General features: G+C 44.9%; 1 protein-coding gene and 1 long non-coding RNA gene across 3 annotated transcripts; both read left to right on the top strand.

Moving 5' to 3' along the window:
* The first annotated feature begins 74410 nt into the window (after window positions 1–74410).
* On the top strand, window positions 74411–261127 carry sema3b (sema domain, immunoglobulin domain (Ig), short basic domain, secreted, (semaphorin) 3B). 2 transcript variants are annotated; one of them, XM_060835365.1, is made up of 18 exons: window positions 74411–74499; window positions 74963–75119; window positions 120619–120773; window positions 130269–130331; window positions 200853–200972; window positions 213883–213976; window positions 214842–214961; window positions 217235–217377; window positions 225432–225546; window positions 227880–227949; window positions 231213–231357; window positions 236213–236432; window positions 236542–236633; window positions 238246–238287; window positions 242914–243071; window positions 245388–245443; window positions 251157–251296; window positions 254211–261127. In XM_060835365.1, exons 2-18 carry the CDS (start codon window positions 75011–75013, stop codon window positions 254661–254663), a joined length of 2295 nt encoding a protein of 764 aa, XP_060691348.1. In that variant the 5' UTR covers window positions 74411–74499; window positions 74963–75010; the 3' UTR covers window positions 254664–261127. The 2 variants fall into 2 exon arrangements, with proteins under 2 accessions (XP_060691348.1, XP_060691349.1); XM_060835366.1 differs by lacking the exon at window positions 74411–74499 and adding an exon at window positions 74646–74711.
* Window positions 261128–277329: 16202 nt separating this feature from the next.
* LOC132822067 (uncharacterized) lies at window positions 277330–286494 on the top strand. The gene is made up of 4 exons (XR_009645396.1): window positions 277330–277636; window positions 281807–281915; window positions 284035–284144; window positions 285635–286494. It is a non-coding gene; the product is annotated as an uncharacterized LOC132822067 (long non-coding RNA).
* Window positions 286495–288358: the final 1864 nt, after the last annotated feature.

Below are 288358 nucleotides of genomic sequence, written 5' to 3'. Positions count from 1 at the left end.
CCCCGCTCCTCCAACCGCCACCAAGACAGAACCCCACTGGTTCTCACCTACCACCCCACCAACCTCCGCATACAACGTATCATCCGCCGCCATTTCCGCCACCTCCAAACGGACCCCACCACCAAGGATATATTTCCCTCCCCTCCCCTATCAGCGTTCCGCAAGGACCACTCCCTTCGTGACTCCCTTGTCAGATCCACACCCCCCACCAACCCAACCTCCACCCCCGGCACCTTCCCCTGCAACCGCAGGAAATGTAAAACTTGCGCCCACACCTCCACACTCACTTCCCTCCAAGGCCCCAAGGGATCCTTCCATATCCGCCACAAGTTCACCTGTACCTCCACACACATCATCTATTGCATCCGCTGCACCCGATGTGGCCTCCTCTATATTGGTGAGACAGGCCGCTTACTTGCGGAACGCTTCAGAGAACACCTCCGGGCCGCCCGAACCAACCAACCCAATCACCCCGTGGCTCAACACTTTAACTCTCCCTCCCACTCCACCGAGGACATGCAGGTCCTTGGACTCCTCCACCGGCAGAACACAACTACACGACGGCTGGAGGAGGAGCGCCTCATCTTCCGCCTGGGAACCCTCCAACCACAAGGTATGAATTCAGATTTCTCCAGTTTCCTCATTTCCCCTCCCCCCACCTTGTCTCAGTCGGTTCCCTCAACTCAGCACCGCCCTCCTAACCTGCAATCCTCTTCCTGACCTCTCCGCCCCCACCCCACTCCGGCCTATCACCCTCACCTTGACCTCCTTCCACCTATCCCACCTCCATCGCCCCTCCCCCTAGTCCCTCCTCCCTACCTTTTATCTTAGACTGCTTGGCTCTCTCTCTCTTATTCCTGATGAAGGGCTTATGCTCGAAACGTCGAATTCTCTATTCCTGAGATGCTGCCTGGCCTGCTGTGCTTTGACCAGCAACACATTTGCAGCAGTGGTTAGCACTGCTGCCTCACAGCACTAGGAACCTAGGTTCAATTCTACCCTTGGGTCAGTCTGGAATGACCAAGTTTTCCCTGTGTCTGTATGGGTTTCTTCCCAAAATTGAACAGGTTCGGTGGAATTGCCAGGCCTAAATTGTCCCATGTTGTGCAGGGTGAGTCTGAGTGGAATGCTGTTTGGAGGGTCAGTGTTAAATCATCCCTGCATGACCACAACAAAGATTTAATGATCACTTTTAGCATACATTTGTAACTCACATCAATCAAAATATATTTAATTAGTTCATCAGAAACATTAAGGAGCTAATAATGATGTTTTCTTATGTGAAAGATAGAAAAATTTTATTACATTTCAACCTTAAAAAAGAGACATTCACACAAGTAAATGCAACATTAAAAAGGTGATAATGTCACATACAAAATGGAAGATTGAAAAATGTGCAAAAATATGCAGTTTAAAGTTAAGAGTGTTCTGAGGGCATGAGGTCATATCCAGAGACCATGGTTTGTTAGTGGTTTCAGAGATCAGAACAGCCTTGAATGACGAAGATATATTTGAGTTCTCAGTGTTCAGATGTTTTCCTGATTTGTCAGCAGTTGCTTTGTCCTACCTGAGGAAGAGCAGAGACAGAGAGGTGGAGAGTGGGAGTGGGTGGGAGGTGGGGGCGGGGTGGGAAGGGACATTCTTCCTGTTAGAGTCATAGAGACCTACAGCATGGAGACAGGCCCTTCGGCCCAAACTGGTCCATCCACACTAACCCCATTTCCCTGCGTTTGGCCCATACCCTTCTGATCCCTCCCTATCCATGTATTTGTCCAAATGCCTTTTAAATGTTGTTAATGTACCCACCTCAACCACTTCCACTGGCCGCTCATTCCATATGTGTACCACTCTCTGTGTCAAAAAGTTGCCCCTCAGGTTCCCTTTTATTCTTTCCCCTCTAACTTTAAATTGATGCCCTCTAGTCCTTGACTCCCCAACCCTGGGAAAAAGACGGAGTCCATTCACCCTATCCACGCCTCCAATGATCTTATACACTTCTGTAAGGTCCCTCCTCAGTTTCCTATGTTCTAAAGAAAAACGTTCTAGCTTGTCCAACCTCTCCCTATAACTCAGACCATTGAGTCCTGGCAACATCCTTGTAAATTTCTTCTGCACTCTTTCCAGTTTAATAACATCCATCCTATAACAGGGTGACCAAAAATTGAACACAATGCTCCAATTGCAGCTTCACCAACATCCTGTGTAACTGCAAGATAACTTCCTAGCTTCTATCCTCAGGCCCCTGACTGATAAAGGCCAGTGTGCCAAAAGCCTCCTTCACTACCCTGTCTACCACTGGGGCCACTGTCCTACTGTTGCAAAGTCATCTCCAATGTCCTGACAAGCAGTTGCTTGAGACACAGCTCATTCATGTTTTCCCATGTCTGGGTGATTTTTTGGAAGCTGAATAATTGCAGGCTTGTCTTTCCGTTCTTACAGATAAAATCTATCAAACATGAATTGAAATTGGAGATGTGAATTTCTTCACACCTGAGTGATTGCGGTCACTTTTGGTAAAAGGGTTAATTTCAGTTCAGATGATTTAATTTGCTCCACTTTCGCTTTTTTGAAGAATTCATTCACAGAATTTGGACACCACTGACTAGGCCAACATTTATTACCAATCCCCAATTGTTAAGAGCCAACCCCATTGCTATGGGTTTGGAGTCACATATAGACCAAAACAGGCCCACACAACATTTTCCTTCCCTAAAGAATATTAGTGAAACCGATGAGATTTTCCTGTCAATCAACAATGGCTTCAAGATCGTCATGCGATTCTTAATTCCAGATTTCTATCGGATTCATCGGCCATAGTGAGATTTAACCCAGGTCACACAAGCCTGGTCTCTAACTTAATAGGCTAGTGATAATACAACTAAGGTCATCACTACCCCAAAAGGTTCCAGCCTATCTGGAGTTTGGCTTAACTTGTAGGCGGGTGGTCACCGCAGCCATTTTTCAACCTTTCATTTTGTAAGCTACTTCAGCCCATGGAAGGCCTGGTATTAAAATCAGATGATGGAAGCTAAAACTTGATAGTCCATATCTCATCTCAATTATAAAGCTACTATAATCCTGCAAGAATGGGTTTACAATATTCCTACATATTGGTTGCAGATGAAACCTTTCCAGACTCACTATAAGAGATCCTATTAAAACCAAAATTAATGTCTTTTGCAAAACATTCTGCCGGATCCTTTGAACTTGCTTCACACTAGTTTGGGTTCCTGAAGCAAAAATAAATACGGTCTGGAAAGAGGCTAGACTGGATCCTTTTGTATGTAAACTTCTGAATATTTACCTGGACTCCTGGAGAATAACAGTCTAGGAATTTCAGCATTTTACAATCTGATATTCATATAACCCCTTTAACTTAGTTCAAGGTAATTAACAGGCACGTTATCAAAACTGACACTGACACTGAGTCATTTCGGGGATATTAGAGCCAATGATCAGAAGCTTGATCAAAGATCTAGGATTTAAACTTAACGGGTCTCTTTGGCTTCTGCAGAGTGCAAAGTTGTCACTTTTTTGTGTCTAATGTCTGTCTTTTGCAAAAGATATTAAAAGAATCTGGTCTGTGATTTGCCCTCAATCGATCTCATGATTGGAACCAGGGCCAGGTAAACCTTATTGAGAATGAGATCCCTGATTGGGGCTGTTAACCTGGGCCAATCAGGGAGCCCTGACTGACAGATATAAACATGAGATTCAAAAGGTCTCCTCATTCTAGGGACTGCCCTTAAGCTGGCTGGTCAGAGCCCAGAAACTGTGCACTTTTAAATAAAGGGTGACTTGCTGATGGGATACTGGTCTTCGTGCGGTTATTTCAGTTGACGAAACGCACATTCAACAAATTTATGTGTGCGGTTTCCATTTGCTAGTGAGTCCAAATGCAATCTTATTTTCCTGTCACTCCCGAAGGGAAAGAGTTATGGTTGCTGCCCAGTGTTGTGGTTTTTCATCATTCTCTGCACATGGCGGGGTTTTGGGGCAACATTTTGAGCAAATATGAGTGTGGGACATTGACCATTGTGTGATCTGAAGCCACTGATCAAATGCAGCATCAGCAAAATGCTTATTAACTCAACAGCCAGAGAAGAAGCAGTTGTAAATTGACCTTCCCTATCATTATCATCAAACTTCCTATCAGATCTACCTTCAAGTGAATTTAGCATCTTGAAAGACCTGTGCTACTGAAATTCTCCTATTCAAGAAAAGTATAAAAGCAATTTGCCATAACTAGCAATGCAGTATCTTGTTTGAGATGCTTCACCCTGTACAGTACTAAATAATTCTCCCTGCCTTGTCAGAGCATGTTTCAAGATTGCAGAACTCCTAAAGAGTCTTGTTGTCGCCAAAAAGCCTTCAGTTAACTGAGATGGCGATATGTTATCTGTTATTTATGACTTCCTCAAGACAGACAGCATATAACATACTCCAAGTCAGTCGCCACTATCACACCATGAAATAAATAGCTCTTACACTGATGACAAAACATTTGTTTAATAAAAACATACTTCGAGCTCTTTTTATAATTGCTTGTAACTCGTGGTTTTCATGACGTTAATAACAAGACAATGAGACTTTGAGCACATTCATTCTGAGAAAGGGTCATCAGACCCAAAACTTTAACTTGGATTTCTCTTCACAGATACTGCCAGACCTGCTGGACTTTTCCAGCAATTTCTGTCTTTTGTTTATGGTTATTCGGTTGTTGTTTGAAGGCTACATGTGAGTCTTCAGACTCTCTGGTCTTGTGCGTCATTTTTTTTGTTGTTACTCATTAATGTACATTTCCTCTCTTTAGGTTACCTTCCAAAAGTATTGTAAAAATTCACCTTTATTCTCTGCAGTTTAAAAGAGTGGGATGTGAACTCATTTCAATGTACAAAACTGCTCAATAGGTACATACAGGAAGAAATTTTCCCCGGAGTCTAGATCCTAGGGATAAAGTCTCAGAATACTTGATAAGACATTTAACACTGAGGTGAGGAAGCATTTCTTCATTCAGAGAGTGGAGAATCTTTGGCATACTCTTCCCCAGACAGATGAAGTTGCTTAGTTATTGAGTATGTTCAAAACTGGGATCAATAGTTTTCTACTTACTTAAAACACCAAGGATTGTAGGGATAATGCTGGAAAATGGTGATATTGTAGACAAATACTCATGATCATATTCAATGGTAGAGCAGGCTTGAGGGGCTGATTGGCTTACATCTGCTATTGTCCCTTATGCTCTTATCTATCACTTGACCTTTCACTGGTCATCTTTAAGTCTTCTTGTAGTAGCCAACAGTTATCTCCATAGTTAGTCATGAATAACATGGGACATGAGGAGGCCATTTGGATCGTTTTACCTGTACCAAGTATTTGAAAAAAATATCAGATTAGTTCTACTGCTCTTTCTTTTTAGCCCATAGACATGAAATACTTTTTTTTCAGGCATATATTCAACTTAATTAAATTCTTCAATTCAAATCAATTCTCCAAATCAATTTAATTCTTCATTAAATTCTCATTTTATTGTCCATTTGGAAACTCATTGCGGGTACATTGGTTGTTCATTAAAGGTCACATACCTATAAGTAACCAACAATGAAAACATGCATCATAAGAAATCTCACTTTGATTAAATATATGTTATAAACTATTCTGAGGCTTTAACAGGTCATCAGTTTGATGTTTGGGAACGAGATATATAAGATTAGGATCTGAATTTCCAATCTCTAACCAAATCAGAGACATAAATGGAGCATTATTCTTGTTTGATTGCGCCCTTTTTGGAAGTTAGTATAAAATCTGTTCCAAGTTGAGGGTGGCATAGTGGCGCAGTGGTTAGCACCGCTGCCTCATAGTGCCAGAGATCTGGGTTCAATTCCTACCTCAGGCAACTGACTATGGGTTTCCTCCCACAGTCCAAAATTAGGTTAATTGGCCATGCTAAATTGCCTGTAGTGTTAGGTCTGGGGAATTGCCCTTTGGAGAGTCAGTGTAGACTTGTTGGGCCAAAGGGCCTATTTCCACACTGTAAGTAATCTAAAAAAAAGTACATTTTAGGTCATGTGAAGTCTGTCCTTTATGTTCAGACATCATCCTGAATGATGTCTGATAATATGTCACTTCAAAGGTTACTGTATAAAATAAAATATCATGGTATAGAGATTAGATAATAGCATGGATGAAGAAGTTATTGGAAAAAATGAAGCAGAGAGTAGGGATAAATGAGTCATTTTCAGGTTGGCAACATGAAATGAGTTGTGCCACAAGGATTAGTGATGGGGCCAATCGATTTACAGTCAATAGCAATAACATGAATGAAGGAACTGGATATATGGTTGGTAAATGTATTGATGATAGAAAACTAGGCAGGAAAGTAAGTTGTGAAGAGGACATAAGAAATCTACAAATGGATCTGGATTGATGAAGCGAGTGTGGAAACACATTGGCGGATGGAGTGTAATGCAGGAAATGTGAGCTTGTCCACTTTGCAGGAAGACTGGATAAGCAGTGCATTACTTAAATGGAGAGAGATGTCTGAACTCTGTGGTCTGGAAGAAACTGGAGCATCGGTATAGAAATCAGAAAATGTTAGTGTGTAAGCATAGCAAGTGATTAAGAAGACAAATAGAAGATGGCATTGTAGGAGGAATGGAGTATGGGAAGTTTTTCTGTATTTATACAGAACCTTGAAGAGACCACATCTAAAATTCTGTGAATCATTTTCAGATCATTATTTAAACAAGTATTACAACTAAAACCAGATGTGGTCTATTAATTCATTTATGAGGGATGGTTGGTTCAGTTGGCTGGCTGGTTGGTTTACAAAGCAGTGCAATACCAACTACATGGGTTCAATTCCCATCACCTGCTGAGGTTACCATGAAAGACTCTCCTTCTCAACAATTCCCCTTGCCTGAGGTATGGTGACTCTCAAGTTAAACCACCACCAGTCATCTCCCTCTAATGAGAGAGCAGTGCCATGGTCTGGTAACACAACAACATTAATTTGTATCATTCTTTTTGCTGTTTGTTGCTTTCTCAAATGCTCCAATTTAAAAGCAGCCAGCAACAAAGCTTTAATCTTAAACAGATAAAAATATTTTTGCTGAATGTTACTAAGTAAAATGTGATAGTTATTAGCCAAAGTTCAAATTATAGGATTAAAAGTAAGTATGGATAAACATATTTATAAAGATGAAAATAAGATCAGTCCCTGTTATCATTGCAGGCCTGGCTTGCTTGATGATTTCTTTTCCCACAGTGGTGGTGTTGTGGACTTGAAGTCAAAATTTAGCAGCTGAGCTCTGTTGTTCAAATTGTTGGAGGTATTGCCCACAGGTGGAATGAGAGGAACAATTTTTGGGATGGACTGAAGTGTTCTTTATTTTGTTTTTATAGTATTGCAAATTATGTCCTTTGGTCATCTGGTTCAGTACAAAATTGCTGGTTTGCCTTTCCTCAGGGGAATGGGTGTGGGTGGATCACTCTTCAGAGGGTGGGTGCGGACTTGTTGGGCTGAAGGGCTTGTTTCCACACTGTGGAGAATCTAATTTAATCTAATCTCCCTTTTGAGAGAAAACAATATATCTCTCAGGCTGTCTTATATAGGCCAAAACTTTAGATGACAGTCAGCCGGAATGCTTCCATATTAGGTAACAGACTTTTAGCCTAAGTAATTAGCTTTTAATTAGAATTAGAATCCCCACAGTGTGGAAATAGGCCCTTCAGCCCAATAAGTCCACACTGACTCTCCGAAGAGTATCCCATCCAGACCCATTCCCCTATATTTTACCCCGACTCATGCACCTAATCTATATATCCCTGAACACTATGGGCAATTTAGCACATCCAATTCACCTAACCTAGTTGTCTTAGCCTTTAGTTTAGATGGTTCTCATTGTCAGATTGTAGTGATTTAGGAAGGTCTATCATACTTTGATGGGAATCATTGATAGAGATTTTCTCTTAACCCCTGGAAATTTGCACTGAATTTCAAAATGATCTCTTGCAGTTTCTTCCTGATGTAAGTGCAGTCTAATCCCAGTACAACAAATGCACAATGATTCTCAGAGCCAGTTTGTAAATCTGTGTATATTTTAAAGCCAGATTAGCCCTCTTTACCAAATATGCACAATATTATAATTATGCGTCTTGTAAAGAAGATAGAATTGCATTAGAAACAGTGCAGAGAAGGTTCATTCAACTCATTAAGGAATTAAGGAATTGTCTTATGAGGAAAGGTTGGACAGGTTGGGCCTATATTCATTGGATTTTAGCAAAATGAAAGGTGACCTTGTTGATACATGTATGATCTCATTGGATTGGACAAGCGTTTTTAAAAGTTCATTTAAGGGATATGGTCACCATTGCTGTGCTGACCTTTTCTCTCTCTGATTTGATTTTTAAAATATTGAATTCAAATTCCACTATTTGCCACAGCAGGTATCCACCCTGATCCCTATGACATTACCTGGGTCTCTGGATTAACAGTCCTGTGATAATACCACAGTTATCACCTCCACTAAAGGAGAGAGGGGCAGCAGAGAGAGAAAATTAATAAGTCAGTGATGTAAGGAGGAAACAAACATCTGCCTTTTGATATGTTTTAAAACTAGAGCAAGAATAAGGAATTAGACCTCATTAACCAGCTCCCAATTGACAAGCAACTGATGGGGAGATGAAGCGATAATATCCTTCTACAGACTTATGAACGAAACCCACCTCAATTCCTTTTGTTCAGTTGCGGAATATCCATGAGACGTGATGGCATTCAGGAAATATTTCCCCCCCGTTAAATGCGAGGATAATGGCCGCACTAATTCCCAGCATTATCAGCTTTGTGCTCTGAAATTCCTGCTTGAAGACATTAGCTGCCTCAATGGTTTGCATTGTGAGTGAAGTGTTTAGATTGTTGGGGAGCTGCTTGCTTTCATCACAATGTGATTCAGAACAAGGAATGGAAATGTTTCCAAATAAGCTGACTCCGTATATTGGCTGATCCCCTCCCCTTCTAACAATAATGGTGACTGTGTACAGAATGGAAGCTGGGACAATGACTTGGAGAAAGGATGGGTGAATAAAAAGACGTGAACTTATTTAGCACTTTTCATGACCACTCGATATCTCAACACACCTTCCAGCCAATGGAGTACAGTTGAAATGTTGTTGCTGTAATGTAGCAAACAGAACAGCCAATATGAGTGCAGTAAACTCATAATAACCACAGTGTGTTAATGAACCAGAAAATCTGCATTTGTGACTTTTATCAGGGGATACATAACAGTGAGGACACCAGCAATAACTCCCCTGACTGTCTTCAGAAGAGTACCACGGGATCTTTACATTCATCCAAGTGCAGGGGAGTGGGGTGGATGGGAAGAGGGGCATGGCTTAATGTCCCACCTGAAAGAGCAACATCTACTCCGTCTGTGACTGAAGTGTCAACCTTGATTTTTGTGCTGAATCCCTAGTGGCAGATTTAAATCTACAAATTTGACTCAGAAGTGCGAATGGTACAAATGGAAGCAATGCCAGCACTGAATGGGAGTATCTTAATTCACTTTGTGGTTCACTGAGAGAGAAAGCAGGTTGACACTCTCGTTTGCCGTACACAGAGCGTTGTTGTGCATCATTCAGTTCCAACATTAACCTAAAATTACCATTGTAATTCATTGTTTGTAATATGCACTGTGACACCCTGAGGGTGTAGTGCAAATGACAACAACAACTGGCATTTTTCATATGCTTTTAATTTAGTAAAGAATTATCAGACAAAATAGAAAAAAAAATGAACATTTGCAAGATGATTCCAAAATGTTTGTTCTTAACTGAATGCTGCAGTGGAATGACTTCTCACTTACTAATGAAAAATATACATGCAAATCATCCGTTATTCAGCTTCTAAGGAGAGGAAAATATATTTAACCAATTCAAAAAAGATCTAAAGCACTGCTCTGCTAAAATGGAATCAGAGCTGAAAATGTGTTGCTGGAAAAGCGCAGCAGGTCAGGCAGCATCCGAGGAGCAGGAGATTCGACGTTTCGGGCATAAGCCTGAAGAAGGGCTTATGCCCGAAACGTCGATTCTCCTGTTCCTTGGATGCTGCCTGACCTGCTGCGCTTTTCCAGCAACACATTTTCAGCTCTGATCTCCAGCATCTGCAGATCTCACTTTCTCCTAAAATGGAATCAGAGCCAGATATGGCACAGTAGTAGCACTTACATTTGCAATTGAAGCTTTCAGGTTTATTTGATTTATTTATTGTCATGTCTATCTTGTTACAAATTAAAGTGAACAGTGTTGTTTAAAGCAGAAAAATTAACCAAAACATGGACTGTAAGGGCAGAAACATGAAGAACATACTCAACTTTGCAGTCCTTCTTGTTAAGTTTTCTGCCTTGGGCCATCAGTCAGGTGGCCAGGCAAAATTCCCCTTCATTATGATACCAACACTCTTCACCATCTCACCTCCACCGAAATCTTCAAACTATGAATCTTTGTTGGGCCTCGCCAATGGAGATGCCACCTGATGCTGCCAGGTTCTGAACCACTCCAGACACCCGAGCACATAACTTGGGTTGATGTTGTGGTATGTTACCGAGGGAGTGCTGCACTGTCAGAGAGGTTGGCTTCCATAGAATCATTGAATGGCCTCAACACAGAAAGAGGCCATTGGGCCCATTGTATCCATGCCAATTCTCTGCGACAGCAACTCAGCATCTCATACACCATTGGCCTTTCCCATTAGCCTTGAAAATCATTCTCAGTAATAATTAAATTCCCTTTGGAAAACCATGATTAACCCAGTCACCACCACACCCTGAGGAAGCATATTTTAGATGCTAACAATTTGCTGCATCAAGATGTTTTTTATTCATGTCACCTTTAGTTCTTTTGCCAAGCACCTTAGACTGGCAACCACTAGTTCTGGATTTTTCTGCCAATGGGAATAGTTCTTCCCTATGTACTGTGTTTAGATCTTGTATGATGTTTGAACAACCACTATCCAATCTCCTCTCAACCTTCCCTTCTGTGAAGGGAATAGCCCCTGATGCTGCCAGACCTGCTGATTTATAGAGTCATAGAGTCATAGAGTCATAGAGTCATAGAGATGTACAGCATGGAAACAGACCCTTAGGTCCAACTCGTCCATGCCGACCAGATATCCCAACCCAATCTAGTCCCACCTGCCAGCACCCGGCCCATATCCCTCCAAACCCTTCCTGTTCATATACCCATCCAAATGTCTCTTAACTGTTGCAATGGTACCAGTCTCCACCACATCCTCTGGCAGCTCATTCCATACACATACCATCCTCTGTGTGAAAAAGTTGCCCCTTAGGTCTCTTTTATATCTTTCCCCTCTCACCCTAAACCTATGCCCTCTAGTTCTGGACTCCACGACCCCAGGGAAAAGACTTCGCCTATTTACCCTACCCCTGCACCTCATGATTTTGTAAACTTCTATGAGGTCACCCCTTGGCCTCCGACGCTCCAGGGAAAACAGCCCCAGTCTGTTCAGCCTCTCCCTATAGCTCAAATCCTCCGACCCTGGCAACATTCTTGTAAATCTTTTCTGAACCTTTTCAAGTTTCAGAACATCTTTCCGATAGCAAGGAGACCAGAATTGCACACAATATTCCAACAGTGGCCTAACCAATGGCCTGTACAGCTGCAACATGACCTCTCAACTCCTGTAATCAATACTCTGACCAATAAAGGAAAGCATACCAAACACCTTCTTCACTATCCTATCTACCTGCAACTCCACTCTAAAGGAGCTATGAACCTGCACTCCAATGTCTCTTTATTCAGCAACACTCCCTAGGACCTTACCATTAAGTGTATAAGTCCTGCCACTTCTCAGCCCATTCATCCATCTGGTCAAGATTCTGTTGTAATCTGAGGTACCCTCTTCACTGTCCACTACACCTCTAATTTTGGTGTCATCTGCAAACTTACTAATTGTACCTCTTATGCTCGCATCCAAATCATTTATGTAAATGACAAAAGGTAGAGGACCCACACCGATCCTTGTGGCACTCCACTGGTCACAGGCCTCCAGTCTGAAAAACAATCTCCACCACCTCCCTACCTTTGAGCCAGTTCTGTATCCAAGTGACTAGTTCTCCCTGTATTCCATGAGATCTAACCTTGCTAATCAGTCTCCCATCAGGAACCTTGTCGAACGCCTTATTGAAGTCCATATAGATCACATCTACCACTCTGCCCTCATCAATCCTCTTTGTTACATCTTCAAAAAACTCAATCAAGTTTGTGAGACATGATTTCCCACGCATAAAGTCATGTTGACTATCTCTAATCAGTCCTTGCCTTTCCAAATACATGTACATCCTGTCCCTCAGGATTCCCTCCAACAACTTGCCCACCACTGACATCAGGCTCACTGGTCTATTGTCCTTACCAACCTTGTTAAACAGTAGCACATTAGCCAACCTCCAGTCTTCCGGCACCTCACCTGTGACTATTGATGATACAAATATCTCAGCAAGAGGCCCATCACTCACTTCTCAAGCTTCCCATAGAGTTCTTGGGTACACCTAATCAGGTCCTGGTGATTTATCCACCTTTACCCATTTCAAGACATCCAGCACTTCCTCCTCTGTAATATGTTTCTGTGTCTGTGGACAGAATAAACGGACTGGGTGAGTGGGCAAGGATGGCGAGTGACCACGATTAAGATTGCAGGACTTGGATCAGGGTTAAGACCATAACAGCATAAGAAACAGGAACAGGAGTAGGCCGTTCAGCCTGTCAAGACTCCTCCGCCATTCAATAGAATCATGGGCTGACCCAACATTCCTTACATCCACTTTCGTGTCATTTCGTCATAATTCTTAATTCCGTGACTGATCAAGAATCTATCTCAGCCTTAAATATACACAAGGACTCTGCCCCCACAGCTGTCCGTGGCAAGGAGTTCCAACGACTCAGAACCATCTGGGAGAAGAAATTCTTCCTTATCTTAGTTTTCTGTTTATTCTGAGGCTATGCCATCTGGTCCTAGACTCTCCCATGAAGGAAAACATCCTCTCAGCATTTACTCCATCAAGCCTCTTAAGAATCTGATAAGTTTCAATGAGATCACCTGTCTCTTCATTGAGTAGAGTCCCAACCTGTTGAGGTAAAAACAATGACTGCAGATGCTGGAAACCAGATTCTGGATCAGTGGTGCTGGAAGAGCACAGCAGTTCAGGCAGCATCCAAAGTGCAGCGAAATCGACGTTTCAGGCAAAAGCCCTTCATCAGGAATAAAGGCAGAGAGCCTAAAGCGTGGAGAGATGAGCTAGAGGAGGGTGGGGGTGGTGAGAAAGTAGCATAGAGTACAATAGGTGAGTGGGGGCGGGGATGAAGGTGATAGGTCAGGGAGGATGGTGGAGTGGATAGGTGGAAAAGAAGATAGGCAGGTCGGACAAGTCATGGGGACAGTGCTGAGCTGGAAGTTTGGAACTAGGGTGAGGAGGGGAAGAGGAAATAAGAAAACTGTTGAAGTCCACATTGATGCCCTGGGGTTGAAGTGTTGCAAGGCAGAAGATGAGGTGTTCTTCCTCTAGGCGTCTAGTGGTGAGGGAGCGCCGGTGAAGGAGGCCCAGGACCTCCATGTCCTCGGCAGAATGGCGGGGGAGTTGAAATGTTGGGCCACGGGGCGGTGTGGTTGATTGGTGTGGGTGTCCCAGAGATGTTCCCTAAAGCACTCTGCTAGGAGGCGTCCAATCTCCCCAATGTAAAGGAGACTGCATCGGGAGCAACGGATACAGTAAATGATATTGGTGGATGTGCAGGTAATACTTTGATGGATGTGGAAGGCTCCTTTAGGGCCTTGGATGGAGGTGAGGGAGGAGGTGTGGGCACAAGTTTTGCAGTTCCTGCATTAGCAGGGGAAGGTGCCAGGATGGGAGGGTGGGTTGTAGGGGGGCGTGGACCTGACCAGGTAGTCACGGAGGGAACGATCTTTGCGGAAGGCAGAAAGGGGTATATATATATCCCTGGTGGTGGGGTCTTTTTGGAGGTGGCGAAAATGTCGGCGGATGATTTGGTTTATGCAAAGGTTGGTAGGGTGGAAGGTGAGCACCAGGGACGTTCTATCCTTGTTATGATTGGAGGGGTGGGGTCTGAGGGTGGAGGTGCGGGATGTGGACGAGATGCGTCGGACGGCATGTGTAACCACGTGGGAAGGGAAATTGCGGTCTCTAAAGAAGGAGGCCATCTGGTGTGTTCTGTGGTGGAACTGGCCCTCCTGGGAGCAGATACGGCAGAGGCGGAGGAATTGGGAATACGGGATGACATTTTTGCAAGAGGTAGGGTGGGAAGAGGTGTAATCCAGGTAGCTGTGGGAGTCGGTAAGTTTGTAAAAAATGTCAGTGTCAAGTTAGTCGTCATTAATGGAGATGGGGAGGTCCAGGAAGGGGAGGGAGGTGTCAGAAATGGTCCAGGTAAATTTAAGGTCAGGGTGGAATGTGTTGGTGAAGTTGATGAATTGCTCAAACTCCTCATGGGGGCACGAGGTGGCGCCAATGCAGTCATCAATTTAGTGGAGGAAGAGGTGGGGAGTGGTGCCGGTGTAATTACGGAAAATCGGCTGTTCTACGTAGCCAAGAAAGAGACAGGTATAGCTGGGGCCCATACGTGTGCCCATGGCTACCCCTTTGGTCTGGAGAAAGTGGGAGGATTCGAAGGAGAAATTGTTAAGGGTGAGGACCAGTTCGGCCAAACGAATGAGAGTGTGGGTGGAAGGGTATTGTTGGGGACGTCGGGACAGGAAAAAAACGGAGGGCTTGGAGGCCCTGGTCATGGCGCATGGAGGTGTAGAGGGATTGGATATCCATGGTGACGATGAGGCGTTGGGGGCCGGTAAACGGAAGTCTTGGAGGAGGTGGAGGGCGTGGGTGGTGTCTCAAATGTAAGTGGGGAGTTCCTGGACTAGGGGGGATAGAACAGTGTCGAGGTAGGTAGAGATGAGTTCAGTGGGGCAGGAGCATGCTGAGACAATGGGTCGGCCAGGGTGGTCAGGCTTGTGGATCTTGGGAAGGAGGTAGAATCAGGCAGTGCAGGGTTCCTGGACTATGAGGTTGGAAGCTGTGGGTGGGAGATCTCCTGAGGTGATGAGGTTCTGTATCGTCTGGGAGATGATGGTTTGGTGATGGGGAGTGGGGTCATGGTCAAGGGGGCAGTAGGAAGAGGTGTGTTCGAGTTGGCGTTTGGCTTCAGTGGTGTAGAGGTCAGTGCGCTAGACTACCACTGCACCCCTTTTATCTGCTGGCTTGATGGTGGGGTTGGGATTTGAGCAGAGGGATTGGAGGGCTGCGCGTTGTGAGGGTGAGAGGTTAGAGTGGGGGAGAGGGGTAGACAGGTTGAGGCGGTTAATGTCCCGGCGGCAGTTGGAAATGAAGAGGTTGAGGCCAGGTAATAGGCCAGTGCGGGGTGTCCAGGTGGATGCAGTGTGTTGGAGGTGGGTGAAGAGGTCCTCAGAAGGTGGGCGGGAGTCCTGATTGTGAAAGTAAGCTCGGAGGTGGAGACGGCAGAAGAAGTGTTCGACGTCACGGCGTGTAATAAATTCATTGATGCATGGATGGAAGGGGATGAAGGTGAGTCCTTTGCTGAGGACTGATCGTTCGTCCTCAGTGAGGGGAAGGTCTGGAAGGATGGTGAAAACTCAGCAGGGCTGAGAGCTGGGATCTGGTGTGGGTGTGGAGCTGGGAGTGGGGGCGGAGCCAGTAACTGGAGTGGGTGTGATGGTGGGGTGAATGGGGGTGGAGTCATGAGCAGGGGTGGTGCTCCCCCCAGGGTTCTGGGGGCTAGGAATGGTGACAGTGGGATATGTGGGGGGGGGGGGCGTGTCAGCAGAATGCAGGTGAGTGGTGTTGGAGGGGGCGGAAGTGGTGGCAGACATGGCAGTAGGGGTGGCGGAAGTCACTGAGCATGTGACATCAGCAACGATGTGAGGGGCGGACGTGATGTCACGTGTGATGCATGAGGAATTATGAGGAGTGGAAGTGGTTGTGGGAGTGGCCATGATGGGGGCCGAAGTGACATCATCAATCAGCGTGGGGGTAGCAGCTGCACCAGCCACATGGCTAATGGCTTCCAAATAGTTCCAGAGGCCGGGGAATCTTCTGGAATGTTTGAGGAGCGCTGGTTATGGAGGTGGGTAGATAAAAGTTTGTTGTACTTACAGTTTTTGATGTTTGAGATGGAGTTGAAATACTGGTTGTTGAGAGTATGAATTCTCCTGAGGGTCCTTTGCAATTCTGAGAGAGTGTGACCCTCAGCTGAGGCAGGGCTGACTGTAGAGAGGTTAGGTACCAGCGCATTGGTGCAAGCGTGGAACGGAGGATCTTGAAGGAGAACTGTTGCTGGTGTTTTTGAATCTGTAGTCTGTACTGTTTGTCCTGTTCGGGTCCAAACTCCCAACCTGTTTAAGTTGGTGAAGGTTAGCGAATGAAATGGGCTCAGTATCATGGTGGACAGGCCTGGGTGGTGGGCTGGGGTAATTAGAGTAAAGGATGAGGAATGGTGGTAGAAGAGTGACCAGAGCCGTTCACTATCCAATAATTAGCTTGCCCGCTCCCTGAGTTATTAGTTCACCCACAGACCCTTCATTTCAGCCGACCATTGGTCATTGCCACAAGAACAGAAGGGGTACTGGAGAAACGTAGCAGGTCTGGCAGCATCCGTGTAGAGAGAAACAGAGTTGATATTTTGAGTCTCACGACCCTTCTTCAAAACTGATAACGGCAATGAAAAGGTGCTTTTTATGTTATTGTCATCGTTAAAGAGGATAGTGTCACTGAACCTGATGTAACAACCAGCAGGAGGAGATACTGGATTAATATATCAGCCTCTGAAAGTCAACTGATTGCTGTCATTCAGAATTGACAATGAAGTTGAAAATATGTCACCAGGGTTTGAGGGGAATGATGGATTCTCCAAGGGTTAATGGATGAGAAGCTACTTTTTCTCTCTCTCTCTCTCGCTATTTATGTTTTGATAATCTCCAGTGAATATAAAGGTGATTACAAAATAGGTCAGTCAAAAGGCAGGGCTAGTTCACAGCTGGACAATCCCCACCCTAAGGCATTCCTACCCTGTGTGTGTTCATCTCTGAATAACTTCGGCTTCAGCTCAATCGCGGATTCCTAAAGGTTTCAAATGTCATTGGACACATTGCCTGATGTTTTGTTCAGGAGACGTTTCTGAAATAAGAAAAACATTTCTGCTTCCCCTCCCCCAAACTGATGCCTCCCTTCTTGGCTCATCTCCCCCAGTCTCCTCTACTTAATTGGAAGAAAGAGTGTCCTTCACGGAAGAGGGTGAGTGCACTGCCAGCATTGATGGATCTCCCTCTACAGTTAAGTGAATTAAGTATTCTTGGTTCGTATTCTATTCCTTTTTAAAAAAATCTTTAAACAAACTATGTTTTGACAATCTTGGAGGACTTATTTACATTTTACAAGTCATGGATATACATCGTCTATCTGACGTTTCTGAAATAGACTGGAAATTGACAGATTCTTGACAATCTTTTGAAGACAGACCAGGGGTATTGAAGCATTGCAAGTGTCTGAGTTATGAAGTGATTTAATCTCATTCTTGCTCCTCAACAGCATTTCCTTCAATGTTTGTTGGTCTCCCATAAGAAGAGGCTGGGGGTGGGGTGATGGGGGGGGTGGTGGTTGTAGATTCTGACCTTCAGTTCAGACTGAAGTGCACAGGGTGTGTTGTTTTGGGGAGGGAGTGGGGGTAATAATTTGGCTGCCAATATATTGTGAACAGTATAACTACAGGCTCAATGGTCCGAGCTATCTCCTCCTGCACTGTAACAATTCTGTGAATTGAACTTGAGAGGAGTGCCATTTTTAATTGGGATGTGAGTATATGTAAAGAAATCCAAGCAATGAGACACATTCGTGACTCCAGGCAGAATCAGGGAACTGAGATCTAGTGGAAGTCGGTCTTGTGTGGGAGAGATCTGTCTGCCTGAGAGGAGCAGTGCTGCTTTGTCCCCAGTCATTGCCTGGAAAGGCTGAATGCGGGCAGGAAGACTATTTCCCCATCAGTCTTCAGGCTTAGTAACACATCGATGGTCCCTTTATCTGCCTGAAGGTTTAGCAGGTCTGGGAGCTTCCAGCTATCTCTGTGTGAACATGTAATGGTAAGGTCCTAGGGAGTATTACTGAACAAAGAGACCTTGGAGTGCAGGCTCACAGCTCCTTGAAAGTAAAGCCGCAGGTAGATAAGATAGTGAAGAAGACATTTGCTATGCTTTCCTTTATTGGTCAGAGTATTGAGTACAGGAATTGGGAGGTCATGTTGCAGGACATTGGTTAGGCCACTGTTGGAATATTGTGTGCAATTCTAATCTCCAACCTATCGGAAAGGTGTTGTGAAACTTGAAAGGGTTCAGAAAAAAATTACAAGGATGTTGCCAGGTTTAGAGGTTTTGAGCTATAGGGAGAGGTTGAACAGGCTGGGCCTGTTTTCCCTAGAGCGTCGGAGGCTGAAGGGTGGCCTAATAGAGGTTTATAAAATCTGAGGGGAATGGATAGGATAAATAGACAAGTTCTTTTTCCTGGGGTCGGGGAGTCCAGAACTAGAGGGCATAGGTTTAGGGTGAGAGGGGAAAGATATAAAAGAGACCTAAAGGGCAGCTTTTTCACACAGAGGGTGGTACGTGTATGGAATGAGCTGCCAGAGGAAGTGGTGGAGGCTGGTACAATTGCAACATTTAAAAGGCATTTGGATGGGTATATGAATAGGAAGGGTTTGGAGGGATATGGGCCAGGGGCTGGCAGGTGGGAGTAGATTGGGTTGGGATATCTGTTTGGCAGGGACGAGCTGGATTGAAGGGTCTGTTTCCGTGCTGTCCATCTCTGTGACTCTATGCTAGAAATCAGAAACAAAAGCAGAAACTGCTTGAAAAAAACTCAGCAGGGCTGACCACTTCTGTGGAGAGAAATCAGAGTTAATGTTTCCCCTCTGGAACAGAGTTTTTGGTCTCTGTGTGATCAAGCACAAGGTGTGGGGGTGAGGGTGGGAGGGGGGTGGGGGGGGGGGGGGGGGAGGAAGGGGAGTGGTTATACCTGGCTCGGAAGTATAATTGCCCAGGGATGTGCGAAGGTTGCTGTGTTCTTTACAAAATGTTGTTGTTGTGAGATAACTGTCCACTGTGATAGTTAATATGATCAAATGTTCCAAGGTTCAGTTCATAAGGGACAACACTTAAATATTCTGTATACTTTATTATCCATTACCATTCCAGTTACATTGTTTTAAGGAAACCAGTGCACTGTTGTCTTTGTAGAGATGTTCAATCAACCTGTTCAGACCACACTGGAGACTTGAAACCTGTCGGGTATTTGCCCCAACACCACATTATTCTTGTGTACTGTATATGATCGCTAGATTTTGCATCTCTACATCTTAGCGGAATATTCATTCCTGATGAAAGGCTTATGCCCGAAACATCGACTCTCCTGCTCCTTGGATGCTGCCTGACCTGTTGTGTTCTTCCAGCATCACACTCTCGACTCTGATCTCCAGCATCTGCAGTCCTCACTTTCTCCTCAGTGGGACATTAGCTGAGTGCTATATTTCTCTGGCTTTGTTTCTTGGCAAAGGGCAATGTTAGATTGCTTAGCCTCACCGAAAGGTGATCCCCTGATCTTGGTCAATCCATAAAGGTCATGGGCCTTGCCTGTGAGGGTCCGGCAGCTTGGGAGACCACATGAGGACAAAACATTGGAGCAGAATTAGGTTATTCAGCCCATCTAGTATGTTTTGCCATTCGAGCAAGGCAGATATATTTCTCAACCTGATTCTCCTGACGTCTCCTCGTAATCCTTGATCCCCTTACCAACTAAGAACCAGTCTCTGTCTTAAATATACTCAGTGACTTGGCCTCCACAGTCCCCACCACAATTAACCACCCTCTGGCTGAAGAAATTCCTCATCATCTCATTTGTTTGCCCCTTCACTCTGAGGCTGTGCCCTCAGGTCCTAGTTTCTCGAATAGTGAACATCTTCTCCATCTCCAATCTATTCAGGCCTCTCAGAGTTCCGTAAGCTTCAATGAGATTCCCCCTCATCCTCCTAAAGTCCTTCAAGTACAGATCCAGAGACCTCAACTGCTCACACGACAAACCTCTCATCCCCAGGATTATTCTTGTAAACCTCCTCTGGACCCCCTCTAATGCCACCACTTTGTTACTTAGTACGGGGCCCAAAAATGCTCACAATATTCCAAATGTTGTCTGACCAGAGCCTTATACAGCCTCAGCAGTGTATTTCTATTTTTGTATTCTAGTCCTCTTGAAATGAATGCTAATATTGTAATTGCTTTCCTAATTGCCAACTGAACTTGCATGTTAATCTTAAGAGAATCCTGAACTTGGATTCCCAAGTTCCTTTTCCTTCAGATTTTTGAAACCTTTCTCAGTTTAGAAAATAGTCTATGCTTTACTACCACAGTGTATAATCTCACACTTGCCCATATTTTATATTCCATCTGCCACTTCTTTGTCCACTCTCCAAACCTTTCATGTCTTCCTGTCATCTCCTTATTTCCTTGACATTACCTGCCCTGCCACCTGTCCCTATGTGCCACCTGAAAATGGAGCAGCAATGCCCTCAGCTTCTTTGCCCAGATCATTAATGTAGAATGTGATCCCAGCATTGACCCCTGCCAGTCACCGGCTGCCATCCTGAAAAATACCTCTCTATCCCCACTTTCTACCTTCTGCCAGTCAGCTAATCCTCTATCCATGTCAGTATCTTGCTCTTGACACCATGGGCTCTTACCTTATTTAACAATCTCCTGTGCAAATCCATGTCAAAGGCTTCCCTGGAAATCCAAATAGATCACATCCACTGGCTCTCCTTTGTCTACCTTTCTCAGTCCCTCTTCAAAGAATTTTAACAGACTTGTCAGGCATGACCAACCCTTGATGAAGCAGTGCTGATTCAACCCTCTTTTACCATGCTCTTCCAAATACTCCGCATTCTCATCCTGAATAATGGGCTCTAAAATCTCAACAACAACCATAGTTGTTGGATAAATGACCCAGGAGCTGAGTTCTGAGGAGCGTGTTCAGTCTATTGATCCAATTCTCTACTCTTGCACTCTATTAGTCGTCCAACTTGTTGACTCTCCAGTTAATTGCCCCATTAACCTGTTGATCCTTCAAAAATTTGCTCCACCAAACTCACAGTCCTCCACCCTTTTACCCCTCCAATCTGGTGGTCCTCCACCTCCACAAACTATTGGTGCTCCAGTTGATTGGTCCTCCAACCTATTGAAGCTGCAACTTGCTGACCCTTTGGCTGGCCCAATGGGAAATGGCAGTTCTGTTTGTCTGTTCCTGTTTCAGAGTTGCAATGGGAAGCTCTTCCCTACCTGATAAGACATGGTGGCTGAATCATACACATGGGGTTTTGCATGTGCAACTATATGGAGAATGACCTTTGTGCTCCACTGTGATCATCAGATTACTTCACAGGATCACATGTGATTCCTTTGAATTAATTTGTAACCCTGGCCAAACCACTCAATAATTTGCATGCCATTCAACTCATTAGACTTGCGCCAACTCTATGAAAGAATAATTTCCACCCCCACCCCCCTTCTCTTTCCCCCGGTTGAGTTTTATGTACATAAGAAAATTTATCTTTAAAGTTACTATTGAATCTGTCTCACCTGGTCTGGTTTCCTTGTTTGATTCCAGAGGTGGCAGTACGAGAGATTGGATGCACGAGGCCTGTATTCACTGGAGTTTAGGGGAGTGAGGGGAATCTCACAGAACCTCTAAAATTCCAACGGAATAGACAGGGTAAAGGCAAGAAGGATGTTCCTGATGATTGGGGTATCCAAAACTAGGGTCACAGTCTAAGGATGGAGGACAGGTCTCTTAAGACTGAGATGAGGGAATATCTTCAGTCAGAGAGTGGTAAGCCTGTGGAATTTGTTGTCCAAGGAATTGATTAAGGCCAAAACATTTTTAAGAAGAGGTTAAATATAGTTCTTGAAGCTAATGGGATCAACGGATATAGGGGAGAAAGCAGGGAACAGGGGACTGAGTTGGATGATCAGCCATGATTGTTTTGAAAGTCAGAGTAGACTCGAGGGGCGGAATGGCCTACTCCCATTCTCTAGGCTTCTATCCTTTCAGACAGAGCATTCTGAAAGCATAACAATATGCAGCGTAAACAAGTTTTTCCTCATTTCCTCACTGGCTCTTCTGCCAATCATAAATCTGTATCCTTTGCTTACTAACTATCCCGTCAGTGGAAATAATGTCTCCTTATTTACTCTATTGACACCCCTCATATGTTCTACATGTGTCGATTACTCTCAATGTGAAGAATTTCCTGAAGGAGGATTGTGTTTTTCCACAGGACCTGGCAGCGACATGACTCGATCCACTGTTTTCCCAAAACTGCATGAGTACCCAGCTTTACCGAGTTCTGGGATATGATGCAAACAGGCAACACACCAATGTCATTCTCCTTAAGGTGTGCGCACGTTGTGACTTTAAGGGGATTGTACTATTTGACAATTAATCTCTGTACCCAACTAAATTGGGGGAACGCCAGACCATTGAGATTAGATTTGATTCCCTACAGTACAGAAACAGCCCTTCAGCCCAACGAGTCCACACCGACCCTCCGAAGAGTAATCCACCCAGACCCATTTCCCTACCCCCGACTAATGCATCTAACACTACAGGCAATTTAGCATGGCCAATTCACCTGACCTGCACATCTTTGTGACTGTGGGAGGAAACCGGAACACCCGGAGGAAACCCACGCAGACACGGGGAGAATGTGCAAACTCCACACAGACAGTCGCCCGAGGTGGGAATTGAACCCAGATCCCTGGCACTGTGAGGCAGCAGTGCTAACCACTGAGCCACTGTGCCACCCCATTGTATACTGGAAATAAAATGCTGCAAAAAACAAAACTCAACAGGTTCAGCATCATCTGGCTAGTGTGAAAAATAGAGTTACCATTTCAGCTCTGTAACCTTTCTCAGAATCAGGGGGGTGTTACTGTGGTCATTCTGTACATTGACTCCGCACTGGCTCTTCAAACAGGCTTCAGGGACTATCCAGAGTAATTCAGAACTGGGAAAGGTTGGAGATGTAACAGGATTTGGGCAAGAGATGGATGGGAAGTGGACAAGATAGGTTTTTTTCATTTATTCATGGGTGAGAGGGCATTGCTAGTTAGGCCAGCATTTATTGCCTGTCTTTATACAGTTAAGAGTCAACCCCATTGCTGTAGGTCTGGAGTCATATTTCGGCCAGACCAGGTCAGGGTGGCAGATTCCTTCCCTGAAGGACATTAGTGAACTAGATGGGTTTTTTTCCAACAATCAATGTCATCAATCATGGTTAATTCCAGATTTTTATTGAATTCAAATTTCACCGTCAGCCATGGCGGGAATTGAACCCAGCTCTCCACATTCCCAGGGTCTCTAGATTAACATGATGAACTTATGCTTGAAACGTCGACTCTCATGCGCCTTGGATGCTGCCTGACCAGCTGTGCTTTTCCAGCGCCACACTTTTTGACTTTGTAGATGAACAGAACAGCAATAATACCACTCGGCTATCACCTCCCCCTTGAAGAGAGTGAAAGTCAGGAGAGCGATTGAGTAACATAAGAGTTGGTCTTTCAGAGCCAAAGGAAATGGTGACAGGGCAAGAGAAGAAACAATGAGTGAAATGACCCCACAGAGGCTGGTATCCTGTCACCAAGTCAACCCTTTATTGGCAGGTGAAAAGTCCTTGACTCTAGTGCAGCCTCGCCGGAGTCAACTCCCAGAGTGGCAGGGTGTCTGCCACTCCTGTTTATATCTGTCGGCCATGGCTCCCTCCTTGGACCAGATTAGCAGCCCCAATCAGGGAACTCATACTCGTACTTGGCTGACCACATTACAATCATTATACCGAGAGGAGGCATGATACAGACTGAAAGCAAGAGTTAGCGAAAAACTGTTAAAAGAAAATAAAGGTTATGGTTTGAACTCAATACTGAATCCAGAAAACTATGAAATACCCAATCAGAAGGTGAGGTGCTGTTCCTCAATTTCTCGCTGGTGGTCTTGAATTTTAACACTCCCTGCAGCCTCCTGTGGTGAAGTGCTGGAAGCTTGAGCAAGCTGATTATTAACCATTTTGAACTGCAGCATAATCACATGTTTCATAAGCCCTGGAGTAGGATTTGAACCTGGAGTTTCTGGGTCAGAGGTAGGGCGCTGTACCAATGAAGCTACAATAATTCCTACATTGCATTCTTCATGTAATAGCAACAATAGGAACATCAAGTCCACTTCTCTGTCCCACTGATGTTGCCTGACCTGCTGAGCATTTTCATAAGGAATATGCTACACATTCTGGCATTTGTGTGGCGCATTTTCTAAAGTGGCCATTGTTAACCTATTAACTTCATAACTGGCTGATTGACCGCAGAGGCTTCCTTTGATCCTAACCAGGCCAAATCTAATGTCCACATACCAGACACAGACACGCACACACACAATTCACACATGCACGTATACCTCTCTGTGAGCACCATTACATGCCGAAAAGGTGGTACCGTGTTTAATTGTTGTTGTTCTTGCTGACACAGTTTAGTTTAGCAGCAGGACTTCCTCATGTAAACCAGTGTGACTCTGTCAGATTTAATCTGTATGTGGTCAAGCTTTGGCTGTCAGCACTGGGGAATATCTAAGAGCGCACATCTTTTCTGAGTGAACAGAAGGAGCATTACTTCAAAATTCACGGTTCGCATTGCAGGCTGGATAGTAATCCTCAAAATGCACATCCCCCCCCCACCACCAACAACACTCCAAGATATAATACCTTGGCGAAGATTCATGAACTCTGACCCATCCCCTTCAAATCAAGCTGGTTATTTGCTACTGCAGTTTGCAACAGAGAAATGAAAAGGCGGCGAGGTGTTTGGAAAGAAAACATAGGGAGCAGACTGCAAATAGCCACTCTGGGACACAGGCCAGCTAATTAGTTTTTTAAACAGACTATTCATATCCTGTGAAACAAGTTACAAACTCAACTGTTTAGCCAAACAGGCCCAACCTGAAGTGATGCAGGGTCAGAGTCCTATATTGCAATGATTTCAGTCTCTAATATTTGTGTTGTTTTTTTTAATTTCTGGAATATGAGTGTTCCCAGAGTTTATTGCCAATCCCTAATTTCTCTTGGGAAGGGGTTGGTCCTTCTTGAATACGAATGCGTGGCTTGCTAGGCCATTTCAGAGTGACAGGGAGACTCATTCATGTTGCTGTGGGTCTAGAGTCACATGTAGGCCAGACCAGGATAAGGATGACAGACTCCCTTCCCTTAAAGACATTAGTGACCCGGTGGATTTTTCCCAACAATCAGCAAAGGTTTCATCGTCATCATTAGACTCTTAATTCCAGAGTATTATTGAATTCAAATTCTACCATGACAGATTTGAATCCAGATCCCCAAACATTACCATGGTCTCTGGATTAATAGTCTATCGATAGTAGGGCAGCACAGTGGCTTAGTGGTCAGCACTGCAACCTCACAGCGCCAGGGACCGGGTTTGATTCCAGCCTTGGGTGACTGTCCGTGTGGAGTTTGCACATTCTCCACGTGTCGGCGTGAGTTTCCTCCGGGTGCTCTGGTTTCCTCCCACAGTCCAAAGATGTGCAGGTTAGGTGAATTGGTCATACTAAATTGCCCATAGAGTTCAGGGGTGTGTAGGTTAGGTGCATTAGTTAGGTGCAAATGTAGAGTAATAGAGGAGTGGGTCTGGTTGAAATATTCTTTGGAAGATTGCTGTGGATTTGTTGGGCCAAATGGCCTATTTCCATACTGTTGGGATTCTCTGAATACCACCAGGCCATTGCTTACCCTCTCTGTCTGGAAGTTACCCAGCAAATCATTTGGGTTTGCCTATGGCCTCCCAACATATGGAGCCCCCTCGTATTCAGACACTTTGTCACTGTGACCTGACGCTGTGATTGACATCCTGCACTCACTCAACTTTGAGCTAGTATCCCACAGAGATATTGGGCACCATTGCTGCCAACAGCTATCACTCCCACTGGGCTCTTGACACATTGGATTGCCATTACTGGAGGCCTTGAGGAAGGAGTATCTTGGATGAGTTCACAGGAGTTAGGGCGGAGAATGAGTGCCTAGCCAGGAGTGCCTAGGAATAGTCAAATCTAGAGGTTAGAGAAGAATACATGATGAGTTGCACATCTCCCGAACATAAATTGAAATTGGGGTGACAATACAGAGAAGGAAGGCAGTCTTTGTAATGCAGGGGATATGGGGTTAGATTAGTGTCAACGAAGGACAGCAGAAGTTGTAAGGAATCTCCCAGATACAGCCATGGTGCTGGAGGCAAACCAGTCTTTGTAATGGTTAATAACTCATCTAAGGCAAGCGCTCTGACAGCAATCAGATACAGCAGAAAACTCTGGGTAGGTGGTAGGGAGGCTGCGACTTAAAAGATTAATGTTTGCTGAGGGAAACAGGTGCAAGGTGAAAGCTTACATAGTTAGACATAAACCCACTCATTATTATCCATGTTAACCTCAATCATTAGAAACCAAAGAATAGATACATTCCAACGAGAAAGAAAAAATTCAGGGTAGACCCAACGTCTGTGGTTAACTCAGAAAGTTAAACATGGGATCAAACTGAAGGAAAAACATATAATTACACAAAGGTAGGTGGCAGGACAGGCATTTGGGTAGAATATAGAAAATGAATAATGGCTAAGATCAGTCAAGCATTAAACAAGATGAGAAATGAGAGAAAGCTGGCAAGAAATATAGAAAAAAATAATTCAATAAAGTGAGCAATGGTTCGTTTGTGCCTGGGAATTTAATAATGGAGAATAGGAGATGGCAAATGAATTGAGCTGGTAGTTTGCATCAGTGTTGACTATGTAGGATATAAATACAGTTGTAAAAGCCATACTAGTCTGAAGTAGCTGCAATCAGGAAATGGAAGTGGGCAAAGGACTAAAGATGATTGCAATGTCCAGAGAAATGGTACTCAGAAGCTTGTTGGATCTGCAGGCTGACCTTGTCCTTAGATCTTGGTTTATTTAATAACAGCTTCTAATATTTTCCCAATGTCAGATGTTAAGCTAAATGAGCTGTAGTTTCCTGCATTCCATTTAGAGTCATAGATGCATAGAGATGTACAGCATGGAAACAGACTCTTCGGTCCAACCTGTCCATGCCGACCAGATATCCCCCAACCAAATCCACTCCCACCTGCCAGAATCAGGCCCTTTTCCCTCCAAACCCTTCCCACTCATATACCCATCCAGATGCCTTTTAAATGTTGTAATTATACCAGCCTCCACCACTTTCTCTAGCAGCTCATTTCATACACGTACCACCCTCTGTGTGAAGAGGTTGTCCCTTAGGTCTCTTTTATATCTTTCTCCTCTCACACTAAACGTATGCCCTCTAGTTCTGGATTTCCCCACCCCAGGGAAAAGACTTTGCCTAGTTACCCTATCCATACTCCTCATGATTTTATAAGCCTCTATAAGGTCACCCCTCAGCCTCTGACACTCCAGGGAAAACAGCCCTAGCCTAGTCAACCTCTCCCTATAGCTCAAATCCCCCAAACCTGGCAACATCCTTGTAAATCTTTTCTGAACCCTTTCAAGTTTCACAACATCTTTCCGATAGGAAGGAGACCAGAATTGCATACAATATTCCAAAAGTGGCCTTACCAATGTCCTGTACAACTGCAACATAACCTCCCAACTCTTGTGCTCAATACTCTGACCAATAAAGGAAAGCATACCAAATGCATTCTTCACTATCCTACCTACCTGTGATTCCACTTTCAAGGAGCTACGAACCTGCACTTCATGGTCTCTTTGTTCAACAACACTCCCTAGGACCTTACCATTAAGTGTATAAGTCCTGCTCCATCTGCCATTTCTCAGCCCAATGGCCCATCTGATCAAGATCCTGTTGTAATCTGAGGTAACTTTCTTCGCTGTCCACTACACCTCCAATTTTGGTGACATCTGCAAACTTACTAACTATACCTCTTTTGTCCACATCCAAACCATTTATATAAATGATGAAAAGTAGTGGAGCCAGCACCGATCCTTGTGGAACTCCACTGGTCACAGGCCTCCAGTCTGAAAAACAACCCTCCACCATCTCCCTCTGTCTTCTACCTTTGAGCCAGTTCTGTATCCAAATGGCTAGTTCTCCCTGTATTCCATGAGATCTAACCTTGCTAATCAATCTCCCATGGGGAACCTCGACGAACGCCTTACTGAAGTCCATATAGATCACACCTACCGCTCTGCCCTCATCAATCCTCTTTGTTACTTCTTCAGGAAACTCAATCAAGTTTGTGAGATATGATTTCCCATGCACAAAGCCATGCTGACTATCCCTAATCAGTCCTTGCCTTTCCAAATACATATACATCCAGTCCCTCAGAATTCTCTCCAACAACTTGCCCACCACCAACGTCAAGTTCACTGGTCTACAGTTCCCTGGCTTGTCCTTACTACCTTTCTTAAAGAGTGGCACCATATTAGCCAACCTATAGTCTTCCAGCAACTCACCATTAACTATTGGTGACCCAGCAATCACTTCCCTAACCTCCCACAGAGTTCTAGGGTACACCTGATATTTACCAATTAACTTCAGCTAGCTCTGCTTTCATAAATCATAATTGCCTTTATTTAATTTTTTAAAAAAATCTTGAACCCCGGGGTGAGAGGGGAAAGATTAAAAAAAGAGACCTGAGGGGCAACGTTTTCACACAGAGGGTGGTACGTGTATGGAATGAGCTACCAGAGGGAGTGGTGGAGTCTGGTACAATTACAACATTTAAAAGGTATCTGGATGGGTATATGAATAGGAAGGGTTTGGAGGGATATGAGCTGGGTGCTGGCAGGTGGGACTAGATTGGGTTGGGATATTTGGTCCGCATGGACAAGTTGAACCAAAGGGTCTGTTTCCATGCTGTACATCTCTATGACTCTCTTCTCTCCCTCAAACCAAATGTAAAATTTAATCGCATTTTGGTTGCTGCTACCCAGGATACCTTCACCGTGAGATCATTCATTACTTCTATCCCATTGCAGAAGACTAGGTTTAATACAACTTGCTCTCTAGTCAGTTCCAGAACGTGCTACTCTAAGAAAATATCCTGAAAACTTTCAGTGAACTCACTAACGTAGACTGGTTTCTGTCCTAGGAGCATCTAAACTATAAAATATTCATCCTTGTTCACAAATCCCTCTTTGGCCTCATCGCTCACAATCTGCCGTAACCTCCTTCAGCCCACCAACCTTTCGAGATCTCTGCATTCCTTCAGGTTATGGTTTCTTGCACTGAATGGATTTTAGTTACTGCCATGCCTTTTGAAAGCTGTCAGTCTCTTCAAGTTTCCTTAAAATGTGTGACAGCTTGTTCAAGGCATAGGTAAAGTGCATTCATGTGAGGCATGAGTTGAGTTACGCTGTATAAGCCAACACAATTGCCAGATAATTACGCAATTCAAAGTAGACATTGCTATTCATAGCTTCGGACATTGATGGAAATTCACAATGCATTAATGATGTGTTCTGCAACCACTTTGCAAATAGGCCAACTCGTTCAGGGGATTTGCAAATCTCCAGAATTTGCTTGGCAATTTACATCAGTCTGCTGTTTGCTTTGCTCAAACCCTATCAATATTTTGAATATGTTTGATGTTTGAAAGAACACATTGAATTTCTTTAACCTTCACCTTTATACTCCCAAGTTGCTTGAGAGGACTGGACAATGCTTGTCCTCAATACGTTTTCTTAAAACGAGGGCAGTGCTTTGAAGGAATGGTGTTATTATGGAAAGACAGTGTAGCCTTAGGGATTTCTATGTTTGTCAAAAAAGCAAAGTAATCAGAGCTGAAAGATCCTCATTGTAACCATTTGAATGCCTGGTGGCAACTGTTTACTATTGAACTACAAGTGTTCACATGTCGTCCCGAATGCATAAAAGCACAGCTGGGTAGTTTGTCTTTGGACTGATGTTTTGAGAGATCTTGCCTGATGGAGAGACGTACTAAGAAAATAACTGCTACCTGAATACGTCGGTCACAAATCCAAGAAGCTCATTAGTCACTGCAGGCCTGCACTCTGACATTTACATAGGAGCAGGCTCCAGCAATGTACTTTGGAGCAGATAGGAGTTACATATTCAAATAAAAGCAAAATGTTTTCTGCTTTTCTTTCAGGAGTTGTTTTGGGGTACAGGTTCATATTCACTCGGCTTTTTTGTGGCTCGCCACAAGGAACCATTCTTTGTACAAGTCTTACGATCAGTATTTGATTGCTGTTTGCCGAGAGCAGGCTGGTAACTCAGCATGGCAGGGGTTGGGGGAGCAGGGAGGGTTGGAGGGGAGGTGGGGAGGGGTATGTGTGGTGGTGGGGGAGGAGGGGGGTAAAGTATTTATCACGAGTCAGAATCCATCAGTAGTTTTGCTGTTTTTATAGGTTAATTTACTGCATCAGGTGCAAACAGCTCAGTTTTCCAACTGGGTTTTACAACACCCTTACAATTCAATCATGTAGACCTCTACGATTCTATGAGGAGAACTATCCTTTTGATAAAAGGGTGCCTTGCTCCTGATTCTTCTTTGGTGTGACTGATGCAAGGTGGACTCCAATTGTAGTTATTGGCACTGTTTTTTGTTAGGTTTTTTGAGGGGATGGTTTATAGGAAGTGAATGGTGAGTTACCCCTTCCAGGAAGGATAAGAGGAGAAAGTGAGGACTGCAGATGCTGGAGATCAGAGCTGAAAATGTGTTGCTGGAAAAGCGCAGCAGGTCAGGCAGCATCCAAGGAACAGGAGATTCGACGTTTCGGGTATAAGCCCGAAGAAGGGCTTATGCCTGAAATGTTGAATCTCCTGTTCCTTGGATGCTGCCTGACCTGCTGCACTTTTCCAGGAAGGATAAGAGTCAACAATATGCTTTAAAATGGGAGTTCTTCAGGTATTGCCCTCAGTTCATTCCTTGCCTTAATGTATGTTAGCCCTGTTGTAATGTTTTATATCTCAGATCTACGCAGAATGATACACCAGTGGCTTCGTGTAAAAACATTATGGTACTTTAAACATTCACTTCATTATTACATCTCCAAAGGTATGTGGTTAGGTGGATTAGCCATGCTAAGTTGCCCATCGTATCCAGCAATGTGCAGGCTGGGTGGACTGATCGTGGGAAATGCAGGTTTATAGGGATAGGGTACGGGGGCTGGGTCTGTCTGAACTGCTCTCTAGAGGGTCAGTGTGGACTTGATGGGCTGAATGGCTTGTTTTCAGCCCTAGAAATTGTAGGGTTTCTAGGATTCTATGATCTCTGGTTCCAGCAGGTTCTATAATCAGTTTATTTTTCCGCGAGTTCACACCCAGGTTTAACCAATCAAGCACAGTTGTAAACAGACTCACATCATCTAACGCGGAACAATTAAACACAATATTTGATGGATCATCCACTTCAGCCAACACTAAAGCATAGTGTACAGTAGGACCCTATACTCAACAGAAATGACTCTCCTTCTGCAAGTCAGTTGAGTAAGGCACTGATTCTTGGTGTGGTCTTACTACCCAGTATTTTACTGGCTAAAGGCAGACGCTTGATATAGAATTACATGAGATTCACAGCAGGGAAACAAGCCTGACTAACCTGTGTACGTGTTTATGTTCCATCTGTTATCATGGAATAGTGGGGCTTAGAAAAGGTTATGTCCTTCAAAGATCTAGAGGAACTGCTGGCGTCTAAGCTGTTGGTAAGATTACCTTTACATTTAACATTCTGTTAACTATTAAGCTTAATACGGGCTGTAAACAGAACAGTTCATTCCAGAATCTGCTATCTTGTGATTTTTTACATCACTACTGATATCGGTCATTTATTTACGTCTCTAACTGTTAAGCTTTTACACCACATCCTGCATAACCCTTCTGTCTCCATTACCTCAGCTTCTCATTTTATTCCATTTAAATTTCTCATGCAGTTATCTAGTTCCTTTTTGACAGTGTCCAAGCTGTTTGTCCCAAATACTCCCTGTGGTAATGCCTTCCACATTGGAAGCCTGCTCAGTAAAGTAATTTCTCCTCTTTTCTGTATTGAGTTTAGTGAGCCACCAGATGCTGTTGCTTCCTATTGGCTTGTTTTAGATAGATCAGCAAGCTCTATGGAGCTACATCCCCATCCTCCATCTACTCCCAGCTGATACTTTGCAACATAAACTTTTAAATTGGACTTGGGTTTTCCCTTGTATAAATATTTTCAAATCCAAACTATTTTATATCACTCGTGGCTCAGTTAGCAGAACTCTTGCCTCTAAATTATAAGATTCTTGTTTCAAGACCCCATCTGGTGTATTTGTAGTTTGCTACATAACATATACCAGAAGCTCGCCAAGCTTTTCTTGAGTCAGAAAATGGTCTCATGTAACTGTCTTAAAGGTACAGTGGAACATTGCGTGCAATTCTGATCTCCTTCCTATCGGAAAGATGTTGTGAAACTTGAAAGTGTTCAGAAAAGATTTACAAGGAGCTTTTGACAAAGGGTCAGTTAGACTCGAAACGAAAGCTCTTTTCACTCTTTACAGCTGCTGCCAGACCTGCTGAGATTTTCCAGCATTTTCTCTTTTAGTTTCAGATTCCAGCATCCACAGTAATTTGCTTTTTTTTAACAACGATGTTGCCAGGGTTGGAGGATTTGAGCTATAGGGAGAGACTGAACAGGCTGGGGCTGTTTTCCCTGGAGCGTCGGAGGCTGAGGGGTGACCTTATAGAGGTTTACAAAATTATGAGGGGCATGGATAGGATAAATAGGCAAAATCTTTTCCCCGTGGTCGCAGAATACAGAACTACAGGGCATAGGTTTAGAGTGAGAACGGAAAGATATAAAAGAGACCTAAGGGGCAAATTTTTCACACACAGGGTGGTACATGTATGGAATGAGCTGCCAGAGGAAGTGGTGGAGGCTGGTACAATTGCAACATTTAAGAGGCATTTGGATGGGTATATGAATAGGAAGGGTTTGGAGGGATATGGGCCAGGTGCAGGCAGGTGGGACTAGATTGGGTTGCGATATCTGGTTGGCATGGATGGGTTGGACCGAAGGGTCTGTTTCCAGGCTATACATCTCTATGACTCTATGACTTTACCTGTATGATCTCACATCTATACCATAATACAATACCCTGCAGGCACAAACACAAAACAGTCAAGGATGCCACTTCTGTGTGGTATTGAGTGGGCACTACACCATTGGAGATGTCACCTTTCAGCAGAGACATTAAGCTGAGAGACCATCTCCCAGACCATCTCCCAGACCAGCATTATATAGAATATCCAACAGAACTATCTTGAAGAGGAGCAGGGGATTATCTCTGATATCCCAACCCATCTGTTTTGTTCATGAATAGGTGATCAATTTGATCACACTGCTGCCTGTGGGAACCTGGTGTGTTCAAATTAGCTGCTTTGTTTCCTACATGTTAACCGATACTACACTTCATTGGCTGTAATGGGCTTTTATACAAATGCAAGTCTTTTTATTTTCCTTTCTTTGCTTGATAACATGATAATGCAGTTACATCAGCGCACACTTGTCTTTCTAATAATCTATACCTCTCTACTGCTGTCTAAATGAAGCTCTTTTATTCAATGCTCTCCAATTCAATTCAACCACTGGTCAAAACTTCCACCAGTTTATACAATGCATCTCTGCATCTGTGCAGATATGATGTTCTATAGGATTCTTAGTTGAAGGCAGAGGCTTACATTTACGTCAACTTTACTTCTAATGCCCCCTCCCCCCACCATTCCATTCCTTCGAGCAACCCTTCCTTCCAGCTATCAACCCGATTCATTCCTCCCATTGACTAACCAAGACATACCCTCTATCTGTGTTCACCTATGGGGTAAAAACAATGACTGCAGATGCTGCCTGAACTGCTGTGCTCTTCCAGCACCACTGATCCAGAATCTGTGTTCACCTATCCCTACCTCACCACCCTGCCCCTACCCACACTCAAAACCCTCCACCATCCCCTTTATCTGCAGCTCCCCCTACTCCCACCTCCAGTCCTAAAGAAGGGTTACATCTGAAACGCTGACTTCTCCACCTCCTGATGCTACCTGCCTTGCTGTGTTCTTCCAGCCTCCTACCTTGGACTCCAGCAGAAAACACTCACCGGGGAACAGGAATAAAGGGAGCTGGGCGGGATGTGTCACTCCCATGGCCTTTGTTCCCTTACTTGAGCAAAATTAAACGTGTCACATTACAGGGCAAAGTGGAAGGGGAACCATCGAGTGATATTACCTAGTGAAGTGATATTTAATTGCTCTCTATTTACACTGCACAAATACTAACAGATACAGAAATACATTCGTAGCTCAGAAAGGGCTTTAACTGAGGGAGAACAGGATAGAGTGATGAATCATATTGGGTGCAAATGATTCTTAATTTGAAGATGACCAAGATAACAATCAGCTCTATTGTCCTCTATCCACCTTAATCACATGCCTAAGGAGTTCACCGTGAATAAAGAGAAAGTGAAACACAGGTATTTTTAGAAGAAGCTGCTCATTATTTACAATAAATGGCAATCAGCTGAGGATTGAAGGCTGCAATTTAAACGCCAGCATCAGCTGATGCTCATGAACAGTCTTTGCTCTTGATATGGTCTTTAATGAGGCAGAGCTTTGAATTATTGTTTTATTACTTCCCGAGACTTCTCCCCTTTGTTTCTGCAAGGCACAAGTCAGGAATGTGACGGACTACTCTCCATTTGTCTGGATGAATGCAGCTCCAAGAACACAGGACAAAGCAACCCTGTCTGATTGGCACCACATCCATCACATTCAACATTCACTCCTTCTACAGCAGAGCACGGAGCCAACTCACTAGAGAGTCAGTGTAGGGGTGATTCTGAGATCCTATTTATCCAGTGGGAAATGACACTCAATGGGGATGGAGGAACAGGAGTAGGCCATTCAGTCCCTCAAGATTATTTCACCATTCAATGAAATCATTGGGATCTGTGGCTCAACTCCATATATATTTGTCTTCAGCCAATACCTTTACTTAACAAAAAAAAATCTATCTCGGATTTAAAATTGACAACTGATCTAGCATCACATGATCAGTGATGGTGTTCCAACATTCTGCTCCAACTTTTCTGGCCAATGGTCCCTGTAGTTATGTTTCCTAGTGCCCACCACACCATCAGTTCCCCCTCTCTTTGCAATGAAATCAATGTACTAAGTCAAGTACATAAAGTACTATCAATGTGTAATCTGTCATGCAGTAGTCCTCTCAATATTTAGTGTTGTAAATAAACTTTGGATATCTGACTCAAGAAGAACCCGAACAGTCAATGTAGGAGCAAATTACTACGGCTGCTGGAATCTGTATTGAAAGCAAAAAATGCTGGAAATCACAGCAGGGCAGGCAGCATCCATGGAGAGAGAGCAAGACAACATTTCGAGTCTAGATGACTCTTCATCATCTCTGATGAAGAGCCATTTACACTCGAAACATTAGCTTGCTCTCTCTCTGTGGACGCTGCCTGACCCGCAGTGATTTCCCGCATTTTTTTGTTTTCTGAACAATCAGAATTTTTCATTACCATGAATGTTTGTACCAGAATCCAGGTTACTAAACTGGAAATCTTATCATCGATACTTCTGTTAAACACGAGATATCATTAATAGTTCTGGATTTGAAGAGGGGGATGCAAGTTGAAGAAGGAATCTCAAGTCTGAGCTTTCAGTTAATTTCTTAGCAGTGTAAACCAAACTAGACACCATAGTGTGAGATAATGATCCGGGAATCCAATACAGAATGGAAGATAATCTTTTTCTAATGAGTTGTTAGAATGTGATGCCTGCTACTACAATACATAATCAAGGAGAATAGTATAAATTCATTTAAATGGAAGCTAAACATTGTGAATAAAAGTGGAATAGATGCTGAGTGGGTGGGATGTGCTCATGTAGAGCATAAAAAACTGGCATAGATCAGTTGGGCTCAATGGCTTGTTTCTGTGCTGTATACTCCACGTACTTAGGATCCCAAAACCATTTGGATGTGACTCCATGAAGGTTGGTATGGTGGCTCAGTAGTTATCATTGCTACGTTACAGTGCCAGGGACCCGGGTTCGATCCCAGCCTCAGGCGACTGTCTGTGTGGAGTATGCGCATTCTCCCTGTGTCTGCATGGGTTTCCTCCAGGTGTTCTTGTTTTCTACCACAGTCCATGGGTGGGCTGGCCATGCTAAATTGTATGGGTTACCTCTTCAGAAGGTTGGTGTGAACTTGTTGGGCCAAATGGCCTGTTTCTTCACCGGATGGATTCTATGAGTTGATTTCTAAGAATTGCTCAGTGACTTATGGATTGGACGAGGGGAGTTGTCCTATCAACAGTCACATTGAGACTGATATACAACTCTGATCCAGCTTACTACTCAAATCCAACATCTGCCATTGTGCATTGATGAAACAGCCAAAAACTCAAGAACAGCTTCCAATATTTCACCAAGACCCTCCAGAAATAATCCACAAAAGGCATTGCTATCAGCTAAAACACATGTCTGGATTCTTGGCATCTTCCTGATTGGCCAGGATGTCTTTGCAGGGTCCTGATGTGTTCTGCAATGTATACAGAACTAAATCTGGAGAGCAGCTTAGAGCTGTTTAATTATGAGGGTAAAAAATGAGGTCTGCAGATGCTGGAGATCACAGTTGAAAATGTGTTGCTGGTTAAAGCACAGCAGGTCAGGCAGCATCCAAGGAATAGGAAATTCGACGTTTCGGGCATAAGCCCTTCATCAGGAATGCCATTCCTGATGAAGGGCTTATGCCCGAAACATCGAATTTCCTATTCCTTGGATGCTGCCTGACCTGCTGTGCTTTAACCAGCAACACATTTTCAACTGTTTAATTATGAGTCAATTTTGAACCAGGCAGGGCAGAGATTGAGCTGAGACGAAAAAAGCCAGAAGTTCTTTGCCAAACTGTTGCGGGAAAAATAATGTTTCTGCTTTGGATTAGTGAAGCACTTGCTGAGAACTGTTGTATGTCTGAGCAGTTACATATATTTCTGTGGTGACTGTTGTTGGCACTTTTATCTCTTTTATATGTACAAGACTGCAATATGTGTTACATGGGTCCTGCAGTACTTGTCATGTATATGCAAAGCTGTTATATTTGCACGGTTTGTATACATAAAATATTAGGAGTAATCAGGCTATAAGGGTGGCAGTAAAATAATGAATCTACCCTTTTAAACAATGCTCTCTTCCTCTGTAAGAAGTGCATAAACATTGTTGGAACTCCACAGTTCGTTTGGAAGACATTGAGCTGATTTGCTGGGTGGGGTGTCATGGTGACAATGATGTGGGAGGGGTTGACTAGGAATACTATGGAATCAGAGGAGTATTTCTGTTTCTGACTCAATGGCAATGAGTTAGAATTTAGTGAGTTTCAGGAGTTAAATTTTCTTTAAAGCTGATCTGTTGGGGCTTGCTCTGGATTGCTCTGTCCACTGTGACATGGGTGGGTGCCTAAAACAGGCAATAGACCTTTCATGTACATGAGGAGAAAGTGAGGACTGCAGATGCTGGAGATCAGAGCCGAAAATGTGTTGCTGGAAAAGCGCAGCAGATCAAGCAGCATCCAAGGAGCAGGAGAATTGACGTTTCGGGCATAAGCCTGCCACAAAAACACAGGTTCCTGAACACAGGTTTGGTTCCTGAAGAAGGGCTCATGCCCGAAACTTCGATTCTCCTGCTCCTTTGATGCTGCTTGATCTGCTGCGCTTTTCCAGCAACGGATGTCACAAGGAATTAAGGGCTACGGGGAGAATGCAGGTAGGTGGAGTTGAAATGCCCATTAGCCATGATTAAATGGCGGAGCGGACTCGATGGGCAGAATGGCCTTACTTTCACTCCTATGTCTTATGATCTTATGAGTCAATGACTGACTAGCAACTAGGGAGCTGGCTGAACATTCACCTGCCCCAAACACAGACTGAAAGCATTTTTCACCTGGAATGAGAGCTGTGTAAATGCTTAACAATAACTTGGTTTGTTAGATTGTGCTGATCCTCTCCAAACTCTCTCTGCAGAAGAAATTAGCTCATTGTCTTCCAGTCCCAGCGTCATACTTTAAATGATGAGAAGCGCGGGAAAGAGCAACACTGAGGAAGCCACTCGGTCCATTTGAGTCTGTGCTGACTCCTTTGAAAAGTTATCCATTTGGACTCACTGTCCTGCTCTTTCTCCGTGTTCCAACAATTTCTTACTTCTTCATGTATTTATCCAATTCCCATTGGAAGGTTAGAATTGCAACCACGTTTATCACACTGGCAGGCAGTGCATCCCAAATTCTAATCACTCACTGAGTCAACACTTTCCCATCACATGACCTCTGGTTCTGGTCAAGGTTATGAGCACCCTCTCTGCTCTAAGGAGACCAACCTTAGCTCCTCCAATACCCCTGTAACTGGAGCTCTCTTTATCCCTGGAACTATTCCAGTGAATCTCTTCTGCACTCTGTCTGAAACCTTCACATTTTTCCTAAGCGGTGGTGCTGAGTAATGGACACCATTATCCATTTGACGCAGAAACATCTCACTTATTTTTTAATGATTTTTGCCTGTATGACCCAATTGTTGTATTTGGGGCCAGAAGGGTTAATACCTAGGAGTTTGTGATTAATGGCATCCACAGTGCAAGTCTGAGGCAGTCAGTGGAGAAGTATAGAAGGCTTCGAGCATCCACAGCGTGTAAGTACTCATGTAACAGATATGTAGGTTGTTCTGTGATGACGTACGTTTTGTTAATGTGAATTTGCTGTAACACAATTGACAAATTGGGAATGCTTTCTAAAGTGTGAACTTTTAAAATGTTGGTTGTAACATGATTACATCACCAACACTTTAAGCGCTGTTTCTGTGCTGTAGGGGAGCATTAAAACACAATCATCATGTTATAGAAGAATTACCTGTAAAGATTACTACAATGCAATAAGCATATTGTATACATAACCCAACTCTCAAGATCTCTACCAGTTAGACCGAAGGGGTGGATCATGTCCATCCACAACAAACTGCAACATGGTGGCAACCATGTTAACAATGGTAGGCTTTCCATTAAACCCAACGTGCTGAAAACATCAAACTCAAGAGGAAATATTGTGACCAAACGGAACAAAAAGGTCAGACTTGGAAAAGGGACACAGGGAACTGAACCTGAAGAGCTCCAAAATGGAATACAGTCTGCATCCAGTGAGATGGTGATCAGAAAGATGGTCCTCTGTCAGTTCCAAGATGGAGATCCAAAGATGGATCCAGCACAGGATGAGAAGAAACCTTGGGCCAGATGAAAATTAAAAAAAAACAGTACTGTGAAATCAATGTAGTTTTTAAAATGTTTCGCGGTTTTGATTGGGCATTGCTGTCATTGCAGGAACCACGAGACACAAACAGAGAAAGAGAAACAACGAAGGTCAAAAAATTCAACTAGTGTAAAGTTACAGCAAAGAAAGCTTTCCAGAAATGTCAAGAAAGCTGATTTAAGCATTTGTGCAGTTTTTAAAATAAAACTCTGGTCGAACAGAGAGATATTTTCAGGAGGAAAGGAGATGTTAACTGGTGTTATAGCATAACACAGGAAGGCTCAGGAACACAGAGTAATAACTCAGGAAAGGAACATAATTTATTGTTGAACATGAATTAGAGCCAGTACTCATGGCGTACATAGGCTAGTCCCAGCTCAGGATAGAGGGGTCTGCAGATCCATCCCTGAGTCTGCATTAGAAAGGGCTCAGGCAATGAATTTTACCTGGGCAGGCCATTGCCTGTTACCAAGAAAACTCATATGCAGTGAGCTCAGAAAGGAGATTAATTAGTGACTTGCCCATGGCCCCTGTAGGGAATCTCACTCACAAGAAAGCATCAATTACCACAAGAAAGTTGGAAAACCTTCATTACTGAAAAACACGCAAATTAATACAAAACGAGCAAAAGTAAAACATAAATAAGACTAACTAGCAAGTATAGAAAGACATGGCATCTACATTTTCATTACCTGGAAGACTTTCTCACAGAAATGGACCTCTATTCCTGAGATGCTGCCTGGCCTGCTGTGCTTTGACCAGCAACACATTTGCAACAAATCAGAATTAGACATTAAAGAGGAGATATTTTAAGGTACAGAATTGTTTCAGAATGACAGAACAAGGCAAATTTGATAACTTTCTAAAAGCTTTTAAAAGTGTTTGATTATTATTTCAATTTCAGAACAATAAAGTTCTGGAAGGAGCAAAATTCAATTGAACAGTCCAGAATTCTGAGGAATCAATAGATGAATCTATTAATGATCTCTACAAATTAGTTGAGAAATATGAATATGAGATTTAAAGTCAAAATTAATCAGAAAAATAGTTCTTTTTTTGATCAGAATCCAAATTGTTGTCCATATTGCTGATGAGTGTTTGTTAGATTCATACATTCAAAAGATGACCTTACCCTGTAGAAATCCATTCAGTTGTTAAGAAAAACAGAGGTCTGGAAGCAGAACTGACTGATTCTCAGAAGAGAGTATAAACCTTGGCACAGGAGATCCATCAAATCTATTCATGTGCTTAAGAACATGACAGTCAGATATATCTGAGGGAAAGAAGACGCAGCTGGGAGGGCAAGTTAAGGAAATCAGAAGTCCCTGCCAATGCAGTCGAGCCAAAAAGCTCAGAGGTGGGAACAATGTCCTGCCATTGGAGCAGGATGTAAGTAAAGAGGCCATTTTTAAAAGATATTTATCAGCAGAACACTGACCCTGAAAACAAACATACAAATAAAGTGGAACAATCTTCAATACAAGATCAACCAAAAGTCTTCTTTTTTTTAGATTACTTACAATGTGGAAACAGGCCCTTCGGCCCAACAAATCCACACCGACCCCCCGAAGCGCAACCCACCCATACCCTTACATTTACCCCTTACCTAACACTACGGGCAATTTAGCACGGCCAATTCACCTGACCAGCACATCTTTGGACTGTGGCAGGAAACCGGAGCACCCGGAGGAAACCCACACAGACACGGGGAGAACGTGCAAACTCCACACAGTCAGTCGCCTGAGATGGGAATTGAACCCGGGTCTCAGGCGCTGTGAGACAGCAGTGCTAACCACTGTGCCACCGTGCCGCCCACCTATGAACTCAATCATCCTGATCAGATATTTTGGCATGCAGACATGCCAATGGACATCTTATGAATTTTAAGTGAAACCCTGGACCCCTTGTTGGATAAAGGATCATATTTCATAAAACACTGCCTGCAAACAACAGAAACTCAACTATGAGGTCCAGGATGAATTGAATGAAAAGTTAAAGTACACCACAAGCATCTTTTCAGCATGGGGAAACCATACAATAGAATAGTTATATATGATAACCAATCAAGAATTCTTACTCTTGGGCTGAACAACTTGCACTGACCTGAGAATTATTCAGACAGTTGGAGAAATTAATCAGTAGAAGGTCAAGTGTCACTTTGAAAATGGGTCTCAGAAGATTAAAGTCTGATTATACGGTGGCTCAGTGTTTAGCACTGCTGCCTCACAACACTAAGGTCCCAGGTTGGATTCCAGCCTCGGGTGACTGTCTGTGTGGAGTTTGCACATTCTCCCTGTGTCCGTGTGGGTTTCCTCCGGGTGCTCCAGTTTCCTCCCACAATCCAAAGATGTGCAGGTCAGGTGAATTGGCCATGCTAAACTGCCCACTAGTGTTAGTGTTAGGAGGGAAATGGTTCTGGGTGGGTTATTCTTTGGAGGGTCGGTGTGGACTGGTTGGGCAGAAGGGCCTATTTCCACACTGTAAGGAATCTAAAAAAACCCCACCATCTTAATAAAAGATGCTAAATGTATATGTGACTGTATGCCTGTAAAAATACCACACCTGTTAATGAAGAAAGTTGAGAATCAGCTGGAAGAGATAAGCCACATTTTCATAGAGAAAAAAATTGTCTCAGTTGCATGGGATTGTGGGAAACTCTCAGACTACATCTTTGGTCTGAATGTGGTTAGTGAGACAGACTACAACTCTGAATTTCCTTGCTGGCTGATGAACTCTCTAGAGCAACTGTTCAAAGCCTTACATGGCAAGACTAAATCACAGAATCCCTAGAGTGTGAAAACAGGCTATCAGTCCATTGAATTCATACTAGCCCTCCAAAGAGCTTCCCAACCCCCTACCCCACCCTATGCTTGCATTTTCATTGGCTAATCCAACTAGCCTGCACATCCCTGGACACTATGGGCAATTTAGCATGGCCAATCAACCCAGACAGCACATGCTTGGACTGTGGGAGGAATCTTATGCAGATGCGGAGAGAATATGCAAACTCCACACAGCCTGAGGCTGGAATTGAACCTGGGTGCCTGGTGCTGTGAGGCAGCAGTGCTAACTACTGAGCCAACCTACTAATGTAATTGATGAAATTGAGTCCTACCCTAAGTCTACTGTGGCACAGCAGCCAGCAAATCTCAAGTCAAATTTCCCAGGAACAGATACAAGGCTGTGAGGCATCACAATCTGTCAATATTGTACAGCGGGTTAACCCAACCCATGACTTAGTGTACAGTCATGGAAACATACTTTGAACACAGAAAACAATTCACTATTGTCAATTACTTAATAGTCCTGGAAGAGAGATTAATTATTAATTATTTCAACTTCACTCGGATGTCTTAAAGAAGGTACAATAGGGTCACTTTGAATCACCAAATGAGGATCCAGTCATCAGAATGTGGTCTCAAATTTCACAGGATGTTGAAGAAATAATTTCTAATTGCTAAATATGTGCAATATTGTGACCAGAACAGAAAGAAGCATTGAGACTGCCTACATTTCCAAGTAGATCACTGGAAAGATTGGCAATGGATCTAATTGTCTTCAATAGCAAGTCATTTTGATTATGGTCAACTACTTTTCAAGATGTATTGAATTCACATTTTGTATACCATGACCACAGAAACAACTCAGAGTATTGAAAGATTTTTGCAACTTAACGAATTCCAAGTAAAGTTATTTCGGATGACAGCTCACAACTTGCAGATGAGCATTTTAAATACTTTGCCGAAAATAGTGGATTTCAACATGTTACAAGTTCTCCAAGATATTGAATGGTAAAGCTGAACTAGGAGTCTGAACTACCAAGTCATACATGATAAAGAATAAAGATTTTTAAACAGTATCATTGAGTGCCAGATTCATTACATTATCATGTGAGCTAGCACCTCCCAAATTATTGATGGAAGAAATATGAAAACCCAACTTTCTATTCTGCCAAAGCAGTTATTTCCAAGATTACAAACTAAAAATAATCAGAGGGTTCAAGATGAAGAGGATTATTAGACAAAGCAACAAAGGGTGACATTCTATTAATTCATTGAGAAAGGTTGTGGGAAGGGGAAAACATATTGTTACATGAAAAAAAACAGATAAGGTGCGATCAACTAACAAGACAAAAGTCAACAAACATTTGATATAATATACAGTCATAGAGTCATGGAGATGTACAGCATGGAAACTAACCCTTTGGTCCAACCTGTCCATACTGACCAGATATCCCAACCCAACCTAGTCCCAATTGCCAGCACCCAGCCCACATCCCTCCAAACCCTTCCTATTCATATACCCATCCAGACACCTCTTAAATGTTGCAATTGTGTCTGTCTCCACCACTTCCTCTGGCAGCTCATTCCATACACGTACCACCTTCTGTGTTAAAAGATTGCGCCGTAGATCTCGTTTATATCTTTCCCTTCTCACCCGAAACCTATGCCCTCTAGCTCTGGACTCCCCGACCCCAGGGAAAAGACTCTGTCTATTTACCTTATCCATGCCCCTCATAATTTTATAAACCTCTATAAGGTCACCCCTCAGACTCCAGGGAAAACAGCCCCGGCCTGTTCAGCCTTTCCCTGTAGCTCAAATCCTCCAAACCCTGGCAACATCCTTGTAAATCTTTTCTGAACCCTTTCAAGTTTCAGAACATCTTTCTGATAGGAAGGAGACCAGAAATGCATGCATGTACAGAGGAAGGTGCTATAAGAGGAAACAGAAAGAATCTTATTCTACCAGAAATATATTGGGACGCAGCTGATGTTGAGCCTGAAATTTAAAAGGAACAAGAAACTTTAGTCCTTCAGAAAGTCCTCCCAAGTCAAGAATCAACTTGCAAGTGAGACCATCATGCTTCCACATTCGAAGAAAACATGCTTTAGGGAGTGTGGAAAGAGTCATCAGACCCTAAATGTTAACTCTGATTTCTTTCCACAGATTCTGCCAGCCCTGCTGAGCATTACCGGCAATCTTTGTTTTTGTTTCTGATTCCCAGCATCAGTTCTTTTGATTTTTATGCTTTAAGGAGTGTCATGTAATCTATGAATTCAGAGACATGGGGTAAGTTGAGGTAATATGTGAATGTAGACATGAAAAGATGACTTGCATGCAATAACAATAACATACATGAGACAATGTTTTGTGGGGAGATGTTGTATATGTGTTTGAAAGGGTTCATATCTGGAAGGCTGTGATTAGCACCATTCCTGTTGACTAACAGAGTTAGTGTGATACAACAAATGTAAAGCTTCCAGCAGGAACAACAGCTCAGATGAAAACAATAATGCAATCTGGAGATAGTTTACATCAATACAATGAAAGTATTGTTGACATTACCCCACTTTTGATAGACAAATACGTGGGCTGCCCTCATCGACAACAAATCACAATACATTTCCCGAAAGAACTGTGGATGCTGTAAATCAGAAACAAAAACAGAAGTTGCTGGAAAGGCTGAGACCTACTGAGGTTTTCCAGCAACTCTTGTTTTTATTTCTGACAAAACAATTCCCTCTCAGTATGAAGGACAGTCAGCTCTTAGTCCTGAAGTATCTTTTTACCATTTTATATTGGCGGAAAAAAAACTTGGCTATCAGTCATTGGAATATTGTGTTCTGCGAGTTGCATAGCAACCGATTTGTTAATGAAATATACCTTCACAGACTGAATTTTGAATTGAAAGTTAGGGCCAACAAGGTTCAAAAGGTAAAAGGCAGAAACTTTATCACACATTAATTTGGTAAGGGTGATGGTGTCTCTGAATGAAATATATAATAAACTGAGGCATTAACATCTGTACTGCACCATTCCCTCACCAATTAGGAAAGGGAACATTCTTTGAGTTTCTTTTGCTAGTGCACAAAGTACAGGCTGTGGCAAACATTCTTACAATCATTCCATAATCAACCCCCTTATTGGAAATTTTTACTACTTTTTATATATTAAATAAGATCTGGAATAGGAGCTACTCGATGATTCTAAGGTCACTTTGCTGATGTTTAATAGTAAGCTAACAGGGAGGTAAATGACCCTATTGGATTTGTCCTTTTTGTGTACAGGATGTACCTAGGCAATTTTCTGCATTGTTGGATAGATGCCAGTATTGTAGCTATATTGGAACAATGAGGTAACGGGCACAGTCTGCTCTGCAGCACAAGTCTCAAGCTCTGTCAGGGCTCATGGCCTTTTCAGTATCCAATGCCCTCAACGTTTTTTCTTGGTGTCTGAGTGGCTGAAGGCTGGTGTCTGTGCTGCTGAGAACCTAAGGAGAGGCTGATATTGATCTTCCACTTGGCATTTCTGCCAGAAGGTGGATGCAATTGCTTCAGTCTTGCATTTTGTAGTGATTTTGGAGCTTCCTTCTCCTGTTGTGCTACCCCTGTTTAATTATTCATCATCTTGTGTGACTGGACATGGCAGGACTAATGAGTCTTGATATGATCCGTTGTTTGTGGAATTGCTTGGTTCTGTCTGTTGCATGCTACTTCCCCTGTCTGGCCTGCAGGTAGTCCCGTTGTTATAGTTTCATCAGGTTGATTCCTCACTCGTGGGTGTGTCTGGTACTGTTCCTTCCATGCCCTCCCACACTGCTCATTGAACAAGGGTCAATACCCCAGTTTGATGGTAATGGAAGACCGGGCGATATATTCAGTCATAAAGTGACAGGTTGTGGTTGAATACAATTCTGCTGCTGCTAAGGGACCACATTGCCTGTGGATACTTGATCTGTTGGAAATCCATCCCACTTAGCATGGTGGTAATGCCACTCATGGTGGATGGCATCCTCAAAGTGAAGATAGGACTTCAATGAGTGTGCAGTGGTCACCTTTACCACTGTCATGGACAGGTACAGTGACAGAAATGGACTGTGAAGATGAAGCCAAATAAATATTTCCTTTTATTGCTCCTTCTTCCCCTGCAGCTGACCCAATCAAACAGCTATTTCCTCTAGGACTTGGCCACTTCATTCAGTAGCAGTGCAACTGGATGATGGACACTGATGATCCCCACTCATTCTGTGCCCTTACCATCCTCGATACTTCCTCCAAGTGTTGTTCAACATGGAGGAGTATTGATTCATCAGCTTAGAATTTTGGGGGTAGTATTTATATAGGATTGACGGGCTTCAGGTTGGTCCCGCAGGTTGGAAGAACATCGGCAGCCATAGGACCTGTACCTCGCTGTTGTGTTCTATGCTCTATAAAGGGTGACTGGATGATGGGATACTGGCCTGCAAGGTGCTATTTCAAAGAGAAATCTGCAATCCTTACTTGCAGTCCTCACCAATCAACCACACCGCCCTGTAGCCCAACATTTCAACTCCCCCTCCCACTCTGCCAAGGACATGGAGGTCCTGGACCTCCTTCACCGCCGCTTCCTCACCACCAGACGCCTGGAGGAAGAACACCTCATCTTCCGCCTCGGAACACTTCAACTCCAGGGCATCAATGTGGACTTCAACAGTTTCCTCATTTCCCCTTCCCCCACCTCACCCTAGCTCCAAACTTCCAGCTCAGCACTGTCCCCATGACTTGTCCGGACTTATCCGACCTGCCTTGCTCGTTTTCCACCTATCCACTTCACCCTCTCCTCCCTGATCTATCACCTTCATCCCCTCCCCCACTCACCCATTGTACTCTATGCTACTTTCTCCCCACCCCCACCCTCCTCTAGCTTATCTCTCCACACTTCAGGCTCACTGCCTTTATTCCTGATGAAGGGCTTTTGCCCGAAACGTCGATTTCGCTGTACTTTGGATGCTGCCTGATCTGCTGTGCTCTTCCAGCACCACTAATCCAGAATCCTTACTTGGTGTCCACGAATCTTCCAGATTTTCCTTTCTTATCTGACCCCAGGCCCACACCAATATGATCTAGCGGGTCACTCAGCAAATGCTGGTCTTGCCGTTGGCATCTACACCCTATGAAAGAAATACCAACAGAACTTTTCAAATCCAAGTCAACTTTGAGATATGGAAGGTGGTCTAAAGTCTGCATGGGATTCTTTTTCATCAATGCTAATTTGGATACAAAAAGCTTTACCCGAATACTTTTAGATTCATTGGGATAAGCAAGTCAAAGCTCAGTGCTCTGAAATGCAAATTAAGGAAAGACCTGCAATTTGATTGCCTTTTACATGGCCTCAGGATGACCAAGGGCATGGCAGAGCCAGGTCATGAAGATCTTTTGATGTGTACATACTGTTGCGATGCAGGAAATACTGAAGCCAACAATGCACAGAGAACAAGCTCTCAAAAACAAAGAAAATGATCAGATAGTCTGTTTTAGTTGGCCAAAGGATAAAATATTGGCGAGGCTCCATCGTCACCGTGTGGGGGTGCCAGTCAAGATTCTGTGTTCAGGTCCCAGGAGGAGCACTTGAGCCCTAAAGCTTTCATTCAGGCTGACGTCAACAATTAGCATTTTGCACAGAAGGCAGCAGACATCTGAACAATAGCTTTCCAGGAGGAATAGTTGAAACCAAGGAACTGGATCCATTTAAGAAACAGCTGGCTGCAGTCATGATGCCAGGAGAAAGTGACGACTGCGGATGCTGGAGGTCAGAGTCAAAAAATGTGGCGCTGGAAAAGCACAGCCGGTCAGGCAGCATCCGAGGAGCAGGAGAATCAATGTTTCGGGCATAAGCCCTTCATCAGAATGTGGGTGAGGAGGGGCAGGGTTTGGTGTGGGGGCAAGGGGGCGGAGAGATAAAGGGGAGCAGGATGGGACTGGAGGGACGGTAGCTGGGAATGCTGTAGGTAGATGAAAGTGGTGGGGTGAAAGTGATATAGCAGAGGGGAGGGTGGAATAGATAGGTGGGAAGGAAGATGGACAGATAGTACAGCTCAAGAGGGTGGTGCCGACTTGGAGGGTTGGGATCTTGGGCAGTCTGAAAGGATAAGATCAAATAGGGTTTCTTTTCTTTCACCCAGCATTATCTTGTGATGGTCAAAGCTGTGACCATACCACAGAAGCTTATGTTTCCACTCTGGTCCTAAAGGTCATCTGCTGAGGTAATGCAAAATGATCAGGCCTCTTGGAAATTCAACCTATCTCGGTCTTGAAGTAAATAAATGTTTGTCGAAAATATCAGCTAAAGACAAAAAAATCCTGTAGATGTTGGATTGCAAAGTAGACAGGCAGGAGGCTGGAAGAATACAGCGAGCCAGGCAGCATCAGGAGTTGGGGAAGTCGACGTTTCGGGTGTAACCCTTCTTCAGGACCGGGGGTGGATGTAGGGGGAGCTCCAGATAAAGGGGGTGGCTGGGGGCAGGGTGATGAAGTTGGGATAGGTGAAATATCAGCTAAGTGAAAGTGAGGACTGCAACTGCTGGAGATTAGAGTTGACAGTGTGGTGCTGGAAAAGCACAGCAGGTCAGGCAGCATCCGAGGAGCAGGGGTATCGATGTTTCGAGCAAAAGCCCTTCATCAGGAAATTCCTGATGAAGGATTTTTGCCCAAAACGTTGACTTTCCTGCTCTGCGGATGCTGCCTGACCTGCTGTGCTTTTCCAGCACCACACTCTCGAAATATCAGCTAAGGCAAGAATCTGGCACGGTGATCCACCGATCAGTTTGTTGGACCTTTGATTGGTTATTTATTCACTGCATTTGCAAAGACAGCGAATGACTTGGAAGGGCTTACCTTTTCGTCAGAGTCACCGACTGTAACACAGGGGTTATGTTACTGGATCAGGAATGCAGTGGTCAAGAGTTCAAATCCCACTACGTGAACAGTGTAATTTAAATACTGTTAATTAAAGAAATCAAGGATAATATTTGATAATGGTTGTGACCACGAGGCTGTCAGTCTTTCGTGATGGGTTCAAAATTAACTGGCTGCCTAATGCCTTGCTGGAAAGGAAATCGATTTACCTGATCTGGTCATGTCAGAACAAGCCAGGCAAACCACTTGGCTGTGAATAGGGTACAAATACCCTCCTTAGGGCAATTAGGCATTGACAATAAACACTGGCCTTGTTGGTGACTGTCGGTATTTATGAGTAGAAGGGTGCTGTCACCATTCTTCGTCTCTTGACTGGGTCAAAGAATCTGGTTGACAGCGTTTGAAGTTTAAGTAGCAGTGAGTCTTGGCATGGAGAGGCTCGTGTCTTAAGAAAATACAATCACCTGATGAAGGAGCGTCGCTCCAAAGCTAGTGTGCTTCCAATTAAACCTGTTGGACTATAACGTGGTGTTGTGTGATTTTTAACTTAACAAAATACAATTTATTGTATGATAGCATTCATGTACAAATTACCTCAGTAAGGACAGCATTGTCACTAAGATTATTGGGATATTTATGGATACAAATGTGGACTTCACAGGATTCAAAGGGGTTCTGTCCTATACACTCAAACCTGTTAAAACATCATCAGTTTGGATGGAGCTTAATATAGTCTGATGTTCGCCCTTTCAGAACTGTTCCTTTATACAATATCTCCACAGCTTTCTTCATCTAAAGTTTTAAGTTGTCAATACATTTATCATTACTCCATCTCCCCTCAAGTTTCTGATGTTATAAAATCAGGAGACCTGGAGATTTCACAATTCTGCCAGAATCCTTACTTTGGATTTGAACGATTGGTAGTTCTTTGGCTTGTTGTCTGTTAACTTTAGTTACCCTGCATGGTCGGTAAAATCTCCCTCCATTGGGGAACATTTTATCTCTTTGAAGTCCCTTGCTAAACCAGGCAATTGGTCCATTACCATAGCTGGAGAACTGTTAATCAACTGAATTCCTTTCATTTAGCTTCTTTGCCATATCAGGTAGTTGGCCCACAACATTACCTGGGGACCTTTAATTCTTGTGAATTTCCAACAAGGAAGATTGGTGCTTACTAGATAGAAGTAATTCCTTCTTTCCAGTATCCTGAATTTCTAAGCCAGACTATTGATCGTGTCCTGAGTCTGTGGATATTGATCTGGTCTCCATGGAGTTATATGCAGTTCACTTTTATCCTGTCTAATCAAATCCTTATTATCAATGTGCTCTTGCATTGAATTCTATAAATTCTTTACTTCAATTGGTAGACGAAGTTGAGTCAAAAAGCGTGGCGCTGGAAAAAGCACAGCAGGTCAGGCAGCATCCAAGGGAGCAGGAGAGTTGACGTTTCGTGCATAAGACCTTCATCAGAAATGTGCAAGGGGGAAGGGGGCTGAGAGGTAAATAGGGGATAGGGGTAGCGCTTGGTTTCCTGTACATCGGGGAGACAGACTGCCAACTCACAGAGCGGTTCAGAGAGTATCTCGGGACACATGCACCAAACAACCCCACCACCCTGTGGCCAACCATTTCAATTCCCCCTCCCACTACACCAAAGACATGCAAGTCTGAGCTTCCTCCACTGCCAAGTCAAAGCCACCAGCTGACTGGAGGAAGGACGCCTCACCTTCTGCCTCGGCACCTTACAACCACACGGCATCAACATTGACTTCAATAGTTTCCAAATCTCCCCCCCAACCTCTCCCCAGATCCAACCCTCCAACTCGACACCACCCTCTTGAACTGACCTACCTGTCCATCTTCCTTCCCACCTCTCCGCTTCACCTTCCCCACCAACCTATCATAATCACCTCCTACCTCCATCCACCTATCACCATCCCACCTACCTTCTTCCCAGCCCCAACCCCACCATCCAATTTATCCCTCAGCCCCCTTCCCCCTCCACATTCCTGATGAAGGGCTAGTCTCAAAAATGTCAATTCTCCTGCTCCTCGGATGCCCTCTGACCTGTTGTGCTTTTTCCAGCACCACACTTTTCGACTCTGACGTTTCAGTCCTCACTTTCCCCCAGTAGACGAGGTTGGACATCTTCATTTTCCATGTGTTTATTGTGTTGGTGTCTTCGATCATTTCCCATCCTCATTCAAAGTACTGGAGGACTGCTACTTACTTAGTATTTTCACTGTCACTGGTGCTGATAATTCGACTTTGTAAAATAAAGAGTTAAAATGTTCCTCTTAAATTTGTGTTGTTGCATTCTCTGGGGCATTTTATGAAATCTGCAATGACAATTTGTACTACAGACAATTTTGCTGTCCAATTAACTTTAGTTGATAATTCCTTAATGAGTGTGTTAGATCTTCTTGTTGTCAGTACTTGCCTTTTCTCCCAAACTTTCCTGATTTCTATCATCAGTTCAGCAATGATATAAATGGAAAAGATTTCCACCATCCTGATATAGTTTGCACATTTCCTTCCTGTTGAAGGATTTGCTTTTGCTATTAGTAATACCAATAGATACATTCTTCTTTATAGTTTCTGACATGAGTCCAGCAAGCCCAATGAAGTCTTCCACCAGTTGTCCCTTGATCCTATTGCTGGTGGTTCTACTACATTTAGTAGACATTTGAATTTCTTGATGCTCTGAAACTGTCCTACTTTTGTCCACTCTCTGAAAGTCACCTATTGTTTCAGATTTGGCGGCACAGTGGCTCAGTGGTTAGCACTGCTGCCTCACAGCACCAGGGACCCAGGTTTAATTCCCATCTCGGGCAACTGTCTGTGTGGAGTTTGCACATTCTTCCTGCATCTGTGTGAGTTTCCTCCGGGTGCTCCGGTTCCCTCCCACAGTGCAAAGATATGCAGGTTAGGTGAATCGGCCATGCTAAATTGTCCATAGTGTTAGGTGCATTACTTCGGGGAATGGGTCTGGGTGGGTTGCTCTCGGAGGGTCGGTGTGGACTTGTTGGGCCGAAGGGCCTATTTCCACACTGTAGGGAATCTAATCAAATTTGGATTTTCCTTTGCATTGCTAGTCACTGCTTGTGAGGCTTTCTGTCTCACAGCACTGACACTGACTCGTATTACCTGCTGCTTGTCACATCTCTTAAGCATTTATATACCTTACTTCTGCAAATAGCAATGCTATTTTACTTTCCTGATCTTAAAGGATTTAAACTGTGCAGTTAACCAATGATTTTCTTTTCTTTTATAGCTATTAATTCAGGAGTTCCTATGCTGGTGCATTCAAAGTGAAGGTTCCCACCTTCCTTCAGGCAAATTACCCTTCATGGTCTAATAAATAATGTGGGACTTTTTCCAAGACTTCTTCAAATTAAGTCTTATTGTTGGCCTAAGTAAATTCTTCCCAGCAGAATCAGAGTATAAATTATGGATCTCCTCCTCTTATCGTGACATAAAAGCCTTCTATTTGCCTTCTTCTGTTAGACTCTGCTTTAGATTTTACATTGTCCCTTTGGCACCTTAATTCTACTGCTTAGCATTTTTGGTGCTGAGACCTCGATATAAAGTATTTCTGTTACCCTTGATTTCCTTATGTCATGCTTCATGTTGTGCCTGAACAGTTTCCATGAGCTGCATATACTATTTAAGTCTTCTCAGCCTCATTATTTCTTACATTAATTTAAAGCCTTTCCCTTTGTCCAACAGGGATTTTTAGCTTTACCTGTAGAGCCCTAATACCTTCATTTCCTTGCTGAATTTTTAACTGGGAATGTGCCTACAAATCCTTTCTCTCCATCAGAATCTGTCGCTGACAAGTGTGTGTATAGTCTTTAAACTCTTTCCAGCCCATTCTGTGCTTCATTACCAGGTTGAAATGAAGGCTTCAGCCTGGAGTGATGTTTCTCCATTATTGGCCTTTCCATAGTTCCTGGCCACTAGTTTGTTCAGCTGTTGACTGGCTGTTTGAGTAGTTCTGAGAGTGGTAAAGTCTTTAAGGCTATCAACTCCTATGTCTTCTGAAAGGTTTTTCGTCCGTGTCCAATGGATTGTCCTTATTTTATGTTGTGCCACTAAACAAGATGCCCACCACTGATCACCATGTCATATCAGAGAATCCCTCTGGTGTGGAAACAGGCCATTCAACCCTTCCAGGAGAAAGTGAGGACTGCAGATGCTGGAGATCAGAGCTGAAAATGTGTTGCTGGAAAAGCGCAGCAGGTCAGGCAGCATCCAAAGAGCAGGAGAATCGACGTTTCGGGCATGAGCCCTTCTTCAGGATTGGGCTCATGCCCGAAACGTCGATTCTCCTGCTCTTTGGATGCTGCCTGACCTGCTGTGCTTTTCCAGCAACACATTTTCAGCTCATTCAACACTTCCACACTGACCGTCCAAAGAACATTCCACCAAGACCACTACCCTATCCCTGCAACCCTGCATTTCCCTAACCTGCACATCCATGGGCAATTTAGCATGGCCACACCACCCAACCCCCACAATTTAGCATGGCCAACCCACCCAACCTGCACATCTTTGGAATGTGGGAGGAAACTGGAGCATCAGGAGGAAACCCACACAGACACAGGGAAAACGTGCAAACTCCATAGAGTCAGTCGCCCAAAGCTGAAATTGGGCTGTGAGATAGCAGTGCTAACCATTGAGCCACCATGCTGTCCATATCTGTGGGTAGGAGGATGCGACCACCATTCCTCCTCACTTGAATGGGTCTAAGGGTCTAATTAGTTTACAGTGGTACAGGAACATCCACAATTGAGTCTTAAGAGGAAGCTGCTGTCTTACCAAGATGCAGTTTATTGCATAATAGCAATTTAGTATAAGTTACATTAGTAAGCTAACCATTATTAGTAAGGCTGTGAGAACATGATACCGTAAAATGTTCTGCCTTATCATCACCAAACCTGGACATTTTCAAATTGGATGGAGCTTAACACAGTTTTCAATAAGCCATTACTTTTGGAAATGTTACCCACTGACGATAAATGAATTAAATAAACATGAAATTCTTGCCCTTCAAGCTTTTTTTGAAACAGCAAGGAATACGATCTCCAAGTGTAGCCGATCCTAAAGACAGCCAAAATGGTGGCTGACTCAGCCTTTGACTAACCGTCTCACTTCATCAGTTTGATGCATGCCAGTAATCTGCAGGGTACCATATCCTGGGCCCAGGCTGGGGGAGAAACCACAAGAGAATGTTAGACAGTCAAGGAATACTTTCATTTGGAACCTTGCTGGGTTAAAAGGAGACGGAATGTTGTAATGTGCAGCTAAATTATGTCCATAATTATTCTTTCTGAAAACAGAAGAACTCATTTAACCACTAAAATGTTCAAAATATCCAGGGTATTGCTTAGAAATGTAAAACTGTGGTTTAGAATTTGAGATGTTTTGCTAGTAGTCCCCCAACCTGGTTATTTTCATTTGAATGTCTTCTTTAGCTCAGTGAGGCACTCTGACGTCTAAAGGCATAAGCCCCATTCAAGAAGCTTGAGCACATAATCTTTTTAATTCCCCATTTTAATTCCCCTTCCCATTTCTTTTCTGACATGACCATCCTTGGCTTCGTCCATTGCGAATCAGACTGCAAATTGGAGGAACAACGCCTGTGTGGGTGGCACGGTGGCACAGTGGTTAGCACTGCTGCCTCACAGCGGCAGAGACCTGGGTTCAATTCCCGCCTCAGGCGACTGACTGTGTGGAGTTTGCACATTCTCCCTGTGTCTGCGTGGGTTTCCTCTGGGTGCTCTGGTTTCCTCCCACAATCAAAAATGTGCAGGTTAGGTGAATTGGCCATGCTAAATTGCCCTTAGTGTTAGGGGCAGGGGTAAATGTAGAGGTATGGGTCTGGGTGGGTTGTGCTTCGGCGGGTTGGTATGGACTTGTTGGGCCGAAGGGCCTGTTTTCACACTGTAAGTAATCTAATCTAATCTCAACACCTCAACTTCCACCTGAGCTGCCTACAACTCAACATTGAGTTCTCCAATTTCTAATAACCTCCCTTCCCTTCCCCCTCCCTTCCACTCCTCCCTGCCATAACTGGATTCATTCTTCCCGTTGACCAACCCGGTCACACTGTCTACCTGTCTTCAGCTATGCCTACCTCACCACAACCACCTCCCCCTACCTTTTGCAGCTCTCCTTACACCCACTCCCAGTCCTGAAGAAGGGTTACACCTGAAACGTTGACTTCTCCACCTCCTGAAGCTGCCTGGCTTGCTGTGTTCTCCCAGCCTCCTGTTTATCTACCTTGTATTTCAGCACCTGCAGTTTTTTTGTCTCTGACTGAGCACATAATCTAGGCTACCAGTAAGAGAGAGTGCTGCACTGTCTTTTGCTTGTGATGATAAATCAAGGCTCTGTCTGCCCCCTCAGGAGGACATAGACATCATTTTGAAGAGCACAGTTGTTCCCAGTGTTCTGGTCATTATTATTCCTCTAAAGTTAAGGCTACCATTGTCCAACCGGACCATAAGGCTACTGTCTATTAGAGAGAGAGGGAGATAGAGAGAGAGATGACTGGTGATGCTTTAACGTTAGGTTCCAGTTGAGATGAGGGGAGAGCTTGAGAAGGAGACTCCTTCATGGTAACCTCAACCAGTGCATGAATCGAACCCATGCTCTTAGCTTCGCTTTGCATTGCAAATCAGCTGTCTAACCAACTGAGCTAACCCATGCTCATTACCACTACCTATCACCTCATAAATACGCTATTACCACATTGCAGGAGCTTGCTGTATGCAAATTGAATGTATATTTCCTACATTAAAATGATGATTACACACCAAAAACATTCCTTTCGAGACGTGCCTTTTGAAAGTCCATAGTTTGTGAAAGATAGATACTATCCTTCATTCTGATGCTGGAAAGGATAGGATAAAGGAAATTGGTCAGGATCTCACTAAGTGCTGTCAGAAAGTGTCCATCTTTGGACAGGATCATAAGAGGACCGGTTCGGATTCTGGGTCTGTACTCAAAGGCGTTTAAAAGGATGGGGTGGGATCCATGTGAAACTTAAAAATACTGAGAGGCCTGGAGATAGTGGACATGGAGAAGATGTTTCCACCAGTAGGAGAGTCTAGGATTTGAGAGCACATACCTCAGAGAGAAGGGACCACCATTTGGGACTGAGATGAGGAGGTATTTCTTCAGTCAGAGGGTGGTGAATTTGTGGAAGTCATGGCCACTGGAGGCCAAGTGATTGAGTGTCTTTAAGACAGAGATAGACTCTTGATTAGTAGGCGGGGGGGGGGGCAAGGGTGACAGGGAGAAGGCAGGAGATTGGGGTTGAGAAACATACCAGCCTTGGATGAATGGTGAAGCAGTCTTGGTGGGCTAAACAGTCGAATTATGCCCCTGTACCTTATGGTTTAATGGACACAGATGGGCATGGCTGTGATACACAACAGTAGCTTACTGATCAGCTGAAGATCAGTAAAGGGACTTATGTGTAAACACTAATTATTCAACAGCGCATAAGGAACAGAACAACATCAAATGCAAGAAAGTCCATCTAAGCTTGAAAATCTGCAATCCCTCAAACTTATCAGGAAAGTTGGTTGTTGATAGGTTGAAGTGGGATCTATAAATCAAATTGTTGGCAAGCAGTAACCATGAACTTGTTAAAAAGCTACAACATTATATAATTTGGCCAAAGGCTGTTGGAATTTCATGCTGCATTAAGTATAAATGTAGTGATGCAATTAGATTCTGAATTTGATTTCTACATTGAAAGAGGTTGTTAACCTCATTATGAGAGTTCTACCTTCAGGATAATTACTGTGAAGAGAGTGGCTTGCTATCATGACCTACTTTTAGATCAGTGTGCGGGCGAATGGAATTTTCTCTCCATACTCTGTCTAGTATTCAGCTTGTCCAGTTCACATTAAATGATTTGCATCTACAGAGCATCTTCCACATCCTCATGGTATCCAGAAGTGTTTAACAGCTCAGAAATAAGTACTTTTGAGATCATAGAATCCCTACAGTGTAGAAACAGTCCCACAACAAGTCCACACCGACCACTGAAGAGTAACCCACCCAGACTCATTTCCGAACCGCTATTACTCTACATTACTCCTGACGAATGCATCCCTGAACACAAGAGGGCAATTTAGCATGGTCGAACCACCTAACCTGCACATCCCTGGACTCTGGGAGGAAACTGGAGCCCATGCAGACACGGGGAGAATGTGCAAACTCCAAACAGTTGCCCGAGGCTGGAATCAAACCTGGTTATCTGGTAGTGTGAGGCAGCAGTACTAACCACTCAGCCACTGAGTGCTACCCCTAAATGGATGTAGTTATTGTTATTGTATTGGAAACATGGGAGTCAGTTTGCACACAGCTAGCTTTCAAAATGATAATGTGATCAGATAATCTTTTTTAATAAAAAAGATCAGGACATCATGGAGGACTCCCCCAAAATTGTTTTATTGGATTCTGCGACATCCGTCACAGAAAGGAGCCCCAATTTAACACATCATCCAAAAAAATAGCCTCGAATTGTGTGGCATTCCCTCAGCACCTTATGGACAGTCAGCCACAGTTTTGTGCCCAGGTCTCTCAATGTTCTGGTTTGGGAGGGAGTGTAGCTGCTGAGTGCATGAGTAAAGCTTATTCTGGATTCTGGTAAATGGTTGTAAACTCAAGCATGATCTCAATTTCACACAGAAATTGGCCCTGCAGTTTCTGACAGGTTTTATTAGTGTTCACTCGAATCTGGGTTGAGACTGATTTTCTTCATGATCACATGAAAATCAAAAAATGACTAACTTCTCAATCAGGCTTGTGTCTGAGATACAGTGGCTGGTCCCATTCCTCCGTGACACTCCCTCTTTAACATATCTGTTCCTCTTCAGTAATTACAAGGAATGCAGGTTCCTTGCTCACAGTCACTAGGATCGTGGCTTGGTATTTGTTAACAAGTGGAAACAAACAATAGACTGCACTGCAAAATGACAGTGTTATGAATAACACAGGCATCTGTGTGGAAATGTCAGTTTAAATGGGACTATACTCTGTATTCTTTCTAAGAATGAAAGATGATCTTATTGAAGCAGATAAAAAGTTACAGGGCTTAATGGGATAGATGTGGGAAGGATATTTCTCTTGGCTGGTGATATGGAATCAGAAGACACCGTTTCAAAATAAGCAATAGATCATTTGGGACTGAGACAATGAGGGATTTTTTTACTTAGAGATCAGTGAATCTTTAGGATAGTTTACCCGAGGAGGCTTTGGAGCTCAATCAACGAGTATGTTTAACAGAAGAGAAGGAAAGATATTAATGATAGTGAGGATAGTGTGGGAAAATGAGGTAGAAGACCAGCCATGATCTAAATAAATTGCAGTTCAGGTTACAGGGGCCAAATGGCCAAGATCTCTTCCATCTCCTATGTTCCTGTAATCACTGGATAATAAGCATTTTTCATTCATTCATGGGATGTGAATGTTGTTGGCTAAGCCAGCATTTGTTGCCGGGGGCAGTTAAGAATAAAGCACTTTGTTGTGAGTCTGGAGTGACATGTAGACCAGACCATGTAAGGAAGGCAGATTTCCTTCCCTGCAGCATTGACAAACTAGATTTTTTTAAAATGAGAATTGACAATGGTTGCTTGGATGTCATGAGGCTAGATTTTTTATTCCAGATTGGACTGAATTCAAATTTCACCATCTGACATGGCTGGAAAGTCACTGGACTAGAAATCCAATAGCCTAGTGACTGTGAGCAAGGAACCTGCATTCCTTGTAATTACTGAAGAGGAACAGATATGTTAAAGAGGGAGTGTCACGGAGGATTCTGGATAAATAGTCCAGCCACATTACCACCTCCCAACAAATATAAACTAGAAGTTATATCTTCCTTAAGATATTAGAAAATAAGTAACACAGATGCTTACATTTTCCTTCATTTCAATATATTTATACTTTATAACGAGTGTTGGAAGGGAACAGAATTTGTGTTTTGCGCTCCTCATATTGGTTGTCTCATGAAGTATAATTCCAGTGGCATCAGACTTGAAACTAGCAGCTAAGGCCAATGCTAGCTGTTCCTGACGTTGCAGGACTTGGAATTTCAAATGTCACCACACAATGAATTTTCACACAAGACTCATCAATTCCTCAGCAGTTTTGAAAGAGCGAGTAACAAACAGAGAGAGGCATTGGTCAGAGTACACAACTCACTCAATTCTAAGGATCTGTTGGCAATCAAGAGAAATAGATTTCCTGTTGAATATAATGAAATCAATCTAGAAAATAACTAACACACACATTAAGCTGCTGTTACATACAGAACGTCTGCATTTGACTTTGATATCTTTTCCTTCATTATCATGGCTGCCAAAAAACATTAATACAAATAAATCTAAACAATCAAACAGAAAGCTATCCAGATGGGTTTACTACAACCATTGTGGAACGTAGCAACATCATGGTAGTAAAGGGCACAAGCCTTACCCATGTTTATTATGATAAAGGTGTGGAAATAGATTTGCTCATCTTCCTATCAATACTCACTTATCAATACACATCCATTTCTTTATCAACTCTCACCTTTGCATCCATTCATTAATCAATACTCATATTATCAGATTTTTTGAAGGTCAATAACACCGACTTTCAGCTTCAATCATGAGCTCATCTCTAGATTCCAATTAGATGCATAATCCAACATAAGTTTCTGTCTCAATTGAGCATTGTTTTGCCAATTAATGAATGATTACAGGAATACTAACCAAAATACAAGAAGGAAGCAAGGATACTGCAATAAACCAGAACTGGCAGAAATCTTCTCAACCTTGCTCACCTGAGATACAATATAAAAGTATGTCAGCTCCTCATGCTCTGCACTGACTGTACTGCACTAATATTCCTCATCAAGGAACACTTTCAGTGAGAAATAGATAGACCCTCTCGTGCCTGTCAGTGAGGCCACTTTTGGAGTACTGTGTACAGTTCTTGTCACCCTTTAATAGGAAAGATATGACTAAATTGGACAGACTCCAGAAACTATTTACCAGAGTGTTCCAAAGGTTTAAGTTATAAGGAGAGGCTGTATAGGCTGAGACTTTTTTCACTGGAGATTGAGGGGTGACCTTAAAGAGGTTTATAAGATCATGGGGGGCATAGGTAAGGTGAAGAACAAAGGTCTTTTCCCTCAGGTGGGAGAGTTCAAAACAAGGGGCTTATCTTTTAAGGTGAGGGGAGGAAGACTGAGAAAGGACATGAGGGGCAATTTTCTTTACACAGAGGGTGGTTTGTATGTGGAATGAACTGCCAGAGGAAGTGGTGGTTGGAGGTACACTTACACATTTAAAAGAAATTGGATAAGAACAGGAATAGGAAAGGTATAGAGGAATTTGGGCCAATGCAGGTACGTGGGACTAGTTTAGTTTGGGAAAGTTGGTCGGCATGGACTGGTTGGACCGAAGTGTCTGTTTCCATGCTGTATGACTGTATGATTCTATAAGTCAAATGATATTGTTGAGGCTGTTTGCATAGCACTACCTATCAGGGTTGACAATCTGACACTGGAGCCTGTTGATAGCTCCACGTTTCGAGACTCCACAATCACCAACAATCTGTCACTTGATGCTGAAATCAATACATGCATCAAACATCTGCATCTGCTGTGTCCACAATGGGTATAAGAATGAGGGACAAGAGCAACCCGACTGAGAATACTGAATTGCAACCCTATCAAATAAAACGCAAAAGATTGTGAATGCTGGAGATCCAAAATCAATAAATCAAAGGGCTGTGAAGAAGAGTCATTGGACTTGAAACATTTACTCTGTTCCTCTCCCCACAGATGCTGCCAGACCAGCTGAGTGTGTCCAGTACTTCCATTTTCTCTGCTTTTGAGAGTCTAGCAGTCCTGCATCCCCAGCACACTCCTCTGCTGAGGTGAGACCTGGACAAGATACACTGGACAGGACAGAAAGCTGGACAGTTCCCACCTTTGCTGTCTCAAGTGTATCCTCATCATCTCTTCGCAGGACAAGGCTACTGACTCAGAGATACTGGTTAATTTCTGGATGAGTCAATAAAATGACTTGGCCGTTATCATCAGCTATTTACTGAAAAAGCTCATTCTCAACACACACCACCCTCTGCATGAAAATGTTGCCCCTTGAATCCCTTTTAAATCTTTCCCCTCTCACCTTAAACCTGTGCCATCTAGTTTTGGACTCTCCAACCCTGGGGAAAAGACCTTGACTATTCACCCGGTCCACAATCACCAACAATCTGTCACTTGATGCTGAAATCAACACTTGCATCAAAAATCTGCAGCTGTTATGTCCAAACTGAGTATAAGAACGAGGGAGAAGAGCAATCCGACTGAGAACAGTGAATTATGATTGGGGGTGGCTCAGTGGTTAGCACTGCTGCCTCACAGCGATAGGGACCTGGGTTCGATCCCAGCCTCGGGCGACTGTCTGTGTGGAATTTGCACATTCTCCCTGTGTCTGTGTGGGTTTCCTCTCACAGTCCAAAGATGTGCAGGTTAGGTGAATTGGCCATGGTCAAGGAGTAACTGCAGGGGAATGGGTATGGGTGGGTTGATCTTCGGAGAGTCAGTGTGGGCTTGTTGGACCGAAGGGCCTGTTTTCACACACTGTAAGTAATCTAATCTATTCAACCTCTGCCTATAGCTCAATGAACTGATTGGTCATAACCCCATGGGCATTCATACCTCCAACATAAGGACAGCTGAAAGTTTGATATGAAGATGGTAGGTGTCGACGCTGACAACAGGGATAGAGTAACCTACAGGCTGTGACCTCGAGAGGCTGACTGTTTGGAAGGGTATTGGAAGAGGCGAGAGAGACCAAAATCTCAACTGTCCGAGAAGAATGCCCATAGAAACCAGAGGGCAGTGAATTGTCCAGCTCCTCAGGCCGCTGTCTCTCTTTGCAACAGTGGCTTAGGCTGCATCAGCATGAACTTCCTGAGCCACATCCAGTGGTACCCAACACAGAGTTAACCACGGCAGTGCAACCCATCACCTTGAGACAGAAGGTTACCACCAGCACAATAAGGTCAAAAGTCACACGACACCATGGTGTAGTCGATCAGGGTTATTTGAAACCACAAGCTTTCAGAGCGCTGCCCCTTTGTCAGGTGAAGTGATCCTCCCCATCATGACTCCTGCACAACAACACCAACCTCCTGCACTCACTTGGAACTAATAAAATGCCCACTGCACTTCAAAGCAGTGTTAACAAATAGAAATCAGCACCAAGCTACATTAGTCATAGAGTCATAGAGATGTACAGCATGGAAACTTCAATCCAACTCATCCATGCTGACCAGAAATCCTAAATTAATCTAGACCCATTTGCCAGCACCTGTCACATATCCCTCTAAACCTTCCCTACTCATGTACCCATCGAGATGCTTTTAAATGTTACTATCGTACCAGCCTCCACACTTCCTCTGGCAACTCATTCCATACACGCACCACCCTCTGCATGAAAATATTGCTCCTTAAGACCCTTTCAAACTTCCCTTCTCACCTTAAGCCTATGCCTTCTAGTTTTGGATGCCCCTACCCTGGGGAAAAGACCTTGCGTATTTACCCTATCCATGTCCCTCACGATTTTATAAATTTCTGTAAGGTCATCCCCTCAGCCTTCAACCCCCAGGGAAAACAGTCACAGCCTATTCAACCTCTCCCTATAGCTCAAACCCTTCAACCCTGGCAACATCCTTGGATTTCTTTTCTGAACCCTTTTGACTTTCATAACATACTTCCTATTGCAGGGAGACCAGAATTAAATGCAGTATTCCAAAGCAGCCTAGCCAATGTCCTGCACAGCTATTACATAATCTCCCAAATCCTATACTCAATGCACTGACCAATGAAGCCAGGTAACCAGGAGCTTGTTCAAAGAGTTAGGTTTTCAGTAGCAGAATAAAGGAGAAGAGGAAGGGGTCCTGGTGGAAGAATTAGAATTAAAGTTGAGTGGTTAAGAAAGGAAATACCAGATTACATTCCTCATCTGATCATATCTTTGGATTAATGCACTCGTTCAGTTGATAATAAGAGTAGTAATAACTTCTGGTTTATCAGCCCAGTGTTGATGCTAAAGCAGGGGTTCTGCGATGAGAGTGAGACGTGTACTGAAATATTTGGCGGATGTTTTATTTTGTGTGTGTGGCTTGTGCTAGTTTTGGCTTGATGGTGTGGAAAATAGAGGAATGTTTTGCTGAGTTGCACTCGCACTGACAGTTTTAATGGAAGGCAGCTGAGGAACTGCAAAGAGCAGAGGCTACAGTTCAGCTCACTGGCTCTGTGTCCACCTCACCTGCATGTCAATGCGGTTGGAGTAATTTGCTGGGATGATCTTATCACAGAAATGACTGGGCTCATGAAAGACTGCTATCTGTTTCTGTGGTTCCATCAGTTAATTGCAGTGTGTCAGGAGGAGAGCTGCCTAGAGGCTGTAGGTAGATCAACCTTCCAGGGTGGACTGGTTTTGTGAGATTGTTTAACGCATTCCTCCCACTGACTATGTTCATTATGGAAGAAAGATGTGGAGCTAACTTTATGAAGCAAATATGGTCCATTCATTTAATGTCAGTTATTTCAGCTTTCCCTTTTCCAGTTAGCTTGAGTTCAGTTAAACAGCCACAACCTGGATGAAGAGGGCATGAAGAGGTTACAATGGGGTATTGATAGGGTAACCTAGGAGGCAATTGAAGCATAAGGTGGGAAACATGTACCATTGCTCATTTTAGTAGGAAGAACATAAAAGGCATATTACCAAATTGTGAGAGATTGCAGGGAGTTAATATGCAGAGGGATGCGGATGTCCGAGTGCCTGCAGACATTATAAAAAAGATGTTACAGCAAGTAATCAGGTATGCTAATGGAATGTAATAATTTATTGTGACGGAATTAAATCCAAACACAGGGAGGTTATATTTCAGTCATACAAGGGCACTGTTGAGACTGCATTTGGAGTACTGTGCATCTTATTTAAGGATGGATGCAAATATGTTGGAACCAGTTCAGAGATGGTTTACCCATCTGATACCTGGAATGGGTGGGTTCACTTCTGGGCAAAGGTTGTGCAGACTAGGATTATATCTCTTGGAATATTGAAGAGTAAAAGGTGGCTATAAGATCCTGAATGTAGCAAGGAGGTTTTCATTTGTGGGAAAATCTAGAACTAAGAGTTACTTTTAACAGTAAAGGGTTATCCATTTAAGAGAGATGAGGAGAAAAGTTTTCTCTCAGAAGGTTGTGTTCTGCAAGCAGTGGAGGGAGAAGACTCTTTAAATATTTTTAAGGCAGAGACGGATAGATACTTGACTCTTCTCGAGATTCTTCTATAGATGAGAATGTGGATTTGAGGTTGCAATTAGATCAGCCATGATCTTTTTAAATTTAAAATTTGTTTTTAAAAAATGACAGAATAGGCTTAAAGTGCCAAATGGCTTGTTCCTGCTTCTAAGTCACATATTTTATGTTCAGGAAAGTGCATTACCAAATAATGAGGAGCTCAAAGTTAATTCAACGACAGAGACTCAGTGTTGCCTTGCTATATATACTATAAACACAAATGCTCATTACAGTAAGACATCAGTGCATAGTGGCCAGGCATAGCAACCATTACAAACTCATTTTTAACCTTTCTTATTCCAGGGCACTGCTGTAACTATTGCTTCTACTCAAACATCTAACAGGGAGAAAGTGAGGACTGCAGATGCTGGAATGATGAATGGCTTATATTGATTCTCCTGATCCTCAGATGCTGCCTGGCCTACTGTGCTTTTCCAACACCACACTCCTCGACTGAAACATTTAATAATCAAACTTTTGTTCTGAACTGTACAAGTCCTACCACCACATGAACTTGAATAAGAATAAAATTGTGCCAGAATTTCTCATAATGACATTGTTTTGGAGTTTACATTAAACATACAAAGGGGGTAGCAGAGTGGTACAGCTAGCATATGCTGACTCCACAGGCCAGAGATTGCTGAATTGAAACTATCCAATGTTCTGTTAATGCCAAGGATAGGCACAGGACCTTTTAGGCATTCCTGTGGCAGAATGGGAGAGTCGAGGAGAAAGTGAGGACTGCAGATGCTGGAGATCAGAGCTGAAAATGTGTTGCTGGAAAAGCGCTGCAGGTCAGGCAGCATCCAAGGAACTGGAGATTCGACGTTTCGGGCATAAGCCCTTCTTCAGGAATTCCTGAAGAAGGGCTTATGCCCGAAACATCGAATCTCCTGTTCCTTGGATGCAGAATGGGAGAGTCCCCCACATGTGAGCCAGGAAACCTGGGTTCAAGTCCTTCCTGCTTTAGAGATGTACAATGACACGTCCAAATGTGTTGAGTAGAAAATATCCAAGTTACATAGTAGCAAAGTGTTTATATTACCAGTTTGGTAAGCTGGAGGACAGGACTATTTATATGGAATCAGACAGATTGTATTTCCTCAATATTGTGGGGAGAATCCTTGAGTGGGAAATAGATAATATGAACTTTCTGCAAATGCCTGGTTAAAGATACTCACAGCAAGTGGGGCCATAGGGGAGTCAAAGTTGACCACAGTTGTGGCCTTTTGTCCTGACGGTGCATTAGTTGGAGTAAGTATTTCCTGCCTGATGCCAGATGATCACTTCTAGAAAGCTGCTGGGCTCTGTTCATGGAGAGTGGCCCCTAACTGGCCCCTCTACTGGACTGATTTGCTGCCTGCTTTATTACAGTGTCATCATCATCATAGGATCCCTACAGTTTAGAAGCAAGCCATTTGGCTTATTGAGTCCACATCAACCCTCCAAAGACCATCTCATCTAGACCCAGCTCCTATCTTTGTAATCCTGCAATCCCCATGGCCTAATCCACCTAGTCTGCATATCCCTGGACACTGTATGCAATTTAGCACAGCCAGTTCACCTAGCCTGCAAGTCCCTGGACATTCTGGGAGATTTAGCATGGCCAATTCACCTAACCTGCAAGTCCCTGGACACTATGGGTAATTTAGCATGGCTAGTACACCTAACCTGGTCATCTTTGGACTGTGGGAGGAAACCAGAGCACTCCACAAAACCCACACAATCCTATCAACTTTATTCTCTGCCTTTGAGGTGGGAGCATGCTGGGAAGCCATTCTGAAGCAGCGCCCTTATTCCCTCCTTCCCTAGTCACTGCCCATAACCTTGTCTGTGCTATTAGGGAACTTTCAACACAAGTTCAAATCCCACCCCTGCAGTCCTGGAACTTGAATTGAGTAGATTGATCTGTAATTCAATGCTGGCATTATTAATGGTGACTATAAACCTACCTGGATTATCTTGAAAAGAAAACCCACCGGGTTTACTCATTTCTTTGTGAAAGGAAACCTGCTATCCATTTGCAGTCTTCCCAGTGTGTGACTCCGGAACCATAGCAATGTGGTTGACTCTTAGTTGGTTTCTTATGTGATCTAGCGAGCCACTCAATTCAAGAAGGTGACTCCATACCACCTTCCCAAGGACAGTTATAGATGAGCAATAAATAGTAGCTCTGCAGTGATGCCCAGATCCTATGAATAAACTGATGGAGTACTCTGCTGTCAAATTATATGTCCATACCACTTTCTAAGGCTGTAAGGGCTAACTGGGTAAGCTCAAACACAGTTTCTTAAAGGGTGCAGGTCTGGTATTTACCATTATTTGGGAGTTTGCTCATTGTCTTGCTTATTTATATGTCCCACTATGATCCAAACTATTTCATTTAACTATGTATGCTATCTAAAGTGTGACTAAGAGGTAGATTACATGTACAGAAACTGTAGCTGTTTTGTTGAGATCATGTAACCTGGCATTTTCTCAATGATCCAACCTCAAATCACTGGGTTGGTTTAAGATTCATTATTGTTCTGGATGAACTATCTAAAATCTTTGATGAAGCAGATAGTTCAGTTTATGTTTTGTTCTGTGTTTCCTCCTCTACTTTGCCAGTTCAGAAGACAAACATGCCACAGAATCCCAGTTTCCCATCAGGGACAACACTGATGTGGAAAATCAGAACTTAACCTGTGTGGTGAGGGCTTAGTGCTGTTAGGTTTTGTGCACTGAGATTTAGTTAGTTAGGAACACAGGAGGAGGAGGTTTTGTTATGTTAATGGGGTATGGGCATCGCTGTCTTGGCAAGCGTTGACTGCCCTTCCCTAATTGCCCTGGCAAAGATGATGGTGAGCTGCCTTCTTGAACTGCCCCATTCTGTGTTTTGCATGGACACCCACGGAGCTAGTGAGGTGTGAGTTCCTGCATTTTGACCAAACTGTTGTGAAGGAATGAAAATGCGGTTGTAAGCCAGGACGGTATGAATTTCTTTCTAAATTTGTTCATGGGATGTGAATATCACTGGCAAGGACTGCATTTTTTGCCCATCCCTATTTTTCCAAAGTTAGGAGTCAACTGCATTGCTCTGGAGTCAAGTGGAGGCTAGATTGGGTTAGGACAGATCTCCCTCCCTGAAGAACATTAGTGAACCAAATGGGTTTTCACAACAATAGAAAATGGTTATCATGAGACCAACTTTTTATTAAATTCAAATGTCACCATCCACAATGGTGGAATTCAACCCCACATTCTCAGAACATTGTCCTGGGGCTCTGGATTACTCGCCCAGTGATATTATGGTGGCTCAGTGGTTAGTACTGCTGGGGACCTGGGTTCAATTCCAGGCCTTGGGCGACTGCCTGTGCGGACTGTGCACGCTCTCCTCATGTCTGTGTGGGTTTCCTCTGGGTGCTCTGGTTTCTTCCCACAGTCCCAAGATGTGCAGGTTAGGTGGACCGGCCATGCTAAATTGCCCATAGTGTTCAGAGATGTGCAGGTTAGGTGGGATAGCCATGAGGAGCAGGAGTTACTGGGATATTGGAGGTGTGGGTGGGATGCTCTTCAGAAGCTTGATGGGCCGAATGGCCTCTATCTGCACTGTTGAAATTCTATGACAATACCACTGCACTGTTGCCTCTTACTTGGTGGGGAAGTTGCAGGTGGCATTGTTACCATGGATCTGCAACCCTTCTAGGAGATTGAGGTCTCTGATCTGGAAGATAGTGTCAGAGGAGTTTCGGAGAGTTACTGTAGTGCATTGTCCTCATACAGGAGAGTAACCTTTCATCCATCAATCTCATCATTCATGCCTGACCAGTATTGTAACTCTATACACCTCCCTTGCTTCTGTAACACTTGCTGCCCTTACCTAACAAAAATCTACTTCAGTTTTAACATCTTCAAGTGACATCTTTGCCTGAACTGATTTTTGGTGGAAATTATTCCAGATTTCCACTTAGAGTCATAGAGACGTACAACATGGAAACAGACCCTTCAGTCCAACCCGTCCATGCCGACCAGATATCCCAACCCAATCTAGTCCCACCTGCCAGCACCCGGCCCATATCCTTCCAAACCCTTCCCATTCATATACCCATCCAAATGCCTCTTAAATGTTGCAATTGTACCAGCCTCCACCACATCCTCTGGCAGCTCATTCCATACACATACCACCTTCTGCGTGAAAGAATTGCCCTTTAGGCCTCTTTTATATCTTTCCCCTCTCACCCTAAACCTATGCCCTCTAGTTCTGGACTCCCCAACCCCAGGGAAAAGATTTTGTCTATTTACCCTATCTGTGCCCCTCATAATTTTGTAAAGCTCTGTAAGGTCACCCCTCAGCCTCCGACGCTCCAGGGAAAACAGACCCAGCCTGTTCAGCCTCTCTCTGTAGCTCAGATCGTCCAATCCTGGCAACATCCTTGTAAATCTTTTCTGCACCTTTTCAAGTTTTACAACATCTTTCCAATAGGAAGGACACCAGAATTGCATGCTATATTCCAACAGTGGCCTAACCAATGTCCTGTACAGCCGCAACATGACCTCCCAACTCCTGTACTCCATACTCTGACCAATAAAGGAAAGCATACCAAATGCCTTCTTCACTATCCTATCTACCTGCGACTCCACTTTCAAGGAGCTATGAACCTACACTCCAAGGTCTCTTTGTTCAGCAACACTCCCTAGGACTTTACCATTAAGTGTATAAGTCCTGCTGGGATTTGCTTTCCCAAAATGCAGCACCTTGCATTTATCAGAATTAAACTCCATCTGCCACTTCTCAGCCCATTGGTCCATCTTGTCCAGACCCTGTTGTAATCTGAGGTAACCCTCTTCGCTGTCCACTACACCTCCAATTTTGGTATCATCTGCAAACTTACTAACTGTACCTCTTATGCTCGCATCCAAATCATTTATGTAAATGACAAAAGGTAGAGGGCCCAGCACCGATCCTTGTGGCACTCCACTGGTCACTTGTGTGGAGGAGTGCTTCTTGACAGTACCTCTGAACTGTCTTCATGGTTTGGAGATGCCGGTGTTGGACTGGGGTGTCGCGAATTCCCTATTCCTGAGATGCTGCCTAATCTGCTGTGCTTTAACCAGCAACACATTTTCAGCTTGGACTGGGGTGTACAAAGTTAAAAACTACACAACACCAGGTTATAATCCAACAGGTTTAATTGGAAGCACTGGCTTTCGGAGCGACACTCCATCAGGTAGTTGAAGGAGCAGCACTCCGAAAGCTAGTGTGCTTCCAATTAAACCTGTTGGACTATAACCCAGTGTTGTGTGATTTTTAACCCTGAACAGTCTTGGTCTCATTTTAATGTATTCCCCTCACAAGGGGAAATAGTCTAGGTCTACCTGCCCTAATTATATTAAGTAGCTATAAAGTTATTAATTCTGTAGTGAGCGACTTTGCCAAACACAGTTAGCTTGTATCATGTGCACATTATGTTGAAGTCAATTGAATTTTTTCTTAAAAAAAAGCACTGTTTGTGAAAGGATAAAGATTTCCCAGTGGATATGTTTCTGAGGGACAGACAATTTGTACAGACAAATCCCTCGTGTGTCTGACGGTCTCTGAGCAGCCGAGAGTCAAAGTGAGGGTCCAAAGTCCAAGTGGATATCCCAGGGAGTTGAAGATCACCCCATCTTGCCACTCCCTGAAATAATCGATCGACTAAAGCTTGGCCGTGTGACAGGAATATCATTTGGTGGTTTTTCTCCATGTTTGTAAACCTCCTGTTGATATGTTGTAAAACAAATAATTCTGCTTCAAACCTCAAGGCGCGCTGCCTTAAAAAAAATCTTTGATCTCGTTACCACATCTGTCGAGATTATTCGAAACAGCTGGAAGGGAATGGCACAATTCTGGTGCAGCAGCTTCAGTGTGAATCAGCCCGTTTGAGTTCCAGCTGTGAATTCCTCTCATTCCTTAAACATTTTTGCGGGTGTCAATGTATAAGCAATTAAGCTGCAAATTCCATCAAATGAGATACATTTCTAAAACAAAATCTCTGGATTGATTATTGAATTTCAATGGTAAATTCACCGGAAGAACATCTAAACATTTGAATGAGGAGTGAGTAGGCCATTCAGCCCTACAAGCCTGTTCTGTCATGGCTGATGGGATTGGGACCTCAATTGTACTGACACAAGTGGTTTGGAATAGAGTGCTGGCAACAAGGCTTGGGATGACAAATTTGTTACCTCTGTCAGTGTGACAGCATACACCAGACATTTCATTGTTAAGGCCTCACTGTGGCTTTGGTGGAATACAATGCTTTTAAGCACAGACTATAGGACTTCAAATAAAATTACTATGACTCAGCCACCCTCTGGGTAGTTGTCTACCTCTGATCGCACCCACCAAACCTACATGCCTACCGCCTAGATTAACAAAGGGAGTCTGTTGCTTGGAACGCCGCCACCTCTGAGATCCCCTCCAAATCAGACTGTCTTAACGCGGGAACATATCATCATTCCTTCTTTGTCACTGGGTCAAAATCCTGGAACTCTCTCTGTCACAGCTCCATAGGAGCGCCTACACTCCAAAAACTGGCATCTTTCAAGAAAGGCGGCATGGAGGCTCGGTGGGACCCAGGTTTGATCCCAGCCTTGGGCGACCATCTACGTGGAGTTTGGACATTCTCTCCATGTCTGTGTGGGGTGCTCAGGTTTCCTTCTACAATCTAAAGTGTGCGGGTTAGATGGATTTGCTGTGCTAAGTTGCCCTGCCGTCTTAAGGGATGTGAATGTTAGGTGGATTAATTATGGGGGTAGAGTAGGGCAATGGGTGGGATGCTTTTTTGGAGGGTTGGTGCTGACTTGATGGGCTGATTGGCTTCTTTCTGCACTGTAGGGAATCCATGATCACTTCTTGAAGATTGTAAGGGATGGGCAATAAATGCTGGCCCAGCCTGGGACATCCATGTCCCATGAATGAATACAAAAAGAAAAATATACTGGAAAGGGAAGAAAAATCTCAGGAGAGTAATTTGAGTAAAAAAGCTGCTTCCTTCCAATGTCTACCTTGAATCACAGAATAACAACTGAGCCTCAGTGCTGCCCTAAACATGTATAATATGTAACGCTAATTAGAAAGCAGAGATATGGCATTTAGGTGATTTTTCCAAAAACAAAGACTGGTCCCCATAACAGAGTGGAGGGGAGGTGATGGTCTAGGTGGTATTATCACTAAAGTATTAATCCAGAGACCCAGCGAACAGAACATAGAACAGTACTAGCCCTTCGACCTTTGATGTTGTGCCGACCTTTTATCTAACTCTAAGATCGAACTAACCTATATACCCTTAAATTTACTGCCATCCATGTGCCTATCCAAGAGTCGCTTAAATGTACTTAATGTATCTGACTCTACTCCCACTGCTGGCAGTGCATTCCATGCACCTACCACTCTCTGTGTAAAGAATTGACGTCTGACATCTCCCCAAAACCTTCCTCCAATCACTTTAAAGTTATGCCGCTTTGGTTACAGCTGTTTCTGTCCTGGGAAAAAGTCTCTGACTGTCCACTCTATCCGTGCCTCTCATCATCTTGTACACCTCTATCAAGTCATCTCTCATCCTTCTTTGCTCCATTAAGAAAAGCCTGAGCTCCCTAAACCTTTCCTCATAAGACATGCCCTCCAATCCAGGCAGCATCCTGGTAAATTTCCTCTGTACCCTCTCTAAAGCAACTACATCCTTCCTATAACGAGGCGACCAGACCTGAACACAATATTCTAAGTGTGGTCTAATGTTCAGGGGACCTGTGTTTGAATCCTGCCATGGCAGATGGTGGAATCTGAATTCAATAAATATCTGGAACTAGGAGTCTAATGATGACCATGAATCCATTGTCAAGGGAAGAAAACCCTTTCTTTTAGGAAGGAAACTGCCATCCTTACCTGGTGTGACTCCAGATCCACAGCAATGTGGTTGACTCTTAAATGCTCCCTGGGCAATTAGGGGTGGGTAAGAAATGCTGGCCCAGTCAGTGGCACACGCATTCCATGAATGACCTTAGACAGTGATGCAACACATCATCATGGACCTTGGAATGTGCCAGTCTGCAACACTCGGTCAAGGTCAACTCCTTGTTCTGGAAAACCAAGAATACATATCTGAGAAATCCATATTTTTTGCTGGAGTTCAGGACCTTTCCTTCAACATTGTAGGTACTCCATTACTACACATATTGGTTTGGTTCAGCTGATAGTTCCTTGACCTCTGTGTCAACAACCTTGTCAGGATCAAATCCCTCTCAACAGAATTGAGTGAGCAATCAATGTCAGCGTTTTAGTGCAGCACTGAGCGAGTGTCACACTGTCAGAGGTATGCTGTGTTTTGCATGGGATGTCTTGCATGATGGATCAGTGGTTAGCACAGCTGCCTCACAGCACCAGGGACCTGGCTTTGATTCCAGCCTTGGGCGACTGTCTGTGTGGAGTTTGCATTTTCTCCCCTGTGGGTTTCCTCCCACAATCTAAAGGTGTGTGGGCTAGGCTGAATTGGCTGTGCTAAATTGCCTGATACTGTTCAGGGATGGGTAGGTCATTAGTCAGTGATAAATGTAAGGTAGGGGAATGGGTCTGGGTGGGTTACTCTTCAGAGGGTCAGTGTGGACTTGTTGGGCCGAAGAGCCTGTATCCACACTGTAGGGATTCTATGTCAAAACAAGATCCTGCCTGCCCTTTTGGGTGTAAATAAATCATCCCACTTGAGTGAACAGCAGCGGAGTTATGTCCTGATTGATGTCCTTCCCCAGACAACCACTATCTCATTTGTGATTTGTGGAAACTGACAATTTAGTTGCTCCACTTGTCCAGTTAACAATGGTGACTATCCTTTATAATAAATCAGTTGACTGTGCAGCACTTTGGAATGCCTTAAAAATGTGAAAGGCACTTGTGAATGTCAAATATTTTTCTTTGATTGCTCATCACTCTTTCAGAGTGCTAACTGCATAAATCTAATAACCCAAACAGCCTGCGTCTCCCGATCGAACTGTCCCATTCTAGCAAACCATGAGCTCCCTCTTAACTGAGTATATGACATTGGACCCTGGTGGCTCTTGAAACATGTGGGGAATCACTTATACACTTAACCCAGCCTTCCCTGTCAGCTCTTCCTTTTCATCATCCTGACAGACATAGCGTCGGGTGGAAAAGGACCATTAGGTAAAGAGGGTCAGGAGTCAGAGGGTTAAATTATAAAGCAGATTGCTGGATGGAAGCAGGCATCAACCTCATCTCCATTGAGCACTGCCAGAAAGCCAAGTTTTAAAAGGAAAAGTCACTATCAGACACATTGAGGATAGTGGCAACTTTTCTCTGAGAGTGTCTGCCTCCCCATTATAGTCACACTTCTCCTCACACTCGCCTCTTGAGTACAGGAAGACAGAACATCCCTCTCTAAAAATTCAACCCTCATCTTTTCAGAGTTTGATGGGAAGGAGTTTGGGGAAATAATGGGGGTTGGGTGTCTCTTCACAACACAACCCTGGACCACTGCCTGGTGCTGGGGCAGTCTGTCTATCATCAGTTGGGTCACTGGGCTGTGTAATTTATTCGGCAATTTGTATGGAGTTTCAGAGAGAGAGAGACACACACACACAGACAGAAAAAAGCAGCCTTCACTATTGTGTCACATCTGACATCCTACCAACCACCCCTCCCCAACAGCCTTGTTGGAATACTGAAGGGAGATTAAGTATTTTAGCAGGGTCGCTTTGAAAAAGTTGAAAAGCGCTTTTCTGTTCATTATATATTTTTTTTCACCGTGCAGCGTGCTTGCTCTCTCTCTCACACACACGCACGCATTTCACCCCTCCCTTTCCCCTGCTCCCGGCATCTCTGTGAGCCAGTGCTGCCTCACACACTGAGGAGAATGTAGCTATACCAGGGGACATATTCAGGCTGGGGAAAAGGAGGCTCCTGTCAGCGAGACACGGACCCAGGTAACACGGGGAAGAGGAGGGAGGGATTGGGGTAGGAGGAGGAAATCATTTTCAAAACAAAACCCTCCTCTGTACCTGTTCGGCTGCAAACATTCACCAGAGGGCTGGAACCTTTTAAAAACTAAATTAAAAGTGGATTCCAGGAACTGTTGCTTCTAGAATGGAGGGCAATGAATGTGTGCAGCGTAGAAACATAGGGGGGGACGCAGCAGGTTGGAATTGGTTCACTAAAGTGGAATGTATTTATTTATTTCCCACCCTCCCATTAGCTCTTTTTTTCTATTTAAAAGGGTGGGGACTCTGTGTAAACTTTCGGCTTTTTCTTCCCTGTGTTGCTGTTACCTGTGTGCCCGCTTTGGGAGTCTCACCGTTTGGAAAGGGCTCGGTCTAAAGCCGCTGTGTGATTCCTGCATTTCATTTTGTTGCTGGTTTATTTTCTCACTCTCTCTCTCTCTCTCTGCAGGGTTTGACTGAGAGGGTAGGGAGCAACTCCACGCTGGAGGCTTTGACCATGCCGACTCTGTCCAAGTGTCTCTTACTCCAATTGCTCATCGTGCAGGCGCTCGGAAGCCAGGGCAGAACCCTCAGTAACAAGCCCAGGCTGAAGCTGTCTTACAAGGGTGAGTGACTTTGTCCGGGATTGGAGGGAGGGGGGACCCGGTTCATTCCAGGGCGACACTCCGACCCTGTTTGTTTCTGCAGGTGAAACTCAATTGTTGTTCATCTCTATCCTCCAGTGATCTCTGAAACACTGCGAGAGGCAGCGAATCTCAGCCCTGACTTAATCCGCACCGAGCTGCGCTCCACCTGCATGCATCACAGCGCGGGGAGACGTGCATCGATATAGCGCCCTTTCACCACTTCAGGCTGTCCCAGGCAGTGTACGGTCGCTCTTTGGCGGCTAACCCGCATACCCACTCCCCCCCCAGCCCTAAGCGGCTGTGAGACCCACCACCCCATTAATCTGCAAGTCGGGACAACTGAAGTGAGACTCACTGGTCTGTAATTTCTAGGGTTGTCTCCACTACCCTTTTTGAACAAGGCAACCACATTTGCTATCCTCCTTGAAGATCAATACCAAAGGCTCGGCAATCTCTTCCCCTGCTTCCCAGAGGATCCTAGGATAGATCCCATCTGGCCCGGGGGACTTGTCTATTTTCACACTCTGCAGGATTTCTAATACCTCTTCCTTGTGAACCTCAATCTCTTCTAGTCTAGATACAAGTATCTCTGTATTTTCCTCGCCAACATTTTCATTTTCTATAGTGAACACTGTGTCGAAAAATATTTAGTTAGTGCTTCCCCTATCTCCTCTGACTCCACAACTTTCCACTATTGTCCTTGATTGGCCCTAATTTAACTCTCGTCACTCTTTTATTCCTGACATACCTATGGAAAGCCTTAGGGTTTACCCTAATCCTATCCGCCAACAACTTCTCATGTCCCCTCCTAGCTCTTCTGAGCTCTCTCTTTTTAGGTCTTTCCTGACTTACTTGTAACCCCCAGTTTCCCCTGCCTGGATGGACAGTGAGATCTCAGCATGGATGATCCCATCGAGAGTTGGCACAGGGAATCTAGTCTCTGCCCAGAAAACATGTGCATTGCTCCTGTGGTAGTGGGATATGGTCTCCAGGAGGGAACGGATCAGCTTTGAGTTAGCACAATCCGGGTTCCCTTTAACCTACTGGAAATGAAATTAAGTTCCTTTTACTTGGTCTCCCATGGTTCTGTTCTTCTAAACAGGCACCCGGAACCTATGCTGCATTTAGAAGATGGGAGTAGGCCATTCAGCCCTTAGAGTAATGGTGTTGGCACCCAACACCTGTTTCAGAGGGTGCCTTTAATATAGAGTTTGGCAGCCAGTGTGATTCCAGGGGCACTGAAATGTTGGAGCTGATGCCTGTGTGTATCAATGGGTGCAGGGAGTCCTGTTGCACAGCAGGTAGCATTCCTGCCTCTGATCTAGAAGCCCCAGATATGTGAAACTTGAAAGGGTTCAGAAAAGACTTTCAAGGATGTTGCCAGGGTTGGAGGATTTGAGCTACAGGGAGAGGCTGAACAGGCTGGGGCTGTTTTCCCTGGAGGGTGAGGGGTGACCTTATAGAGGTTTACAAAATCGTGAGGGGCATGGATAGGAGAAATAGCCAAAGTCTTTTTCCTGGGGTGGGGGAGTCCAGAACTAGAGGGCATAGGTTTAGGGTGAGAGGGGAAACATTTAAAAGGGACCTGAGGGGAAACATTTTCATATGGAAGGTGGTGTGTGTATGGAATGTGCTGCCAGAGGAAGTGGTGGAGGCTGGTACAATTACAACATTTAAAAGGCACCTGGATGGGTTTATGAGTAGGAAGAGTTTAGAGGGATATGGAGAAAGTGAGGATTGCAGATGCTGGAGACCAGAGTTGAAAAGTGTGGTGCTGGAAAAGCGCAGCAGGCTAGGCAGCATCTGAGGAGCAAGAGAATCGACGTTTCGGGCATAAGCCTTTCTTCAGGAATGAGGCTCATTTTTAAAGGGATATGGGCCAAGTGTTGGCAAGTGGGATTAGACCAATTTAGAATATTGGTCAGCATGGATGAGTTGGACCAAAGGATCTGTTTCTGTGCTGGATAGCTCCGTAACTCTATGACTTTATATAATTTCTACTTCAGGCTTTGATAACCATTGAAGGTGCAACTCTAACATGGGAAATAGGTTGAGCATCGATCCGGAAAGTTCTTTCAATACACGCCATTAGCATGCAGTAACAGTAGGAGAGACACCTGATTAGCATTGCTTCATATGGAGCACATGCCTCAAGCCACAAGGATCGACAGGTTGGTTGCAGGAAGGATGTTAGCCTTGGTGGAAAAGTTAGGGTCCAATACCAGGTACATAGACTGTTAGTAAGTGATAACGTATTTCGGACCGAGATAAAGAGGAATTGTTTCCATCAGAATCTTCGGAGTTTTTCACCCCAGAGGACTGTGGATGTTCAGTTGTTGATTTGATTTATTATTGTCACATGTCCCTAAGTAATGTGAAAAATGTTGAGTGTTCAAGACTGAACAGATTTCCAGATAGTAACAAGAATCAAAGAACATGATAATCATGTAGGAAAGCCGTGTTAAAATAGAAGATCAACAATGACCTACATGAATGGCACTTGAGGGCTGAATGGCCTGCTCCTGTGTCTGATATTTCTGTATCCATTGGCTTCAGGCTAGTGCCCTCTTCCAGAAAAAACAGTCGAGGGAAACACATGTCAATGTGTTGTCTCCTGTATCTCCATGTCCAAATGCGTGCAACTATGTCTTTTTAACCTAGTAAAAAAAACTGTTTTAATGGTTAGGCTGCTCACTGACTGATGGGCTTGTGTTGGTGAACTGATGGGGCAGGGAAATAATTGCATTTGTATTGCATCTCACAAATAACTATCCCAAAGCACGTTACAACTCCTAACATTCGTACCTGTGTTTTTGTTTTTGCTGCTGTTTACCTATTATTTACTTATCTACGCTACTTAACTCTGTGATTTGCATGTATTGCTTGCAAGACAAAACTTTTCACTGTGCCTTGGTACACGTGACAATCAATTCAATTCAACTAACAATGTTTTTTTTGAAGTGCAGTTAAGGTTAGAATGGCAGAAGCACCACAGTTAGTTCGCGAGGAGGAAGCTCCCGTGAATAATGATGACCATATTGTCTGTCCTTCTAGGGACCTTTTTACACTCCTCCTCAGCAAGCATGTATGTTCAACGTCTTACCTGAAAGACACCTTTTACTGGCACAGAGCTTCCCGCTGAGTATTGCACTGCCATCTCAATTTGGATTTTGAATTCCACTCCCTGGAGTGAAATTTGAATCCAGGATGTTCTGACTCAGTGTATTGCTGACTGAGTCATAGCTGACACTTTCTATACATATAACTTTAACTATATAGTCATGTGGCAGAATTGTCCAATGTGCCAATATGAGTTAGTACTGGCAGAGGTGGTCAGGTTAGGTCTGTTGTGCTTCGAAGGTTGAAAGAGTTAGTGTTCTAAGAGAGAGAGAGGTCAAGTGTAGGTGTTAAATACTGCTCAGGTTTGTTGGACAGGCCATCTGTTTGGGGTTGTGGGGTTTTGCTGGTTGTGTTGGATGTGTCTATGGCGTTCGCTGCTATAATCACTGTTTGAACTGTTTCTCTGAGTGAAGGAGTTCCTGAGTTTGACGCATTGGATTTCTATGAAATCCAGAGTTCCGGTGCAGAGCTCACATATCTGAAAAACAAGGAGGAGGAGATGAATAGGGAATTCGTGACAGCAAAGGGCTCCTGGGGTTCAGTGTCTCTGTGAGGAGCAAAAATGGGAAGAGAGTCAAAATAAATTCCTTTGGAAAACAGCAGGCAGAAATTTCCAGAGAGTGTTTGCACAATTCGGCTTTCCGGCATGTGTTGGAAAGAGGGAAGAAATGGTCATCTCAGGAAGCGTAATGTGAGATTGAAGAGACACAGCCCATGCCTTAATGATTAAAAGGGGAATGATTGTTTGCTGTGCTGCCCACATTTGGCATGGTTTTCCCCAAAGTCTGGGAACATGGGTTCACATACTTTCCAAACCTGAATCTCACTTTCCTGCCCTCTATCTATTGCAGCATTCTGCCCTGATTGCAGTGATTGAAAACAAGGTTCCTATGATAGCAAATTATATTTTTTATTGTGATCTTGATTGAGAGATGAATATTAGCTGGAATACTGGGGATGACACCCACTTCCTTCCCTGAGTTAGTCATGGGATCTCTCACCTCCACTTAATAGAGTGGGTTTAACATTGTAAGTCTAAGATTTCATCTGAAAGATGAAACCTTCAGCAAGTGCACCTTGAACAGCTATGGGTGACACAGTGGCTCAATGGTTAGCACTGCTGCCTCACAGCAGCAGGAACTCTCTGGTTTGATTCCAGCCTAGGGTGACTGACTATGTGGAATATTCACAGTCTTGCTGCATTTGCACGGATCACCCCTGGCTGCTACCGTTTCCTCCCACAGTCCAAACACATGCACGTTATGGGGGACTGGCCATGCTAAATTGCCCCGTGGTGTCCATGGATGTGCAGGCTAGGTGGGTTAGCCATGGGAAATACACAGTTACAGGGATTGGGTGGGATGCTCTTCAATGGGTTGGTGTGGAATCTATGGGCCTGCTTCCACACTGTAGGGATTCTTGACTATGATTCTATGGGGGAGGAGAAAGTGAGGACCTCAGATGCTGGAGATAAGAGTTAAAAACTGTGGGGCTGGAAAAGCACAGCCAGTCGGGCAGCATCCCAGGAGCAGGAGAATCGATGTTTTAGTCATAAGCTCTTCATCAGGAAAGAGGGAGTGGCCCAAGGGGGCTGAGAGATAAATGGGAGGGGGTTGAGGATGGGGAGGAGAGGTAGCTGGCTATTCATTAGGTAGATAAAGGTGGGTGGTGGTGGTGGGGGGGGGGGGAGGGGGAAAGGTGTTAGATCAGAGTGGAAGGTGGAGCGTATAGATGGAAAGGAAGATGGACAGGTCATGAGGGCAGTGCCGAGTTGGAAGGTTGGACCTGGGATAATATGGGGGTGGGGAAATGAGGAACCTGGTGAAATTGCTGTATGAACCCTAATGTGGGTCTTGAATGCATAAGTACAGCAAGTGATCAGGAGTGTTAATGGCATGTTATGATCCTTTCAAGGGGGATTGGGTTCAGAAAGGTTATGCTTCAGTAATACAGGGCATTGGTATTAAGTAGGATAGGAACCTACCTAAAGCAGAGATGAGGAAACATTTTCTTTCAACCGAGGGTTGCTAGTCTTTGGAATTCCCTTTCTCAAAAGGGTGGGGGCGCAGAATTGAAGGGCTGAGTGGCCACAGTTGTTCCTTGTGTGTATGACTTTCTGACTCCCTGACTGAGAGACATGCATGCTCCCCATTGAGGGACGCCTGGGGCTGATACCCTGCCTCTGAGCTCAGGTCTACCCGATCAGGCATGTTGCTTCAAACAAAAAGATCTGGGTCCTCTAGTTCATAGGATCATGTATCGCATTCCCCAGCACGGCTCCCTGTAATCTCTTTGGAGCCCCCAGCACCACACTGAATGTCAGTTTGTGAAATGGATTAACACAGGAGCAGGAGTTGACCACTCAGCCACTGGAGTCTGTATTTCTGTTCAATATGGTCACCACTGATGTTGGGTTTCAACCCTACTTTCCATTCTCGCTTCCTTGAGATACCAATCAGCTGCCTGTCCCGACCTTAAACATGCTCCAAGGATTGAGCATCGATAACCCTCTAGGGTAGGGAATTCCAAAGTGATGGGTAGCTGATCTGTCCCTGTGTAAATGCTCCTGATGAAGGGCTTTTGCCCGAAACATCGACTCTCCTGCTCCTCGGATGCTGCCTGACCTGCTGTGCTTTTCCAGCACCACACTCCCAACTCTGATCCCCATCACCTGCAGACCTCACTTTCGCCGGGTGTAAACCCACCCTGATGCCTCACTACGTGTGGGAAGTCCAGCGGTACAATCGAAAATCCGATTTGAATGTTGTTGCGTCAGCTCAGTTAGGGTTTTCGGGGCTTTATACACGCTCCAAGCCTGTGAAGTCTATAGCAGATACCTCAGCTCCAGTTACCGGATAGCTTTTGTCGTAAGCTATTCTAATAAAGCACGTAGTGTGTATGTAAACTCAGCACTCTCTGAATTTGGAGTTTGCACTGATCTCTCTTAAAGGGGCAGTACCATCTCTGGGATTAGATGTGGGAGCAATAAATATCTAAAATACCCTTTTTTTTACTTAGTTTGCCAACATTCCTTGCACTGTTGAGAAGCAGAGATCTTAACAATGCAGGATTTCATTGCGTCTCTGTCCACTGACAGGCATCTGCATTTTCAACATCTGCAGTAATTTGCTTTCATTTGAGATGTACCTGGGAGTTTCTAAATCTTTTCCCTCACGCCATGACAAAAGCAGTTGATTCTTTCAATCGCTGCTGTGTTATGATAAAGGCGTGTCCTCCAATGTTTGGTTTGGAGGATTTTGGTGTTTTACAATCTGCTCGTGGGCTGTATGGAAGTCGAATGCTGAGGTTTGGAGGGTCACAACAGAATGCCTCCCGGGCTGGGAGCAGGGTGTAGAGGGGAAGGAGCAGTCTTTTTCTCAAGCCGTCCCTGTGTTTTCTCCCGGGGAGGGGGAGGTTAGCTCGGGTGACAGCAGGGGGGGTCCTCCAGGTTTAAACTATAGAAGGATGCTCAGTTATCCCATTGGATCTGAGAGAGCTTTTTTTTTGCCAGCTCGCTAATCCCACTGCTTCCCTAGCCCCACCACATTCATGTCACAAAAAACAGAGACCTTTCGGCCCATCAAATCTACACCTATCCCACTTTCCAATATTTGGCCCTTGAATGTTAAGCTCTTCCAAAGTTGTTTTTAAAAAAAGGGTTACCCTGTCTCCCAGGCAGGGCATTCCAGACCCCCTCACCCCCCCCCCCCCCCCTCACGATCTGGGTGAAAAGGCTTTTCCTTTTGTTCCCTCTAATCTATTTGGTTTCAATTTAGAATTATGTCCCCCCTCCCCCTTATTAAACATTCAAGCAATAGGAGCAGCTGTATGAAACTAAAATTTGTACAACGTAATCTCCCTGCACCATGATCTATGTCACGACTGATAAAGTCAACCACAAAAGAATCACAGCAGACCAGAAAGATGACCTTGTCCGTGATGCCTGATCTGTGCACAGACAGGATTCCTGTATCGTTATTGAATTACACAAGAGGCCATTTAAGAGTACAGGGAAAGAAGAACAGGCGGAGGCTATTTGGCCCATCAGACTTTGTGTAGGCTCCCTGCAGTATGGAAGCTGGCCCTTTGGCCCAATGAGTCCACACCGACCCACCGAAGAGTGACCCCAGACCCATTCCCCTGCCCTATGTTTCCCTCTGAGTAATGCACCTAGCACTATGGGCAATTCAGCACGGACAGTTCACCTGACCTGCACACCTTTGGACTGTGGGAGGATACTGGAGCACTGGGAGAATGTGCGACGAGAATGTGAGTCTGCAGATGCTGGAGATCAGAGCTGAAAATGTGTTGCTGGAAAAGTGCAGCAGGTCAGGCAGCATCCAAGGAGCAGGAGATTCGACGTTTCGGGCATCAGGGCTTATCCCCGAAACGTCGAATCTCCTGTTCCTTGGATGCTGCCTGACCTGCTGTGCTTTTCCAGCAACACATTTTCAGCACTGGGAGAATGTGCCAACTCCACACAGACAGCCACCTGAGAGTGGAATCGAACCCGGGTCCCTGGCGTTAACCACTAAGCCACCATACCACCCCATCATTCAGTAAGATCGTGACTGATCCACCGCTTCATTTGTCTGAATTCCACAATCCTTGGCTCCTTTGTCAATCAAACTCTGCGGAGCTCACCCTTGAGTGTATTCAATGACCCAGTCTCTGTTGCTGTCTGTGGAAGAGAATTTCCAAAATCAGTGACTCTCTGGGAAGAAGTTACTGGAGAATCCACCCTTCCATCAGAAAATTGTCTTTGAGTGAGGTCATCTCCTATTCTGTTAAATCTATTTTTCTAATCGACTTTCTTGGAGATGTTATTACACACCTCTGGCGCAGATGGGACTTAAACAAAGGCTCCCTTGGTCCAGGGGTAGGGGCACTACCACTGTGCCACAAGGGGGTCTTCGCCTTCCATTCTAAACTCCAAATGGACATCAGCCCAACCTGCTCAATGTTTCCTCTGAAGCCACCCCCTTCTCCCCAGGAATCAGCAGAGAGAGCCTCCTCTGAGCAGCTTCCAAAGCTATTCGGCCAATTGATTCTGCATTCGCTCTTTCACCGAGCTGTCCAGTTAGATTAGATTAGATTCCCTACAGCTTGGAAACAGTCCCTACAGCGTGGAAACAGGCCCTTCAGCCCAACAAGTCCACACCGATCCTCCGCAGAGTAACCCACCCAGACCCATTTCCCTCTGAACACTACTGGAGCGTTCAGAAGAAACCCTTGCAGACGTTGGGGGAATGTGCAAACTCCATACAGGCAGTCACCCAAGGTTGGAATCAGAACGTGGGACCCCGGTGCTGTGAGGCAGCAGTGCTAACATATCTCTATCAGGTTGACTGCAGTTCCTTTTTTGAAGGTTACTCTCCGACCTGGATTTGTTACCTAAATAGACAGTGTGATTAAAAATCCGAAACACTCATTGGATTTAAAAAAACAGTTTATCCTCTTGCCAACCCCACTGATCGCCTTAAATCTGGTCCCTCTGGTTTTTGACTGGAGGAAAGCAACTATTGGATCCAGTCCCATCTGGGTGGGGACAGAATCAGTCAGGGTCTGGGCTCCTGATTATAGTTTGGTTGATGACACTCCCTCCCCTGTATAGGGAGTGAGCACAGAGATTGGCTGTTCCTGTGACTTTGAGCAACAAACTCCATTTCCTCCATCAAAGCTCGTTCGATGGACAGTATCCACTTGGGTGACTGACCAATACGTATAAATCAAAGCCTTCACGGAGAGGAAGAGTTGGGCAGTAGGTGGAGCCACAACAAGGCCCCCACCCCCCACCGAAGCCAACCTCCCTGCCCAGAAATAATGACACAGTTTAGTAGGGCAGCAGCAAACCTTAGACCAGGTTGTGCCAACAGTTCACCCCCTGTCATATTGTGCTGTAAAATGTTAACAGAAGTAGAGCTGGCATTTCCTGCTCTTACCACCTCTTCCATGTAGACCTCACTGACAGAGTAAGAGGCGATAGGGCGTGTCACGTAACTGCCCCCCCCCCCCCCCCCCCCCCCCCCCAAATGTTTCCATCTGGCAAAGCAAAATGCAGACATGCCAACCTTGCCAGGGATTGACATCAATGATAGGGGAGGAACAGCCGTAAGATTGACAGCACCGGATTCCCTTAGCGATCAATCACTCAGACCAGGGATTGTAGTTGGAAAAAATGGAAGATACAGATTTAGAGTTATTTTTACAGGCTGAATCATTAACCCACCTGAATAAATCTACAGGGAACTCCTCCTCCTTCCAGCTCTTCCAATTCCCACCACCCTCATCTAAAACAGATACCTTTAATGCCAACAACCAGTTATCTGCCCAGGACTACATTTAGGTTGAAATCAAGGAATACCTTTAGGTGAGCAGAAGCTAAATCCTTCTTCAGACATGTCCCTGACATCTCCTGCAGGAATTTCCAGGCTAATATAGGACTTGTATAGGGCTTTGCTTTGGCCGCATTTGGCATACTGTTCACCGTCCATGTTCTGGTCGCCACATTACCAAAAAGGATGTGGATGCTCTGGATAGGGTGCAGAGGAGGTTCATGAGGGTGTTGCCTGGTCTGGAGGGCACTGGCTATGAAGCGTGGTTGAGTAGATTAGGATCATTTTCATTAGAAAGACAGAGGTTGGTGGAAGTGGCCTGATGGAGGTGTACAAAATCATGAGAGGTATAGACAGGGTGGACAGCAAGAGGCTTTTTCCCAGAGTGGGGAACTCAATTACTAGGGGTCATGAGTTCAAAGTGAGAGGGCAATATGCGTGAAACGTTCTTTACACAGAGGGCAGTGGGTACCTGGAATGTGTTGCCAGCGGAGATGGTAAAGGAGGGCACGATAGCGTCATTTAAGATGTACCTAGACAGATACATGAATGGGCAGAGAGCAGAGGGATACAGATCCTTGGAAAGTAGGTTTAGATAGAAGATCTTGATCGGCACAGGCTTGGAGAGCCGAAGGGCCTGTTTCTGTGCTGTAATTTTCTTTGTTCTTTGTTGTAATATGTCTCTGGTGACCTGGGCAAGCGTCATGGTAATGAGCTAGTTTGGGTGGAGTGGGTAAGGTTACCATTATTATGTTGGTGAAATATTCCAATTGGATCCTTGAGGCCTAGGGTATCACCTTGTAGAATGGCAGGGTGGGAATGAGAGAGGGCTAAATGGTCTACTCCTGCTCCTATTCCTCACATCTTTAAAGAGGTAGTTTTGCTACAGTGGGTTAGATGGCCAGCATGTGCATCAGATTGATACCAACAGTGTGGAGTTCAATGGTCTGAATGAATTCACCCAAGATCCTCCAAGAGCACCTTCTAAATCCATGACCACTTCCATCTAAAAGGACAAAGGCAGCAGATACATGGGGACACTACCATCACTTCCAGGTTCCCCTCCAAGCCACTCAATGTCGTAGCTTGGAAATGTATGGCTGTTCTTTCACTGTTACTGGGTCAAAATCCTGGAATTGCCTCTTTTTAATGGCATTGTGGGTCAACCTACAGAAAGTGAACTGGATAATGGTTCAAGAAGGGCGGCACGGTGGCACAGTGGTTAGCACTGCTGCCTCACAGTGCCTGAGACCCGGGTTCAATTCCCGACTCAGGCGACAGACTGTGTGGAGTTTGCACGTTCTCCCCGTGTCAGCGTGGGTTTCCTCCGGGTGCTCCGGTTTCCTCCCACAGTCCAAAGATGTGCAGGTCAGGTGAATTGGCCATGCTAAATTGCTCATAGTGTTAGGTAAGGGGTAAATGTAGGGGTATGGGTGGGTTTCGCTTCGGCGGGTCGGTGTGGACTTGTTGGGCCGAAGGGCCTGTTTCCACACTGTAAATCTAATCTAATCTAATCTAATCTAAATCTCACCACCTTCTCAAGGTTAGAGGTCATAGGACACCAGGTTATAGTCCAAAAAGGTTATTTGAAATCACAAGCTTTCAGAGTGCTGCTCCTTTGTCACCTCCACATCACTCCTTCTCCAGGAGCAACTGAGGATGGGCAATAAATACTAGGCGAAAATGAGGACTGCAGGAGCTGGAGGTCAGAGTCAAGATTAGAGAGGTGCTGGAAAAACACAGCAGATCAGGCAGCATCCGAGGAGCAGGAAAATTGACGTGTCGGGCAAAAGCCGTTCATCAGGAATCCTAGGCCAAGTAATGATACCCACATCCCACGAGTAGACTCAGGGCCTATCACCTCATGCTGCCCCTTGTAAAAAGGAAGCAGTGTCTTTAGAACGATTAGAGTCATCGATTAGTTGAATATGAAGGACATGTCTCAGGCAGGGAACTAAATAAGGAGACAAAAAAAACTTCAGGTGCTGGAAACCAAGGTAGACAAGCAGGATGCTGGAAGAACACAGCAAGTCAGGCAGCATTAGGAGGTGCAGAAGGTATCGCAAAACACTGACTTCTGCACCTCCTGATGCTGCCTGGTTTTCAGTGTTCTTCCAGCCTCCTGCCCGTCGAAACTGAATACGGAGAAGCCAGTGACTTTAGCTGATTTGGCTTTCGAGCATCAGGAACATTGAATGCTTGAAATCACATATTTGCCTCCCACTCCCCCAGTAGAGGCCTGGACGATGGTAAGACCGGATATGTGCGACGACACTGAGCCTATGGGGCATTATCCGAATTGTGTGCGCATTTGCAAAATCTATGGGACAGATGTGCCTCAAGAACTGACTGAGTTTCTCTGCTTTCCTGTCGACCTGGCAGGAGGCTGTCTGCTAAACAGATCAGCAATGAGAGTGCTTCTTTACTGATACAAAGCCAGCTTTTTGGAAACTAAGCAAGCAAGTAATCTTTCCAACTGGAGACCTGCCCATTTTTGTCATCTATCTGTCCCCTTTTGTTCTTCCACTCTGTCTCTCTACATTCCACGAACTTTCATGTTTCAGCTCTGCAACAGCAACGACTTCACTTGTGTCTTTATTAGCATTAAGGGTCATAAGGATAGGACTGCTGTAAAATAAACGTTTTTTGATGTCTGCTTAAATAAGGGCAGATGAACAAAAAGAGCTGGTTTCAGGGACAGATTTTGAGGGTTGTGTTTAGAGGTGCAGAGGGTTAGAAATGCAATTCACTCCAAAGAGGAGCAAACATAGTCACCATTGGTGAGCGGATGTAAAGGGACAGAATTGGGGGAATGCAGAGGGATACAGAGCTGGAGGAGGTTACAGGATTCATGGCTTCTATATTTTGTGCTAATGCAGTGTTTTGTACAGGCTGCATTGTATTAAAGGTCCTTTGTCACCAGAGTCTGTATGCTACTGGAAAGCGGGGACAAGGCATTAAGTAGAGGCTCCATGCTTTTAGCTTCTCTGTGGGCCATCCACACAAACAGGTCTTTCAATGGTTAAATTCCATCCATATTCTATGGCTTAAGGGAGGTGTGGAATGTTTCTCCATGTTAAGGGCACTTTAAAGATGCAAGCTGATGTTCTTGTTGAATTGCCTGAGGAATTAAACCATTGTTGTAAGTCAATTAACCAGTTTTCCGTCCGTTTCCATTCAATTTCTGTGAATAGAAGAAAGACTTACTTTTTTTATATAGCACCTTTTATCACCTTACAGTATCCCAAAGCAACTTGCAGTCAATTAAATACTATTCCTGTTGATACATATTTGTAGAAACTGTACCATGTTTCTAGGATGGCAGATCTTTCTTTTGCTTGGAATTAAGTCTGAAATGTCACAGCTGAGTCATTCTGTCAGGATGCACTGTGACCTCCTTCTCATTTTGGAGATTAAAGCTGATCTCCTGAGGGAGAATTTTCATTGAGAAAGTCAAACCTTCTCATTGACATCATTGACATAATTTACCCATAATCCTTGACTGCTAACAAAGTGTGTCCTCAGCATATTGTTGTTGTTAATTTGGGAATCTGGGACATTGGCTTTCTGTTCAATTTCCCATGGATAGATCTGCATTGTTTTGGGTATCTGATGATCTGAAAGTGGTTTCAGAGACAGTAGAACAAATTAGGAAAAGCTCACAGTTTGGATTGCAAATTTGGCTTTGCTCCATGCACAACTCAATCTGGATCTCAGCTACTCCCAGCAGACCACTGAGCTAAGATTTTTAAACACAATCTGCTTGCATTGGAGGTTTGTACTGCTCCACATAATTATTGTAATTTGTCAGGGCAAAAAGCTTTTTTTAAAAAAAAACAGTAGCAATAACAGGTCCCTTGACCCCCCTCCCAAGACTGCTTTCTGATTCAGTAAGGTCATGGCTGATCACCATCTGCAGTTATGGAATCCCCACAGTTAGAGGCCATTCAGTCCATCTATAGCATCCCACCCTATCCCTGTAACACGGCTAATCCATCTAACCTGCACATGGCTGGACTGTGGGAGGAAACCGGAACACCCAGCAGAAACCCACACAGACATGGGGAGAATGTGCAAACTATATACAGTCACCTGAAACTGGAATCAAACCTAGGTCCCTGGCACTGAGGCAGCACTACTAAACACTGAACCACTCTGCCACCCTTATTCTCTGCCTAATCTCTTGATTTCGTAGATGTTTGCTGATGCCATTTATCCCTGTCTCGAATATATTCAGCGACTGGCCATTTGCAGTCCTCTGGGATAGAGAATTCCAAAGGTTTCTAACCGTCTGGGTGAAGAAATGTGTCCCCCTTCTTTGTCCAAAACGATTTCCCTCTCATGTTGAGACTGAGCTGTGACCCTGGACTCTCCAACCAGGGAAAACCGCCTCTGAGCACCTACCATTTCAAATCCTTTTCAGAATTTTGTACTTTTCAATGAAGATTAAGTGTATAAAATCATGCAAATTCATTTTCATAAGCTGTATTATTAACACAATCTAAATGAAGGGTTGAAGCCAATTTACAAGAGGCACAATGAAGTGGAAAGTGGTGGATCTTGAGGTGAAGCAAGTAATGATTGCATTAAAGTTCAGTGGCAAGCTCTTGGGATCTGTAGGATTGTGGTCAATGGGTAAGACCATTTTGAAAAGTCCTAGGAAACAAGGAAATGGGTAAGCAGGTAATAGGGTGACACCAGGTCTCAATGCATTAAGGAATAGCTTGAAGGTAGAGGATGGCTAACCTAGAGTTTAAGAAGACCGAGAGAGGAAAGTTTGGAAAACAATGATCCCGGTCAAGCAATGACCACTGGTCTTCTGTCTCCTTAAGTGGCTCAGTGTAAAGCTCACTGTCTGACCACGCACCTTGGGATGCTTTATGAAATTAAAGGCAATATTTAAATGCCAGTTGTTTTTGCTGTCCTTGGTAATCGATAGAGACCATAAATGTTGGGATCGAAGAAATGTGAAAGATGAAAGGTTTGGGCTTATCTGATGCTACTCTATGTTGTGTGGACATTTTAAATTCCCATGTATATTCTGTAATAATCAATCGAATAGGTTTAATATTAGCCTGTGTATGTAATACTCCAGTAGAAGATCAACTACTGCTGGACGGGGTGGGGGGAGTTTCTTTCTGCAATTCACTCGATCTGACTTCAGGGCATACCAGAATCCACCCCCTCTCCATCTCGACACCATCGGCTGGTATGTGAAGCTAGCCTCAATGTTTCTCATATCAAATGCAAAGCAAAGAGCTTTTGCAGATCCCAAACAAGAGTGTGGCATCAGGTTACTGTCAACACGGTGGACATCAATCTGAACTGCAAATCCTGGGCGAAATGGATCCTGCTGAGTTACTATTGTTGTGACCCTCTCTGAGGCTGCACTTGTGGGCACTTTGTCTCGATCGAGTTTCACAACAGAGGCTGCAGTTATTTCTCCTGGGTGCAAACACTTGATTGCATTGCCCTTTACTTTAGTCAGGACATACGTGAAAGAAATTTAGTTTTCAATGTTAAATTTCACCCTTCTTTCATGTATCAGAAATGTTGGTAAATATATCTTATCAGCACACCCTGCACTGACTGACTGGAGACAGGAGTTAGAAAGGAAGGGTGAGAAATTGTCTTGGTTTTCATTTTTGTTTAGAATGGACAATGTTATATAAACCGACAACTTATATTCAACTTTAACACAATGTCCCAACATGCTTCATGGCAGTATTGCAGAGTATAATACCAAGCGATGTGAGGTGCTGTAAGGACATATAACCAAAACCATGCTCAAAAAGGCAGGGTCCAAAGACCATCTTGAAAGAGGAAGGTGAGATTTGCATCGAGCTGAAATGTAGGGCGGGCATTCGGGGATCTGAGGTCTTGGCAGCTGATGAACTGGCTATTAATGGTGGAGCAGTTTTCCGGTAGTGTCTTTGGTTCCCTATCCAGGCCCCTCCATCTCTATTCCCATCCCTTGTATTTGGATCTTCACTACTTAAGGATTTTGAGATTATTTCAATTAATATCCTCAAAGCGGAATAGGCAGTTGCACCACTGATCTATTGGGTCAGTGGTCCTTGGGTCTCCTAATGGGATATCAGGACTTGAATGGTGCTAATTGGTATTTGGTTGGGCCAGTTCAAACTCAATTCATTACAGGAAGCAAGCTCATGACCGTAAGCTGCCCTTTTTTTCATTGATAAAATCACTTAGAGGCCATGAGGTGGATGTTGGAAAATGGCAGAGAGGGTAATATAACATAGTAGAAAGTGAATGGGAATTTTGAGATTGCAAGTAAATCATGCTGATATTTAAATAACATGGTGTGATGTAAACTCTCCCTAATTCTAATTACAACAGTGCAGTTTGAAATTGCATTTTGTGATTTTAACAAGTATCCAGAATCATTTTAAGACATCCCAAAGCACCTTGCAGTCAATGGATTTTTAAAATTGAAATGTAGTCAATATTGTTTTGACAAGCACAGCAATGGTTTTGTGTATAACCACGAGCTAAGCGGCTCAATAACCAGAAATGATTGTAACGTAAGGGCCCCAGGAAGATTTCCTGCTTTTCTTTGGAAGGGGTGTTTAGTATTCAACAGTGTCTCATCTCAGCTGAAAGATGGCACCACCATCACCAACATGGTACTTCCTCCATACTGCACTGAAATGTTGGTTCAGTTTCTGTGCTCAGTTCTCAGAATGGGGAAGAGCTCACAATATCGCATCTACCTATCTGCTATCTTCATGGAGACAAAGCCACATTTAAAGAATTGTTGTTTGTCCTCCTGTCTGAGAGTTGGGCCTAGCATTGGCTTGGGTCATTTTTATGAGCAAATGGTTTGCCATGGTTTTCTGCAGGATGACTGACTGGGAAACTCTCCCACTCTTACCCCTGCGAATTGGAAGGGTTTACACATTGACTGTGGACCTGTCACTAAGGCATCATTCGTGGACCAACAAGCCCTAGTATGGGACTGGAGTCTAGAATTCCAGCTCAGCACTGTCCCCATGACCTGTCCTACCTGCCAATCTGCCTTCCCATCTATCCGCTCCACCCTCCTCTCTGACCTATCACCTTCACCCCCACTTCCATCCACCTATTGTACTCTTGGCTACCTCTTCCACAGCCCCACCCTCCTCCCATTTATCTCTCCACCCCAGAGGGTCCCTGCCTTCATTCCTGATGAAGAGCTCCTGGCTGAAACGTCGATCTTCCTGCTCCTCGGATGCTGCCTGACCTGCTGTGCTTTTCCAGCACCACTCCAATCTTGTCTGTAATTTCCAGCATCTGCAGTCCTCACTTTTGCCTGGAGTCTAGAATTTCCCATCCAGTGGTGGGAGCACTACCAAATGACACCCTAATGAACTCCTACGTTTTGTAAAATGTAATATGTTGCTGATTCCATTTTCGTGGTAAAGTTTCAATATCCTACTGGAGCAAATTAAGGGAAACTAGAATCTCCAAATTAATGCTATATCTCACCTTATTAACACAAGTGAATAATGACAAGCAGGAGATGGTTCATTAATCCAAACAGCTAATTTCAAACAGCAGCAATACCTTATGCGATCTCCCCTCTCTGTAGGGAAAGTGAAGTAATCTTCAGAGAGAGGCAAAGCAAATCAGATTTTACAAAAAATTCAAGCTAACTAATGGGAAGTGAAAGGATAAAATATGATAACTTCTTAGAATCCAATTTGCAATGAAAACTAGTTGAGGAGATCACTCTTGAGTTCTTGTCATCAAGTTAGGTTTGGAGGTGAATTTCAATCCCATCAGAATTGGCTTCTGTTTTTCTGCATTTGCTCCATGCAACCATTGGAACCATCCCTCACCTGGAATCTTCGACAGTAAAAAAGGGCGTGGCTTTTTACCCTCCTGTCTGGTGTTGAATCTACCCAGAGATGCACACAGGTCACATCCATTCAAGGGACACATAATCTTCTAGTAGCTTTCTCTCTGTCTTAAAAAAAGGAAAAGCCTTGGCTAAATTTTCATAGAATAGAAGAGGCCCTTCAGCCCATTGAATCTGCACTGACAAAAAACTACATTCAATATATACTCGTCCCACTTTCCAGCATTTAGCGCTTAGCCTTGACTGTTATGACATTAGCAAAGTATTTGCTAAAGGGTGTGTGGTTTTCCCTGTCAACTAGCCTTACAGGCAGTGCATGCCAGATTTCAACAGTGGTCAATGATAATTGTGTAAAATTGTTTTCAATTTAAACTTTCATTAGCATATTCTACTCCGATCTAGCTCCATAGCAAATTCTTTAGTGCCTGCATTGTAAATAAGTTACAGCTGAGCTGAACTCCCATGTGTTATCTATCTCTATAGAGTCATAGAGATGTACAGCACAGAAACAGAGCCTTCAGTCCTACCCGTCCAGGCCGACCAGATATCCCAACCCAATCTAGTTCTCACCTGCCAGCACCCGGCCCATATCCCTCCAAGCCTAACCTCTTCATATACCCATCCAAATGCCTCTTAAATGTTGCAATTGTATCAGCCTCCACCACTTTCTCTGGCAGCTCATTCCATACACGTACCACTCTCTGTGAAAAAGTTGCTCCTTAGGTCTCTTTCATATCTTTTCCCCTCTCACCGTAAACCCATGTCCTCTAGTTCTGGACTCCCCGACCCCAGGGAAAAAACTCTGTCTGTTTATCCTATCCATGCCCCTCATAATTTTGTTAACCTACTTAGTTATTAATATCATTTTTGCTTTTGAATTTTTTATGGTAGTCTTCAAAGGGTTGCTATCACTTGAGGAAAACATGTTTGTTCAGCTCTTCTGGTGTAAGAGTTATTACCATTTTTAAAGAAAGTTACTACTACATTCAGCTAAGATGGAGACCGGGATAAGGGGTTTGTTTGGGCACTCGATCTTTCTCTGGTAACAGGATTTGAATCCAGCTCACAGTCTAGAAAGGAATACCGAATGGTGACTTCATGACAGAATCCTTCCCCTGCTGACTCAGAGAGGTTTTGGGTTTGAGCTCACTACAGAGGATTTGATCACTAGAATCAAGGCTAACACTGCTCTGCTGCACTGAGAGAGTGCTGCACTGTTGGCGATGCCCTTTACAGATGGAGGTGATAAACAAAGGCCCTTCAGACGATTCCAAGAGATGTTGCATTAATTTTGTGAAGGATGTGAGTTTACTTTGGAACCCTGGCCAATAAATATTTCTCAAACAATACCAAATTCTTGACAGTGTGGAAGCAGGCCGTGCCAATCCTCTGAAGAGAATCCCACCAGTACCCTGCATTTCCCATAGCTAATCCACCCAGCAGGTGCTGGGTGCAATGGGCAATTTAACATGGTCAATCCATCAGAGAACCTAGAGGGAATCCACAAACACAGGGAGAACATGCAATCTCCACACAGATGTCACCCAAGGCTGGAATTGAACCGGGCCCTCAGCACTGTAAGGCAGCAGAAGCAGTGCTAACCACTGAGCCACAATACCACCCTATAGTAGGGAAAATGAAAACAAAATAATCTGGTCATCACCACACAGCTATGAATGGAATAAATGATCATATATTCCATTTTGTACTGTTGGTTGATGAATAAATATTAAACAGGAAGCTCTCTCCTCTTTTATTTGAACTATAGCACATTTGGCAGGGCAATGCTTCTTCAGTAACTCGACTGAAATGTTAGATTTTTCTGCTTGCCTCTGTGCAATGGATGTTGAATCCACAATCTTCTAACTCAGAGTGGAATCCTCCTGTCAAAGTTACAACTGGCACTGACCAAGGCTTAGGGGCATGGTGTGGTCGTGGGTGGGCAGTGTTCTCTGTACGGTGGCTCAACATGGCCAGAGTTAGGGCAGTTGTGGACCCTCAACATTGCTCCCTACTCAGCACGAATTCACAATCTGCAACCCAACCACTGGCGTGGCTACAGAAGAGAGATTGACTGACTGAGGATGGAGAGCCAGCTGTTGGCAGCAGCTGTCACATTTCTAGTTAATAGTACCCTAGTTGTCCTCCAGTGGATTTTTAATTCCTTACCGAATGCTGCCAGTTTAACCAGGTGGTATGTACACATTCCTCATAAGGGGGCTGTTTCAATGCCAGGCTTCGAAGTGAGGATTGACGTGGAGGCTGTGGCTCCAGATTGTTACAGTGGGTTATTGTAACCTCTGGTGCAAAGCCGTAAAGAGCAGTGAAAGCAAGTTTGACGGTAAAATTTAAACAGAATTTTGCTGAAGGGAACAATAACTGCGAGGGTATGCAGAAAGAGCAGGCGACCAGGATGGTTTTTCCGCACAGGAGTGAGGGGCTGAAGGGCCTCTTGCTGTGTTGTAATGTTGTATCATTTTCTAGCTTGAAAGGCATTGCCCATCCTTTCCATTTGCACTTGGCTCCTTTTGGTTTTGACCTCTTTAGCTGGCAGACTATGATGCCTGGGTGATGCTGTCAGCCACAGATATTCCTCCCAGCTGCACAGTGCAGAGGGCCCCTTACTATGCTTTCCAATGTCAGTGCCAAGTTTCTGGTCAGAACAACTTGTAAGTGACATTAAAAGTCAAATAAATAGGATTCAAAGCAGCCACCCTGTGCTGAAGGAGTTTGATCTTGCCAGGATCGTGCAGCGAATTTCTCTATCGTAAACCCGGGAAGCTTAAAGTTTTGTGCATGAATGTGAAAATGCTTACAAGACCCTAAGGTGCTCTTTATTTTTAAGTGAAGAATTCTGGCACCTGATTCCTTGCCTCAAAATTAGCTTAAATATGTCTTAACTAGAGCTACTTCAAATTAATAGTCTGGGGAAATGCTGCACATGGAACTATTGGTAGGCACAAAGGACAAGGCAATGCTGTGTGATCACAGACGATGGATAATCCTGGAATCTGAAGTCCAAGAGGACGTTTTAGATCTGTGACCTGTGACTTAGTTTGTCAGCAGCTACTAATATTTGCAAGTTACTTCGGTTGAAAGGAACAGGCTCTGTTGACTTTAACTCCAGAAGCAGTGATGGTTTTACAAGGTTAGAATCGCAGAATCCCTACAGTGTGGAAAGAGGCAGGTGGGCCCAATGAATCCACACCAGCTCTCCAAAAAGCATCCCACTCCAATCCAACCCATCCACATAACCCTGCATTTATCATGGCTAACCTGCCCATCCCTGGATACTACATACAGAGCAATTTAGCATAGAGATGTATGGCATGGAAACAGAACTTTTGGTCTGAATTGTGCATGCTGACCAGATATCCTAAGTTGCCAGCATTTGGTGTATACTCCTCTAAACCCTTCCTGTTCATGTATCCATTCAGATGCCTTTTGGTCAATCCACCTAGCTTACTCATCTTTGGACTGTGTGAGGAAACACATTCAGACACTGGGAGAATGTGTGCAGACTTCACACAGAGTCACCCGAGAGTGGAATTGAACCTGGCACTCTGAGCAGTAATACTCACCACTGAGCCACTGTTTTTATAATTTTGAGATGCTGGTGTTGAACTGGGGTGGACAAAGTTTAAAAATCGCACAACACCAGATGATAGTCCAACAGGTTTCCTGATGAAGGAGCAGCGCTTCGAAAGCTAGTGCTTCCAAATAAACCTGTTGGACTATCACCTGGTGTTGCGATTTTCAACTGTTTTGATAGGTTTTCAAACTGGGATCACCAGATTTATAGATTATATGCATTCATTGATAGGTGAGCTGAAGCTGGGAAGGTGGAGGATTCCCTGATGTGATATATTCAGTAATACACATTCTTGACATCAGTTTAATTGTGTAACTGTCTCTCCAATTGAAATAAACCTTTTGTGGCTGTTTTTGACTATATTTATTACACCTGAGTATAACATTACATAAACATAACTTTAAAAATTGGAGTGAGGTAGGCCATTCAGCCCCTCCAGTCTGTCCCACCATCATGCACGACCATGACTGATCTGGCCCAGGACTCCATTGTTCCTTCATGCCAGTTCCTCATTGCTCTCAACTCCTCCATGTTTCAAAACTAGGTCCTGTCCAGGTTTCAGTAATTAATGGAACTAGAGGAAAAGAAAACACTCCAGAACTTCAAATGTTGCAGCATGGAGCTTTCACTCATTTTGATATACACTCTTAAGCTGACAATTGTCGAAATGTTTCAGGATCAGAAATGTGTCAGGGAATTTCTTCTTTTTAACCATAGATCTAGATTAAGACAGAACGATCAGCTTCGTTAAGTGGTCAGGATTCGATCCCCACACTCGTCCAATGATCCACATCCAATGTCTGTTAATAACTAATCTCTACTCTAGTGCAGTGGTCAATGATCAGCCCCATTTGGAAATTATTTTGGTTCAAACTCTGCAGCCAAGTGATGACCCACCTCCAGAGCAGGTAGAACTTGAACTTGGTTGTTTGGCCCAAAGATAGGGTTACTATCTCTGCACAACCAGAGTCCTGAAGTCCCGTGAATAAAGCTCCTTTCCAAACTCACAAACACTGGAACAGGAGTAGGCCATTTGGCCCTATGAGACTGCTATGCCATTCAAATGATCACTGATGAAAGGCTTTTGCCCGAAACGTCGATTTTACTGCTCCTCGGATGCTGCCTGAACTACTGTGCTCTTCCAGCACCACTGATCCAACTCTGTAGCTTATTTCTACTCTTCTCTCCCCCCACCCACACCCCTGTTCTTTGATCTCTTTAACCCCGACAACGATATCTAACTCCTTGAAAATATGTGGTGTTTTGACCTTGACTTCTTTCTCTGTGCTAATGAATTACACAGGCTCACCACTCTCTCGGTGAAGAAATATCTGTTCATCTCAGTCAGAAATGGTTCATCCCTTATCCTTGATCTATGAACCCTGATTCAGGCTTCCCTGCCATAGGGCACATTTCTCCTACATTAACCCTGCCCAGTCCCTTTAGAATTGGAAGGTTTCAATGAGATTCTCCCCCACCCACCTCACCTTCCCGTTGTGCTTCTGAACTCCAGTGAGTAGAAGCCTTACCAATGCAATGTCTCCTCATTAGTCAGTCCCTCCATCCCAGGAGTCCTTTAGTAAACCTACATGGCTCTCCTTCTATAGCAACGACATCCTCCTTCAGATACGGAGACCAAAACTGTACACTCCATTGTATGGTCTCAAACGCCCTGATTATTTGCAGCAAGACATCCCTACTCCCGTATTCAATACCTCTCACTATGAAGGCCATCATAGCATTGCCACCTTGAATACCTGCCTGTTTATTTAAAGCGACTGGTGTACAAGGAAAGCTCACTCAATAAGTCATTTCTTGCATTCACTGCTCAATCAGGTGTCTGTGCCAGGTGAGGTGTAGCTGCTTTTCAAAACAGGCCATAACTTACCACCTTACTGGCCGCAAGCATGTGGAGTACTTTTCTGATGGGTATTGTCATTTTATTTTAACAGCTTTTGGATGTGGAACCTTCTCAGATATTTGGCCCAATTCCCTTTTACTTCCTGCCCATCTGGAATGTGAATCACAGACCGCGGTAACTGCTTAGTTGGGGAGTAATCTCTGCGAAGCTGGTGAATCATTAAAATATCGAAAGGAGTTTATTTTGATGTCCGTCATTTCTCAGTGAGTGAACCAGTGGGGCACATTATTGACAATAACAGTCAGCTCCAGTTCAAAGGGTGGCTGAGGGGTAAACTGGAATGGAAAACACATTGTATTGTCATGGAAAATAAATAGCATTAAGCCATATCATTTTAGCTGTGCTGCTCTCACTAGTGTTACGTTTCACTTGCTGCTCCCTTTTGGCCACCTCTTTCTGTATAATCTGCAGTAGCTTTAGTTTATCAGGCATGTGACATGTTTATGGGGCACTGTATAAAGTAAGTGAGCTCATTAATAAGAGAGCGGCCCCAATTCTGAAGACTTCAGTTTTGACAATTGTTGTATTTAAATGGCAATCTTTAAAAGCTTTCTCCAAGTGAATCTATAATTAAATCATGGGGAAGATGGTTTATGAGAGGGAAAAATTCATGCCACCTAGAGTCATATTCTTGGATCAGCAGAATCCCAAGGGATATGTTGACCAATTTACCAAAAGTGCAAGCCAGAGGCAATTGTCGCCGATGTATATGTGACATGATAACCAGGTCAGTTCATTTCTCCAGTAAACTGCAGGTGCTTCAATTCTGATGTAAAACAGGAATTGCTGGAGAAACTTCAGGTAGCATCTGTGGAGAGAGAAACGGAGTTAATATTTCAGAACTTTTTCAGTTCTGACGTAGAGTCATGCCAGACTCAACAGTAACTGTTTTTCTCTCTCTCTTCTCTTTCTTTCTCTCTTTCTTTCTCTCTTTCTTTCTTTCTTTTTTTTCTCTCTTTTTTTTTCTCTCTCTTTTTCTCTCTCTTTTTCTCTCTCTCTCTTTTTCTCTCTCTCTCTCTCTTTTTTTTCTCTCTCTCTTTTTCTCTCTCTCTCTTTTTTTCTCTCTCTCTCTTTTTTTCTCTCTCTCTCTTTTTTTCTCTCTCTCTTTTTTTTTCTCTCTCTCCCTTTCTCTCTCTCTCTCTCTCTCCTTTCTCTCTCTGTGAAGTTTCCCAGCACTTTCTGTTTTTACTTTAGTTCATTTCTCCACTTTCCTTACAGGTGAGAGACTGATTGGAGCTAATTATTTATAAGGCTATTGCAGCTATCAGAGACTATGGCTCCTATCGCATGTTAAGTTGAACTTTTGATTCGTCTGGGTACCACCAGTAAGACTAGTATTCATTATCTATCCCTCAGTGAGTGTGAGAAATTGGGGCTGAGCCACTTTTTTTTTGAAGGCAATTCAATTGGATTGCTGCATTATTTCAGAGGACAGTTCAGAGTTGAGTGTGCTACTGGAAAAGCACAGCAGGTCAGGCAACATCTGAGGAGCAGTAAAATCGACATTTTCGGGCGTAAACCCTTCACGAGCCATTCCTGTGCGCGCATGCACGTGCGCACACTCTCAAGTCTGATCTCCAGCATCTTGGGGTGGCTCAGTGGTTAGGACTGTTGCCTCACAGCACCAGGGACCTGGGTTCAATTTCTGCCTCGGGTAACTGACTGTGTGGAGTTTGCATATTCTCTCTGTGACTATGCAGGTCCTCTCTGGCTGCTCTGGTTTCTTCCCACAATCCAAAGATGTGCAGGTCAGGTGAATTGGCCATGCTAAATTGCCCATAGTATTAGGTGCATTAGTCAGGAGTATATATCGGGTAAGGGAATAGGTCTGGTTGGTTTACTCTTCGGAGGGTCGGTGTAGACTTGTTAGGCCGAAGGGCCTGTTTCCATGCTGTAAGGAATTGAATTATCTGCAATCCTCACTTTGTCCTAGAGGACAGTTAAGAGTCAACCTAATTGCTTAGGTCTGGAGTCACACTCTGCCAGTAAACGTCCTTCCTTGAGGAATAGTAGTGAACCAGTTGTGCTTTTATGACAATCCAGTAGTTTCGTGGTTACCATTATTGATGCTACTTTTTATTCTATTTAATAATCTTTAGATTTCTCAGCTGCCATGAAGGGATTTGAACTCACATCTCAGGATCATTAGTCCAGATTTCTGGTCAAGTGAAATAATAGACATGTTAACATATTCCTGAAAATATATAAACTTGAAAACAGTTTGAAATATTGAATGTTTGCAAGAAGGAGTTAGATATAATGCTTACGACTAAAGGGATCAAAGGGAATGGGAGAAACCAGGGACAAGGTATTGAGTTAGATGATTATCCAAGTCCTATTGAATGGCAGAACAGGCTCCAAGGGCCAAATGGCTTACTCTTGCTCTGATTTGATAGTTTTTTACGTCTAGTTTTCATAAGTAGACTGGGTAGTGAAAAAGGCATTTGGTACGTTTGCCTTTATTGGTCAGTATGTTGAGTATAGGAGTTGGAACTGTACAGGGCATCAGTTTAAACCATTTTTGGATTATTGTTTAATACTGGTCTCCCTGCTGTACAAAAGACGCTGTGAAACTTGGAAGGATTCAGGAACAATTCATGAGGATGTTGCCAGGCTTGCAGGGTTTGAGCTTTCTGGAGAGGCCTAATAGGCTGGGACCTTTTTCCCTGAAGCATCAGAAGTTGAGGGGTGACCTTCTAGAGGTTTGTAAACTCATGGATAGGGTAAACAGGCAAAGTGTTTTCCCCAGGGTGGGGGAGTCCAAAACTACAGGGCACAAGTTTAAGGTGAGAGGGGAAAGAATTAAGAGGGACATAAAGGGCACATTTTTCATGCAGAGGGTGGTGTATAAAGAATGGGCTGCCAGAGGAAGTGGTGGTGGCTAATGCAATTACAACATTTAAAAGGTATCTTGATGAGTACATGAACAGGAAGGGTTTAGAGGTATATGCGTCAAATGCTGGCGAATGGGACTAAGTTCATTTAGGATATATAGACCAGTTGGACTGAAGAGTCTGTTTCCATGCTGTACATCTCCATGACTTTAAGTGAAAAAATGCCAGGCTAACGTAACAATGTAGAGAGAACATATAGACCACTTAACCCTTGAATCTTCTCTACTATTCAGTAAGATCTTGTGGCCCAGTGGCAGGGTCCTTTCCACTGGGCTATAAAGTCAGTCTCTCCTCCCATGGAAGTGCCCTATGACTAAGCGGGTTAATTTAAGAACAAAAGTGCTTTCAATTAAACTGGAGCTGCTCTGGATTGGTTTCCTAACTATTCATATCCTAGCCGAACATCGAAGGGTCTTATTGCACTGTGGGAGTGTCCCTACCTTTGAGCCAGGAGACTTGGGTTTACCTTCCCACGTGCTCAAGAGGTGTGTAATAACTTCGTTGACGCCATCTTTTTTAATCAACCTGTTCAGAAACGTTCTGGTGTACCTCCGGCACAGGTAGGACTTGAACCTGGGTCTTCCGTTCCAAAGGTTAGGACACTACCATTGTGCTAGAATTGCCCTCATAACATCTCTGAACAGATTAATTTGAAAATATCTTCAATCAGCGTATGGAAAAGTACACCAAGCTATTGATTTGTAATCTCAGATGCTGTTGTGGGAAGAGAGTTCTAGCTTTCCCCTCCCTTCCTTCTGCATTCTCACTCTGTCTCACTCACTTCATTGTCCTGTATGGTTAGTTACCCAGTGATGACTAGTGAAGCTCCCAACAGTGTCAAGTATCAGAAAAGCATCAGTGACACAAAATGGTAAGATCCTTTTCCAGTTTTGCAGTGAATTCCCAGTTGGGCCCGGTACATCCTCGATTTCCTCACTAAAGCAGCAGAACAGATGCAGACTGTGTGACATCAGCTGAGAGTATCCCCTTGGAGCATATCCGCTTCCTACTGTGGTTATCATCTCTACCAGCTGTGCCTCTTTTTTTTTGATGTTCATGAAGAACATGATAGAGAAACGAGGATAAGTGAAAGTGGTGACTGTACTCCACTGGATTTACGGCCATTGCAAAGCAGACATTTAAGACACTAGGCCATTATAAAACCAGGTAGCATTCCATGGAGTATTGAAACTACAAGTTTTCCAGGTCCTCTTTCACCACACGGTGAGTTCCTGATCTTTGATCTGCAGCCAACTGGAAGAGGATGTAGCATTTGGAGATATGGGTTACCAATCACTTTTTGGATAATTTTCGATCGCTAGGAGTTGGAAGATGAGCCTTGAGGCACTGCCGAATGCTCTTTTTATTCCTTCCTCAAATATTTCTTTGATCCTTTTCAGTGTTAGCTCTTGACATACTGGACTTGAGCAGGCAGAGGGTTGAGTGAGAAACAGTTGATCATCGTCTCGGTGGAACAGTGGTTAGCACTGCTGCCTCACAGCGCCTGAGACCCGGGTTCAATTCCCGACTCAGGTGACTGACTGACTGTGTGGAGTTTGCATGTTCTCCCCGTGTCTGCGTGGGTTTCCTCTGGGTGCTCCAGTTTCCTCCCACAGTCCAAAGATGTGCGGGTCAGGTGAATTGGCCATGCTAAATTGCCCGTAGTGTTAGGTAGGTTTAAATGTAGGGGTGTGGGTGGGTTGCGCTTCGGCGGGTCGGTGTGGACTTGTTGGGCCGAATGGCCTGTTTCCACACTGTAAATCTAATCTAATCTAGTCTCGTTCATGTAATGTGAAATCTGTATTTTAAGCTCATGGGATTGAGCGTTGATGGCTAGGCTGGTTTTTGTTGTCCATCCCTAATCGCCCAGAGGGGAGTTAAGAGTCAACCATTTTGCTGAGGGTCTGGATCACATATGGGCCAGACCAGGTAAGGATGGCAGATTTCCTTCCCTGAAGAACATTAATGAACCACATGGGTTTTTCTAATGTTTGACACTGATTTTGTAGTCATCTTTTTGGCTGTTATTCCAGATTTTAAATTGAGTCCTAATTCTGCCATGGCTAGATTCAAACCTCGGTCCCCAGATTATTACCGGGATCTGTGGATTAACAGTCTAGTGCTAATTTCACTCGGCCATCACCTTCCCTAATTTTGCAGTTAGCTTGGGTACACAGGGTGCCCTGATGGTGGGTATATTGATGGTCTGTAATGCAGGAAGTCGTGTGGAAAGCCTTTAATACATTGCATGCATGATAGGTGTAATTTGCAATTGAATTGTGCAAAGATTTTACTTGGAGATGGTCATCTCTGTAGCAGGCTAGTTACCATAAGATTAGAAGGCACTGGAGCTGAAATAAACTATTCAGTCCATTGAATCTGCCCTGTGATTCAATGGGATCATGGCTAATGTGATAATCCTGAACTGCACTTCCTAGCCTTTTCCCTATAGCTCCTGATTCCCTTACTGATTACGGAAAATCTATCTGTCTTAGTCTTGAATATATTCAATGGCCCAGCCTTGGTAGTCCTCTCTGGTAAAGAATTCACCGATTCAGTACCCTTTGAGAGAAGAATTTCCTCCTTATCCATGAATCAATGGGTAACCCCAGTCATGTTTGTTGAGCTGGTTGCTCTGTTTTAAAACAATCACTTAATATATGCATTGACAATTGGTTTTTGCTCTATTTGTGACATTTTTTTTCCAAAAAGAGAGAGAGGCAAGTTAAGGAGAGGGTGGAGAGAAAAAAAAGTTGTAGCTGTGCACAATTATGCTGGAATGCAGATGAAACACTAAAAAGCTTAGTGTGGCATAATCCTTGCTTGAGTATTGAGTATAGATAGAGGTGTAAAATAGATACGTCACATTCTCTTTTGAATGAAGTAGATTGAGAGCTTGTGAATGGGGTAATCCCCTCTCCCAGAATTAGATCAGTCTTAATTGACCTGTCTTGAGGCTTAATTGGATTTGCAACATGCTAATCACCCCATCAGATGAAAGAGCTGGCCACTGTGGGAATACGAGAGAGCTTTTATTCGGGCAAAACCATTCAGAACTCCTGACCAAGAATCTGGCTGTCAAAACAGGGCTGTGTCTGTGACTGTGCATGTATGGAAAACTTTGAACAACAGTTGATGGTCAGCCATAACCAGTCAAGTACCACATTTAAAAGACAGTGGCTGTTTCTTTAAAGCAATAAGACACACCCACAAATTCAAGGGAGCGTGTCTCTTTCATCACCCCCAGAAGTGTGAGGGGGTGGGGGCGGAATGAAAACATTCAGGGGAGTCAGAGCAAAGGAGAGTGGCATTTCAAAGGCCTTACTTTGTGCTGTTGTTCATTACTGAAACATTTCCAAGTTTGCTGATGACACAACACTGGGTGTGATTGTGAATGCTGAGCGAAAGGAGGTTTCAAGTTGATTTTAGACACGCTGAACGTGTGGCAAACACACAGCAATCAGATGCAGTAGCATGGCTCACTCTGAAGTTATACGCTTTGATGTGAACAAGCATAAAGGAAGAGGATTATTTATTCTGTGATATATTGGGAAGTGTGGATGTACAAAGGGATCTGAGTGTCCTTGTGCACCAGTCAATGAAAGTAAAGAGGAAGGCAAAAAGTACCTTGGCTTTGATTGAGAAAGCATTTGAGTCCTGAGTTAGGGATGCCTTGCTGCAGTTATACAGAGTCTTGGTGACACCACACCTGGAGCATTATGTGCAGCTTTGGTCTGCTGACCTAAGACAGGAGGAAGTGTCGTGGAGGTTAACGAGGATGATACCAGGGATGGCTGGAATCTCCAGTGAGGACTCATTGGTTTGACCAGGCCTGTACTTACCAGAGTTCAGAAGGATGAAAAGGGATCTTATAGAAATATGTAAAACAGGGCTGGACAGACTAGACACAAGGAAGCTGTTTCCCCTCAGTTGAGGAGATTGGAATCAAGTGACGCAGATTCCGTACACTGAATGGACCATTTAGAACTGAGATGGGGAAATATTTCTTAACTCAAAGGGTAGTGAACCTGTGGAATTCTCGACTAGAAGGCCATGGTGGGCAAATCACTCAATACACTCAGAGACAGGTGAACGTAGAGCAGTACAGCCCACGATGATGTGCCGAACATGATGCCAAATTAAACTCATCCCTTCTAAACCTTTAGCTATTAAAGACATCAGGGGTATGGGGAGAAAGCAGAGACATGACATTGGGATAGAAGAACAACAATGATCCAATTGGATGGCAGAGTAGGTTTGAAGGGCTGAATGGCCTACTAGTTTCTGTGTTTTTTTTAAAAATTCTATTTGTTAAAGCCATGAGGCTCACCACTAGAATGATGTACCGATGGTGTTCCATTGATTGCGACAATGGCTATACCACTGTGCCAAGATGTGAACAAAGTTCTGTAGTCAGCTACTTGGGAAAAGGTTTGGTGTCCTGTAAAACCTCTTGACTTATCGTGTCATCTTCAACTAAGAGAACATGTTTCTCCATTAAATTAGCCAATGCCAAATGTGTAACATAATTACATAATTAAATAATAATTTATTCCATACTTCATCCCCCTACACACTTTTTGGTTCCATATCCTTCGCCTAGAAACCTCTTGTCCGTTTCAATTTATATATTTGAGTTGAAGTGAAACCTCAACACCCTTTTAGTGAGGGAGAGCTCCAGAGTTCTTTTACCCTTTACTGGAAAGATTTGCCTTCTGATCTTATTACTCCTGAGCCATCTGGATCTAATTTGAAATTCTGGTCCCATACTTTATATTTCAGCAATGAGAGGTAAAAGTGTCTTTCTCACCTATAAAATTCTTTAATTGCCTTCAACAACTCACTTAAATCACTCCTTAATCTCATGCACTCAATGTGATATAAATCGTTGCAACTTTTCATAATTCAATAGTTTCTTGAAGTGTTGGATAGTTTTGGGGAGTCTGCAGTGTACACCCTCTTCCCCCCCGCCTTTCTCCGTTTATGGAATTGATGGTCGCTTGGTTTTATTGTCCTGCCTTCCGACCTAACCTGCTCTATGCAATTAGTCCCCTTTAACAAGTGGACTCGCCCCTGGGATTGATGAGGAAATGCTCAAATGCCAACCTTGCCCCAATCTCAAGAACCCCCTAAGTAAATTATCCCGCCTCCAGTAGAGTCGAGAATGTGGTGCTGGAAGAGCATAGTATGTCAGGCAGTATCCGAGGAGCAGGAGAATCTATGTTTCGGGCATGAGCCCTTCATCACGTCCATCCTCACTTCCTCCTCCAATAGACCCTTCTTCCCTGAGTACTCCATCTAAGCCCCTTGATATTTTATATTTTCGTAAATGCTTAACCTCCTCTGTTCGAAAGAAAACAACTCCATTCTACCCACTTGAACTAATAATTCATGCCTGTAAGAAATGCAGGAGCCCTTCTTAGCATCTGACCCACGCAAGTGTTGCCAACCATGCCAGATTGTCGCGAGAACTCCGAGGAATTGATGGTAATCTCTCTGAGCAAAACAAGAGCAGGATCCAAGTCACAAACAGAAACCCAAGTGATATTCTTTGTATAGTTTTGTTTATTCATAAAAGTGGTGATGAGAGGGTGGCAAATGGTGGACTGAGAGGCAGAGGTTAGAATTATAGAATCTCTACCGTGTGGGAGCAGGCTGTTCAGCCCATCAAGTCCATATCAGCCATCTGAAGGGCATCCCACCCAGATCCACCACTACCCTGTTTCCAATGGCTAACCCACTTAGCTTGCACATCTCTGGACGCGATGTGAAAGTTAGCCAGGCCAATCCACTTAACCTGCACATCTTTGGACTGTGGGAGGAGATCTCTGTAAACATGGGGAGAACATGCAAACTCCACACGACAGTTGATCGAGATTGGAATCAAACCCGGTTCTCTGGTGCTATGAGGCAGCAGTGCTAACCACTGAGCCAGTTTGCTTCCCAATCCGATCAACTAATGAAGTGTCTGTTTGCTTTCCAGTTTGGAATTGGTGGTTTGGTGAATATTTTGGGTGATGAATGATGTGGGAAATGTGAGATGAAATGTCCATGAAGAAAATTCCCAGGAATAGGCCCAGCCAGAGTTGGCCACCCTGATCAGTGCACTGGGGAAGTTTGAGGCATCTCGCAGAAGATTTTTCATGTCATTATCAATGAGCAGCAAGTAAGAAACCCGACAGTTCCATAAAATAAACCTTTGAGAAAGGGTAATCAACTGACTGACCCTTTAAGTTGTTCCACACTTGATTACCAATGAAACAGCTGGTGTTTATTTGCGTAGGTAATACATGGTTTCAGGACTGAGTCGGGGAAACTTTGCTCCTGAGATAACAAAACAAAATAGGTGATTGCATAGCTTAGGAATTCATACGCAGGGTTACCTTGGTTTTTACTCAATGGTGAATAATCCATCACCTTGATAAAGGTGAAAGAGGAATGGTTTCTGTTAAATATTTCTGAAGTGAACCACAATTGCGTTCACTGGCATTTGGCATCAACAAGAACACTAAGGAAAGCTAACATGTGGTTTCTAGGTTTCCTTTCCTGTGAATGGGCAGTGAGTGTCAAGGATATTCCTTAAAGTGCTGTAACTGCACAGTATGGATACTGCTGCATTTTAGTGATGCAGTGATTCTGTATGGGGTTTGGTGTGTCCCAGTGCCACCTGTATGACACTGACTGGGCCAGTATTTATTGCTCATCTTTGCTTGCCCTGGAGAAAGTGGTGATGAGCTGTTTCCATGAACTGTCGTAGTCCATGTGCTGAAGGTACACCCTCTGTTGTTGGGGAGGGAGTTTCTGGATTTTGACTGAATGGCAGTGAATGGACGATGATACTGTTTCAAGTCCGGTCTTGGAGTGGAACCTGGAGATGTACCCATACGTCCTTCGCCCTTATTCTTCAAGATAGTGTTGAATAGAAAGGTCTAGGTACATAATTCTTTGAAATTTGTGTCACAGGTAGACAGGGTGGTTAAGAAGGCATTTAGTATGCTTGCCTTTATTGCTCGGACCATTGAGTAGAGGAGTTGGGATGTCACATAGAGGTTGCACTGGACATTGGTGAGGCCTCTTTGGAGAACTATGTACAGTTCTGGTCGCCCTGCTATAGGAAGGATATTATTAATCAAGAGAGGGTTTAGATAAGATTTGCAAGGATATTGCTAGGAATGGAGTCTTGAGATTTTAAAAATAAACTGGAAAGCCTGGGACTTTTTCACTGGAGTGCAGGAGGTTGAGGGGTTTACAAAATCCTGAAGAAATATTGAAGTTTACAAAATCCTGAAGAGTATGGATGAGGTGAATGAGGGTCTTTGCCCTCTGGTTGGGTAGCTCAAAACTAGAGGGCATATTTTTAAGGTGAGAGGAGAAAGATTTAAAAGGGACATGAGGGGCAACTTGTTTAAACAGTGGTTAGTGTGTGGAATGAACTGTCAGAGGTAGTGGTGGATGTGCGTACAGTTGCAATGTTTAAAAGAAGTTTGGACAAGTCCATGAATAGGAAAGGTTTGGAGGAATATGGGCCAAGTGCAGGCAGCTGGGGGTAGTTTGGTTTGGGAACATGGTTGGTATGGACTAGTTGATCTGAAGGGTCTGTTTCCATGCTATATGGCTCTATTACACTGTAATGGTTGCAGGTTTGGAAGGTGCTATTGAAAAATGCTTGGAGAATTGCTGCAGTGCATTTGTAGCTGGTACTTACTGTGGTCTCTATGTACTAGTATGTAGGTGGTGGATGGAGTGCTTCCAGGGTTGGAAGGTTTGAGCCAAAGGGAGAGGCTGAATAGGCTGGGGCTGTTTTCCCTGGAGCGTCGGAGGCTGAGGAGTGACCTCATAGAGGTATATTAAATCATGAGGGGCATGGACAGGATGAATAGATAAGGTATTTTCCCTGGGGTGGAGGAATCCAGAACTAGAAGGCATAGGTTTAAAGGGAAGAAGGGAAAGATTTAAAAGGGACCCAAGGGGGTGACCTTTTTAGGTGGTGCGGGTAAGTAATAAGCTGCCAGAGGCAGTGGTAGAGGCTGGTACAATTACAACATTTAAGACATCTGGATGAGTCTGAGTTGGAAGGGTTTAGAGGAATATGGGCTAGGTGCTGGCAAGTAGGGCTAGATTAATTTAGGATATCTGATTGACATAGATATATTGGACCAAACGGTCTGTTTCCACGCTGTACAACTCTGACTCTATGATCCAGAGTGCTGCTGTGTCCTGGATGGTGTCAAGCTCCTTAAATGTTGTTGGAGCTGCACTCCTCCAGGCAAGTGGGAGTGTTTTGTCACACTGCGCACAGGAACTGAGGAGTGAGGAAGTGAGTTACATACCACTGAACTCCAAACCTCTTGTAGCCACAGTATTTATATGGCTAGTTTAGTTCAGTGCTGAAAATTTGTTGCTGGAAAAGCGCAGTAGGTCAGGCAGCATCCAAGGAGCAGGAGAATCGACGTTTCGGGCGTAAGCCCTTCAGGAATGAGGAAAGTGTGTCCCGTAGGCTAAGATAAAAGGTAGGGAGGAGGGACTTGGGGGAGGGGCATTGGAAATGCGATAGGTGGAAGGAGGTCAAGGTGAGGGTGATAGGCCGGAGTGGGGGGTGGGGGCGGAGAGGTCAGGAAGAAGATTGCAGATTAGGAAGGCGGTGTTGAGTTTGAGGGATTTGACTGAGACAAGGTGGGGGGAGGGGAAATGATGAAACTGGAGAAATCGGAGTTCATCCCTTGTGGTTGAAGGGTTCCTAGGCGGAAGATGAGGCGCTCGTCCTCCAGCCGTCGTGTTGCTATGGTCTGGCGATGGAGGAGTCCATGGACCTGCATGTCTTTGATGGAGTGGGAGGGGGAGTTGAAATGTTAAGCCATGGGGTGGTTGGGTTGGTTGGTCCGGGTGTCCTAGAGGTGTTCTCTGAAACGTTGGGGAGACAGGCCGCCTACTTGCGGAACGACATTGAACATTGTATAATCTGGGCAGAATATTAGTGAGTTACATCCAAAGCCTCTTATTTTTTATTTTCTGCAATCTTTAATGTTTAGTTTAGATACAGGGCCAGCGTAACTTTGAAAATGAGTCAGAGTATCACCGATTTGAAATTGTTGGATTTCATTGGTCTGATTTTTGTGGTTTTTATTCATTCCAGTGTCATTGCGGGTATTATAGGTGAGGCTAGCATTTATTCCTGATTCCAAACTGCCCTTGAGAAGGTGGTGGTGAGCTGCCTCCTTGAACCACTGCAGTCCACGTGCTGTAGGGAGACCCACAATGTTGTTAGAGGTGGGATTTCCTGGATTTTGACCCCACAACCGTGAAGTTACACGGACATTGGTGAGGCCTCTTTGGAGAACTATGTACAGTTCTGGTCGCCCTGCTATAGGAAGGATATTATTAATCAAGAGAGGGTTTAGATAAAATTTGCAAGGATATTGCTAGGAATGGAGTCTTGAGATTTTAAAAATAAACTGGAAAGCCTGGGACTTTTTCACTGGAGTGCAGGAGGTTGAGGGGTTTACAAAATCCTGAAGAGTATGGATGAGGTGAATGAGGGTCTTTGCCCTCTGGTTGGGTAGCTCAAAACTAGAGGGCATATTTTTAAGGTGAGAGGAGAAAGATTTAAAAGGGACATGAGGGGCAACTTGTTTATTGGGGACCTATTTCCAAATCTGGCTAGTGAGTGGCTGGGAGGGCAAGTTGCAGTAAGTGGCATCCCCATATAACTGCTGCCCTTGGCTGGCAAGACAGAAGTGGTGGTGTGTTTGGAAGGGGACTGTTGAAAGAAGTCTTTGGTGAGTTGCTGCTGTACATCTTGTAGATGGTACATACTGCTGCTTTTGAACAGCGTTCCAGTGTTTCCAATAAGCATTCAGTGTTGTGAATAATAGAAATAGGTTGCAAAATATCTCGTGGTGTGTTCTTTAAAAGAGCAATTTGAAAGTCTTAGAGACTTAATGGTCACTACAGCCTGCATCATGGATGAATTCTATGTTTCTGTGGAGGTATCAGGGAGAGGAAGCAGCACACGTCCCTAGGAATAAGGAGATGAATTTGAGAGGTGCATCAGTCCAAGCTGGCTGAGTGGATGAAATGAAAGGAGAAAAATTACCTGAGAGATGGTTTGCCAAATGTAAGAAATGAGATATTATGTCAGATGGCTGAAATCTGGGAAACCAAGAAGTAGACATTTAAAACAATTGGCAAAAGGAGCAGTGACTTGAGGGGACGCATGAGCAGTTAGAATTTGGAATCACTCTGAAATAATTTCACAAAGGCTATTATCCCGTCACCAAGTCACCCTTTATTTACAGCTGCACAGGACATGGATTCTGACAGCTAGTTCAAAGCCAGTCCCTAAAGGCAGGAGACTCTCTGAATCACCTGTTTATATTTTTAAACCACCCCCTCCCCCCCACACTACTGCCTAACTGCAGTCATGCTTATTTTATCACCTGTTTATTTTTTTTTCCCCTGTTTATAATATTTTATTAAACAAATTACAAAACACAGTTAACATTTACAGCTGTATACAACAGCAATTTTACAAATCACCTGTTTATATTTTTATCTTTTTTTTGTGTGGAGGGGAGGGCAGGGACTAAATCAAAATAGAGTTGGAGGGGGAAAATCTCCTGGTTATATATTTTTTTCTTTCTTTCTATTCCCCCACACTACTGCCTAACTGCGGTAGTGCTTATTTTCCCCAGCACCCATGGTGTGTGTGTGCAGGTGTGAGACACAGTGAGAGACACAAAGTGCACAAATCTTTATTTAATTTCCACCACCAGGAAGAAAGGAAACACCCGAGTAGCCTGTGACAAGCAGTGCCCTTAGCATTGCCCTTTGATGTGATCACCTGTTTATACCTGTCAGCTAAGGTTCCCTGACTGGCCCTGGTTAACGGCCATAGTCTAGGATCTCATTGTCAATGAGATCCACCTGACCTTCATTCTAATCACCACACAGTCTGCGCTGGGGTCATACATACAGGTTCAATAAAATCTTTCAAAGGGAGATTTGATAAATGCAAGAGGGAAAGTAATAAAACAGGGAGATAAGTGAAGGGGAAGTGAGATTCTTCTTTAAAAGACTCTGGTTATTTTTAGATTAGATTAGATTACTTACAGTGTGGAAACAGGCCCTTCGGCCCAACAAGTCCACACTGACCTGCCGATGCGCAACCCACCCAGACCCATTCCCCTACATTTACCCCTTCACCTAACACTACAGGTAATTTAGCGTGGCCAATTCACCTAACCTGCACATCTTTGGACTGTGGGAGGAAACCGGAGCACCCGGAGGAAACCCACGCAGACACGGGGAGAATGTGCAAACTCCACACAGACTGTCACCTGAGGTGGGTTATAAATAGCTTCCTCTTGTGCTATACCAGTTGTGATGTTTAATTGGTGATTTATTTGGCACCAGTTCTCTGAGTGATTAGGTAAGATTGGGTGCGGTTATTTGGAAAGAGATTGAACTGTTGACAAGCTGCTATAAACAGGAAGTTAAACTTCAGTGTTCTTATTTAATTATCCATGGGATGTTGATGTCACTAGCTAGGCCAGCATCTGTTGTCCATCCCTAGTTTCCCAAAGGGCAGTTGAGTCTATGAAATTGCTGTGACTCCAGACCCACATGTAGGCCAGACCAGGTGAGGATAGCAGTTTCCTTCCCTAAGTGAATTAGTGAGTTGGATGTGTTTTTCCTGACAATCAATTATGGATTCATGGTTATCATTAGACTCTGAAGTGCAGATCTTTATTGAACTCCTATTCCACCACCTGCCATGACAGGATTTAAACCCAGACCCCCAGAACATTGCCTGGGTCCCTTGATTAACAGTCCAGTGATAATACCATTAGGCCATTGCCTCCCATGTGACAGTGTCCCTACCTCCTGAGTTAGGAGGCTTGGGTTCAAGTCCTACCTGCTCCAGAGACATGTTATAAATCTCTGAGCAAGTTAATTTAGAAAAAATATTTTAACTGAAAGAATTAAGCTCCTTCTCTGTTATATAACCTGGAGGATGTCATCTCAAGGAACCATCTCAAATGAGAATATCTCATACAATCAAGGATTTAATAACAACTTCACATCTGGGCAAGCACATTGACATGAAAATAGGAACCACACATACCATTGGTTCCATGGGTTTGAGCACAAAAATCAAGGCTGATGTTCCAGTTCACTACTGAGGGTTGACAGCACTTATGGGAGCTGTCGTCTTCAGATGAACCATGAAACTGAGGCCCCTTTCTGCCTGGTCAGTGAGTGTATAAGATCCCATGGCATTACGTGAAGAACAGTGGTTAGCACTGCTGTCTCATAGCGCCAGAGATCCGGGTTCAATTCCCGACTCAGGCGACTGACTGTGTGGAGTTTGCACATTCTCCCCGTGTCTGCGTGGGTTTACTCCGGGTGCTCCGGTTTCCTCCCACAGTCCAAAGACCTGCAGGTCAGGTGAATTGGCCATGCTAAATTGCCCATAGTGTTAGGTAAAGGGGTAAATGTAGAGGTATGGGTGGATTGCGCTTCGGCGGATCAGTGTGGACTTGTTGGGCTGAAGGACCTGTTTCCACACTGTAAGTAATCTAATCTAATCATTCTCCAGGCAATATTCACCCCTCAACCACCACCATAAAGCAAAGTTACCTGCTCTCATTGCTCTGTGTGGGGATTTGCTGAACGTTTATATTATTGACTGCTACATTCCCTATATCCGAAGAGTGACAATCCTTCCAAAGTACTTAATTGATTGTAAAGCACGTGCAATGTGTCTGGTGGTGGAGCAATTACAATTATAAATGCAATTCTTGCGGGGTGTGGAGTGTCTTATTTCCCTCTCTGACTCTATTTTGATTTAGTCCCTGCCCCCTCTCTCACGTTTTGATCACGCAGCATTGCCCTTTGAGAAGGGCTCTGTTGTCACTGGCCACTCGTGTGTTTCCTTTCTTCCTGGTGATGGGATATGAGTAAGGATTGTTGTTGGTTTTCACTGTGTCTCACGCCTGCAAAAAAAAACCAGGAGTGTCAGAGGTTCTGTTCACTCTGAGAGCTGGCTCTGAGGGAGCTGGATCAGTCTCCACGTGTAAATAAAGGGTGTCTTGGTGACAGGATACCAACCTCTGTGGAGGTATACCAGTGCCAAATAAAAAATAAATGCAATTCTTTTTTTAAATTTCCTCTCTCCTACCCTGGAGCTTTAATCCTGCAGATGGCTAGTGCAAATCTAAACTGAGCAGTCAGAATTAGTGCAAACTATAACTAATCCATTGGATCTTCACCTCATCCCTTTCCTCTTTGGCTTTGAGTCTAACTTCCATGTCTCTTGGACACTCACATTAAACTGGTGGGTATCTGTGAGTATATGGTACAACCCATCATCTGGCTCGGCGAATGGGGAACTTGTGGTGTCATGGTAATATTATTGGACTAATCATCCAAGAACTAGAAATTCAAGACCCTTTTACTGCCAGCTGGTGGGATTTACATGTGGTCGACTCCTACTTTTCCAAGGAAGGAAATCAACCATCCTTACCTTGTTTGGCTTTGCTGGTGGAAAATCTATTCTCTCAAACTTAATTGAGGCTTTAGAAGAGGTAACTGAGAAGAAAGATCAAGGCAGAACAGTAGACATTAGCAAGGCGTTGCTAATTATTGCTATACCCAGCCTCGGACTGTGTGCCTAGCTTCGCCTCGAGGCTGAAAATCCATGCTCAGGCTGTGTCGGGCTGCCGAGAGATTGCCACGCCGGGCCGCTGAGACGGAAAGGTCGGGAGATCACCACCCTGGGTCCACGCTGAAGCCAAGAGTCCGAGAGTGCGGTGAGGGTGAGAGTTCAGGACACTGCCAAGAAAAAAGATCTGAAATCTGAAGAGGAGAAAACAGAAAAGAAATGGATAGAGTGGACAATCTCCAGCCGCACAATCCTATTTTGCAGCCATCTTGAAAGAAGGTGGTCAAATGTGTGATGTGTAGGATTAGAGTCTATGTCCCCACCGTAGCCTTTAAGGGATGTGCTGAATAAAGGAACACTCCTATTTTACTGGACCTTGTCAGGCTACTTCACTGTCTCATTGTTATGGCACTTTCTAATAATCAGCATTGAATTATGAAGAGAGTACCAGCTGCCTGATTACAAGCTCCCTCTTCTGCACTTTTTTTCCATTGGACTGCATTAGTCTCTTACTTAGTTGCAAAATTGAAGCATCATTTGATGGTCATTATTGAGAAACATAAACTTGTAAGGAGTTAGAAATTACCTGCTCTGCATTTGTCATGAATAACTTGTACTGTTTTATTAAACATTTACAATTTATGACAAAGCTATAACCTTAAAGGTTTTGCAGCAAATAGCTCCTATGGCCTTGGGCATGATTGGAATACTGTCACTGGCAGCCAGAGTCCCAGGGTATTGTGAACATGAATTACTTCTGCAGGGATTGATCAAGGAAGGCAGAATAGGAAGGGTTCTCATTACAAGGTCATCAGCCTCATATCCTGATGGTTCAGAGGTGAATGTATACCCCTGAGACGCTCTCTCTGGTACCATTAAGTGCAGCACGTATGATTGAACTCTGCAATCTCTGTCAGCCATCTGCCAATTGGAACAATTTACTGTAATTGTGTTGAGGCATTTCGGAGAGTCTGCAGAGGGTGGAATTGTTCTCCTTAGAGTGGAGAATGTTAATGTGAGGTTTTAATGGGACACTCAAAGTCATGAAGGTCTTTGATACAGTCAGTAATGAGACACTCAGTGATATTTATGCCCTCCCCCAAGGTGGGTTTGATGAAGGGTTGGGTATTTAATTGGAGGGAGGATTGCAGGTGGGGTTTCCTTCCATCTGTTCTGATGAAGTCCCTTGGATGGTCTTCCCATCCCACAATTGAGGCCTGTAAGTAATGCCCAGCTAAGGATGCATCTCACCTGCCCATCAGCCATCCCTTCCTTGGGTCCTCATCATCACGGCTGCTAGTTACTGCCACTCACCGGGAAAGTGCACTGGAAATGAAGCCCCCTGAGGCATATTAAATATGAAAAGATTTGGTCAAACAGTCCAAAGTCTCCAATTTGTGATTGAAAACTTTTGGTTTCTGTATTTAAAGGTGAGGAGCTTTACTTTTGAAGATTGTCTTTAACCAATGCCAATTATGAAATATAAATTGCAAAGTTATAACTCAGTGATATTTCCCATCTACAAAATGCCTCTTCATTAACACAAGACAAGACCTGGATATTAAGGGTTGAAAAGGTCAGGGAGACAGTTCAATAGCACCAGTCTGGACCAGACCATTGGAGAAGTTGTTTTCTTCTCTTCCTTTCAATTGTTTTGTCGTTGTTTGCTGTTCATGTGAGGTTGTTCGCACACTGGTGCAACTATTCACCTGTTGAGGATTTCTCCTTTCACTGACTTTCGATGGGTTTTATCCGAAGGCAGCAAGGGCTTTATAAACATTGAGTAGAAGACAACTAGCTGTTATAGGGGGCATTTTAGTACTTCCATACAGAAGGCAGAGTGACCTGCTGGTGCACTGGCCCCAAACAACCCATCGTTAGTCAGGAGCCAATCAAAATGTTGTTGCCAAGCAATTTTCCCTTCTTTCAGAATCCATTAGCACTGTGCTGAATGCTTTAGCTCTCAAGGACGTCACAGTCTGTTTTCTTGAATTCTGAACCAAGGAGGAGGATGCAGGTACAGATGAAGGACTGAAGAGTTTGACAGGTGGAGTGAAGACTTATTAGAAGGTTTGGTGGATTTAAAAGGGGACAGATTCCCAAGCCCATTTGGAGTTGTATTCTAGGCTGCTGGGGAGGCAGAGGATAAAATTAAAAGGACTTTGACTCAAATGTTTAATTCCTCTGTGACCCTAGGGGAAATGCCAGAGGACAGGAGGCCAGCTAATGTGATCCTAGTTTACAAGAAGGGTGGTAGAGATAAATTCGGGAATAACAACAGGCTGGTGAGTCTTATGTCAGTAGTAGGGGAAAGGATTAAAGAAAAATTTAAAGGAGAGAACTGATCTCCACTTGGAGAGACAAGCTTTGATGAGGGATAGTCAGCACAGCTTTTTTTTATTGATTTTTGATGTATGCAAATGATATTGTGCATTGATTGCACGATATTCAGCACCATTCATGATGACTCAGGTACTGAAGCAGCCCTTGTCCAAATGCAATAGTGGGCGGCATGGTGGCACAGTGGTTAGCACTGCTGTCTCACAGCGCCAGAGACCCGGGTTCAATTCCCGACTCGGGCGACTGACTGTGTGGAGTTTGCGCATTCTCCCCCTGTCTGCGTGGGTTTCCTCCCACAGTCCAAAGATGTGCGGGTCAGGTGAATTGGCCATGCTAAATTGCCTGTAGTGTTAGGTAAGGGGAAAATGTAGGGGTATGGGTGGGTTGCGCTTCGGCGGGTGGGTGTGGACTTGTTGGGCCGAAGGGCCTGTTTCCACACTGTAAGTAATCTAATCTAATCATTCCAGTAATAAGATCTGGACAATATCCAGGCTTGGGTTGATAAGTGGCAAATAACACTCTCGCCACACAAATGGCAGGCTATGACCGTCACCAATAAGCCACAATCTAACCACCATCCCTTGACATTCAGTGGTGTTACCATCACTGAATCCCCCCACTATCAAGTTCCTGGGAGCTATCATTGATCAGAAACTCAACTGGACTCACCACATAAATGCATTGGAGACTAGAGCAGGTCAGAGGCTGGGAATACTGCGACAGGTAACTCACCTCTTGATTACTGCAAGCCAGTCCACCATCTACAAGGCACAAGAGTATGATGGAATACTCCCCTGGATTGGTGCCGCCCCAAAAACATTGAAGAAGCTTGACACCATCCATGACAAAGCAGCTGCTTGATTCGCACCACATCCACAAATATCCACTTCCTCCGCCACCAACACTCAGTTGTAGCAGTGTGTACTATCTACAAGGTGCACTGCAGAAATTCACCAAAAATCCTCAGACAGCACCTTCCAAACCCATGACCACGTCCATCTGGAAGGACAAGGGCAGCAGGTACTTGGGAGCACCAGCCCCTGCAAGTTCCCCTCTATCCAGTCACCATCCTGACTTGGAAATCTCTCACCGTTCCTTCACAGTCCCTCCCGAAAGGCATTGTGGGTCAACCCACAGCAAGTGGACTGCAGCGGTTCAAGAAGGCAGCTCACCACCACCTTCTCAAGGGCAATTAGGGACGGGCAATAAATGCTGGCCCAGCCAGCGACCCCCACATCCCACAAAATGAGTAAATTAAAAAAAAAAGTGAGGATGTTTGTGGATGACATGAAGGTGGCTGGGTGGTTAATAGTGAGGAGGAAAGCCTTAGCTTCCATGAAGAAGCAGAAGGGTTGGTCAGATGGGGAGATCGTTTTGCAAATGGAATTTAACTTGGGTGAATGTGAGGTGAGGCAATGTGAAAGAAACCATAAGACAAGGCAGTACTCCATGAATGGCAGGACACTAGGAAGCTCAGGAACAGAGGGATCTTGAGGTGCTTGACCACAGATCCCTGATGGTGGTAGGACAGGTTCATAGAGAGAAAGAAAACACATGAGACACTTGCCTTTATCAGCTGTGGCATAGACTATTTGAGCAAGGAGGTTATGTTGGCGCTGTATAAAACTTTGGTTACAATATTTCATATGATTCATGACTCCTCAGAGATGGAATTAGATGGTTTCCATAATCCGCAAGGGCTGGACAAAGTTCAGAGTTACGCTGATAACTGTCAAGTAAAATTTGTGTGGCAGAAGTGCAAGGTAATAACCATCTTCAGTAAGAGTATTTAGCTGCTTGTCCTCGACATTCAATAGCATTGCCATCAGTGAATCCTCCACTGTCAATATCTTGGGGATTAATATTGACCAGAAACTAAGTTGGACTTGTCATGATTAAAAGAGCAGGTCAGAGGTTATGAATTCTCTGACATGTGCCTCACCTGTGTCTCCTGTTTATCAATACAAGTCATGAATGTGAGGAAATATTCTCCAGCCATGTTTATTAGCTGTTTAGAGGGTCCATTCATGCCATGCAACTGATCTTGGGGGTTCGTGCAGCAGCAGGAACAGTTCAAGTAAAAAGTGAGGTTTGCAGATGCTGGAGATCAGAGCTGAAAATGTGTTGCTGGTTAAAGCACAGCAGGTTAGGCAGCATCCAAGGAACAGGAAATTCGACGTTTCGGGCCAGAGCCCTTCATCAGGCTCTGGCCCGAAACGTTGAATTTCCTGTTCCTTGGATGCTGCCTAACCTGCTGTGCTTTAACCAAGAACAGTTCAATACAACATCATTTAAGGCACTGGCCTAGGGGCATCATTGCTGGACTGTTAATCTGGAGACCTAGGTAATGTTCTAGGGACCTGGGTTCAAATCCCACCATGGCACATGGTGGAATTTGGATTAAACTTGTACAAATCTGGAATTAAGAATCTAATGATGACCATTAATCCATTGTTGATTGTAGGAAAAACCCATTTGGTTCACTCATGCTCGTTAGGGAAGGAAACAGCCACCCATACCTGGTCAGGCCTACGTGTGACTCCAGGCCTGTGTGTGACTCCAGACCACAGCCATGTGGTTGACTCTTAGCTGCCCATTGGGCAGTTTGGGATGGGCAGCCTAGTCAGTGACATCCACATCCTGTGAATGAATTTAAAAAAAAACCTGCTTAACATTGGAAGCAGTTCAGAAAGATTTCAATGTAAGTTTATCCCTCCCGAAGTAATGTTGTAGAGACTTGGGCGGCACGGTGGCACAGTGGTTAGCACTGCTGCCTCACAGCACCAGGTTCAATTCCCGACTCAGGCGACTGACTGTGTGGAGTTTGCACGTTCTCCCCGTGTCTGCGTGGGTTTCCTCCGGGTGCTCCGGTTTCCTCCCACAGTCACAAAGATGTGTGGGTCAGGTGAATTGGCCACGCTAAATTGCCCGTAGTGTTAGGAAAGGGGTAAATGTAGGGGTATGGGTGGGTTGCGCTTCGGCGGGTCGGTGTGGACTTGTTGGGCCGAAGGGCCTGTTTCCACACTGTAAGTAATCTAATCTAATCTAATCTAATCTAGATGTACAGCATGCTAACAGACCCTCTGGTCCAATTCATCCATATCCTTATTAAACTAGCCTTATTTGCTAGCATTTGGCCAATATCCCTCTAAACCCTTCCTATTCATACATCCATCCAATGCCGTTTAAATGTTATAATCGTAACAGCCTCCACCACTTTCTCTGGCAGCTCATTCCATATATGCATCACCCTCTGCATGAAAAAGTTGCCTCTTAGTTCCCCTCTCACCTTTTAAACCTCTGCCCTCTCATTTTGGACTTCCCGACCCTGGGTAAATTCGCGCCTCGTGATTTTATAAACTTCTATAACGTCACCCCTTAGCCTCTGGCACTCCAGGGAAAACAGCCCCAGCCCATTCAGCCTCTCCCTATTGCTCAAATTCTCCAACCCTAGCAACATCCTTGTAAATACTGTATACAGTACTCCAGTTCGGACTTACTAATACCCTAGTTTTAGCAAGTTTCCCCTACTTTTATATTTAAACCTCTTTAGATAAAAGGCCATAAAATCCTTTCTGAAATAGTATGCAAATAATATGCAGCATTGCATTATTCCATGATTACAGATTCAATGAGCAGACTAAGATACAATGGGGGTGCACAAGAAAGAAAGAGTGTTTAATGCTATTTGAAAGCATGGTCTAATTGTCTTTGACATTGAAGCTGACCCCTGCGTTGGTCTTTTTTTTTAGATCTAGTATCTCGAGGGGCTATCACCTACAAGCTGAATTATTCCTGCTGTTACAACACACTGTTGCTGGATGAGGAGAGAGGCAAATTATTTGTGGGATCGAAGAATTACCTCATCGCTCTCAACTTGGAAAACATCAGCAAACATGACAAGAAGGTGAGTAATGGTCAGGTGTGGGCTGTATATCCAGCATGTCTGAGGACTTTACTCCACAAGATGCTGACCTTCTGAGGGAAGCTGATTAATGAGATTACAGATTTACATTCCAATTAGGGATGTGAAGGAGACAATAAGAATGGCCAAGGGGTAGTAAAACTTGTTGGCAGAATAACTAGAAAGTTTTGGTTCAGTTCCTGGGAATAATCTACTTGATCAAAACCATCAATTTCCTCCACAACCTTTGTATTCCCCGGCTCTCCCTGTTTGAAGGCGCTTTCCAAGCTGGTTGGGAGTTTATATGATGGGCGCCTTGTTCCAGTGGAAGAACTTGAAGTGGATTACACGGTCATTTCTTCAGGACATTCCTCAGGGGTTCACATCAATAGAGGTACTTTTAGACCCTGCTGTCTTCACCTATTGCTAACAGCTTTCATTCACCAGTCAGACCGGGGATAATGCTGGCCTTTTGGTTTGAGGAACAAACACTGCTGAAAACATGGCAGAAAATATTTTCAAAACTTTTATGGATTTTTTAATATCCATGACAGGACGTCAATTTCACGAACTGATTTTGGGTGAATTACTCTTTGGAGGGCCGGTATGGACTTGGTGGGCGAAAGGGCCTGTTTCCACACTGTAGGGATTCAATGATTCTATAATCTTAGTGCACTCTCTTTGTCTTTCCCCTTTTTCTCACTCCATTTCCTTTTCCTTTTTCTCTTGCTCCAATTCTCTAATGCCCTGAAGAGTGAGCCTGGATGAATGATCAAGTGGAGCTTAGATCCCTTGGGTGGCATGGTGGCTTAATGGTTAACACTGCTGCCTCACAGCACCAGGGACCTGGGTTAGATTCCCTCCTGAGTGACTGACTGTCTGTCTGTGTGGAGTTTCCATGTTCTCTGCGTGTCTGCATGGGTTTCCTCCCATGATCCAAAGATGTGCAGGCCAGGTGAAATGGCCATGCTAAATTGCCTATAGTGTTAGGTGTGTTAGTCAGGGATAAATATTGTGTAGGGGAATGGGTCTGGGTGGGTTACTCTTTGGAGGGTTGGAGTGAACTTGTTGGGCCAAAGGGCTTGTTTCCATACTATAGGGAATCTAATCTACCTCCTGACTGGAGGATGAAAACAGCTGCATTTGGACAGATGGACTCCTTACCCAGGGTTGTGCTGATGAGCTGCTTCACTAACCCTGGCCTTGCTGACTGTTAGGACACACTCGGTGAGGTTTCTTGGCCAAAGTTGGGAGCAGAACCCCGAGGTTGTTTTCCTCCCCCGTGCCCTGGATGAGAGAAACACATCTCTGCAAAGCAGGCTCAGCTTGGCCACATCAACAGACTCAGGACGTTGATCTGAAGATCCGCTCTGTGAGCCGAATTCTTCATCAGGTGACCCGGAGGAACTTCTCTGCATTCCGATCTCCCCTGGAATGAGGGTGGGTGGATGTAGCAGTCACTCAATGCTTTTTTTTAATGGGGACATTCTTTATCCAACCTGGAGACAGGTTGGCTATCCAGTGAAGATTCTAAAATCTGGAGGCCTTTCCTATTGAAAGGAATAGGACAGTGTCAATGAAACAGAGCATGTCTATCTGTGCGCGTGTATATGTTAGAGTGCCTATGTGTTAGTGTGTGTGTGTGTCACAGTGTGTGTATTTGTATGTTTCTCCTCCTGTATCCAGCTGTGGAGGGAGAATGTCTACACCAGCCTGAAACACTGTCACTCCTTCCCCTTCCCGGTCTGCTGATTAGAGACTACTTCCAGTTGGAGCAACTGGCCTCCAGTGCCTAAAGGGAATCTGAACTAGAAAATCCCAGCTGGCCTCCTTCCTTTAGCCTGAAGTGGCACCACCACAAGTGGGTAGTTAGCCCTGCCACCTTCACCCTGATCACATTATTGTTGAAACGGCCTGGGGGCTTGGGTGCTGGTAGGGGTTTACAACTCCAGGCCTATGTCTCCGTGACCACATGACGTGAAAGGATTTCTTTAAACTGGTGCATACCTTCCTGAGTGTCGCCTCATGTTTATGAGAACTTGGTGTTCTTTTACAGGCCAAAGTGGCAGCCCAAAGACTTCTGTTGCCATCAGCATCAGGTCCTGATTGCAATGAATTAACCCATTAGCTGTGTTTTTATTTGGTTCAGGACTATGTGATGCCAATGAATGTTGAGAGGTGGGGAGGAAAGATGGAGAAGGCAGAGTAAAATAAACACACACCTTCCTCCAAGATACACAGTGATCAGACTCTCATTTCTTCTGTGTGATTCCCATGTGGAATATCCTGTAACCAGCTGAAACAACTCTGCATTTCCCTGATTATCTTTCTCTCTCTGTTTAATGGTTGGGGTGTGGTTGAGGACTTGTTTCTCAGGTAGCTGTTCAGTCTGATACATGAGGCTGCATTCCACTGCTAATCAAAACCAAGCTGATGGGCGACAGTGAGTGCATTCACTGAAATGATCCTATATTTGATTGATTGACATGCAGCTTCGCTGATGTTTGTGTTGGTACCAGGCAGCACTGCAATGCCGTCTGTGTTGAGTTGAAAACCCTCCCAGCTTCATTTTTCTTCCAGTCTCCACCCCTTCCTCCTCCTTTCCTCCCCCCCCCCCCCGCCCCCGAACCTTTTAAGACAGTTGAAAAGCTAGCAAGGACTTAGAAGCACAGAGTCCGGAACAAGGTAACAATGTAACATTTGGTCAAAACAGCTAGAGTAGCTGGGTTGCCATGAGACAAAAACAAAATCAGATTTGGCCAATCGGTTTAAATTATGCCCCAAACTCCAATCAAGTTTGAATTTAGAACTTTGATAATATTAAAACCAGTGAAATGATCCAATGTTTTAGGGGATAAATACCAGACATTTTGAACAGTTAGCCAGAGTGGCAAGGAAAACTATCAAAAGACCAACGGATGTAGGCTGCTAGTTTCAGAGCTCTCAAAGGTACCTGCCTGTGGAAGAAGTTTGTTCAGTAGAACTTAGATTAGATTACTTACAGTGTGGAAACAGGCCCTTCGGCCCAACAAGTCCATACCGACCCTCCGAAGCGCAACCCACCCATACCCCTACATATAACAACCATATTAGAAACCAACCTGGAGAGAGAATCTACAGAGGAAACTCAGCAGAGCTGACTGGTTTTGAAATGTGATTAATTTTTTTCTAAATCGCAATTGGGATTTTTGTTTTATCGGACCAGTATTATAGAGGGGGAGGTAGAAGATAGTTTAAGAGAAAGGAGTTGTAAATAATTATTGGTTAATATTCTCTGTTAGACTTAAAGTTGTTGATTGCTACTTCAAATATTTACCTCTGGGATAGTTCTGTGCCTCTTGAATTTTAACAGGTGACAGCACAAGGTGCATCTTTTCTGTGTGGCTGGTTTAAATTAGCAGAGGGGTTTACCCCGTGTACTAACCGTCTGTAGGACGATAGTGGATAAAGGTACAGTTACAACAATCCTGGCAAAGCAATGATACCCGATACTCCACTTGTCCCTCCTTTTTTTTCTTCTCTAAATCCACCGTTGTAACCCTCCTTTGCTCTTCTCTCTCGTTTGTTTATGTCCCTTTCATAATCATAATCATACAGCACGGAAACAGACCCTTTGGCCCAACCAGTCCATGCCAACCTTAATCCCAAACTAAACTAATCCCACTTGTCTGCTCCTGGCCCATATCCCTCCAAGCCTTTCCTGTTCATGTATTTATCCAAATGTCACTTAAACATTGTAATTGTGCCCATATCTACCACTTCAATACTATTCCCTTCATTACCTTCCTATGGTAGTGAGTTTGCCATTTTCTCTCCATTTTCTGGGTGAAATGGTTTTTATTTCAGAATTCCCCAATGGGTCTCTTAATGACTGTCTTATATGGAAGGCTTTTGGCTCACTTGTCAATACCAGAGGAAATGTTCCCTTCATATCCACCCTAAAACAAAACTCCCAGCATTTCAAACATATCTATTAGGTCATCCTCTGCCCGCATTTTGTTTTTAAGAGATGATTTCTTCAATTTAATGTTTTACTGGAGGAAATAGCAGATAGTAAGGAAACGGAAGATGAAATGAACAAATATTTCTCCTCTATCTTTACCATGGAGTGTACAATTCCACTAATAGTTGTAAATCGAAAAGTGAAAGCAACTGGTGAAATTGCAATCACCAGGGAAACTGATGACTGTGTGGACTGAGAAGAGCCTGGCTCCTAAAACATTTCATTCGAGGATTTTAAAAGAGGTCGCTAATGAGGTAATAGATGCATTGGCCATAAGTTTCCAAAATGTGTTAGATTCTGGAAATGTTCCATCAGCCTGGAAAGTAGCATGTATTACTCTATTCAAGCAGGGAGGGAGGCGGAAAGCAGGAAGCTATTGATTGGTGTCTGTCATCAGAATATTGTTAGAGTTGAGACTTGAAGTGTTTATAGCTAAGCACTCGGAAACACCCAAGGTAATCAGGGGGAGAGAGTACGACTTTGCAAGAAGGAATTCCTTTTTAACCAATTTATTGCAGTCCTTTGAAGGAGTAACAGACACTGGATGAAGAGGAGGCCATTAACATACTGTACTTGGCTTTTGAGATGTTCCACGTAAAAAGCTGTAGTGAAAAGCATTATCGAATGGTATGGAGGGTAACATGTTTGCAATCAATAGAAAATTGGCTGGCTGGCAATGGAGGTCAATGAATAGGTCTCTTATAGATTGACAGTATGTGACAATGGAGTTGACACAGATAAGGGTCTGTGTGGGGCCCCCAGCTTTTTACAATCGATTTAGATGAGGTGAATGAAAGCACAGTAGTTATGTTTGCAGATGATACTAACATAGGTGGGAAAGTAAGTTATGCAGAATACAGAAGGATCTAGATGAGTTGAGTAAGCAGGCAAAAATCTGGCAGATGGAGTACAATGTGGGAAATATGAAAGTTCTTCTTTTTTCATAAAGAGTAAGTATTATTTAAACATTAAATGATTGCAGAATTCAAAGATGCAGATGTAGCCTAGTGTATGAGTCACCAAATGTTTATATGTGGCTACAGTAAGTAATTAAGTAATTACAGTAAGTAATCAAGCACCATCCTTATTTTCTAACAGGATTTGAATTTACCAGTGAAGATGTTATGCTTCAGCTGTACAGGGCATTGGTGAGACCTCATCTGGAGTAGAGTGGTCTCCTTATTTAAGGAAGGAAATAAATGCATTGTACGTACTCAAACAGCATTTGGTAAATTAGATTAGATTACTTACAGTGTGGAAACAGGCCCTTCGGCCCAACAAGTCCACACCGACCCGCCGAAGCGCAACCCACCCATACCCCTACATATACCCCTTACCTAACACTACGGGCAATTTAGCATGGCCAATTCACCTGACCCGCACATCTTTGGACTGTGGGAGGAAACCGGAGCACCCGGAGGAAACCCACGCAGACACGGGGAGAACGTGCAAACTCCACACAGTCAGTTGCCTGAGGCAGGAATCGAACCCAGGTCCCTGGCGCTGTGAGGCAGCAGTGCTAACCACTGTGCCACCGTGCCGCCCTTGATAACTAACAAGTGGGTTGTCCTCTGAGGAGAGGTCAGACTTACTAAGTTTGTTTTCACTGGAGTTAACAAAGAGTGAGGGATTACTTCAGTGAAGTATTTAAGATTTGGAGTTGGGTTGACAAAGTGAATGTGGCAAGGATGTTGTTTCTTGTAAATCCAGAACTAGAGAGCACTGTTTAAAATTTAGCAGCCACATTTTTAGGATGGTGATGAGGAGAATGGTTTTATTTGAGGCTTGGAGCTGCTGGTATTAGCTGAGTGGACCTGCCTAACTTCAAATAATGTTGCCTTTGCTCTGTGCACCTCCTGTGCTAAGCACTCTGCGTGTCCTTGTTTGCTATGATCTGCCCGTATTGCTCATAAAACTTTTCACTATACGTAGGTACATGTGACAAAATAAGTCAAACATTGTGCACCTCAGAGGTGGAGGCAGAATCATTGAATATTGCAAAGGCAACAGTATGTAAGTTCTTGTTGGGCAAGGGAAATAAAGATTATCAGGTGTAGATATGAAAGTGATCTTCAAAAATTCAGAGGTCAGCTGTGAATGGTTAAAAAGATTCCTGGGGACAAATGGCCTACTTTCTCTAATTCATATGTTTGTTAATTTTGGCTCAATCAAAATTAAGTAATTTGATCGGCAGCGTACCAATTCAGAGGCTGCGGAGGGGTTCGGGAAATGGGATCCACGTGAAAGCAGACCCTGCATTTGAAGCTATCCATAAGATACAGGAGCGGATTTAGGCCATTTGGCCCATTTGAGTCTGCTCTCTGCCATTCGATCATGGCTGATAAGTTTGTCAACCCTATTCTCCTGCTGTAACCCTTGACCCTCTTGCCATTCAAGAACCAATCCATTCTATCTTAAATAAGACAGTTGTTGTCGGTATTGTGAAGTCCATTAGGAAGGATTTGAATCGGTAACTTTCTGGCCCTGCATGCTACCCACTGAACCATCGTTGACGCTACTTTGAATTTTGAAGTGAGAGAGCTGACCTTATTAAAACATACAAGAATCTCCGGGGAAATGACAGACTACATGCTGTCATTTGTGGGAGACCTTGTGGGACAGTCTAGGAACAGAGGACATGATCTCGGAGTAAGAAGTTGCACATTTAAGGCAGAGGTGCGGAAGAATTTTTTTTGTGAGGGTTGTGAATTCTTTACTGCGGAAGGCAGTGGAGGCTGGGTCATTAAGGTTTGTTGGAGGCTGATAGATTCTTAATCACTTAGGGGAATCGAGGGGTTGGGGAAAAGGCAGGAAAGTGAAATGGAGGGTTATCAGGTCAGCGATCTCATTCAAAAACATGGAGCAGAATCAATGGACTGAATGGCATATTCTACCTCCACATCTTATGGCCCAATCTTCAGAGCTATTGCCAAACTGGGATTGCTGTGCTGGTCTGGCCTAATCAGCCCACAGGACACACGACTGTGAAAAGCCTCAAGGGAGGGGCTGGAGGAAGTAATTTTATTTATTGCCAGAGAGCTTGTTCTATCATTCACTGAGTTGGTAATCCAGATGGCTTCTCTCATTGACTGTGACATCATGTATTTTGACAGAAAATAATAAGATTAGAGCGTAGTCTCAGAAAGCAAACTCATTGCCAACTTGAGGCAGTAATTATTGTGAGAAATTCATGGCCTTGCTTGGGAGGCATTTCAATGAAGCACTTTTTCATCGCTGCACCAACGTGGATGTTTAGCGAATTAAACCAGTCCCTTGGGTTTATTATGTAATGCTGTTTAGTATACTTCAGTTCCCAGCTAATTAAAGTGACTGATTAACCTGACTGAATGGATTTAGCAGCATTTTCTGAAATAAGCCATAACTCGTTTGGTAGCGCTCTCTCACCTGTGAATTAACTATGTCATGGTTACAACTTCTCATCCAAATAACTTCAAAATGTCATCCTAAGCTGACAGTCCAGACCTGGTTCTGAAGGACCTGTCTTTCAGGAGGTGCTTAAACTGGAGCATCGAATCCCTACAGAGTGGAAACAGGCCCTTCAGTCCAACAGGTCCACACTGACCCCTCCAAAGAGTAACCCACCCAGCCCATTCCCCTACCATATATTTACCCCTTGACAAATGCACCTAACCTACACATCCCAGGACCCTATGGGCAATTGAGCATGGCCAATTCGCCCATCCTGCACATCTTTGGATTGTGGGAGGAAACCTACCCAGACACAGGAAGAATATGCAAACTCCACACACAGTCGCCCAAGGCTGGAATCAAACCTGGGTCCCTGGTGCTGTGAGGCTGCGGTGCTAATAATTGAGCCACCGTGCCACCATAAGAAAAGCAGTCTATCTCTGGGCTTAAAGCATCCCTTGGCATCAATCAAAAAAAAAAGAGGTATTTTTCATGGTCAATGTTTGACCCTCCACTACTACGGGTTTTCAGGTTCACTCAAGTTGACTGTTTGTGGGATCTTGCTCTCCTCATGTTGGCTGCTGCACTTTTTCCAAATAACTGTAATGAGCACACCTCTGTGATCACAAAGTACCTTGTACTGGGGATGTCCTGAGGTTGTGAAAGGTGCAAATCATTTCTTTCTTTTGACACCCTGGAAGTGATAGTAGATTTCTTATTGGTCGTTAAATTATTTGTAAAAATCCCTAAAGTGTGGGAGCAGGCCATTCAGCCCACACCAATCCTTCTGGAGGGCATCCTACCTAGACCCGCCCTGTATTTTCACTTTTGACCTGCTTAACCTGCACATCTTTGGACTGTGAGAGGAAACTGGCGCAACTAGAGGAATGTGCAAACTCCATATGGACAGTGTCACATGGCTGGAATTGAACTGATGTTCCTGGCACTGAGATAGCAGGGCTAACCATTGAACCAGCATGCCCCTTTGTGAAAAGCAGCCTCTATATAGATATTACCCATTTATTGGGGGCAGCTCCTGGTACAATTTGCTCCTCTTAGGGGCGACACGGTGGCTCAGTGGTTAGCACCGCTGCCTTACAGCACCAGGGACCCAGGTTCAATTCCATCCTCGGGCGACTGTCTCTCTGTCTGGAGTTTGCACATTCTCCCCGTGCCTATGTAGGTTTCCTCTGGGTGCTCTGGTTTCTTCCCACAGTCCAAAGATGTGAGGGTCAGGTGAATTGGCCATGGTAAATTGCACATAGTGTTAGGTGCATTAGTCAGAAGGAGATGGGACTGGGTGAGTTATTCTTCAGAGGGTTGGTGTGGACTGGTTGGGCCGAAGGGCCTGTTTCCACACTGTCGGGAATTTAATCTAATCTAATCTTTACCTCGGCCTATGTGTGGAAATGGTCTTGTCCATCGTACAGGGGCGAAGGCTGATCTGTCCATTGCAGGTAAATGGGGGATTGCTGCTTACTCAATGTGCTCCATGATTGGCCACAGAATGATGAGACTGTCATGCATTTATCTCCAATCCATGTATTCACCTCCAGGCTGAAAGACCTTCTCCTATCCTTAATATTCCTGCCTGATTTATAAAGTATGGAACAATAGAAAGAAAGTTATCCCATAATTCAGACTCTGACCCCTGGTTTTGGACTCCCTGGTCATCTGGAGCATCCTTTCTGCATCTACCCTGTTAGAATCTGATTGTCTCTCCACATGCTCCTGAACTCCAGTGAATATAATCCTAACTGATACATTCTCTCCTGTATAGTTGTATGGGTCACTGCAGTGAATAGTGCAGACCCAGTTGCTACCATTTCTGTACTCTGTGTGTTGCTAGTGAGACATATAAACACAGTAGAGTGGCAGATTCCGGTGAATTTGGGGACCCAAGGGTTAAACGTCGGCCAGCCGTGTGTTCCTGTAATACTGAAAGGTTGGCTTTAACTGTGTAAGTGATTGCTCTGAAGCTTTTGGCTGTGGTTTTCTAGGTGGGGCTGGTGTTGACCTGACTGGCTGTTGCTCAGTTGACCTCACTGTAGTTGTCTCTCTTACAGATTTACTGGCCAGCCCCTGTGGAATGGAGGGAAGAGTGCAACTGGGCGGGCAAGGACTTGCATGTGAGTACAACTACTTCTGATTGACAGTCGGTGATGACTGTGAACAGTCGGGGACGGGATGGGTGGGGTGGGGTGGGTAGGTGGTGGTGATGGTGATGGTGGGCGGTCATTCATCTTCTGCTTGGCAATGACACTTTCCCTCTTTTTCACCCCCCTACCCAACTAATCTGACGTTGCTCATGTCCACTTTCCCATCCTTTCCCTGTAACCCTTGGTTCTCTGACTGATCGAGAATCTATCTCGATCTATTCAATCCCATTGCATCAATGTGGACTTCACCAGTTTCCTCACTGTCCCCTTCACCCACCTCACTCCAGCTCAGAACCGTCCCCATGACCTGATCTACGTGCCTTTCTTCCTTTCCATCTATCCGCTCCACCCTCCTCTCTGACTATCACCTCCATCCCCACCCCCGTTCACCTATTGTACTCGATGCTACTTTCTCCCCACCCCCACCCTCCTCTCATTTATTTCTCCACCCTGCAGGCACCCTGCCTCTATTCCTGTGAAGGGCTTTTGCCCAAAATGTCGATTTTTTTTTTTCTCTCTGCTCCTCGGATGCTGCCTAACCTGCTGTGCTTTTCCAGCAACACTTTAATCAAGAATCTATCTCTGTCAGCCTTAACTATACACACAGACCTTACCCCCCACAGCTCTCTGTGGTAAGGTGCTCCCAAGACACTAAACCCTCTGAGAAAAGAAATTCCTCCTTATCTCAGGCTTGAATTGGTGCCTGTGTATTCTCAGACTATGTTGTCTGGTCCTAGACTGTCCCATAATGGGAAACGTCCTCTCAGCATTTACCCTGTCAATCCCATTGAGAATCTTATTTGTTTCAATGAGGTCACCTCTCTCTCTTTTAAACTCCAGTGACCAGAGTCCCAACCCGAATAGCCTTTGCTCATAAGACAAAGCCTCCATAGCATGAATCATTCCCTGTGAGGCTCCTCTGAACTGCCGCTATTGAAATATTTTTAGTTAGGAGTCCAAATCTGCCCACAGTACTCCAGATGTGCTCTCACCTGCCCACAGTACTCCAGATGTGCTCTCACCTGCCCACAGTACTCCAGATGTGCTCTCACCTGCACCTTGTACAGATGCAGTAAGGCTTCCCTACCCTGATACTCGAACCTCCCTGAAATAAGGGCTGACATTCGCTGCTCGTTGGATGCTGCCTGAACTGCTGTGCTCTTCCAGCACTACTGATCCAGAATCTGGTTTCCAGCATCTGCAGTCATTGTTTTTACCTCATTCCTGATTACCTGCTGTCCCTGTGTGCCTAGCTCTGTGTTTACTTCACAGGTAGACCCCAAGTCCCTTCGTGTTGCAGCTTTCTGCAGTTTGTCTGCATTTAAATAATATTCTATTGGTTTGTTCTCCCTTCCAAAATTAACAATGTCACATTTTCCAACAGAATAATTTGCCAATTTTGTGCCCACTTACTTTAACACTCACTATCTTTCTATAAATTGTTTTGTCTCCCTGTCGCAACCTGCCAGTGTATGTATCAACAGCCTCTGTTAATAGTATAGGTCAGCTGTTCCTGGAAAGCAAAAACACAAACAAGATACAGACACTGGGAGGAAAAGAAAATTGTTAAAGTGAAGCTTGGAGTTTGTGGTCTGAAGTTGTTGTCGATTTCCCTATTGAGTTCAGGAGGCTGTAAAATGTGCCTAAGATGAGAAATGGGTCTGGGTGGGTTACTCTTCGGAGGGTCGGTGTGGACTTGTTGGGTTGAAGGGCCTGTTTCCACACTGTAGGGAATCTAATCTAAACTAGAAACCGGTCATCCAATTTGTGTTGGGCATCACCAAAACAATGCAGCGGATCTAGGACAGAATGAGAGTGTGAAAGTGGGATGTATTTGAGACTAGGATCCGTGGACACAGCCTTAAAATTAGAGGGGGTAAATTCAGAACAGAAATGCGGAGACATTTCTTCAGCCAGAGAGTGGTGGGCCTGTGGAATTCACTGCCGCAGAATGCAGTGGAGGCCGGGACGCTAAATGTCTCAAGGCAGAGATCGATAGATTCTCGTTGTCTCAAGGAATTAAGGGCTACGGAAAGAATGCAGGTAAGTGGAGTTGAAATGCCCATCAGCCATGATTGAATGGCAAGTGGACTCAATGTGCCGACTGGCCTTACTTCCACTCCTATGTCTTATGGTCTTATGGTATTAAAATGGCCGGTGACGAGAAGTGGGTTGATGCTTGTGGACTGAGTGGAGGTGTTCCGTGAAGTGGTCATCCTGCCAGTGTTGGGTCTCCTCAACAGAAAGGAGTCTCATTGTGAGCAGTGTAAATAAAAGACAAGACCGAAGGATATACAAGGAAATAGCTGCTTCACCTGGAAGTGTGTCTGGGACTTTAGAGATTTGAGGAAGGAAGAGGGTTCATCGGTAAAGCCACTGTTGCCCCAGAGGGCTACTCCGTCACTGGAGAGAGCAGTAGTGGTGAGTTTAACCTGAGGGTCAGCACTCCTCAGACAAGGGCTGAGATTGAGAAGGACCTTCAAGGTCACCTCAGCCAGTGTGGGAATTGAACCCACACGCTGGGTGTCAGTCTGTTATCCAGCCAACTGAGCTAACTTTAGTGATTGCATGGGAAAGTGCTGTTGGAAGGATGTGAGGTGTTGTAGGTGGTGGTGGATCGAAGGGTCAGCTTTGAAGACACATCTTAAAGGAGACCGTTCCAGAAAGTTTAAGAGAGCATTCCAGTGCCTAGCACCTGAATAGTAAAGATTTGGCTGCCAATGATGGAGCGGTGAATATTGAGATTGTGTACATAGGATTGACAGCTTTGTCAAGATGAATTTCCAATGGTTTTGTTGCCTGTACCACCTCCAATTATCTCTAGGTCAAACGGCCCTTTTTTTGAACTAACTAAGATAGTTACAACTGTGTTCAAAATGTGTGCAAAAACAATGAAAGAAACTCCTAGTGTATTATTTAATGCATAATGAATTTTCTTCAGGATTGTCTGTAGCAGCCCTGAGGTTAATCTTTAATTGCTGGAGACCTCCGATCAATGCTGGAAGATTGGCAACACCATTTGAGAGGCTAGAACTGGTGACGTGCGGAGATTGGAGGAGTTTGCAAAAACAGGAAAGGGGGTTGTGGAAACTAGAATGAGAATCGAAAAGACATGCAAATTGAGAAGGAATGTTAAACTGGGTGATTTCAGGAGAGAGGGAAAATTGATGGGTAGATGTATGGACTGCCACAGCTTTGGTCTTCTGAAAGATTTTGTTGGAGAAGGAGGAGGTGTGACAAACCTCAATGTCAATGGTGAGGTACAGAAAGGAGTGTACGTACGTGTGGTGTGAGTAGTGATTGTAACAAGGTCAGCCAAATGGACCTCTGAGAATGTGAGTTCCCTGACTGGGACTGTTAATCTGGTCCAATCAGGCAGGACTGACTGATGGATATAAACAGGAGGGTCAAAGGTTTTGCTCCTCCGAGGGAGCTGGATAATTGTCAAGAACTCTTTGCGCATAATTAAAAGATGTCTTGGTGAGGGGATACTCAGCTCTGCAGAGTTATTTCAGTACATTTGTAGTTTTGGTGAAATACGATTAAACCTCAGAAAATCATTGACTTGCACCAAGAAGCACACTGAGATGAGCGAAACTGTTGAAAAATGGGAGAGTTGACAATCAGGGTGGAGGCTATAGTTAACAGGAAGAAAGTGAGGACTGCAGATGCTGGAGATCAGAGTTGGGAGTGTGGTGCTGGGAAAGCACAGCAGGTCAGGCAGCATCTGAAGAGCAGGAGAATCGACGTTCAGGTCATAAGCCCTAAAGGCTTATGCCTGAACCATCGATTCTCCTGCTCCTCAGATGCTGCCTGACCTTCTGTCCTTGCCCAGCAATACACTCTCGACTATAGTTAACATGGCCCAAGTTTCTGATCACAAAAAACTTTTTTGTATGTCTCACAGACCAGGAATAGGCCATTTGGCCCCTTCAGTCTGCTGTACCATTCATTTAGATCATTACTGTCTGATTGTGGCCTCAACTCCATATTCCTGCCTACCCCCCGATACCCTTTGACTCCCCATTGGTCAAGAATGTGCCTCTGCTTCAAAATATAAATTGGCTCCACCTCTACTGTTCTCTGAGGAAGGGAAATTCCAAAGGGGCTCTCTGAGATGGCATTTCATGGAATCCCCACAGTGTGGAAAGAGGCCATTTGGCCCATTGAGTCAACACCAACCCTCCGAAGACCATCCCACCAAATCCAGACTCCAACCCTATCTCCACATTTACCATGGCTAATCCACTTGGCTTGCACAATACACACCAGTTTAGCGTGGCCAATTACCTAACCCACACCACTTTGGCTAAGGGGGGAAACCAGAGCACCTGGAGGAAACCCACACCGACACCAGCGGAATATGCAAACTCCACACAGACAGTCACCCGAGGGTGGAATTGAATTAAGTTAGCTTTACTGACACATGGACTTACAGTGAAAAGTTTACAAGTCTCCACAAACGGCACCCTCTTAGGTACAAGGTATCTAGGTACAGAATCTTGTTACAAAGCAGAGAAATGAAGAAAAATTGCAAAAGTTAAACATTACAGTTCTTCTTACAAAAACAAAGAAACACAGATAACAACAGATCAGCACCACAGTCCCTAAGCACCTGGCCATGCTGGGCCTACACTCCTCACAAGGGCTTGACCCCACCCTTGCCTGTTCCTGTTCTCTTCCCCTGCAGTCTGCCCTGGGCTGCCTGAACCCACTCTCACCCACACAGACTGCCTGGGGTTGCCTGTTCCTGCTCTCACCCCTGGTCAGAATGACTGCAATTAGATAGGAATCTCTCTGGCTATGTCGAGGGCATAAAGTCTATTGACACTGGGACACTTCTGGCCACCATGTTGCGCTCGACCTCCCTGTGGTAACTCAATCTCCTCAGCGATGCTCTCCTCTAACTGCACAAACCTGCATCTCACATAAAATGGATAAAACTAAGAAAAACTAGTAAAAGAAAAAAGGTTAAAACAAAAAGTAAAAGCTGACAGAGCAGATGAACCCCAAACAGGACCTCCGTACTGCTACTCTGCCGCCATCTTGAATCCAGGTCTCTGGCAATATGAGGCGGCAGTGCTGACCACTGTGCTGCCCTATCCATCATAAATGTGAGCTGTTTCTTTTTAAAATGGTGTGTCTCTTCGTTCTAGCCTCTCCCATGAGGGGCAACGTTCTTTCAGCATCCACTGTACCAAGTTCTGTGTCTTAATGGGATAAAATCTTGTCCCCCATTGCATGAGGTGGATGTCAGAAAAGACCGAATTTTATATGAAAGAATAACATAAACCACAGGGGGTCTTGAGCTTGACAAGTGAGGAATATGATGCCCCTTGTGGCTAGGTGAATAGAGCGTTGGTGGAAAGGGAATAAATCTGCAGGATATTAGAATTAGAATCCCTTCAGAGTGGAAACAGGCTGGGACAGAGCTGAAAATGTGTTGCTGGAAAAGCACAGCAGGTCAGGCAGCATCCAAGGAGCAGGAGAATTGACATTTCGGGCATGAGCCCTTCTTCAGGAATCCTGAAGGAATTCACATTCCTGAAGGGCTCCTGCCCGAAACATCGATTCTCCTGCTCCTTGAATGTTGCCTGACCTGCTGTGCTTTTCCAGCTCTGATCTCCAGCTCTCACTTTTTCTCCTTCAGTCCAGCAGGTCCACACTGACCCCTCCAAAGAGTAACCCACCCAGACCCATTCTCTCACCCTATATTTACCCCTGACAAATGCACCTAACCTAGCATTTTAAATTGGCCAATTTAGCATGGCTAATTCACCCTACCTGCACATCTTTGGATTGTGGGAAGAAACCAGAGCACCCGGAGGAAACCCACGCAGACACGGGGAGAACATGCAAACTCCAGACAGACAGTCGTTCGAGGCTGGAATTGAAGCAGCAGTGCTGACTGAACCACCATGCCACCCCAATGATGAGTGATAAAGGGTTGGTGTGAGGCAGAAGAGGGGAAGGTGAGTGAGGAACAGAGAGGATGAGAAATTAATTCATCTCAAGAGGCTGATCAGCTCAGTCAAAGCTGGAAAATAATCTGGGCCCTGGGTCTTTTTAAGTCAAATTATAGCCCCTTTATACCTGGAAAAATGTGTCAAACGTCTGTCAATTTACATTTTTTTTTAATGGGTGGGTTGGGCCAGAGCTGTTAGGAAGTTGGAATATTTCCCATAAATTGTCTCTGTATTAAGCTAACTGCCAAACCTGTCGTCAGTAGCCAACTCTCTACATCTCTAGTTTGATCAGACTCCGATTTTGAACAGGTCAGGCGCATAGTTGTTGAGATCTATAAACTGAGATTTCTCACACCACAAAGGCAAGGTGCCAAGACTTTCTACACACTCCTGGTTAAAACTGAAGTGGTTGTGCTCCGAGGAGCCCAATTTGTATTTACGTAGCACCTTGCTATGACCTCAGGATGTCCCAGCGTGCTTCATTGCCAATAAAAGCCCTTTTTGAAGTATTACCCAGTGTTGATTTTCGAAACACAACAGCCAGTTTGTACACTGGCAGTCTTCCACTAGCAGCAACATGACAATGACCGTGTCATCTGCTTTGCATGATATTCAAAGTCAGAAGTCACACGACTCAAGGTGATAATCCAACAGGTTTATTTGAAATCACAAGTTTTCGGAGCACTGCTCCTTTGTCAGGTGAAGTCAGCTTGTTGGTCTGTAACCAGGTATTGTGTGACTTCTGACTTTGTCCACCCCAGTCCAACACTGTCACCCCCAGACCTTAAATGATGTTGATCAAGGAATAAATCTTGGCATGGACAGCTTGAATTCTTCACAGTAGCCGCACGGGATTGTTCTGTGAAGTTCCCTCCCTAAGCCTCTCCGCATGCCAATTCCTAACGTTCCTTAAAACTAATCTATATTGATCTACAGTTTACTCAGCAGCCTTAATATTGGTGGGCGGCATGGTGGCACAGCAGTTAGCACTGCTGCCTCACCGTGCCAGAGACCAGAGTTCAATTCCTGCCTCAGGCGACTGACTGTGTGGAGTTTGCACGTTCTCCCCGTGTCTGCGTGGGTTTCCTCCGGGTGCTCCGGTTTCCTCCCACAGTCCAAAGATGTGCGGGTCAGGTGCTAAATTGCCCGTGCTAAATTACCTCTTGGATAAGGGGTAAATGTAGGAGTATGGGTGGGCTGCGCTTCGGCGGGTCAATGTGGACTGAAGGGCCTGTTTCCACACTCTAAGTAATCTCTAAGTAATCTAATCTAAAAAAAAATTGCTTTGGGAAACTTGATGCCAAGCATTGTCGTCTTGGAAAATGCCTGAGAGCACTTGAAGGTGCTGCATTGACATGTGATGTTGTTACTGGTAAACAGCAGAAAAAATGATAGCAGAAGCCATTGGGAGTTTGGTGAGGCTGGCAAAGCGAATGTGCAAATCAATTTTCGGAGCACTTTGGGGATTGGTCATTAGAACAGAATTTGTTTGCTGGGCAGAGATTGGTCGAGTAAATATTTCTCAGGATGTGCTGTTGACTGCAACTCCTTCATTCTGCCTATGCACGCTTGAGGTTTTCTGTCAATTGGGTCCCAATCAATGTGGTCACTTTTTATGGCTTGGCACCAGTACCAATGAGCAGGGAAGCCATTGGATTGCAATCAAAAATGCAACCAGTTCACCAATCTCCTTTTCAGGGCAATGGAAGCTGCTTTTCATCAGTTTCAGCCTTTCACTGCTGCCTTGTCTCGTTTGTAAAGTGGCCTCATGTCAAGGCACCAATGATGGCCTGAATGTCTGTCAAAGTTTAAAGTGGTCGACGATGTGGGAATTTCCAACAAGCACAGAGAGAATTCTGAAGAAACTCAGCAGCTCCGGCTGCATCCATGGATAGAGAAGTAGATGCTTTGGCTCCGTGACCTCTTCAGAAGAGGAAGAGTCGAAACATTGGTGATGAATTAATGGACTGAGAAACTGAGCAGCTTCACTGACTTTGTGAAGGAGCCAGACTATTGCCTTGTTTACTACGAAGGCACCATGTCATTAGGATAAACTTAGAGGTACAAGTGTGTTCAATCTCTGAGACCAGAAATACACAGTGAAGGGGATGTGTCACCTTTTACTTGTTCAGGTTTACCTGTGACTTCAGGCATCATCTATGTAGTTTATTCTTGTGCCCTTTGAACTTGCTCACTGATCCAATTGACCCATCGAAAGGACGCCTGCATTGTGTAACTTCTAAACTTCTTATGTTTTACTCTATAATATAATGACTGTAATATTTAACTTGATTCTTTCCTTCTACCTTGTTCTTAAGATTCTGTACTTAGGTAGCTGTGCCTAAGATGGCACTTTGTGTGATTACATCATACACTTTTCACTGTACTCCTGAACTTGAGTCCACATGACAATAAAATCAAAGCAAATCAAATCTATCCTTTAAAAACCTGTACTTTGGCACTTGAACTCCCAACCAAGAGTGATCTGAAATTGAGGTCTTGAATACTACCTTCACCTTGAGAATACACAGCAGTCCTGACTTACTGAACGGTTCGAAGAGACACAGGCAGCAGTTATCCTTGTAAGGAATCTGAAATAAAACCTTTTGCAGCTATAAAGGCTGTTTAGTGAACTTCCCAGTTTTGTAAACTGTGCTTTGAACAGAGGCTCCAAGGGGAAAGGGCTGCTATTGCTTCTATGTTTTGAGGGTGAGTTAACATTGGGCTGTAGGAGTTCCAAATATTCAACATTCCTGTCTCTGTCTCAGAGAGAGAGAGAGTGTCTCTTCACCCCCCCCCCCCCCACCTTTCCTCCCTCTCTGTGTGTCTCTGGCTCGCTCTCTCGCTCTGTGCGTGTGTCTCCTTCTCAAACCCACCCTCACCTTCACCCCCATCCAATGTCTCACTGATCAGCGTAGATGGGTTTGTTGGACTTCCCAACAAAGTGGATGGGATATCCGGGGAATATAGGAAGGAGGTGCCATTGCTCCTGGAAGTGGGCCTGAACAGTCCTATTCCTTCCCAGCTGTAGTTAGACCTCCAGCTGAGGGGGATGGATGAGAGGGGAGCAGGTGAGGTGAATGTTCCCCCCTCACATTCCTTGAACTGCAAATCCCAAGCAATTCTGAACAAAAAAAAGAAAAACATTCCGATTTCTGCTTAATTGAGGTCTCTCCATCAGGTTCTTCTGAGAGAATAACTAAGCTTTCTCTCTCTGCCTCTGCCTCTCTTTCTCCCTCTTTCCTGACTTAACACTGACATCTCCATACAAACAGTGTTGCTTTATTGTGTACTAGAAATGGTCAAACTTTCACCTCCTTCCAAGCTAGGCAGCTCTCTAGAATGTCAGTGCGCTGTGCTGCAGAGGGATCAACCAAGGATTTCAGACCCATTTACCTTCTCGTGAGTCTGACTTGAACTCTCAGCCTTCTGCATGGTGTGCGTACTGCCATCGAGAAACAGATCACTGGGCCTTAACTCATTTATTGCAATCCTCACTGATCCTGACTATTATTACTCTCAGACTTGTTTCTACAAGCTTGGGATAATTCCTCTATAACGTGATCTCTCTAAGAGTTACAAAGAAGTTTAAGTCTTAGTCCTGGTGAAACACAATCTGAGCTCTGCTGAGTAGCAAGAATCACTTGGCACAGTTTGAAACATTCAGACACACATTAATGGCTTGGTGCTGTGGGATCTGCACAGCTGAATGCGGTAACTTCCACACTCTCTGCTTGTTCTGCTGCACACCACCTGCTAGACATTACACTTGGGGTTGTGGTTCTGTGGGACTGGTTCACAATCCTGCTGAATGACTTCATCCCATTCCGGCGCAGGCTTGGCGCTGGGGAGAAGCGTGCAATAGACAGCAGCATGTGGGCATTTGTGTAGAAACGTAACCATGAGGAGTAGGCCATTCAGCCCTTTTGAGCCTGATCCTCCATTCAATACGATCATTGCTGATGCCATTTCCCTAGTCCTACACTCATCCCTGGAAAATCTGGATAACAAGGACACCTAAATCATTGACTACAGCTCTGCCCTCAACACAATAATCCTCTCCACACTAATCTCAAAACTCAGAGACCTTGTTCCCAGCTCCACCCTCTGCAACTGGATCCTCAGCTTCCTGACCCACAGACAACAATCAGTGAAGACTGACAACTGCACCCCCTCCACGATAACACTCAACACAAGAGCCCCCGAGGATGCATTCTTAGCCCTCTACTGCATTCCTCATACACTCACAACTCTGTTGCAAAATTCTGAATGAAAGCCGTCTACAAGTTTGCTGATGACACTACTGCAAGTAGGACGGTATCAAACAATATCATTGAGTCAGAACACAGAAGAGAGATAGGGGGCTTGGTGACATGGTGCAACGATAACAACCTCTCTCTCAATGTCAGAAAAATGAAAGAACTTATCATTGACTTCAGAAAGAAAGGAGGAGAACACTTCCCCACCTACATCCATGGAGCAGCGGCTGCGAGAGTGGAGAGAGTCAAGTTCCTAGAGGTGACGATGACAGACAACCTGTCCTGGTCTTCCCATGTAAGTGTGATGGTTAAGAAGGCACAACAATACCTCCTCTTCCTCAGGGAGCTCAGGAAATTGGGCATATCATAAGGACACTCACCGACTTTTACTGGTGCGCCATAGAACATACACTGTCTGGGTACATACGGCCTGGTATAGCAACTGCTCTGCCCAGGACTATAAGAAACTACAGAAAGTGGTGTGCACAGCCCAGACCATCATGGAAGCCAACCTCCCATCCATTTACACAGCTCTCTGTCTCAGAAAGGCTGCCAGCATCAGCAAGGACTTATTGCACCCCAGTAATGCCCTCCTACGACCTCTTCAACAGGCAGCAGGTACAGAAGCTTGAACACATGCACCAGCAGGTTCAGGAACGGCTTCTTCCCGGCCGTTATTAGACTGATGAATGGACTCACTAACTTAAAATAACACTGATCTTGCTAACGTTGATCTTGTCTTGTGCAGTGTAACCTGTATGCCTCTGTCTGTATTTTCTTTTTCACCTGATGATCTGTATGTCCTTGCTTACTATGATCTGCCTGTCCTGCTCGCAAACAAAGCTTTTCACTGTACTCCAGTACATGTGACAATAAATCAAAACAAATCAAATCTGTTACCTGAAAGAATTAAAAAAGATGTTCCAGGGCCCACATTAGAGGGCACAGCTGCTCACTCACATTTTCACACAAGGCAGTACTGACAGGCAATGCTGCCCTGTGACATGTTATTCAATTCTAATTTCTCATAAAGCTTAGCCCTGTGGGGAAAGTCTAACGTCCTAGAGATGTACAGCATGGAAACAGACCCTTTGTTCCAACTTGCCCAAGCTGACCAAATATCCTAAATTAAACTAGTCCCATTTGCCAGCACTTGACCCATATTCCTCCAAACCCTTCTTATTCATATACCCATTGAGATGCCTTTTAAATGTTGTAATTGTACCAGCCTCCACCACTTCCTCTGGCAGCTCATTCCACACATGCACCACCCTCTGCATGAAAAAGTTGCCCCATAGGTCCCTTTTAACTCTTTCCCCTCTCACTTTAAGCCTATTTAAAAATTACACAACACCAGGTTATAGTCCAACAGGTTTGATTGGAAGCACTAGCTTTCGGAGCGCTGCTCCTTCATCAGGTGATTATGGAGTATAAGATCGTAAGACACAGTGTTTAGAGCAATGATCTTATACTCCACAACCCCCTGATGAAGGAGCAGCGTTCCGAAAGCTAGTGCATCCAATCAAACCTGTTGGACTATAACCTGATGTTGTGTGATTTTTAACTCTGTCCACCTCAGTCCAACATCAGGCTCCTCCACATCACCTTAAATCTATGCCCTCACCCTGGGGAAAAGACTATTCACCGTATCCATATCCCTCATGATTTTGTAAATCTCTATAAGGTCACCCCTTAGCTCTTGTTTACACAAGTGATGTTTTCTACAAGTGATGGGAGATGTAGTGTGCTTAGTAGGAGCAGAAAGGATAAAGAAAAGCTGGGGTGTTTTATAATGGTATCAAGCTGAGCCTCTGCTATTGTGCCCAGTATTGTGCTCCTTTCCTGTTTGCTCTATGGACTCTGAATCAAAAGCCCACCTGTCCTGTGTTTACTGCCTCCGCATCGCTCGAGTGAGGAATTCTGACAGCCTGAAAGTGAAATGCAATCCACTGTTTGACACTTCCCACTTTCCTAAGAGAGTCCAGAAAAACAGTCCAGATGAAGATTGCTTTTATTTGTCAGTATTTGCTTGCCATCACTGGTCAGGTAGCTGTGAAGAGATTGGGAGCTGGGAGGTCGAAAAGGAGTGTTGTTTATTGAGGCCACACGCAGTGCTCGTTGAAGAGGAGTGAAAGGGTCTGGTGGGTTGCGGTAATCTAACTTTTGGCAAGCTTTCAAATCCTCGGCATGCAACCTGCTAATGGCTCAGCTTGTCGCTAGATCACGGCCCATTCACAGAAGGATTGATGAAGGCTGAGCCGCTGGTGTTGAGGAGTTACACGTGTAACCTGAGGGTTTAGTGCTGAAATATTTCCAGGTCTTTGCCAGAGAACATTCAGGCCATGCATTGGCAATGAGCATCTGTGCAACTCATTCGGAATTATTCCAAAGGTTCCTATCAAACTTTGTAAGGGGAATCAAATTGTTTATTAAATTGACAAATCATTGTGGCATTTCCCTCTTTGCTTCATGTGAGGGACAAGGTAAAATGGTGCAAGGGATGAGCAGCGCAGTGGCTCAGTGGTTAGCACCACTGCCTCACAGCGCCAGGGACCTGGGTTCAATTCCACCCTCGTGCAAATATGCAAACTCCACATAGACATTGTCCCAGTGTCTGCATGGTTTCCCTCTGGGATCTCTGGTTTCCCTCCATAGTCCAATGATGTGCACGTTAGATGGGTTGACTATGGGAAATGTAGTGTTACAGGGGTAAGGTAGGGGAGTGAGCTACTCTTCAGAAGGTATAGGGGATTCTATGATCTTAAATGGCACATGGGGGCCATTTGGCCTACTGTCCCCTGTGCTGGCTCTTTGGAAAAGCGACTACATTGGCCCTGCTCTTTCCCCATGGCCTTGCTGAGTTTTCCTTTCTAAGTGTGTTAGCAATTCCTTTTAGGAGGTTGTGACTGGATCTGTTACCACTGCCTTTTCAGACTGATTATATTCCAGACCAGCTCTGCTATTCACCCACTGCTTTCTCAAAGTTTCTATGGCTTAACACAGCACCCCCCTTCCACCTTGTGAAATTTTCAATCTGTAATCTAGAAGTGTTACCAAAAGCAAAACATTGAAGCCGCAGAAAACCTGGCCAATCCAAGTGGGGCAATTTAAATGAGAATGTTTGCAAGGTGTGAGTTAGAGGAGCACAGAGATTAGAGTGATGGGGTGGACCTTGGAAGGATTTGGAAACGGGGGTGAGAATTTTAAAATGGGCGGATTGCTAGACAATGGTATGAGTTAAGTATTAGACTTTGGAATAAGCTCAAGTTGATGGGGGCAGTACCTGAGGAAGATGAGAGTTTGCCCAGGAGATAGTTGGAATCATTATGTCGAGCGGTGACAAATACACAGACAAGGGTTTCATAGAATCCCTACAGTGTGGAAACAGGCCCTTTGGCCCAGCAAGTCCACGCTGACCCTCTGAAGAGCAACTCAGCCAGACCCATTTCCCTACCCTACATTTTACCCCCAACTACTGTACCTGAACACTCTGGGCAATTTAGCACGGCCAATTCACCTAACCTGCACATCTTTGGACTGTGGGATGAAACCAGAGGAAACTCACGCAGATGTGGGGAGAATGTGCAAACTCCACACAGACAATCGCCCGACGCTGGAATCGAACCCAGGTCCCTGGTGTTGCGAGGCAGCAGCGCGAGCCACTCTGTCGTCCCCATTAGAGAGGCTGAGGTATGAGGAGCCAGTGGACATAGGCAGTCTACAGCTTGTAATTATGTTCAACAGTTCACCCTGAGGCCAAATGGGATGCCGAGATTGAAACAGTAGTTGTTGTTCATCAGCCTCACAATGTTACTGCTACATTGATAGAGGTGTTGACAAGTTCGGTCCCACTGATTTATTGCATTAATACCTTGTGAGGTAAAATGTTTTCCAAGCAGCTTCACTTGGCTGGCGCGATGTCTGTTTGAGTTCACAGGCTCCTGGGTTGAATTCAAATCCCAGCCACAATAAAGTTGATTTATTTATCGTTGTTTCGGAACGGTCTCTGACCAAAATGCCCTTGCTTGTCCCATACGGCCTGGTTCTGTCTTGTTCACAGTATTGTCTACAGCTGTGCACTGTACCACATCATGGGAAAGGTACAGATGCTATGGAGAGAGTGCAGATGTGGTTTACCAGAACAGTTCTAGGAATGAGAAACTTAAGCATTGACGATAGGTTAAAGAGATTGGGACTGTTCTCCCTGCTGAGTAGAAGACTGAGAGGAAATCTCATTGAGGTTTTCAAAGCCATGAGTGGACTGGACGAGGTGGACTAGATAGGGAGGAGGTGTTCCCTCTCAAAAAAAGAGAAAAGAACACACGGACATAGATTTTAAGTGTTTTGCAAACAAAGTAGGGGTGATGTGAGAGAAAACTTCTTCATGTTGTGGGTTGTTCAGCTGGAGTGTGTTTCCAGGATCCATGCTGGAAGCAGGTTAATTGAGATTTTCAAGGTGATTACTTGGAGAGTAATGTTACACAGGGATTGCCTCTTATTTGTGGGATGTGGGTGTTGCTGGTTGGGCCAACATTTCCTGCCCGTCCCCAGTTGTTCTTGAGAAGGTGGTAGTGAGCTGCCTTCTTGAACCACTTGCGTCCATGTGCTGTGGATAGTCCAGGGAGAGAATTCCTGGATTTTGACCCAGCGAAGGAACGATGATAGGCTGGCAAGGGAATGTGCAGCTGATGGTGTTCCCATGTATCTGCTGTCCATGCCCTTCTATACGTGGATTTGGAAAGTGCTGTTTAAGCAGCATTTTGAAGAATTTCTGCCGTGCATCTTGTAGATAGTACATACTGCTGATACTGAGCATTGGTGGAAGGAATGGATGTTTATGGATGTGGTGTCAATCAAGTGGGCTGCTTTGTCCCGAATGGTGTTAAGCTCCTTGAGTGTTGTTGGAGCTGCACTCATCCAGGCAAGTGGAAAGTATTCCATCCCACTGCTAACTTGTGCCTTGTAGAAGGTGGAGTGGCTCTGGAGAGTCAGGAGGTGAATGGTACTAGGTAATAGAATTGTTGTGGACATGATGGGCCAAATAGTCGTCTTTAGTACTATAATAATTTCTGTAAACTATGCAGCTTAAAAGTACAGAATACAGTGGTAATTGACAATATTTCTACTAATTAGTGGGTAATTCCCCTGTTTATTTTATTTCATTTTTTAAAAAATGAATGGTGTTAAACATGGGTTATAATCCACTTTTGCTCTTACTCTTGCGTTTCTCATACAACAAACAAGTTGGACTGCTCTCGTGCAACAAAAATAAATAGGTCAATGGAACCTAAAGAAGTGCAATGGAAACTAATCAAAACATCGTTAGGTTGGTGATGGTATATCTCCCCCCACTCCCCCCGCCCCCCCCCCGCCCCCCCCCCCCCCCCCCCCCCCCCCACCCCGAAACTCTGAAGGTGCACATCAGAAGGTCCAACTACATCCTGCCTCCCAGTGGCCATTCATAGTCTTACAGCATGGAAACAGATCCTTCAGTACAACCAGTCCATGACGAACATAATTCAAACTAAAATAGTCTCACCTGTCTACTCCTGGCCCATTTCCCTCCAAACCTTTCCTGTTCATGTATCTACCAAAATGTGTTCTAAATGTTGCAATTGTGCCCTTCACTTCCTCAGGAAGTTCATTCCCCAAGCGAACTGCCCTCTGTGTTTAAAATAAATTGTCCCACATGTCTTTTTTTAAATCTCTTGCCTCTCACCTTAACAATGTGTCCCCTAGTCTTGAAATCCTCCATCCTAAGGAAAAGACACCTACCATTAACCTTGTCTATACCCCTCATGATTTTATAAGCCTAGCCATTTGGATATGGAACTGGCTTGAAGGTAGAAGACAAAGGCTGGTGGTAGACGGATGCTTTTCAGACTGAAGGCTGATGACCAGTAGAGTGCCACAAGGATCGGTGTTGGGTCCATTACTTTTTGATATTGACATAAATGATTTGCATGTGAACTTAGGAGGATAGTTAGTACGTTTGCAGATGACACAAATTTGGAGGTGTCATTGGAGTGAAGAAGGTTACCTCCGAGTACAGTGGGATTTTGATCAGATGGTTCAATGGGCTGAGGATTGGTAGATGGAATTTAATTTAGATAAATGTAAGGCACTGCATTTTGGAAAGCAAATCAGGGCAGGACTTATACATTTAATGGTAAGGTCCTAGAGAGTGTTGCTGAACAAAGTTACCTTGGAGTGCAGGTTCATAGCTCCTTGAAAGTAGAGTCACAGGTCGATAGGATAGAGAAGACATTCGGTATGCTTGCCTTTATTGGTCAGAACATTGAGTATAGGAGTTGGGAGGTCATGTTGCGGCTGTACAGGACATTGGTGAGGTCACTTTTGGAATACTGTGTGCAATTCTGGTCTCCCTGCTATAGGAAGAATATTGTAAAACTTGCAAGATTTACAAGGGTGTTGCCAGGATGGGGTGTGTGAGCTATAGGGAGAGGCTGAATAGGCTGGGGCTGTTTTCCCTGGAGCTTCAGAGGCTGAGGGCTGACCTTATAGGGGTTTCTAAAGTCATAAGGAGCATGGATAGGATAAATAGCCAAGGCCTTTTACCAAGGGGAATCCAAAACTAGAGATAAGAGGGGAAAGATTTAAAAGGGACTTAAGGGGCAACTTTATCACAGTAGGGTTGTGCATATGGGATGAGTTGCCAAAGGAGGTGATGGAGGCTAGTACAATTACAACATTTAAAATGCATTTGGATGGGGATATGAAGAGGTAGGGTTCAGAGGGATATTGGCCAAGTGCTGGCAAATGGGACTAGATCTATTTAGGATATCTGGTCAGTATGGATGAGTTAAACCGAAGGGTCTGTACAGCTCTATGACTCTAAGGTCTCCTACACGCCAGTGAAAAAAATCCAAGGCTATCCAGCCTTTAACTCACACCTTCCATACTTGGCAACATCCTGGTAAATCCCATCTGAACCCTCTCCAGCTTAATAGTTTCCTTCATATAACATGGCAGCCAGAACTGTACACAGCACTCCAGACGAGGCCTCACCAATGCCCCGTACAATCTGAACATAACTACAGGACACCATCAGAGAGTTGAGTGCTATGGCCCATTCCTGGCCCCGAGCCCATTACCCAGGTCTGTTGATGGCCATTTCCGCCAGGCCCATGAGGAAGCCCCCTGCCGACCCAGCCACCCCTCCACACGTACCATGCCCGTAGGTCAGGGGCGTGAGGCAGAAGTGTGAGCATCGTTTTAAAAGCAGCCCTTTTGAGAAATCAAATGGGGTTACAAATGAAAATATTCAACCTGAACATGAATGACAATTTTGTTTAGCTCCTTGCTCCCCCAATTCTCCCCTCGCCAAGACTCCTGGACCATTTCTGAACTGGCTGGTGATAGTTTCTACCAGAGCCTGTAGTCTATCGTATACAGGGCTGCTAGCTGCCTTAACCACCACCTCTCATATTTCAACAAAGAATCCAAAAACACCGGCAATCCTGCTGTGCTACTTCCACCTACTCTTTCTTTTTACTGAAGTAAGCACAATATTTGAGAAAGAGTGACTTCATTTCTATAGCGCCTTTCCTAACCCTGACCTTCCCAAACTGCCGTACAGCTAATGAAGTGTTGACACTGTTGTAAATAAAAAACCAGAAGAACCGTGGATGCTGTAAATCAGAAACCGAAAAATAGAATTTGCTGGAAAAGCTCAGCAGGTCTGGCAGCATCTGTGGAGACGAATCAGAGTTAATGTCTTTGCTGCAGTGACCCTTCCTCAGAATTGTTGTGAATATGGCTGCCGTTTCTCACACGGCAGAACAGGAATAGGACATCCAGCCGGAAGATTGTTGAGATGTTCTGCGACACAATTTCAAAGTCAGGCAGGAGCACTCTTCCCTCTCCCACCCCAGTGTCCTGCCCAATATTTGTCTTTTTACTATAAGGTCATGAAATACAGATTCTCTGATTTTTGGGGAAGATTTGTAGCTCAGGTTGTGGGTCAGGTTGTACGTTTGCTCGCTGAGCTGGTAGGTTTGTTCTCAGACGTTTCGTCACCATGCTCGGTAACATCATCAATGAGCCTCCGATGAAGCACTGGTGTTCTGTCCTAATTGCTATTTATGTGTCATGGTCTGTTGTAGTGGCTGATATCTCTTCTGGTCCTTTTTCTGAGAGGTTGGTAAATGGGGTCCAAATCGATGTGTTTGTTAATGGAGTTCTGGTTTGAATGCCAGGCCTCTAGGAATTCCCGTGTGGGGTCTTTGTTTAGCCTGTCCCAGGATGGGTGTATTGTCCCAGTCAAACTGGTGTCCCACTTCATCTGTCTTTATGGATACTAGTGATATCTGCACGTTGCCGTTTTACTGTGTATGGGAACTTGCTGTGCACAAATTGATAGGGAAAAAAATGAGGTCTGCAGATGCTGGAGGTCACAGCTGAAAATGTGTTGCTGGTTAAAGCACAGCAGGTCAGGCAGCATCCATGGAATAGGAAATTCGACGTTTCGGGCATAAGCCCTTCATCAGGAATGAGGAGAGTGTGCCAAGCAGGCTAAGATAAAAGGTAGGGAGGAGGGACTTGGGGGAGGGGCGATGGAGATGTGATAGGTGGAAGGAGGTCAAGGTGAGGGTGATAGGCCGGAGTGGGGTGGGGGCGGAGAGGTCAGGAAGAAGATTGCAGGTTAGGAGGGCGGTGCTGAGTTGAGGGAACCGACTGAGACAAGGTGGGGGGAGGGGAAATGAGGAGAAATCTGAGTTCATTCCTTGTGGTTGGAGGGTTCCCAGGCGGAAGATGAGGCGCTCCTCCTCCAGCCGTCGTGTCGTTATGTTCTGCCAGTGGAGGAGTCCAAGGACCTGCATGTCAGCCATGCTTCCCATTTTTGTTTCTCTTTCATGCGATGCTTGGCAAGGCTGGCATTTATTGCCCATTCCTGATTGCCCTTGAACTGAACGGCTTTACTTGGCCATTTCACGTTGAGCCAACCACAGGGTCTGGAGGCCAAACCAGGCAGACTTCCTTCACTAAAAAATATTAGTGAGCCAGATGGATTCTCACAAAAATCCAAAGTAGTTTTACTGCAGATACCAGATTTGTACTCTCTCGATTTATCAAATTAATTCAAATTTAGCAGTTGTGCTGAGACCTAAAGCATGTTCTCAGACTATTAGTCTGAACTTCTGGATTAAAGTGACGTTACCTCAATACCACCTCCCCCACACTGTGACAGTGACAACACTTCAAAAGGCATTTTGTGAGCTGTACAGCTTGGGGTTTCGTGAGAAGTGCAAATCTATCTTTACCTAAAAAAAAAACTACTGAGTGTTGAGTTAAATTTGCACTGATCATGTGACAGATGAGATACCATCAATTAGTGATGTCATCTCAAAGGGCCTATAGTGCAGAGCTGTCCATTTGGAGCCTGTTTGATGTTGTCCCCAGTGTTTTCTCTCGCCTCTTTCCCATGGTGATTATTTTACATTATCTGTGAATCCTTTCAAGGAATCTTCCCTTTGGCATCCTCGCTCATTCTTTACTTGATGAAAGGTTTTTGCACACTCTGTGTTTTCAGGCCTGCTGTTTCCCTCCGATGAGCTTAGCTGTGGCTATGAGCCATTTCTGTTCTTGTTCTTTCCTTTCTTTACGTGACAAATAGCCCTTGGAATTCCTGCCTCAGCATATTCCACAGATTGCTTTCCTCAACTGACTTTCACTTGGATTTGACGGAACAGGTACGTCAGAACGTTGGAAATAGGAAGAAGAGGAGACCGTTTGGCCCCTCAGATCTGTTACGCCATTCAAGAAGATCATGGCTCATCTGATCTTGGCCTGCACTTCTTTTTCCTTCCTGTTCTGCATAGCCATTGACTCCGCTATCGTTCAAAAACCTAATTTGGCCTTGTATATACCCAATGATTTGGTCTCTAAAGCTATGGCAGAAGTTATTATTAGTCCTTAGATTCTAAATTTGCATACAGTGAAACAATTCTAGATTTCTTACATTGTTTTTGTCCTCCAAGTGGACCCTCTTTTTCAAATCGAGTTGCTATATCTGTTAGTTGAAGCATCAAAAGATGACCACCATGAGCCATGATTGAATGGTGAAGCAGATCCGATGGACTGAATGGCCTAATTCGGGCTTATGCCCGAAACGTCGAATTTCCTATTCCTTGGATGCTGCCTAACCTGCTGTGCTTTAACCAGCAACACATTTTCAGCTGGCCTAATTCTACTCCTATTTATTATGGTCTTCTGGAACCACTCTACACTTAGCTCCCTCCCCTGCAATGCCCCACTCCTCCTGCTGTGTCCCGCTTGGTAACAGTATGCCTGTACTTTGGTGAGTTCATTGAGTGTGCGAAGTAAAGAGAGTGAGAAAGATTGTTGACTCTGTCATGAGTAGGGCAGGTCATGCTTGAAGGGTCATGTAGATAGGTTGTTTGGAAATTTATACGCTCCCTTCAATGCCTTGACTTTCCCCTCACCATGTTCCTGTTTTTTTTACATATATTCATTCCTGGAAACGTGGCGATGCCATCTTTAATCGCCCCACTGAAGGTGGTAGTGAGTCACCTTTATTATTTCTTTTCTTCGTTCATGAGATTAGGGTATTGCTGGCTAGGCAGCATTTATTACTCATCCCTAACTACCCCAGAGAACAGTTAGAGAGTCAACCTCATTGCTGTGGGTTTGGAGCCACATGTAGGCCAGACCAGCTAAGGATGGCACATTTCCTTCCCTTAAGGATATTAGTGAACCAGATGAGTTTTTCCTCTCACAATCAGTAATGGTTTTCATGGTCATCATTAGACTCTTAATTCCCAATTTTTATTGAATTCAAATTCACCATCTGCCATGTTGGGATTTGAACCCAGTCCCCAGACCATTATCTGGGTCTCTGGATTAATGATCCAGCAATAATACCACTAGGCCATCACCTCACCTTTTTTAGCTATTGCAGTTCTTGGGGTATAGAAACACCCATAGTGCAGTTGGCCTCACAGTAAAGTAGATTAGATTAGATTCCCTATATTGTGGAAACAGGCCCTTCGGCCCAACAAGTCCACACCAACCCTCCAAAGTGTAACCCAACCCAGACCCATTTCCCTTTGACTAATGCACCTAACACTATGGGCAATTTAGCATTCACCTGACCTGCACACCTTTGGACTATGGGAGGAAACCGGAGCACCCTGAGGAAACCCCCACAGACACTGGAAGAACATGCAAACTTCACACAGACAGTTGCCCGAGGTTGGAATTGAACCCGGGTCCCTGGCACTGTGAGGTAGCAGTGCTAACCACTGAGCCACCGTGCAAGCCAGGTTGGTGTGTGTCTTAGAGGGGAACTTTCAGATGATGCTTTTCCCCATGTATCTGCTAACTATATCGCTTTAGATGGTAGGGGCTGCACTTTTGTTTATACTCAATAATAGCTCTCCAATTAGTTGATACTGAAGGCTCAGTGAAGGTAATGCCATTGAATGTCAAGTGGCGATGGTTCAATTCTCTTTTGTTGGAGATGGTCATTGCCTTGCACTTGTGTGGCACGAATGTTATTTGCCATTTTTCAGCCAAATCTGAATGTTGTCTATGTCTTGCTGCATTTGGATACAGCCTGCTGTAGAATCTGAGGACTCACAAACAATGTCCCTCTTGGCTATGCTTGGAGATTTGCACAGAGGCAGGCAATATTAGAGGGAACATGTGTTGTGAATGATGCTGAATGTTGTGCAATCATCAATGAACTACATCATCTTAGATTGATGGAGGGAAGGCCATTGATGAAAGAGCTGAAGATGGTTGGGCCTAGGACACTGCCCTGTCCTCCTGTGCTGATGACCTGAGATAATTGACTTCCAACAACCACAACCTCTGTCCCAGGCAGGACTTCAAACCACTGGAGAGTTGCCCCCTGATACCCATTGATTCCAGTTTTGCCAAGACTCCTTGATGCCACACTCGGTCAAGGGCAGTCAGTGTCACCTCACCTCTGGAATTTAATTGTTTTGTCCAAGTTTTGATCAAGGCTGTAGTAAGGTCAGAAGCTGAGCAGGCTGGAAGAAGCTGAATTGTGCATCAGTGGTCAGGTTTTCACTAACTAAGTTTCATTTGTGTAACTGCTGACATCCTCTTCCATCACTTTACTGAGGATTATGACTAATGGAATGGTAATTGGCTGGGTTGGATTTACCCAGCTTTGTTGTGTGCGGGGTCAAAGTGTGTGGTGTTGGAAAAGCACAGGAGGTCAGGCAGCATCCTCGGATGCTGTGTGTTTCCAGTGCCACACTTTTCGACTCTGATCTCCAGCATCTGCAGTCCTCACTTTCCCCTTTGTTTCTAGTACAGGACAATCTTCCACATTGTTGAGTAGATTCCAATGTGGCTGTTGTGAAGTCTGTAGATGAGTTTGTTACTTTCTTGAATGGACCATCTCCATGGATCTTAGGATGTCTCTTGAGGCACTGGGGATACTGTGAAGACCATTTCCACCGATCTCCTGTGAGTGTGGAGCCATCATCGAGGCTTGTGTAGCAGTCACTGTAGGAAACTTTAAAATTGCCCATTGCAAACCCAATGCCACTTGGACATGTTTCTTGCTATTGGCACACCAACCCTGCAGTCAACCTTTGCTGCCAAGACCACCCACAAGCAGCAGTGGGCACTCACAAAATTTTAAACTTGAGGTAAAATTTTTTTTTTCAAACCGAGGCATTAAGGGAGATGAGCCAAAGGCAGGTTTTTGACCCCTTCCCTTTATTCATTCATAGGACAAGGGTGTCACTGGCTAGGTCAGACATTACTGCCCATCCCTAATTGCCTGGAGAGAAGTTAAGAACCTACCACCTTGCTGTGGGTTTGGAGTCACAGGTAGGTCAGACCAGGTAAGGATGGCAGTTTCCTTCCCTGAAGGGGTTAGTGAGCCAGATGGCTTTTTCCTAACAATTGTTTCACGGTCATCATTAGACTCTTAATTCCAAATATTTATTAAATTCAAGTTCCATCATGTGCTGGATTCAAACTTGGGTCCCCAGAACATTATCTGGGTCTCTGGATTAATGGTCCTACGCTAATGCCGCTAGGCCATCGCCTTCCCAGGTATATGGAGTTAGGCCACTGATCATCCATGATCTCATTGAGTGACAGAACAGCTCGAGGGGCTGAATGGCCTACTCCTGCTCCTATTTCTAATGGTCTTACCAGGTTCAAGTATGACCTACTCCTCCTCTGTCGTTCCTCTTCCTTGAGAACTTCTTGTCAACAGGCTTCACAGAGTAAAAATAATGAGCAGCTGCGATGGTGCGGGTGAAAATTCTCACGCAGATGCGTCCCGCGATGACAAGATGTTACACCACATTGGGAGGAATGTGATGGATGAGTGTCAGGACTTTACTCTGGCGATAACATTCAGAGGAATTCTCAGCGTGTAAGCCAGCAACGCAAAGGGAATGTACCACAGAAAATCCATCCTTAAGCAAGAAATTAATTGAAGACAGACTTTCCTGTTTTTGCAGAGTTGCTTTGACTGATAATTAAGATCAGACCTCTCTTACTATGCAATTAAAGTGAATCTAGAGTGTGAGTGACTCAGCCACTCACTAACCCATGTGTAGCAAAGAGGCTGCCCAGAGATTTCCATGATGTTCAGACTTGCTTGTCCCAGTTTGGTTTGTTTACACCTGCTCTTGTGTCTGATCCTAAACAGAGACCATAAGAAATGATCTAACCACCGCCCCTTGACATTTAATGACACTGAATGGTAATCACGCCTAGGAAAAAGTGAGGACTGCAGAAGCTGGAAATCAGAGTCGAAAAATGTGGTGCTGGAAAAGCACAGCAGGTCAGGCAGCATCCAAGGAGCAGGAGAATCCCAATGAAGAGCTGGTGCACGAAACGTCAATTCTCCTGCTCCTCGGATGCTGCCTGACTAGTTGTGCTTTTTCAGTACCGTGCTTTTCATCACTGAATCCCCCACTGTCAACACACTGGGGGTTACCATTGCCCAGAAAATCAACTGGACTCACTATATAAACACAGTGGCTACAAGAGCAGGTCAGAGGCTAGTAACTCACCTTCTGTCTGAACAATGGTAAATTAGTGTTTTCATGGTTTGGGTGAATTTGATGAATTGAAAGAAATCAATCACATCCTGCTGGGGCAGTGAAGGTTTTCCTCCTGGGGCCCTGTCAACATTCCCTCTAATTTTCCTTTTCTTGTATCAGTGTCCAGATTGCTGCACTGCATGGGTCCCTTTAAGAACATAACATGACCACCCATGCGTTCATCTTAACAGCATGTTGGTCATTCATGCACTTTTTATTTGCTGCAGTATTTCCCAGCTCGTGCTGTGTTGCTGTGCACTCATGCAGCTTGTGGGCGGCACGGTGGCACAGTGGTTAGCACTGCTGCCTCACAGCACTTGAGACCCGGATTCAATTCCCGACTCAGGCGACTGACTGTGTGGAGTTTGCACGTTCTCCCCGTGTCTGCGTGGGTTTCCTCCGGGCGCTCCGGTTTCCTCCCACAGTCCAAAGATGTGCGGGTCAGGTGAATTGGCCATGCTAAATTGCCCATAGTGTTAGGTAAGGGGTAAATGTAGGGGTATGGGTGGGTTGCGCTTCGGCGGGTGGGTGTGGACTTGTTGGGCCGAAGGGCCTGTTTCCACACTATAAGTAATCTAATCTAATCTAGATGTCTCCTGTTTAATATTCCCAACATGGCCAAACCTGACCTACTGGGCCCTCATCTTCTTGCTGTCTGTGGAAGCTTGCTGTGCTGCAACAAATTGCAGGTAAAAACAATGACTGCAGATGCTGGAAACCAGACTCTGGATTAATGGTGCTGGAAGAGCACAGCAGTTTAGGCAGCATCCAACAAGCAACTGGACTCAGGACTCCTACCTGATCCTGAACTCAGAATCCCAGAGTTCCATAGCAAGGTAGAAAGTAGGAGCAGGGGGGTAGGCCATTCGACCCATAGGATGTGTTTTGCTATTCAACATGATCATGATTGATCATCCAACTCAGTTCCATATTCCAACTTTTTCCCCTTTGATCCCTTTAGCCTTAAGAATTACGTTTTATCTCCTTCCTTAAAACATTCAATGTTTTGGCCTCGGCTGCTTCCTGTGACAGAGAAAAAATGTTTCATCACCTCCGTCCAGGAATATCCTTAAGAGACTCAAATGCAGCATGTTCTACTCTAATTATTATAAAAAGAAAATCCAGATTCTGGGATCCCAGTGTGTAGGAGCCAAGTCCTGATGTTTTCAGAATGAAATCTGCCTTTTGTAGAATTTTTCTCCAGCTTCATTAGTTTAAAGGCTAGGAGCTGGGTTCCCAGAATTTTGAACTAAATGATGACCCTTATGAAAGGGGCCTTGTGTCTTTACACATCTATCTGCCTCCATGCCTCCTTCTCTTGAACGCGTCAATTGTTACGAATTTCATGTGAAAAGTCAGTTCCCTGTGAAGCCTTTCTTTCTCCGGGTTGATGTCAGGATCCCTCCACTGGGTGGGGGGAGGGATCGTCATTGCTGCCGAAGACTTCCACTTGACAAAGCCAGGCATGGGTTACTGACTTCACCATGTACCTTAAAACAAAGTAGCAGTAGCAGGGGCTGATTTGCATAGCCAACTTTAAAATGCAGCAATTTTACAAATGTAAAGCTCCAGCCAATCCCACTCTGAATCCTGCCCCTGTACCAGGCAGGACCTTGAGGAATGCACTACAAAACGTCACCATCTTCCTCCTGTTTCTATCCTTTTCAGGTGACCTTTTCTCTCGGCTTTCCTCTTTTGTTCTACCTCAGTCCTTTTTAGGATCATAGAATCCCTCCAGTGTGGAAACTGGCCCTTCAGCCCAAGTCTACCCAGATCCATTCCCCTATCCTATATTTACCCCTAATTAGTGCACCTAGCCTACACATCCCTGAACTCTGTGGGCAACATAGCATAGCCATTTCACCGAACCTGCACAACCTTGGCTTAGGGGAGGAAACCAGAGCACCCAGAGGGAAGCTACACAGGCAGGAGAATGTGCAAACTCCACACAGACTGTCGTGCCCAAGGTTGGAATTGAACCCAGGTCTCTGGTGCCGTGAGCCACCATGCTGCCCTTTCTTCTCCTTTTATTGCACAACATTGCTTCTTTCTCACAGCTCCCTTTGTTTTTGATGGTAGAGTTGGCACAGTGGGCAGGGACCTGGGTTCGATTCCAGCCTCAAGCTTCTGTGTGGAGCTTGCATGTTCTCCTCGCGTCTGTATAGATTTGCACCGGTTTTCTCCCGCAGTCCCAAGATGTGCAGGATAGGTGGATTGGCCATTCTAAATTGCACATAGTGTTCAGGGATGTGTAGGCTAGATGGATTAGCTATGGGAAAATGCAAGGCAAATGTAAGGACTGCAGATGCTGGAAACCAGAGTCTAGATTAGTGTGGTACTGGAAAAGCACAGCAGGTCAGGCTGCATCTGAGGAGCAGGAAAATTGATGTTTCGGGCAAAAGCCCTTCATCAGGAATGAAGGCAGGGAGCCTCCGGGGTGGGGAAATAAATGGGAGGAGGGTGGGGCTGGGGAGAAAGTAGCAATGAGTACAATAGGTGAATGGGGGGGGGGGGGCGGGGATGGAGGTGATAGGTCAGAGGGGAGGGTGGAGTGGTTAGGTGGGAAGGGAGATTGGCAGGTAGGACAGGTCATGAGGACAGTGCTGCGCTGGAAGTTTGGAACTGAGGAAAGGTGGGGGGAGGGGAAATGAGGAAACTGGTGAAGTCCACCTTGATGCCCTGGGGTTGAAGTGTTCCGAGGTGGAAGATGAGGTGTTCTTCCTCCAGGCATCTGGTGGTGAGGGAGCGGCGGTGGAGGAGGCCCAGGATCTGCATGTCCTCGGCAGAGTGGGAGGGGGAGTTGAAACGTTGGGCCACAGGGTGGTGTGGTTGATTGGTGCTGGTGTCCCAGAGATGTTCCCTGAAGCGCTCTGCAGAATTGCTGGGTTAGGATAATGGGGTAGACTCTCTGGAGCATCAGTAGGGATTGATTGGCCTGTAGGGATTCTATGGCGAAAGTGAGGACTGCAGATTCTGGAGATTCAAATCGAGAGTGTGGTGTTGGAAAAGCACAGCAGGTCAGGTAGCATCCAAGGAGCAGATGAAGGGCTTTTGCCCGAAACGTCGATTCTCCTGCTCCTCGGATGCTGCCTGACCTGCTGTGCTTTCTCAGCACCACACTCTCGACTGGAGGGATTCTATGCCTGTCCATCTCTCTGTCTCCAGCACAGCTTTTAGATTATCTTACTTTCTCATGCTGCAACCTCCCTCTGTTTATCTCTTCCTCTTTTATGATTTGATTTATTGTTGTCACATGTACTGAGATATAGTGAAACGTATTGTGCTTTGTCCTATCCAGGCAAATCATACTATACATAAGTACATAAGGATAATGGACAGAATACAGAATATAGTGTTACAACTTCAGAGACGATGCAGAGAAAAATCAATTCTAATATAAGAGGTCTGTTCATAAGTCTGATAACAGCGGGGAAGAAGATATTCTTAACTTTCTTGTACGTGTTTTCAAACTGTTGTATCTTCTACCCATTGGAAGAGGTGGAAGAGATTATAACCAGGGTATGAGGGGTCTTTGATGATGTTGGCTGCTTTCCCGAGGCAGCGGGAAGTGTAGACGGAGTCAATGGATGGAAGGCTGGTTTTCATGATGGACTGGGCTGTGTTCACAACTCTCTGTAATTTCTTGTGCTCTTGGGCAGAACAGTTGCTGTTCCCAACTGTGATGCTTTCTGATAGGATCCTTTTTGTGGTGCATCTTTTTCATCCTCCTCCCCCAGCTACCTCCTCTCTCACACCACTTATGTTAATCTCTTTCTGAACTTTGTGTAATGGCTTGTCTTGAAATGCATACAAGTGGATAAATCCCCAGGACCTGATCAGCTGTACTCTAGAACTCTGTGGGAAGCTAGAGACGTAATTCTGGGTCCCTTGCTGAGGTATTTGTATCATCGATAGTCACAGGTGAGGTGCCGGAAGACTGGAGGTTGGCTAATACGGTGCCACTGTTTAAGAAAGGTGATAAGGGTAAGCCAGGGAACTATAGACCAGTGAGCCTGACGTCGGTGGTGGGCAAGTTGTTGGAGGGAATCCTGAGGGACAGGGTGTACATGTATTTGGAAAGGCAAGGACTGATTAGAGATAGTCAACATGACTTTGTGCATGGGAAATCATGTCTCACAAACTTGTTTGAGTTTTCTGAGGAAGTAACAATGAGGATTGATAAGGGCAGAGCGGTGGACGTGACCTAATTGGACTTCAGTAAGGCGTTTGACAAGGTATCCAGTGGGAGACTGGTTAGCAAGGTTAGATCTCATGGAATAAAGGAAGAACTAGCCATTTGGATACAGAACTGGCTCAAAGGTAGAAGACAGAGGGTGGTGGTGAAGGGTTGTTTTTCAGACTGGAGGCCTGTGACCAGTGGAGTACCACAATGATCAGTGCTGGGCCCTCTACTTTTTGTCATTTATTTAAATGATTTGGATGCGAGCATGAGAGGTATAGTTAGTAAGTTTGCAGATGACACCAAAATTGGAGGTGATGTGGATGGCAAAGAGGGTTACCTCAGATTAAACAGGATCTGGACCAGATTGGCCAATGGGCTGAGAGGTGGCAGATGGATAAATGTTGGGAAAGCAAACCTTAGCAGGATTTATATACTTCATGGTAAGGTCCTAGGGAGTGTTGCTGAACAAAGAGACCTTGGAGTGTAAGTTCATAGCTCCTTGAAAGTGGAGTTGCAAGTAGATAGGTAAAAGCTTTCCTTTATTGATCAGAGCATTGAGTACAAGAGTTGGGAGGTCATATTGTGGCTGTACAGGACATTGGTGAGGCCACCTTTGAAATATTGCGTGCAATTCTGGTCTCCTTCCTATCGGAAGGATGTTGTGAAAGGGTTCTGCAAAGATTTACAAAGATGTTGCCTGGGTTGGAGGTTAAATACTCTGAGGCTGTTTTCCCTGGAGCGTCGGAAGCTGAGAGGTGACCTTATAGATGTTTATAAAATTATGAGGGGCATAGATAGGATAAATAGGCAAAGTCTTTTTCCTGGGGTGGGGGAGTCTAGAATGAGAGGGCATTGGTTTAGGGTGAGAGGGTAAAGATATAAAAGAGACCTGAGGGGCAACTTTTTCACGCAGAGGGTGGTACGTGTATGGAATGAGCTGCCAGAGGAAGTGGTGGAGGCTGGTACAATTGCAACATTTAAAAGGCATTTGGATGGGTATATGAATAGGAAGGGTTTGGAGGGATATGGGCTGAGTGCTGGCAGACAGGACTAGATTGGGTTGGGATATCTGTACGCAGGGACGAGTTGGACTGAAGGGTCTGTTTCCGTGCTGTACATCTCTATGACTCGATGATTCTATATAGACAGATTGGTCAAATGGTCAGACCTGTGGCAAATAGAGTTGAACTCTGAGAAGTGTGAAATCATAGTCTTTGTCAGTCCTCCCAAAGTGTAAGTGTTGAATGGTACCACCCTGGGAAGCAGCGGCTCGGAGGGACTTTAGTCTGCATGCCCATAAATCCTTGAAGGCAGCAAGCTGAATAAATTGGTTAAGAAGGCATATGTGTTTTTACTTGTCTTTATTAGTTAAGGCATAGAATACAAGAGCAAGCAGGAACTGTACAAAACTTCGGAGTACTGTGTGCAGTTCTGGTCACCACATCATGGAGTCATAGAATCATACAGCAATGAAACAGACCCTTCAGTCCAACTCATCTATGTTGGCCAGATATCCTAAATTACTCTAGTCTCATTTGCCAACTTTTGCCCCATATCCCTCTAAACTCTATTCGTATACCCATGCAGATGGTGCATGTATGGAATGAGCTGCCAGAGGAAGTGGTGGAGGCTGGTACAATTGCAATATTTAGAAGGCGTCTGGATGGGTATATGAATAGGAAAGATTTGGAGGGATATGGGCCGGGTGCTGGCAGGTGGGACTAGATTGGGTTGGGATATCTGGTCGGCATGGACGGGTTGGACCGAAGGGTCTGTTTCTTTGCTGTACACCTTTATGACTGTATAACCTCTCTGCTTGCATCTGTCACATTCCCCCTGTCTTGGTCTCCTCCCCCCACTTCCATCCCTGTCTGTTATGCTGATGTTAAGTTGTCGTCAAAATGTCCTTCAATTGTTCTGGCCAGACTGAAAATGCACCAGGCCACAAGCTCCAGCTGTGACTAGTGTGGAAATAGAGACATACCTCTGACTGCGACTCATTCCTCTGCATATGAGCTCGGAAACCCTCCCACATTCAGCCTGTCGCTCTCACTGCATTCTACTCCAACAGCAAGTTGCATTTACGTAACACCCTGAATGTCAGCAAACATTGTGCACAGGAATGTTGCTCAGATAGAAATTGTCATGACCTGAAGAGGAAGTATTAAGACTGCAGGTTTTTTTTTCTTGCAACTAGAAATCGGCGCCAATTAATACTTCAGCTTCTCTGGCAGTATCTTCAATCTTGTTGGTATTGTGCAATCAGGGTCTACAAAGATGTATGCTTGTGGCCAGCCTTCACTGCAGCTTGGCATTAACAGTCTCAAACTGACTCATTACCTTGCTGCGTGTTGCCACAGATTGGTTCACTCGATCTTCCTTCAACCTCCCACCTGTGGAGACACAAAGCAGATGAAGCACATGTCTGTACCAGTTTCCAGAGTCTGGATTTCCCTGGAACAGGTTGCTAGCCTGAAGCCAGAAGCTGAAGATTGAGGGGGCACCTCTTTGCATTAAATGAAAACGGAAAAAAACTGCAGACGCTGTCAATCAGAAACAACGGACTGCTGCCTAACAACACCAGGGACCTGGGTTCGATCCCAGCCTCGGGTGACTGTCTGTGTGGTGTTTGCACATTCTCCCCTGTGTGTGCATGGGTTTCCTCCCACAATCCAAAGATGTGCAAGTTAGGTGAATTGGCCATGCTAAATTGCCCATTAGGTGCATTAGTCAGGGGTGAATAGAGGGTAGGGGAATGGGTCTGGCTGGGTTACTCTTTGGAGGGTCAGTGAGGACTTGTTGGGCAGAAGGGCCTGCTTTCACACTGCAGGGAATCTAATTAAAAATCTAAAAAACAGAAGTTGCTGGAAAAACTCAGCAGCTCTGGCAGCATCTGTGAAGAGAAATCAGAGTTAATGTTTCAGGGCTGGAGACAGATGCTGCCAGACCTGCTGAACATTTCCAGCAGCTTCTGTTTTTGTTTCCCCTCTGCATTAAAGCCTGACTGACAGTGAACCCCCTTGCTCACTGTGCTCAGCCTGCCATTGTCCTGTTGAAAGGATTTGCAGAATAACAATCAACCTGTGGCCATTTTGCCTTGGGATGGGACTTGCTCCTGGAGCTCACAGGTAGGGACATGACCTGCCGTGTTATATCTCTCAGCAGTTCTGCAGTATGCCTTGAACAGACATCCTCACCGTATCATGGCATGTGACCCTTTGGTACAAAGGCATCAGTCTCCATCTTCCTGGGGTAACTTGCAGCATGACATGCTGAGAGAAAGCTGAAGCAGTGTGGCACTGAATTGCTTAATGCTAACATAGACATGGTCTTGCGTTTTTTATTCCTTCATGGGATGTGTTTGTCACTGTCCAGATCAGCATTTATTGCCCATCCCTAAATGCCCAGAGGGCAGTAAAGAGTCAACCACATTGCTGTGGGTCTGGAGTCACGTGTAGGCCAGATTGGGTAAGGACAGCAGTATGCTTCCAAAGGTGTGTCTGAACCAGATACGTTTTTACACTGAGATTGTAGTATCTGTTGGAGCTGTGATAAACATCTGTTGAATCTTATGTCACCGTATCTTAATGTTTCTGAAGATAACATGACAGAATCCTAACAGCAGGCCATTTAGCCCATAACGACCCACCAAAGAATATCCCACCCAGACCCATTGCTGTAATCCTGCAATTCCCATGGCTAACAAACCTAGCCTGCATAGCCCCAGATGCTATGGGGTAATTTCCCCTGGGCCACTCCACCTGACCTGCACGTCTGCAGACTGTGGGAGGAAATCAGAGCAGCCAGTGGGGACCCACATAGACACGGGGAGAATGTACAAACTCCACACAGACAGTTGCTCAAGAGTGGAATTGAACCTGGGTCCCTGGCACTATGAGGCACCAGTGCTACCAACCATGCCATCCCATAAAGTACCAGTACCCTGCTGAATTTTAAAAAGCCCGTCAGTACATCTATTGGCAGATTACAAGAGCAGGATTAATAAGGGTTAACTGTGATGGCAGATTCCAGATCCCAGGAACACGTCACTACCCATTCCTCTCAACCTTTGTATAATCATGTTACTCAATAGATTCCCCTGAGTAATATCTGACTGATTTACAAACCTGTGTGATCTCAAGCTAATTATTATTAGGGTAAAAAATGAGGTCTGCAGATGCTGGAGATCACAGTTGAAAATGTGTTGCTGGTTAAAGCACAGCAGGTCAGGCAGCATCCAAGGAATAGGAAATTCGGCGTTTCGGGCATAAGCCCTTCATCCTGATGAAGGGCTTATGCCCGAAACATCGAATTTCCTATTCCTTGGATGCTGCCTGACCTGCTGTGCTTTAACCAGCAACACATTTTCAACTAATTATTATTACCTCACTATAATCTCACAGAGAGTCATACTGCCCAATCTTCAATTGTTTAGACACACAATCACACTCCCTCTCGTCATCTCCAAATACACTGAATTTTACGGCTTCCTCCCATTTGCTATCTAAGCCAACCTTGGCAATAATTCTATTAAAGTGTTAACTAAGTACCTGCAGTCGATCTTCAGTGAGGCAGCCACACATTGAAAAATGAGTAAGGAATAGAGTGGAAGATCAGGAGTAGGCTCTTGAGCCAGAGAGCTGGTGTGATATTTTAGATAGATGTTTGGAAACAATTCACTGAATAGCTTTGGTTAATATCAGAACAGCATCTCCACTCTTCCTGAAGGTGAAGTACTGAAGGGGTGCTGCATTGTCATCAGAGCTGTTGTTTGCTTAAGACATATACGTTGATTGTCTCTTTGTCCTCCTCGGTAGATATAAAAGATTCCAGGTCATAGCTTTGAAGAAAAGCAAGGCGCATTTCAGTGTCTTGGCCAATATTTGTCCCTCGATCAACCTTGAACACACAGATTATCTTGTCATTATCACTTTGCTCTTTATGAGAGTCCATGGTGTGCAAACTGCCTGCTGTATTTCTGACAGCGACTGCACTTCAGAAAGGCCGTATTTCATTGATTGCAAAGCATTTTGAAAAGTTCGGAGGTTGTGAAAGGTGCTATGTAAATGCAAGTTTTTTTTTCTCTCTCCTACACCTTATTTTTAATATACTTTTTGTGTGTGCATCGCTGCCAAAGGCCAGTGTTTGGCATCCATTCAAATTGGATCCAAAATTGGCTAAGTGGGAGGAAGTGGAGAGTGCTGATTTTGTGACTAAAAACTACGTCCATTGACGCACTGCAGGGTTCAGTGCTGGGTCCCTTGTTGTTTGTAGTATACACTAATGATTTGGGTGTGGATATAAGAGCTGTCACCTGTACGTTCACAGTTGATACTAACATTGGTGGTGCAGTATAATAATAAGCATTATACTGCTGGAAGATATATAAGGGCGGTGAGTGTATGAAATGAGCTGCCAGAGGGAGTGGTGGAGGCTAGTACAATTGTAACATATAAAAGGCATCTGGATGGGTGTATGAATAGGAAGGCTTTGGAGGGATATGGCCCAGGTGCTGGCAGGTAGGACCAGATTGGGTTGGGATATCTGGTCGGCATGGACTAGTTGGACTGAAGGGTCTGTTTCTGTGCTGTACATCTCTATGACTCGATGATTCCATATAGACAGATTGGTCAAATGGTCAGACCTATGGCAAGTAGAGTTGAACCCTGCGAAGCGTGAAATCATACACTTTGGGAGGACTAACAAAGACTAAGTGTTGAATGGTACCACCCTGGGAAGCAGAGGCTCAGAGGGACTTCAGTCTGCATGCCCATAAATCCTTGAAGGCAGCAAGATGAACAAGGCAAGTTGGTTAAGAAGGCATATGTGTTTTTAGTTGTCTTTATTAGTTAAGGCATAGAGTAAAAGAGCAAAAAGGACTTGTAGAAAACTTTGGTTCAGTCACAGCTGGAGTACTGTGTGCAGTTCTGGTCACCACACCATAGACTCATGGAGTCATACACCAAGGAAACAGACCCTTCAGTCCAACTCATCAATGTCAGCTAGATATCCTAAATAAATCTAGTCCCATTTGCCGGCACTTGGCCCATATCCCTCTTAATCCCTTCCTATTTGTATACCAGCCAGATGCCTTTTAAATGTTGTAATTGTACCAACCTCTGGCAACTCATTTCAAACATGCACCATCCTCTGCATGAGAAGGTTTCTCCTCAGGTCCCTTTTGAATCTTTTCCCCCTAACCTTAAACCTCCTATCCATGCCTCTCATGATTTTATAAACCTCTATATAAGGTAACTCCTCAGCCTCTCCCTACAGCTCAAACCCTCCAACTCTGGCAACATCCTTGTAAATCTTGTCTGCGGTTGAGAGTGTGGTGCTGGAAAAGCAAAGCAGTTCTGGCAGGACCCAAGGAGCAGGAAAATCAATGTTTCAGTCATTAGCCCTTCATCAAGAAATCTTCTCTACACCCTTCCAAGATTAACAATATCATTCCTGCAGCAGGGAGAGCAGAATTGAATGCAGTTTTCCAAAAGGGAAGGATATGAATTCTTTGGAGAGGGTGCAGAGTAAATTCACCAGAATGTTGCCTGAGATGGAATGTTTCCATTATGAAGAGAAACTAGATACACAGGGACAGTTACCCTTGGAACAGAAAAAGCTGAGTGAGAAACTAGGAAAGGAATAGATAGGTCACTAAGAATCAATCTTTTCCTCTTGAAGATGGGTCGGTTACCAAAGGGGGATAGATTTAAGGTAAAGAACAGAAGGTTTGGAGGGGCCTTAAGGAGATCTTCTACCGCAGGGTGATGGGTATCTGGAACTTACTGCTTGAAAGAGTGGTAGATATGGAAACATATTGCAACATTTAACGTTCTATAAAAGGAGCTGACAGTCTAGCAGTATTATTGCTGGACTGTTAATCCAGAGACCCAGGTAATGTTTGAATCTCATCAGGACAGATGGTTGAATTTGAGTTCAATAAAAAAAGTCTGGAATTAAGAGTCTAATGATGACCATGAATTGTCGATTGTTGGGAGCAACTCATCTGGTTCACTAATGTCCTTTAAGGAAGGAAACTGCTATCCTTACCTGGTCTGGCCTACATGTGACTCCAGACCCACAGCAACCTGGTTGAATCTTAACTCCTCTGGGCAATTAGGGATGGGCAATAAATGCAGTGATGCCCTCACCCTGTGAATGAATTAAAAAAATAGTTAAATGAGTGCTTGAAATACCATTGTGTAAAGAATATGGATCAAGTGCTGGGTAATAAGATTCAAGTAGATAGGTATTTGATTAATGGCAGAGACTCAATGGGTTGAAGGGTCTCTTTTAGTGCAGTAATACTCGATGACTCTGTCATTAATTGTCCTTGAACTGCCTAGCTTGGTAGGCCATTTCAGAGGGTCGTGAAGAGTCAACCACACTGCTGAGGGTCTGGAGTCACACGTGGGCCAGACCAGGTAAGGACAGCAGATTTCCTTCCTTGACCTATCGGATATTAGGAAACTAAATGACAATTGATGATAGTTACGTGTCGCAATTAATGCAACTGTGGATTTTATTAAATGGGTTTTAGTCCTGGTAGGTGCAATGGGATTCAAACTTATGCCCTTATTCGATGTCCCCATTACATCTGCCTGGACCTCTGGATTGCTAGTACACTATCCAAATGCTGTCATCTACCCCCATTCTCCCCTCACTATAAGGCCTGCTGTACAATTACAGTAAAGATAATGCTCCCTTTTGGATCATTCTTCCACATTACTCAGTACCGTTGGCTTGGAATGAGCGACTGCTACTTTGCCATTGTAGTTTTTTAACACAAAAACCATCTCCACTCCTCTACCCGCACCTTCCCCTCCCCACCCCAAAACCTCGAAGCATCAAATAGCAACTGCTGGAGTTATCTCATCTCCTCCACAATTTTATCTCTGGCAGTGATCTGAAACCTGTGGCCTGGCCCCTCAGCAAGATGTTTTAATCAGAAAAATGCAGTTCATTAGATGAAACTATCTTGTGGGATTCACCACGTAACCAATAGCTCCTGTTACCAGTTAGTTTAATTGTTTGTAAACTCAGACATTGCTGACGCCACTTGTATTATGAGTTCACATAACGGTTAATCCTGCACACCCACAAAAATCCTACATGCTGCTGTCACCTACTTGGTCATTCTGTCCAGGTTGTGTTTTGGGGCTCTTTGTTTTTATAATTGCTGTTTGGCACCTGTAGGGTGCTGGATCCAATAGGAATTAACAGGCCTGACTGTTTGGAATTGATTATCAGAAGGTAACGGTATTACAGCTGACCTGGCATCTATCTGTACCAACGTACTTCACAGACATGAGGAACGCATTTACTGAGTCTGCTTATTTCACTGGGGTTGTAACTGAAGACACATGTTGTATAAAGGAGGGGAACTGGGTAATGTGGTGCCCTGGAACATTGTCCTCTCATGTCTAGGACCTATGTGAGTCCAGAGAAGCCTGACAGAGTGAAGTGTAATCAGATGTTCATATCACTTTGCAGTTTGTGACTTAATAAGGACTGAGTTGAGGGGGAACCTCTTCATCCAAAGGGTTGTGAATCTGTGGAATTCTCTGCTCAGTGAAGCAGTTGAAGCTGCCTTGTTAAAGGCAAAGATAGATTTTTTTGAATAGTAAAGGAATTAAGGGTCATGGTGAGCAGGTAGGTAACTGGAGCTGAGTCCACGAAAAGATCAGCCATGATCTTATTGAATGGTGGAGCAGGCTCGAGGGGGTCAGATGGCCTACGCTTGCTCCTATTTCTTACCTGCTTATCCATGTTGGTTGACTGGGACTAGAGGATGCAGAGCAATGCTGGATATATTGGGAAAAAAATCAAAAGAACTGCTGGGAATTGTAAACAAAAAATAGGAATTGTTGGAAAAACTCAGCAGGTCTGTGTGGAGAAATCAGAGTTAACGGTTCAGATCCAGTGACCCTCCTTCAGAATGGATATTTGGAGTTAGGTCTCAGATCAGCTTTGATCTGTTTGAATGGAGGAACAGGGCAAAATGGCCTCCACCTACAACATAAACTCAATCTCTCTTTTTTTTTTATGATCACATTCTGAGTTAGGAGTTATGGATAAAATTGTGTCAAACATCTGGAGCATGTGGTGATTAGAATGAGATTGATCCGGGTGGATCTCATTGAGTATGAGTTCCCTCACTGGGATCTGGGCTGAGTCCAGGCTGACCGGTCAAAACAGGAGTCTCAGGGCGTCTACAGTGACTGACTCGGAATTGGCTGGTCAGAGTCCATATACTGTCCACGTGTAAATAAAGGGGGACTTGGTGATGGGGATACCGGTCTCTGTGTAGTTTATTTCAGAACCCATTTACAATGTACAAACCCACAGCATTATGTTCCCCAAGAGTTGGTGGAAATAGTCACAAAGTGTCAGTCCCCTTCAGAGAACCTAATGCACATTAATCTCCAGTTGAAGAGTGTTAGGCTGAATTTATGCTGTATTTTAGAGGGAACATTGCTCTCAACTGGGACAAAGCTCCATCTGAACTGAGAGGCTGTGCGCCCGAAGGAAGGCAAACGTTTCATTCTAATGCTTCTCCATATGGAGTGTCTCAGACTGAGGATCACCATCTCAGGAGAGAGATGCTTCAGGATGAGATGAGGAGACATTTCTTTAGTACAGCTGGAAAGAGACACATTTGGTCAAAACTTTCCATTTTGCACTTCTGAGAATTCACAGGAATACCAACACAAACAGGAAACCTCTATTTACTGTGTACAAGGAGAGAGTGCTGATTAGTTGACAAGTGAGCACTGATTGGTACAGGCGTTGCCATGGAGAATGCACCAGCTGGATGATTGGCAATGAACTGCCAAGCTTTGTTTTAATTTTAACTTTCGCAGATTGACTTTGATTAAGGCATAGCACTGACAAACGAACTGGAAAATGGATGTCAGCTGTTGAAATTGGTCCAACGTGTGTGTACAGGGAGAAAGAGAGGACTGCAGATCCCAGAGATCAGAGTAAAACAAAGTGTGGTGTTGCATGCTTTTTCAAAGTGTGTACATGTTCTTAAAGACATTTATTTGCAAGAGAGTTGTGAATCTTTGAAATTCTGCATCCCAGACACCTTTGGATTTAGAATCCCTGCAGTGTGGGAGGAGACTATTCGGCCCACACCAAACAGCGTCTACCCCAAAATTCTCTCATTATAACCCTGCACTTTCCATGGCTAACCCATCAAACCTACAGACTATGGGGAAATTTAGCATTGCCAATCCACTTAATCTGCACATCTTTGGAATGTGGAAGGAAACTGGAGCACCCAGAGGAAGTCCACACAGACAAACGGAGAATATGCAAACTTCACACAGACAGTCGCCCGGGAGTGGAATCTAACCCTGGTCCCACGAGGCAGCAATGCCAACCACTGAGCCACCATGCCACCTGCATGGTTGTTATCATATCCCTGTTTTTGGGAGTTGGCTGTGTGCAAATTAAATGTTGCATTTCTGTTTTATTGAGGAGAACTTGGCGCAATGTGTGTACACATTCTTAAAGAATTTTATTTAATGGAAGAGCTTTGAATCTTTGAAATTCTGCACCCCAAGAGAAAGCTCTAGACATGTGCTTATTGACATATTCAAGCCTGTGTTTGATAGACTTTCAGAAACTCTGGAAATCGGGATAAGGCGGCTGAGTGGACTTGTCATTGAAGGTCAACTATGATAGAGCAAGCTTGAGGGGCTGAATGACCTTCTGTAACTCCTTCATTTTATGTTTTTCGATCTATCACTGACCTTGTGGTGGCTGGTTAGCTCAGATGGTTAGAACGGTGTGCAAATGACAAAGTCAGAGTTTCAAACCTCACCTAGGCCAATGTTGCTGGCTTCCACCCCAGACTTTAATCCTTTCAGGTTTTGTGGGAGCCATGTTTCCATAGCAAACATTGAGACGTTAGCTTTTCCATCCACTGAAATTGGGATACATCTGGGACTGTGCAATATTCTACACATTTGACTTCAGAACAAAAAAAATCTAATTGAGGTATGTGAGATGACCAAGGAGATTAACAGAGTAGATATTGCCTTTTGTGAGGTGATCTGGAACAAGAAACCATTGTTTCAGGATAAGAGTCAGCAGAATTAGAACAGAAATGATGAGGAATTACTTCTCCCAAAGGATCATGAATCAGTGGAATTCACTATCCCAGAGTGCAGTGGATCTCGAGGCATTGAGTAAATTTATGAAGGAAATAGACAGATTTTAATCAGTAAGGAGTTGAAGGGTTATGGAGAGTGGGTGGGAAAGTGGAGTTCAGATTGAGATGAGATCAGCCATGATTGTTTTGAATGGTGTAGCTTCCTTGAGGGGCTGAATTGTCTACTCCTGTTCCTAATAGCCTTCTTAGGATGGCATAATGGCTCAGTAGTTAGCACTGCTGCTTCCCAGCACCAGGGACCCAGGTTCGATTCCAGCCATGGGCCACTGTCTGTGTGGGGTTTGAATATTCTTCCCTGTGTCTGTGTGGGTTTCCTTCCACAGTCCAAAAGATGTGCTGGTTGGGTGGATCGGCCATGCTAAAGTGCTTAGGGTTGCATAAATTAGGTGGATTGGCCTTGGGAAATACAGGGTAGGTCTTTGGGATGCTCTTTGGAGGGTTGGTATGTGCTTGATAGGCTGAATGGCCTGCTTCTGTGCAGTAGGCATTCTATACTTTTATGACTCTAGTTGTTATATCCTTATGGAACATGCTTTTAGAATAACATGTTTTGAAGGGTTTTGTTGGCAGAGACACTTGGCAACTCCCTTCTCTCATCAGCATTGATTCTCTGAAGTTACTCTAGTTACTGGTTGACTCTATTTCTTTAAGATTCTGAGTTCAGGCCCAATCGCAGTTTTTCTTTCTGTAATGCTGTGCTTTGGAGCTGAAGGCTGAGGCATTTTGAGTCAGAAACAATTCTCGTGTGGCTTGGGCTCAGTTTTTCTCGTTTTCCAGTGGGTGCCAACTCGACTGGTATATCACTGGAGATAAGTTTCAACTCCGCTTTATAATTATCTTGGCTTCAAAAGCCAGTGTGGTCAGTTCATGTGCAAAGGGGTTCATAGTGTTAATTGTGCTCCAGAAAAATGCTAAGGCAATAAAAGGATGAACCAGGTCATAACCTCTACCTGTCTTCACCTATCCCCATGTCACCACCCTGACCCCCACCACTCCCTTTATCTGCAGCTCCCCCCCAGACCCACCCCCAGTCCTGAGGAAGGGTTACACCTGAAACATCGACTTCTCCACCTCCTGTTGCTGCCTGGCTTGCTGTGTTCTTCCAGCCTCCTGCCTGTCTACCTTGGATTCCAGCTTCTGCAGTTTCTTTTGTCCCTAAGGCAGTAAAAGGAAGCAAGGACTTACATTCACATAGAACCTTTCACAATCTCAACAATTTCTAAAGCACTTCATAACCTTTAAAAGTGTCATCAGTATAATTATATTTAAAAAAAAGCAACCATTTTGCACACTCCCTCATACAGCAATGTGATGTTGAGTAGATAATCTGCTTTCATAGTGTTGACTGAGGGATAAGTATTGGTCAAGGTACTGCTGCCATTCTTCGAAACATTGCGATGGGGATCAACCTGAGAGGGGAAGTGAGGACTTGGTTCAATATCTCATCTGAAACATAATGATAGTTTCGCACTCCCTCTGCACTGCACTGAAGTGTCAGCCTAGCTTTGATGTTCGATCCCAGGGGTGGATTCAGTTCTCCAACCATCTGACTCAGAGGCCAGGGCACTGCCCACTGAATCACGGCTTACAAAAAGAGGAAAATTCTGCTCAGCTTCTTGGACAAGTAAGCTTCCTTCCTTGACCAAATGTTATTTCACTGATTATTCCATTGGTGCGGGTCTGCTTTATAAAGTGTTGTTGACTTCAGTGTGGCTTAATCATGACCGAGAAGATTAATACAGACCATGCCAAACCACCAGTGAATAGCAGATGAGAGGTTTGCATGGTTTCATTGGATCAGGATTTTCGGCTTATGTGAAGTTATTGTACACAGAATTATTTAATTCTTCTGTTCTGAACGAATCTCAAAAGGTGCTCTGTCTTTTGGATGCGTATTTTGGATTATTCTCGTTTTCTCCCTTTTTTCCCTCCAATTTTCCTGCACCTACTCTATGAAGCTTCTTCCAATACTGTTGTCATATTTGTTTCTTTTTATTGATTGGATCATCATGAGGTAGACCTTTTGAAAGTAACCTAAAGCATATATACATGAGGAGCCGGAGTAGGCCATTTGGCCCCTCCAGCTCACGGCTAATTTTCTACTTCAACTCCACTTTCCAATGCTATCTTCATATCCTTTTGATTCTTCTAGTCCTAGAAGTTCTCAGAGGCAGCACATCCACAGGCCACTTGGATAGACGAATCTGAAGATTCACAACCCTCCGAATAAAGATATTTTTCCTACTCTCAGACTGAAATGGCTGACCCCTTATCCTGGGACTATGTTGAGGAGAAAGTGAGGTCTGCAGATGCTGGAGATCAGAGCTGAAAATGTGTTGCTGGAAAAGCGCAGCAATCTTTCCTGAAGAAGGGCTTATGCCCGAAATGTTGAATCTCCTGTTCCTTGGATGCTGCCTGACCTCCTGCGCTTTTCCAGCAGCACATTTTCAGCCTGGGACTATATTCCCTAGTTATAGGCTTTCTAGCCTGGGGAAATGGTGGTGGAGTAGGAAGATTACTGTGCTAATAACTTTGACGAAATCTCCAAGGGCATGGGTCATAGGGAATACAAATCAAATTCAATTCCGAAACCTGAAATTTAAGACTTCTCTCAGAAATATTGACGGTGAAATTACTATTGGCTGTGCTTCAAATATCGTCCGGGTCACTGATGTCCTTCAGGGAGGGAAATCTGTTATCCTTACCTGGTCTGGCCGACATGTCATTCCAGACTCGCAGTGAAGTGGTTGATTCTTAACTGCCCTCTGGGCAATTAGGATGGGCAATAAATGTTGGCACAGCCAATAATGTCCTCACCTGATGAATAAATGTAAAAATATGTGACCAGTCTACATTATGGTGACAATATAAATGTAGCTGACGGAGAGCAAAAATGTTAATGACAGAATGCTGCTAAGAAAAATGAAACAGCCAACTATTGGAATCTGGCCTCATCCCCCAAGTATTTGCTTAGTCCAACTTTAGGAGAGACTGGCGGAGGACATACTTAAAAAAGCATCTTGACTTGATTTGGATCTTTTGAGAGTATTATTGTTTGGGTTCCATAGTGTGCTTCTGGATAGAGAATGGGAGCTAGAAGAAGCTATGCACTGACTCCCAGAAGCAGATCTTTACAGGGGACTGTTAATGACAGATTCTGGGCTTATCCCCGTGGCAACCTCAGTTACTCAAGAGCCGGGTACTAAGAGTTTGCTCAGGAGCATCCTGAAATGCTTCTTATTTTATTGCAGTGTCATAGTGCTTATGAGGAAGACTGTCTGACCCCTGTTAGTACCTCTTGCCTGGCTGGTTGGACTGGGCTGGTGATCAGTTGAGTTTACATGAAAGCGATGGGATCGGACCGAAACGTATAAAATTCATCTGGGCTGGACAGACTGGATGCAGGGAGGATGTTCCCCTAGTTGAGGAGTCTAGAACCAGGGGACGTAGTCTCAGAATACCAGGTAGACTGTTTAATACTGAGAAGAGGAAACATTTCTTCACTCAGAGGGTGGTGAAAGTGTGGAATTGTCTATTGCAAAGGCAGTGGAAGTCGAATCACTGAGTATGTTCAAGAAAGAAATGGATACATTTCTAGACATTAAAGGCATCAAGGAGTATGAGGAAAACGCGGTACCCTTCAGAGGAGTAGTCATGACCTTATGGGATGGTGGCCCAAGCTGTAAGGGCTGAAGTTCCTACCTCTCCTGTTTCCCATGTGATAGCTCAGATCAGAAGCTCAGACGGTGGGCCATGATTAACAAGCCCCTTCCTCTGCATCATTGACAGCACATACCAGAGGTCCAATATTCCTTGCTCCTTCGGCCCCTTCCTTCCATTTCCTTACAGTTTGAACCCTGTATTTGGTTCCTTCTGTCCGCACCTGTTTGACCACCAGGGAAGGAGACTGAATGGAAGGTTGCAAGTAAGTCTAAGAGTCAGTCAGAAGTATTCACGAAGAGATGGGCGATTGACAGATATGGTGACAGGATCGCTTTGAGATCCAGGAAATATTGTGGATTTAGTGAGCCAGGTCGCCTTAACCTCTCTCTCAAACAAAAAAACACCTTGTATTCCCTTCTCCCTCTTTTCCATCCACATATTTGACATCAAAGTGCATTCTTGAGAACCAAGTACATCCAAAAAAATGCATTCGAGCACTTAGGGCTAGAATGTTTGTGGCAGGAATTTGTCTTTTGCTGGTTTGGCATTTCACCTCCCTTCTTTGATGTCTTCAGCTTTCCTGTCTTCAGAGAGCAGAGGCCAAGATGCCCAAAAGTTCGGTGTTGATTTCAAGCTTTTAACACATATTCACCATTGAAAATAATCCACCGTAAACAATGCGTATCATGTTCCTACAAGGTGGGGTTGGGTGATGATGAGCTAAACAGCTTATACAGTGAGCGCCAACTCTGTTTGCTATTCTTTATGTTGTACAAGGAATCCTTCCAAAAGTCTTTCACATTGTTAAGTCAGAGTTATTGCTGAATTAAAGCATGCTGCAAGAAAACTTTAGGAAACTGTAATTTAAGTTTCATTTCTATTTGGTTCATTGGAGGATGGTTGAGAAATTTTACATTTCAAAGCCAGTTTATTGCTAACCCTTGAGAAAATTCTAGCCTTTATCGCAGTGAAGACGTTTATACATGTTAATTTTTTGTACCCATCTCACAGAAACATGGCAAAGATTTTTTATTGTGACAAATCTTTTTGGATCAACTATGTTTCATCAGATTTTTTTAACCATAACGCGATGCTTGTGGCTTTCTTCTGAGGCGATTGATCCCAAGATATAAATTATTGTTGTTAATTTAATTATGTTGCAACATGCCACTTGGGAATGTGAGCTCTTAAAGACTCTATAGAATTAAAGGCAAGTCCAGAGGATTAATTTCGCACTTTACCAAATATTCTGCAGACACATGAACAGGTGATGGCCTGATTATCCTCGGGAAAAAAAACAAACAAGGGGTGCCATGGTGCCCCAGTAGTTAGCGCTGCTGTCTCACAGCACTAGGGACCCAGGTTCGATTCCGCCCTCGGTAAACTGTCTGTGTGGAGTTTGCGCATTCTCACTGTGTCTGTGTGGGTTTCCTTTGGGTGCTCCAGTTTCCTCCCATAGTCCAAAGATGTGCAGGTTAGATGGATTGGCTGTGCTAAATTGTCCACAGTGTGCAGGTTAGGTGTATTAGCTATGGGAAATGCAGGCATGGGAGTGAGTGGGATGCTGTTCGCAGTGGTCTGTATGGACTCAATGGGCTGATTGGCTTGCTTCCACAGTATAGTGATTCTATGTGCATGTTCTCAATGATGGCAAATTGCAAACATGTGACAGTAATAGCTTGCATTTGTATAGCACCTCCACCCTGGTAAAAAGACCCAAGCTGCTTCCCAGTGGACTGATGAGACAAAATATGACACTGAGCCATATAAGGAGCTGTTGGGAAATGGGACCAAAAGCTTGGTCAAAAGTCTATATTTTATACAGAACTTCTCACGATCGTCTCAAAGCAGTTTACAGCCAAGAAAGCAGTGTTGAAATTTATTTGCTGTTGTAATGCAGGAAATGGGGCAGTATCAAAGTGATAATGACTGGACAATGGGGTTTCTCAATGTCAGTTGGACAGGACTCTGGGTTACAGCTTCACACTTCTTCAACCTGCACCATTGGATCTTTTACATCTGCCCAAGAAGGTACTCGGGCCTCTGTTTAACATCCCATTTGAAAGATGGTTCCTCTGATAGTGCAGCACTCTCTCCTGACAGCGCTGGAGTGTCACCTGGGATATTGTGAAGTTTTAAGAAGCCCTAAGTGGACAAGACTACCAGGCCCAAGGTCCTGGACTGTGTGTAAATCCCTTCCTTGGTTAATGAGTTGGAGACTCTCCACACTGACAACAGCCTCCCCCCTTGACTTGACTGGAGACGTCTCCCCAAATAACTTCAGACGTAGCCATTTGGTTGAAAGATGGTGCAGTTTGTTTGCCATACAGGCAGCTAGAACATGTAGTAAAGAGTGAGATGAATGTCTTACTCTGTAGCAGGATGTTCTAGTCCTTTACTGGTGAGCACAGCAAGCAGCCTGCCCCTGTGTATGTGCACAAAACAGAAAAGTCAATGTCGTCAACATAGGGTTCAATTTACCAAAGGACATGGCAAGGCAGTACAACTAATTTGAGCCAGAGATGCTGTGCAGTGATAACAGTGGAAGCTGAGGTGCAGCCTGGTCCAATCCATGAGCTATGTGCCTGTCCCTGAGTGCAAAGCATCCTTGCAGCAGCAGTGCAATGCCAGTTGCCAAGTTTCCCCAAACAACAGGTTTAAAATGCAACAGTGCACTGAGTGGAACAGGCCCGAGGGACTGAATGGCCTAATGCTGTTCCTAAATGAATCAGCAAAGTGCTGTCTGGGTTTTGGAAAGCTGGCAGATGTGAGATGAATCTGAGAGTGTGGAGCCTGCCCTGAGATGCCCTTATCAAGTGGACCAAGATGGTGGCCCAGGGGAGTAGGCTCCCAGGTGCTGGTGTTGTCAGGTTCCTGCTCTGACTTTCATGTTGGGAATTATCAACATCTCGTTTCCTCACGTCACGATAGGTGGCTGCATATTAATGAGGCAAATTTGGTGTTAATAAGGCTGTTGAAAAGTACTAATCCCTGTTAATAGTCATCTCACAGCTGCCTAGTGAGAATCTTGGCTTGGAGCCCAGCGTTTAGTTGAAAGAATCCAACCAATTGTTACTGATGTCAAGATACACCTTGCTAGACTTCTCACCATTTTTCACTGTAGCCCACATCATTCAGACCCCTATGCGATTGCCCTCAAAGTGTCTATTTATTCAATCCTTTAGAATGTCGACTCCACAATTAAATTGAATTAGCTTTATTGTCTTTGGCTTCCAGTTCATTCTGCAATTGATTGGCTACCTCTGGGTGTGGACTCTGAGAAAAGTCAATCATGCACCATAAAGCATCATTGTAAAGTGAGTCATCAATTCAACGACGGAACAGTTGAGCAGTCAGGGCACCAACCCACATATTGTAGTTTCATTTTCTGGAATAATAATGCTGTACTAACAAAACTAGGAATTCCAGGGTGTATGACTCATGTACACAATTCTCAGATGGATCAACGGCTTTGCAGAGTTACAGAGGTTGAGATGGGGCAATGTTACAAAGATTAGATGGTGAGGAATGGAATGTATTTGGAAGTAGATAACCAGGTCACTGTATCAAAGTCCCTGTAAATGCAACACAGGCTAAGTGTACAACAGATGTGACAGCTCAGGTAAATGAGCGTAAAAATGTTGATAGAGAAACTTTTCTGAAAGTTTTCCAACGGAAGGGTACAATGCCATAATGTGTGTTGCTCCTTGGTCAGTAACTCAATTTGCATAGGCCGTTATCCATGGCGGCTGTGACAAAACTGTCTCCAGCTCTCAATCAGTTGGACCTGAAATGGAAGCATTAGAGCTAACTGTTCTGTAAGTTTCCAGACTCCACTCCCATTTAGTTTCCATCGTCCTCTGTATGCCTCCTTGTTTTGCTCAGAGAGGCAACACGATGACTTGAGCCTGTGCGGGTCAGTAGCGCCTGATAGCCACTGTATTTGTTTTCCTCCCTTTGGAATGGTTTTTATTTTGCCACTGTGACCACTTTGAAGTGATTTGTTCACAATTAACCAACGTTGCCTTTCGGAAACGTCAGCTGTGAAAGGAAGACATGGGAGATGTGATAACCCACTCTCAACATGTCACAGTCTCAAACTAATGTGACCTTTGATCAGATCAGGGATATTTTCCCCCGCTTTGGCGAATATCGCGCAGTCTGGGGGTTAATATTTACAATGGTCATGTTGTTCTAATCAGGTCTTTCAGTCCTTTTGCAAACTTTCTGAGTGCAGAGGATTGCCACAGGATAGGTAGCAGATTTTACTCCCCTTGTGTTTTGACTTTGGTTTGCCATGGCTTTCATTTGCTTTAGCTGTCCCCGTAACTCCATGTGCAGGGCTCTCGCCTCCGAGTCAGAAGTTTGTCAATTCTGCTTCGGAGACTGGGATACAGCATCGAGGATGGCTTTCCAACTGCAGTTCCGAGGGAGCCCTGCACTGTCGGGGGCGCTGTCTTTCAGCCAGAATGCTAATCCTGCCCTCCCTCTTGGGTGCATGTAAACAATCCCATCACCAAGGGAGGGAGGCTCTCCCCATTTCCAATAGAAATCCTTTATGCGATGTCACTGAATGGGCTGTTATTACATGGTTGGTTGTGGGAGCTACTCTGTTTCCTACATTGCAACGGTCTGTCCACTTTGAATAAAAAGAACCTCATTGACCATTAAGGGTTTGGGATGGCCTGATGTCATGAAAATCACTATATAAATGCAAGCTTGTACTAATATTAGGTGCTGAATTGGAGAGGAGATGGGAAACCAAAACAGTGCTGTTAGAGTATTGGAGAGAAACACCAGGAGTCAATGTTCTTGCTGGGAGGATGCTCCTTGCTCTGTAACCATCTACAATCCTTCAAGCTCTGTACGTGTCTGCAGTTCTGGCCTCTAGCTAGAATTCTAATTAACTTTAACACTTGGGGCAGCAGGGTGGCTCAGTGGTTAGTACTGCTGCCTCCCAGCACCAGGGACCCAGGATCAATTCCAGCTTTGGGTGGCTGTCTGTGTGAATTGTGTACATTATCAGTGTGTCTGCATAGGTTCCCTCCCACCGTCCAAAGTTATGTAGGTTAGGTGGATTGGCCACGTTAAATGGCCCATAGTGTTCGAGGATGTGATAGTTAGGTGGGTTATCCATGGGAAATAGAGGATTAGAGGGATGGGGTGGGTTTGGGTGGGATGTTCTTCAGAGGATCATTGTAGACACGATGGGCTGAATGGCCTGCTTCCACACTGTAGAGATTCTGTGATTCCAACTAATTCAGGACTTGAACTAACTTTAATTACCCTACCACAGGCAGCCTTCAGCTGGAATCCCTCACTGCTTCTCAACCCCTTTTTTGTACTTCTCTATAATAATAGAATTGTAGGTTGATCATAGTATAGATGTGGGCCATTCCACCCATCAAGTCTGTGGCAGATGTTCACAACAGTGGTTCAGCTAGTCCCACTCCCCTTCCTTTTCCCTGTAATCCTCCAAGTTTTCTTTTTATCTTCAGGAGCTTATCCAATTGCCTTTTCAAACCCGTGATTCACTGTGCTTCCACCACCACACTCAGGCAATTCCCAATCAGTTGCTGGTGAAAAAGGATTTTCCTCACGTTGCTGTCGATACTTTTACCAAACACCTTGCATCAGTGCCCCGTTTGTTGACACTCTGGCAACAGTATCTCCCTATCTGTTATCTCTGAATCCCTCATGATTTTGAACAACTCTTATCAAAACTCCCATCAATCTTCCCTTTTGAAAGGAGAACAGCCCAGCTTCTCCAGTTTATCTTAGAAGCTGCTTAAAGCTTACCTCCTTGTCTTATCTCTCAGCATCACCATATGTAACTTAGTGCCAAAGGTTTGTTTGTAAAGAGCCTTTGCATGTTTTCCTACTTCGATACTACATGCCAGTTAACTATTCCAGGTTCTAACATTTTTTAATACAACAATCATAACCCTCTACAGAGCAACCTCGATTATCCAAACAAGACAGGCGGGAAGTATTTTGTTCAGATAACTGAGAGTTTGGATAACTGATTGTTCAGATAATGGATAGGTTTTTACGGGACCTTGAGATCTTTGGTTGGATAATCCGACATTCGGATAATTAATGTTCAGGTAATGAGGTTGCTCTGTGTTGCCTTTTCACTCATTTACTTATCTAGCTCTCTTTGAATACATCTCTACCATTCAAATTCAATCACTTCCATTTGCTATCTCAATGCAATTTGCTATTATCTGCAAATTTTGCATGCAAACCATTTTGATATCACTGTGATGCCCTCGCCAGCACTTGCCTGTTAATGTTTAGTCAGGCTTGTGACTCAGCTTCAACTTCCCCACCAATCTTCTGGCACAAAGGTTCTTAGTCCAGTATCTGAAAAATATTCAAGTCAGGCAATTAGACTAGGAGAGGACGAATGACATAGCTAGTTCTTTCTTTGAGAAAATGGGGCTCACCACACCAGGAAGTAGTTGAATTGAATGGTTATAGATGTATTTAAGAGAGAGCTAGATTAGCAAATAAATGAAAAGGGAATAGAGGGTCATGATTGTTTTATGGAAAACAGTTCCAACCTAAAATAGTTAGCTGGCATCACAAGATAAACTCCACTGGGATATAATGGAACCACTACAGTCCGTGTGCTGTAGGTTGACTCACAAGGCCTCTGGGGAACAAATTCCAGGATTTTGACCCATCGGGAATAAAGGAACGCTGCAGATAAAAGGGGTGGTGGAGGCTGGGTGGTGAAGTGGAGATAGGTGAAGACAGGTAGAGGGTACGACCTGGTTGGTCAATGGGAGGAATGATGCCAGTTGGTGGCAGGGAGCAGTGGAAGAGAGAGGGAGCAGCTATGAAGGGAGTAGGGGGGATGGGAGGGGAAGTTATTTGAAATTAGAGAACTCAATATTGAGTCCTCCGGGCTGTAGTGTGACTGGGTGGAAGATAAGGTGTTGTTCCTCCAAGAGAAGCTGTGGTTTGTTTTGGCAAGGGAGGAGGTCAAGGATGGTCATGTCAGAAAGGGAGGGTGGTTGGGGAAATTGAAATGAGCGTTGGCTGGGAGGTCCATTTGGCCCCATCAGAGTGGACATGAAACAAGAATATGCTGATGTTATTTTCACTTCCTTCGTACTTTTGAGTTCTCAAAATACTGGGGATGGAGATAAAGTCTGACTGGCTGTGGTGGTTGGGGATGTGTATTGATACCTCCAGGAGTAATACCGACCCTAAGTCTATGTTACCAGATCTCTGTGGTGCCCCCTCTTAAACAGCAGCAGCTCAGAGGTGTGAGAGGGGAACCTGGCTCTTATCCCCTACAACAGGGGCTAGATCTTCTCCCAACTGCCCTGGTCATTGTGCGGCCCTCAGTGGGTCTGTATTTGAGGGGGTTGGGGGGGCGGTGCGGGAAGGGTTGGGGTCAGTTTGCTCTGCTGGCTGGATGTTAGTTTGTATTGCAGAGTGATGCCAGCAGTGGCGGTTCATTTCCCACAATGGCTGAGGTTAACACGAAGGACTGTCAACATCTTCCCTTGCCTGAGGTGTGGTAACCCTCAGATTCAACGATCTCTCTCTCTCTCTCTCTCTCTCTCTCTCTCTCGTGAGAGCAGTAACCTCCTGCTCCAGAATGACTATGGCAACATTGTATGTGAGAAAAGGAAAAACCATGAAATGATGAATTGGAGTTGTACTTTAAGGTATTGGAGACTAGTTTGGACCCATACCAGTCATTACGGTTAGGGTTAGGTTGTGTTGCGAGGTGTCCTCTAGTTTAATGATTTACATGATGAATGGGAGCTGGTTGCAGCTGCACCAGCCTGCTGTATGTTTAATTCACTGTGACCCAGATTAACAGATGTCAGGAGTATGCATTAGATAGATTGGAAGACACAGTTGTTCTATTGCTTGATAGGTCAAGCCTGCTCTCAGCTGGGTTGCTTGCACAGTGCTCTGCATTAAAGAGCCACTTTGCCCCAGATACTTGTCTTTAGCTGTCCTGATTCAGACATATCACAGTTGACCCTTCTATTGTGACGAGCAGTGGAAAATTTGGAGAGAAGCCTCTGAGTTTGTTACTGCCAGGAAAACGCCTAAAATGAAAGAACTTACATTTCAATGGTGCTTTCCATGCCCTCCAGAGACACTGTCATAACATCGGCGATGTAGCAACCAATCTGCTCACAGCCAGCTCCCACGTGTAGCTGTGGGACCAGGCCTGAGGCTGAGAATTCAAGGTCTAGTAAATCATTTCCGGTCTCCCCCAATACCTGTCCATCTTCTACACGGAGAAAGTGAGGACTGCAGATGCTGGAGATCAGATTCGAAAAGTATGGCGCTGGAAAAGCACAGCCGGTCAGGCAGCATCCGAGGAGCAGGAGCGTCGACGTATCGGGCATAGGCCCTTCATCTGGAATGTGGAGGAGGGGGAAGAGGGCTGAGAGACAAATAGGAGGGTGGGGGTGGGGCTGGGGCGAAGGTAGCTGAGAAGGTAATAGGCAGATGGAGGTAGGATGATGGTGATAGGTGGGAGGGAAGAGTGGAGCTGATAGGTGGGAAGGAAGATGGACAGGTAGGACAGTTCAAGAGGGCAGTTCCAAGTTGGGGGTTTGGATCTGGGATGAGGTAGGGGGTACGGGAGATGAGGAAACTGGTGAAATCGACATCAACCATGTGGTTGGAGGGTCCCAAGGTGGAAGATGAGGTGTTCTTCCTCCAAGTGTCAGGTGGCTTGGATTTGGCAGTGGAGGAGGTGCAGGACTTGCATGTCCTTGGCTGGGTGGGAGGGGGAGTTGAAGTGGTCTGCCATGGGGCAGTGGGGTTGTTTGGTGAGTGTGTCCCAGAGATGTTCTCTGAAATGTTCCTTGAGTTGGCATCCTCTCTCTGCAGTGTAGAGGAGACCACATCGAGGGCAATGGACACAGGAGATGGGGTGTTTGGATGTGCAGGAAAATCTCTGCTGGATGTGGAAGGATCCTCTGGGGCCTTGGATGGAAGTGAGGGGGGAGATGTGGGCACAGGTTTTACACCTCTTGTGGTGGCAGGGGAAGGAGCCGTGAGTGAAGGGTGGGTTGGTAGGGGGGCGTGGACCTAACTAGGGAGTTGCGGAGGGAGAGGTCTCTGCGGAATGTTGATAAGGATGGAGAGGGAAATATATCTCTGATGGTGGGATCTGATTGTAGGTGGCAGAAATGGTTCACAGTTCATAGTTTGAATCAACTTCTACAAGACACAAGTCAGGAGCGTGATCCAATACCTGGATAGATTCTGGTTCAACAAGAATCAAGAGACTTGGCACCATCCAGAACAAAGCAGCTCCACCCCCTTGGAAATTCATGGTCTCCACCACAATGCAGAGTCACAGCAATATCTACCATGCACTAGGTGCACTGCAGCAATCAGCAATCAGGGCACTCCAAACCCACAACCTCGACCACTTAGAGGACAAGGGCAACAGATACATGGGAGTATCACTGCCTGCAGGTTCCTTTTCTATGTTGCATAGTATCCTGACTTGGAACTATAGCCTCTCTCTTGCTAAGTCAAAACTCCCTCTCTAACAGCATTACCTAAACCACAAGGAGTACAGCAGTTCAACAATATAGGCGAAAGTGAGGACCGCAGATGCTGGAGATTAGAGTCAAGATTAGAGTGGTGCTGGAAAAGCACAGCAGGTCAAGTAGCATCCGAGGGGCAGGAAAATTGATGTTTTGGGAAGGAGCCCTTCATCAGGAAGTTCAAGAAAGTAGCTCACCCCCACCTTCTCAAGGGTAATTCAGGAAAGGCAATAAATGCTGGCCTGACCAGTGATGCCCATGTCCTGTGAAAATATTAAAGAAAACAATTGGATAATAACCAGATGATTTACATTTTCCTGATTTGTTTGATTTAATTTGATTTGATTTGGTTTTTTTGTTGTCATGTGTATCTGAGTACAGTGAAAAGTTTTGTTTTGTGAGCAGTACAGGCAGATCATAGCAAACAAGGGCCAACAGATCACAGGGTGCTTAGACAGAGTGAGGTGTGCAAGGTTATGGTTACACAGGAGGTGCACAAAAGCAAGATCAGCATTGGCGGATAAATATCAGCCCCGGAAGCAGGCAGAGTTCTCAGACTCCTCTTCATATAGAGTTATGGGATCTTTGAGTCAGTCTCAGTTTAAGATCTCAATGAAAAGACAGCACCCCTCAGAGAGTTGAGCTCCCTTAGTAGGCCACACAAATGTCAGTTTTGATATCTGATTGAATGCATGGCCTCTGACTCACTGAACCAGGAGGGTGTGGACACAGCCAGAAAATAGAGGAGTGGTGGCTATTATATATTTATACAGTGAAGTTCGCTTTGTCCAACTCCCAACCAGCTTCATCAATTGGAATCTCCAATATCCAACACCTACCCCCAAACATCACAGTTACTCTGTAAAATAACCAACATTGTCTGACTGAAGGGATTGTTAACTCATAGAGTCATAGAGATGTACAGCATGGAAACAGACCCTTCGGTCCAACCTGTCCATGCCAACCAGATATCCCAACCCAATCTAGTCCCACCTGCCAGCACCCGGCCCATATCCCTCCAAACCCTTCCTATTCATATATCTATCCAACTGCCTTTTACATGTTGCAATTATACCAGCCTCCACCACTTCCTCTGGCAGCTCATTCCATACATGTACCACCCTCTGCGTGAAAAAGTTGCCGTGTAGGTCTCTTTTATAAATTTCCCCTCTCACCCTAAACCTATGCCCTCTAGTTCTGGACTCCCTGACCCCAGGGAAAAGACTTTGTTTATTTATCCTATCCCCTCATAATTTTGTAAACCTCTATAAGGTCACCCCTCAGCCTCCGACGCTCCAGGGAAAACAGCCCCAGCCTGTTCAGCCTCTCCCTATAGCTCAAATCCTCTAACCCTGGCAACATCCTTGTAAATCTTTTCTGAACCCTTTCAAGTTTCACAACATCTTTCCGATAGGAAGGAGAACAGAATTGCACGCAATATTCCATCAGTGGCAACATGGCCTCCCAAGTCCTGTACTCAATACGCTGAGCAATAAAGGAAAGCATACTAAACGCCGCCTTCACTATCTGGTTGGAGTATTTTTCTCTCTATGCTTACGGTGAAAGGAGGCAAGACTCTTAAAAGTTTTGAAAGGATCAGTGTACTCTATGATAGGTTTCTATTCAATTCCTATTGTTACACGAACCACAGTTGTTAACCAGCATTTCTGGTTTACTGGTTGCTCCCCACAGTTCCCAAGTGTCCCAGATATTGCAGAACTGTATCTGATATGAATTCAAAGAGAAAATGAGTTGTAGGTTCTCTGGGAATGACAGAGAAATGTGAACTGTTTTGATTAGCTAATGGTACGGTGGTACAAGGACTGACTGGATTGTTTCAACATGGACCTGATTGGCTAAATGGCCTTTATCTGTCGCCCTCCTAACCTGCAATCCTCTTCCTGACCTCTCCGCCCCCACCCCACTCCGGCCTATCACCCTCACCTTGACCTCCTTCCACCTATCCCACCTCCATCGCCCCTCCCCCTAGTCCCTCCTCCCTACCTTTTATCTTAGCCTGCTTGGCTCTCTCTCTCTTATTCCTGATGAAGGGCTTATGCTCGAAACGTCGAATTCTCTATTCCTGAGATGCTGCCTGGCCTGCTGTGCTTTGACCAGCAACACATTTGCAGCTGTGATCTCCTTTATCTGTGTAGTATTATCTCTGACTTTAACAGATTTAACATAACTAAAGCAGCAAATGTACATTTATTTAGAAAAGTGAGCCAGTCTGTTACCTAAACTGGCAGGTGCTGACCTCCAGAGGAAACTGATCCAATTCCTGATTTGTAAGATCTGGGGAAATATAGATTAAAGGCAGAAATAGAGCTTTAATCATTTAGATTAGCAGCAGAGGTTGAACATAAGAGATTTGAATGAGTCAGGTTCCGATGGATCATACTAATCATAAGATTGTGCATCAGCCATCGGGGCTAGGTTCGATTTCAGCCTCTGGTGACTGGAGTTTGCGTATTCTCCATGTGTTTGTGTGGGTTTCCTCTGGGTGCCCTGGCTTCCTCCCATAGTCCAGAGTTGTGCTGGTTACATTGCATATAGTCTCCAGGATGTTCAGACTAGGTGGATGATCCATGGAAAATGTAGGATTATGGTGGGGCCTGGGTCTGGTTTGGTCAGAAGCTCAATGCAGACTTGATGGGCTGAATGGCCTCCTTCCGCACTGTAGGATTCTATCTGAAACTCTAACATGTGTCTCTGGTTTTTGAGGTTCTTTGATGTCTGCGCAGAGTTACCTTACGCCCTATCCCTTGCTTTAGATTTATATTTGTATATTTTCTGAGTATGAACTGAAGATGTCCTATCATTGGAGCATTATAGGTTAACAGTATAGTGAGTTCAGTGAAATATGTCATTTATGTAACACAGCTGAAAATGTGTTGCTGGAAAGGTGCAGCAGGTCAGGCAGCATCCAAGGTGCAGGAGAATCGACGTTTCGGGCATGAGCCCTTCTTCAGGAATCCTTTTGAGCTCATGCCCGAAACGTCAATTCTCCTGTTCCTTGGATGCTGCCTGACCTGCTGCACTTTTCCAGCAACACATTTTCAGCTGTGCAGTCCTCACTTTCTCCTAGACCATTTATGTAACACGGTTCATTATTTCAGAATGTCCCAAAGTACTTCACAGTCAACAAAGTGTCCTTTGAAACGTATTTTCTGTTGTAAGGGGTGGGGGGAGGGGGAAACAGCAGTAGTCAATTTGCATGTGAACACCCTCACATTTAGCAATTAAATAATGACCAGCCAACCTGCATTAGTGATGGTGGTGGACACATACACTTGAGATAATTCCCTTGTGGCTCTTTAGACAATTACCATCTTTTATGTTCGCCTGAGTAGGCAAGCAGGACTTCACTTTAATATTTCACCTCAAAGGTGGCACCCACGACATTCCCTCATGTCTGTGTCAAGTATTAAACTCCGTTCTGGGGTGGGACACAAACCTCTGCTATAAAGGCCAGAGTGTCACCCACTGAGCCACAGTGACCGTGAGCCATTGGTCCATCCTGAGGATTGGGCTTCACTTCATGTTCCTGAGAGATGATTGTGTTTGAAAGTACCCCAGCACCAGCAAGGTTTAACATTTTCTTTGCTCTCTACCCGGCAATCCAACCATGATAACCAAAAACCTATTGATCACAGCTGTCCCTGACCAGGACTGAGAGTGTATGAAGTTGAGAACAGTCCACAGAGCCAAGTGAAATCTGATGAGTTACATAAAACCTTGTTTGTGAGCATTAGGCACTGCTGTACTGAACAGGGCTCTGTTTAATTTATTGATGTTGTGTTACAGTACACACTGTGTAATCGTCACTCTATGCTCAGCTCTTAATTCCATCCAATTACATCTCTATAAAGTTGGCTTATGAGAACAATTGAACAGAGTGTTTTGCTGCAGACAAGGGCGCGGATCCCACTTGGAAGTTGTCTCAACGATAGTTATGCTGTCAACACTCAAAGTTCTCAAATATATTTTCATACAAATCGAAAGGAATAAAGCAGGGCAGAAAGCATGCGCTGCTCCTTTATCAGGTAGCTGTAGGGCAGGACCATAAGACACAGAATCTATAGCAAATGATTTCAGTGTCATTCAACTGAAATGATATATTGAACAAACCTGGATTGTTGTTAAGTCTTTCATCTTTTAGAATGGGTTGCAGGTTCCGGTTCATTAACATGTAAATCCCACAACTTCTTTTAAGCCACATTCTCGAGATAACTTAAGGTTACCAAGTTTTAAGAAGATTTGTAGCTCAGGTTGAGGTTCTGGATGTAGTTTTGACCGCTGAGCTGAAAGGTTCAGTTTTAGACGTTTTGTCACCATACCAGGTAACATCATTAATGAGCTTCTGGATAAAACACTGATGGTAAGGCCTGCTTTTTATTTATGGATTTAGATTTCCTTGTGTTGGTGACATCATTTCCCACAGTGATGTCATGTCCTGTGGTGATGTCATTTCCAGTTTTTTTTTCAAGCAGTGGTAAATGGGATCCAAGTTAATGTGTGTGTTGATAGAGTTTCGGTTGGAATGCCATACTTCTGGGAATTCTCGCCCATGTCTCTACTTAGCTTGTCCAAGATGGATGTGTTGTCCCAGTCGAAGTGGTGTCCTTCCTTATCTGTGTGTAAAAATACTACTGAGAGTGGGTCATGTCTTTTTGTGGCTAATTGATGTTCATGTTTACTGGTGGCTAGTTGCTTGTTTGTATGTCCAATGTAGTGTTTGTTACAGTTCTTGTGAGGTATTTTGTAAATGACATTAGTTTTGCTTGTTGTCTGTATAGGGTCTTTCAAGTTCATTAGCTGCTCTTTTAGTGTGTTGGTGGGTTTGTGGGCTACATTGATGCCAAGGGATCTGAGTAATCTGGCAGTCATTTCCGAGATGTCTTTGATGTAAGGGAGAGTAACTAGGGTTTCTGGACGTGTTTTGTCTGCTTGTTTGGGTTTGTTGCTGAGAAGTTGGCAGACTGTGTTCATTGGGTACCCATTCTTCTTGAATACACTGTATAGGTGATTTTCCTCTGCTCTGTGTAGTTCCTCTGTGCTGCAGTGTGTGGTGGCTCGTTGAAATAAAGTTCTTTTGTGGATGTTGGGATGATTGCTTCTGTAGTTCAGTATTTGGTCCGTGTATGTTGTTTTCCTGTAGATGCTGGTTTGAAGTTCCCCATTGACTGTTCGCTCTACTGTGACATCTAGGAATGGGAATTCATTGTTTCCCTCCTCTTTAGTGAATTTTATGCCAGTAAGGGTATTATTGATAGTCTTAAAGGTTTCCTCTAACTTGTTTCATTTAGTGATGACAAAGGTATATCCATGAAGCGGACTCAGAGTTTGGGGTGGATGGTTGGCAGAGCTGTTTGATCAAGTCTCTGCATTACCACCTCTGCTAAGAACCCTGATATCAGAGATCCCAAGGCTGTTCCTTTGATTTGTCTGTAGGTTTTATTATTGAAGGTGAAGTGCATGGTAAGGACATAGGTCCATTAGCTTGATGACATTGTCCTTGCTCATGAAGTTGGTGGTGTTTGGTGTATGTGTCTTTGGTTCTTCAGATAATGTAGTCAGTGTTACCTTGGCCAGGTTGATGTTGAAGGGAGTGAACAGGGCTGTTATGTCAAAGGAATCCGTTATTTCATCCTCCTCTATCTTGGTGTCTTCAGGAATTCTTGGGTGGAGTGGATGGAGCGGTGTGAGTCTTCTACTAAATGTTTTAGTCTTTGGTGTAGCTCCTTGGCCAGTCTGTAAGTTGGTGTTCCAGGTAGTGAGACAATGGGGCTGAGGGGGGCTCCTAGTTTGTGAATTTTGGGTAATCTGTAGAAGCGTGGTGTGTTGGATCCATCTGGTTTCATTGTTTAGAAATCTGTCTTATTTATTTCTCCAGATTTCTGAAGTTTTTAGAGTAGGGCTGTGATTCGGTTATCTAGTGGGGTTGGGTCTATCGTCGCGTGTTGATATCTGCAAGCAGTGCGTTCATATACTCAATGTAGTCTCCTTGATTTTAAGATGACTGTCATGTGTCCTCTGTCTGCAGGTAGGAATGCAATGTTTTTATCTTTTTGAGTCCTTCTAGTACTTTCCTTTCTTGTGTATTGAGTGTGTCTCCTTCCTTTTTCCTGCTTAATGTTGGTGCGACTGTCTGTCTGATAGTTTTCTGGGTGCCTTCTGTGAGTTTGTTGTCTTTCAGTATCATTTCTAAAGCTCCTAAGAAGTCTTAGAACTCCACCCAAGAATTCCAGAAAATTCTAGGAAAGCTGGTCAACATAGAGGAGTTGGGCCGAAGGGTCTATTTCCATGCTGTATGACTTTCTGACCCGAGCCCCAGTTCTATATCTTGCCACCTCACTGGATCATGCATCTTTTTGCACAAGTCTTTGAGAATCTGCCCCAACATCTAATGTGGCTCAGCGTTAAATTTGGTTCCATCATTGTTCCCGGGAAATACGTACATATTTAAAAAGGTGCTACATGAATGCAAGTGTCTGTTGCTTGGGGAAGAGCGGGCAGCCCCCTCTATTGCACTCAGTATCATTTCTCCCACAGCCAATACCGCAGTGAACAGATTAACCTGTTGTTCACTGCACTGCCCCAACCTGAGATGACCATGACGTTTACCGCAACACTTCCCTGTTCCCATGCACAATGCACAGTGTCTTTTTCCTATTTTGATAGGAACACAGTTCTTTGTGAAATTCCAGTTGCTGAGTTTTAGGAATTCTTGCCCAGTCATTCACAAAGCGATGATGCTCCGGGGACAGCGTGGAACATTTATAAACTGCCAATAGTACTCGTGGGTTCTCAGCTCACCTGTTGATGAGCTGGAGTCTAAGCTCCACTACTCCTTCTCAAGTATCTGCTGCTCCACCCTGTGCACTTCAGATGGATCAGATTTTATGGCAGGCAGTTTTATGATGGGGAACATGTTTGCATGTTGCAAGCTGTTGGAGTAATTCAGTCTCCATGTACAGTACCCACTATCACTAATCTCAGGCCCAGTGGTTCCCATTGCTAATCTTTCTCAACCCTAGAGTAAGGGAGCAAGCGTCCTTTTAACATCAGCATTTTAACACACCCTCCTTTTTAGCATCCTCCAATTCCCCCACTGCCCACTGACTGCCATAGAATTAGACTCAAAAGATGGGCATGCTGTTAGTGATGCTGTTTAGCCCAGTGGCTCAGCACCAGGGACCCAGGTTCGATTCCTCCCTCGGGTGTTTGTCTGCGTGGAGTTTGCACGTTCTCCCCGTGTCTGTGTGGATTTCCTCCGGGTGTTCCGGTTTCCTCCTACAGTCCAAAGGCATACTGATTAGGTGGATTGGCCATGCTAAATTGTTTTTAGTGTTCAGGGATGTGCAGGCGAGGTGGATCAGCCATAGGAAATACAGGTTATGGTGGTGGGGGTTACTGAGTGGGCTGTCTTTCATGGGGTCGGTGTGGACTCGATGGGCTGAATGGCCTGCTTCCACATTGTAGGGATTCCATGCGATGCGCGATGCAATGTCCACAAGATGTAGGAGCAGAAGTGGTCATTTGGCCCATCAAATCTGCTGCTAATACAACGTATGACCAGGGGCGAGATGATAACCGAGTGGTATTAATCACTAGATTAGTGTTCCAGGTGGTGCTGCTGGGGACTTAAGTTCAAATCCCAGATGGTGGAAATTAAGTTCAATGTTTTTAAAAAGAAAATGTGAATTATGAGTTTAATGACGACTGTGACCCATTGTTGATCGCCAGGAAAATCCCACCTTGTTCACTTTGGGCAAGGAAGTGTGACATCCAGACCCACAGGGTGACACTGAACTTTCACCTGGGACATTAAGGGTGGCCAATAAATGTTGTCTTAGCCTATGAGAGAATATATGAAAAAAAAACTCTTCTCTGCTATTTTAGCTGAAGTGTTGAGCCATCAATTTTAGATTAATGTTTGTGTGATTGAGAAGTGGAATAATAGAGGGTGCTTGAGGCTGTGTCATTGGCTGGGATATTTATCATTGTGAAGGAATTTGCTGTAATGGAATTGTATCCTTACGCAGGAATGCAGCTCATCAGCGGGTGAGCTGAGAACCCACGAGCACTGTTGGCAGTTTATAAATGTTCCATTGCTTTGTGAATGACTGGGTAGAAATTCCTAAAACCCGTCAACTGGGATTTCACAAATAACCGTGTTCCTATCAAAATAGGAAATAGACGCTGTGCATTGTTCACGGGAACAGGGAAGTGTTGCGGTAAAAGTCATGGTCATCTCAGGTTGGGGCAGTGCAGGGAACAACTGGTTAATCTGTTCACCGAGATATTGGCTATGGGAGCAATGTTACATCGTGCAATAGAGGGTGCTATCCGCTCTTGCCCCAGCAACAGACAGTTGCATTCATGTAGCACCTTTTAAAATGTGTACGGTATCCTAATGCATTTTCCAGGAGCGCTGATCAAATCTAATGTGGCTCAGCATCAAAGGTGATGTTGGGACCTGCGACCAAAACTTGGTTACTCAGGCGAGGATGGCGTTGGACTCAGAGGAGAACCTGGAGTTGTTGGTGCTCCCTCGCCGTGCTACCCTTGTCCTCTTGTGGTTGAGCTCTTGGTTTTTAAAGGTATCACTAAAGGGCCTCTGACTGGTGTGGCTATTTGATTTGGTTTATTAATGTCACTAGTATCTAGGTGCAATGGAAAGGTTTTGTTCTGTGCGCAGATCATGTACAAAGTACATGAGGGTGATAGAACAGAGCGAGGAATACAAAGTTTCAGCTACAAGGAAGGTAACCAAAGAGTGAGAACAACATTCAGTTTAAAATTTGGGAGGTCCATTCATCAGTCTAATAACAGTGGGGAAGAAGCTGTTCTTGAATCTGTTAGTGCGTGTTTAAGCTTTTGTATCTTCTGCCAAACAGAAGAGATTATAATTGGGGTGGGAGGGGTAATTGATGATGTTAGTTGCCTTTTTGAGGCAGTGGGAAGTGTAGATGGAGTCAATGGATGGAAGGCTGGTTTGCGTGATGGACTGGACTGTGTTCTAATTTCTTACAGTCCTGGGCAGAGTATTTGCCATACCAAGCCAGATAGTGGATGCATCCAGATAGGATGCTTTCTATGTGCATCTATAAAAGTTGGTAAGAGTCTTTTTGGACAAGCTGAATTTCCTTAGCCTCCCGTGGAAGTAGAGGCATTGTTGTGTTTTCTTGACCGTCTCATCAGCGTGGGTGGACCAGGACAGATTGCTGGTGATCGTCGAACCTAGGATACTATACATTGGAGCCATTATACACCAGTCGTGATAGTGGGGTGGGGGATCGCTGGGGTTGGGCAGTGTGGGGAGGGGAGGGGTTATTGGTAACTGCTTCACTAGCATCAATCGGGCAAACTGCTGTTGAGTTTCTTGAGCGCTCACTGTGACAAGTGGAGCGCGTACCTTTCCATCCATGGTGTTAAAGGAAACACAATGGAGGGGTGGGGTGGTGTTGCTGGAGTGGTGGAGATCTTTAAAGAGCGACTTCCAAATTGAGCTCCTGTAGGGAGCTGATGGCTCATCCTTCTATCCTGGTGGGTCATGTCACTGCTGTATCACAGGAAACACAACCGTCTGATTGCAAACTGCAATTGCTCACCAACAGAGGTGTGATGATGACCAAATCAGCGTGTGGAGTTGACATTAGCTAGAACACATGGTGTACACCTATTGTCATCCTTGAAACAGTGCCCTAGGATCTTATACACATATCTGAGAGGTAAGAGGTAATATTACCATTGTCTTACCAGACCGTAAGGCTGCTATGTCATTAGAGAGAGATAACTGGTGGTGGTTTTGCCTGAAGGTTCACCATCTCTCAGGTGAGAGTGAGCGATTGTCGGAGAGCCTTTCATACTAACCTCAGATGGTGCAGGCCTTAAGCCAACATTATTAGTATCACTCTGCGATGCAAACCAGCTTAGTGACCACTTCCCCACCCAATCTGAGAGGATGGACTAGTAAATTAATCCCACATTACCTTTCCTGATAATGGGTTAGTTTACAGAATACAGCATTACAGTGAAATGGTGGCTAACACTGCTACCTCTCAGTGCCAGGGATTAGTGATATTCCACCCTCAGGTAACTGTCTGTGTGGAGTTTGCAGATTCTCCCTGTGTCTGTGTTGGTTTCCTCTGGGTGCTCTGGTTTCCTCCTACATTCCAAAGATGATCAGGTTAGGGTGGATTGGCCATGGAAAATGTAGGGTTACATGGATTGGGTAGAGGGAGATGGCTCTGGAAAGGATGCTCTTTGGAAGATTGGTGTGGACTCACTGGGCTGAATGGCCTGCTTCCACACTGTGGGATTCTATGATTGCATAAGTCTGTTTCCTATCTCCAATTCCCACCATTTTGCATTCTAGTAGTTTCTCTTTATAATGTTCCAGATTCTTAATTCAATAACTCTTCACTTGTGTTCCTCAGCAGTAAAGCTAACACACTGTTAACACAGATGTGGCCTCAGTTTAATATTGTCCAACAGGTGCAGATCGAGTTGTTTAGCAGTGTTCAGTCTCTCCCTTGGGAGAGAAAACCTTTGCTAGACGTCAGAAGACATTGCATTGCTGATACAAGGCTTGCTCCTTGGAAGCCAACGAGCCCCTTGTGCCCATTTATGTGCCTCCCACACCCAAATCGCAATGTGCTCTGGTGATCTCTTTGATAGCCATGTGTGCTTACAGGTCTGAGGCATGAGCTAATGACTGAACAACAAAAAAAAACCCCCGAAGAACTGCAGATACTGGAAATCAGAAACAAAATCAGAAATTGCTGGAAAAACTTGGCAGGTGGCAGCATCTGTGCTGATGCTGAGTTAACATTTTGGGTCCAGTGGCCCTTCTTCAGTTCTGCATGTTAACTTTATTTTCTCTCCACACCTCTCCCCACCAGAGCTAGAGTCATAGAGTTGTACAGCACGGAAACAGACCCTTCGGTCTAACATAAGACATAGGAGTGGAAGTAAGGCCATTTGGCCCATCGAATCCACCCTGCCATTCAATCATGGCTGATGGGCATTTCAACTTCACTTACCCGCATTCTCCCCGTAGCCCTTAATTCCTCATGACATCAAGAATCTATCAATCTCTGCCTTGAAGACATTTAGCGTCCCGGTCTCCACTGCACTCTGCGGCAGTGAATTCCACAGGCCCACCACCCTCTGGCTGAAGGAATGTCTCCGCATTTCTGTTCTGAATTGTCCCCCTCTAATTCTAAGGCTGTGCCCATGGGTCCCAGTCTCCTTGCCTAACAGAAACAATTTCCTAGTGTCCACCCTTTCCAAGCCATATCCATGCCGACCAGATATCCCAACCCAATCTAGTCCCACCTGCCGGCCCATATCCCTCCAAATCCTTCCCATTCATATACCAATCCATATGCCTTTTAAATGTTGTAATTGTACTAACCTCCACCACTTCCTCTGGCATTCCATATCCGTACCACCCTCTGTGTGAAAAAGTTGCCCCTTAGGTCTCTTTAGAATCTTTCCCCTCTCACCCTAAACCTATGCCCTCTAGTTCTGGACTTCCAGGAAAAAGACTTTGTCTGTTTATCCTAACCATGCTCCTCACGATTTTATAAACCTTTATAAGGTCACCCCTCAGCCTCCAACGCTCCGGGGAAAACAGTCCAAGCCTGTTCAACCTCTCAATTTTTCCAGCAATTTCTGATTTTGTTTGTGAGGTAATGATCACTCCCTTTTGAAAGCCACATTCCTGACTGAAACAGCACTTAACCTCAGCTTTACCTCTGGATGTCATTTGTAGCCCACATCCTCACCACTTTGGCAACTTACATCCAAACCTACTGCAATGTGGTTGATTCTAACAGCTCTCTAACAAGATCAAGCAAGCCACTCATTCCAAGGGCAGTTAGAGGTGGCTGACAAATGTTGGCCTTACTTGCGACACCCAGATCACATAAAAGAGTAAATTCAAAATCCTCACCCTGACCCATTGCTATTCCATCCCCCGTCATGTGTTTGCCAAGCTTCACAGGGATGGCACTGTGGCTGAGTGGTTGGCATCGCTGCCTCACAGTGGCAGGGAACCAGGTTGCATGTTGCATGTGGAGTGTGCACATTCTCCCCGTGTCTGCGTGGGTTTCCTCTGGGTGCTCCGGTTTCCTCCCACAATCCAAAGGTGTGGAGGTTAGGTGAATTGGCTAAATTGCCCATCGTGTTCAGGGATGTGTGGGTTAGTTGCATTAGTCTGGAGTAATTGTAGAGTAATTGGTTTTCTTTAAAGGGCGGCACGGTGGCACAGTGGTTAGCACTGCTGCCTCACAGCGCCAGGGACCTGGGTTCAATTCCCGCCTCAGGCAACTGACTGTGTGGAGTTTTCACGTTCTCCCCGTGTCTGCGTGGGTTTCCTCCGGGTGCTCCAGTTTCCTCCCACAGTCCAAAGATGTGTGGTTCAGGTGAATTGGCCATGCTAAATTGCCCGTAGTGTTAGGTAAGGGGTATATGTAGGGGTATGGGTGGGTTGCGCTTCGGTGGGTCGGTGTGGACTTGTTGGGCCGAAGGGCCTGTTTCCACACTGTAAGTAATCTAATCTAATCTAATGAGGATTGGGTTTGAGTGGGGTACTCTTCGGTGGGTCGGTGTGGACTTGTTGGGACGAAGGGCCTGTTTCCACACTGTAGGGAATCTATATCTGTACACGTTCTCTTTGGCTGGCAGGTTTCATGTACTAACTGCTCTCCCGATTGGCATGTTTATCACTTTCAATTCCTGATTAAAAACACACACAGTTGCGGGCATGTGAAGGAGAGGGATAGGGGCACACTCACGTTCCAAGCCAGAATTAGGTGCAGCCGAGCGTTAGTTCATGTAGCATGGACCTGCCTGAAGGAGCTCTTGGTTTTGCAAAGACCTCCAAGAGCAGTGGCCTTTGTACCACTTCCACAAATATGCCAACCATCCTGTTTTTCACCAAAACACCCTCACGATCTAAATGCAAAGTATCAAAGGTTTTCATTCAAGAGGAACTAGTTTTAATTCATGCACTTCTAATGTGGGCTGCTTTTTTGATGGATCACACCAGCGATACATCTATCCAGAAGGATTTGCACTGTTGTATATCATCAGTCTGCTTTTGGTCTTGCATTAATTCTCTGTGACTGAACTGGGCTCTGTTTCTCTGGGTTGACCATCAGGTCAGTATTTTAAGTATTAATCTAGCACTACTGGAGAGAGATATGACCTACCAGTATTGATTCTGATAGGATCAACTGTCCACTGATGTCTGTACTGTTTTAGGGGTTAACTGGGTACAAAGCCAGCATTCAAACCAATGCTGGAAGATTCAATTGAAGCTAAGAGAATATACAGCAAAATATTCAGCTCCAGGCGAAAATCTAAGGAATGATGCAGTGCTCCCTGTTTGCCTGGATAGATGAGGGTCTAACAGCACTCAAGAAGCTGAACACCATCAAGTATGAGGTAGTCTGCATGATTGTCACCGTAACTATCATTTCCACATTCACTTCCTCCACCACCAATACCCAGTGGCAGTAGTGTTGAGAGTATGGTGATGGAAAAGCACATCCAAGGATGCTGCCTGACCTGCTGTGCTTTTCCAGCACCACATTCTTGACTCTCATCTCCAGCATCTGCAGTCCTCCTGTTCGCCCAGTGACAATCGTGTCTACTGTCTACCAGAGGCACAGTGGCAACTCCCCAAGGCTCCTTTGACAGCATCTTCCAATCCTGTGATCCCTACCATCTCTAAAGGCAAGCAGATGCATGGAAAGACCTCCGGCTGCAAAGTCCCCTCCAAGCCACTCACCACCCTGACTTGAAAATATATCACTGTTCCTTCACTGTCACTGGGTCAAAATCCTGGAACTCCTTCTTTATGGGCACTGGATGTACCTACCCTTGATGGACCACAGCAGTTCAAGAAGGCAGTGCACCACCACCAACTTCTCAAGGACAGCTGGAGATGGGGAGTAAAGTCTGGCCCACACCTCGAGAAGGAAGAGCTAAACAAATTGGCGCATGTCACCTTGTCATGTTCCACCTGAACCTGCTCTCCTCCCACCTCCCACCTCCCACCTCCCACTTCACTGCTCCCTGTCAGCAGATCCGAACTATCAACCCTAAACACCTTTTCAAAAAGCATGATTAAACCCGATCAGTATCAAAGCATAAAATGGAATGAAAGATGTCAATCCGCCCTCACCAATGAGATGGCAGGAAGGTGCAAAACACCGGAAGGCTGAAACCTGAGTAGGAGTAGGTGACAACACTTGACAAGTCTGGAGGGGAAGCAGAGTTTAGGGATTTAATATTAAGGTTCCAAGATGGGTGGGAGAAGGTACCAGAAGTGATGTTTCACTCCCAATCTGCCACACATATACCCACCACCAGTACCCTGGCAGAAAACATCAGGGCATTGGATTGACCTGCAGTAATGAATTCAGACCCTTTTGTGACAAATATAAGTACTTAAACTCAAATGTCCTCAGCTGAGAAAAGAACTGTCAATTCCCTCTTTATTTCACATCTAATCCCTGATGCTCACATCTTTGACCCAAATGAGTGCAAAATTCCCAAGGATATGATTCCGGCATATTGGCAATGTGGTCAGTTTTCATGGAATTTTAATCCTGAGAGTGAACTTGCATTTATAGCCAAGTTAACTCACTGCTTTCTGTAGCACTTTCAAACCGTGTCATGACAATTATCAACGGGTCTTCGGGCTGACTAAAGTCAAATTCCATATTTATTGCATGGCATTCCTGTATTTATCTGTGTTTTGGGGATCAGGTTCCAAGATTCCAATCGTTTTCTTTCCTATGAGAGAAATGGAAAAAAAAATGGTTGTAATTATTAACCCTTTCATACAGAATTGTCAAGGTCTGGTTGACCTCGCTCATTGTTAATTCATTGGTCATTCCTTAAGGTGATGAACTTGGGAAATTCATCAGAACATTCATAATCTCATTGAATGGTGAGTAAATTCACTGGGCAAAATGGCCTGCTTCTAGTCCTTATAAACCAAGGCCTATTACTTAAAAAGGGGCAGCACGGTGTCTCACAGCACCAGGGAGCTGGGTTCGATTCCAGCCTCGGGCGACCGCCTGTGTGGAGTTTGCACATTCTCCCCGTGTCTGCATGGGTTTCCTTCGGGTGCTCTGATTTCCTCCCACAGTCCAAAAATGTCCAGGTTAGGTGAATTGGCCATGCTAAATTGCTCATAGGGTCAGGTGCATTAATCAGAAGGAAATGGGTCTGGGTGGGTTTCTCTTCAGCGGGTTGGTGTGGACTTGTTGGGCCAAATGGCCTGTTTCCACACTGTAGAGAATCTAATCTAATCTAAATACAAAATCAGGGTATCTGAAGCTGCTACTGAGTGTCAGTGATGGAAGGAGTGAATATTTTTGGATGTGGTGCCAATCAGGTGGGCTACTTTGTCCTTGTTGGTGCCAAACCTCTTGAGTGTTGTTGGAGCTGCCCCCATCCAAGCAAGTGGAGAATATTCCATCTCACTGCTGACCTGTGCCTTGTAGATGTTGGGGAGGCAGGAGGACTAAGTTAATCGCCACAGGATTCCTAGTTCTGGTCTGTTTTTGTAGCCACAATACTTAGGTGGCCAATCCACTTCAGATTTTGGTCATTGGTAATCGCCGAGATGTTGATGATTGGGGTTCAATGATGATGTTGTATTGAGTATCAAAGGGTGATGGTTAAAGTCTCTCTGGTTAGAGATGGTTGTTGCCTTCCACCTGTGGATCGCATGACATTTGCCAGCTAACATCTGTCCAGCTCTTGCTCCATTTGGACATGGGCTGCTCTAGAGTCTGAGGATTCGCGAATGCTTCTGAACATTGTGTAGTCTTCTGCAAACATCCCCAACTTTTGACCTTTCTTTGAAAGTTTGAAGGAAGCGGTATTTGCCATACATCTTGTCCTTTACACAGTGGAAGTTGCAGATGTTGCAGGGTGCTGCGGAGGGTGACTTGGCAAATGTAGTGCACCTTTGATCACTAACTGTCTTCCATTTCATTCTTTACTCACACCGTGTAGATGCCAGTAACCTTACCTCCATCAAAGGAGGGAGTAAGTCATCATTGTAAGTACATGAACAGAAAATTCTGCCATCCTCTCTCCAAAGATGTGCAGGTTAGGGTGAATTGGCCATGCTAAATTGCCCCTAGTGTTTAGGGCTGTGTAGATTTAGTGCATTAGTGAGTGGAAATGTAGAGTAAAAGGGCCAGAAAATGGGTCTGGGTGGGTTATTCTTCAGAGGGTCAGTGTGGAGCTGTTGGGCTGAATGGCCTGTTTCCACATTGTAGTGATCCTGTAGGGATTCAAAGATATTGAGACTTATGTAACATGTTTCCTCATTCCCCCCCCCCACCCTATCCCAGATCCAACCCTCCAACTCAACACTGCACTCTTGAACTGTCCTATTTGTTCATCTTCCTTCCCACCTATACATTTCACCTTCCCCTCCAATCTATCATCTTCACCCCCACCTTCACCTACCTATTGCATTCCCAGCTACCTTGCTGCCAGCCCCACCCCTCTCCCATTTATCTCTCCGCCAGCTTTGGCTGCCCCCTCATTCCTGATGAAGAGCTTATGCTCGAAACATCGATGCTTCTGCTCCTCGGAGGCTGCCTGACCGGCTGCGCTTTTCCAGCACCACACTTTTTTAACCCCACTTACGTAACATACCAAAGAAATGGGGCAAAAATGAGTTTTAGATTTCAATGACATCAACATTATACCATGGAGAAGCAAATTCAGTGCAGATCAAATCCCCGTTCCGCATGAGATTCTCTCAGTCATGGACTGCTTTTAACTAAACTCGTGTTTATCTGTTAGACTTGTGTGATACAACCGAAATGCGGGACAATCTTATCTTGATTAAATATTCCAGAAACCAGATGGATTTCTGTTACTGTTTATTTTTGTAAGTCTGTTCCCACTGACTGCAGGCTTGGTAACTAGAGGATAAGGATGGGAGATAATTGACAAAAGAAGCAGGAGGGGACAGGAGATGAGTTTTGGTTTCCCAGACAGCTTCTGTGATCGGCGATGTGTTGCTCAAAAGGATGGTGTAAGCAGACACGATCGACACTTTTGGAAGCCAGACTTGAAGCCGGGGTGCAGGCGCGAGGAGTAGTAGGGCAATGAGGAGGGCAGTGGGAGGAAGTGGATTCTGCCTTCAAAAAGCTAGCACAGGTTTGACAGGCTGATTGGTCTCGATCTGCGTTGTTTTACTTTTGACCATGGTTGGTAGGTTTTTGACCACCGTGGGATGGAGTGGAGTAAGGCAGCTGTGATCTTGTTGGATTCTAGAGAAGGTTCAAGGAGCGAGTAGATCTGCTCCTGACCGTTCTGAAGTTCTTACTTTCCAACTTTAAGTACATTTAAGTCGTCATTGGACAAGCATATGGACATACATGGAATAGTGCAGTTAGATGGGCTTCAGATTGGTATGAATGGTCAGCACAACGTTGAGGGCCGAAGGGCCTGTACTGCGCTATAATGCTCTATGTTCTTACGGTTCTCTACAATGGGATTGAAATGCATGATACCTCATCCATTCACCTGATGTCTGTCTTCTCTTTCTGTTACAGGCGGAATGTGCCAACTTTATTAAGGTGCTGCATCCCTTCAACAGAACCCATCTGTATACCTGTGGAACTGGTGCTTTCCACCCGGTCTGCGCCTACTTGGAAGTGGGGAGCAAATGGGATGTGAGTGGTGTCCACTGCTATTTGCTTTAGTTGGTGTAAGCGGGAGTGGGAGTGTGTGTGAGTGGGGGTGCGTGGGTGTGTGTGTGTGTGTGTGTGAGAGAGAGAGAAAAGAAATGGTGTTTCTAGCATCTGTCTGGGCTCCTGTGATGTGAAAAACTCCCCTGGGTCCAGTCTTTATTGGGATGTAGAAAAGCTACAATGGGGAAAGAAAGAAGAGATGGAGAAAGTATTTTGGCTTTAGTCTGTGACTTGAGGCCATCCATAAATGGGACCACTGTGTCACCAGAGTGTAGTATTTTTTACTACTTGGCATCAGTTACCAAGGCAATCTGTGTAAAGTGATGGCTTAAAAGACGTACAAAATGTACTCAGTGTAACCCCACACGTGGCCATATCTGTTCTGGGGAGTAACCACTTGTGAGCATGTGATATGTGTAGACATGTGTGTATAAATATGTGCATGATGTGCAGTGTGTGTGGGTATGTGGTATATCAATGTTTATACACACACACACACACACACACACACACACACACACACACACACACACACATTCCTGCATGCAGATGTGTTTATATCGTGTATGGGCTGCAGTTGGCAGCTAGCTCCTTTACTGTTGATCTTGGAGATTTTGGCCTTAGGGTATCACAGTGCTGGCTCCTCCTCTTGGCTGCTGTGCAGATTCAGTTGTAAAGTGAGCCCAGTGAATTCCCGCAGTGAATCTCAATAAATCAAAGTGGTCTCAAAGGTTGTGCAGTTACAAAACAATATTAGGTTTGAATTTACTGACACTAATCCCACTCTCACTGACACTAATCCCACTCTCACTGACACTAATCCCACTCTCACTGACACTAATCCCACCCTCACTGACACTAATCCCACTCTCACTGACACTAATCCTACTCCCACTGACACTAATCCTACTCCTACTGACATTAATCCCACTCTCACTGACGCTAATCCCACTCTCACTGACGCTAATCCCACTCTCACTGACGCTAATCCCACTCCCATTGACACTAATCCCACGCTCACTGACACTAATCTCACTCCCATTGACACTAATCCCACGCTCATTGACACTAATCCCACACTCACTGACACTAATCTCACTCTCACTGACGCTAATCCCACTCTCACTGACAGTAATCCCACTCTCACTGACAGTAATCCCACTCTCACTGACACTAATCCCACTCTCACTAACGCTAATCTCACTCTCACTGACAGTAATCCCACTCTCACTGACACTAATCCCACTCTCACTGACACTAATCCCACTCTCACTAACGCTAATCTCACTCTCACTGACAGTAATCCCACTCTCACTGACACTAATCCCACTCTCACTAACGCTAATCTCACTCTCACTGACACTAATCCCACGCTCACTGACATTAATCTCACTCCTACTCCCACTGATCCTACTCCCACTGACACTGATCCTACTCCCACTGACACTAATCTCACTCCTACTGACACTAATCTCACTCTCACTGACACTAATCCCACTCTCACTGACAGTAATCCCATCTCACTGACACTAATCTCACTCTCACTGACACTAATCTCACTCTCACTGACAGTAATCCCACTCTCACTGACAGTAATCCCATCTCACTGACACTAATCCCACTCTCACTGACACTAATCCCACTCTCACTGACGCTAATCCCACTCTCACTGACACTAATCCCAATCCCATTGACAGTAATCCCACTCTCACTGACACTAATCCCAATCCCACTAATAATCTCATTCCCCTGATTTTAATCCCAATCACACTGACATGAATTTCACTCCAACTGACTTTAATCCTAATCTCACTGACACTAATCTCATTCCCATTGACATTAACCCCAATCCCACCGACATTAATGGCACTCTTACTGACTTTAATCCTAATCCCGCTGACCCTTATCCCACTGCCACTGACACTAATCCCACTCCTGCTGACACTGACCCCATTCCTGATGCCTCGAGTTCCACTCTCAAGGGCCCTAATCCTACAGCCACTGACCCTGCCTTCGCTGACAGCCCTAACCCCAATTTGCTGTCACTGCTTCTAATCCTGCTCTATTTGACAGCCCTATTGTTGTTCCCACTCACACTGACCCGAATGACCTGTACCCATTTTCCAATGTGTTTACTTCAGCTTGTATCTTGGATATTCACTCAAACCGTCATCAAGTTGATGACAGAAGGCAAAGAAACGTATCCTCCGCCTTTCACCAGCCCGATGACAGGCGCCAGAACCTGAGCTTCCTCTCTTCTGTTTTATGTGCATTAAATGTCAGTTGCGCAACTCACCCGTCTCCTTATCCTTGGCAGAATAATGTTGAGCGAACAAACGTGCCTGTAACTGTCATTAATATTTTTGGTCTGCCCACAGAAATATGCTGCCTGAGTAGTTAATTAAGTTGTAAGATTGGTTTAACGCTCTACTTAAAAAAGCAATAACTTGCATTTATACAATCACTCCCACTGTTGCATGTCCGAAAGCATTTTATAGACAATGAAGTCGTCTCAAAGTGTAGTCACTGTTGTAAGGTCAGAAAAGTAGTCATTAAATTTGCACCCCGACAGCTCCCATAACCAGCATAGTAATAAAAACAAGATAAACTGCAATTAAAAATCCTTGTTGAGGGATTAATGTTGGCTAACACGCCTCAGAGAACAACTCCACAGATGCAGGGCAGTACTGAGGGAGTGTGAGATTGTGTGGCACTGCCTCAGTACTCAGTTGGGATGGCATGGTGGCTCAGTGGTTAGCACTGCAGTCTCCCAGCATCAGGAACCTGGGTTCAATTCCAGCCTCAAGTGACTGTGTGGAGTTTGCACATACTCCCCGTGTCTGCGTGGGTTTCCTCCAGGTGCTCCGGTTTCCTCCCACAGTCACAAAGACGTGCAGGTCGGGTGAAGTGGCCATGCTAAATTGCCCATAGTATTAGGCGCATTAGTCAGTGGGAAATGGGTCTGGGTGGGTTACTCTTTGGAGGGGTGGTATGAACTTGTTGGGCCGAAGGGCCTGTTTCCACACTCTTGTGAATATAATCTATTGCTGTAGGGTTGCCTGGATTAGATGGTCAAATTACTGACGCCTGACTGATTTAGTGCCAAGACGGATGTTTCCATATGAAGGAGAGCTGGAAGCATAAAGAGACAAAATGCAAGGATTCAATGTGCTCAGGTTAGGTATGAGGCACTGTCAAACCCCATCTGAAAAGTCAATTGCAGTTACCAGGGTCAGTACCAGACTAAAAATTCAAATCCTGAAGAAGGGGTTATGCCCGAAACGTCGATTCTCCTGCTCTTTGGATGCTGCCTGACCTGCTGCGCTTTTCCAGCAACACATTTTCAGCTCTGATCTCCAGCATCTGCAGTCCTCACTTTCTCCCCTAAAAAAAATTCAAATCAGCAATTCATACCAGATAAAAACTCTGGCTGGTGTGGGGAGTACAGGTTATCTCTGTCACCTTAGCAGGACACATTAGGATAGGTGGCTAAATGTTGAACAGAGAGCCGGGTTTTAAGGAGTGTCTGAAATAAAAGTAGAGGCAGAGAAAAGAGAGTGTGACCTGGCGATGTTTTAACTTTGAGCAGGCCAGGGGTATAAAACATATCCCATCTTGTGGGTGGTAGTTGTATGAATTCGCTGTGTGTGTTATATCTGATATTGCCCGAATACCAATCATTTGTTGGACACCATTTTAACCTTGTTCAAAGGAGATGAGCTGACTTTTTCACCTGACACTCATCAGGCCTAGGACACAAGGGGTTTTCCTTTTCCACGTGCGGTTTCTCATGTCCTAGGTCCTGATGAGTGTCAGACATAAAGGTTGGACTTTGCCCCTCATTCGGACAGTGTTTTAATACAACACGCTGTGAGTGAAGACGTGCCTTCTCAAGCCATTCCTGCCTGTCACTGTACAGGTGCAGCAGGTGGTCCCTATCTAAGAAAGGATGTTCTTGCTAGGGGGGGAGAGCAGCGAAGGTTTCCCAGACTGATTAGGTTAGATTCCCTACAGTGCGGAAACAGGCCCTTTGGCCCAACCAGTCCACACCGACCCTCCGAAGAGTAACCCGCCTAGACCCATTTCCCTCCGACTAATGCACCTAACATTATGCATCCAAGGAACAGGAAATTTGACGTTTCAGGCAAGCTTATGCCCGAAACGTCGAATTTCCTGTTCCTTGGATGCTGCCTGACCTGCTGCACTTTTCCAGCAACACATTTTCAGCTCTGATCTCCAGCATCTGCAGACCTCACTTTCTCACCTAACATTATGGGCAATATACCATAGCCAATTCACCTGACCTGCACATCTTTGGACTGTGGGAGGAAACCGGAGCACTTGGAGGAAACCCACTCAGACACAGGGAGAATGTGCAAACTCTACACAGACAGTCGCCCGGGGCTGGAATCGACCATGGGACCCTGGTGCTGTGAGGCAGCAGTGCCGCCCTGATGTATGAGGAGAAATTGAATTGCTTATGAGTGTATTGGCTGGAGTTGAGAGGAATGAGGACTGAAATGTCATAGAAAACTATAAAATTCTAAAATTCCAGCAGTTCTAGATGCAGATAGAATGTTCCATAAGATTGAGGAGTCCAGAACCAGGGCTCCAAGTCTTAGAATAAGGCGTACACCTTTTAGAACTGAGATGAGGAGCCAGGTCTTCACCCAGAGCCTCTGGCATTCAGTGGTTGAGGCCAAAACAGATGGTGTTTTCAAGGATGTAAATATAGAATTAGAATTAGGCTTATTGTCGCATGTACCCAGGTACAGGGATACAGGACAACAGTGAAACGTGTACAAAGTTACCATTTCTGATGCCACCATGACTACCAAAGATACCTAGATACAAAATCTCAGGTATAAATGAGAAAATACCGAGGAACCTTGATTATTTGAACGTTGAATATCCAAATTTTGGATTATGTGACCAAGATTGCAAGGTCCCATTGCTTTGCTAATCTGCGTTATCCGGCAATTAATTATCCGGAATCCGATTATTGGAACAAAATACTCCCTGTCAATCGGATAATCGAGGTTCCTCTGTTTTTAGCATTACAGGCCTTCTAAAGCAGGGAGGCCACGCTGGGCCTCACCTTGAGGCTGGGAGTCCATTGAGTCCATACAGTGATCAGCCACGATTGTATTGAATGGTGGTAGCAGGCTCAGAGGGCCGAATGGCCTCCTCTTTTCTCCTATGTTTCCATGCGTTAACAAAGCCCAGGCATCTCGCTGGTATAAACAGGCTCAAGTGATCACTCGATAATCGTATTTTCAACAAGGCAAGGTTCCAGCAAAACAATGAAGAGAGGACTGACAGGAATAAAAATGTCAGGCTGCGGTTTTTGGATTAAACTGATAGATCCCAGTTCCATTTAGTGGACTCCAAGTTAAATTAAGGAAAATTCCTAAGGGGTATTAAAGTCAATCCTCATTGGCTCCTTATAGTATTAAAGTCAGATTGTCGCAGTGACTTGAAAGGAGTCCAAGGGGCTGGAGATTTGTTTTCAATCTGTTTTTCCTCCTATGGTTTCTCACATTCATAGCATTGTACAGCCAGCTCAATGAGCAGCAGACACAGCGTCAACACCAACAGGAGTCAGCCAGACTCCAACAGAAATCAGCCCCAGTGCCAACAGGGGCCATCCCCAACTCCAGCAGAAACCAGGCTCAATGCCCCACAGGATCCATCCCTGTCTCCAGCAGGAGCCAGGCCCAATGCCAGCAGAAACCCATCCCCGGCTCCAGCAGGAGCTGGTGTCAACTCCAGCAGGAGCCAGGCCCAATGCCAGCAGAAACCATCCCCGGCTCCAGCAGGAGCTAGTGTCCACTCCAGCAGGAGCCAGGCCCAATGCCAGCAGAAACCATCCCCGGCTCCAGCAGGAGCTAGTGTCCACTCCAGCAGGAGCCAGGCCCAATGCCAGCAGAAACCATTCCCGGCTCCAGCAGGAGCTAGTGTCCACTCCAGCAGGAGCCAGGCCCAATGCCAGCAGAAACCATCCCCGGCTCCAGCAGGAGCCAGTGCCAACTCCCATTTATCTCTCCACCCTGGAAGCTCTCAGCCTCATTCCTGATGAAGGGTTTTTGCCTGAAACGTCTATTTTCCTGCTCCTCGGATGCTGCCTGACCCGCTATGTTTTCCCAGCACCACTCTAATCTTGTAGAACTTGCGGTTGCACTTTAAGGTTCGCCAAAGAGACTCTGATGTGATTTATTTAAGGAAGAACCTGCATTTCTATAGCACCTTTTTAAATCCAAAGGATATTCAACAATCCCAGTGAAGCACAGTTGCTGAGGCGTCATTGTAAATGCAACAGCCAGTCTGTATGCACAGCAAGATCCCACTAACAGCGGCATGATAATGGACAGGTCATATTTGCATGATAATGTTTTTAGTGATTTAAATACAGAAGAGGGCTGCATTTTGTTGGCTGAGTGAACTGGCACCTGGACCGTTGGGTGTAGTTAGGATGACCCTGTGTGTTGTTTGCTGGTGAATTTCTGCCTTACTCCGGGGAAGGTGAAGAAGACTCCGAGCAGAAGTGTTAAAAATTCTGAGGTGTTTTGGTCGAGTGAGTGCAGTGTTCCTTTGCTGTGTGTTTGATAGTGTGAGTCTGTTTGCTGTTGAGGCTCTCTGTGCTTGACCAGTTAAGCCTGGGCGTGGACTCAGTGAAAAGTAAATGATGGAAGTTGCTGGAAGGAATGAGCTATAAGTGTGGAACAGACCGTTTAAAATGCTGTGAATGAAATCTGTTCCACACGCGGACTCATATCATTGTTAAATGGCACTGGGATTGTAGAATACCTACAGTGTGGAAGCCGGCCAGTGACCCATCAAGTCCATGTTGACTCTCAGAAGAGTATCCCAATCCCACCCACCTAGTGTGCTCACTATGAGCAACTCAGCATGTCCAATCCAACTAACCTGCGCATCTTTGGACTGTGGGAGGAAACCCACATGGGCAGAGGGAGAACATGCAAACTCCCAAAGGTGGAATTGAACCCAGGTCCCTGGCGCTGTGAGGCAGCAGTGGTAACGGCTGAGCCACTGTCCCACACTGATATACAGGCTTCAACAAAGTGGTAGGAAGGGTGATCGAAAGAAATTGGGAATTTATAGACTCCTGCATGTCTTGTTTTTTGACTGAGAGATACATCCTCGCTTTGGGATCAATCCATTTTCTAATCAATCTGCTCAGAGGTACTGCTACATGCCTCTGAAGCAATTGGAGCTTGAGCCCAGATCTCCTAGCTCAGAAGGAGGGACAATGTCAGTGCATCGCAAGAACTCCCCACAATCTATTTATTTATTGATGCCTACAGTGCTTAAGTAATGAAACCTGAGACTCAGAGAAAAAGTAAAGAAACTGTAGAAGGAGCTGAATGCATGCAGCAGGCATTTTAACACCTGCATTAAAACCTGTTACACACATAGAAACTTGTGTCCAAGACTGGAAGTATACCACAGCAAGTAGGGCAGTTTCGAGGTCAGGGTAGAGTCAGTAATCACTGATCATAACTTGAAAATAATTGGAAATCGAAGTGGGGAAATATGAAATTATTGTGAGATTAATGAATGGACTATCTGAAGGGTTAGTAGATTTAGATTCCAGGGGAACTTTTGAAGGCAACTGAACATGTAGATTGTGAAGAAGCAAAAATGGCCTTTATTAGAGTGATATGTACTTCTTGTCAGATGAGGGAGTTTAAAGAGAGTTTAACCCCTTCCCCGGCGACTTTATTTGGAGAAATGTTCAGGTGCATTTTTTTATTGCTTTTTTTTTAAATAGTATTTTTAATGCTGATTATGGAAATAACTTTTGTTTTTATCTATTTCCAATATTTTAGTTGAAATTTTATTTTGAAGATACCATTTTCGGCAAAAAACAATTGGTCTTTCAAGTAGTTCATCTTTTGACCAGTTCATTTCTTGATCTGGCATTTTCACAATAACCCCAAGCGTTTTCAAGGCGAAAAACACACAAATTTCTGCCTTTGTTACAGGGCGCCACATACAATCTCTTTCTCCAGTTTGTTCAGCAAAGCGATTAGTTTCGTCCACAGCTCAATCAACAATTCTGTTGTCACATAAAAGACTAAAGAAAATCTAAAGGAGTCATATCAGCTGTGTCTTGATCAATTGATATTCCAGGATTTCCAGTGAATGGGAAGTGTGGTGGTGGAGGGAAGCATGCATTCTTCCGACACCACATGTTGACACCAAATTCGTCCATCCTCCTCCTCCTCACTTGAGAGAGAATAGCCATTATCAGACAAGCTTGCACTCTCATCTGATGTATCCAAGCTTCTAATAGAAGGTTCATACTCATTGTCATCTTCTGAGCTCGACATCTGGGCGTAATTTGTAAAAAAAAACAGAAAAAACCGAATGACAGTGTGTGCCCAAAAGCGGTGCGTCGACGCTTCTTGCAATGCCTGAGGAAGAAGAGACACAGCTACCAGACACATGAGTCACTGAGTATACTCGTTTCTAGCTGAGAAGGGCCCAGAAATGCCGAGAATTGACGTATAAACTCGTCTGTGGCTGTCTTTGAAATTATATATTTTGGATGAGTTTACTCGTCGCACTCTGAAAAAGACAAATTGGATAAGGCCGGGTAAGGGGTTAAGGGTCACTACGGATTCTATCTGCCATAAATACTGTTGGCTGTGAATCTTATCAGCTTAAATGGATCGGTTAGAGAGACAGTTAGAAGCAATGAGGAATTTGCAACAGCAACAGTATGTGATGTATGGCAGTTAACTCTAGGAAAGGTAAGAGTTAGGCTGCTAATGCAGGAGTCTTTTGTGGATATACCCATTTCAAACAGGTATGCTGTTTTGGAAAACGTAGGGGGCGATGGATTCTCAGGGAAACGTAGCACGAACAGTTTCTAGTATTGAGACTGACTCTAATGCAACGAGTCAGTACCAAGAGATCAATTGTGTTAGGGGAGTCTCTAGTCTGAGGTACAGACAGATGTTTCTGTGGCCAGTAGCGAGAAAGCAGAATGGTGTGTCGCTTCCCTGATGCCAGGATCAAGGATGTCTCAGAGATGTTCTGACAGGGGAGAGGGGGCAGCAAGAGGTCATTGTCCACATTGGAACCAATGATATAGGAAGGGAAAAGGTTGAGATTCTGAAGGAAGATTACAGAGAGTTAGGCAGAAATTTAAAAAGGAGGTCCTCAAGGGTAGTAATATCTGGAATACTCCCAGTGCTACAAACTAGTGAGGGCAGGAATAGGAGGATAGTGCAGATGAATGCATGGCTGAGGAGCTGGTGTATGGGTGAAGGATTCACATTTTTGGATCATTGGAATCTCTTTTGGGGTAGAAGTGACCTGTATAAGAAGGACAGGTTGTACCTAAATTGGAAGGGGACTAATATACTGGCAGGGAAATTTGCTAGAACTGCTTGGGAGGATTTAAACTAGTAAGGATGGGGGGGTGGGCCCCAGGGAGTTAGTGAGGACAGAGATAAATCTGAGAATGATACAGTTGAGAATAGAAGCGAGTCAAACAGGGCAGGCAGGGACAAGGTAGGACAAATAAATTAAACTGCATTTATTTCAATGCTAGGGGCCTAACAGGGAAGGCAGATGACATCAGGGCATGGTTAGGAACATGCGTTTGGGATATCATAGCAATTACAGAAACATGGCTCAGGGATGGGCAGGACTGGCAGTTTAATGTTCCAGGATACAAATGCTACAGGAAGGATAGAAAGGGAGGCAACAGAGGAGGGGGGAGTGGCATTTTTGATAAGGGATAGCATTACAGTTGTGCTGAGGGAGGATATTCCTGGAAATACATCCAGGGAAGCTATTTGGGTGGAACTGAGAAATAAGAAAGGGATGATAACCTTATTGGGATTGTATTATAGACTCCCTAATAGTCAGAGCGAAATTGAGAAACAAATTTGTGAGGAGATCTCAGCTATCTGTAGGAATAATAGGGTGGTTACGGTAGAGGATTTTAACTTTCCAAACAGCGACTGGGGCTGCCATAGTGTTAAGAGTTTAGATGGAGAGGAATTTGTTAAGTGTGTACAAGACAATTTTCTGATTCAGTATATGGATGTACCTACTAGAGAAGGTGCAAAACTTGACCTACTCTTGGGAAATAAGGCAGCGCAAGTGACTGAGGTGTCAGTGGGGGAGCACTTTGGGGCCAGCGGCCATAATTCTATTAGATTTAAAATAGTGATGAAAAAGGACAGACCGGACCGAAAAGTTGAAGTTCTAAATTGGAAAAGGCCAATTTTGATGGTATTACTTTCGAAAGCTGATTGGGGGCAGATGTTCACAGGTAAAGGGACGGCTGGAAAATGGGAAGCCTTCAGAAATGAGATAACAAGAATCCAGAGAAAGTATATTCCTGTCAGGGTGAAAGGAAAGGCTGGTAGGTATAGGGAATGCTGGATGACTAAAGAAATTGAGGGTTTGGTTAAGAAAAAGAAGGAAGCATATGTCAGGTATAGACAGGATAGATCGAGTGAATCCTTAGAAGAGTATAAAGGAAGTAGGAATATACTTAAGAGGGAAATCAGGAGGGCAAAAAGGGAACATGAGATAGCTTTGGCAAATAGAATTAAGGATAATCCAAAGAATTTTAACAAATACATTAAGGACAAAAGGATAACTAGGGAGAGAGTAGGGCCCTTCAATGATCAGCAAGGCAGCCTTTGTGTGGAGCCACAGAAAATGGGGGACATACTAAATGAATATTTTGCATCAGTATTTACTGTGGAAAAGGATATGGAAGATATAGACTGTAGGGAAATAGATGGTGACATCTTGCAAAATGTCCAGATTACAGAGGAGGAAGTGCTGGATGTCTTGAAACAGGTAAAGGTGGATAAATCTCCAGGACCTGATCAGGTGTACCCGAGAACTCTGTGGGAAGCTAGAGAAGTGATTGCAGGGCCTCTTGCTGAGATATTTGTATCATCGATAGTCACAGGTAAGGTGCTGGAAGACTGGAAGTTAGCTAGCGAAGTGCCTCTGTTTAAGAAGGGTGGTAAGAACAAGTCAGGGAACTATAGACCAGTGAGCCTGATGTCGGTGGTGGGCAAGTTGTTGGAGGGAATCCATGTATTTGGAAAGGCAAGGACTGATTAGGGATAGTCAACATGGCTTTGTGCATGTCTCACAAACTTGATTGAGTTTTTTAAGGAAGAAACAAAGAGGATTGATGAGGGCAGAATGATAGGTGTGATCTGTATGGGCTTCAGTAAGGCATTCAACAAGGTTCCCTATGGGAGACTGATTAACAAGATTAGATCTCATTGAATACAGGGAGAACTAGCCATTTGGATACAGAACTGGCTCAAAGGTAGAAGACAAAGGGTGGTGGTGAAGGGTTGTTTTTCAGACTGGAGGCCTGTGACCAGTGGAGTGCCACAAGGATCGGTGCTGGGTCCTCTACTTTTTGTCATTTACATAAATGATTTGGATGCTAGCATAAGGGGTACAGTTAGTAAGTTTGCAGATGACACCAAAATTGGAGGGTTACTTCAGATTACAACAGGATCTGGACCAGATGAGCCAATGGGCTGAGAAGTGGCAGATGGAGTTTAATTCAGATAAATGCGATGTGCTGCATTTTGGGAAAGCAAACCTTAGCAGGACTTATACACTTAATGGTAAGTTCCTAAGGAGTGCTGGTTCATAGCTCCTTGAAAGTAGAGTCACGGATAGATAGGATAGTGAAAGAGGCATTGGTCTGCTTTCCTTGGTCAGAATATTGAGTACAGAGGTTGGGAGGTCATGTTGCGGCTGTACAGGATATTGGTTAGGCCACTGTTGGAATATTGTGTGCAATTCTGCTCTCCTTCCTGTCGGAAAGATGTTGTGAAACTTGAAAGGGTTCAGAAAAGATTTACAAGGATGTTGCCAGAGTTGGAGGATTTGAGCTACAGGGAGAGGCTGAACAAGCTGGGGCTGTTTTCCTTGAAGCATCGGAGGCTGAGGGGTGACCTTATAGAGGTTTACAAAATTATGAGGGGCATGGATAGGGTAAATCGGCAAAGTCTTTTCCCTGGGGTCAGGGAGTCTAGAACTAGAGGGCATAGGATTAGGTTGAGAGGGGAAAGATATAAAAGAGACTTACGAGGCAACTTTTTCACACAGAGGGTGGTACGTGTATGGAATGAGCTGCGAGAGGAAGTGGTGGAGGCTGGTGCAATTGCAACATTTAAGAGGCATTTGGATGGGTATATGAATAGGAAGGGTTTGGAGGGATATGGGCCGAGTGCTGGCAGGTGGCATGATTGGGTTGGGATATCTGGTCAGCATGGACGGGTTGGACCGAAGGGTCTGTCTTTGTGCTGTACATCTCTATGACTCTATGATTCTATGTACTTGAAGAGATTTAGATTGGAGGGATTTGAGGGTGGTGGGGTAAGGGGAGAGGGTGGGGATGAGGGGATGGACTGGTAGGGGTGGTAGGGCCCCAGTAATGGTCGATCCTGCCCTTTTATAGGTGGCACATGCCCCAGAGGGGAGTGAGCTTTGGCCGGAACGAATGAATTTCCAGTGAGTGTTGACAGAAGAACTAGGGGCAATGACAGTTTACAGGTGTGAGGGTCCTTTGTGTTCCCTTTAAGACCACAAGAGGAATTCTCCTCCCTAGTTACATTGTCCATTGAAATTGAAAACGAGGAGGTTCCCAGGAGGAATTGAAGAGGTAACCACAAGACTATGAGGTGTGGAGAACAGGGCCGAGATTAGCTGTGGGTGAAGCAGTGGGGTCTCAGACTAAATTTGATAGCTCTTTCAAAGATGCAGCGGGGATTGATGGGCTGAATGTCGTTATAAGATTTTCTGCGCTGACCTCCTCCTTTCTGCACTGCTTGTGGTCACCATCCTTTTGTGTGTCTCATTGCAGGAGCACCAGTTCCGAATTGATTTCAACCAAATTGAGGACGGCAAAGGGAGAAGCCCTTACGATGCCAAGCATCTGTCAACCTCCATTCTGATTGGTGAGTCACCAAAACAGCGTTGGGAGCTTCATGATAGTCTGGGGATGGAAGTGGCAGGCAGCCGAGGATTAGAAACTGGAAGAGGTTGGAGGTTTAGCATCCGATGGTGTTGTTGCTCGAACTGCACACACAACTCCAGCCATGACCCAACCAGGGTTCAATACAGTCCCCACTATCATTTCCTTTCTCTTGTATTCTCTGCCTCAGCTAGTATCCCATATGCCCTCTTTCCCACCTGATCTACCTTCAGGGATCTGTTGGATCTGCACAGTGAGCTCCGATCCTTAGTATATCCAGGCTCCTACCATTCATGGTGTCCTCTCCTCTTGACAAATGAATCACCTCACACTCTTCCAGATTGAATTCTGTCTGTCACTACTCGAACAGAGAGAGGCTGAATGGTCTGGGGCTGTTTCCCCTGCAGCGTCGGAGGCTGAGGGGTGACCTTATAGAGGTTTACAAAATTATGAGGGGCATGAATAGGGTAAATAGAGCAGGTATTTTCCCTGGGGTGGGGGAGTCCAGAACTAGGGGGCATAGGTTTGGGGTGAGTGGGGTAAGATATAAAAGAGACCTAAGGGGCAACTTTTTCACACAGAGGGTGGTACGTGTATGGAATGAGCTGCCAGAGGAAGTGGTGAAGGCTGGTACAATTACAACATTTAAAAGGCATTTGGATGGGTATATGAATAGGAAGGGTTTGGAAGGATATGGGCCAAGTGCTGGCAGGTGGGACTAGATTGGGTTGGGATATCTGGTTGGTGTGGGCAAGTTGGATCAAAGGGTTTGTTTCCATGGTGTACATCTCTATGACTCTATGGATGGCTCACTCTGGTTTCCTAATCTCCACACTTCTGTCTTTCAGGCGAAGAGCTGTACTCGGGGGTTGCCACTGACCTGATGGGCCGTGATTTCACCATCTTCCGGAGCCTCGGGCATCGCCACTCCATCAGGACAGAGCAGCATGACTCACGCTGGCTCAACGGTGAGTGTCACCCGCCCACCAATCCCAGGCTGTACACCCAACTCCTTCACTGCTCCATGTAAAGGCAAAGTCCTGCAGATCTGAAATAGAAACAGAAAGTGCTGGAGAAAATCGACAGGTCTATGAGCATCTGTGGAGAGAGAAGTTGCTTGAACATTTAAGGGGCTGGGGGGGGAGGCAATGGCCTAGTGGTGTTATCACTGGATTGTTAATCCAATAGGGGGTCTAGATTAGAGTGGTGCTGGAAAAGCACAGCAGGTCAGCCCTTCCTGATGAAGGGCTTTTGCCCGAAACGTCGATTTTCCTGCTCCTCGGATGCTGCCTGAACTGCTGTGCTTTTCCAGCACCACTCTAATCTGGACTCTGGTTTCCAGCATCTGTAGTTCTTGTTAATCCAATAACTCAGGTAATGTTCCGGGGACCTGGGTTCAAGTCCCACCAGGGCAGATGGTGGAATTTGAATTCAATAAAAATCTGCAACTAATAGTCTAATGAGGACCATGAATCCATTTATCTGACCCCTTTAGGAAAGGAAGGTGCCACTCTTGCCTGGTCTGGCCTACATGTGACTCCAGATTCACTGCAATCTGGTGGACTCTCAGCAGCTCTCTGGGCTATTAGGGATGGGCAATAAATGCTGACCTAGCCAATGATGTCCTCATCCCATGAATAAGTGGGAAAAAAAAATCTGCGGAGAGGGAAACTGAGTTAATGTTTCAAGTCTGATCTGATTTGGTTCTTCTCCAGAACTTACAGACCATCACATAAAGAGCAATCCAATCCCACAGTTAGTTCTAATCCCTGCATTCGGGGACCATGTGAATAGCCATCATTGCTGGCTGCTTTAACCAGGCAATTACTGATAGGAAGCAGCATCAATGATGCCCACTTTCCATGAAAAAATATTTTTAAAATGGGTGGCTCAGTGGTTCGCACTGCAGTCTCACAATGCCAGGAACCTCAGACGACTGCGTGGAGTTTGCACATGCTGTGTGGGCTTCCTCCAGGTGCTCCAATTTCCTCCCACAGTCCAAAGCTGTGCAGGTTAGGTGGATTGGCCATGCTAAATCGCCGGCAGTGTCCCGGGATGTGTAGGTTAGGTGAGTTAGTCATGGGAAATATGGGATTACAGAGATGGGGTGGGGAGTTGGTGGGTCTGGGTGTTATGCCGTCTGGAAGGTTGGGCTGAATGGCCTCGATCTGCAATGCAGGGACTCCCTGAATCTCGAAGGAAGCCACTCACTCCATCAAGTCTATGCCCGCTCACCAGTAAATGTCTTTCCTCTCACTCTGCAAGTTTGTTTGCCTCAATTTCCTTCACTACCTCATCCACTATCCTCATATGTCTCATGCATTACCCCTGTTGCACTCTCTCTGTGTATAGTGTTTTGTGGCACCTCACTGTGATGTGAAAGTGTAAGATTTAAAGGGACACTGTCACTGTGATGTGAAGGTGTAAGATTTAAAGGGACACTATCTGAGAGCTGGCTAGCAGAGGGAGTATGTCGAGAAGAGCTGGATAATATCCTCAATGGAAAGTTTGGCCACAGCCGTGGCCAGCAGTTTTTGTTGTTTGAATGGAATTGAAATAGAAGGAGACACCGAGGAGGGTGAGGGCAAGAGTGACACTGAGAATTATAGAAGGTGACAGACCAAGGAAAGGGAAAGCAAAGGCGATAGAAAGATAATGGCTGAGAAGGTTCAGAGAGAGGAGGGCATAGGGAGGGGAGAGAGACAAGAAAGGCAACAGAGAGGAACGGAGAAAGAAAGAAAGCCTGAAAGGCTGAGTTGGAAGGCACAGAGGAATCAGAGAGATAGAGCTTGAGGACAGAATATATAAAATCAAACTGGTGCAGAGGGAAATGGAAAGAGACATGAGTAACAGGAGTGAGAGGAAAAGAAAGAGGAAGGAAGTGGAGATAAAGGGAGAGCAGGATTTTCCTCTGGACTCCAATTTGTTGTTGTTTTGTGCCACCATCAGGTTGTTTATTGTATAACATGTTCTACACTTTTGTCATGAACCAGTTGGAAGCAAAGTATTTGAGTGAGATTTAGATTCTTTATTTTGCATCATGGTTCAGGATGGATTTTGTTTTAAATAAGCCAGAACCCTATCTCCATGGTCTCCACCATCACTTCTCATTGCCAACATTAACAGACTGGGCCAGTCTACAGCGCAAGCTCGAAATTGTCAGCCCCTTGGCCCTCATAACCCACCTCTGCTTCTTCCAACAACCCCTTCCCAATTTTGACCTCCCTGTTTCTCTGCGCAGATCCCAAGTTTGTGGGCTCCTTCTGGATCCCGGAGAGCGACAACCCAGACGATGACAAAATCTACTTCTTCTTCCGAGAGATGGCTGTCGAGGGGCAGAACCTGGGCAAGTCCACCTTCTCGCGAGTGGGCCAACTGTGTCGGGTGCGTAAGGAGTGTGTGGTAATAGCGCTGGGAGGCGTAACCTCTGTCAACAAAGCACACGTAGTGTAGTGAGGGTGTGGAGGATCCCAGGCATGGGCCAATGGCTCTCTTTGTGTTTGAGTCATAGAGTCATAGAGATGTTCAGCACGGAAACAGACCCTTCGATCTAACCCATCCACGCCGACCAGATATCCCAACCCAATCTAGTCCCACATGCCAGCACCTGGCCAATATCCCTCCAAACCCTTTCTATTCATATACCCATCCATATGCCTTTTAAATGTTGTAATTGTACCAGCCTCCACCACTTCCTCTGGCATTCCATATCCGTACCACCCTCTGTGTGAAAAAGTTGCCCCTTGGGTCTCTTTTATATCTTTCCCCCCTCACCCTAAACCTATGTCCTCTAGTTCTGTACTCCCCGACCCCAGGGAAAAGACATTGTCTATTTATCCTATCCATGCCTCTCATAATTTTGTAAACCTCTATAAAGTCACCCCTCAGCCTCTGACGCTCCAGGGAAAACAGCCCCAGCCTGTTCAGTCTCTCCTCACAACTCAAATTCTCCAACCCTGGCAACATCCATCTAAATCTTTTCTGAACCCTTTCAAGTTTCACAACATCTTTCCAATAGGAAGGAGACCAGAATTGCACGCAATATTGCAACAATGGCCTAACATCTCTGCGTACCTCAACACGGTCCTGTCCCCCTTAGTCCAAGAACTCCCCACCTATGTTCGGGACGCCACCCACGCCCTCTACCTCCTCCATGATTTTCGCTTGCCCGGCCCCCAACACCTTATCTTCACGATGGACATCCAGTCCCTGTACACCTCCATCCCCCATCACGAAGGCCTCAAAGCCCTCCGCTTTTTCCTTTCCCGCCGCACCAACCAGTACCCTTCCACTGACACCCTCCTTCGACTGACTGAACTGGTCCTCACCCTGAATAACTTCTCTTTTCAATCCTCCCACTTCCTCCAAACCAAAGGAGTAGCCACGGGCACCCGCATGGGCCCCAGCTATGCCTGCCACTCAGTCGGATATGTGGAACAGTCCATCTTCCGCAGCTACACTGGCACCACCCCCCACCTTTTCCTCCGCTACATCGATGACTGTATCGGCGCTGCCTCGTGCTCCCACGAGGAGGTTGAACAGTTCATCCACTTTACTCACACCTTCCACCCCGACCTCAAATTTGCCTGGACCATCTCAGACTCCTCCCTCCCCTTCCTAGACCTCTCCATTTCTATCTTGGGCGACCGACTCAACACGGACATTTACTATAAACCGACCGACTCCCACAGCTACCTAGATTACACCTCCTCTCACCCTGCCCTCTGTAAAAACACCATCCCATATTCCCAATTCCTTCACCTCCACTCCCAGGAGAACCAATTCCAATACTGAACAACCCAGATGGCCTCCTTCTTCAAAGACCGCAATTTCCCCTCAGACGTGGTTGACGATGCCCTCCACCGCATCTACTCCACTTCCCGCTCCTCCGCCCTTGAACCCCGCCCCTCCAATTGCCACCAGGACAGAACCCCACTGGTCCTCACCTACCACCCCACCAACCTGCAAATATATCGTATCGTCTTTCGTCATTTCCGCCACCTCCAAACGGACCCTACCACCAGGGATATATTTCCCTCCCCTCCCTTATCAGCATTCTGGAAAGACCACTCCCTCCGCGACTCCCTTGTCAGGTCCACATCCCCTACCAACCCAACCTCTACTCCCAGCACCTTCCCCTGCAACCGCAAGAAATGCAAAACTTGCGCCCACACCTCCCCCCTCATTTCCCTCCAAGGCCCCAAGGGATCCTTCCATATCTGTCACACATTCACCTGCACCTCCACACATGTCATTTACTGCATCCGCTGCACCCGATGTGACCTCCTCTACATTGGGGAGATGGGCCGCCTACTTGCGGAACGTTTCAGAGAACACCTCTGGGACACCCGGACCAACCAACCCAACCGCCCCGTGGCTGAACACTTTACCTCCCCCTCCCACTCTGCCAAGGACATGCAGGTCCTTGGCCTCCTCCATCACCAGACCATGGCAACATGACTCCTGGAGGATGAATGCCTCATCTTCTGCCTAGGAACCCTCCAACCACAAGGGATGAATGCAGATTTCTCCAGCTTCCTCATTTCCCGTCCCCCAACCTTATCTCAGTCCCAATCCTCGGACTCAGCACCGCCTTCTTGACCTGCAATCTTCTTCCTGACCTCTCCGCCCCCACCCCCTCTCCGGCCTATCACCCTCACCTTAACCTCCTTCCACCTATCGCATTCCCAATGCCCCTCCCCCAAGTCCCTCCTCCCTACCTTTTATCTTAGCCTGCTTGGCACACCTTCCTCATTCCTGAAGAAGGGCTTATGCCCAAAATGTCGATTCTCCTGCCCTTTGGATGCTGCCTGACCTGCTGCGCTTTTCCAGCAACACATTTTTCAGCTATGATCTCCAGCATCTGCAGTTCTCACTTTCTCCTAACCAATGTCCTGTACAGCCGCAACATGACCTCCCAACTCCTGTAGTCAATACTCTGACGAATAAAGGAAAGCATACCAAACACCTTCTTCACTATCCTACCTACCTGCAATTCTACTTTCAAGGAGCTCTGAACCTGCACTCCAAGGTCTCTTTGTTCAGCAACACTCCCTAGGACCTTGCCATTAAGTGTATAAGTCCTGCTAAGATTTGCTTTCCCAAAATGCAGCACCTCGCATTTGTCTGAATTAAACTCCATCTGCCACTTCTCAGCTCATTGGCCCATCTGTTTGAGATCCTGTTTTAATCTGAGGTAACCTTCTTTGCTGTCCATAAGCCTCCAAATTTGGTGTCATCTGCAAACTTACTAACTGTGCCTCTTATCCAAATCATTTATGTAAATGACAAAAAGTAGAGGACCCAGCACCGATCCTTGTGGCACTCCACTGGTCACAGGCCTCCAGTCTGTAAAACAACCCTCCACTACCACCCTCTGTCTTCTACCTTTGAGCCAGTTCTGTATCCAAATGGGGGAACACGACAGTGATGCTGAATTAGATGGATGAGGTTTGAGATTTATGATTGTGTTCAACTGGAACAGGAGACTAGTGAGAAATATTAAGACACATCATATTGGCTGTTAAATAGATGTGCGGCTGTACAGGCACAAACCTGACAAAAGGATATTAGGAGGCCTTTTGTCATTGACGTTCAGGAGTTGGCGATAAGCCTCCATCTTGAACTGTTAAAGACCTTGTCTGTGGAAATCTCCTCCCCAGGGAACAGTGGAGGCAGAAGCTTTGAATTTGTTTTAGTTGAGGTAGATAGATAATTGACCAGCAAAGGACTCAGAGAGGCTTCAGTGAGGATTGTGGAGTTTAGACCACAAATAGATCAGCTATGGAGAGGCGGAGCAGTGTTGAAGGGGTGACTGACCTCCTCTTCCAAATTTGTATGTTGTATGCGGTGTAGATAAATGCACATAGGAGCAGGAGTAGGCCATTCGGCCCCTCGAGCCTGTTCCACCATTCAGTGAGATCATGGCTGATCTGTGGCCTAGCTCCATACACCTGCCTTTGGCTCATATCCCTCAAATCACTTGCTTAACAAAAAAAAGCTATCTCAGATTTAAAGTTAACAATTGATTTAGTATCATTCATGGATACCTTGGTAAACATCTCTATTCTTCATTGTGATGGCTCACAGTATCAGGGACCCAGGTTTGACTCCACCCTCGAGTGTCTGTCTGTGTGGAGTTTCCAAATTCTCCCCAGGTCTGTGTGGAATTCCTTTGGGGCTCTGATTTCCTCCCACAGTCCAAAGATGTGCAGACTAGGGTGGATTGGCCATGCTAAATTGTCTACGCTGTGCAGGATAGGTGGATAAGCCATGAGAAATGTTGTGATTGAGTGAGGGGTGTATATCTGAATGGAATTTCCTTAAGAGGGTTGGTGCAGACTCAATGGGCTGAATGGCCTCTTCTGCACTGTAGCAATTCTATGATTCCTCAAAATTATATTTTAGGATTTTTACATCCAGTAGGGCGAACCAATGTGGCTTTGATTTTGCATTTCATTAAAAAACATTGAGGACAATGCCTCAGCTTGTGTCAGTCGGGGGTCCCAATCTTCAGTGCTCATTTGCAGTCCTCTGTGAAATCAGCTGGCCCTGCACTGACCAAATTTTAACTTGGGACAAATGCTGAATCCTGGAATTGCTGAGCTAAATATTGCACTTACCAACTGAGTCACCAGGTGGGGCCCTTAACACTGGCCTGTGTGCTAGCGACCAGATACTTACACCACGGAGAGGAGAGCTCTCCACACCTACTCAGCTGGAACTGTTTACACACTTTCAATGCAAGCTTGGTACAAGCCACCTCTTTTCCCAAGAAAATCAGTGAATAGCTGCAGGTCAGAAGCATCTGAGGGCTGCAGACTGTGTTTTTGCTGTGTATGTGTGTTTTTGCCATGTGTGTTTTCATCATGCGTGTTTTACTCTGTGTTTTTGTTATGCACGGGTGTGTGTATGTTTATCTTGTCTGTGTGTGCTTTTGTTATATATAGGTGTATGTATGTTTTTGTCATGTATGGGTCTGTGTATGTTTTTGTGTGTTTTTGTTATGTGTGGGTCTGTGTATATTTTTGTCATGCGTGTGTTTTTTTTGTCATGACTGTGTGCACGTTTTCGTGGGTGAATGTTTCTCACGTGCAGGTGCGTGTTTGTTGTGTACACATATGCATTTTTGTCGTGTGTGTGTGTGTGGTCAAGTACTGCAGTCGTGAACCACAGCCAGAGGGTAATGAGACAATGGCGAGGCCAGGAATGTTTTCCCATCTCACTCGCACTGACCCACCTACTGTGGGCACAAGCTCAGATGCATAATCACCATCAGTCCAGGGCAGTGTGATGGAGGAGGCAGGGCTGTGACACATTGAGTCTCTGTCTAGTCAAGCCAAGGGTGAAGATTTCCCCTCTTCTCTCCTACGACAGCAACATTTAGTCAGACATATGAACAGGCAGGGGGTAGATGAATGGGTACCACGTATAGGTAGATGGGATTAGTTGAGTATGCAGGATGGTCAGCACATGCATGGTGGACTGAAGGGCTTGTTCCTGTGCTGTACAGTTCTGTGTTCTGTTTGGAACTTTAACTTCAATGTGGGGCTTCTCCATTTTATTAGGACCACCCAGTTAATGAAAACACCTCTTGAGGCTGTCAGACAGGGCTCAGTCAGTGAAACACCCATCTATAAGTAACCAGCTACTGCGTACAAGCATAGATTTCAACTCTGACACTGCAGTGCAGCACTAAAGGAGCACTGCTCTGTTGGAAGTGCAATGTTTTCAGATTAACCGGTAAACCCAAGCCTTCTTTACCTGCTTGGATGGTTGTAATAGAACAAATATATCAAAGACTATCAGCAGCCGATGAACTGACCAACGTTTATCCTACAACAGCAGCATTCACAAAACACCTGGAAAGACATAAATACAAAGGAGATAGAGGGATGCAGATCCTGTTAGTGAAGATAGTTTTAGTATGGAAGGGCAAAATGTGTCAGCGTAGGCTTGGAGGGCCAAAGGGCCTGTTCCTGATCTGTGTTGTAATTAACAGCAGAAAGCCAGATACATTTGGATGATATCATGTTTGTATTTGTGAGAGTTTGCTGTGTGAAAATTGACGATCCTGATTCCCGCATTATAATTTAAAAATGTGTTGCTGGAAAAGCGCAGCAGGTCAGGCAGCATCGAAGGAGAAGGAGAATCGACGTTTCGGATATAAGCCCTTCTCCTTCTCCTTGGATGCTGCCTGACGTGCTGCGCTTTTCCAGCAACACATTTTTAAGCTCTGATCCCCAGCATCTGCAGTCCTCACTTTCTCCTGCATTATAACAGTGACTACACCAGCGAAGCACTTGATTTACTTTAAATGTGATTTGAGATGCCCTCTAATCATGTGAAAAGCGTGATGTAAATGGATGCCTTTTTCTTTCACAAAGAGAGGACAGTGTGAATATTACAGAAGGCAAAGAGATCAACATGTAAATTATGAATAGAGCACTCCATGGGGAATGGAAAATTTTAATTGTCCATTAATCTTTGGACTGGATACAAAAGTATTGCAGAAGGGCACTTGAAGATCAGTGATAGTATGACTGTACTATCTATTTATAGACAGTTTGGTTTATTCAACATCAGATACTGAATGTGTCATGAAAACAATTTTCTAAAGCAGTTTAACTCGCAGGAACTCGATTTAACCATTTTTTTTTATTAAAGCAAAATAATGTGCGTGTTGGAGATATGAACTATAAACAGAAATGTAGAAACATTGAAATGTAGAAGGTGTAGGATAAGGGGGAGGCCATTCGGCTCTTCAAGCCTGCTCCCCCATTCATCACGATCATGGCTGATCATCCAACTCAATAGCCTAATCTTGCTTTCTCCCCTTAAACTTTGATCCCATAGACCCCAAATACAACATCTAGTCACCTCTTCAATACATTCAGTGTTTTGGCATCAATTACTTCCTGTTGTAACAAATTCCACAGGCTCACCACTTTCAGGTGAAGAAATGTCACCTCATCTCTGTCCTAAATGGTCTACCCCAAATCCTGCCTCTGGATGTACCCACCATCAGGAACATCCTCCTTGCATCTACCTTGTCTAGTCCTGTTAGAATTTATAAGTCTCTATGAGATTCCCACCCCCACTCATCGGAACTCTAGCAAAACAGTCCTAACCTAGTCAATCTCTCCTCATACATTGCCGTGTGGCTGAAAGTCATATGTAGGCCAGACCAGGTGAGGAAGGCAAATTTTCTTCCCTAAAGGACATTCATGAGCCAGATTCGTTCATTTTCTGACATTTGATTCATGGTCATCATGGTCTTAATCCCAGATTTTTGTTGAATTCAAATTTCACCATCTGTCTTGGCAGGATTTGAACCCAGAATGTTGCCTGTGTCTCTGGATTAACAGTCCAGATAATGTCACTAGGCCATTGCCTTCACTGTAGTGATTAACATCAGTACCAGTTTGTGAAGCTACATTTCTGACAGGCAGCTCAAAGCCATCATTACAGTTGAGTTCTAACTGAACCCACTTCATCATTGCCAGCGTAATGTGAAGAGCTCTATTTGGGGAGTCAGATACCAGACCTTCCCGTTTCTGGATAATCAGACACAGGACGTACCCTAGGAGATGTGCACCTTGACATGTGGAATTCCATAGGTGCTGACTCAGCAGGAAATGCCTGGGAGGTTGAGACTTCTGTCGAGAAGTTACACAACATCTGAAATCCTCTGAAAAAATTCCCAACTATGAGTTAGACTCAAACGACTTTGAAGGATTATGACTGTTCTATATTGGGCAGTTACTAGGTCCCCGAGGAGAAAGTGAGGACTGCAGATGCTGGAGATCAGAGCTGAAAATGTGTTGCTGGAAAAGCGCAGCAGGTCAGGCAGCATCCAAAGAGCAGGAGAATCAACGTTTCGGGCATAAGCCGATTCCTGAAGAAGGACTTATGCCCGAAACGTCGATTCTCCTGCTCTTTGGATGCTGCCTGACCTGCTGCGCTTTTCCAGCAACACATTTTCAGCAGTTACTAGGTCCCAGTAGGAACTAAAGAACATATGAACACATTGTTGATTGCACCCCAATAGGGAGGGTTTATTCTGTAGCTGTGTAGCCTGTCAAAGCACAGCCTGAACAAGCCTGCAAACCTGGCTGGTGACTCACCTGTACTCACCTGACTCCAGCATAACGTACACAACTATAATACGTAACACTTACTTACTTACAAGTTATCTAGGGAACCATTAAAGGAATTAAAACTTGCTCTAACTCCTGAGTAACTATAAAGCTGTTCCCACAAACACTCAAACTGACTCACCCCCACAATTATTCATGCTGGCCCCCTCTAATATACGCCTGATCCACTCCCCACACTCACTGGACCAGATCAGATGCAAGTCCCCAGTCACCATAACCCCCTCTTGTTGGAAGTTGCCTGGATGATGCTCGACCTAAAATCTTTTCATCTATTTTCAGAACGATCACGGAGGTTTGAGAAGCCTGGTGAACAAATGGACCACGTTCCTGAAGGCCCGGTTAATCTGCTCGGTCCCAGGAAGTGAAGGGATTGACACTCATTTTGATGAGATCAGTGAGTAGCTTTGGGTGTCGGGTGTTTTTCTCTTTATCGACCCAGCATGTATACAATGCCTAATAAACATTGTGCCTTGCAGAGGATTTAGGGGGAAGAATTCAGTCCCCAGAGGGTGGGCGTACCTCCAGGTCATTGGTTTATAAGAAAGGAAGACTTCATCATTGATACATCACCATTCACAACTGTAGGAAGCCCCAAAATGGTCCTCAGGCCAGGAATATTGTGTCAATTGATTTGCATGCAATAAATCTCAATAAAAATATGAAACGTTAGGACGATAAAAAATAAAAATACAAGTGTTTCTCGATCGTCTGGAGTGGAGGTTGTGGAACTATAGACCCTTCAGGCTGTTGGTTGCTCCAATACACATAAATAATATCATTATCACATTATTATTTGTTGTTATTATTATTTAAGTCTGAGGTTTCTCTCGTTCACTGTTCGACCTCCCCTGGGACTGGACTAGGCTCCAGATGCAACAACTACATTTCCCTGAAGTGGTCCATATTTTAAGCTGTCAATCTGATTAGCCAATTTTTCTGGGTTATGGGTGAGAGCTACCATGGTTCAGGACCTGTCCAGGCCTTATCTACTCCGAAGCTTAGATTTTAGATTGCCTATAGTGTGGAAACAGGCCCTTTAGCCCAACAAGTCCACTCCGACCCTCCGACGAGTAACCCACTCAGATCCATTCCCCTACCACTAATGCACCTAACACTACGGGCAATTTAGTGTGGCCAATTCACCTGACCTGCACATCATTGGATTGTGGGAGGAAACCAGAGAACCCAGAGGAAACTCTCACAGACACGGGGAGAATGTGCGAACACCACACAGTCGCACGAGGTGGGAATCGAACCTGGGTTCCTGGCACTGTACGGCAGCAGTGCTAACCACTGAGCCGCCCTATGCTTTGATTTTTGGCATGAAGTTTGAGGTTTTTTTTAAATATAGAAAGCTGACAGAAATTAGGAGCGGGAGTAGGGCTGTTCAGCTTTTCTCCTTCACTTGTGGCGAATCTGTCACAACCATCTTCCTTAACATTCAAGGGAGTGGGGCCTGTTGCTGGATAGTGAGACGTGTCGACTTGGTGTAGTATTTGCTGGGCCAAAGGGCCTCCTCTGTGCAGTATGATTAGGTGCTAACTCTACTCAACCCCATCAGCTCCATGTTTCAGATATCCTTGTGGAAATATATTGAGCTTCTTTTTGGAAGCTTTAGTTGTTCCAGAACTGGGAGGTGAGCACATTCCATATTCGTAATCCCCATTGAGTGCTTTTTAATTCACTCACAGGATAAGGGCATCGCTGGCTAGACCAGCATTTATTGCCCATTTCCAGTTGCCCAGAGAGCAGTTAAGAGTCCACTCTATTGCTCTGGGTTTGAGTCACATGTAGGCCAGATCAGTTAAGGATGACAGCTTCCTTCCCTAAAGAATATTAGTGACCCAGATAAGTTTTTCCAGCAATCAACAATGGATTCATTGTCATCGGTATCTGCTGTTGTGGGATTTGAACCAGGGTCCACAGAACATTAGCTGAGTTTCTGGATTAATCAGTCTAGCGATAATACCACTAGACAATTACCTCCCCAATGTGTGTGTATTCTTTTATTCATACATATGCTGAAGGAGTCACCAGGATTTCCTACCCCGATTTCACTGCTAAACAGCCTGGGGCTAAAACAGATGAGACTTTCTCTGGAACTTTCAAACTGAAATTATTGGATGTTATCAAGGAACGCTAACTTCAATGAAACAAAAACAGAAAATGTTGGAAAAACTCAGCAGGTCTGGCTGCATCTGTGCAGAGAAATCAGAGTTAATGTTTCGGGTCCAGTGACCCTTCCTGAGAACTCCTGATTCTAATGAATAAGATTGCGATGAAGACATGAGGTAATGACTTACTTCCAAACCAGTTCGCATTGGCTATGGAATACATGCATCTACAGCTGGTAGAGTAATGACTGTTAGAGTTGTTAAATACCAAGGGCTAAATGTTGGTTATTCAGGGTTCTGGCATGTACTTTAGGCTTCTACTGACACTTTAGCAATACATTTGTATATACTTTTTAGTCTACCTCTTCATACATGGTACGGAACTCGGTAGGACTTGAAGCCATTCCTCCTGTCTTAAAGTTAGGGACACTACCATAATGACACAGGAGCGCTTCTGCCTGTATACACCCAGTGAAGCACTCACTTAATTATCCTTTAATAACCATACCATCATCTGTTTCCTATATTCCATTTGGTCTGCGGGATCACTGTCAGACCCTACTAGATGTTAACAAAAATGAGTGAAGCTTTGTTTTTCTTTATTTTGCACTAGGGGATGTCTTCTTCCTTCAGACTAGAGATCGCAGGAACCCTTTGGTCTACACAGTCTTCAGTACATCAAGGTGAGCGTGCCTGGAATGGATTTACTGGCAACAGACTGGGCTAGGAACAAGCGCTCTCTGCAGGGAAACTCCAGTTCAATTACTTGACAGATATTCATGACATGGATGAGATTCAAGTCCAAACATAGTTCACAGTTGCCACATTGTGAGGTGGGATTGTTGTTACCAACAGTTTTTTGCCTGTTTCTCATTGCCCCTTGCGCTGAGTGACCACTAGGCCACTTTAGAGGCTAGTTAAACGTCAATCACATGGCTGTTTGTACACCCATGACTTGTTTTGTTGGGAGTAAATGTACACACTGCGGATGGGTGGCATGTTGCTTGCGTGTCGTCAGCCATTTTCACCAGTTACAAAAATGTGACGTTTTCTGGCATTGCGGACCCAATGAATGTTGGGACCTTTACGAGTTTAGGAATTGGTTTTTAATTTCAGATTTACTTATTTTACTAGAATTGATACCAGAAGTGAAGGGTTTTAGAAAGGAAAGGAGAGATGAAAGAACCCAGGCTAATTCTCATCAGAGCGGAGAAGATTAAGAGGTGACCTTATTGAGATGTTCAAAATTAAGAACAATTTTGACAGGGTAAAGAAGGATCTTCTGTTTCCACTAGTTGGTACAGCAGTAACTAGGGGTCGCAATTTCAAGACTGGCAGTGAGTTGAGGACAAACCTCTTTATTTAGAGTTAGGATTTGAAATGCACTGCTAGGGAGAGTGCAGGAGGTGGATCCCATAGGAGGTTTCAAAGGAGAGCTGGATATATATTTGAAAGTGATGAATTTAGAGGACTACGGAGATAGGGCTGGAGAGTTAGACAAGATGGGTAGCTTTTTCATGGATGGGTACAGACATGATAGATTGAATGGCCTCCTATACTATAAAATTCTATAATTAATTCATGACATTGAAATTTGCCTGCTGTCCATTTCACCCTATTATTAGTCCAGGGATTTCTATTTCAGTGGTATAACTGGAATGGTGAATTGCTACAAACACATCACCATGGAAACATACCCGAAACACTCATCACACGAGGGAGTGAGTACATGGTGTGCAGCTGTCCATTCTAAGGCTGTGCTGCCCTCTTTATTGAGTGAGCAAATTCTGCAAGTCCAGTCAACTGTTGTCCAGTGACCCTGATGTGTAGCCCATGGGAATGGGAATGTGACTGCGCTACACCATATCTTTTACATGAAAGATTTTCAGGCTTAAACTGTTCAAAGTGAACAATTCAGACTGTGACCCACACCTAACATCACTGAGGACACATGGGAGAAGCAAATGGTCGATCCCTTTCCCCAAGTGGACTGTCAAAGCTGTTTGGCAGATCAGATGAACTTTCACCCTGCAGCCTGGCTGCCTTTGCCCCAGAACCTGTCTGCGTGCCTGGGGTCTCGCCTCCCTCCACATGTTAACTTTGAGGTGGCTGTGGTAAGGTAGGGACTGTTATCCATCTCATAGAATCATAGAGATGTACAACACGGAAATAGCCCCTTCAGTCCAACTCATCCATGCTGACCAAATATCCTAACCCAATCTAGTCCCATTTGCCCATATCTTGGCCCATATCCCTCCAAACCCTTCCTATTCATATACCCATCCAGATGCCTTTTAAATGTTGCAATCGTACCAGCCTCCACCATTTCCTCTGGCAGCTCATTCCATACACGTACCACCCTCTGTGTGAAAATGTTACCCCTTAGGTGCCTTTTATATTTTTCTCCTCTCACCCTAAACCTATGCCTTCAAGTTCTGGACTTCCCCACCCCAGGGAAAAGACCTTGTCTGTTTATCCTGTCCATGCCCCTCATGATTTTATAAACCTCCATCAGGTCACCCCTCAGCCTCCTTTCAGAATGTGGCTTTGCTGAGAATTCTGGAAAGGGACGTGGAAGTTCATCTCGAGCAGCACCATGATGTAGGTTATGGGCTGTTCCCAGGCATGGACACTGAGACAAACATCAACTTGGTGAAAGTTCCTCTTTGGTTCTGCCCAAAACCTGATGGTCTTCCAGCGCAAAGAGCTGTTAATGACTGGGTGTTACAGACTGGAACATGCCAAGGTTCAGGGCTGCGTGTTGAAGGATGAATTAAAGTTTGGGTAGAAGCCTCAAAGACATAACCAAAAGCTCTGTACATTTTCTACATAACCTCCCTGCTTCTCTCATCTGTGCCAGAACTGATAAAGACAAGCATCCTGAATGTCCCCTTAACCGCACTGTTAACCTGTCCTCCCCTTAACCGCACTGTTAACCTGTCCTCCCCTTAACCGCACTGTTAACCTGTCCTGCTATCTTCAGTGGACAAGCACCGCAAGATCTGAACTTCATCGTGCCATTCATTAAGTACTCCCTTGTCCTGTTCCTTCTTCCAAAGAACATCACTTCATATTTATCAACAGTAAATTCCATCTGCCACCGATCTGACCAACCCTTCATATAAAGAAACCCCTTGTGCTGTGAATTAGAGAATAAAGTAGAGAATTTACAGTGAGTGAATTTAATGAGGAGTTTGGTGATGGGTTGAAGGATTGCAGGGAGAAGGCAGGAAAATGGGGGAGAGGAGGATATCAACCATAATCAAATGGTGGAACAGATTTGATGGCCCGAATGGCCTAATTCTGCTCCTATATTTTAAGAACTTACAAGAAGATTTAACATGAAGTGTAAACGTACACTCTAATGTAATTGGCCAGGGAGAATCTGGTGTCTTTTATTAAACAAACCTGATCTGTTTTGCACTTGAAGCAAGTTTGACCTTTTACTGAATGTAACTTTACAAATATATCTTTGGAGAAATAAAGCTGAAGGTGCAGGTTACAAAGTACTGAGCTTTAATGTCTGCGACTGACTCAACCTATGGGTCAAAGGGACGCTGTAATAGGTGTACACTCACATCAGGTAAAGAGTGCTTTTGGGTCATCACCCAACTCCCTCCCTTCCTCTCAAAGCGGCTAAGGGTTCAGAGGAAGATGGGGATGGTGGGGGGTGGAGGGGGAGTGGGCGTTAAGATGATTTGCCATGCATTTCCTAGAAAGAAAAGTTAAGCTTCTCATCCCTCAATGCCACTTCCACCTCCCCCCGACTCCCAACTCTTCCCTCTCTTGAGGCCCTTTACAAATGGTAAGGACGTGGGTTGGGTTTTAGTTTGTAATTTCTTTATTCGTTGATGGGATGTGGGTTGAAATGTGAAACAGCCTTTTGTGCAGATTTAATGTGCCTCTCTTGCTCCTAACCACTCTTAAACTGTGCCATTTGTTTCAGCAATGTCTTCAGAGGCTCAGCTGTGTGTGTCTACAGCATGAACGACATTCGCAGAGCTTTCCTAGGACCCTTCGCCCACAAAGAGGGACCAAACTATCAGTGGGTACCATACCAAGGCAAAGTGCCGTATCCCCGGCCAGGAATGGTAGGACCCAGTTAAATGCAACATGAACAGAATCAACCAATTATGAGGCACACTGAATATAGCTGACCATGAGCATCCAGTCCAAAGTTGTGCAAGTTAATTTGGTGTGTCGTTGTGATGCAGTTGAGCAAAGTCTAAGTTAGTTTGCCAGATTGTATCAAGCAAAGTGTTACTTTGTTTGTTCCATGGAACCAAAGGCTATTCGGCCCTTGGTACCTGGCTGATCATCCTGCTTTCTGCCCACACCCTATCATCCCTTTAGACCTGAGAACTGTATCTAGCTCTAACTCCTCGTTGGAAATAGAATGCTGACCCTACTCTACCAGCCTGTGCTTGCAAATCCCAAAACAAAACGTCTCCTGGTGGATGTGATTCTATGATTGGGTAACACTTGCTAAACAATCCTGACAGTGCTACATTGAAGGCCAATGTAATACAATCAGTTCAGCTCTTCTCATGGCTCTGATTACATATATTAATGCTCATGCTCTGTAAACAAAAAGAATATTCTTAAACTGTACATCTTTGACAAATACAGTCTCCCACATTTACTTCCTCTTTCCCCGCAGATTTACACTGGGCAATATCTTCCATTCCTCAGTTTTTCCTTCCTCATTTAAACCATAACTTAAAACACACATTCGCCAACAATAAAACTGTGCACAAAAATAATCCACAAGCAGAAACACCTGGACAGTATACAGACTTGGGCTGATAATTGGCAAATAATATTCATACTGTACAACAACCAGGAAATGACTATATCTATCAATCATCTCTCCTTGAGGTTCAGTGACACTACCATCACTGAATCCCCCACCATCAATGTCCTGGGGGTGACCATCAGCCAGATACTGAATTGGATTGGCCATAGAAAGACAGTGGCTGCAAGAACATATCAGAGGCTGGGAAATCTGAAGCAAGTCACTTAGATTCCACCCCACCCCCCAAACCCCTGCATCCCCATCCAATCCCCTACCCTGAATCCTCAAGGCCTGCCATTGTCCCATGCATTTATGGAACCCTCCCATCCTGTCCACAGGAGCAGCAACCCTTACACGTCAACCTCTGTTCCAGGCCAAGCCCAAACTTTGGGATCAAATTCTCTATTTTCAGTTTTCTACTGCCTTATAAAGGTGTTATATGAATGCAGGTTGTCAGTGATGCATATCCAAATGACTATCCCTCATCGGTTGGCCAGGGTGATGATTGCTTGCCGGCTGTCTACAGGATCATAAGGCATAGGTGCAGAAGTAGGCCATTCAGCCAACAAGACTGCTCCACCGTTCAGTGGGATCATGGCTGATCTGACAATCCTCAACTCCACTCTTCTGCCTTTCCTCATAACCCTTGGTTTCCTTACTGATTTATCTCAGCCATGAAAATATTTAATGACCCATTACAGCCCTCTGCAGTAAAGAATTCCACAGTTTCATATTTTTAGCAAACAGGGTTAAGGAAACCCCAAAGCCTTTTATTCATATATATGGAGCAAGAGAAAAGGTTGGCCCACTCAAGGACAAAGGAGGAGAGTTGGGTGTGGAGTCAGAGAAAATGGTTGAGATTCTTAATGAATATCTTGCATTGATATTCACCAAGGAGAGGGACATGATGGATGTTATCGCTTAGGATAGATGTTTGGTTACTCTAGGTCAAGTCGGCATAAGGAGGGAGGATGTGTTGGGTATTCTAAAAGATATTAAGGGAGACAGGTCCCCAAGTTCAAATGGGATCTATCCCAGGTTACTGAGGGAAGCGAGAGAGGAAATAGCTGGGGCCTTAACAAGCATCCTTGAACACGGGTGAGGTTGCGGAGGACTGGTGATTTGCTTAATGTCCCTTTGTTTAAGAAGGGTAGAAGGAATAATCTAGGTAATTATAGACTGGTGAGTCTGATGTCAGTGGTAGAGAAGCTGTTGGAGAAGCTACTGAGGGATAGGATCTATTTACTTTTTGGAAGAAAATGGGCTTATCAGTGATAGGCAACATAGTTTTATGCAGGGAAGGTCATGTCTTACCAACTTAACAGAATTCTTTGAGGAAGTGACAAAGTTGATTATGAGGGAAGGGCTTTAGATGAGGGAATGGACTTCAGAAAGGCATTTGATAAGGTTCCCCATGGTAGGCTGATGGAGAAAGTGAAGTCGCATGAAGTCCAGGGTGTACTAACTAGATGGATAAAGAACTACTGGGCAGCAGGAAACAGAGAGTAAATAGTGGAAGAGAGTTTCTCAAAATGGAGAACTATGACCAGTGGTGTTCCACAGGGATCTGTGTTGGGACCACTCTTGTTTGTGATCTGGAGGAAGGTATAGGTGGTCTGATTAGCAAGTTTGCAGCAGACACTAAAATTGGTGGAGTACAGACAGTGAAATTGTCTGTCAGGGAATGCAGCAGAATATAGATAGATTGGAGAGTTGAGCAGAGAAATGGCAGATCTCAGTCAAATCTGAGGTGATGCATTTTGGAAGATCCAATTCAAGAGCGAACAATATGGTAAGTGGAGAAGCCCTGGGGAGAATTGATGTACAGAGGCATGCTTTAGGATTATTTTCATTAGAAAGATGGAGGTTGGGGGAGGACCAGATCGAGGTCTACAAATCCTGAGAGGTATAGACAGAGTGGGTAGCAAGAAGCATTTTCCCAGGGTGGGGGACTCGATTACTCGGGGGTCACGAGTTCAAGGTGAGAGGGGGCAAGTTTAAGGGCGATGTGCTTGAAACGTTCTTTACACAGAGGGCGGTGGGAGCCTGGGACATGTTGCCAGAGGAGATGGTAGAGGGGGGCATGATAACACCATTTAAGATGGATCTAGACAGATACAAACATGTGCAGGAAGCAGAGGGGTACAGATCCTTAGAAAAAAGGCAATTGGTTTTGATAGAGGATCTGGATCGACACACGCTTGAAGAGCCGAAGGGCCTGTTTCTGTGCTGTAAGCCTCAGGGAATGAATTCCGCATCATCTCTATCCTGATGTATCACTTATTCTGTGATTATCCCCTATGGTCCTTGTCTCTCCCACAAGGAGAAACAACCTTTCCTTATCAACCTTGTTAAGTCACCTAAGAATCTTGTATGGACACTGATGCCGAGACTGATCCTGTCTCTGCGTATCTACATCCTTGTACTTTGAAAGTCATTGACCAGCGATGAGGGGCAGGACTCCTGGTCTGATTCTCCTTGACATTGTCTGAGCTAGCGTGAGCTGAACTACATGCCTCGAAGTACCCCAAGCACATAGACCCAACCTCGGACCTTTTTGTCTCGAAATAGTCCAGAACCACAAGTCTGCTAGAATAAGAAACAAAAACAGAAATTGCTGGAAAAACTCAGCAGGTCTGGCAGCATCGGTGGAGAGGAATCAAAGTTACCGCTTTGGGCCTGGCCCTTGCTCACAACAGTTTCTGCTCCTGTTCTTGTTTCTCATCTCCATCTATCCATCCGCAGTCCTTTCATCCTTTTTATTTACGATAGAATGAGGACGCTTTGGGACAAGATGTGAAGGTGAATGATGAAGGATGATGAAAAGTGGGATCTGGTCAGGATCTGGAATGTTGTGGAGGCAGATACAATTCCAAAAGAGGAGATAACAAAAAGGTGAAGATAAATATGGAGATAGTAAAATATTGCAGGAACTTTGCAGGAAATACAAACTTGCAGGAAGGCAGGAGAAAGACAAGGGAGTAAGACTGGATGAGATACTCTTGCAGAGAGCCTGTAGGAGACAGAGGGCTGAATGACCTCTTTTTGTGCTGTAATGGTACTTTGATGATAATGTAGAACCTGAGGTACATGCTTTCATGGTATTTCTAATTTTGTATTTTCTCCAGTATTGATAAATAATCTGTACCATATTACAAAGGAGTTAAGGCTTTGTCACTAAACATTTGTTACCATTAAAAACATGGTTTCTCTTGTGTTATCATGTTCCCATAACTACCTGGACTACACCTCCTCCAACCCCATGACCTGCGAAAACTCCATCCTGTTTTCCCAATGTCTCCATCTTTGTTGCATCTGCTCTGACAAGGAGACATTCCACTCCCTAGCATCCCAGGTGTCCACCTATTTTATACAATGTGCTTTTCCCCTCAGTGTCATCCAGGCAGCCCTTCACAGCACGGCTTCCATTCCCCGCATCACTGCTCTAAACCCTCCCCCCTCCAAACATAATAAAGATAAGGTCGCCCTTGTACACCGCACTAGTCTACACATCCAATGTATCATCCTCGAACATTTCCACTAACTCCAACTAGACCTCACCACCAAGAACACCTTCCCCTCCCCATTCCTCTCTGCCTTCCGCAAGGACCATTCCCTTCGCTACTCCTTAGTTCGCTCCACACACCTCACCAACCCCGCCCTGAACACCCAGGTACCTCCCCCTGCAACTGTAAAAGATGCAAAACCTGCCAGCACGGCACCCCCCCTCACCTCCATCCAGGACCCCAAACAGTCCTTCCAGGTGAGACGTTGAGTTCTCCAAATTAAAATAACTTTCCATCCCATTCCCCGACTCCCTTTGTAGCCACACCCCCCCATCCCTCCAACTGACCCCTGACCCTTCCTCCCAGCCACCAGCCGGATTCATTTCTCCCATTGACCAATCAGGTCATAACCACCACCTGCATTCACCTATCACTACCTTGCCACTCCACCCCTCTCTTCACCTAACCCCACTTTCATTCCTGAAGATGGGTTATACCCCAAATGTTGACTTCTCTACCTCTGAAGCTGCTTGGCTTGCTGTGTTCTTCCAGCCTCCTGCTTGTCTACCTATCCTTTTCCTGTGAGTTAAAATGCACAAAGTTCTGGCAGTTGACTCTTCGTTGTTTTTATTTCCATGTCTCCAGTGTCCAAGTAAAACTTTTGGGGGCTTTCAGTCAACCAAGGAGTTTCCTGATGACGTTGTGTTGTTTGCTCGTAACCATCCCTTGATGTACAATCCCATCAACCCAATTGGCCATAGACCGATCCTGGTGAAAACCAATGTTGACTACAGCTTCACTCAGATAGTGGTGGATAGAGTGGATGCAGGTGATGGGCGCTATGACGTCATGTTTATTGGAACAGGTAGAGTTATCTTTTGATTTACCAGCTACAAGCCGCGTCTAAAAAGCCCATCTTGTTTGTATTGAACTGCTGCATTCCTCCAACTTAGCTCTTCGCTTTGGATTCTTAGATATCGGGACTGTTTTGAAAGTCATCTCAGTGCCAAAGGAAAGTTGGCAGAACATGGAAGAGCTTCTTCTTGAAGAACTGCAAGTATTCCAGGTAAAACATGGAATAATGAGCACCAATGCTTTTTCTTCCTGCATCTGGACCCTCACACAGTAAGGAAAGAGGCCACACTCAGTCTGTTGTACCAATGGCAACTTTTAGAAGGAGCTATCCAGTTAATTCAGTGCCCCTTGTATCTCTGCAAATTTTCCCTCAAGTAGTTATCCATTTCTCTTTTGAAAGTTATTGTAAAATCTGTGCCCCTTTGAAACAGAGCATTTCCAATTAGAGCAACTTGCTGTCTAAAATAACTTACCCTAATTGTGTCTCTTTCCGATTACTTGGAATCCCTACTCCTTCTTGTTACTTGCCACTGGAAACAATTTTTCATTATTTTCTCTGTCCTAACCTTGGAACAGCCCTATAAACATTGCCCCATTAACTACCGTCGCTGGAAGACCTCATATACGTAACTTCTTCATCAAGTAGGTAAAGAAAGTACAGGTCATTGTGCTACAGCACGTGCTTTGTCAACGCAAATTCGCTGTAACATGATTGACCAATTAGGGATGCCGTTCCCAAAGCACAAATGTTTAAACTGTGTGTTGGCTGTAATGTAATTGCAAAACCAACACTTTAAGCACTGTTTCTAAAGCATGATTTTTTTATAATGCTTTGATTGTACAAGAATGCAATCATTGTGCTACAGAAGAGCTGACTATGCTGACAAACATACTGTGAACATTGGCATTATTATCCTGAAATTAAACGTGGTCCATGATCATAGAATCCCTACAGGTGAGGAAGCAGGCCATTCAACCCATCAAGTCCATACTGACCGTCTGAAGGGCACCACAACCAGACTCACCCTACAACCCCACATTTTCCATGGAGCCCACACATCTCTGGACACATTGGCAATTCAGCATGACCAATCCTGCACACCTTTGGACTATGGGAGGGATCCAGAGCACCTGGAGGAAACCCACGCAGACACTGGGAGAATGTGCAAACTCCACATAGTTACCCGAGGCTGGGATCGAACCCTGGTCCCTGGCACTGAAACACAACAACATGAGCCACTGTGCCACCCCATTTCCTACTTGGGGCAGCTATGGATAGGGTGAATGCTTAGTCTGAAACTGAAACTGCAATTTGCCAAGTTGATGGGGTATAGATCTGTGCTTTCAGAGATATGTGTACACGTGTTGATGAACTGCCATTTGAAGAGAGAGTATCACTACTCTTGTTGATTTGAACATGTTCCATAAGGTACTTTTTGGGGGGTGAGTAGGCAAGTCCTTCACAGTAGCCTCAGGCTGTGCAGGAATTAACCCTGTGCTGTTTGCATTAGTCTATATTACAAATCAGCTGTTCATCTAACTGAGCTAACCAGTCATTCTTTGGAGCTTTGCATTTACTTAAGAAACGGTTGGATAATTCTTAACATTTCCAGGCTATGTTTTAAGCTTCCATGATCATACTCTGGACATTTCCACTCCAAATACAGCTTCCTGTGTTTGACCCAAATATCCTCCACAACTTTCCAACTGGAATATGTTTAATATTCTGGAGCTGAAAGATAATCTCACCGCCGGAGTGGGTTTTGAGGAATTCCATATCCTTTAAAGTCATGCACTAACTTCACTGGTCTCTTCTGTTGCAGGACTCTGCACCTATAACCAGTATGCAACTCTCATCAAAAAGAGTAAGTAGAGTACCTTTATTTTGAGATTGTGAGCCCTCAAAGAAGTTTCTCTCAATTGGCAAGAACTATAATGTGAGGAGTGGGTGTGAAATTGTCTGAGCGGTTTGAGGTGAAGCCAGAGCCAATTGGAACCTTGACCCTTGCTGTGCAAGGATTCTGGACTTCAGACATCTATTAGAATTCCAGTCAATGTTCTACAACTTTGACAAAATCTAACCCAGGAAGCCATTGGAGGCGATATTCTCTTTGCAACTGAGTAAAGATGAGTTGAATCTTCATGATGTATGTGGGTTTGTCACTGTAGATCACAGGAGAAAGTGAGGACTGCAGGCGCTGGAGAGTCAGAGTCGAAAAGTGTGGCACTGGAAAAGCACATCAGGTCAGGCAGCATCCGAGGAGCAGGAGAGTCGACGTTTTGGGCATAAGTCCTTCATCAAGAATGAAGGGCATATCCGCGAAACTTCGACTCTCCTGTTTCTCGGATGCTGCCTGACTTGCTGTGCTTTTCCAGTGTCACAGTTTTCAACACTGTAGATCACAGTGTATGAAATTGAGTATGGCTTAATCTGCATTGTGCTGTTGTGCATTAGTTGACAAGAGAAATTGGCCGAATTCGTCAGACTGGTGGAATAACTTCTGCTTTTAATTGCACTGCAGTTGATTACGCCATCTGGTTTTGTGGGCTTCTCTTTGCATGTGATTGGTCCCTCATGGAATGTGATTTTGTTTTGGGATATCAGCACAGGACAGATGGTTAAACCTGACGGTGTTTGCTGTCATAGGTCATGTCAACTGATAGGCCAATCAACTACATCATGGAGACCTAGCTATGCTGAAAATGTGTTGCTGGTCAAAGCACAGCAGGCCAGGCAGCATCTCAGGAATAGGGAGTTCGACGTTTCGAGCATAAGCCCTCTTGGCCTGCTGTGCTTTGACCAGCAACACATTTTCAGCTGTGATCTCCAGCATCTGCAGACCTAATTTTTTACTCGGAGACCTAGCTATGGCCAATGTAGAGAGAAAAATTACTCAGGGCCAAATAATGTGCCACAGCAGGGAGAACAGAAGACTAACTGTGCAAATTAGATATGTTAAAATTATGAGGGCAATAAAATTATGATGCTTTGGAACTGTGCCTTTAAATCTGGGTAATGTGACCTGTGTTAAAAATGGTCTGATGCCAGGTCTGGGTGATGGTGTTGCTGATGATTAAAGGAAGGCTGAGATTGTTGCCCTGGAAGAAAAGTGCAAGATATCACCTTGCACATGGTAACAAAGGCAGGGATGCTGGTAAACGGGCTATGAATCTCCAGGGAGAGTGTTAAGTATGTCCGGTTGTGAAAAGGTACTCTTTGAAATGTTCACTTGATTCCAGGTTGGATGAGAGTTGGGATCTAGATGTATTCCTAATTATCCTCTTCTGAGGTGTTAGTAAACTCGTTTAAAGCAGATGGGACTTGCACTCAGGTCTCCTGGCCCAGAGGTGGGGACACTACCACTGCATCACAGGGGGTTAGTTAAGCCAGTTGACTGAGCAGCTAGTTTGTGATGCAGGGTAATGCCAACACCATGAGTTCACTTCCCACACCAACTGAGGATACCAGGAAGGACTTCCCTTCTCAACCCCACCCCTCACCTGAGATGTGGTAACCTTCAGGTTAAACCATCACAATCTCTCTAATAATGGAGCAGCCCTAATGGTCTGATGGGACTAAGGTGATTTTCTCTTTCCCTTGACTGCAACCCAAGAGCCTACAGTGTTGGGGTGTAAGGTGTAGGTAATCATCCTCTTGACCTGGATACAAGGCCCATGTGATTCACGTTGCCATGGGAAAGGATTCTGAGGGAGTCATTGTAAAGATTGAATTATAGGCTTTCCTAAACCATCACGGAATCACTGAAAATCACAGATAGGAGGATTAGCCTATCAGCTTCCAGTGCAGAGAGAGAAAACAGCAGGATATTGAATATCTCTGAGGTTAATTTTGCTGGATTATGATTGGCATCCTGTGCTTGGACTGAAAAGATCAAACTCACGAGGACTTAAAATGAAGCCAGAAGTTTTCCCTAGCTTGTGCTAAAAGGAACATCTCCTGTGGTGCTTTTACTGTGATAGATAGCTCAAGAGATCAAAGTTACCAAGCTCAGAAAGGTAAAGAACAGAGATAAGTCCTCAGAAGCTAAGGATCACTTTTTTCAAGGGAATTGGATATCTACTTAAGGAACGGTGTAAAGTGTATCTGCAAAATGTGCTTTTCTTGCTTATGTTTAAAAAAGGGAGGTTTTCCATTCTATGGCTTAAAGTATAGATTTCCGCCAAAGATAGTGTTTAACCAATAGTGACTTCTGCAGCCCCCCCCCACTGCCATGTTTGCCACCACTTCTGCCCCCATCCACGCCACTCACCTGCATTCAGATCATGACTCCACCAGAGACAGGCCACCCTCTATATTGGGGAGACAGGCTGCCACTGCAGCCGCTGCACCCAATGTGGCCTCCTCTATATTGGGGAGACAGGCCACCTACTTGCGGAACGTTTCAAAGAATACCTCTGGGACACCCGGACCAACCAACCCAACCACCCCGTGGCTGAACACTTCAACTCCCCTCCCACTCCACCAAGGACATGCAGGTCCTTGGACTCCTCCATCGCCAGACCATAGCAACACGACGGCTGGAGGAAGAGCGCCTCATCTTCCGCCTAGGAACCCTCCAACCACAAGGGATGAACTCAGATTTCTCCAGTTTCCACATTTCCCCTCCCCCTATCTTGTCTCAGTCGAATCCCTCGAACTCAGCACCGCCTTCCTAACCTGCAATCTTCTTCCTGATCTCTCTGCCCCCATCCCCACTCTGGCCTATCACCCTCACCTTGACCTCCTTCCACCTATCGCATTTCCAACACCCCTCCCCCAAGTCCATCCTTCCTACCTTTTATCTTAGCCTGCTGGGCACACTTTCCTCATTCCTGAAGAAGGGCTCATGCCCGAAACGTCGATTCTCCTGCTCCTTGGATGCTGCCTGCCCTGCTGCGCTCTTCCAGCAACACATTTTCAGCTCCAGCCCCATTCCCCCCACCATTTCTTCCGCCGCCTCCGCCTCTGAGCTTACTTTCACAATCAGGACTCCCGCCCACCAGGAGGACCAGTTCCACCACAGAACACACCAGATGGCCTCCTTCTTTAGAGGCCACAATTTCCCTTTCCACGTGATTAAAGATGCCCTCCAGCGCATCTTGTCCATGTCCCGCACCTCCGCCCTCAGACCCCACCCCTCCAACTGTAACAAGGACAGAACGTCCCTGGTGCTCACCTTCCACCCTACCAACCTTCGCATAAACCAAATCATCCGCCGACATTTCCGCCACCTCCAAAAAATCCCCACCACCAGGGATATATTTCCCTCCCCATCCCTTTCCGCCTTGCGCAAAGACCATTCCCTCCGTGACTAACTGGTCAGGTCCACACCCCCTACGACCCACCCTCCCATCCTAGCACCTTCCCCTGCCACCGCAGGAACTGCAAAACCTGTGCCCACACCTCCTCCCTCACCTCCATCCAAGGCCCTAAAGGAGCCTTCCTCATCCATCAAAGTTTTACCTGCACATCCACTAATATTTATTGTATCCGTTGCTCCCGATGCAGTCACCTCTACATTGGGGAGACTGGACGCCTCCTAGCAGAACGCTTTGGGGAACATCTCCTGGACACCCACACCAATCAACCACACCGCCCCATGGCACAACATTTCAACTCCCCCTCCCACTCTGCCGAGGACATGGAGGTCCTGGGCCTCCTTCACCGCTGCTCCCTCACCACCAGACGCATGGTGGAAGAACGCCTCATCTTCCGCCTCAGAAGACTTCAACCCCAGGACATCAATATGGACTTCAACAGTTTGCTCATTTCCCCTCCCCCCACCTCACTCTAGTTCCAAACTTCCAGCTCAGCACTGTCCCCATGAATTGTCCTACCTGCCTATCTTCTTTTCCACCTATCCACTCCACCCTCTCCGCCTCCCCCGACCTATCACCTTCAGCCCCTCCCCCACTCACCTATTGTACTCTATGCTATTTTCTCCCCACCCCTACTCTTCTCTCACTTATCTCTCCATGCTTCAGGCTCTCTGCCTGTTTTCCTGATGAAGGGCTTTTGTCCGAAACGTCGATTTCACTGCTCCTCGGATGCTGCCTGAACTGCTGTGCTCTTCCAGCACCACTAATCCAGAATCTGGTTTCCCGCATCTGCAGTCATTGTTTTTACCCTGTAGTGTTTTTAGTCTTTTGTTGTAGCAAGCACCTTAATACATGAATCTGTGTCATCTGTTCAGTCATTAATTGGAATTTTGAATTCATTTACCAGTTTGTCCAGAGAACATTAACAAGTGCCTGAGTGGAATGTTGACGTTTATTTCTCAGGAACTAATTATTTCTGAGCAGTAAGAAACTTGATAATACCTCATTTGACTGAAATCATTGCAGGGAAAGTCTAATTTTTGTTTCTGCTATAATTTCTTCACAGAAATGTTATGAAATTATCAGGGTCATTTGTAATTGAAGATAAGTTGTTCTCGTCCCTTAATCTTCATGCGTGTCTGCCATCTTTTGTATGTTTTGTTTTTAAACAGCAACAACTGTACATTGGCTCAGACACCGCCATCTCCCAGCTGCCTTTACAACACTGTAGCATCTATGGGAAAGCGTGTGCCGAGTGCTGCCTGGCCCGAGATCCCTACTGTGCCTGGGATGGAAACAGCTGCACCAGATACCTGGCAAACACCAAAAGGTAAAGGGACAGAGAGGGAGGATCTTGTCAAAATGTAGAAAATGGGAGCAGGAGTAGGCCATTCGGCCCTTCCAGCCTGCTCCACCATTCAATGTAATCATGGTTGATCATCCAACTCGGTGTATACCCTTTATTTCCTTTAGCTCTGAGAACAATATCTAACGCCTTCAATGTTTTGGCTTTCTGCGCCAGATGATTCCATGGCCATTATGGGTCATCATATTATCACAAGGCACTTAGTGAAATACTCCCCCATCCTAATGTTATCGTCCATAAAGACATCACATCGCATTATCCAGCTTAAAATTATTTCAAGGTGGCTTCTGAGTTGGGTGGTTGAGCCAAAAACGGTATAATTCTTTTGGAAAAGGTCAGACACCAACCTGGAGCAGAAGAGGAACCGGAGGGTCTGATTGGATGGTTGACCTTGTCATTCATCTCGCGGTGAAAAATTTCTCGACTTTGATCCCACACTTATCCCTTGCTGGTTTGAACCTGTTCCTAATGTCAGGGATGAGCAATGTTGAAGTTTATGGTTCTCCATCCTTTTAAAGCTCTGGGATTTGGACTGGTGGTTCTCTCAGTCTAGGTATGGGTTCAGGTAAAAGTGGAAAGATGAGCTTGCATGTGCGAGGTGGTGCCATAATGGCTAGCAACACCACACTAGTGATCCAAACTAGCAAGGCGAACAAGGGCAAGACTTATACAGTTAGTGGTAAGGGCCTGGGAAGGGTTGTCAAAAAATGAGACCCAAGGGTTCTGGTACGTAGTTCTTTGAAATTTGTGACACAGGTAGACAGGATGGTTAGGAAGGCATTTAGCATGCTTGCTTTCATTGCACAGACCATTGAGTATAGGAGTTGGGATGTCAAGTTGTGGGTCCACAGGATGTTGGTGACACCATTTTTGGAGTACTATGTACAGTTCTGATCGCCCTGCTTTAGGAAGGGGATTATTAAATTAGAGTGGGTGCAAACGAGATTTACCAGGATGTTGTCTGCAATTGAGGGTTCAAGCTATAAGGAGAGGCTGGATAGCCTGGGACTTTTCTTTTCCCTGGAGCGTAGGAGGTTGAGGGGTGCCTTTTTAAAGAGGTTTGTAAAATTTTGAGGGACATACGTGTATGGAATGAGCTGCCAGAAGAAGTGGTGAAGGCTGGTACAATTGCAACACTTTAGAGACGTTTGGATGGGTATATGAATAGGAAGGGTTTGGAGGGATATGAGCCGGGTGCTGGTAGGTGGGACTACATTGGGTTGGGGTATCTGGTTGGCTTGGACGGGTTGGACCGAAGGGTCTGTTTCAATGCTGTACATCTCTATGACTCTAGATAAGGTGAATAGTGAATGTCTTTTCTCTGGAATAGGGGTGTTCAAAACTAGGGAGGCATATTTTTGAGGTAGGAGGGAGAAATTTAAAAGGGACCTGAAGGGCAATGTTTTCACACAGAGGCTGGTTTAATATGTGGACAGAGGGAATAGTAAATATTTGAAGGACATTTTGACAGGTGTATTGTTAGGAAAGATATCAGAGGGATCTGGGCCAAACATGGGCAAACTAGTTTATTTTTGGGAAACTTGGTCAGCATTGATGTGTTGGACCGAAGGATCTGTTTCTGTGCTGTATGACCATGATTTACAAACAGACGCAAAAAAAGGGACCTGATCACAAACCATGTGTTGTGTTGGGAAAATATGTTCCCTAATGAAACGACTGGGTTTGTCTCTGTTATTGATGCAGGTTTGAGTGCTGGAGCCTGATTTCAAACTTAAACTGCACAATTTAAGTGCAGCATTGAGGGAGCCCATTGTGTGAGGCTCCTCTGTTTGATGGTGGAAGTGGGTTTTTTTAAGATCCCATGGCATGAGCGAGTTTTGAGAAGATTTGCAGCTCAGGTTGAGGTTCTGGATGTATGTTTATTCACTGAGCTGGAAGGTTCGTTTTCAGACGTTTCATCACCGTATGCGGTAACATCATCCGTGAGCCTCCGGTGAAGCTTCCTTAGACACCTAGTATGGTGACGAAACGTCTGAAAATGAACCTTCCAGCTCAGCGAGCAAACTTACATCCAGAATCCACGGGTGTTTTTGGAAGAAGTGAAGGAGGTTGGTCTGGCCACAATTCCCACTGCTCCCTTTACCACCAACGCTGAGGTAATTGATTATGCATTAAGTTGTTGTTTGTGGAATCATGTGGGAAAACTGGCTTCTCCATTTTCTGATGTAGCCATCACTGCACCTCAGAAGATAATGGATTATGTGAGTAGCTTTGAAATGCAACAGGCCAAGCCTTCCTAATATTTGTGTACTTTTGCAGGCGGTTTCGACGTCAAGATGTGAGGAATGGAGACCCCAATACGCTCTGTTCAGGAGGTACGTGTTATCATTTTGTTCGACATTGGGGATCAACATTTTGTTGGGATTTCTCCCTAGCTAACTCATATTTATCCCTCAATTGACATTGTTAAACCATTAATATTTGGACACATACATGAATGGATTAGGAATGGTGGGATATGGATTAAACACAGGCAGATGGGGCTAGATCAATTGTGAAAATTGGATGGCATGGACAGGTTGGGCCTAAGGACATGATGTATGACTCTATATGAACATACTGATGTTTGCTGTGTGTGAATTGACTGCTACTTTTGTGTGTCACAGCAATGTATCTAATGATGGTAAAATACTTTGGAATTTTACCTGAGGTTGCAAAGATGCTATATTAATTCAAACCTTTGTGTGTGAATCTACAACAGTTCACTCTAACATGTTTAGAAGAGAGAGTTTTAGATTTTTTCAGATATTGGAATCACTTTTGGGAAAGATGGGCTTCTCCTGAGCAGAAAAGGAACTGAATCTCCAGGCTGAGAGAGTAAATAGTGCATTGGCATTGAGTTTAAACTTGTAAGACAGGGGGCTGGTTTGACGAGTGGGCCTAGTTTTGGAATCAGCCCCAGAGAGGCAAAACAGAGAAGATGTGGAACAGGGGAAAGGAAATGATGGAAGGCTTCAGAATGATGTGAAATTGAAAGGGTTCAGAAAAGATTTACAAGGATCTTGACAGAGTTGAAAGATTTGAGTTATACAGAGAGGCTGAGGCTGAGGCTGAGGGGTGACGTTATAGAGGTTTATCAAATCGTGAGGGCATGGTTAGGATAAACAACCAAGGTCCTTTCCCTGGGATGGGTGAGTCCAAGACTAGAGGGCATAGGTTCAAGGTGAGAGGGGAAAGATTTAAAAAGTACCCAAGGGGCAGCTTTTTCATGCAGAGGGTGGCACGTGGATGGAACGAGCTGCCAAAGGAATTGGTGGACGCTGGTATAATTACAACATTTAAACACAGTGGCTCAGTGGTTATCACTGCTGTCTCACAGCACCAGGGACCCAGGTTCAATTCCAGCCACGGGCGACACTCTATGTGGAGTTTGCATATTCTCCCTGTGTCTGCGTGGGTTTCCTCTGGGTGCTCCGGTTTCCTCCTACAATCCAAAGATGTGCAGGTCAGGTGAATTGGCCATATTGAGTTGCCCATAGTGTTAGGTGCATTAGTCAAAGGAAAGTGGGTCTGTGTGCGTTACTCTTCGGAGGGTCGGTGTGAACTGGTTGGGCCGAAGGGCCTTTTTCCACACTTTAGGGAATCTAATCATCATGTGCAGGGTGGGTGAATTGGCCATGCTAAATTGCCCATAGTGTTAGTTGTATGAGTCTGGGTGGGTTACTCTTCAGTGGGTTGGTGTGGAATTGTTGGGCCGAAGGGCCTGTTTCCACTCTGTAGGGAATCTAAACTTAAAAAAAAAATGCATTTGAATGGTACATGAACAGCAAGGGTTTAGAGGGATATAGCTGTAAAACAATCATGACCTTATAGCATTATTCTTGAGCAAGTAAAACTATGCAAAGTTCAATTATTTAAAGAACAATGATAGATTGATGTGAAACTGTGAGGTTGACTAAGAAGGGAAGATTACTTGTTATGCCTTTCACAACCTCGGTATGAGGTACTTTACAGATAATGAAGTGTCTTTTTATTTTGAAGGATAGCCCTGTTGTACTATAAGCAATGTGACATCCAGTGTGCATTGGAGCCTCCTGACCAGCAACAAGATGGTGACCTGATAATTTACTTGAAGGAAGAAAGTTGGTCAAGCCAATAGGAAGACCTCCCTTTCTCTTCAAACTCTGCCATGGGATAATTTTAACCTTCATCTGACTGGGTCTTGGTTTAATGTTAAATCTGAGTGATGACAGCTCTGACAGTGTAGCCCTCCCTCAATACCACACTGAAACGTCAGTCTGAATTAAGTGCACTAGTTTCAGGGCCAGTGGGTTTATTGATATAACAACAATCTCAGCACTTTGTGTGAGTGGCTTTGAGATTTTTTTGAATGATTGGAAAAGTTATCAGGTGAAATTATCTTGCGTGAAGATTTACGACAAAGTAGAGCCATAAACCATCATTGAGACAGAAGCCGTTGTGTATTGTTCAGAGGGCAGTTGGTTTAATATGTAATCCCATGGGAGAGCTAGGCAGCAGTATTGATGCTGAAGTTCCCTAGCAAATGACTATCATTAATGTAATGGACACAGATTTTTGGGCCAATTGCTGGCAAATGGGGCTAGATGTTTTTTAGGATATCTGGTCGGCAAGAACAAGTTGGACCGAAGGGTCTGTTTTTGTGCTGTACAACTTTAGGACTCTAAAACTCTTATGTTGACAATAAACAAAGAAATTATCATTTTCCATTTGGCAAGAAAGCGATGGGTAGAATTAAGTTGTATATATGTAAGTGCTCAGAATATAGTGAACAGTTCAGGTGAAAGCCATCCTTTTGAACAGGTCTTTTCTGAAGAGATGAAAATGTGTTGCTGGTTAAAGCACAGCAGGTCAGGCAGCATCCAAGGAACAGGAAATTCGATGTTTCGGGCCAGAGCCCTTCATCAGGAATGAGGAGAGTGTGCCAGGCAGGCTAAGATAAAAGGTAGGGAGGAGCGACTTGGGGGAGGGGCGATGGAGATGTGGAAGGAGGTCAAGGTGAGGGTGATAGGCTGGAGTGGGGTGGGGACGGAGAGGTCAGGAAGAAGATTGCAGGTTAGGAGGGCGGTGCTGAGTTCGAGGGAATCGACTGAGACAAGGTGGGGGGAGGGGAAATGAGGAAACTGGAGAAATCTGAGTTCATCTCTTGTGGTTGGAGGGTTGCCAGGCGGAAGATGAGGCACTCTTCCTCCAACCGTCGTGTTGTTATGTTCTGGCGATGGAGGAGTCCAAGGACCTGCATGTCCTCGGTGGAGTGGGAGGGAGAGTTAAAGTGTTGAGCCACGGGGTGGTTGGGTTCTGAAGAGATCCCAATGATCCAAAATCTGCATCCGTCCCACTGCACCATCTCCTCAGTCAGTGATTTATCTGCCCTACCTTCTCATTCCTACTCTCACTAGCTTGTGGCACCATCTAAAGATCATTACCTTTTGAAGTTCTGCTCTTTAACCTTCTATCTAATTTCCTATATTCAATCTTCAATGCCTCTCAACCCTTTCCGTCATCATGTCATTCTTTCGGCTTCACACTCTCCCCTTTGACAATGTGCTGCTGACCCAGGCACCAGGGAGGCAACATACCGTCCTGAGGTCACACTCACGGCTGCAGAATCTCCTGCTTGTGCCCCTGACAGGACAGTGCACTATAAGGGATGGATGTTGAGGGCAAAATCTCTAAAATTGCAGGTGATACTAAGCTCGGGAGAGTAGTGAACTGTGAGGGTGATGCTGAGCGACTTGAGAGGGGCATCGACAAGTTGGCCAAATGGGCAGATACCTGACAGATGAAATTGAATGCAGAGAAATGTGAGTTAATGCATTTTGGTAGCAGAAATACAGAGAGACCACACAGGTTCCATGGTGCAACTTAGGGAGGAGTACAGGAGCAGAGGGATCTCAGGGATTCACATGCATGATTCTCTGAAGGTGGCCAGGCCAATGATTATAGTATCCTTGTGTTTATACTTAGAGTACAAAGACAAGAAAGAGATGCTACACCTCTACAAGTCATTGGTCAGACCACTCTGAGAGTATTGTGTTCAGTTTATTTAAGGATGGATGTTAAAGCCTGAAAAGAGTTCAAAGGGGATTTACTGGAATGATATCAGAAATGAGGGATTTTAGATACAAGGAAAGATTGGAGAAATTGAGCTAATTCTCCTCAGAGGAGAGAAGATTAAGGGGTGACCTCATTGAGGTGTTCAATACTATGAACAGTTTTGACAGGGCGAAGAAGGATATTCGGTTTCTATTGGTTAGTATCGCAGCAACAGCTGGGTCACAACTTCAAGATTGTCAGCAAGAGGGCTAAGAATGAGATGATGAGAAAGATCTTTACTCAGAGAATTGTTAAGGTTTGGAATGTACTGCCTGGGGAGTGGTGGAGGTGATTCCATAGGTGGTTTCAAAAGGGAGCTGGATGTCTATAAGTTTGTGTAGGGTGTGGACACCTGACCACGTGAGTTTCTCAATGTTAAGTACAATTTGTCATCATTAAAGGTTGACGGGGTGTCGCTCTGGCCAATGCACATTTGCCATCCATGTATTTGAGAATTCCAAACTCAGTGGCTCATAAGTGGGACGTGGCTCGTTTCTCCTGTCTACTGGATGAATCCCTTTGCGGCCAGACACCAAGCCCTTATTCTTAGATTGTGACCCATTGTTCTGGACTTGCCCAGCATCAAGAAAATTCTTCCCACATCTATCCTGTCCAATCCCATCAGGATTTTATATATTTCTATGAGATCGCCCCTCATTGTTCTCAATTCCAGTGAGTACAAGCCCAGTTGATCCAGTCTTTCCTCATATGTCAGTCCTGCCATCCCGGGAATCAGTCTGGTGAACCTTCACTGGACTCCCTGACCAACAAGAATACGGCATCTTGGGGATCCTGGGCTTTATCAATAACTGGGTACAAAAAGAGGTTCAAAACCTTTACACAACTCTAACTTGTGGCTAATTCTAGATGCCACACTTTATGAAACATGTGATAAGTCTGTAAGGGATACAGAGGACTGGTTTCACAAACAAAGAAGGCTCAGAGGATATTTTAATAGAGCTGTTTAAAACCACGAAGGGTTCACAAGAACAGCTGGGAGGAGAATATTTTCCAGTAGCTGGTGGACCAGTATTCAGAGGGCACAGATTTAAGGTGACTGACAGCAGAACCACAGGCAATATGAGCAAAACCCATCTTTCCATTAATGGGTGGTGAATATTTGGAATGTACTACTTGGTCAGATGGTGGAAACAGAATCAAAGACAGATTTTGGAATGTAGGAATACAGGAACAGGAGTAGGCCATTCAGCCCCTCTAACCTGCTCCCTCATTCAATGAATTCTTAGCTGATCTGCAATCTAAATTCATATACCTGCCTTGTCCACGTATCCCTTAATACCCTTGCTTAACAAAAAATGTATCTATCACAGATTGAAAATGAATAACTGATCCAACATCAACTGCTATTTGTGGAAAAGAGTTCCAAACCTCTCCCACCATTTGTGTGTAGAATTGCCTGCCAACATCTCTCTTGAACGGTCTGGCCCTAAGTCTCAGACTATACCAGTTCTAGAGTCCCTGACCAGTGGAAATAGTTCCTCTTTATCTACCCTGTCTTCTCCTGTTAATAGTTTTGATCAGATCACTGCTTAACATTCTAAATTCTAGATAGGTCTAATTTGCATAATCTCTCCTCATGACTTAACCCAGCTATTCTTGCAAACCTATATTGTACACCATCCAAGGGCTGGTATATTTTTTTCTAAGGTATGCCGTCCAGATTAGGCAAAGTCTAAACTAGGGTTTTGTGTAACTGCAGCATTTCAAAACTTGGAGTAATACTCAGAGAGTCAAAACAGCAAGGAAAGGTGGAAATAGCAGGGAAATCATGCAAATTAATTTGTTTTTTTTTAAACAAGAGTTAGGGTGCATTTGATGGATCGAATGGCCTTGTTCTGTGGCGATCCCATGATTCTCCAATTCAATGTGATACAAACCGATTGGATTCCGTTGTTTTGCTGCTTTAGTATAATGGGTTTTTTTCTTGAACAGATCGCCATCGTCACAGGGTCACAGAGAAGAAGCTGTATGGTGTTGAAGGTAGCAGTACGTTCCTGGAGTGTATCCCCAAATCCCTACAAGCGCAGGTCACCTGGACATTCCAGAAACGTTCAGGAGGACCGAGAAATGAGGTACACAAAATTCCCAGGGAGCAACAAATGAGAAGCCATCTTGCACATTTTTAACTCGAATGCTAACCAGACATTCTAACAAGCTGATTTTAATTTTAACCTGCGTGCTGCATGATTTTATTGCCATGTGTGTTTATCTATGCTCCTAGATATGAAAACACACCCTCATTTACTGAATGCAGAATTTCAAACATTTCCTACTCTCCTACGTTCTGCTGTATTTCGGTTTGTACTCCTCTGGAATAGGGTCTCAAATCAGGACTGAAGCTCAGTAATCAGGGCCAATATTGCAGTGCAGTACTGGGGAATCGGAGGTGGTGTCCTTTAAATGAGACTGCCCATCTGCCTTCTCCTATGGATGTAAAACATTCCACGGTCGCGTTAGATTAGATTAGATTACTTACAGTGTGGAAACAGGCCCTTTGGCCCAACAAGTCCACACCAACCCTCCCAAGAGCAACCCACCCAGACCCATTCCCCTACATTTACCCCTTCTCCTAACACTACAGGCAACTTAGCATGGTCAATTCACCTGACCTGCACATCTTTGGACTGTGGGAGGAAACCCACACAGACACAGAGAGAATGTGAAAACTCCAACCAAGACAATTGCCCAAGGTGGGAATTGAACCCAGGTCTCCGGCGCTGTGAGGCAGCAATGCTAACCACTGTGCCACTCATTTTCAGACCAGAGAAGAGGAGTTATCCCTCATACCCAATACTTATTCCTCAATCAACATCCTAAAAACTGGTTATCTGGTTCCAATCACATTGCTTATTATTGAGCCTTTCAGTGTGCAAATTGGCTCCTATACTTCCTACATTAGTACAGTGACTCCACTCCAAAAAGTACTCGGTTATAAAACAGTGGTGAAATCTGGTGGCTATGTCAATGCAGTGGATTTTCTGCTGAGTTCACGTATGACCTCCAAGCGGTTATCGAGAAATTCTCTCTGTCTTAGGAACAGAGGAGCAGGAGTAGGCCATTCAGACCCTCTAGCCTGCTCCATCATTCAATAAGAGGCTGAATAGGCTGTGGCTGTTTTCTCTGGAGCGTCGGAGGGTGAGGAGTGACCTTGTCGGTGTTTGAGAGGCATGGATAGGATAAATAGACGAGGCTGTTTTCCCTGGGTTGGGGGAGTCCAAAACTATAGGGTATAGGCTTAGGGTGAGAGGGGAAAGATTTAACAGGGACCTGAGGGGCAACGTTTTCACACAGAGGGTGGTGTATGTATGGAATAAGCTGCCAGAGGGAGTGGTAGAGGCTGGTTCCGATGACAACATTTAAAAGGCATCTGGGTGGGCACATGCATAGGAAGGGTTTAAAGAGATATGGACCAAGTGCTGGCAAATGGGGCTAGATTAATTTAGGATATCTGGTCAGCATGGGCGAGTTGGACTGAAGGGTCTGTTTTGGTGCTGTACATCTCTATAACTCTTGCGACTATTTGACTTGTGTATGTTTAGAATGTCATCAAATCATCTCCCTGCATCCACTATTAGTAGGCAGGTGATAACTAACCACCAATCTGAATTTAAGATTTGTCAGTGAGGGGTTTGCACGCTGCAGTGGTAGTGTCCGGGCCTCTGAGCCAGGAGGCCTTGATTAAGTCCCACTTGCTCCAGAGTTGTCATGATACCTTCAAATAAGTTGATTGGAGAATATTTGGAATGGTTTGTTGCCTGGAAGTCTGGTTTTATCGATTGGAAGTGCCAGTTATGGGGTAGGAAAGAAGGTGTGTCACATCCTCTGCTTCACTCCCACCTTTGGGTTTCCTGTATATCTGACTCCTCAACACTTCTGAAGAAAATGCAGCAGTGGAGGAGGCCATTCAGTCTGTCCTGTCCGTGCTAGTTTCCAGACGGAATGCTCCAATTTATTGCCCCAACAGCAGCATTATACTCCATCCGCATGCTATCGATATCCTGGGGATTACCATTGACCAGAAATTGAACTGGATAAGTGATATAAACTCTGTGGCCATAAGGGCAAGTCAGTAACTAGGAATCATCAAGGGAAAACTCACTTCCTGAGTCTTCAAGCCCTATTCACAAGCACGGGATGAGACAGGACACTCCCATATGCCTGGATGAATGCACTTCCAAAGACCCTGAAGAAGTTTCCAGGACAAAACAGTCTGTTGGCTTGGCACAGTCTCCAAAAATATGCACTCACTGCACCACCAATGCTTAGTTACCAGCAGTCTGAACCATCGACAAGAAATTACAGCACTTAACAGGCATCTGGATGGGTACAAGAATAGGAAGAATTTCGAGGGATATGGGGCAAACGGGACTAGGTCAGTGTAGGAATTTGGTGGGTGTGGACCAAGGTGTCTGTTTCCATACTGTACAACTCTGACCCATTGTAGGTAAAATTTTGTCTGGTTCCAGTCTGGTTCGGCCATATAAAAGAGGAACCTCGGTTATTCGAACGCCATGGGTGGGGGAGTATTTTGTCAGATGATCTTGTTTGGATAGTCCGAAACTTGGATATTCGATGTTTGGATAACCGAGGTTCCTCTGTGTTTGTTTATATATACGCAGTAGTCCTCCTGTATCAGCAGGTGGTACATTCCAAGACCTACCACTGATGCCCGCGGACAGTAGTGAACCCTATATAAAAGTTGTTTTTCATTTACATGCATGCCTATGACAAAGTTTAATCGATTAATTATGCACAATAAGACACTAACAACAGTAAGTCACTCAGATTGAATTGCCGCGCAATTTGAAACTTATGAATTGTTTATTTCTGGAATTTTCCATTTAATATTTTCATGCTGTGGTAAACCGCAGATAACTGAAACGGTAGAAACTGAATCAGCAGATACGGGTTGGGGCGATGGGGGGGTTCTACTGCATCTATCTATATATATTCACTACTCACACTGGGGTATTTGATTTCTTGCAGGTTCGTTTGGATGACCACATCATTAAGACTGACCGGGGCTTGCTGCTGAGGAGTATACAGCGCAAGAACTCTGGCTCCTTCTTCTGCCATTCCATGGAGCTGGACTTCACCCAGACTCTCATGCACATCTCCCTGGAGGTGATCAAGCTGGAGCAGGCCGAAGAGCTGCTCCGCAAAGAGCCAGCGCTGAGCCGGGGCTCCTCCTTCCCCAACCAGAAGGTGTGGTACCGGGACTTCCTGCAGCTGGTCGACCACCCCAGCCTCAAGACGGTGGACGAGATCTGCGAGCAGGTGTGGAGACGCCGGAGCAAGCAGCCCAAACACAAGCGCACGCCAGGCCGCCACCTCCAGACCAAGTGGAAGCACCTGCAGGAGGCGAGGAAGGGCAGGAACCGGCGAACGCATGAGCTGCTGCGCGCTGAGCGGGCTCCCCGTAGCGCTGTCGTGCAGTGACCGTCAGCGAGAGGAGAAACCAATCGACGGAACAATCCCAGGAGTGATGGCAAAGACTGAAGTGATGTCCAGTGGGTGTGTCTCGCACCGACTTTCCTCGCACAACGTTTACATGAACCACTGAGTTCTCTCGCTATTGAAACCACTATGACACTAACATCCATCACTTGCGTTCTTACGTGTTAGGAATTACTGCTCATATTTAAGGCTATGGATAGCAATAATAAATACTAGGGCTTATTAGGATAGCCAGCAACCTCTTGGGTTGTGGGAGGCTGGTTCTGTCCCTTTGGGCTTCATGATAGATGCATCTTGTGCCTTGGGAGAGTCTTCCCTCTCTTTCCAGTATTGTCAAGAACATTGCTCAGAGAGACTGGAGACTGGCGTCGTGGGGATAAGGGCTTGCTGGCTGGCCAAGAGTTTTTTTTAACCCTTTGAGGCTCACATAATCCAAATCCCACCAATGAAGGTGTCATTGTGAATGGGAAAATTGATGAAACATTCATGTGATGGAAGCCAAGCGCTCTTGCTTCTGTGCCCATTGGCAGTTATGATATTTACGTAGCTTTGCTGTCTCCTATGTCAACCCAGTTGAATTACGTTCCAAATGGTTGACAAAATGACCCAGTAAATTGTTTAGGTTTGGATATATATGGGCTGAGAAAGGGTTAATTGGAGATTCAGAGAGCTCCTGAAGGAAGTGGTGCTCTAGCGAAACTTTCCCTCTTTCCTCTTTAGGTTTGACCCTAGAGCAAGGTGTTGGTGCCTATGGGACTTGCTGCTACACTTCACGCATCTCATTTGTTTAAGCTGGCATTGCATTGTACAGTCGCAAAACTTTGCTCAATTCTTCACCTTTCATCACTCCATGCTCTGGACATTAGAAGGGTCCGCTCACAATGAATGTACAGCGCAGTAACAGTCAAGAATTACTACACACGCACAAGAAAATATTTCATGGAAAGTGCCTTGAAAAGTATTCGGGCCTGGCACTGGGAACTGACAAGAGAATGAACCTTTATTCATCTCCTCCTTTGAGCTGAAACGCAACAGTGGTGACTTCGTGGAAGGGTTAGTCAAAGTCAAGAGTGGTCCTGCTACCTTCCTCCTGTACGAAACCAATTATGTTCTTGCCACTGCTTAAGGAGGGGGAGAAGAGGGGCTGAGGGTGGGATGGGGAGGGGAGGGGGGTGTGGGGGGTAGGTGGTGGTGGGGTCGCATCAGACAAGTAACTAGCACAGAATACAGGGCAGACGACATGTTTGGCATCATGAGCAAGGTCAAAAATTCAACGGTTATTCATGTATACTCAGCCCGCTATTGAACCCAAAATTTCAACCTGTATGGAGAAAGATTACAACTGAGGCCTTACAGACTTTCCATTGGGAGTCATCTATGAATGTCAAAGGGTAGTGACGAGTGCCGTATTATCTGTGAGGGACTATTTGTATTATGCATTGAGGTACTAAATTGTCACTGTTCAAAGTTTCCAATAAACTGTTTTGATCACTAAAGCTTAGGTTTAAGACAAATTGTGTGTGCATGACCGTGAGCTGAATAGGGGTCAAACTAACAAGTGTTAGAACGTTTGCAATGGTACTAACAATGAATGAAATTAAGGAAGACTGAAGTCAGAAGCATGGCAAAACACTTTGCGAGCAGCCAGTTCCTTGATGCCCACTTGCTGATTCGAACTCTGAGCAGAAAGGGATTGGATGGAAGTTGCTGAGAATGGAAGAGAGTGGGAGATGTTAGTAAGAAGCAAGGAGGAGATGTGGATCTGTGCATCAGGGCTCAGGTACAAGTGTAGCGTTTGCAGGAAGTTTTTCTACAGTAACATTTCTGATGAGGTGAAGGGGCACAATTCAGTTTTGGATCCTGAAAAAAGTGGCCACAAGGACAGAGCAATCATCCAAAAATTAAGCTCAGGAATAAAAGGTAACTAAAACTCTTAGAAAAATGGTATGGTGGTTGGTACTGGACAAATCGAAAAATGAGGTTGAAAAAGAAACTGTGTTTGATTATTAATCAGTTATTAACCAAAGTCCTCTTACTCTTTTAATCTTATCTCTTTATTTGTATCTCTCTGTCTGTACCTGTTTGTATATTTGTCTCCCATGTATCACTGTCTGTCACCCTCTATTTCTGTTTCTGTCTCTCACTCTTGGGGAATTGGGAGAAGTTTCGGTGTTTTGATCTCAGCAATGAAGAGGGAAGAGGACAGGGAGTTTGATCCAGTAGATTTCTTGTGTCAAGGCAAAATTCTGCAGATGCTGAAATTCTGAAACAAAGAGAAGGCTGGAGAAACTCAGCAGGTATGGACACATCTGTGGAGAGGGAAACAGTTAATGTTTTGAATCCAATTTTACTACTACAGAACACATTTTAGATTTCTTGTGCCCTTGTCTCTTTCTAACTCTGTCTTTTTCTTTCTCTCTCTCCCTCTATCTCTCTCTCTCTCCCTCTCCTATACGTATATTCCTCTTTATCTCTGTCTCACTGTATCTAAGTCTGTCTCTGTATCTCTATGTCTTTATATATTTAACTCTCTATCTCTATATATCTATCTATCTACCTCTCTCCTTATCTAACCTCCCATCTCTGTCTCTCTGTATATATATCTATCTATCTCTCTATCCTCCTCTCTCCTATCGATCATCTCTATCTATCTATCTATCTGTCTATCTATCTCTGTGTACACTCTGTCTGGACGTTACTTTATGTTAGGTCTCATGAGTAGAACTAGGGACAGAACTAACACCAGTTTGATATCAGATACTGTGATATAGGATATTTTAGAATCTATCAGGATAGTTTTATTCACCATTAATTATCTTGTGATATTAATTATGTGGTTAGATGAAAAATGTATTTGGTGAGAACTTAGTTTGCCCAGAATACAGTTTGCTCTCAAACTGAGTGATAGGGATCACTTCTGGTTACGTGACTGCCAAAAGGAAAGATAGTGGAAGGGTAGGAGAGATTTGAAAATGTACTGAAGAACTATCTCACTGCTGTATTTGTGGTTGGTCTGTTGAAGAATGGCTTTTGGCATTTGCTGCCACTTTGTGTGAAGTGTAGTTCCTTTACTTTAGCGATAATTAATCAGACATTGCATGAAAGTTCAAACAGATCATTTGGGTATGAGGCCTTTTCTATCTGTCATGGGTTGGAAATGACTGAGACTTGAATGTTTTGCAGTGAGAAACATGTTTAACAAAGCAATTTAAATAGTGTTTCTAGGAGCAGTTGGGAGGTTTTTCGGGGAGGGGTTACAGAGGCTATACTTGCTGTTCCATCACAAATGGAGCAAAGGGATTGGCGGCTGAACGAGGTGCAGAAATCAGAGGATGGAAGAACATGGGATGGCGGTAGGATACAGGAGTTGATGGAGCAAGGATTGGGATAAAGACTGTAGAAGAGATTGAGGACTGGGGAGGTAGATCAAGAGAATTTGGTGGGGGAAAGGATGAAGGTGGCACTGGGTAGAATTTGTGTGGATTGGAAATCGGGAAGCCAGTGAAGAGGGATATATGCTGAAGATAACCTGACTGTAGTGGAAATAGGAGAAAAGGGAATTCCATATGATGGGAGATGGGTGAAGAGCTGGGGATAGAGGTGAACGGTCATAAGACACAGGAGCAAAAGTAGACCATTCAGCCCATTGAGTCTGTTCTGCCATTCAGTGAGATCATGGCTGATTTGATAATGCTCAATTCCATTTTCCTGCTGTTATTTCCCCCAAAACCTCTTGATTCCCTTACTGATTAAAGATCTTTCTATCTCAATCTTGACTATGACCCAGCATCAATAGCCTCTGTGGTAAAGAATTCAGCTCAGAGAGAAGAAATTCCTCCTCATCTCCATCTTAAATATGTGTCCTATTCTGTCATGGAGGTGGAAATGAGCAGTTACAATGATGAGAGGCAAAGCAACGGATCAAATAAAGTGACCAGGTCAAACAAGTATTTGGAAGGTGGTAGCTGTCACTGTTGTAGTCTAATCCCTCAGTATTTACATAGGACACCACGAGTCTTGGAAAAGCAGTGAGTACTTGTATTAACCACTGCTCATCGAAAATAGATAACCTTTCTCTTCTGTCTACGCTTGAACCTGGGTCTCGAAGGACAATATTTTTGGACACATCTATCATTCTTTATTTAACCTTGGGTTTCATACTTGAAACAATGGACGTTTAGTTCTTGTCCAACTACCTAGCCTTACTCATTGTCTAGAGATTGCAATAGAGACCAGACAATATTCTGAACTACTGAGCTACCTGGTCTCCCTGGAAGTGATTGAATAAATATGATGGACAGGGGAAAAACAACAATGGGGCCCATTGATCTCTAGACATCCTGATGCCCTCCCACACCTGCTCCTAATTCATATCTGAGGAAATTGGGAGTCAATTAATGGGGCTTGGCAGGAATGTGGATTTGAGGCCACAATTGAAGCAGGCATGACCTTATTGAATGGTAGCACAGATAAGTGGGGCAGAATGGCCTACACCTGCTCCCCATTTGTATGTGAGGAAAAGTGGATGAATGTAAGTATTATGATTCACAATTGCCCAGTAACCAGCAGCTACACAATCTTCTAGATGAGGCAGAAAAACCAGGTTCAAAAACATTCAAGTCCAACGTTGCATGGGGTGAATCTGAAAGTGAACTGACTTGCTCCCTGCATGTATTTCAATCTAGTCCAAGGTGTAATGCATGACTTCTCTGACTCAGGGTTCCATCTGCTCTTGGCAATGCTGTGAATTCTGTCCCAAGTAAGAACTCTCTGTTGGAAGTAGGCAGTGCATGAACCAATGACTAGTTCCAGATGTTTACCATCCTTTGAGAAATGACAGAACATCCTGACATCGAAACTTGGTTCTGCCCCTGTACTGTGTTAACCTTTGATCTCTGGTCCTCCACCATCCATCCACTTGCAACAATCTATCAATATGTACATTTCATTATTCTCCGTTCTTTATTTTGAACATGTAGATGGCTGTGGTTGAGTCCGTACCTCTGGGCCAGATTCAACTCCCAGATGCATCCCATGTGTCATATCATCTTTGAACAGATTGATCACAAGTACTTAGTTTGAACATTTCAATTGGATTACCTAGATTATAGGCATCCTAAGAGCTTAGCTGACATCAGTAAATCCACCTCTGCAACTTTGTCTGTAGAAACTATACCTGAAGGGCACACATTGGCAAACCCAGACCTTTGAGTTGTGTTGGTACCCGATTATTTTTGACAAAGTACTGGAATGTTTGCCGTCAGCAAGGCTAACTGACTGCCTCTCCTGCTCTAACCATTGGAGTATTGGAAGGAATTGCAGCTTGACATTCAACCTATTTTGTCACATTCGAACCCAGCTCCCTTGGCTGTCAAATCCTAGGGTGGGTCTCCAACCCAGGTCTGCTGGCTCTGCGCTGGGACCCTTCCCACTGCGCCAGTTGTTGTGTGCCCCCTTTGATCCCAATGTTAGCCATTGGAGGGGTCCAAAACTAACACACATCCCAAGTGAGGTCTAACTGCTGTCTCATGCGCAACAAAATGCTGTAGTTTGTTTTTGATTGGAACATCTTGATGTTATAACCTCACACCCTGTTTGCTTTTACTAGTGTTTCACAATGCTACTTATGAATCTTGAGAATTATGTACTTTAATATCAATATTTTTTACAATATCCCTTGTTGGGGCTTGTTGCAATTGTCCATGGACAGTACAATTTTAGATGAGCAGTTGGTTATAGAAGGTGCAACTTTCCACGGTTACATGACATTGATCAAACGCAAGCCCATTCCCTCATTCACTGCGGTGGCTCAGTAGTTAGCGCTGCTGCCTCATAGTGCAAGGGACCCAGGTTCAATCCCAGCCTGGGACGACTGTGTGTGTGTGTGTGGAGTTTGCACATTCTCCTCATGTCTGTGTGGGTTTCTGTTTGGTGCTCCAGTTTCCTCCTACAGTCCAAAGGTGTGAAGTTTAGGTGGATTGGCTATGCTAAATTGCCCATAGTGTCCGGTGATGTGCAGGCTAGGTGGATTAACAATGGGAAATGCAAGGTTACAGGGATGGGATGCTCTCTGAAGGGTTGGTGTGGAGTTAATGGGCCGAATGGCCTACTTCCACACTGTAGGGATTCTATGATTGCATAAAAATCAGCTTGCTGTAGTTTAACCTCACTACAGGCCTAACACACTTACAGAGCATTAACTAATATGCAATGGTCTAAGGGTGATATTAATGATTCATACTAAAATGCTGACTAATATGTTTCCATATTGTGTCAGAGCTCACTGTCTTAAACCAAAGATTATGTAAACAGCCAGGCTCTGAATTATATCCCCTGGGTTCATTGAATGGTGGTTTAAGGAATACACATGCCTTTTCAATACTGTACAGACAGTGATGTGGTTTTTAATTATTTTGCATTAATGTCTAAATTTTCTGTTAATAAATGTTTATCATATCACTCAACATGAAAATCTGACATGGCCTTGTTTATAATCTACATTGTTAAAAAAAAACACACAACACCAGGTTATAGTCCAACTGGGCTATTTGGAAGCACAATCTACATTGACAGTAGCATTGGATTAATGATCCGGGGCCCGGCAACTGGGGAATTTAAATTCAGTTAATTCAATCAATCTGGAATTAAGGTAAAAAGGCGAGTCTCAGTCTCATGATTACATTGATATAGAAGCTCAGCGAGTTTGCTTTGAGGAAGGAGATCTGCCATTTTTACCTGGTCCTACCTGCACGTGACTCCAGGTCAACAGCAATGAGGTTCCTAACTCCCCTCTGTAGCCGAGTAGTTCTATTCATGAAGATGGTTCACTATTTGCTTTTCAAGAGAACTTAAGAATGGGCAAAAAATGTTGGCAATGCTGCTAATGAGTGTGAATGACTTTTTAAAAAATCATTAAAAATAATATGAGGAGATGTTGACCCACATGGTATGGAACCCACCTGCGTTAATTGTGACATTAAACAGGTCTGTTGGAAACCATCGACAGGATCAACCACCTTGATATTCACTCAGTCATCACCGTCATTTGAAAACGGGAGAACTCCTGATGCCTAACAAAACTAGACAGGGGAAATGTGGCGAGGATGATATTAATGACTGGGGAGTTCAGAACCTGAGGGCAGATCCTAAGGATATGTGCCAGACCAATTAGACTGACCTCAGTCCCCAGTGGAGGGCTCTCTAGGCGGGAGTCCTCCCCCTTTCTCTTGGGGATCTGGGGTGGAGGGTGCTGCATGCGGCGGTCTCCTGCAACCACAGATTGCGGTGGTTCACAGACTCCCAGCCCAACTGTTTGTTCTGTGGTGCTGTGGAGTCTGTGGACCACGTGTCTATTGGGTGTGGGCGCTTGCACTCACTTTTCTTAAAACCTTCTCTGTTTTTGGTTGCTACTTCAGCCCCATGCTCCTGAACTTTGGGCTCCCGGGACGGAGGGTAGGTCAGAGGACCTTCTCGTGGGTCTGCTCCTGGGCCTGGCCAAACTGGCCATAAGCAGGTCCAGGCAGCGGGCCATGGAGGGGGCCGTTAGGGCCGACTGCCTGCCCCTCTTCCGTGGTTATGTCAGAGCGTGGGTGTCCTTGGAGAATGAGCACGCAGTATCCATCAACCCCCTTGAGCTGTTCAGGGAGAGGTGGGCGCCGCAGGGAGTGGAGTGCATCATTTCCCCCTCTGACTCTTGATTTAGTCTCTGCCCTCCCCTTCACTGTTTGATCACACAGCGTTGCCCTTTGATGTGAAGGGCGCTGCTTGTCACCGGCCACTCAGGTGTTTCCTTGCTTCCTGGTGGTGGAATATCAATAAAGATTCACAAACTTGTTGTTCTTCACTGTGTCTAACACCTGCACACACACACACAACATGGGTGCGGAGAAATATCTTCACCCAGAGAGTGGTGAGCCTGTGGAATTCTCTGGCACAGAAAGTAGTTGAAGGAAAACAGTGCATGTTCTCAAGGAGTTGGATATAGATCTTACTCAAAACTCGCTAATAGACCATATGGCTAGAGCCATCAGAGAGTATAGGGAGAAAGTGGGACGAGGCCACTGAGTTGGGTGATCAGCCATGATGATATTGAGTGATGGAACAGGCTTGAAGGGCCAAATGTTTAGATCAGAGTGGTGCTGGAAAAGCACAGCAGGTCAGGCAGCATCCAAGGAGTGGGAAAATCAACATTTTGGGCAAACGCCCTTCATCAGGAATAGAGGCAGGAAGCCTCCAGGGTGGAGAGATAAATGGTAGGGGGTGGGGAAGGTAGCAATGAGTACAATAGGTGAATGGGGGTAGGGGATGGAGGTGATAGGTCAGAGGGGAGAGTGATGTGGATAGGTGGGAAGGGAGATTGGCAGGTAGGACAGGTCATGGGGATGGTGCTGAGCTGGAATGTTGGAACTGGGGAAAGGTGGGGGGAGGGGAAATGAGGAAACTGGTGAAGTCCACATTGATGCCCTGGGGTTGATGTGTTCCGAGACGGACGATGAGGTATTCTTCCTCCAGACGTCAGGTGGTGAGGCAGCGGCGGTGGAGGAGGCCCAGGGCCTCCATGTCCTCGGCAGGGTGGGAGGGGGAGTTGAAATGTTGGGCCATGTGGTGGAGTTGATTGGTGCGGGTGTCCCAGAGATGTTCCCTGAAGCGCTCTGCTAGGAGGCGTCCAGTCTCCCCAATGTAGAGGAGACCGCATCGGAAGCAATGGATACAATGAATGACATTGGTGGATGTGCAGGCGAAACTTTGATGGATGTGGAAGGCCTAGTTGATTTTAACCTTACTGCGAATCTTCTTGCAAGGATGCCTATCTTCAAGAAGTTCTCCTCCTCTCTCCACAAGAATCTCAGTGAGTCTCTACTTGCTATGTTTTCCACCACCACTCTGATCTAAACTCTGGTTTCCAGCTTCTGCAGTCCTCACTTTTGCCTTGAAGGGCCAAATGGCCTACTCCTGTTCCTGTTCCCTATGATTCTACAAAGGCTCCAATCCCAATGTTGTGCAACACCAGGATTTATAAATGTGGAGGAGGAGATGGGTTAGATCACACAGTACTGATTGGGTGATGCTGTAATCTTCTAGCTTGGAGGACAAAGGATTAGAAGTGAATACTCCCACCCAGAAATGCCCCTTGGACCATTGGTTCCATGAGTGTCAGCAGAAACTCTGTGATGAGAAATTGCCCAGTGTAGAACATTTTGGAGCAATGTTCTGGAGGTTTTGCTCTGTCCTATCTGTCCAGTCAATGAAGTGTTACTGAGTGCACCATGGGAACATAGAGAACTGGGATCCACAAATATCCCTCCAAGCCCCTCACCTATCCCAACTTCTTCTCCACATTTATAAGTCCTGGTGTTGCACAACATTGGGACTGGAGCCTTCTTGGAATCATAGGAACAGGAGCAGGCGTAGGCCATTTGGCCTTTCAAGCCTACTCCACCACTCAATATCATCAATCCTGACTTGGAAATGTATCACCATTCCCTCACTTCACTGGATCAAAATCCTGGAATTCCCTCCCTACCGGCATTGTGGGTCAACCCACAACAGTTCACTTTGGGGAAGAAGGTCTGTCATCTTACCTGGTCTTACCTACATGTGACTCCGGGTCAATGACAGTGAGGCTCCCTCTGAAGTCACAGAGGTTTAAGAAGGAGCTCAGCACTGCCTTCTCACGGGGCAACTAGGGACAAGCAATAAATGCTGGCCCAGCCTGCCATGAGTGAATGAAAAAGATCAGACATTTTTGGTACATCCCACTGTGTGCATCAGATGATCTCAAATAGATAGTGTGCTGCCAAACCTGCGTAAGACATCTACAAGAAGCCTCTTTGTTGGTCACTCCACAGGCAATGGGTATGAAGGTTCAAGATGGGACTTACCCTGAGTAATGGGCCAGACACTTAATACTGCATGCAATGTAATTGGAATTTTTTTCCATTTCAAAGATTTTGGTCTTGAGTCTTTGTGGAGGTGTTTTGGTGAGTTCCTGAGTGTTGCACAGAGTGTTGCTATCTTCTCACAGGGCATGGACAGGAAGAATAGGTGGGCAGGCAATGGGGGCAGACTGGTGGCACATGTCCATCAGTGTTCTCTGGCATTGATAGTCCCACCAAGCCCCTCATTGGAGTCTACGCATAGCAGCACCTACTCCCATCCCCCAGTGAGCTGGCAAATAAACCATCCTTTCCCCCTTGGCATGGCTTGTTGTGTCTGGTGATTGAGCGCACACACTGTGCGTCAGCCTTGAAGGTGTGCCCAGTAGCAGTATCTCAGCTGCTGACTGCCCACATGCAGAGCAGGTGTCAGGAGCTTGCCAGGAATGCTGAGGGTATCACAAAAGCAAGGTTCCTGTGGGGGAATGTTGATGGGGAACAAAAGGCCTTGGTCAACAGCCCACTCATCCCGTCAGAGAGTGGGATGAGGATGAGCTGGTAACTAGGAGGAACAGAGTGTCACCCTCAAGGTTCTGAGAGTGAGCTTCATGATGCAGCCAACCCTCTCAAGGTTTTTCGTCCTTAACCATTCAGAGACTGACCTCTCAAAAAGGAAGCAAACAGTCTGACAGACTGAAACAGTCTCTCAACCATTGCCTTATCTGCTCTGCCTGACATACTGCAGATGAATAAGTGATATATCCAACTCCACTACCCTCCCCTTCCAATCAATTCTGGCCAACCATTGTCCCTCATGTCTTTGTAGTTACCATTAGTTAACTGTAGTACCATTGCATCTGATTCCAGCTTCTTCTTCTCAAACTGCAGGGTGATTTCTATCATATTATGGTCACTGTCCCTTAGGGATTCTTTCACCTTAAGCTCTCTAATCAAGTCTGCCTCATTGCACATCACCAAATCCCGAAATGCCTGTTCCCAGCTCTATCACAAGCTGCTCCAGCAATCCATCTTGGAGACGTTCCACAAATTCCTTTTCATGCGATCCACTGCCAGCCTGAGTTTCCCACTCCACCTGGATATTGAAGTTCTCCATGGTTATTGTAATAGTGCCTTTTCTATCTCCTCAACTATTTCTGCATCTCCCCCACCGTTTACTTCTAGGACACTGCTATGTCAATAAAGCCCTGTGCCAGGTTTCATTGTCCATCCCTCATTGCCCAGAGGGCAGTTACAAGTCAACCACGTGGCTGGAGTCTGGAGTCACATGTACCTGCTAATTGTGCAGATGCCTCTTATAGGGAATGCAATTGTAGAGGTCCACCCTGGCTCAGAGGTGCTGGAATCTCTCTATACTTCACTTCGTTGATGTGGGTAGGATTTGGGAGAGTTACCTGTGCCACAATAACTGAATCAAATTCCTACCTCCAACTGAGAGAAATTGTCTATGAGGGCAATTGTGAAACGTCAATTGAATAAAATTCTGGTCATTGTTTTCCAAATAGGTTTCCAGCAGAGGGCAGTAATGCACCATGTTCAGCCTGCATTGTCCCACATTGGGCTGGAGCGTGGCAGTGCACAATGATGCAACATGTTCCAGTGATAATGGTTGCAGGGAAATGTGAAGAACTCTCCAGACTATGAAGAACTTTGATTCATGAGTCAGACTTTGGGAGAATTTTCTTTGGCAAGATATAAAGTAATCATTCCAGAAACAGCAGAGAAAACTGAGTCTGCAGTATCTAGTGAAAAGGAAGTTGATAATCAATTACAAGAAAGAGTTATTGAAAGGGAAATATTTTTAAATTGTTCACTTACATGACATAGGTGTTATTTCTTGCCAATTCCTAATTGCCGTATGCCTGGATTTATTTGTGAGCCAGATCAGAGTGAAGATAGCAATACTCTTCCTTAAACCACATTTGTGAGCTCGATACGTATTTCCTAACAATGGATCAGTGGTGCTGGAAGGATATCTTGATGAAGGGCTTTTGTCCGAAACGTTGATCTCGCTGCTCGTTGGATGCTGCCTGAACTGCTGTGCTCTTCCAGCACCACTGATCCAGAATCTGGTTTCCAGCATCTGCAGTCATTGTTTTTACCTTTTCTAACAATGGTTTCATAGCCATCACTGTTAATTCCAGATTTTTATTGAATTCAAATTCCAACATCTGCTATGGTAGGGTTTGAACTCTGGCTCCCAGAGCATTACCTGTGAATCTGTACAATAATAATCATCTAGTGATGATACCACTAGGCTATCACCAGAATAGGTCTAAGTGGATACCTCCTGTAGACAGCCGAGACAATTAAGTTTTTACCAGTTACTCAAGAAAACTAATGAACATTTATGAAGGAAACAAGCAGGTCAAATTGTTGGTGAAAATAGTCCAAGTCACAGCAGGTTGATGTGGTAATACACACTGTAAGAAGGCATGGACTGGTTGGACTGCAGGGTCCGTTTCCATTCTGTATGACTCTGAGTCTATAACAGAGAAATATTGCTGCACCTTTTCACCCTGCACTCGTGCAGAGAACTCATTGTCTAACACGTGCAACTATTCACACCCCAGGGGAGAGGCTGCTGCTCGGGTGACAACGCAATTGTGGTCAGCCAAGACACTATGACAACATTCCTCTCTCAGCAATATTCAATACAGCCTCAGAACAATCAGTGACATAGGTGACAGTGGACCAATGCTTTTCAAGACATTGAGCTGGGAACAGAGAGACAGTGACAACACGCTTGTCAAAAGGAGTTTGTGCTTTCTTTGGTTTTTCATGAAGTAGTTTTTTTAAACTCATTCATGGGAAGTGGGTGTCACTGGCTGGCCAGTATTTATTTCCTGTCCCTAGTTGCCCCTCGAGAAGGTGGGGGGTGAGCTGCCTTCTTGAACTGCTGCAGTCCACCTGCTGTGGGTTAACCCACAATACCATTAAGGAGAGAATTCCAGGATTTTGACCCAATGACAGTGGAGGAAGGGGGCTATATTTCCAAGTCAGGATGGTGAGTGGCTTGGAGGGGAACTTGCAGGTGGTGTTCCCATGTATCTGCTGCCCTTGTCCTTTGGGATAGAAGTGGTCATGGGTTTGGAAGGTGCTGTCTGAGGATCTTGGGTGAAGTTCTGCACCTTGTAGAATGTACGCACTGCTGCTGATGAGCTCTGCTGGTGGAGGGAATGTATGTTTATAGATATGGTGTCACTCAAGGGGGCTGCTTTGTCCTGGATAGTTTCAAGCTTCCTGAGTGTTGGTGGAGCTGCACTCATTCAGGCAAGTTTTGTTTCTAATTCTTCCATTCAGACCTCCTCCAGACCCATCTTTTGTACATCCATTACACCTTCCCTTTACACCATCAACCTTTTTCTTATATATTCCCTTCTGCTGCTTTTTCCTGCCTGACCTTATTCAATAGTGCCCTCAATGTCTAGGGTCATTGTGCCCAATGACAGGGTCATTGCAATGTGAGGCAAGGTCCATGAATTATCTCAGCCAATGCATAGATTGCAAGTTCCCCTCCAAGCCACCTACCATCCTGGCTTGGGAAGATATCACCGTCTCTTGACTGTCACTGGGTCAAAATCCTGGAATTCCCTTCTCCAAACTATCTTCACAACTGAAATTCCTCATCCCTGTAACCATTCCAGTCAACATATTCAGTAGTCTCATACATGCCTTCAGTGATGCATATGATTCATAGAATAGAATCCCTGTGTTGCAGATAGAGACAATTTCAGCCCATCAAATCTCCAAACAGCTTCCTAATCAGAACATTCCCCCAATCCCCACAGCTAACCTCTCTAGTCTAGTTAAAAATCACACCGCACCAGGTTATAGTCCAACAGGTTTATTTGGAAGCACAAGCTTTCAGAGCACTGCTCCTTCATCAGGTAACTGTGGAGCAGGATCATAGGGCACAGAATTTATAGCAAAAGTTTATAGTGTGATGTAACTGAAATTATATATTGAAAAAGACCTGGATTGTTTGTTAAGTCACTCATGTTTTAGAATGACCATATTGATTTTAGTTCACTTGAGAATGTAACTTTTAAATGTTCTGCAACCATTTAACTAACCTAGGAAAACGAACCTGATGAAGGGCTTTTGCCCAAAAGGTCGATTCTCCTGCTCCTTGGATGCTGCCTGACATGCAGTGCTGTGTCCCGACATGTACTGTAACATCTCTGAACAGGCTACTTCGGAAGTGCCTATAAAGCAGACCCAGGGAGTGGGGGGGAAGTCTACAGAGCCATCTGTTCTGGGCTGTGGCTAGCCTTGAGTAGTGACTCTACTTTGGTGTTTAATGATGAATGATATTCCTTTCCAGTCAAGCTTCCTGAGTTATTACAGAAACACACTCTGCTCTCTCGATCCGACTAGCTCATGGGGCATCTTTTTATTGAATTCCTACAATGTGGGAACAGGCCATTCAGCCCAACTGGTCCACACTGACCCTCTGAGGAGCATCCCACCCACACCCATCCACCCATAGCCCTGCATTTGCCATGGCTAACCTACACATCCCTGGACACTAGGGACTATTTAGCACAATCAACCCACCTAATAAGCACATCCATAGGCTGTAAGAGGAAATCCTAGCACCTAGTGGAAGCTCACGCAGACATGGGGAGGACATGCGAACTCCACACAGGCAGTCGCCCGAGGCGGGTCCACAGTGCTATAAGGCAGCAGTGCTAACCACTGAGACATTGTGCTGCCCATTTGTCCAAAGATTGTGAATTTCAGTGAGGTCATGTGGTATGCAGCAGACACCATCCTGCAATTGAGAGAGAGCTGATGCTGAGTATTCCAGTACACGTGAGTCTGAATACAGGGGTGGCCATTTGAGAGTCCACTTTGAAAAGTTGGAGTGAGTAAACATCACTGTTATGGCTATTAAATTCTCCCTAGAAACCCAACTGGTTCGTCGCTGTCCCTTCAGGAAGGGTCTCTGTCACCCCTCTGTCCAATATATGACCCAGATCCACACAGTAAAAAATCACACAACATCAGGTTATAGTCCAACAGGTTTATTTAGAAGACTAGTTTTTGGAGCGCTGCTCCTTCATCAGGTGGACATTCATGAGGTCCACAACCACCTGGTATAAGATATAAGTTCATCATTGTCTCCTCCTGACAATTCAGGGCAGGTGCATAACGCCTCCATTGCAAAACTGACAGAAATCCAAAAATGAGTTGTTAAACAAAGCAAAGTACAGGTAATTCCTCTATAATGCCATAGTGGGTTCCAGCGAAACCTCGCTTAACCGAAAATAGCTTGATATAAATAATGGGGCCTGTGGGAAAAGTGGGGTTAGGAACAGGCCGGCAAAAAAAATCACTCATGATCTCTCAAAAATCACCCAAACATCTCACACAAAGTATCAGACATCCTGAACAAAGGCCCAATGGCGTCTCTTCTTCCTCAGGCAGCTGAGAAAATTTGGCATACCCTTGCCAACTTTTACAGGTGCACCATCGCGAGTATTCCTCTGGATGTATCACTACCTGGGATGTCAACTGTACCATTCAAGATCGGAGACAGTCACAGAGGGTGGTGAACACGGCCCGGACAGTCACAAAGGCCAACCTCCCATCTGTAGAATCCATCTACCAGGCCCGCTGTCAAGGAAAGGCTGCCAGCATTCTCAAAGATCCATCCCACCCTGGTAATGTTTTTCTACAACTGCTATCAGGAGAAGGTACAGAAGCCTGAACACACACACACCAGCCGGTTTCGTAACAGTTTCTATCCTACTGTTGTGAGAATACTGAATGAACTCACAAACTCTTAACATTCGCCTGTACCTGTGTTTTTGTTTTTGCTGCTGTTTACCTATTATTTACTATCTATGCTACTGAGCTCTGTGATCTGCCTGTATTGCTCGCAAGATACAGCTTTTCACTGTGCCTCGGTACACGTGACAATAAATTCAATTCAATTCAATTCAAATCACATTTATTAATGAAGCAAAAGTAACTTTAACACAAATCATTGAAAACATGTAATAAAGCTGCTCTGTCAGCTGTCGACATCACCCGTGGGCAGGATGGAGCTCATGAACCAATTCCTGCTTTCTCCAAAACGCCATTTCCTAATTCTTCAGCAACGTTCGTGGACAAATCACACTGCCACAATGCATGTTATCCCAGAACTGCCTCCACTGCAGATGCTGGCAATCTGAAATAAACGCAGAAATTGCTGGAGAAACTCAGCAGGTCTGGCAGCGTCTGTGGACTGAGAAACAGATTGCCTGACTCTTCTTCAGGTCTGTGTGTTCCAAAGAAAGTTAATACTGGACTGGTAAGGTTATCAATGAAGTTTGATAAATTGGTCATGTTTTCATTCCCTCTTTTCTTGACTGCTCCAGGAAGTGGAATGCTGAAGGGGTTGAGAGCCTGAAATGTTAAACATAAATAAAACAAAAAACTGTGGACGCTGGAAATCAGAAACAAACCAAAATTACTAGAGGGGAGTGGGAGACGTGTAAATGAGGGGTGGATTCCAGAGAGAGAGAGAGAGAGAGAGAGAGGAAAAACAGTTGGGCAGATAAAGAAATGAATAAAGGTCAGCCTGGGAGAATGAATAGCCACTAATAGGGATCGTTAGTGGCTGACAGGGGGTTGTGGGTGGCAGTGTGCTAGTAATCCATGTGATGACAAGGCCTGGTGTGTGGGGATTGGGGTAAGGAGATGGGAGAAGGTGCTCAGGTCGTAAAATTATTGACCTCGATATTGAGTCCAGAAGGTGAGAGGGTTGTCAGACAGAATGCAAGGCTGGGACTTTTTTATCACTATCCGGTCTACTTGCGACTCCACTTTCAAGGAGCTATGAACCTGCACTCCAAGGTCTCTTTGTTCAGCAACACTCTCCAGGACCTTACCATTAAGTGTATAAGTCCTGCTCTCATTTGCCTTTCCAAAATGCAGCACCTCACATTTGTCTAAATTAAACTCCATCTGCCACTCCTCAGCCCATTAGCTCATCTGATCAAGATCCAGTTGTGTATTCCCCTACTTAATGATTCTGACTGTGCATTATAGGTTTTTATTCTCTCCCAGTGATCACCATCCCTTAAACCTTCCTGCACTATCACTCTATTGACTTCTGCATCTCATTTCCCAGAACCAGATGGAGCAGTGCGTCCTCTCTTGTCAGACCGGAGACATGCTGTTGTAAAAAAAGCTGCCTTCTGAACACACTACAGAAACACTCTGCCCTTTACACTGCTACTATCCCAATCAATAGTCAGATCAGATGGATGAACAAGATTATTTTTCCAGGTGCTGGTCAGGAGACCTCTGCTAAAATTAAACGCATTGGTTTGAAGCTCTGTCATTTATTTATACAGCTTGGTGTAGCGGTAGAATTTCTATTGAGTGTTCTCCGTACCTGACTGGATTTTTCCTCCAAGCCACTGCAGGACAGTTACCAGCTGAAAGGGTTTCCCTCCCATTGGGCAGAGACTGTGCAATGCTTGATTTCATCATGAGTGGCAGAGGCGATGGGTGGATTTGGAAGACTGCTCAGTGACGAAATGTGGAGACTGACATACTAGTGTGTTGACAGAATCAGAGCAGTTTCAAGGGAGGCCATTCGGCCCAACGTGCCCGCACGTCTTTAACCCCCAAGGCCAACCTCCTGCCTTCTCCCCACATCCTTGCTCCTCATTGTTATCCAATGCCCCTCCTGAATGCCCCAATTGAACCTGCCTCCACCACATTTCCAGGCAGTCCATCCCATAACCTCACTGCTCGCCATTTGCACACTACCACGCCATCTTGTTCTCTTCCCTTTTAAGAGTGGGAACAGCTTTTCCCTATTTGATCTATCCAAGCTTTGAAAACATCTATCAAAATTCCTCTCAGCTTCCTTCTCACCAAGGAGAATAGTCCCAACATCTTCAATGTATCCTCATTGCCACAGTTTCTCATCCTTCTACGTCCTCTCCAATGCGTTCACATCATTTCTCTAATGTGTTGTTGACAACTGCACACAATCTCTAGCTGGGATCTAACTAACCCAAATTCAACTTCACCTCCCTGCTCATGTACCCCGAAGAAGGGTTACACCCGAAGCGTCGACCTCTCCACCTCCCGATGCTGCCTGGCTTGCTGTGTTCTTCCAGCCTCCTGCCTGTCTACCTTGGAGTCCAGCATCTGCAGTGTTTTTGTCTCTAACCAAGCATGTATCCTGTGGCTCTATTAATAAAAACAAGGGCAGTCTATGCTTTTTTGAACTGCTCGCTCCACCTGTTCTACCCACCTTTGATGATCTCTGCACATATACACTCAGCTCCCTGTTTACAAAGATTATTTTCAATAGCTGTTATTCACTCATGGGATATGGGTGTCGCTGGCCGGGCCAAGACCTATTGGCCATCTCTAACTATCCTTGAAGAGCTACCTTCTTGAAGTGTTGCAGTCTGAGTTCAATGCTTTGACCATTACAGAGGGAATTCCAGAGAAGCAACAGTGAAGGAATGGTGATATATTTCCAAAGCAGGATGGCGAGGGGAACTGGCAGGGGTGGCGTTCCCATGTATCTGCTGCCCTTGTCCTTCTAGATGGAAGTGACCGTGGCTTTGGAACGTACTGCCTGAGAATTTTTGTTGCTTCTTCTCACTCCCTTGAGCATTGCACTTTCCAGTAAAAAGTGAGGTCTGCAGATGCTGGAGATCAGAGCTGAAAATGTGTTGCTGGTTAAAGCACAGCAGGTCAGGCAGCATCCAAGGAACAGGAAATTCGACGTTTCGGGCCAGAGCCCTTCATCAGGAATGAGGAGAGTGTGCCAGGCAGGCTAAGATAAAAGGTAGGGAGGAGGGACTTGGGGGAGGGGCGATGGAGATGTGATAGGTGGAAGGAGGTCAAGGTGAGGGTGATAGGCTGGAGTGGGGTGGGGCGGAGAGGTCAGGAAGAAGATTGCAGGTTAGGAGGGCGGTGTTGAGTTCGAGGGAATCGACTGAGACAAGGTGGGGGGAGGGGAAATGAGGAAACTGGAGAAATCGGAGTTCATCCCTTGTGGTTGGAGGGTTCCCAGGCGGAAGATGAGGCGCTCTTCCTCCAACCGTCGTGTTGTTATGTTCTGGCGATGGAGGAGTCCAAGGACCTGCATGTCCTCGGTGGAGTGGGAGGGAGAGTTAAAGTGTTGAGCCACGGGGTGGTTGGGTTGGTTGGTCCGGGCATCCCAGAGGTGTTCCCTGAAGCGTTCCACAAGTAGGCGGCTGTCTCCCCAATATAGAGGAGGCCACATCGGGTGCAGCGGATGCAATAGATGATGTGTGTGGAGGTGCAGGTGAATTTGTGGCGGATATGGAAGAATCCCTTGGGGCCTTGGAGGGATGTGAGGGAGGAGGTGTGGGCGCAAGTTTTACATTTCCTGCGGTTGCAGGGGAAGGTGCCGGGAGTGGAGGTTGGGTTGGTGGGGGGTGTGGACCTGACGAAGGAGTCATGAAGGGAGTGGTCTTTGCGGAACGCTGATAGGGGAGGGGAGGGAAATATATCCCTGGTGGTGGAGTTCATTTGGAGGTGGCGGAAATGACGGCGGATGATACGCTGTATACGGAGGTTGGTGGGGTGGTAGGTGAGAACCAGTGGGGTTCTGTCTTGGTGGCGGTTGGAGGGGCGGGGCTCATTGAGTGCTCTTGCAAACAGCCAGCCTGGATTTAACAACCTGACTGACGTCTTCCTGGTCTCTAACTACTCGGTAACTCAATGCTTTCCCTTCACTATGTAATGAGTGAATGCCCTGCAAGAAGTGCAGAGAGATACTATTATATAACACCACATGGTCAAAATCTGAGATGTCAAAAGCCAAATGGATGAATAACAAGAAGCACATACTGACAGGATGGTACAATGCCCTTACATTCTGTGTGTGACGCTGGTCGGAAGCAGGACAAGTTGACAGTATCTTCAGCTTTAATGCAGCTAAGTTGAGAGTGTGTTGCTGGGGAAGCACAGCAGGGTAGGCAGCATCAGAGGAGCAGGAATATCTAAGCCCTGCTGTCAATCATATAAATCAAACAAATTTTGGGAGTTTGAAGTCAGAGCCAGGAATACCTAGTTGTGCTCAGACTGCATTTGAAATATTGTGAGTGGTTTTGGGCCCTGTACCTAAGGAAGGATGTGTTGGTCCTGAAGAAGATCCAGAGGGGATTTATAAAAAAGATCCCAGGGATGAAAGGCTTAATATGAGAGGTGGTTGAGAACTCTGAGTCTGTACTCGATGGAGTTTAGAAGGATGAGGGGGGGGCGATTTGATTGAAACTCACAGTATACTGAGAAGCCTGATTAGAATGCACATAGAGAAGATATGTCCACTCGTAGGGTAGACTAGGACTAGAGGGCACAGCCTCAGAGTAAAGGGACACCCCCTTTGGAACTGAGATGAGGAAGGATTTCTTCAGCCGAGGGATGGTGAATCTATGGAAGCCATTGCCTTAGGGGACTGTGGAGGGCAAGTCATTGAGCGTATTTAAGACAGAGGTAGATAGGTGCTTGATTAGTAAAGAGATCAAGGGTTACTGGGAGAAGGCAGGAGAATAGGGTTGGGAAAAATATCAGCCATGATCAAATAGCAGAGCATACTTAGAGTAGTAGAGTCATAGAGATGTACAGCACGGAAACAGACCCTTCGGTTCAACTCATCCAAGCCGAACAAATATTGTAAACTAATCTAGCTCCATTTTCCAGCATTTTGCCCATATCCCTCTAAACTCTTCCTATTCCTATACCCATCCAGATGCCTTTTAAATGTTGTAATTGTACCAGCCTCCACCACTTCCTCTGGCAGCTCATTCCATACACACACCACCCTCTGTGTGAAAAGGTTGCCCTTTAGGTCCCTTTTAAACTTTTCCCCTCTCACCCTAAATCTGTGGTGTCTAGTTCTGGACTCCCCTCACCCCAGGGAAAAGACTTTGTCTATTTATCCTATCTATGCCTCTCATAATTTTGTAAACCTCTATAAGATCACCCCTCAGCCTCTGACGCTCAAGGGTAAACAGCCCCAGCCTATTCAGCCTCTTCCTATAGCTCAAACTCTCCAACCCTGGCAACATCATTGCAAATCTTTTAGATTAGATTAGACTTACAGTGTGGAAACAGGCCCTTCGGCCCAACAAGTCCACACCGACCCGCCGAAGCGCAACCCACCCATACCCCTACATTTACCCCTTACCTAACACTACGGGCAATTTAGCTTGGCCAATTCACCTGACCCGCACATCTTTGTGACTGTGGGAGGAAACCGGAGCACCCGGAGGAAACCCACGCAGACACGGGGAGAACGTGCAAACTCCACACAGTCAGTCGCCTGAGTCGGGAATTGAACCCGGGTCTACAGGTGCTGTGAGGCAGCAGTGCTAACCACTGTGCCACCGTGCCGCCCACAACTCTTTCTGAACTCTTTCAAGTTCCACAACACCTTTCCGATAGGAGGGAGCCCAGAACTCCACGCAATATTCTAAAAGTGGCCTCACCAATGTCCTGACTTGGGCCGAATGGTCTAATTCTGTTTTTATATCTGATGGCCTTATGCTTGCCCTGAACCTGCTGACCCAGGGAGAGGAGGGAGTAACCACTGGCTGGAGTCTACCCTCGAGGAGAAAGTGAGGTCTGCAGATGCTGGAGATCGGAGCTGAAAATGTGTTGCTGGAAAAGCGCAGCAGGTCAGGCAGCATCCTGTTCCTTGGATGCTGCCTGACCTGCTGTGCTTTTCCAGCAACACATTTTCAGCTGGAGTCTACCCTCCCCAGTTGATGTGAAGACATTGACAGTGTGGTGACAAGCCTCTTGGAGCTGGAGGTTAAATCAGAGATCTTTCAGCTTCAGAGAAACAGTAAGCTTCAGAAAAGGGCAAACACCCGAGCGCATGTGTCAACACGGAGCTACCTCATCCATTTGCTTTGAAAAGAAAATTAAAATGGAGAAATTGGCTGGGCCACCACTGTGACCTGATGTAGCTGGGTAAGGGAGGGGTCAGATGGAGGGAAGGTGGTTCGAATCCTGCTATAGGGTCACCTTCAACTGAACACCCCACCCCACCCACATCCACAGGAAAGGCCACAGGCTTATCTTGAGACCCAAGGCCTTGTGCTGGAATGTCTGCCTGAAGGCAGCTGATTTGCCCCTGCCCCATTCACCTCCGTAGTTTAGCTTTCACTAGTTTTTCAGGAATTTAGTCAGCTGCCCACCTTGTGGAATGGTAGTGGAAGGGAGGAGGAGGCGCAGAGAATGACTTCAAACCACCTCAGATAAAATGGCGGATGGCAGAATGGCCATGTTGGCTGGTTTGATTACCTTTGTGCCCCTGTCTGTCTCAAATCCTGTCCTCAGCAGCTTCTCAATGCCCTGCCCATAATGGAGACACACAGGTCTAACTGGACTAAGCTCGTATGCTTTTAACAGCAATCAGGCCCTCCTTGAAATAGGGGCCAATATTCCATTCACCCTCCTGATTACATACTGCTCCTGTGTGCTAGCTTTCTGTGTTTCATGTCTTTGTGTTGCAGCGCTCTGCAGCTTTTCTCCATTATATTCTGTTCTTTTGTTCTTCCTTCCAATCAGGAATTTGTCCCTGGCGTTAATCCTAAAATTAGCAATGCCAAGCCCAGATCTGAATTTATGACGCCTCACTATTGCTGGTTCCACACCATCCCCACTAGGTGGCTGTGCTTGCAGGGGGAAGCCAGATTGGAATCGCACTATCGCAGTTATCCTTTGATCATCTTTAGTCATTTCAACACCGCATCAAATCAGAGCGAGAGCATGGCTCTGTTCTGTGGCTCTTTTTAAAGTGGACTCGAGACTGTGCCAACGCAAAAGGTGCCAACATAAAGCAATTCCTGAGACCTTTGTTCTTCATCGATACTTGTACACCCTCTCCCAGTATCCATTCTCCGAAATAAAAAAGGAAATTACGGGCTAATTTAGTTAAATCAAGCTTGATGTTATTTATACCTGTTCAGGAAGCGACAACATTCATTCGTTAGACATTGTGATGACAAAAAGGACTTGTTCCTAGCCATGGCTGAGCACTGAGCAAGACGGGCTGTAAAGGTAGGCATTTTCTTTATTTCTTCATTTTTCTGTCTTTATATTCTATGGTTTGGTTTATTTTTTCTGTGGTTTAAAATGGCGCCAGGGAATGGCGATGTTATACCACACTTCTCATTGTATTTTATAACAAAATACAAGGGACAATAAACAAATCAAATCAAATCAAATATCTCAAATCATCAGGAATATCTGAAAATTGTTGTCTAACCATCTTTCAGAATGTTGATCAACATTTAAAGGTTTCATTTTAAAGCCCCAAACGAGTGAGATATCTTCTCCTATTCGAAGAAAGTATCTTTCGAGCTAGTATTATGTGAATGTACTCAATTCTTCTGGAATTGCAGTGAAAAGATCTCATTTTTAAATCATTTTTGAATGTGGCTGTTAATCCTCTGTATGGAGTTCTCCCACTTTCAGGTGATCTTATATCATTTAACATTGTTCCTTAATTGTTGAAGAAAGCTTATGAAGTTGTGAGCTTTAATGTAGCTAATTCATTTGTGACATTTTGTACTTACGTGGATATTCCTTCCAGCTCTTCTTTGTTCAGAGAAAGTTTAAAACAATCATTTGGTAAAGATTCATCATTAAAAAGGATAATTCTCTGCCATTGTCTAATCCCGATATTCATGAGATAAGGAGTTTTGCCATCTCATATCATTTGGATGGTTCTGGAACTCTTGCTGAAAACAATAAATGCTGGAGATCACAATGGGTCAGGCAGCACCCATGGAGAAAAAACAAACTAATGTTTTGACTTTCGAGCTGTTGAAGAGTCATCTAGACTCGAAGTGTTATCTTGCTCTCTCTCCATGGATGCTGCCTGACCTGCTGTGATCTCCAGTATTTATTGTTTTCGGTACAGATTCCAGCAGTAGTTTGCTCCTAGAATTTTTGCTGTTTAGTTCATCCTATGTTAATGCTTAGGTGTGTGTTTTTTTCCACTCTGTCCTTTTAATGATTAAATTCTAACCCATATTTTTTTGTTGTCTCAGTTGAAGAAAGGCTTATGCCTGAAACGTCGAATCTCCTGTTTCTTGGATGCTGCCTGACCTGCTGCGCTTTTCCAGCAATACATTTTCAGCTCTGTTGAGTATCAGGCTGCTAACTCAATAACAAATGTGTGTTATCTCCATGTCTCCTTCTGGTATGGTCTTATTTCAGAGTGAATCTCTCCTGCCTAATGCAATGTGGTTGATGGTTTGCTCCTGCACAAATCTTTAAATGGTTTTAATATCTGTATGTGTCCTCTCTAATTAGTTATACCTACTTCTCAATCAAACCATATTTAATTTTACCCAGATATCACTACAATTGTATGCCTATCATACAGTACACACGCTTCCTATGTCCAGAAAAGCAGTCAGAAGTCACACAGCATCAGGTTACAGTCCAACAGGTTTATTTAAGATAAAGTAAAACACACACGTACACGCACACACATACACACACACGTGCGCACACACACACACATACGCACTCACACAGGCAAGCACACACATGTATACACACACACTTACACGTATACACATGCACACACTCACATGTATATACACACACACACATGCTCTCAGACATGCAAGCACACACATGTATACACACACACTCACATGTATATACACACACTCACACAGGCAAGCACACACATGTATACACACACTCATACGTATACACATACACACACTCACATGTATATATACACACACATGCACTCACACATGCAAGCACACACATGTATACACGCACACACTCACACATATACACATACACACACTCACATATATACACACACACATACACACACATACGCACACACATACACTACACTCACACATGCACGTACACACTCACATGTATTTATACACACACACACACACATATATGCACACACACTCACATGTGTATAAAACCTCCCCCATACTCTCTCACACAAACCCCCTTGAAAGTAGAACTCTCAGCAACACAGAAGACGTTAAATTTAATGGTGAATGGGTTAATCTTTCTGGCTGAGGGTTTTCTTATGAAACAGTTGCCAGCAGCACAAATCATTTTTGGAAGAATTTCTCCTGTCACACTGTGATTCAATGTTTAATTGTAGCCAGTGGAGCATGCTCGCAATTAGGCTAGGGCTCCTGAAAAGTAAAGCATGTTGTTTATTTATTTTTCTGTTTAGAAATGGAACTTTGCAGATGACAGGATTTGTCAAGCCCAAAACATCACGAGAGTCTCACCCAAAATATACAGAATTCCAATAGACCGAATCTCCTTTGAACTCACATTCGAATTCCAATGCTCTTTCCCACACAGTTCAGCTGGCAATTTCTTTCCCCATTTTTGATGAGATCAAGTCGGACAAAACAGAGATTACTCAGCACCAGGGTTTAATCTCCTCACTGGAGCTCCTGGCCTGTTGCTGTAAGATTCATCTCAATAAACTACTCTCACCAATTGCTCTGACTTGCTCAGATTATTCTGTTTTCGTTGTAGACTGAGCTTGGACCTGCTTGGATATTCAATAGATTTTTATTGCCCTGTGCTTCCAGGGGAGGTGATGGTCTAGGGGTATTATCACCAGGTTAGTAACCTAGAGGACCAGGGAATGTTCTGAGGGCCCTGGATGGAATCCTGCCATGGAGGATGGTACAGTTCCTGATGAAGAGCTTATGCCGGAAGTATTGACTCTCCTGCTCCTCGGATGCTGCCTGACTTGCTGTGCTTTTCCAGCAAAACACTCTTCGAGTCTGATCTCCGCATCTGCAGTCCTCACTTTCTCCATGAAGGATGGTACAGTTTGAATTCAATTAAAAATCTGGAATTAGGAGTCTGTTGATGACTGTGAAACCATTGCTGATTGAGGTAAAAATCCATCTGGATCTTTAGTGGAGGAAATCTGTTATCCTGGCCTGCATATTGATGCCAGACCCATAGGAATGTGGTTGACCCTTAACTACCTTTGGGGCGTTTAGGGCTGGGTAATTAATACTGGCCTAGACTCCAACGTTCACATCCTGTGAGTGAGTTTAAAACAAACCGGATTAGCTCATCTTCCAGTCCCCCGCTCCTCTTTACACAACACATTAAAACTATCTCAATCTGAAATGTAGAATTATAGAAACCCTACAATGTGGAAGCAGACCATTCGGCCCATCGAGTCCGCACCACCCCTCCAAACAGCATCCCACCCAAACCATCTCCCTACCATCCCTGTAATGCTGCATTTCCCATGTCTAATCCACCTAACCCACACAACTCTGGACCTTTTTTTACAGGAGAGAATTCTGCCATGCTTTATGTGGAAAACAATGCTTCCTGACTTTATTGTAATTGGAAAATTCCTCATGGCTGTCACGCTTTATCATTTGGTGAGATGAAACCCTTTGGAATCCATTGGGTGCACTGGAGCTCAGTGGTTAGCCCTGCTCCGTCACAGTGCCAGGGACCCCAGTTCAATTCCACCTTGGGGAGTTTGCACATTCTCCCCATGTCTGTGCTAGCTTCCTCTCAGTGCTCTGGTTTCCTCCCACGGTCCAAGGATGTGCATGTTAGGGTGGATTGGTCATGGGAAATTTCCCCATAGTGTCCAGAGATGTGGATTCGCCAGGGGAATGATAGGTGATGGGATGGGAGCTGGGTCTGGGTGGGATGCAGTTCAGAGGGTCAGTGTAGATTCGGTGGGCTGAATAGCCTATTTCTGCACTTTATGTTGTGTAGGATTGTTACCACCAATTCTTATTAATCCAACATACAAATGTCATGGAGTGAGGGGCAGAGAAGGATGCCCATCCAAAATATTTGCCAGAAGGCAGGCTCATTCTGGAAGATTATTGAACAGTGCTCAATCGCCAACTATATTACATCTGAGATACACAATGCTGTCTTGTGAGCTGTCAGGCTCAGTCGAAGAGTCAGTAGACATGAGTGTTAGTTACATTGACTGGGTACAATACTGGAACAACACTTGGTTAGTTCCTCCCAGGAACAGTCATTTACATGCCAATGGGCGGAGCTTATCATGCAGTGTCAATTAACCCCTTCAGGCAGTGATTGCCGTATGTAACAGACTTCACTCCTGAACAGCCAAGCTTTGATTTCTCAGTAATGTCCCTGATTTCGCACACCTTCAGAAATAGTTTCTCTCACTCACCTTATGAAATGCATTTAATATTTCAGGCATCTCCATCAGAAGACTACCTCCATCTTCTGTGCTCAAGAGAATATGGGAAGGCTACACACCCCTCAGGAAGGACTAGGGCATCAGATCTATGAGACACCACCAACTGTAAGTTCTCCTCAAAACCCCTCTCCACCCAACAGTTGTTGCATCAAAATGTTGGAACTCTCTCTTCATGACAGCACAGTGGGTGTACCTCCACACCCTAGAATCACTGTGGGTGTACCTACACCCCTAGGACCACTGTGGGTGTACCTACACCCCTAGGACCACTGTAAGTGTACCTTCACACCTGAGGGCCACAGCGTGTGTACATACACCCCTAGGACGACTGTGGGTATACGTACACTCCTAGGACCACTGTGTGTGTACCTACACCCCTAGAACCTCTGTGGGTGGACCTACACACCTAGGACCACTATGGGTGTACCTACACCCCCAGGGATACTGTGAGTGTACATACACCCCTAGAACCACTCTGGGTATATCTACACTACTAGGACCACTGTGGGTATATCTACACCCTAGGATCACTGTGGGTGTACCTACACCCCTAGGACCACTGTGGTTATATCTAAACCCCTAGGACCACTGCGGGTGTACTTACACCCCTAGGTACATTGTAAGTGTACCTACACCCCTGGGACCACTTTAGGTGTACCCACACCCCTAAGACCACTGTGGATATATCTACACTCCTAGGACCACTGTGAGTGTACCTACACCCCTCGGACCACTGTGGGTATACCTACACCCCTAGGACCACTGTGGGTGTACCTACACCTCTAGGACCATTGTGGGTATATCTACACTCCTAGGACCACTGTGAGTGTACCTACACCTCTCGGACCACTGTGGGTATATCTACACCCCTAGGACCACTGTGTGTATATCTACACCCCTAGGACCACTGTGGGTGTACTTACACCCCTAGGACCACTGTGGGTGTAACTACACCCCTAGGACCACTGTGGGTGTACTTACACCCCTAGGACCACTGTGAGTATATCTACACCCTAGGATCACTGTGGGTATGCCTACGTCCCTAGGACCACTATGGGAGTACCTACACCCCTCGGGACACTGTGGATGTACCTACACCCTAGGGCCACTGAATGTGTACCTACATCCCCAAGGACCACTGTGGGTGTACCGACACCCCTAGAACCACTGTGGGCATATCGACACCCCTAGAATCACTGTGGGCATACCGACACCCCTAGGACCACTGTGGGTGTACCTACACCCCTAGAACCACTGTGGGAGTACCTACACCCCTCGGGACACTGTGGGTGTAACCAAACCTCCCAGGACCACTCCGAGAATATCTACACCCTTAGACCCACCCCAACACACACAAAAGAAGTTGCATCAAGACACTGTTCAAAATGGCCACAACACACTGCAGCACACCAGAACTTCAAAAAGAAGAAGATGAACACCTCTACAACATATTCGCCAAAAATGGATACCCCCGCAATTTCACCAACAGATGCCTAAGGGACAGACAACAGAACGACGACATGCCGCACCCCAGAGGATTAGCCACACTACCATACATCACGAACATTTCCAAACTGACAGCCAGACTACTACGACCACTAGGACTCATAACAGCACACAAACCAACAGCCACTCTCAGACAACAACTCACCAGGACAAAGGACCCGATACCCAGCATGAGCAAAACCAATGTAGTGTATAAAATCCCATGTAAGGACTGCACAACACACTACATAGGACAAACAGGAAGACCGCTAACTATCCGCATCCATGAACACCAACTAGCCACGAAACAGCAGGACCAGTTATCCTTAGTAGCCACACACGCAGATGACAAGTAACATGAGTTCGACTGGGACAACACTACTATTATAGGACAAGCCAAACAGAGAACAGCCAGGGAATTCCTAGAGGCATGGCACTCATCCACAGATTCAATCAATAAGCACATAGACCTGGACCCAATATACTGACCACTGCAGCGGACAGCTGGAACTGACAACCGGAAGCGGCAGAGACAAACCACTATAAATGCCGGAGGAAACATCACAGAAGCGCTTCACAGGAGGCTCCCAAGCACTGAGGATGTCACCTAGACAGGGGACGAAACGTCTGCAACACAAATTCCCAGCTCGGCGAACAGAACCACAACAACGAGCACCCGAGCTACAAATCTTCTCACAAGTTTCTCTCACTAACCTTTGAAATGCATTTAATATTTCAGGCATCTCCATCAGAAGACTACCTTCATCTTCTGTGCTCAAGAGAATATGGGAAGGCTACACACCCCTCAGGAAGGACTAGGGCATCAGATCTATGAGAACACCACCAACTGTAAGTTCTCCTCAAAACCCCGCTCCACCTGGCAGTTGGAACTCTCTCTTCATGACAGCACAGTGGGAATACCTCCACACCCTAGAATCACTGTGGGTGTACGTACACCCCTAGGACCACTGTGAGTGTACCTACACCCCTAGGACCACTGTGGGTGTACCTACACCCCTAGGACCACTGTGGGTATACCTACACCCCTAGGACCACTGTGGGTATGCCTACATCCCCAAGGACCACTGTGGGTCTACCTACACCCCGAGGACCACTGTGGATGTACCTTCACCCCCCCTGGACCACTGCGGGTATATCTACACCCCTAACACCACTGTAGGTGTACCTACACCCCCGAAACCACTGCGGGTATATCTACACCCCTAGGACCTCTGTGGATGTACCTACACCCCTAGGACCACTGTGGGTGTGCCTACATCCCCAAGGACCACTGTGGGTCTACCTACACCCCGAGGACCACTGTGGATGTACCTTCACCCCCCCTGGACCACTGCGGGTATATCTACACCCCTAACACCACTGTAGGTGTACCTACACCCCCGAAACCACTGCGGGTATATCTACACCCCTAGAACCACTGTGTGTGTGCTTACATCCCCAAGGACCACTATGGGTCTACCTACACCCCTCGAATCACTGTGGGTGTACCTTCAGTCCCCAGGACCACTGTGGGTCTACCTACACCCCTCGAATCACTGTAGGTGTACCTACACCCCCAGGACCACTGTGGATATATCTACACTCCTAGGATTATGTGGTTTACAAAGGCAGCACACCACTGTCTTCTTTAGGGCAATAAACTCTGGCCTAGTCAGGAACATACACATCCTGTGAACGATTAGAAAACCTTACATCAGATGGAGTAACGTGTGCTTCTGGAGATTTCTGACACCCCTCAGTGCTATGTTAGGATTGCCTGTGCAAATGCGTTGGGATGAAATTCCGTCCCTCTCCCCCAACCTCTTCACCTCTCCCCAACTTCTACCGTTATCCCTGACTGTTGTACAATTGTCTGCATCCGTTGTGAATGTATCGAATTCTCAAATGTCTTTGATTGCTTCCTCCTTGATGCTAACTTCGACTGACAGTCTGCCTACTGTTCGAGTTCCGACCCCTCTCTAACTCTCTGTCTGTGCAAGTGTATGGACTTCCATTCAACGCTAAAGCAGTTGAGTGATCAGTTAATTAGGCCACAGCACAAAAGATTTGAAGCTTATTTGGGGTCTGAGAAATCCCGAGCCCTCCTTGCAACAGAGTGTTGACTCATTTATCAGGGGGTATTTGTAATACATTTCCAATTAGCTAATGAATTGCTCCAAGGGATGTACACATCCTGTAATTAAGACTGAAATGGAAGTCCAGGAAAGCTATTTATTCTGATTGCGTGGCATGTAATGCATTTCCTGCTTCAGAGGCTGCTTTTAAATTGTCAGATGCGGTCAAATATTTACAGCTGGTGTTCTCTCTCTTGTTCTCAGTGTTACATTATGGTCTAGGTAAACATGTATTGATGGACGTCTGTGCTGATCACAAGCTTTCCTGACTTGTACCCTCAGTGTTTGAGATTTTCACACGCATTTTCTCCTGCCTGACCTGCCTCGTTCTGGAATGTGTCTTTTTTTGGAGAGAGTTTTTCTCACGGCTCATTGTAAGCAGCTCCCCGTGACGCAGGATTCTATCCTCATCAGTCTGTTCCCTGAGACAAACATCAGCTGTGCCTGGGTGACCAGCAATTTGGCGAGAGATGCTCTTTGGTCTGCCCGAAACTTGTTGGTCTTCCGAAAGGTGGTGCGTGTATGGAATGAGCTGCCAGAGGAAGTGGTGGAGGCTGGAACAATTACAATGTTTAAAAGGCATCTGGATGGGTTTATGAATATGAAGGGTTTAGATAGATAAGGGCCATGCACAGGGATTAGATTAGGTTAGGATATCTGATCAGCATGGACGAGTTGGATGAAGGGTCTGTTCCCGTGCTGTACATCCATATGACTCTCTGACTCTGTAACAAGGAGTTGACTCCGACTGAGAATTGTGGACCAGTAAGGGATGCACGAAAGCCTGGGACATCTGCTGCTAAGGTGCAGTGGGGAAAGGCCACCGTCTGAGGTCTTCTTGCTTAAGTTAATGAGGGTCTGTTGAGTTATCAGACCCTCCCAATTCATCAAGTATTTGTAAATATAGCCTGGTTCAAGTAAGAGATGCCTTTGGCTTGTTTGTATAGATTCCAGGCTGAAAATGTGTTGCTGGTTAAAGCACAGCAGGTCAGGCAGCATCCAAGGAACAGGAAATTCGACGTTTCGGGCCAGAGCCCTTCATCAGGAATGAGGAGAGTGTGCCAAGCAGGCTAAGATAAAAGGTAGGGAGGAGGGACTTGGGGGAGGGGCGATGGAGATGTGATAGGTGGAAGGAGGTCAAGGTGAGGGTGATAGGCCGGAGTGGGATGGGGGTGGAAAGGTCAGGAAGAAGATTGCAGGTTAGGAGGGCGGTGCTGAGTTGAGGGAACCGACTGAGACAAGGTGGGGGGAGGGGAAATGAGGAAACTGGAGAAATCTGTATAGATTCCAACCCCAATGTGCGTTTGCTTCCTTGATACACTACCATACAGAACCGAACTGTGTTTGTGACATACAAAGATAACTGTTCATGAATAAAGTACATTTTTGAAATAAACAAAAGCATTCAAACCCAAACGCGGCACACTGCCCTTCTTACTTCTCTTCTGTAATCTCCCCAAGCTTTAACATACTCCCTCCGTTTCCTTATCTTCCTACAGTCCTCAGGCTTCTTAAAGAAACCAGTCCTGGTGTTGTCAACTCATTAGCATTTGATTTTTCTCCCTCGACTTTATAGTCTACAGAAGTGCTGCATTGTCAGAGGTGCTGTATGTGGGATGAGACATTAACCAGGGGACACAGGTTCAAGGTGCAAGGGCCGAGGGTGGGGGGTGTTTAAAGAGTTGTGCGAGGCATGTTTTTTACACAAAGGGTGGTGAGTACCTGGAATGCGCTGCCAGAGGAGGAAACAGACACACAGCAGCATTCAAGAAAATCTCTATGAATGCATGAATAGGAAAGGAATAGAGGGATATGGATCCTGTAAGTAAAGACAGTTTTAGCATGGAAGGGCAAAATGTGTCAGCACAGGCTTGGTGGGCCGAAGGGCCTGTGGTGTTCTTTGTTCATTGTTCTTCTATTTAACTGGAGATCCTCTCTGCCTTCCATAAGAGCTGCGTAAGGTTTCATTGCAGATTTTAAACAAAGAGGACAGACTTTCTCTATATTGTTCCAGCCAATGTTTATCCCTTATATAACAACAGGTGATCTGGTAGGCCATTTAGCCCTGGATTCTAGATTAGAGTGGTGCTGGAAAAGCACAGCAGTTCAGACAGCATCCGAGGAGCAGGAAAATCGACGTTTCAGGCAAAAGCCCTTCATCAGGAATATAGACAGAGAGCCTGAAGGGTGGAGAGATAAATGAGAGGAGGGTGGGGGTGGGGAGAAAGTAGCATAGAGTACAATAAGTGAGTGGGGAAGGGGATGAAGGTGATAGGTCAGGGGCGGGGGGAGGGTGGAGTGGATAGGCGGAAAAGAAGATAGGCAGGTAGGACAAGTCATGGGGACAGTGCTGAGCTGGAAGTTTGGAACTAGGGTGAGGTGGGAGAAGCGGAAATGAGGAAACTGTTGAAGTCCACATTGATGCCCTAGGGTTGAAGTGTTCCGAGGCGGAAGATGAGGCGTTCTTCCTCCAGGCATCTGGTGGTGAGGGAGCGGTGGTGAAGGAGGTCCAGGACCTCCATGTCCTCGGCAGAGTGGGAGGGGGAGTTGAAATGCAACGGGGCGGTGTGGTTGATTGGGGAGGGTGTCCTGGAGATGTTCTCTAAAGCGCTCTGCTAGGAGGCGCCCAGTCTCCCCAATGTAGAGGAGACTGCATCGGGAGCAATGATATTGGTGGATGTGCAGGTAAAACTTCGATGGATGAGGAAGGCTCCTTTAGGGCCTTGGATAGAGGTGAGGGAGGAGGTGTGGGAACATGTTTTGCAATTCCTGCAGTGGCAGGGGAAGGTGCCAGGATGGGAGGGTGGGTTGTAGGGGGGCGTGGACCTGACCAGGTAGTCATGGAGGGAACGGTCTTTGCGGAAGGTGGAAAGGGGTGGGGAGGGAAATATATCCCTGGTGGTAGGGTCTTTTGGAGGTGGTGGAAAT

Source organism: Hemiscyllium ocellatum, chromosome 14, assembly GCF_020745735.1.
Source record: "Hemiscyllium ocellatum isolate sHemOce1 chromosome 14, sHemOce1.pat.X.cur, whole genome shotgun sequence".
NCBI lineage: Eukaryota > Metazoa > Chordata > Chondrichthyes > Orectolobiformes > Hemiscylliidae > Hemiscyllium > Hemiscyllium ocellatum.
The sequence above is the reverse complement of the archived record's forward strand: the minus strand, read 5'-3'. Positions and strand labels throughout refer to the sequence as shown.

What these genes read in the sequence shown, in the direction of transcription:
- sema3b (XM_060835365.1), top strand. Translation starts at nt 75,011, where the DNA reads ATGCCGACTCTGTCCAAGTGTCTCTTACTCCAATTGCTCATCGTGCAG. An exon ending in AAGAACTGCAAGTATTCCAG is followed by an intron (nt 236,634 to 238,245) that starts GTAAAACATGGA and finishes CTTCTGTTGCAG; the next exon opens with GACTCTGCACCTATAACCAG. An exon ending in CAATACGCTCTGTTCAGGAG is followed by an intron (nt 245,444 to 251,156) that starts GTACGTGTTATC and finishes TTTCTTGAACAG; the next exon opens with ATCGCCATCGTCACAGGGTC.